Here is a 272,531-nt window from a genome sequence, read left to right as displayed (position 1 = left end):
TTCCTTGCATTACTTTTATTTTGGATTTTTTTAGCGAGAAGGATCTTTACAAAGTCTGCACTAGCAACTAAAAGGTTTTTATCCCACCTGTGATTAGCTTCAGCGTCCTGCACTTGGAGTGGGAAAATTTCCTAACATTCTGAATCCGACCCATTGCGAAGGTGGCAGGGCAAGAAAAAAAAAAGAACCAATAGAAATAAAATATTTTTCCTAAACACCCGACCTCACGGCTGCATCAGGGCAGCCAAGGGAAATTTGCTTATCCTATGTTTTTGCCCGGCCTCGTATAATTTGCGCTTGCTGCAATTTATAAATGCTGTCAGCTTCTGTGATGCGGTCCCCAGAATCTGCTCTATAGTACACTGTTGGTGTGCGCACGAAAAAGTAACAACTCCAAGACCGCAGTGTGTCTATTTGCACGTCAAGGTCAGGCTACAGCTGTACAACTCAGCTGTGTTCAAAGTACTCTGTAACAAAACATTTTCATGCACGCCGAGAAAACGTGAAATAGTCGTTAATTCATAACATGTGCTTTTTACGCTTGTACAATATACTCGAGTACTTTAAAATCTCTGCGTAGTTTGGACGACTCTTCCAGCAATAAGCATACGGTTTTGAAACGAAGAATGTAAAGCATAAAATGCATCAATAAACTTAACGCGTTTTGATGATGTCTATTAGCAACATTTACGTGTGTTTGTGCCTCTGCTTTCTTGAGGTTCTTATTGTTATTTATTGTGCAGGGCATGTTATTTAATCATACTATGTGCCAGTTGCTGCCTCTGAAATATTCTAGTGCAACCGAGCTTAAAGCTACGGATATCCGCCAAAAATATTTTTGAAACCCAAAGGGGTACTGAAAGGCGTTTTCAGCACACTATAAACACTAGCGAAATCGTTATGTTGGGTGGTCAACGTCTTCTGTACCAAGTATAACCTTTTGCGTGGAACGGTAAGCTCATGATGTCATTGCAAAATTTGTTGCTGTGTCCACACCCTTTTCTCCGTGATCGTCGGCTCCGACATTAGCTTAGAAAAGTCACAAGCAGCAGTAATGATCACTCGTAGAGAGAGAGAGAGGAAATGAACTTTGATTACGCTGAGGAAAAGTTTCAGAGAGGCGTTCTCATTCTCATTCAAGGGGGCCGAGTCGACAGCCATTTCCAGCACAAGCAGATAAACTTCCAGGCCGGAGCTGGCCAAGGCTCTCTCCCGAATCTCTATGGAAACGTGGAGGTTGGGTGGATCTAGGATGGACTTGTCGCAGCCGCCCACTATGTGCATGAGGTTCCCAGGATTTCCACAGAAGCGAAGAAATTGCGAGAATTGTGGCCGTTCAAAGAGGTCTGGGTGGGGGAAGGGGGGGGGGGGAAGGTGTTAACCCACAGGGCGCGGAAGAATCTTTCCTGGTTAATCGGTAGTGATTTGTGCGGAAAAGAATGCGTTCTACGGAAGAGCCTAAAGTGCTAAGTAAGTTTCTGGTATGTGACTAGAGGGTACATGCGCTCGGGCTCGGCTTCATAGGCTCTGGCTAAGGGGGTCAAATCTCGAGCCACCGGGTTGGTGACCTTGTTTGCTGGGGATGCCAGTATGAGCTGGTGCCCATACAATCCTGGCTGGTCTCCTTGATGGTCTCTGATTGATCATTCGAAGTGTTGTAACATGCAATCGACCGTTGACAAAGTTGCGCCATGCCTGCTAAGAGTCTGTTATGAGAGTTTTGGCTCCGCTTTGGCTAAGCGCACGTGCTATGGCCGCTTCCTCAGCTTGGAGGGGGCTGTGTCCGGGTGTTGAGATGCTACACCTGTGAAAGGCTGACGAACGGTAGCACAAATAAAGAGAAGGTATTGAAGAATGCTATCTCGCGTGTCTTTTGCATCAAACCAGTTGATCGTTCCCCGTTTTTTTTCTCTCAGTTTAGTTGTTTCTTACAGTGTTACCTCATATGTATGTATATATATATATATATATATATATATATATATATATATATATATATATATATATATATATATATATATATACTCGTTTTGAAAACCCTTTGATTAATATAAATGATGGACTAGGTAATCAGCTAATAACTTTAGTGTGAGATGTCAATCTTAGGCTAGAAACAACATAACAGCGCAATACGTCCATAAAGAAAGGCCTTTTATAGCATCCAGGTGGTCGTCACATAACTTTCCTGCTCGTGCGTAACTAAATTTTGTTGTTGGTCGAAAAGGAGAAAGCTGAAGAATTTCCAAATGCCAAAGACCCCAAAGATACCATGTTTTGTCCGACCTTCTAACCAGTTTAACTGACCCGCTAATTCAATCAAAATTAATCAACTCACCAGTCCCACTAATTCACATTAGCTCATTCACTCATCTAACTAATCCACCCCAGTCTACCCGCTAATCCGCATTAATCCACACTAATCTATGCGCCCCTTCATGTTCAGGTTGAGCAGATTCAAGATAACATAAAAATGCTATCGCATCTACTTTAAAGCGGAAATGAGGGTATCCCCAATTTTTTTTACTCGTGTTCTCTTCGAGCAGTAAACAAAGGACACAACATCACTATACAAGAAAAAATGACGGTGACGTAGCGAACTGTGAGTGTTTGTGTCTCAGTGCTGTTTGTATATAACTGTCCATTCAAAATAAAATAAGTGGAAGATATAGGTGCATGGTGTCCCTGAAGGCCATCACAAGCGGACAGGGATGCATTCGAATTAGCAACACATTAAGACTTCACACGGTTTTTATACGCCACGTAAATAAAAAACAGGAAGAATATTCCATGATATGTTGCCTCGGAAAATTTGTTGTAACTTCAGTTATCCTAAATGTAAAAGATAATTGGGGCAGATGGGCAGTAGCTAACGCAAACTGATAGTATATGCGGACACCTTTACATTAAATTGAGACTAATGATAAGAGAAGCTGATGGGGTTTGAAACTGCAGACTATGGAAAATATTTCGTGGTGCTCTCTGGCGAGTGGCAAAAATATATTCAGAAGCAAGGTAGAGTACCGAAATGGAAAACTAGAAGTCACAGTTTTGAGGCCCCGGAACCGGTTCGGAACGCTTCCTTCGATTCGTTCCGGTTCGGGTTCAGTTCCAAAATGGCGGAAAAAATACGGTTCCGGTTCAGTTCCGGTTCCGGGTAAAAATTCGGGTTCGGTTCCGGTTTTCGGTTCGGTTCCGGTTCCGGTTCCGGTTCGACACCTTGCGCGCGGGAGTCGCAAGAGACACCCGCGACACTGCTGCGCGCCGATGTATTGCGGGAAAGCCTGCCGCATGCCTAAGGAGAGCGAAAAATCCCGCGCGGGAGAGTTCGATATATCCAATGTGAGCAAAATTGCGTTCGATATAGAAAGTTTTAAATGCATGTCATTTTTACCAGCATTACACAAGGGTTCGATATATCCGCGTTCGATATAAGCGGGCTTTACTGTAGCAGGCGACACTCCCAGCCGGATATACTTGCAGGCGGCACCGAGAAGCGAGGCATCATGGGCAGTCACGCTCGTGCGATGCGAGGAGGGTGTCGAAACGAGGGAGAATCACGGCGGGGTCGAAAATGCGATGTTTTGATTTGCAGTAACTCCCCTAATGCTCATCGCTTTAACAAAATCGTTGAAGGAGGTGATTACTATGACATTATTTATTTAAAAATGCGAACACCCATGTATCGACAAAACCTCTTTCAGGACCCCTTAAAGCTTCAATCGACAAAAGCCGCCGCCGTCACGAGGCAGGCGATGCGAACAATTCAGAAGCCGCGTTGATTGCTCACACGCAACGCGCAATTTCTGAAAACTGCGGCGTTTGATTGTCTTCAGCTCCTGTTTCATTTACAGGTGAAAATCCCGCTGTAGAACAAAAAAAAAAAGTTCAGTAACAGCATCTGAGGGTTGGTATACTTACTGGGAAAGTATTTTCTGCAAGCCTCCGCCTGAAGAGCGAGTAAGATTAAAATTGCACTCAAAGCAAAAGCGCCTGGTGCCCTGTGCTTCATTGCAGGTCCCCGATGACGCGTCACCAGAGCTCCTGTAAACTTTGCTTTCACTGCCCGAATAAACATTCGCTGTGTTGAGGCAGGCTATAGGCGCAGCTCACGATGAAATGGAAGCTTAGGTGGGTGCCGTTGTAAACAACCCTGGCCTCATTATTTTGAAACATAATTACGGCGCCGGCTGCACCATCTGAGCAAACATGGCGATTCGTTTTTTCCTGCTCCTGCTGCCACTGTGTTGTGCGTTGAGGGCAGATAAATCAAGTGTTGGTGACCTTTGCGAGCAGAGTGGGCAAACATACGACATTACGACTCCTTTCCCCCTCCCGCCCTTTCTCCATTTCCCCGAGGCAGCAAGATTTTAGTGGACATGACTGAGAGCAGTCTGTCTTGATAGTTTCCTGACCGGGCCAACCGTTACAACTCGCGGATCTATCCATAACCACTGTTGCAGGGTGAGATCAAGCAAAAAAAAATATATCCCGTTTTTGATACCTTCCCCGTTGCTCGGTCACGGAGAGAAGCCGCATAAACTTGTGATCACGTCACAATCACCCCACGCCGCCAGTGATTTCTGTGACAGTACACAGAAAGCACTGTAAGATTTTGACACGGATTGGGGGTACCTAGACGCCTGGACCGAGGCGGCTGATTCGTACCCACCATCCCTTGACTATTTAGGTTTCTATATACAGGGTGTCCCAGCTATCATGCACCAAGATTTAAAAAAAGAGAAGTCGCGTAACTCGAAGAAAACCTAGTGCATAATGTTTGCAGTACTGTGAAGAAGCGGAGAGTAATTTTTCGTTAATGAGACTTCATTAAGTAATTGTAATTAAATATCTAACTCGAAAAATACTGTCCTAATCACTAAAGTGTCAATGAGGCACTTGTAGGTAACCATGAGGGGCATCTAACTGCGCTATTTTCAGCGACGAACTAATTGCGTACTCATTTATTCTGACTGATAAAGGAAAACCGCGAAATATGAAAAATACCACGTGACGACGCTTACGCGCGCATTGTGAAGCAGCGTCCCCAAACAAAGCTGATTGAAAGCAACTGCTTTGCGTGTTACCCGCCCGAAGAGACAGCGCATCACCTTGATAATAGCATGCATGGAAGGAGCAGCAGCAGCAAGATTCGCGGGACGCTTGTGCAGATAAGGAACAAACTCGGTGGCGATTTCTTCTTTCTTTCTTTTGTCTATTTCATTCTGGCTAACTCAGAGGCAGCCTGTTTGAGGGCGTTGCTTTACGGTGCGCGCGGAGGCGCCGTCACGTGGTATTTTTCATATTTCGCGGGTTTTCTTTATCAGTCAGAATAAATGTGTACGCAATTAGTTCATCTCTGAAAATACCGCAGTTAGATGCCCCTCGTGGTTACCTACAAGTGCCTCATTGACACTTTAGTGATTAGGACAGTATTTCTCGAGTTAGATAATTAATTACAATTAGTTAATTAATTCTCGTTAACGAAAAAATTACTCTCCACTTCGTCACAGTACTGCGAACATTATGCACCAGGTTTTCTTCGAGTTACGGCTTTACTCTTTTTTTAAATCTTGGTGCATGATAGCTGGGACACCCTGTATGTTTCGTTGCAGTAGTGGCCCCACCGCGTAATATCAAATGAAAAAGCGAATGCCGCGCATGAATACACAGTCCCAGGCCAAAAGAGGCGCAGGAAACTGAACAGCCTGTTTCTGCAGCTGCTTGAAGCCAGCGGAAACAATTGCAGAATAATCTAAATACCGACAACCCAGAGAAACGAGCTTACATGCCAACTAATCCCGTCTGCGAGCATAAAACAATACTGCCGCGCTGAAAATTTCAATTGGGTGGGCCCACCAAATCAGCGCCCTTTTGCCGCAGCATAGGGCGGCTCCATTGTAGGGTACCGAATCTTAATTTTAATAGTCAGAACTGCTTCACTCGTAATCAAGCCATGCGATCGCTCCCAATGGTGTTCAGGATGGCAATAACCCGTTGCGATTTGCTGTTATGGGAATTGACGCCATGAAATGCGTTTTTCTTAAGGTAGCTGGCTGTATACTAACCAGGACCGTCGACTTATCTCAACTGCCGGGCTAACTTGGACAAATATCTACAACTTTGGAGGTAAGATAATTTGGGTTCACATTCCCGCGGTCTGACATTCAATCGTGGTCACGTATTCTCATGTGGGCTTAGGATAACCTGGACATAGGCTCACTCGGGCTCGGAATCATCATCATGCTGACATCATGCTTATTCAGTCGCAACCTCCGTGTGGGCCCGGTACCAAATTAGCCAAAGTGAGTGGACTCGCCGGGTTATACCGACCTGTGGATACTTATAAGCCTGGAGTTATGGAACACCCATTGTAAAAACTTTACGTATCATCATCACTGTTGCACCCATGGCACCCTCATCACGTGGGCGACGCACTCGAGCTGCTTCCTCCATCTCATTAGTCGCCATTAAAGGGACACTGAAGTGAATTTGTCAAGCTCCCGTTTTTGCTTGCACTGCGTAGACTGGCTCAAATTAGCACACTTTTCATCGTTTATCCGGTTGACAAATCGGTAATTATTTTACAAAGTGCGAAAGAAGAAAAACTACCATGCGCGGTTTGCGGCGGCCGCACCAACTAAGGCTGTGACGTTGGGAGGAGGGGCGCCGTGATTGGACGATGCCCAAGATTAGCAATCACACAAGTTTGGGTTTCGGTTTCGGTTCTGTAAAACATAACCAATGGCTTTGTTGGATGGGCATTCTCAATATCTCAGTAATCATCGTACCGCGCTTCTGCCATGTTGTCAGCTGTAAAATGCACAAGATAAGCCTCCCAAGACGGCTTGTAGTCGTAGCATTCACTAGCCGAGACCTACGCAGTGCATGAACGCCCTCCGCGTACCCGCAGACGCCCAAATGTCATGCGCTTTTCCCCCATATTTGGAGCTTGCCTCCCTCATGCCTGTATCGTAAAAAGCGTGTTCGCACCAGGCCAAGGGTCTGTTCATTCTGGCCTGTGCCCACTGCCTGCAAGCAGTCGGTGCTTATGGCAACAGCACGCCAACGAGAACTCGCTAGCGCGCCAGTGCCAGCCTGCGCGCGTTTTGTGAACTAGTTCGTGTAGCCATGAACGTTGTGGCCCCAAAAAAGGTGAACTCAATATAGAAAACATCGGCGGAAAACAAAAAAGTTAACTTACAAAAAAAAAAAAAAGCACGTACCCGCGGGGATTCGAACTCATGACTCGCAAAACATTTGCGGTGAATTCCTAGCGCCCCAGACCGCTAGGCCACGGAGCGGATTTTTTTTTTTTCCGTAAACAATAACTTTATTTACACATAAATATACACGTCATGCCGAGTGTTACACATGGTTCCGGAGCAGCTCTGACAGTGGATGTGTCGGTTACATGTTTGGGGGTAAGATGACAACGAACGTGAAACCAAGAGAAGAAAAAAAGGGCAAAGAGACACGAAAACAAAAATACAAGGACAATGAGAACAGCAACACATGCTCTACAAAAACAAAGGCTGAAGGAATTGCGTGCGTCCTATTGGCCGGCGCTATCTCTCCTGTTTGCGGAATGCGAATGCCTTGCTAATATAGGGTATATATTGTACAACCGGTTTACACTTTTATTTAGTTTTGGCATTTCAAGCCGCTTAGGTGACTATTTGTTGTACTGCGATCGTGCAGTAAGCGTCGCCCGAGTTTCCACAGTAGCTCACGTCTAGCAATTGCATTTCGTAGACGGAAAAGCGTTCGCAGATGCGTAGTCGTGCTGCTGACCGCTGTGCTTGTTCGCCCAGCGCAAAAAAGTGCTTCGCGCGCCCTAGTTTTACGTTGTACTGTAAAAATATCAGTTGATTTTATTTGCTTAGTACCTATATTGACTTCGCTGACTCTTCTCCCGCCTTCAAGAGGCCTTATATTTTCCTACTGGCGTACCAGTCAGCGAAGCGTCGCATGTGCAGCGCTTGTGTGAAGCGACCTTGACTTGGAACTAGATACAGTGCACAAACAAACCAAGTAAAGAAAGGCACATTCTTCCATTCACAAACGTGTCCTGGCTTCGTTTCAACTAAGCGAACGAATTGCGACCAAGCAATTTTTTTTAACCTCCTTGATTGCGACGACCCGCCGGCGGCCGGCGGACGAAACGCTGGGCCGACTGACTCTGTCTGCCGGGGAGCCGTGCAGTAGCGCAGCCGTGGCGCAGCCAATTGCCAGCTCATCCCCTCCTGACGTCACACGAAAACGCCACAGAAAATGGGCGAGCGTAAAGAGAGGAGGACAGCGTTTTCGAATTAGTTTTTCTACTAAATAAAATCGCGTAAACGCGCCTAGAGTGGTCGAAACATGGCCTGGGGACTCCGGACTACAATTTGCGCTAGTAATCCCGCAATGTTTACATATCACTTCAGTGTCCCTTTAAAGCTTGCAATCTTCACGGTCGCCGCTCTCTGCACGGATGTCCTTGACCCTGAAGCCTAGATACCCACACCAATATTACACTGCAATGAATGATGGCAATTGGTTTTTTTATATATATGTATGATCTGCCTGCCCACTCACAAGCACTGCGTGCTTAGGTGTGGCAGTAATTATATCTTGTACATAAAACATTGAATAAAGCTTATTATTATTAATATTATTTTCCTGTGGCCCTGACGGCATTCCTCCCGCAATATTAAAAACCTATGGGGAGCTTCTGATTCCCATACTAACCGCTATATTTAATAATTCAATTCAATCTGCTACTTTTCCAGCAGCCTGTAAGTTAGCACGCTTGGTACCTGTCTTCAAAACTGGTGCTAAAGATAGTGCTAGAAACTATCGGACTATCTCGCTTCTGTCTGTGGCGTCTAAGCTTTTTAAGACTGTGTTGCACGATGTTTTAACTTCCAGTGTTAAGGGCATACTAATTTCCGAACAGCACGAGTTTATGTCCGGACGTTCCACAACCACTAACCTCGTTTCTTTCATGCAGCGAGCGTCCGAAGCGGTTCATCATAGGAGGCAGCTTGATACTGTGTACTTTGACCTGAGCAAGGCTTTTGATGTGGTCAGTCACCCATTGTTAATTTCTAAGCTGTCACTCCTGAACATAAATAATTCGATTCTTGACCTCCTAATTAGTTACTTGCGTGGGCGGACCTGCTACGTAAATGTTAACGGCCAGTAATCCTATTGTTACTGCGTTTCAAGTGGTGTGCCACAGGGGTCTGTTCTAGGCCTTCTATTTGTTTTCTCTATTTGTCAATGATGTTTCAGCTGCAATAAGGCATCCTTCTTTTTTACTTTATGCTGATGACATCAAGATTTTTGTATTGCCTCTCCCTATAGCCTCCAACCAATCCTGTACTGCGCTGCCCAAGTCCCTTATTTGCTTCGGAATTTTCTTAATTCATCTTTCCGTGGAGCTTCCGGTTTTCAGCTTTTAGTCCCGTCTCTCGGTAGCCACTCCGTTACCCTGGTGATCACAAGATAAGTTAGACGAGACGATGCCGCCCTGCTCGGACCGCGCCTGAGGGGTTGAACGTGGACGCGACTTCCGGGCCAGGGGCTGGGGAGTCCTAGGAACTGCATGTATTGTGTTCTCTGCAAATGATGGTGGTGGCATCTTGACCAGGGTGATTGAAACACTGAAAGCTTCTCCTTACGTCTCGTATCTCCTGACGCACTTGCCCTGGCTCTCCGTTCTGGAAAATCCCCAACTACTCCAAGCCCAAAAAGACTTACAGAACGCCGTACGCAGGTTAATTGCAACCCAGGTATGTCATTATGCAAGCATCGCGTCACGTCAATTCCCACCCATGCGTGGGATCGGCCAATTTTCTTGCTTACACGCGATATGTTCGAACGTTAGGGGGGAGGCGGGTGTGGTCCTCGGTGTGCCGTAACTGACCGTTGCCCGGAAAGAATAACCGCGCGTGCTTCACAAGTGTGTAGTCGGTCGTCCGCTCCTTTTGTTGGCGGGAAGGGAGGCCAGCTGGAGGAACGTTTGAATCTTCGAAGTCGCTTTTCACGATTCCTCATAGGGGCTGGGTATCTCGATCCATGTGGAAACCATAGCAGGACCATCGCAGCAAACCTCCGCCGACGAATCCTGTAGTCATATGGCCATATGCGATATGAAATAGTATCGTTATAAGGGAGCTCTTAATGATAAATAAACATGCCGAAAGCGCGATGTTCAGAATATGTAATGTAACGCTATAACCCTTTACGGCCCAGCCCACACAAACGTGTGGGTCAACAAATTCGTTTACAAAGCGGCACCTGTTTCGGTTTCGGTTTCAGAGCCCTGGATAGTCACTGCGAACGCTTCAGAGACTTTATTAGTTTCGGTAGTTCACTCATTTCGCCACCAGGGGGCGAGAAATCGCACATTAAAAACGGCGCCCAAGCCTTCACGATAAAAGCTGGTATTCTTGCTATTCTCGTATTTTCTGAATAAAAAGCGTAAGACACGATTTTCAGGACTTGGGAAAACACGATCGGCTAAAAAACACACCCGTTCCCTTCGTGTGCGTTCCGTCATCACGCTTGAAAAATGCACCCACACATTTGTGTGGGCTGGGCTTTCGTCGTCACGAAAATTTTGCTGGGCGGCACACGGTGGCGGGCTCGTGCACTGAAGCGCTAGCGATAAATAATTTGTTCTTGCTTTCTTGGTGTCTCATTTATTCGCGGTTTTGTTCTGGTTCATTGGTAATGTTTTCTTGCGCCTTAACCTTCAACTCGTTGCGTAATTACTTGTGATAATAGTATTAATTATAATTATTAATTATGTTAATTAAAACTTCATTATTATTTATTTTCACAAATCCTATTTATAATATAAATACTCCTGAAAACAGTATAAAATTTATAAATAATACGTAAAATTGTAGTTTTTCTGCGCCGGATGCCGTTTTTGAGGTATTCTTACTACCCGCAGATCATACAAATAGAAGCTCAGCCCACACATATGTGTGGGTTTGTTTTCTGTGTGAAATACTGTGGGCTTTCCATTTTAACTTGTCGAAGCATCATTGGGAAGGGGTAAATACACAAAATTTAATTACTTGTGGCCATTTTTTCTAAAATATTTATGTTGGGCAGGAAAGGGATAAGAAGCAAAAGGGTATAATTACCTTGTACACGTTGTCTATGTAGACCTAAACCGCAGAATACGTATGGCCTGAGGTGCTCATAGCAAGCGCACCCAAATATTGAAAAGTAAAGTACCGCGATCACTGAAACAAGAATATACAGCCAATGCGTCCTGCCAGTGATGACATATGGAGCGTAAAGTTGGCGCCTTACTAACCCACTTGAAAGCAAACTTAGGTCGGCTCAACGGGCCATGGGACGAATAATGTTAAGAGTAACACTCAGCGACAAGAAACTTACTTCCTGGATCAGAGAACAAACTTCAGTAGGGGATATCACAGTTCGAAGAAAAAAGAAAAAATTGATTTGAACTGGCCACGTAGTTAGGCGAGATGACAGCTGGTGGACAAACAGGGCTACAGAGTGGCCACCGAGAGATGTTTCTAAAAGAGGGGGAAGGCCAATGATCTGATAGAGGGACGAAAGAAGGTATTTCGGGGGAGATAATGGACTCGAGCAGAGCAAGACAGGAGCGGTTGGAGGTCGATGCGAGAGGGAGGTCGATGGAGGTCGATGCGATGCTGGAGGTCGATGCGATGCCTTTGTCATGCAGTGGACCTGAGCATGATGATGATGATGATGATGATCATGATCATGATGGTGATGATATTTTAGCGGAGTACGAATTCTTGCGAAAGATGTCGTGTCCGTTCCTGTAATTCGAATATGGCCGGCAGCCCTTAGCTTCCATCCTTTGGAGTTTCTTAGAGATTATTCATACCTAAAAATTATATTAAAAACCTTCCAAAATGCGATTTTCCCTGCGAATGTGGTTTGGAATGAAGAAATAGTTTTTATAGTCCTGACTACTCCTAGTAAATTTTGTCCTGTTACCTGTATATAAGGTCAACTTCCCAGTGGTTGTATTTTGTACGTGGGATAGGTTTTTGTTCAGAGTGCAATAAACTTTTTTAAAACAAACATCTTCTCTGGTACAATCATAATCAATTGAAATCTGTCATGTCAAGGTGCAATCGTAAAGGCAAACTAGCTGAAATCACTTCGGCAAGCTGCAGTGAAGTGTTTTGGCTGCAAACAACATTAAAATGCCCAGTGAACCGCAACTGATCTAGGCTTGTTTGAGCCGCCATACCGAGGCAAAGCTGGGCCAGGAAGCAGCAGTTTACGGCGGCAAGTGTTGGTTCGACTCACTAAGGTGCCCAAAGTCCCCATGACAGAGAAACTGTAGGCATAAATTGCAATTCATTACCTCACATTGGGCTCTAACACTCCACCGCCATAATCTAGAACGAATGGGATACTGAAGGTCTCTATCCGACATTCAACGAAGAACTACATTATTCTTGTGAACGCGGAAAGAGTAATTTCTTTGGTATATAAAGTTTAAAAACATGTCTATTAAGCGAAAAAAGAATTGCTTGTATTCACTGGCGAGGCGCGCATCCAGGCAACCGTGTTAGTGCGCCGTCAGTCGTTACGTCTGGCTCCGCGGGATGGCGGTACTTGTCCGTGCTAAGCCCATGACTGTGCTGCATGATAGCAAACTATGCCTCACCGAACGCAAACTATTGACTCGAGTTCAATGTGAGTCGATTAATAACATCTCTGTTGACAACACCGTTGAGAATCGGGTTGAAACGGAACAGACGACGCAAGCCGGCGTTTTTTTTTCTTCGGCGTGCGGGCCCAGTGGTGCCAGCCGCACCATGACCGTGGCGCATCCGCCATGTCTGTGGCCGTTTCCAGTGTTGCCAAGCGAAGAAATTGACAGCTAACCTTTTCTACGAATACCACCTATAAAATCAGAGTTACTTGATATAGGAGCTGCGAAACTCCCCATAGGCCCCATGTATCAAAAAGTGGCCCTACAATTGGTGCACTGATCTGGATGATGGTGGTGATGATGATGATGATGATGATGATGATGATGATGATGATGATGTGGCTATCCCCTTTGTATCGGATGGGCACAACTTTGGTACAGTAGTAGTCGCTTCAAACTATATCTATAGGAAGGAGATAATCAGAGGGAAAGGTATAGGCAAGGTATAGGGCAGGCACTGTCAACACGAATCACGGGGTTCCCTATGAGTCAGTGTCACCGTGTGCAGCACCTTTGTCTCTGGGCCCTGGTTGCCGGGTCCGCCACCACCACTGGCGCAGTCTCTCCTTCGACGTCGTCACCATCTTGGATCTGGTGGCGCTGTCGCCAGGACTCTCAAGCTTGGACGTTCCCTGGTTTCCCTATAGGCGGCGTAAAAATCGACGCCCCACGTGACCAACCTACAGCGCTGTTTTCGACCATCAAGTCCACGAGACGACGCAACCGAAAAGTTACTTTTGGTAGAGAATACAAAACATTGATTCCGTGACTCAGAGAGCCAACAAAGTTCGCTTACAATGTGTTGTTTAAAAATATTATTAACAAGTTCCGCATCAAACATCCGTTGAGCAAAAATGTGCGCAACTTTTTACGAACAGCCGACTGGTGCACCACCTCGCTTCTGAATTCGCAACCACAAAGCCGCCAATTCAAATGGAAACCGCTGCAACGGCCCACCGTTTCTATGTGCGCGGAGCACTGGTTTCGTGACTGTTATTGCTGTTATGTGCTTTTGCGTCCATCAGTTGTTGAGAGGACTGGCAAAACACGGGAATTGAGTGCTTGTGGAGTGACAAATGTGGGAAATTCCGCATCGGAAGACAGCTGTCACGGCCAGAATATTTGATTCTTCCACCAGAAGGTGAGTGTTATGCACTCCGCTAGAAAGACGGTGCAAACGAAACCGTTGTCGCCGTCAATACCTCATTTGTGCCCTTCGTTCGAAATCTTAGCGCAAGTGAACGAGTTGTTATGGCAAAAAAAAAAAAAATGTCACGAAAGCGACGTACAATTGCAGCGATCGAAATGAAATGATGTCCTGGCCTCTGTAAATTTGCTGATGTCAATAAACGATTTGTTCTCACTTGCTGCTCACTGTGGTCTGTGCCAGTCGAGTCCATCTGGTCACCTGGCGTAACATCACTTCACTAGCGCGGCGCAAGTAAACACGCGGCCAGCGTGCCAGCCAGGAACCAGCAGGAGCAGCCACGGCCCAACTCGACGCTCCTTTCGCGCGCGGGAGGAGACCACAGGAGACTGAGAGTCGAGTCCGGCCGTGGAGCAGCGAGCCGGCGGCCGCCGTGCGAGGGCAGCCATGTTATTAAGGAGCTCAAGCGGTATGTGCATAAAGCATCCGCCATTTTTACAAAGCCGTGTTTACAGCGCCATGAAGCGGGCGTCCTCGGTAGTTCACGACGCCGCCACTACGCTTTTTCTGGCACTACAGGCAAAGCTAGACTAGAGTTCCTGTATATGCTCCCTACGGGAGCATATACAGGAACTCTAGTTTTGTAGGGAGCATATACAGGAACTCTAAGCTAGACCTTTGCTTCTCTAAAATCCTCCCTGTTCTGTGCTGTCGCAGATCTCGAGTCCCAACGCTTGCGGTAGAGTGGTGCCCTCTGGGTGGGTTGGCGACAACACAGCACACTGGGTAGTCACGCGCTCCGCACTCTCTTGAGCTTCCCCGCAGGCTCGGCAGATGGCACTTTGCACCGCCGGCGACTAAAGGGGCTTTACCGGCGACTAGAGTTCCTGTACAGGTCCGACCACGGCGGCGGTCAGACCTGTGACGCAGCAGAGGGTGCTAAGAATCCCTGGATCCGGACAGGCCACCAATGGAATCTGAACCTGGCAACGTTTAACGCGCGAACCTTATCTAGCGAAGCAAGTCTCGAGGTGTTGTTTGAGGAATTAGAGGGCATTAAATGGATGTAATAGGGCTTAGCGAGGTTAGGAGGGCAGGCGAAGCCTTTACGGTGCTGAAAAATGGACGCGTGCTATGTTACAGCGGTCTAGAGGACAGAAGAGAACTGGGAGTGGGATTTCTAGTCAATAAAAGCATAGCTGGCAACATGGACGAATACTACAGCATTAACGAAAGGGCAGCAGGTCTTGTAATTAGGCTCAATAAGAGGTACAAGCTCAAGGTGGTGCAGGGCTACGCGCCCACATCCAGCCACGACGACCAAGTAGTGGAACGCTTCTATGAAGATGTGGAATCGGCAATGGCTAAAGTAAAAACACAGTATACCGTAGTTATGGGGGACTTCAATGCTAAAGTAGGCAAGAATCAGGCTGGAGACAAGGCAGTTGGGAACTATGGTCTGGGCTGTAGAAATAGCAGGGGGGACCTGCTAGTTGAGTTTGCAGAACGGAATAACCTACGCATAATGAACACCTTCTTCTGTAAACGGGAGAGTCGGAGGTGGACCTGGAGGAGCCCGAATGGGGAGCATAAAAATGAAATAGACTTCATATTATGCGATAACCCTGGCGTTGTGCAGGATGTGGAAGTGTTCGGAAGGGTAAGGTGTAGTGACCACCGTATGGTAAGATCTCGAATTAGGCTAGATTTGAGGAGGGACCGCAACAAGCTAGTACGAAAGAAGCCGATAAATGAGCTAACAGTAAGACGTAAAGTAGAAAAATTCAGGATCGCGCTGCAGAACCGATATTCCGCCCTTAACGAGGAAGCCGAGCTTACGACACAGGAAGCCAGCGACAACCTTACACGCATTATCACGGAGTGTGCAGTAGAAGTCGGGGGCACTATGGCTAGACAGGATACTGGTAAACCTTCACAGGAGACGAAATATCTAATCAGGAAACGGCAAACCATGAGAATCTCCAACGCAGCTGACAGAATAGAACTAGCTGAGCTCTCGAAGTTAATCAATAAGCGCAAGACAGCTGACATACGGAAGTATAACAGGGAGAGGAGCGAATACGCTGTAAAGAACGGAGGTAGCCTGAAAGCAGTGAAGAGACGTCTTGGCGTGGGGAAAAATCACCTGTATGCACTTAAAGGGGCACTGACACAAAAAATTAGCATCTTGTTTTTGTTGTTGCGATAAGCAGCTAGTGACCTACTTATAACCTGTAGAAACCTCATTTGCTTCAGCGTGCGACGGTTGTTTAATTAGAGGCATTTTCAATGCGGCCAGTCGTAGTTTCGGTTTCAGCGAGTGCCGCGAAACGATGGATTTTGTGGATTTTGTGTGAACAAAGCTGACCACGTGACCGTCGGAGGGATATCACAGAGCAGAGCCGCCGTAGCACTGTCAAATCCGCATCGACGGCAGTTTCTGCGAATGCCCCCACGTACTGATCGTGAAGCGCTTAATTAAAAAGCGACCGTGGATGTGACGCAGGCGCTGCGAGTGCAAATGCTACCGCGGCAAAAGAACGACGCGCGACGCTCGAGACGGTGGGTGGCAAGACGCGCGCTGGGAGCAGCCGGCCGGTCTGCCTACAGGTCCGCCTACAGATGTGTTCGGCTAGCACTGCGGCGGATATTCAAGTGCCGCTCTCGTAAGCGGTGCAGATGACAATTTTTAATGCAACCCGCCATCGCATCATCAACTCCTTTCTCATAAGCTGCCGCTTGGGTACGTCAATTTCGTGCAGCGGTAACAAGCTATCACTCGAGCTACCTGCGCCGGCCTGGGCCACTTCGCGGCCGTGGCCGCCGACTGCACAGCGGCCGTGCGGCTAGCTCAGTGGGCTTTTCGGGCCTCCGGCGCGTTTTCGCATCCAATGGTAATAAACAGTAATATAAACAGAGTGCCTGGAATCGCTGTAGAACTTTGGTCGCGGCCAGCTGCCCGATGAGCTGACGAAATCACGGCGCCTCCGCCGCCAACGATCGGGTCGTTCGTTCTCGAGAGCAGAAGCTCCGCCCTCCGGTTCTCCGATTGGAGCGGCGAGCCGGGCGAGCCGGCGAAAAACGCCGGCAGTGCGGAAGCTGCAAACACAAACTCGTGACGTGTTTGGATGTTGTTTATTTACACAATATATGTCGATTCCGAGTGGTCCTCTGCTGGCTGCTCGGTTGCGTTTCGCACACTTTAAAATTGATTTTAAATATGTTCTAGGCTGTATTCGCCGCTGATATTTTGCAGATGATGTATGTGTTCCCACCTATCTATCTCCGAAGTTATCTCGCCTTCAAAATTTTGTGTCAGTGCCCCTTTAAGGATAAGCAAGGCAATGTGAGCACAAATAGGGATAAAATAGTCACAGTGGCCGAGGAGTTCTATAGGGATCTGTACATTAGCCGGGACATACAGGATAATGCCGAACGAGACAGTAGTTCAGAGGAGATAGACATCCCACCAGTAACGACCGAAGAAGTAAGGAAGGCTTTGAAAGAAATGAAAGGGGGCAAAGCACCTGGTGAGGATAAGGTAACAGCAGACCTCTTGAAGGATGGCGGAGAAATTGTACTTGAAAAACTGGCAAACCTGTATACGCAATGCCTAATGACCGCAATGGTACCGGAATCTTGGAAGAACGCGAACATCATCCTAATCCATAAGAAAGGCGACATGAATGACTTGAAAAATTACAGGCCGATCAGCTTACTGTCAGTCGTCTACAAGGTATTTACCCAAGTAATCGCTAACCGAATCTCTGCAACCTTAGATTTCAGTCAACCTAAAGAACAAGCAGGGTTCCGTAAAGGTTATTCAACAATGGACCATATTCACACGATCAATCAGGTGATAGAGAAGTGCGCTGAGTATACTGAACCCCTATATATAGCCTTCATAGATTATGAGAAAGCATTTGACTCGGTCGAAACCCTAGCAGTCATTCAGGCATTACGGAACCAGGGGGTAGACGAGCATTATGTAAGAATACTAGAGGATATCTACAATGGGTCTACAGCTACCATCATCCTCCATAGGGAGAGCAGTAAAATACCTATAAGGAAGGGTGTCAGACAAGGAGACACAATCTCTCCAATGTTATTCACAGCATGCTTACAAGAAGTATTCAGAACGTTGGATTGGGAACAGGTGGGAGTAAGGGTTAATGGAGAATACCTCAGTAATCTCAGATTTGCTGATGACGTTGCCTTGCTAAGTAACTCGGGGGACGAATTGCAAAGCATGCTTTCCGCACTGGGAGAACAGAGTAGAACCGTGGGCCTGAAAATTAATATGCAGAAAACTAAAGTAATGATCAATAACCTCGGGACAGCACAGCAGTTTGAGATAGGTGGCGAGGCAGTGGAAGTAGTAAACGAATATATCTACTTAGGCCAAGTTATGACCCCAGATCCCAACCATGAGGCAGAGATAATTAGAAGGATCAGAATTGGGTGGGGTGCATATGGCAGACATTCTCAGATAATGAATAGCAGCCTACCATTGTCGCTGAAAAAGAAAGTATGACAGCTGCATCTTACCGGTACTCACCTACGGGGCAGAAACTTGGAGGCTCACTAAGAGGGTTCAACTTAAATTGAGAACGACTCAGCAGGCAATGGAGCGGAAAATGATAGGTGTAACATTAAGGGACAAGAAGAGAGCGGAGTGGGTAAGGGAGCAAACTGGTGTTAAAGGAGTACTGACACGAAATTTCAAAGCTGAGATAACTATGTAAAACGCTTCCTTTTTATCAGGAGATATCTCCCAGCAAGTTTCAACAGCAACCGTTCAGCGAAACATATTTAAAATTCATTTTAATCTTCGCCCGCACGAGAAAGCCCAGAGCGGGCCGACGTGACATCATCTGCTACGTGCCCCAAACTGCCGACGTCGGGGCTCCCGTGACGAAGCCGACGCGCTGGCTGTGGTTGGCGCGCGCTGCTCGGGTGTGTGTACACGTCATGGTTTTGGGACTGACGTCATGCTGCCCGGGCCTGTGGGGACGGCGGAGACCTCGGCCGGTCTGGGCGCGCGCGCGCGCTCGCTCGCGCGCGCTTCCAGAGAGGCAGCGATACGGCAAGAATGGTGACGCCATGTCATACATGCTGTCATGGCGGCCGCTCGGCGTTTTTTTGTCGAAACCGAAACTGGCACGAATAAACGACGCCGTAAATGAATGTTTACGCTGCGCTCGACCGTCTAATCTGTCATTCTATGATTAGTGGGCTGGTAGGCACGCATAGCAGCGAAAAAAACGTAACATAAAAATTTCGTGTCAGTACTCCTTTAAAGACATATTAGTAGAAATTCAGAAGAACAAATGGACGTGGGCAGGGCATGTAATGCGAAGGCAAGATAACCGCTGGTCGTTAAGGGTAACAGAGTAGATCCCTAGAGAAGGCAAGCGTTGCAGGGGGCGGCAGAAAGTTAGATGGGCAGATGAGATCAAGAAGTTTGCGGGGATAAATTGGTCACAGTTGGCACAGGACCGAGGTAATTGGAGAATAATGGGAGAGGCCTTTGCCCTGCAGTGGGCGTAGATAGGCTGGTGATGATGATGATGATATGCTCCCTACGGGAGCAAGAGTTGCGCCTTTGATTTCCATTCACCGCTCACGACCCTATTCGCTGATCGCCGTCACGTGCCCAAAATGCATCCACGCACCGCAGAGAAGCCGGCCATGCGGCTGCAACGCCGCTGCTGCCCTCTGCTGTCGGCGTCTATTGTACATTTTGCGCCGCTGCCATGTCGCATTCGTAGTTCGTAGCGCGAGAGCGACAAGCCGCAACACGCTAGTACATGAAGAGTATCTTTTTTGCACAACTTCAGTACGCGGTCAAGCCGACAGCCCTGAAGGCCTAGAATTTGTTTTGGTCTGCCATTTTCGCTGTTGTCGGTTATTAGCAGCTGACTGTTCCTTTTGTTCGAATGCTTACATGAGACGCTGACCCCTAGCTCTATTTTGCACAGCCATATCTTCCCGATATTCGGATATGCGTTATAGGAAAACTGCACTCAAGAGGAGGAGGAGGAGTAAGAGGAGGAGGGGAAAACTTTGTTTAACAATTAAATCGATCTGGTTAGTGGGCCGTGTCCTCAGTCCAGGACAAGAGAGTAAAAGTAATTTTCTTCAAATCATAGAACGCCATCCTGAGTAGAATAGGATTTGTTCTTCGCGCCTGAAAGGGTTGAAACACGCCGTGTGGCAAGAGAGAGACCTGCAATTTCTGAATACCCTTATACACTGCATGCGTCGCCCCTCCCCAGGCTAACCAGATCGATTTAATTGTTAAACAAAGTTTTCCCCTCTTCCCCTTACTCCTCCTCCTCCTCTTGAGTGCAGTTTTCCTATAACGCATATCCGAATATCGGGAGGATATGGCTGTGCAAAATGTTCCGAAATATCTCTCCAGGTCTTAACAAACATATATGTGTTACTATAAATTTAACGAAGACGTGACTCGTTTTGCTCAATAAACCTCCATACTGGTTAGATGCCTGGTCACATCACTTTACGTTGTCACGGCATGGAAGTTTGCCGACATGCACTATAGACTGCGAAAACTGTAGGTTGAGTTCCAAATAACCCAGTGTGTATATACGCGCGGGCTGATTCTATACCAGGCAGAGAGAGAGAGAGAGAGAGAGAGAGAGAGAGAGAGAGAGAGAGAGAGAGAGAGAGAGAGAGAGAGAGAAATTTTATTGCTCCAGCAGAGGCTTATGTGTGGGCGTCGCCCCGTGGAAGGCGTCCCTAGTCCGCGATGCCTTGACTTCGGCTGGCCGTCCGTGCTCGGGTCACCAACTTAAGCTGAATATCCGGGTCCGGGCTGGCCAGGGAAGCCCTCCACTGTTCGAAGGTTGGGTTGGAAAGGGGGGGCAAGTCTGGAGTTCGTTGGCACTCCCATATGATGTGGTAGAGGGTGCCAGGCTGGGGACAGTAAGCGCAGAGGGAAGGTTGTTGGGTGGGGAAGATGAGGTGGAGGCGGGTGGGATGTGGATAGGTATTCGTTTGGAGCCGCCGCCAAGTTGTAGCGTCCTCTCTGGAGAGGCGCCAGTGTGGTGGTGGGAGACGACGGCGAGTTCGCCGGTAATGCGCGAGAATCTCCGTGTAGCCACTGAGTGGGTGGAGTTGATCGTGAGGGGGTAAACATTGGCCACCGTCGGCAATGGCTCGGTGTATCATATCGCGAGCCGCGGCGTGAGCCGCTTCACTGCCGGGGATGGTGGCGTGTCCAGGAGCCCAGACGATGCGGATGTCAGGGGTCGTTGAGCAGTTTTTGAGGATGTGAAGTGCTGATGAAGAAATTCGGCCAATTTGGTATTTCGGCAGGCTGTCTGTCAATCGGTGAGGATGGGTACTTGGTCAGGGCGGTAATGGCGGCCAGGGCAATGGCTATTTCTTCGGCGACAACGATTGAGCTTGTAGTGACGCATTGGCCAGTATGAGTAACTACGCAGGCTACGTGGCCGGCGCGCCCACGGTAGGGGGTAGCATCTGTATATAGGGCGCTGGGGTCTTCGGCATCTAACCAGTATGGAGGTTTATTGAGCAAAACGAGACACGTCTTCGTTAAATTTATAGTAACACATATATGTTTGTTAAGATCTGGAGGGATATTTCGGAACATTTTGCACAGCCATATCTTCCCGATATTTGGATACGCGTTATAGGAAAACACCCCTAATAATAAAGCAAAGCGCGCGTTACAAAAAAAAAAGCAGCGACGTCGGGGCGCGCTCACGCCCCCTCGCGCGGTGCACGACTCCTTCAAGCCCGATGGTTGGCTTTCCCACGCTGCTTTGGATGCTTTGCGGTCAAGAGGGCGGACCTATGCGCAACTCTTGCTCCCTTAGGGAGCATATACAGGAACTCTACCGGCGACGAGTCGAAGTGCTGTCGGTACATGAGTGTGCGGAGTACTCCTGCACGGGTTTCGAAGAGCAGCGCACTCCCAGTGTCGTTGTCGTAGTGCGTTTCCGCTGCTGGGGGGGACTTATAAGAGCGATACAGCTCCAGGATGGGCTTCGCAAGCATGGCCGAGCACCACTGGCCTGTCTCCACCTCGCGTACACGCTTCCGCGCCATGTGGCTGAGTTTCTGGGCGCCTGATGCCTGCAGCGGTTCTGCAAGAAAGCCGAACTTGCGACTCAGCGTGTGCACTCGGGAGGTCCACACAGTCTGGGGTGCCCTGACTTCGCGCCCACCGCATCGCGCCCACCGCTGGTCGTCTATGCATCGAAGTCGAGTCTCGAAGGCCAGCTTGCTGCTTGCCTCTCGAGCCTGGAAACACGACCATCCTAGGTCACCTTGGATGGCCTCAACGGTCACGCGACCGTGGCAGCCGAGCGCCACGCGTCCCACCTCGCGCTGGCCACGCTCCAGCCACGCTCGGGTGCTGGATGAAACGCACATCACTGCGTTGGCAAAGGTCAGTGCTGGGACATGGACCGCCTTCCACAGCTCACGAACGAGGATGTATCTGTTGCACCCTCACAGTGACCTCCGGCGGATCACAGCACTGGCTCTTCGGCAGGCCTGCCTGAGGTGTTCTTTGTGAGCCCCCAGGAGATCCGACGAAGAGGAGAGTATCCCCCCCCAGGTACCGGTACTCGGTCGCCCAGGGGATGGCGCGGTTGTTTGGCAAGAGCACGGTGTTCACTCCTGGACTTCCGGAGAACTGTAGCACCGCGGATTTCTTGGGGTTGAAGGAGAGGCCAAGCAGGGAGAGATGTATGGCACTCAGGGTGATGAGCCGCTGGATGTCAGGGATGGTTTCCGCCAGGAGCACCAGATCATCCGCAAAGGCCAGTCCAGGCAGCACCCAAGTATGTGGTAGTCCCTCGTACAGGAACTGCAATGGGAATCCTAGTCCTGAGTCGATCAGACTTCCCAGGCGGCACAGAAAGTGTGCCCCAAGACCGGCCCGTCTATGGCCGCTTTCTGGCATGTCCGGCCAGCATCCAGGTTCTGGCAGCCACTGATCATGCGTTGAACGGCCAGCATTCGGCAACCAGCCCTTCGGTATTTTTCCGTCCGCCCGTGTACGGACGCACAGCGGCAGCTAACCGGCTGCCAGATATTCAGTTCTCTTACGGCTGCCGATGTTGAGAAAGAGAACGGCCGAAATACGGCCTTAGGGCATCCGTTTTTTTTTCGGGAAGCGGTAATCGGCCGAAGCACAGCAAGCGACCGGCCGCAGAATATGCGTATTCTTGCGGCAGTTGGTGTTCGAAAGGAGACCGGCCGGAGCGCGGCTGCCGTGCATTCGTTGTTTCAACGGTGAACCGCGCGTCCGGCGGTAGAATATTCGTTTTCTTCGGGCAACCAGTGTTATGAAGGATACCGGCCGACGTACGGCCCCAGAATATACGTTTTTCATTCGGTTAGCTGTCCTCGGCCGAATTACGGCAAGCGAATGGCCACAGAATATTTGGCAACCGGTGTTCAAGAGGAGACCGGCCTACGTAAGGTATCTGGTTATACGTCATTTTTTCGGCAAACGGCATACAGCCGAACAACGGCACGCGCCTGGGCGCCGAGAATTCATGCACAGACGTGTTTGGAAGGAGACCGACCGTTTTTTTTCCTGGGCGGAGATAAAGCCGTTAGAGAGCCGAACGACGGGGACGCGTTTTTCATCCGCTCCGTGTTTCTACGTTTTAAATGAACGAACATCGTTTGTCAAACAGTAATGAGTGTTCTCGGTGAACGGGCCAGGTGCAAGGACTCACTGGACATTAGCAGGGAACCTTTTAGGCCATCGAAATGTCATTTATTGCCACAAGAAGACTGTGCCACACCGACGGGGGAGCTAAGCTTCGCCAGTCATCGCCGCTACCACGCCTCTGCCGCCGGCTTCGTCGACGCATCAGCTCGAGGCTATTCGCCCCCTCAAGAAATGGAGAGCATTGGAGACATCGACCCGGCAGAGATATCCGATCCGAGATGGAGATGGTTCACCAGAATAACTGGCCTTCAAGGGCGTCGAGCAAGCGGCCACCACGCAGGAGCTAAACCGCCACCATGTCAAGGACTCCCCACCAAAGAAAGGCAAGTGCGAGCAAAAGCGCAAGTTAGTCTGCTTACAATTAAACTGCGACAAGCAATGTTGCACTATGTTGTTGGTGATAAACGTAGAAGAGACTCGCTCGTGCATTGGTAGGATCAACTTCATGCCCTGCACTATGTTACTTCATGGGATTTTACGACTGCCTATTTAGAAAAAAAAATTATTTTAAATTTGCGATAACAACAGAGCCTTGTCACTGACTAAGCCTAGCTGTGAATTTCGTTCCGATGTTTGAAGGTGAGCTTAGCTACTCTTGGGATAAGACGCATTTGGTTAAACATAATCGCCAGCATCCTTGCAAACACGGATTTTGTCAGGATTTTCTTGCTTAACGCAGATTGTTGAGTTCACGCACGATTTGGCTTTTGCAATATATAAGCTTAAATATTCTTGGACTGCAAAAAAGCAAATGATGGTGTTCCATGTCACCTTCTGCGAAGTACATTTCATCCTATGAACTGAATGAATCGGTGTTTGCATTGTTATTACTATTGGCCTTATAGCTTTGTTCAAAAGTACTGTGTAGTTTACCGGACTATAGCGAATGAAAGTGATTCCGTATACCTGCAGCTTTATTCGAATTTATAACATCCTGGTGTGCTGATTCAGAAAAGTTTTTGGATGTTAAACAGTATGTTAACGGCACCTTTACAAGAAAACCTTCATTCCAATTGAATTTGTATACCGTTAATTATGCTGCTGTGACAACGGCCGAGGAATATAAATACCTAGGAGTTTATTTAAGGAGTAGTTAGAGGTTAAATACGCAGGTTCACACCATAAAAGTGACGGCTGCATATGTTTTAGGCTTTCTGAGACGAAATTTCAGTGAACCGCAATCTAACTAAAAGAACAACCGTATTTCACTCATGTGCGCTCAATCTTCGAGTACGCATGTGTTTTCGTGGATCCCTACCCCAAAGAGCTGGTTGATACGCTCGAAAACATACAGAATATGTCAGTGCGATTCGTATTAGGTAATTGGCACGCTCAACTTAGTATGAGAGAAAATAAAAGCAAACTTAAAGATCAGGACGTGAAAGATCACAGACGAAACCACAGGTTGAACTTTTTTCGTAATATTCCATCATTCGAAAACCGGAGTAGAAGGGGAGAAGTATGTCCAAGCGCCATTCTACATATCGCAAAGTGCGACCGCTAGCTTAAAGCATATTATTAACTTTCCTTTAAAGGTGATGCCTTGCGCGATTCATTTTATTTTACATCAATACTGCAGTGTAATTATCTTCCACGTATGATTGCATTAAGTGTTTATATTGACGATATTCAGCGCGCTTTGTAGAAATATTTTATTTTGTCTCATATTTATTGCTTAGTGTTATGTATCTCCCTTCTGTAATGCATGCAAAGGCAAGCAGGCATCAAATAAATAAATAAATAAATAAATAAATAAATAAATAAATAAATAAAAAAACAATGAATAAATAAATGAATAAAAATAAATAAATAAATAAATAAATAAATAAACTTCCAGAGGCGCAGGTTTGCCTCCGACGGGTTGAGAACCCTACGCATTCAACCTTGACCAATAAAATATTTATTGCCCTATTCGTTGCAGTATGCAAGGTTTCCTGTATGCATGCTACCATTGCTATGTTATTGGTTTGAAACAAATTATGTAACTCTAATTTTACGCCTTTCCTTGCGTGAACACAGAGGGATACAACTGCAGCCACCTGAAGCAGAGCGTCATTCGCAACGCGTCTGGAATTTTTTGAACGTAGTATGACATAAGAAGAAAATTAAGTTCTTTTGGACTATTAAGTGGTGTGGACGTATACTCATGAAAACAGCATTAAAATAGATTGAAAATGAAAGTACCTGTTCGCTCCTTCTTAGGATCAGCCCTGCGCAAGATCATCAGAAAAGTGATCGAGTAGAAAATGTCTTTGCAAGAAAAATGGGCAAAAACTGGACATACTTTTTTGTGAAGGAGTTATATTAAATGCTCCTGAGTGTTTTGTTGAGAACCAAAACGCTTCGTAAAGGCCTTCACGCCGGTTTTATATACAGCAAAATTGGTCAAGCGACTGTTATAAAAATAGTTTACGTAGTCATAGCATGAAAGTGTTCCGGAATATTGCCCTAAAAGAAATTGTCTAAAAGCGGCGCAATTTATCTCTCTGAAATTCAACCCATTAAAGTATGCGCCCTCCGCCCCCCCCCCCCCCCCCCTCTTTCCCCGTTTATTACAGGTAACCCAGGCAGCACAGGACTGTTCGGCCTAAAACAGGCCGGTGTACTTTGGCCGGTGATTTTCTGTCCGGCCGTTTTACGGCAGCCATGTTCGGCCCATGTCCAAATGTGGGCCTTTTGGCCGTATACGGCCGTACTCCCATGGCTGTTCAACGGCCAGTGTCCGTCGGCCAGTCGACCGGCTTACGGTCATACGGCCAGATTCCAGCCGTAGGGCTCCGGCCATTCTAAAGCCACCCGTGTACGGCCGAAGTACGTCCGCCGGAGGACAGCCGAGATGCGGTCGTCGGACTCCAGCCGGACTACAGCTACCGGAAATACGGCCGTGCTACGGGCATTGGAGTTCAGCCACAGTACGTTAGCTGTACTGAGGCCGGTCACTGCATGTCGCGCAAGCAGATGACTCATTCGCGCAGTGCAGAATCAGCACAAACCCAGAATTTTGGGTCCAATGCAGCCACATCAAAGTGAGCTCGCGCGCAGCCTCCAGCCGTCAAGCTTTCAGCGCAGCCTTGCTTAATTACCAGCCTCAGTTGACAGCAAAATTCTTTTATTAAACAGTGCTCACAAATTGTCGTTCCTTTAATTGCTGTGCCTCATTTACTGCCGAACACCGAAAATATTCAGTTCTTTGTAGAGCTTGAATAGATGTATTGTCCAGATCCTGATATCCTCTGTGGGGCGGCTTACCTGTAATAAACGGGGAAAGATGAGGGGGGGGGGGGTGGCGGCGGAGGGCGCATACATTAGTGAGTTGAATTTCAGAGAGATAACTTGCGCCGCTTTTAGCCAATTTCTTTTAGGGCAATATTCCAGAACACTTTCATGCTATGACTACATAAACTATTTTTATAACAGTTGCTTGACTAATTTTGATGTATATATAACCGGCGTGAATGCCTTTACGAAGCGTTTTGGTTCTCAACAAAACACTCAGCAGCATTTATTATAACTTCTTCACAAAAAAGTATGTCCAGTTTTTGCCCATTTTTCTTGCAAAGACATTTTCTACTCGATCAAGTTTTCTGATGGTCTTGCGCAGGGCTGATCATAAGAAGGAGCGAACAGGTACTTTGATTTTCAATCTATTTTAATGTTGTTTTCATGAGTATACGTCCACACCACTTAATAGTCCAAAAGTGCTTAATTTTCTTCTAATATCATACTACATTCAAAAAATTCTAGACGCGTCGCGAATGACGCCCTGGTTCAGGTGGCTGCAGTTGTATCCCTTTGTGTTCACGCAAGGAAAGGCGTAAAATTAGAGTTACATAATTTGTTTAAAACCAATAACATAGCAATGGTAGCATGCATACAGGAAACCTTGCATACTGCAACGAATAGGGCAATGAATATTTTATTGGTCAAGGTTGAATGCGTAGGGTTCTCAACCCGTCGGAGGCAAACTTGCGCCTCTGGAAGTTTATTTATTTATTTATTTATTTATTTGTTCATTTATTAATGTTTATTCATTTATTTATTCATTGTTTTATTTATTTATTTATTTATTCATTTATTTATTTGATGCCTGCTTGCCTTTGCATGCATTACAGAAGGGAGATACATAACACTAAGCATTAAATATGAGACAAAATAACAAAATAATTCTACAAAGCGCGCTGAAAATCGTCAATATAAACAGTTTATGCAATCATACGTCGAAGATAATTACACTGCAGTATTGATGTAAAATAAAATGAATCGCGCAAGGCGTCACCTTTAAAGGAAAGTTAATAATTTGCTTTAAGCTAGCGGTCCCACTTTGTAATATGTAGAATGGCGCTTGGACATACTTCTCCCCTTCTACAACAGTTTTCGAATGATAGGTATTACGAAAAAAGTTCAACCTGTGGTTTCGTCTGTCATCTTTCACGTCCTGCCATTTCAGTTTACTTTTACTTTCTCTCATGCTAAGTAGAGCGTGCCAATTACCTAATACGAATCGCACTGACATATTCTGTATGTTTTCGAGCGTATCAACCAGCTCTTTGGTGTAGGGATCCACGAAAACACATGCGTACTCCAAGATTGAGTGCACATGAGTGAAATACGGTTGTTCTTTTCAGTTAGATGGAGGTTCACTGAAATTTCGTCTCAGAAAGCCAAAAACATATGCAGCCGTAACTTTTATGGTGTGAACCTGCCTATTTGACCTCTAACCACTCCCTAAATAAACTCCTAGGTATTTATATTCCTCGGCCGTTGTCACAGCAGCATAATTTACGGTATACGTATCCAATTGGAATGAAGGTTTTCTTGTAAAGGTGCCGTTAACACACTGTTAACATCCAAAAACTTTTCTGAATCAGCACACCAGGATGTTATTAAATTCGAATAAAGCTGCAGGTATACGCAATCACGTTCATTCGCTATAGTCCGGTTAACTACACAGTACCTTTGAACAAAGCTATAGGGCCAATAGTAATAACAATGAAAAAACCGATTCATTCAGTTCATAGGATGAAATGTACTACGCAGAAGGTGATATGCAACACCATCATTTGCTTTTTTGCAGTCCAAGAATATACAGTCAACAACTTTAAGCTTATCTATTGCAAGAGCCAAATCGTGCGTGAACTCAACAATCTGCGTTAAGCAAGAAAATCCTGACAAAATCCGTGTTTGCTAGGATGCTGGCGATTATGTTTACCCAAAGGAGTCATATCCCAAGAGTAGCTGAGCTCTCCTTCAAATATCGGAACTAAATTAACAGCTAGGCTTCGTCAGTGACAAGGCTCTGTTGTTATCGCAAATTTAAAATAATTTTTTTTCTAAATAGGCAGTCGTAAAATCCCCTGAAGCAACATAGTGCAGGGCATGAAGTTGATCCTATCAATGCACGAGCGAGTCTCTTCTACGTTTATCACCAACAACATAGTGCAACATTGCTTGTCGCAGTTTAATTGTAAGCAGAATAACTTGCGCTTTTGCTCGCACTTGCCTTTCTTTGGTGGGGAGTCCTTGACATGGTGGCGGTTTAGCTCCTGCGTGGTGGGCGCTTGCTCGACGCCTTTGAAGGCCAGTTATTTTGGTGAACCATCTCCATCTCGGATCGGACATCTCTGGCGGGTCGATGTCTCCAATGCTCTCCATTTCTTGAGCGGGCGAATAGCCTAGAGCTGATGCGTCGACGAAGCCGGCGGCTGAGGCGTGGTAGCGGCGATGACTGGTGAGGCTTAGCTCACCCGTTGGTGTGGCACAGTCTTCTTGTGGCAATAAATGACATTTCGATGGCCTAAAAGGTTCCCTGCTAATGTCCAGTGAGTCCTTGCACCTTGCCCGTTCACCGAGAACACTCATTACTGTTTGACAAACGATGTTCGTTCATTTAAAACGTAGAAACACGGAGCGGATGAAAAACGCGTCCCCGTCGTTCCGCTCCCTAACGGCTTTTTCTCCCCCCAGGAAAAGACCGGTCGGTCTCCTTCCAAACACGTCTGTGCATGAATTCTCGGCGCCCAGGCGCGAGCCGTTGTTCGGCTGTATGCCGTTTTCCGAAAAAATGACGTATAACCAGATACCTTAGGTAGGCCGGTCTCCTCTTGAACACCGGTTGCCAAATATTCTGTGGCCATTCGCTTGCCGTAATTCGGCCGAGGACAGCTAACCGAATGAAAAACGTATATTCTGGGGCCGTACGTCCGCCGGACGCGCGGTTTACCGTTGAAACAACGAATGCACGGCAGCCGCGCTCCGGCCGGTCTCCTTTCGAACACCAACTGCCGCAAGAATACGCATATTCTGTGGCCGGTCGCTTGCCGTGCTTCGGCCGATTACCGCTTCCCGAAGAAAAAACGGATGCCCGAAGGCCGTACTTCGGCCGTTCTCTTTCTCAACATCGGCAGCCGTAAGAGAACTGAATATCTGGCAGCCGGTTAGCTGCCGTTGTACGTCCGGACACGGGCGGACGGAAAAATGCCGAAGCGCTGGTTGCCGAATGTTGGCCGTTCAACGCATGATCAGTGGCTGCCAGAACCTGGATGCTGGCCGGACATGCCAGAAAGCGGCCATAGATGGGCCGGTCTTGGGGCACACTTTCTGTGCCGCCTGGGAAGCCGCCCACAGAGGATATCAGGACCTGGACAATACATCTATTCAAACTCTACAAAGAACTGAATATTTTCTGTGTTCGGCAGTAAAAGAGGCACAGCAATTAAAGGAACGACAATTTGTGAGCACTGTTTAATAAATGAATTTTCCTGTCAACTGCGGCTGGTAATTATGCAAGGCTGCGCTGTAAGCTTGACGCCTGGTGGTTGCGCGCGAGCTCACTTTGATGTGGCTGCATTGGACCCAAAATGCTGGGTTTGTGCTGCTTCTGCACTGCGCGAATGAGTCATCAGCTTGCGCGACATGCAGTGACCGGCCTCAGTACAGTTAACGTACTGTGGCTGAACTCCAATGCCCGTAGCACGGCCGTATTTCCGATAGCTTTAGTCCGGCTGGAGTCCGATGACCGCATCTCGGCTGTCCTCCGGCGGCCGTACTTCGGCCGTACACGGGTAGCTTTGGAATGGCCGGAGCCCTACGGCTGGAATCTGGCCGTATGACCGTAAGCCGGTCGACTGGCCGACGGATACTGGCCGTTGGACAGCCATGGGAGTACGGCCGTATACGGCCAAAAGGCCCACATTTGGACATGGGCCGAACATGGCTGCCGGAAAACGGCCGGATAGAAAATCACCGGCCAAAGTACACCGGCCCGTTTTAGGCCGAACAGTCCTGTGCTTCCTGGGTTTGCTCCAGCCCCGATACATACAGCATGTATAGCACGGGGGAGAGCGAACAGCCCTGTTTTAGATCCTGACGTACAGGTACCGACTGCGATTGGGAGTCACCTAGACAGGCCACAACGGTGTTGTTCTCGTACAGCCGGCGTAGGATGTCCACCAGTGTTTGTGGCATACTCAGGGCCGACATTCGGCTGAGCATCGGCTCGTGAGGACGCTGTCGTACGCCTTCGAGACGTCAAGGAAGCACGCGAAGAAACTACGTGACTCCTTCCGTGCCAGCTCAATTGTCTGGCTCAAGGTGAACAGATTATCTTCCAGGCAGCGATTGGAACGGAAGCCATTCTGTAGCTCCATCAGGGCCCCGGAGCATTCTGCCCAGGCACTCATCCAGCTTTTAACCACAAGGGTAAAGAAGCGGTACATTACACTGGTCACCGTGATGGGTCGGTAGTCCCGTATGTTGCTAGCATCCCCACCTTTCTTCCGGACGAGGCGCACGCGGCCGCACTGCCAGTCGGCTGGAACCGGCTCCCCGGCGATGATTTCGGTGAAAATAAGGGCCAGTGTGTCGCGGGCCACATTCCCTAGGCTTTTCACCAAGCCCACCAGTATTGCATCCAGACCCTGGGCCGTGCTCGAGCTCATTCCGGCAAGTGCGCGGTCCAGCGCGCGCCGCGACACCTGCCAGTCGCACTCGTAAGTATCCGCGATACAGCAGTGTGGTGCGGACTCTTCACTTAGCTCTTCAGTTGCATTGGGCGGCAAGGGGTCATACAGCTGCGCCATCTGTCGGGTGAGGTGTTCCACAATGTCTTGGACGGGATCGCCGGTTTCATCCCGGAGGTCTGGTGGGGCGGGTTTCCGGTCAAGTGTTGACACGTACGTCCAAAACTTCTGACTCTTTTTTCGCCCGGCAGTAGTTATGGACCACAGCTGGGCGTGATCGTGAGCCGCGATTTTCCGTTGTACGGCCTGCTGCATGTTCCGCTTGCACTCTAGGTACTCCTCCCACAACATTTGGCACTGGCTTGTGGGGAGTGCTGCCGTCACAGCGGCACGGTGCTGGCGATTGGCTGTTCGACGCGCGTTCAGAGCCGCCTTCACCTCCTCGTCCCACCAGCCTTTGCGCCGCAACCCCCCTCGCGAGTTGAAACGAATCTCATAGGCGTGCATGATGCGCCACAGTTCCCCCACGTATTGTTCGTAGCTCTTTGGTGGTGTAGCTTGTATATGCAGCTCGAATTCCTGTGCTACGGCCTCGTAAGCTGAGGCGGGAAGATGCCTCCGGGAAGGCTCACGCTGTTCCTTGCACCGCTCCCTCCAAGCAGATGTGGTGAAGCTAACCTTTATGTGGTTGTGGTGGCTGCTGGCGCTGAACTGTCCCGCTTCATCGATGTGAACGTGCTGGATGTGTCGCGCCAACTTGTGGGATACTAGCGCGTAGTCGATGCAGCTGCGGCTGCTCCTGGTGCACCACGTAAATTCACCTTCACAGTCCGGTCGCAGATTCAGCACCTCGAGTGCAGCTCCTGAGCTGTCTGGAGCACGATGTCCCCGTTTGGATCTTGGAAGCCGTCCAGGGGCTGGATGTGGCCGTTGAAATCCCCCAGCAGCAACACTTCTTTATCTGCTGCCCACCGGTCGACATCCTCTCTGATGCACTGCATAACTTGCACATTCCCCATGTTATGGCCGCGGTCAACCGCAAGGTAGGCTTCCCCAAGCAGGACTGGGATGCTCAGGATGTCACCAGTCACCCACATGGGCTCACTGCACGGGCAGTTGAGCCTGGTCCGTGAGGTACCGACCCTCCATAGCTACCCGATACCGCCGCCTTTGCGGCCATTTGGAGCGTGGTTCTGCTCTGACCAGTGCCAATGAGGGTGCATCGGTGGCTCTTCGTCGCCAATGAGGTGTGTCTCGGCGACGGCGTACACTATCATACTTTCGTCGTCCAGCACGTTGTAAAGCTCCTCCCACTTTCCGCATTTACGCGCTCCATGTAGGTTGAGGAAACCAACGTTTTGCACATGTTTACGTGCGCAGCGGGTGCGGCGATGTCGGTTTCGGCGTCCACGAAGTCGTTGCCTGCCTGTGACCTCACCCGCGTGGCCCGTCCGCCTTTGGCCCTTTTGCCGTTCGGCGGCCCTTTTGCCAGTGAGCTCTCCTGCCATTCGGCAGCCAGGGTGTTTCCGAGGGTTTCCGCGATGCGTGCCTATGGTGACGGACCAGTTCCTCCACAACACTGCTGAGCGCTGGGTGTGGGTTCCATAGAGGAGCTTGCCCCCCCATGCTGGTAGCAGTTGTGCCCGGTGCGGCGTATTTCTGCGGCGGTGGTGCCGCGGTTGCAGGTCCCCATAGGGGCAGCACTTGAGGCGGGATTGGTACTGAGGAAGGTGCAGCGGCGGTGTACTGGGTGCTGGCCACTGCGGCAGCGGTGGCGGCCTGTTGCTACATCTCTCCGTCGGTGTCGCCTCCACGCCGCTCGGTTCCGGCTGGACAGGCGCAGTCTTGGGTTTCGGCTCGACTGGCTGCTGTTGACGATAGTGCGGGGAGCGCTGGCCTAAAAAAGGTTTTGCTACCTGAGCAATCTTCATCGCAACGAAGGCAGCCCCCTCCGCACTGTACAGCAGGCCGTCCCTCTCCATTATGTCTGCCTCCCAACTCTTGCTAACGTCGAGAAATCTGTGCCGCGTACGCTTGCACCACCTCTTCAGCCCTGCATTGGCCATCAGGATGGCAGCTCGTGTTTCTCCACCCCTGGTCGTTATGTCAGGGATGGAGCACACAACGAGGTCGCCCCGGCGATCCGCCCAATTCGCTTCGAGGCGGCGCACAATCTCGTCCGGTGCTCGGCGAAGGATATCTGCCAGGCCCACATGGAGAAAGTACCTACGGCGAATAGGCTGAGCTTTGCGCTCGTAGGTCTCCACATACCTGATGGCTGTTGCCGCCGTCGCTTTCTTGCCATACAGCATACCAACTGCCCCTGGTGCGCCGATGGCCTTCTGGGCGTCTGCCCCAAACTTTCCGACGTTGGCGTCTCCTACCATGATCACCTCTCTGGCAGCGTTCCGGGCAGGGTAAACCCAGTTGCCTTCCTTTCTGCCTGGCTCTCCGTCTTGCCTGGTAGGCTGACTGCCATAGTGCTCCACTTGGCTTGTCCGGCGAGTTCCCGGCCGCTTCGCTGAGTGCTCCGAGAAGGGACATCGTCACTCTGCGCTGCTGCACCCCGCAGGCTGCCTTTTTCCTTAAGAGTGGGTGTACCCTTTCTCCGCTGAACAGGGTATTCCCGGCAATCTGAATTGGGACGCCGGAAGTCTTGTGGAATTACTTCGTCCTCACGATGTTCTTTCCTGGCTGTGTGAACCTCCAAAGCATGCGCGAGCGTTGTCTTGTTTTTGCCTGTCGTAGCCACTGCAGGGCTCGCTGTTCCGCGTACAACCACACGGTCTTTCTTAGTCGTGTCCATGGGGGTTTGTTTCGTGTCAGCCGGTCTCTCTAAACTTCGCAGGGCCTGTGCTGGACTGCCCAGTGCCACGTCGTCGCCGCTATTCACCGCTGCGTCGCTCTCGGAGTGGACGATGTCCGATGTCAGTTCCTGTGCCTGCGAACTCTCAGGCTCGCGGCTGCACTTCATCTCCTCTTGTATTGTGTCGTTCTCAGCTGCACTGGAGGTCGCGTTGAGGCCGAGCTGTGCAGTTACCTTTACTAATTTATCTTGCAGGTTCGCTTCCAGTTTTGCGGCGGATGCAGCGTCCGACACGCAGAGCGTGAACATGAAGTCGCTCGCAGCTCAGGCTTGACGGAACGTGTTATAGCCAGTCTCGTCTAGGTAGGCCCACCGGTTGCACTTGGCGCACTTGACTTGTGGCGCGTCAACACCCTCTCGGCGCATCGTACCTCTCGCCATCTTACCGCTGTCGTCGGCGCGGCGGCAGGGGCGCCGGCCCGCGGGGAAAACAGGTTTCGCGGAGGGCGACGGGGAGTGAGGGGAAGCGGACGGAGAAACTAGCCCCTACGGGGCTACTCCAGCAGGGGCTTTCGGCCGCACAGCTAGGCCTACTGTCTCTATGCCGCGGCCACACAGACTGTTTGGCCAGAAAAATCATGGCATGGCAGATGGTACACCGTGCAGTCAGCCAGCTCCGGACGTCATTCACAACTCCCGCCACTAGCTATACACAGCAAAAATAGATGAATAGCGCGCACATGGCTCAGAGGCTACTTACAAGCAACCGCTTGTGCATCTTGTTTTACAGTGGCGCCATCTTTCGGTGACAAAATAAACTATACAACTTGCTTCGCCGCTCGACGACCTGGGCGAAAAATGGTATTTGAGGGCTTACGTAAATTTGTTATGCCAAAGGAGCCCACTGTGTTGAACTATGCAAGTGTTTTGTATACATAGGGAGCAAAAATAGTAAAAAGAAATGCGACCATGGGGTCAACCGTCGCTTACGCGGCACTGTCGTCTGCTGCGCGTCCTCTTCGGTCTTCTGGCGGCAAAAAAATAAATAAGTCGCTTCGACGGATTTATGTCCGCTAAAACTGATTATTTAGAGCCGCTCGATCGGCTACTGGATTATTTTTGGCATACAATGAGCTGTAGGGCAAATGATAACTCCAAATTTTGTACTTCAGTTCGGACCTATGTTGTGCCGGAGTGCCCGCACAAGCGCAAATTGGTCGAGGCAGATGCGCGGACGCAGAAACAATCACTACCTAAAAACCGGAGTTAAGATAGCAATGAATAACTTAAGAAAGCACAAAAATCAAGAATTACGCGCTTTAAAACAAAATTTAACCATAAATTGTCAGTTTCAATAATCATTTTGTTTTTTGGATAGTGCATGCGGCGGCCACAGTGGCGCCATGGTACGCACGATCCAAAGCAGGCGGGTCCAGCTTTCCTCCATGGGGTCCAGGCGCGGTCCCTTTTGTGATGCGGAGTTTCACAACTGCCTACATCGATGAGCTCTGCTACAAAATGGGAAAACAGATAAATAAACCGGCTTTTGCACTAAACTCAAAAGACGAATCTGGAGGCGGAATGGGAAGCGAACGTTATGGCGAGTAAGACGGAAGGTGATGGAGACGTTCCACGCGTTTTGTAACGTCTTCAGTCCAGGATGTCCTGGGCACGTGCATCCGGCTGCGGCCGGGAGATCAGCTGAAGCTGATCATCCGGGTAAGAGATGGCAAGATGGCCCTCACACTGCTCATGGGAAGGAGTTGAGAGAAAAGGCAACTTTGGGGTGTGAGAACACTCCCATAACGTGTGGCATAGGGAAAAGGGAGATGGGTAGAATTTGCATGTTGCGGAGAACAAGGAAGGAATACTCAAGTAATGATGAGTGCATAGTTGTACTCGGACTTTTTGAAGGACGGGAATGGTGTTCTCTTTTATTTTGACGGCCAAAAAGATTCCCGTTGTGCAAATCTAGCCGTAGGTGCGGCCTACGTGTATCCCCAGTGCAACAGCGTCATCGGCTGTTTGGAGTGGAACGCCCCGTGCGTTCAATCTCTGCATGCAAAGCTGAAATAAATTGTAACCAGAGGTCAGAAAAATTTGTCAATAATTTGAGGGTTTATTACAATTTAACAGAAAACTCCGCAGGGGCAATACAACGAAGTGGAATGAATCGTGTTAACATCTCCCCCTCGGTTGGCAAGCGATATAGCCTAAAGAGTGACGGCTCCGCCCTGAAGATTTTGTGCTAGCTATGATAATTGTCGCTATGACAGTTATAATAATTGTCGCTATGACAGCTATGATAATTGTCGCTATGACAGTTATAACCTCATGCAAGCAACTGCGACACTGGCTACTGTCATATAAATATGCCAATTCACCTATACTCTGCGTCTCCATCCCGTAAGAATATTGTGACGATTATAAAAATGTGTTAGTAGCTCGCGTTCATAAGACCTCATTAAAATAAATGTAACTTTTGCTATTTCGAAGATTAAGAAAATCTCAACACTAAACATTTCGTAAGACTTTATACATAACATAAATAAACAAATAAATAAATAAATAAAAATACCCCAATAAATAAATAAATAAAATTTGCTTTTGCTTTACACTTGGTTTTCGCAGTATCATCTTTGCAATCCAACATGCTGCAGATAACCTTTCACGTTCGATTATGAGTCCATCGCATTAATGCAGGAACGCCGAGATATGTTGTTATATTAGATATCAGCTGAGATCAAGCCGATTTACGATCGTATGTGGAGCTTAATTTTTAGCAAAGCAATACAGAAATGGCAGCCCTTACCATCGCCTTCTTGTCCGCAATTTTTATAGCAGGACTTAACTTTTGACCGTAGTCGGAACTGAAAAAGGTACCAGTCTGGGGAATGGGCGAGAATGTGTTAGCAATCAGCTTATTCAAGTGACTGCAATAAAAACGACCCCAAAGTGAAATACGGCTTAACAAAACTTGTTGCTGAGCGAGTTGATTCGTACTGAAAGAAAAAAAAAATACGACAGATAGAGGCGCCAAATACGAATTGTTTATTCAAAGGAAACTACAGTTATCTATGCATGAATTCTAAAAAATGTTCCTATGTTCCTTTTGTGAATTAATGAATAAATAAGCATGATTTTATTTGTATAACTATATAGTAGCTGCCTCTTACCGGTACTCACCTACGCGGCAGAAACTTGGAGGGGCACTAAGAGGGTTCAACTTAAATTGAGGGCGATTCAGCAAGCAATGGAGCGGAAGAGGGTAGGTGCAACATTAAGGGACAAGAAGAAAGCGGACTGGGTCAGGGAACAAACGCGTGTTAAAGACATATTCGTAGAAATTAACAAGGAGAAATGGGCGTGGGCAGGACATGTAATGCGAAGACAAGATAACCGTTGGTCATTAAGGGTAACCGAGTGAATCCCTGGAGAAAGCAAGCGTGGCAGGGGCGGCAAAAAGTTAGATGAGCAGATGAGATCAAGAAGTTTGCGGGAATAAATGGGTCGCAGTTAGCGCAAGACCGGGGAAACTGGAGAATAATGGGAGAGGTCTTTGCCTTGCAGTGGGTGTAGACAAGTTGATGATGATGATGATTATAGTTGGAAGTTCGCGCCTGTATCCGGCGTCTCTTGTCATCTTCGTGAACGTCTCTTTAGCGCCACGCTTTTTTTTTGACAACAACGGGACGAAGACACAGCACGGCACTCGATTTTAAATGTGGAAAAATTATGTTTATGAGATAGGGATGAAATCCGAGAGTCGAACTTGCGGTATATCGCTTTGAAAAATCTTAAGTTGGCAGTTTTAACCTCAGATCTTAACAGGACTTTCACCAGGTCACCTCGTGAATGCTATAATGTCCGCGAACGTACTTATCTCCTTGCAGTTTTTCCTCGTTGCTAGTAGGGGAAAATTACTCTGTGGAACGTCGAATAACGTTTACATAATTCGTCGCCAAAAGTTACTGCCCTTAAACTTACTGCTTCTAGCGTCCATGGCTCTGGAACTTGGCAGAGCAACCTTATAAACTTGGAACAGTTCACAATGAAATCTTTCCTCCGCAATATTAACTGTGCAAAAATACTCCTCAAAACATTTAAGAACTATGGAGTAATCAGTCCAGACAAAACTTTGATGACCTGGAATGCTGCTCTTAGGAACAATTGTCTTAAAAGGAGTGCACCTGACGCATTTCTAATTTTGGTCGTTCGCATTGTTACAGTGAGTGTCGAAGAACTTACTTAATGGAATAAACCTTAAAGCCTACTCTGCGGTCGATTGTGCACCGTACCGCCGAATTTCCGTAACTCAAACCCTACAATTATTTTTTGCGTGCAACGCGAACGAACAAATGCCATGTTCATTAACTAAGACGAAGTTCAACGCAACTGAATGGCGTATAAATGTGCAACTGACACTTTACAGAAGATCACAAAATTAAAGGAGCGCTAAAATTTAGTGCAACAGCAGGAGCCCTTCGGTGAGAGCCTTCCTTTGATTAGCTACGAAAGAATGGATTCGTACGAACGGGAGTGTATCTCCGTGTTAGGTCTTGGTTTGTTAGGTCTTTTTTCCCCGTATGTCCCTGTTGTAGGTCTTTTTGTGATGTCCAAAAATCGCGAAATTACCTGTGAAGACCGTGTTACGCAGCTTGTGAACATAATTTGCACACTTTCAGCTCACACGCATAAGTGGTCTGGTACTCTACTATGATTGCTTCTATATTGCACTTCTGTCACGCTGTTGCTTTGAGCTGTCACGATAAAAAGTGAGCAAATGTCACAATTTTTATTGCGGAAGAGCCACCCAGATAGTCCGATGGAATTTGATCGGTGCCTCATAGGCAATGAACAATTAAAAAAAATGTCACGGGGACCCTGCTTTGTAGCGGAGGAAGAAACTTAAGGCAAACGGCTTATTTTTTTATTCATTTACTCTAAATGCCCTTACGGGCGTTACATAGGGGTGTGGGCGAAAAAAGATTAAACAAAAAACAGCAACAGTCATGGAAATACAAATGCAAACATATTCCAGTGAAAATGCGTAGTTGTGCAACAAGGGTACGCAAAGGGTACGCAATACACAAAGGGTACAAAATAAGGGCACACAAAGGGGGCTATAGTTATCAAATTCCGACATGCCTATGTACAGGATCCAAGATGCCACAAACATTGAAAAATGGTGTATACATTTTTTCTCATTGAGGAATAATTGTAACTCTTCATGAATAAGTCCCGGGCGTGACCATGTCACTTCCTCGGTGTTACCTGACGATGTTGCTTATTGCATTCGAATGAATGCAATTTTTTTCTCTGCAGCAAGCAAACAGTTGTAGAAGCACTTACGTCGTTAAGAAAGTCGTTCACCATGCAGTCCCGAACCTGTTAGGATAACAAATACTCAAGCACCCAAGCGCACACAGCAATGATATATATCAGAGCAAGTAGAAAAGAAACGAAATGGTCTAAATGAAAATGTGGGCTATATGAACTTATAATATTTCAAGTTAGTTTATTTATGTCTCTATCATGTAGATGTCCCTAAAAATACATTATTAAAATTTTTTTGGCGTGGCAATTGCATTCATTATTTCGCTTTCAGGGCTGAAGCTTGTCTATCTCCGGTGAACATGCCATGACATGCCCTGGCATGAGATACAGCCATGCCATGACATGCAGCTAAGGATAGGCCAGGACATACGGCTACTTTAAAACGGAGGATGGTGATGATTACGAGGATGGTAATGGGTGGCTTGAGGTTTTCGCCTTAAAATTATGTATGCAGTAGTGGGTAATTCGTCAATAAAATTATAACTGTTGCGTGTGCTATATATCTTCCAACACTGATTTTTGTCGTCATTTAGTGCATTGTATGAATATCAAGCAGAAAATATTTTTTAAACTGATCTCTTAAATCGATTGCCCAAGTGGCCAGTGGATGTAGCTTCTTTCTGCTTCTTTCACCCACTCACGCATCCCTGTATACCTCTGTTCAGCTATTCAGCGCACTGGAGAGGGCTCGCATGCGCTTCGAGCTTTCGTCCTACGCTTTCGAAGACGCCTGCGAGGCGAATAAATTTGTGAACCGGCGCTGTACACTGAGCACGTGGCAACATCTTGTTATTGTATACTGAACGAGCTGCTGCTTGAACGGACACACACTCTGAAAATGTGGGAAGCGTGCTAAAAATTTACTCAACAACTTAAAAAGTGACAGCTTCACTTAAAAGTGTTATATAAAGAAAAGTCGTAATTCGTTACCTGTGAGGTTGTCGGCTCTGGTTCGATCGGCTTGCAAGCATTGTAGACCTGGCATAATATAGTGATGCGCTGTATAAAAAAAGGAAAGGCCTTATAATTACCTGGACCGTAATTATATACCATCAAGAACAAAACAATACCCGCTAATCTACTCGCTTCACTGTAAATGTCGTCGACAGACGAGTTCATCTTTCACAAAAAGACGTAAAAGATCGCACAATTTAAATAAAATTTAATTTTTTCACATCCTCACAAGGAAGCGTTGTTAAGTGTCTCTGAATTTTGTTTTCATTTTTGTATTTAGGTCCTTTGGTACTAACGATGTATTGCTTTCCGAGAAAGAAGTCTGTAGGGCATATGCCTTCAAACTAATTTAACACATAATTCGCAAAAAAAAATCAACCAAGTTCGTACCCGTGAAACATGTAAGGAATACATGCCTGCGAAAAGTCGGCCATGTCTTTCTGTGGCAACCTGATTGCCACCGCCAGAAGCTCTTTTTTGCAAGATTCCATAATTTTTCCAAATAGAGCCTTAGCCTCCATGTCTCTCTTCAAACCGACTGTTGAGAAAGACGTAGTGGTAATGATGACACGCAGGTTTGTACAGAAATATCTAGGAATCGAAAGCTAATACTGCCTGGTCAGGAGGAGGAGGAAAACTTTTATTGTGACCAGACAAAAACGCCGTGAATATATTCATCATTCTAAGACCCAGAAGAAAGAGCTTGCCGCCATCTTCACCCTCTCGATGAGCTGCCGATCAGGATCGCAGCTCGGCAGCTCTCGCTCCCGCTGCTCCAAATCACCCGCTTTACAATAGAAGTGACGGGGAGGAATGTTTGGGCCACATGTCGTAATGTGTAGCCCCGAGCTCCATTAGGATCCTCGACCGTATCTGAATTAAAGAACAATTTGTGCCTGGTTGCCAAGCCAACCGATGCTCGAGACCACCGAAGTATCGGCGCTCTGGCCAGCGACGGAAAACTCAGCGTCGCTCCAGAGGACGTTTTGCCTACGATGTCGCTTTCCACCACGCGTCACCCCAAGAGTAACCGGTCACGGGACTAAAGCATTGGGAAGCCTAGAAATAGGGGTAGGGTGGCAGGAGTGATGCATCGGGGCTGATGCATTTGGCGGTCATTGCAGCACGTCGGCGAAGTAAAAATAATACCGCCCCGAAAGGCTGAAGTTTTGTGCTATGTTATCTCCACCTGTGCATTCACTCACAAAAAGCAATCTGTTGAGTCGTAAGCAAACCTTAAAAATTTTGATTGCAGAAGCAATCGTTTAAAAAAGAAAAAAAGGAGAAAATGTCGCTTCGTGCTAAACTGAACGCCGAAGGGAGTTCTACGCCTTCCAAGACATCCTGGCTTGCTGATGTATGCTGCGGCGCTAGATGAGAGGAAACGATGCGGTGGATGAGGAGGAGGAATAACTTTATTGTTTGCCCAGGATAGGGTCAGGAGTGGGGGTATGAGGCGTAGTTAGGTGCTCCACTAGCTGAAATGAAATCGGCTGAATTAGAGGCGCTCCCTGATGTCTCCAACAACTATGCGCATCCCCCCGCCTCTGTTTTGTTTTTAAACCGAAAACTTTCTTAGTGGGGCCGATGGCGTCCCGTCAGTAAACCAGTGCATTTCTCCATAGACCGGTTGGTAGACCGAAAAGCTCTGATAACATCTCTGGACACACGGCGCGTGCGTGATACAGAGCTTCCGTTGTATTAAAACGGGAATCGCGAAAAAGGAATTCGATTCTAGATAAGATAGAAGAAGAACAAGAATAAGAAGAAGAAGAAGAAGAAGAAGAAGAAGAAGAAGAAGAAGAAGAAGAAGAAGAAACAGAAGAAGAAGAAGAAGAAGAAGAAGAAGAAGAAGAAGAAGAAGAAAGTTTGTTGAAATGCATTAGGCAAGTGATACAACAGTACAAATTTTTCAGAGAAGGGTCCCAGAGTCGAAGACTGTACCGGGACCCTCGGTAAGTTAACAACAGGGGTAATCACTGAGTAAACTTAAAGGCAGTAAACAATAAACAGCGACAAGCAATTAATATCCAAAACAACAATAAATAGTAGAAAAAAATTCAATTGGAAATGTATGGCAATTGTAACATAAAAAGAACTACAACATTTTGAGTAAACCATAGAAGCAAAAAAAGTACGAGGTAGGTGTTCAAGACCGCCATATCAGTTACACAATAGGAAATACTAACAAGAAACAGAATAAGCGATCGAAACACAATTAATCAGACAACAAATGGTTTTTCAAGGATTATTCAAATGAAGACACGCATTTAGGGGACTTAACAGCAGCTGGTAGACTATTCCAAATTGATATGGCTGCGAAAGTTGAAGTACACGAACAAATGATGAAGAGGGAGTAGAATAGTATATTTTTATCTCATAAACAACGTATCGGTATACATTTAGATTGTCCGTAGATGTGTTCACTTAGCGCGCGAAAATCGTCGCTTGGGTTCATTGTTCGTTTGCGATTTGTGCCTTTGAAGGTTTGAGAATCGAGCGCACGCAACTTCAGCAAAGGTTGGACACACTTTTAGCGAAGGTTTTTACGCATTTTGGTCGCATTTTTATTGTGAGGAAGCTTTCACGCTTCTTTTAAATTTTTAAGAAGGTGTGGTAACTTTTTGTGTAGTTTCGTAGACATGCACTATGAAACTCTTCCCAGCCAATGGTACTTTAGGAGTCTGGTACCGACTCCTACGTTGACGTTTTTCTTTCTTTGTGTGCTTGTTTGGACACTAAAGGGGCACTGACACAAAAATTTTGCATCTTGTTTTTTTTGTTGCGATAAGTAGCTAGTGACCTACTTATAACCTGTAGAGACCTCATTTGCTTCAGCGTGCGACGGTTGTTTAATTAGAGGCATTTTCAATGCGGCCAGTCGCAGTTTCGGTTTCAGCGAGTTCCGCGAAACGATGGATTTTGTGTGAACAAAGCTGACCACGTGACCGTCGGAGGGATATCACAGAGCAGAGCCGCCGTAGCACTGTAGAATCCGCATCTACGGCAGTTTCTGTGAATGCCCCCACGTACTGATCTCGTGAGGCGCTTAATTAAAAATCGACCATGGATGTGACGCAGGCGCTGCGAGTGCAAATGCTACCGCGGCTAAAGAACGATGTGCAACGCTCGAGACGGTGGGTGGCAAGACGCGCGCTGGGAGCAGCCGGCCGGTCTGCCTACAGGTCCGCCTACAGATGTGTTCGGCTTAGCACTGCGGCGGATATTCGAGTGCCGCTCTCGTAAGCGGTGCAGATGACAATTTTTAATGCAACCCGCCATCGCATAATTAACTCCTTTCTCATATAAGCCACCATGGTCGGGACTTGGGGACAATTTTGTGCAGCGGTAACAAGCTATCACTCGAGCTACCTGCGCCGGCCTGGGCCACTTCGCGGCCGTGGCCGCCGCCTGCACAGCGACCGTGCGGCTAGCTCAGTGGGCTTTTCGTGCCTCCGGCGCGTTTTCGCATCCAGTGGTAATAAACAGTAATAGAAACAGAGTGCCTGGAATCGCTGTAGAACTTTGGTCGCGGCCAGCTGCCCGATGAGCTGACGAAATCACGGCGCCTCCGCCACCGCCGCCAACGATCGGGTCGTTCGTTCTCGAGAGCAGAAACTCCGCCCTCCGGCCCTCCGATGGGAGCGGCGAGCCGGGCGAGCCGGCGAAAAACGCCGGCAGTGCGGAAGCGGCAAACACAAACTCGTGGCGTGTTTGGACGTTGTTTATTTACACAATATCCTCGGGATGTCGATTGCGCGTGGTCCTCTGCTGTCTGCTCGGTTGCGTTTCGCGCACTTTAAAATTGATTTTAAATATGCTCTAGGCTGTATTCGCTGCTGATATTTTGCAGATGATGTATATGTGTTCCCACCAATCTATCTCCGAAGTTATCTCGCCTTCAAAATTTTGTGTCAGTGCCCCTTTAATGTTGGCGCCTCATAAAATAAAGGTCTGCAAGATGCTTCCTAAAACAAGTCGGCATAGCTGCTTTCCTTGCATTGTTTTTATTTTAGATTTTTTTAGCTAGAAGGATCTTTACAAAGTCTACACTAGCAACTAAAAGGTTGTTTTCCCACCTGTGATTAGCTTCAGCGTCCTGCACTTGGAGTGGGAAAATTTCCTAACATTTTGAATCCGACCCATTGCGGTGATGGCAGGGCAAGAAAAAAAAAGAACCAATAGAAATAAAATATTTTTCCTAAACACCCGGCCTCACGGCTGCATCAGGGCAGCCAAGGGAAATTTGCTTTATCCTATGTTTTTTCCCGGCCTCGTATCATATGCGCTTGCTGCAATTTATAAATGCTCTCAGCTTCTGCAATGCGGTACCCAGAATCTGCTCTATAGTACACTGTTGGTGTGCGCACGGAAAAGTAGCAACTCCAAGACCGCAGTGTGTCTATTTGCACGTCACGGTCAGGCTACAGCTGTTACACTCGGCTGTGTCCGAAATACCTTGTAATAAAACATTTTGGTGTACGCCCAGAAAACGTGAAATATTCGTTAATTCATAACATGTGCTTTTTACGCGTGTACAATACAACCGAGTACTTTTAAAATCTCTGCGTAGTTTGGACGACTCTTCCAGGAATAAGGATACGGCTTTGAAACGAAGAATGTAAAGCATAAAAGGCATCAATAAACTTAACGCGTTTTGATAATGTCTATTAGTAACATTTACGTGTGTTTGTGCCTCTGCTTTCGTGGAGTTCTTACCCCCGTGGAGTTCTTACCCCGGACAATTTTCGGTGCCTTAACGCGTTTTAAGAACCAAACTTATCCTCAATGGGCGCCTTTTCGCGAACTTATACGCCTCGAGCTTCGCGATCGCTGCGCCGCCTGCCGTCGCCTCTCCGCGGCGTTGCCGGGATTTGCGCTGCGTGGGTGATAGGGGCTCGTGCAGTGTTTTGGTTCTGTTTTGTTTCTTTTCGCCTTTCCGCACACTAAAAACGCTTGTTATGGTGACGTCTATAAGCAAATAGTACGTTTATGTCACTTAAAAAGCAGCTGCATCTTCGTAGAGTACGCGATCGCCTGCAAGAGCTACCCGGAGACGCGGTTCTTCGCGCTTCGTCGCCGCTCTTCCGGGCGTCGGCGACGGTTGCAACATATGTCACCTCTAAATACGCCAAGCACAAATGAATTCTACTGTCACCTCATTTAGACCTTATACAGGCACAGTGAGAGGGTGGCTTCATTTTGCAGCGTGGACAACGCATGCGGCTTCGTTTCGAATATATACGTCACAGTAAAATATGTTTGGGGGATGTGATTACCTTATCCCGGATTACCAATCCCGAGTAATGTGATTACTTATGCATTTTATGAGAATATAAACCACGCGAAAATGTTAAGTATATTCCAAACCTGTGCGTCGTTAAATATTTGCCCACACACGCCTTATAGGAAGAACGAAGGCAAGCTAATGAAACGACGGAAAAATAAATGCTGTGCAAGTGCGAAAGAAACATAATAGCTCTAACGGAAATGAAAAAAAAAACAGTGCAGCTTCTGACATGCTAAAGACGTTCGTCGAAACTTAAGCCAGGTAGGGTCCATCAGACCAGCTATACGCGAAATGCTCTGCTATTTCGCGAGACATCGGTGGGGGGGAGGGGAGGGGGACGCTGTGTACAAATGCGGAGCGGAATCAAGCAATGAACGTTTTAGTAATTACACACAAATCTTGCGTTCACTTTCCTTTTGTTTTTCCACTTCGACGAACAGCTGATCGTACGGCGGACGCATTTTTGAAAGTATACAGGGTAGGCAGTTCAATAAGCGATGAAAGGTTTCGTTGGAAGAGTGTGGTATGTGATAAGGCCCTCTGATTTCAGTTTCTGCTTTATTCTGCAGGCTCCCTGAGCCATATAACGATATTTCGAAGAAGCATTTATTCGCGGACGCGAATTATTTTCTAAGCCCGTCTCTGCTACATGTAGCAGATGAATGTTTGCGGGCACTCACCTCACGGCAAGACGACTCTGTCGTGAGCTGACCCCCGAGTATATAATTATGCATTGCCCATCGTACTTTTGTTGAATATTCCCGAAATTAACACAGACTGCCTTGTAAATGGTGGTGGTCAATATCTGAGGTATAATATTGGCAAACGTAACTGGTGTGCTGTCAGGTATGAGTGCTCCGCTAGATCATGTAAGCGCACAAAACTGATTTAAATCGTTGTATATAGCCGTAGCATGAACATCTGAGGAACCGGTGGTTATGAAGACATTGTTAGTAAATTTCAGGGCAGTGTAACTACAATTGGCTCCATCATACGCCGGTTCCGCGACGCTGGCCTGTGACAGACACCTGGCGCTTATACAGACCGAATATACCACGCTAAGAACGCGTCAGAAACATTTACACTCTCGTAAACACGCCCCATTTTCGTGACTGCTCCACGTAAACATGGATTTCAAACGCCCACAAACGGTAAATCTCGGTCGGGAACGAGCCGCAAAAGCAGCGGCGACAGTGGGGAGCGGGACGCGGGCTCCCGCGGCTGCTTTCGAAACGGGCCGCTAGGGGGATTTCAGTGGCGCCCCTACAGGCCGCGCTCGAGGCGTATAGGACCGAAAAGTAAGCGCTGCGTAAGGTAGCTCCCGACTTACATGAAGTGCGCCTTTTCCTGACCAACACTGCAGACTACTACGATAACTTCACTGGAGTGTTTGATTTCGCGCGTCTATCGTGAAAAGTTAATATTTCTGCAAACAAAAACGTTCCGCTCACACTCCTGCCGCCCTGAAGCGGCCGTGCACGCGATGCGGCCAGCGCCGGCACCATGGCGCCGCCTCCGCGCGTAGAACGACGCGGATAGGTACAGCTACAGTTTGTTGCCGCTTGCCCGAATGGAACTAATTGCGCAAACCTAGTTACGCATGCGAGAAAGGGGATGATGCTGTGGTGAAAATTCACGCAATAGGTAGTCATGCGCGGTAGTAGCGCAAGTGGCGATCAATATTCCGCCGCGATATTAAGCCTAAAGTTCCCTACGGGCACCGGCTATGGACGGAGCTGGTTGGTCCGAGCGCTTCCAAACTGGCGGCCCGGAAGCGTTCTTTTGTAGTGGCGCAAAGGTCAAGTCCCCCCCACACGCCGTGTGCGTATTGGCGCATCGTGCGATAGCCTCGTTCGCAGAAGCCTAGGGTGCCTCGAAAAGAGCGCCTTTGATAAGTGCGCCTAAAGGAAGTTTTGTTAAGCTCAAGGCGGCCTTTTTTCATTCTGGTCCTTTTCTGAGAGTTACGAAAGGCTTCCTTGTGGCATAAGGTAAGTATGCTTTCTGAATACGGGGGTTACTGTTATTTATTATGCAAGGCATGCTATTTAATCATTCTTTGTGCCAGTTGCTGGCTCTGAAATATTCTTGTGCAAGCAAGGTGAAAGCTACAGATATCCACCATAAATATTTTTCGAACTTAAAGAATTCCTGAAAGGCGTTGTGAGCACATTAAATGGACTAGCGCAATCGTTGGGTCCGGTGGTGAACGTCCTCTGTACCAAGTATAACATTTTTGCGTGCAACGGAAAGCTCATAATTTCGTTGCAAAGGTTGTTGCTGCGTCCACAACCTTTCCTCCGTGATTTTCGGCTCCGACATCTTCCCGCATTTACGTCACCAATTACCCCATGTGCGTCCCGATGCAGAAATCTCGCAATGGGGCGGCTTTTCCTCTCCCTTCTAGCGAAGAGGGGCGTCGTCTGCTCAGCGTTGACGAGCCGCTGTGGCGTTTTTGGTTATCATAGCTTCCTGCAGCACGCTACGCAATCGTGTTCGTCTACATTTATCTTTTTTACTCTATTACCCCTCCACGTTAAGGCGCGTTGGCTAAGCCGACAGGATCCCGACACGACGGCGACGCCCGCTTCTGAATTGGCAGAACGCCTTGTCACACGACAACGATACGAACGCGTCGGCCGATCGAAAGTCCGCGCGATGTGACTGCCTCGCTGACCGAAGACGCCCTTAATACCGATCGGCCGAACAGTCGTCGGGAATCGATCAAGAAGGGAAGACTGCGCCCCGACAACATTCGTGCCCTAATGAATGCGGCTCAGCTAAATTAGTTCCTAGATCGCAATAAACCTAGTAAAATCGATGAAGTTCATTCGGCTCAAAACTAGCGCTAATGCGATCCGTATTTCGGCTTACGCCGCTTCGGCCATTTTCTTTGGCGACAATTCGTTTCCCGGAGTTGCACACTCAGGGAAATTCGTGTGCGACCAGCAACGCTTGTAGAAAATAAAAGCTCAGTAAAGAGCAGAGGAGGAGTTACGCAAGATTTATAAGGTTATAAGGAATCAATGTCGACCAAAGGTTTTAGCGTAAAGCGTAAATCAAAAGAACGGCCAGCACTATTCACGCAGGGCGAAATCGCAGTCGCAGCCTAAAGAGGGCTGTTGCTGGAGATCAGCTATGGTGGATGCTTTATGGAATCTTACTGCGCAACTGTAATTAAAGAAATCTTCAGTTAACCAGTCATGAATCCTTGAAATCAGGTAGAAAACATTGATGTGACACAAAGGGTGGGTTTGAATGTAATTCAGTTTTTTTCGTGGCGCAGAGGACTAAAGGCTCACGCCCGCTAAATCAAAGTCGCGGGTTCAAATACCTTTGGTTGTTCTGCTTTTTGTTCTACATTCTTGTGACGTGTTTTTCGAATCGTATTCGGGAATCCAAAACAAAACTTTTTGGTCGAGCTGTCGAATTGCCATATCAAGCGTCAGTGCAGCGTTTGAGTCATAGGCAAGATTTGTTCAGTTTTAAAGTGGCACTGACACAGAAATATTACATCTTGTATTTTTTGTTGTGATGAATAGAGTATTTATCCCATGTGGAAACGTCATTTGCTTCAGCGCGGGACGATTGTTTAATTAGAGACGTTTTCAATGTGCCCAGTCGCAGTTTCGGTTTCAGCGGGCGCCTCGGAACGTTGGATTTTGTATCAACAATGCTGTCCACGTGACTGTCGGACGTATATCACAGAGCAAAGCTGCCGTAGTACTGGCGATTCCTCGCCGGCGATAGTTTTTGCTAATGCCCTACGTACGGATCTCGTCAGCCGCTTAATACTACAACTTCCTGTGTACGCGCGTGCATTACGTTGCCATAACACGACCAATCTCGACATTGGCGCGAACTGGCGTCCAATTAAGCACTATATAAACGGACGTTGGTTCGGAAGGCATAAATGTGCTCACTCTAAAAATTTTAAAGGCGATTCTTCAGTAAAGCGCTGACATTATTTAGACTCCAATATGTCGCCGCGAACGCGCGGAATCGCAAGAGTCGCGCTCCATTCCTTCCATCAGCTTTTAAAGCCGTGAGCATAGCGCATGATTCAGAAGCAAAATGAAAAAAAAAACGGCCTAAACGGAACGCAGAAAGTCATACAGCCCCTTCCCAAAGCAATGCTGCAGAGCAGAATATTGTAGTAGCAGGCGACACCCCCATTCGGATGTACTTACAGACGGCACCGAGAAGCGAGGCATCATGGGCAGTCACGCTCGTGCGATGCGAGGAGGGGGACGAAACGAGGGAGAATCACGGCGGGGTGGAAAACGCGATGTTTTGATTTGCAATAACTCCCCTAATGCTCATCGCTTTAACAAAATCGTTGAACTAGGTGATTACTATAACATTCATTTATTTAAAAAATGCGAACACCGAAGTATCGAAAAAACCTCTTTCAGAGCCCCTTTAAGTTTCAATCGGAAAAACGCCGCAGTTACGAGGCAGACGATGCAACGATTCAGAAGCCGCGTTAATTGTTCACACGCAACGCGCAATTTCTGAAAACTGCGGTGTTTGATTGTCTTCAGCTCCTGTTCCATTTACAGGTGAAACTCCCGTCGTAGAACAAAAAAAAAGTTTAGTAAAAGCATCTGAGGGTTGGTATACTTACTGGGAAAGTATTTTCTGCAAGCATCCGCCTGAAGAGCGAGTAAGATTAAAATTGCACTCAAAGCAAAAGCGTCTGGTGCCCTGGGCTTCATTGCAGGTCCTCGATGACGCGTCACCAGTACTCCTGTACGCTTTGCTTTCACTGCCCGAATAAACTTTCGCTGTTTTTAGGCAGGCTATAGCCGCAGCTCACGATGAAATGGAAGCTTAGATGGGTGCCGTTGTCAACAACCCTGGCCTTATTATTTTCAAACATAATTACGGCGCCGGCTGCACCATCTGAGCAAACATGGCAATTCGTTTTCTACTGCTCCTGCTGCCACTGTGTTGTGCGCTGAGGGCAGATAAATCAAGTGTTGGTGACCTTCACGAACGGAGTGGGCAAACATACGCGATTACGACTCCTTTCCCCCTCCCGCCCTTTCTCCATTTCCCCGAGGCAGCAAGATTTTATTGGACATGACTGAGAGCTGTCTGTCTTGATAGTTTCCTGACCGGGCCAACCATTACAACGCGCGGATCTATCCATAACCACTGTTGCAGGGGTGAGATCAAGCAAAAAAAAAATACATCCGTTTTTGATACCTTCCCCGTTGCTCGGTCACGGAGAGAAGCCGCATGAACCACGTCACAATCACCCCACGCCGCCAGTGATTTCTGTGACAGTACACAGAAAGCTCTGTAAGATTTTGACACGGATTGGTGGTACCTAGATGCGTGGACCGAGGCGGCTGATTCGTACCCACCATCCCGTGACTATTTAAGTTTCTATCTATATGTTCCGTGGCAGTGGTGGCCCCACCGCGTAATATCAAATGAAAAAATGAATGCCGCGCATGAATACACAGTGGCAGGCCAAAAGTGGCACAGGAAACTGAACAGCCTGTTTCTGCAGCTGCTTGAGGACAGCGGAAGCAATTGCAGAATGATCTAAATACCGACAACTTAGAGAAACGAGCTTACATGCCAACCAATCCCGCCTGCGAGCCTAAAACAGTACTGTCACACTGCAGATTTCAAATGGGTGGGCCCACCTAATCAGCGCCCTCTAGCCGCGGCATATTGCGGCTCCATTCTTTGGTTTTAATACCCAGAACTACTTCACTTGTAATCAAGCCATGCGTTTGCTCCGAATGATAATCAGGTTGGCAATAACCCGTTGCGATTGGCTCTGATGGGAATTGACGGCAGGAAATGCGTTTTTCTAAAGGTAGCTGGTTGTATACTAACCAATACCGTCGACTTATTTTAACTGCCGGGTTGACTTGTACTAACATCCACAACTTTGGACGTATGTCAATTTGGGTTCACATTCCCGTGGTCTGACATTCAAACAGACTCAGGCTTACACGGAACATGGTCACGTATTCTCACGTGGGCTTAGGGACTACCTTACACATAGGCTCACTCGGGCTCGGAATCGTCATCATGCTTTTTCAGTCGCAACGTCCGTGTGAGCCCGATACCAAATTAGCCAAAGTGAGTGGACTCGCCGGGTTACCGAACCTCAGGATACTTATAAGCATGGAGTTATGGAACACCAATTCTAAAAAAACTTTATGTATCATCATCACTGTTGCACCCATAGCACCATCATCATCGGTGCGAATCATCACGTGGGCGACGCACTCGAGCTGCTTCCTCCAGCTCATTAGTCGCCATTAAAGCTTGCAATCTTCACGGTCGCCGCTCTCTACACGGATGTCTTTGTCCCTGGAGGCTATATACCCACACCGATATTACACTACGGTGAATGATAACATTTGATTTGTCTTTTTATACATAAATGTTTCGAGGTTGTCGTGCCCTCTACCTAAATTGTGACATTCACAAATTTTACAAGATGCTTTTGAAACGTTGTGTGTGAATTATGTAGAAATTTGAACCACATAGTATAAAATCAACTTATGCAAACTACCTCCGCCACGTGGGCAGCCTGGCCCAGCGTAGCCCAGCCAGCCAACCACAATTCTTTGCGTTGAAACGTGTCGGCTAAAAGCCTCATGTATGTGAGCGGACGAGCATTCTGTGCTTCCAAGAAGGACCCTTCGCTTGACGCCATGACCCACCGCGGTAGCTCAAGGGCTACCCCCCGATAAAAATTTATGGCTACGCCCCTATCGGTGATTGGTCGTTCTGGGTGTTGTGGTGAAGCTCACCTGCGGGAACTTTTAAGTGTGGTGGATGTGGTCATTTAAAGAAAATCCCATCTGTTCAAATGAATTCAATGATTCTCTTGGGTGAAACAATTCACAGTAAGGCCAAGTGGTTCATCTGTAAAAATAATTTCATTCCAAAGTCTAAATGACCTTTGAAGTCTAAATAAATTCAAAGTAAATTCGATGGGAATTCAAGGTAATTATAATTTCAAGTAGTCAAGTTCGGTATAAAAATCACGAGAAATTAATTTCAAGCAACTCAAAGTAAGCTCGATTGATTGTGGGCTTAACGCGCCGAAGCTACACCTGGGAAATGAGGCACGCCGTAGCCTCGCCTTTCTTCAGACAATCTGTGGATCCTTAACGGCGCCGAAATCTCGACACACGGCCGTTTTCGCTTTCCGCCTTCATCAGAAAAGCATCCTCCGCGGCCGGAATCGAGCCCGCGTCCTTGGGAACCGCAGTAGAAAGCCTCCGCCACTGCGCCACCGCGGCGGCAAAGTAATCTCAAGTTATCACGAAACAGTTTTAAGTAATACGAAGCAATGCAAAGGAATTTTAAGTTTTTGTCGGTAACTTTAGGAGCTTTAAAGCATTTCGAGTAATTCAAAGTAATCGCAAATAAATTCTAAGCAATTTTGCACGATTCAAGTGATTTCATGTGCTTTTAATAATTGCAAATGTTTTTGAGGAATTCAAGATAATTTTAATTCTTTAAAGAAATTCTTAGTAATTATGGCAGGAAGGAGTGAACTTTGGCAGCGCAGCACAGGAGCGAGTGGAGGTCAGTGAGAGAGGTCTTCACCCTGCAGGCAGTGGACTAAATGGCGATGTTACGCGGCGACAGGACAACTGAGGCGAAGCATGTTAGATGTGGCTGGCCATGGGAACACGGGCCCAGGGATTTTTCCAGATTTTTCCAGTAATCTGAAATAAAAACCATGCTTTTTGCCCAACCATTAAGCTTTCTCGGAACAGTGCAAAGGGACGAGGACGATGTGTAGAGGGGACACAGCGTCCTCATCCCTTTGCAGTGTGCCGAGAATGCTATACCAACACGCCGAAGCTTATACCTTCCTTAGGCTTTATTCCAACCATTCTTTTTTTCAACGTCTCGTGAGGCTGACCTATGTTTTCTTCTCAGATGCTAGGCAAATCGACAATGTCTATCTCATAAGTTATGCCCCGCAGTACGCATTGGTTGTGTACCATTCCCTTCAATGACAGAGGTAGGGTACTGTTCCTCATCGAATTGTATTGGAAAAAACTTCTTTGGCGCCTGCGAATAAAGTCCTATTGCTAGGTATTCATGACTTGGCTGGAGTCATCACCGCAGATGTAGCCAACCCGGCTAGGGGTCCTCCGCTCCCCGTCACCGGGTCGCCGGGGTCCTCGGTCTCCTCTCCTTCGGGCGCGCTGCGCATAGAACCGGTGTGCCGCTCTCCGGCAGCCTTTCGGTCGACGATTGCTCTCCGCTTGCGCTTGAACCCCCCTCAGCGTCGCATCACACCAGGGTTCCCGCGAGGGGAGGTGAGCGTAATTTTTTGGTCTTCAACCCGCACCGCCTTCTCGAAGGCAGGCGGCATCGTTCTTGTGTTTGATTCGTCCGGGTATGCGAGGCAATCCCGGCGAGTCGGGATGTACTTCTCGAGTAGCTGCTGCGCAACCTCTTTGATTTCCCGATGCATAATTTTCTCTAGTCTGTCCCGTTGGCGAGATTTTGTCTTGGTTTCGTCCAAGAAGTGACGGAACAGATTCCAAGTATTTCTATTATTCATTTGGCCGTCTGCGGCATTGCAAATTCCGTTCAACTTTTGGTCTCTGAGCAGCGGCTGTGCTCCTCAATTTTGCGATTACGTTCAGCCACCTTTTTGCGCAGTCTCCTGTTAAGTCTGTGCTTTTTCCATCGTTCTCGTAAGAGCGCTTGGCCTCCAGAAGGTGGACTAGCCGGCTGTCAACGCCATCTACCCTGTCGTCGTCCGTTGTAATCTGCTTCGTGACCGCCTTGACGTCACAAGTGACTCTCTCCATCCAGATGCTTATGCCTGTGATTTCTTCCTCTGCTCGTTCGGCCCTCTGCGTCCGGAATGCTTCCCAGTCGACCCAGTGGTGCTTTCGTATTTGTGGCGTTCGTGTTTTTAATCTTTTAATCTGATCCTGGCGTGATGATCGCTGCCTAGGTCCGTCCCGGTATTCCTCCACGTGACCTCTTCCTCCACAATGTTCTTAACGAACATTCTTAACGAGGTCAGGCGTTGTGTCCCGGGACACGGAGTTTCCGGTTCTCGTTGGATTGGTCGGGTCCGTGACTAGGATATATCCGTTGTCGGCCGCGTCCTCCGCCAGATGCCCTTCGCGTTGCCTCTGATATAACCCCAAATCTGGTCTGCCGCGTTGAAATCACCGCACATGACCAGTTCGGACACTTTTGCTTGCGCGCTTGCCTTGCTGAAGAGTGCATGGAAGCGTTGTTTGCGTTTGCTTGGGTTGCTATAGATATTAAGCACATAGATGCTCTCCTTCTTTTTGGCCTTTTTTCGGATCACAACCTCCACGAATGCGTGGTCGGTTGCGACGTTCTTGAGCTCTATTTCTAATGCGGTGTGTGTCTTCTTGGTCATGACGCATAGGCCTCATCATCTAAGATGCTCCCCTCCTCTTACCCCAGTTGTACAAATTGTCTTATCTCTTTCTCATGATTATGATCAACATTGACAGGTTGCCAGAGATAGTTATATTCGCACACCCGCTAAAGCACTTCATTGCCGAGGATAACGGTGAAGGTTTGTGCATGTCAGTTTAACATTGCCTTCTATTTTTTCACTCTTGAAGGAAAGTTGCGCTCGGTATTGCTCCCAGAAACTGACCACAAGCGAAGGCCCTTCCTCACAGAAACTGACAAGCGAAGGCCCTTCCTCTCGAGGAGCACGCCAGGAATCCACCGAGGCCCATTGCCGAAGTTCCTTGTGAAAACTTGCTGCTGTGGCTGCCAATCCTTTTTCAAAGTTCAGGAGTGCTCTGAATGGAGGTTGGGCCTAGTAGGCACTAGCAGCGGCAGATTTGTCTGAAACTCCCGAACAAGCATCAATTGTGCTGAACTTTTCCGTGTTGTCAAACTAACAGGGGAGTGTTGTTTAAAAAGGAACCTGGCCAAGGGAAGGTTGATGTCCGTACTCTTCTCTCGCGCCAGCGCCAGTTTAAGTTCGTACACCATGCGTTCCGCTTGTCCGTTAGTTGCCGGATGGTATGGAGCAGTTGTGATTTTCCGAATTCCGTTCCTCTGACAAAAGGTGATCATCTCGGCTGAAACGAACGCAGTAGTGTTGTCAGTGACGAGCTTCTCCGGAATTCCGAAAGTAGCAAACAGTTGACGAAGCTCCAGAATGACCGTTGCCGAAGTAGCGTTTGGGACTCACCGCACTTCCAACCATTTGGGGTACGCGTATACGTTGACCAAGAACATTCGGCCTTCGAACGGTCCAGCAAAGTCTAAATGTAGCGTCTGCCAAGGGCACGATGGGCGTTCCCAAGTAGGCAAAGGAGTTCTAGCGTCGTCTCTACGGGACTGTTGGCACTGAATACATTCAGCCGCCGTTCGCCCGATTTCTCGGTCTATAGCAGGCCACCTCACGTAACTGCGTGCGACCGCCTTTATCGCTACCACACCTCTGTGACCGGCATGGATAAGCTTCAAAACTTCAGGTCGAACCACCATTGGTATCACAACTCGTGAGCCCCAAAACAGGGAACCACGCAGTGTCAACAACTCGGCGACCTTTTAACGAAAAGGTTTGAAGGTGTCCGCAGTTAGGTCATGAATCCTGCCCTTTTAGACCGCATTGTAGACTTGACGAAGCGTCGGGTCTTCCTGTGTCAATGAGGCTATCTTTTGAGCAGATAGTGGGGAAGTCGGAAGTGCTTCCGTCATGAGCACGTCAGCGGGAGGCCATGGTTCATCATCGGTGGATGACAGAGGAAGCCGACTAAGTACATCAGCATTTTGATGGGACTTGCCGGGCCGGTACGCCAGCTCATAGTCGTAAGCAGCTACCTTGATCCACCAGCGCTTCATGCGCGGAGACACAACCGCCGGTAGCAGTTTCCCGGGACTCAGAAGCCCAAGTAGAGGCTGATGGTCCGTGTAGATAATCACGTGCCGGCTTGCCAGGTACTGGTGGAAGTGAATGGCCCCCAAAACGACAGCAAGACCTTCTTTGTCCAGTTGCGAATAGTCCTCTCGGCTGGCCCTATAGAGTTCTGGATGCAAAAGCAATGGGGGCTACCCGCCCTTGACTCTTTCTGGGCAAGGATTGCGCCAATGCCATACGCAGAAGCGCCGCAGGAGAGGACCAACGGTTTCGATGAATCGCAATGAACCAGCACAGTTTTCTGCAGCACAAGCTGTTTGAGCCGTTTGTAAGCTGCGGCATGCTTGGCTTCCCATCTGCATGGCACATTCTTGGCGAGTAACTGGTAGAGATCGTTGGCAATGGTGGCGCGATGCTCCAGGAACCGGTCATAAAAGGAAATCATGCCAAGAAACGATTGCACTGTAGCCTTTGATGTAGGTTCCGGCAACTCCTTAATAGCCTTAATCTTCTCGTCCGTCGCTGAAATTCCCTTAGCGTCAATCCTATGTCTGAGGTAAACAACCTCCGGCAGCCCGAAACGGCACTTCGACATTTTGGCTCGTAGACGCTGAGCCTGTAGTCTTGCAAGGACTAAACCCAGGCGCTCATTGTGCCCCTCTTGCGTCGAACCGGTAACTATGATGTCATCCAGGTACGTGCAAGCGCCTTTGATTCCAGCCAGGGTGGTCTCCATACATCGCTGGAAAATGGCAGGAGCAGCCGAGATGCCAAACGGCAGCCTCTTAACACGGTACAGGCTCTTGAACGTATTAATCGACAAAATTGCGGCCGCTTCATCCGTGACCTTGAGCTACTGGTAGGCTTGGGTTAGGTCCAATGTCGAGAAAATCTTCCCGCCTTCGAGCTTTGCCAGCACCTCACTTACAGCGGGTAGCGGATACGAAGCTTTTGTCGACGCCTCGTTGACAGTGCTTCGGTAGTCGCCACAAAGACGAATGCTCCCGTCCGTCTTCAGAATGATGACAACGGGAGTGGCCCATTCGGAGTGTTGTATTGGTTCGATGGTGCCTTATATTGCTACATATCGGTACGCTATATACCGGGCTCGGGTGCACATGCCCACGAACGGGAGAAGACGAAGATGAAGCCCCGGTGAGCCAGATCGTGCAGCTGACCCGATGCCATGTTTTAGCCGCAGCCGGCGGCTGGACTCTTTCTGGTTCCTGCAATAAACGGCATCGAGACTTACCGATATGTAGCACTATGCGTCAGTTCTAAAAACTGGTCATCCTCGTCGCCAGTGTCAAGTCTCGATGCCGTTGATTGTAGGAATCACAAAGAGTACAGCCGCTGGCTGCGGCTAAAAAATGGCGTCGGGTCAGCTGCATGCTCTGGCGCGCGGGGACTTCGTCTTCGTCTTCTCCCATTCGTGAGCACGTGCACCCTAGCCAGGTACATAGCACCTAGAGAAGGCAAGCGTTGCAGGGGGTGGCAGAAACTTAGATGGGCAGATGAGATCAAGAAGTTTGCGGGGATAAATCTGTCACAGTTGGCACAGGACCGGGGTAATAGGAGAATAATGGGAGAGGCCTTTGCCCTGCAGTGGGCGTAGATAGGCTGGTATGATGATGATGATGATGATGATAGATCTCTAAAGCTCTGACTTTTTCTAATCAAGCTTTGTAAATACGTTCTTCGGGCAGGATGTAAGTGATTTTAGATGGATTGTGTTTCGTTGTCTCACGCCAAGCCTCACCAGGAATCCTCACTCTTTTTTGTTAATGATTATCCTGCCTGTGCATTATTTTAAAATGTCCTCCGCCGGTCTTCAAGCAGAGGATGAGTTACGGTGCCTGGCCCACCCACACCGTGCGTGAACGAGCAAGTACACCGTCACGCAAAGTGGGCGTTTTGCTACCATTGGAGCACACCTTTCCATCACCAGAGAAACTTAATAGTGAGATTTTGTTTATTGGTTAACACAAAGGGAAGAATAATCGGACTTGGTGGGTGCTCCGGGGTTCGAAAGCAGAGCAGGTTAGCCATACGTGCGCAGGACATGTATAATCAGCCCCGCCACGTTGTCGACGGTCTCGACTGCGACGCCCTGCAGGTCCATTTTGTGCATACAAAGCTAAAAGCAGGGAAAACAGAGATGAAGCGCAACCAGGATGCAAATAAACACATTTATCACAGGCTATTACTCTTGAAAAGTACACATTGCTGAACCGAGAAAATGTATTGACTCGTATTGTGAAGATTATAATCTCCTCAGTCAGGCGACACACATGGAGAATTAGAAGACTTTGTGGTGTTGAAGGACTAGCCCAGCTGGCAAAATACTCAGATGAAGAAGACCTTGTTGTTGTTTTTGTACTAATTATATCTCAGTATAAAGGGTCATTATGATCATTACTGCAACGCCAGCTGCCAACCGACACTCGCCACAGGTTTCCAAATACTGAAGACGTATATTTTTTTCACTGCTTTCTTTCCGAGTTACAAAACAGATGTTTAGAAGATGCACAAGTGTCGTGCGTTCATATTAACTTAAAATTGATAGAATACCCCTTTTTAGTTTCAAGCATGTATACAACCTGACCACTGAAAATATTCAGGCCAGGCGCCCCCTAAGTAACATCATACAGCCCTAAAAATAGTACTTCCACCAAGTCATAGTGCGTTTACGAAGCGAAATGAATGCGTGGTGTCGCATACTAACGTGGCAAATAGCAGCATCAAGTTTTTGGTTGTTTCCGAAAGACTCCCATGAAAAGCTAAACTCTTGCGGCACATAGGTCTGTAAGCAGCTGCTGATACCCTTAAAGGACCTGGGCTGAGGACAGCTTTGAAATTCCCCTTGCGTACACTGGATGTTATTCATGGCAATAAATAGAACTCTGGCTGATCGTCATTACAATGATGTTCCTCCTAATGCGGGAGTTGGAGACTAGCGTGGACTTTTAAGTGTTTGTAAAAAAGTATTCTACGTGCTTGACAAAAGACACAATTCTGCAAATTGAGCACGCTTCAAAAATAGTGAGACGAGCAAATCCCCCAAGAGAAAACGGGCGGGGGTCACGCGCCTGTTACTTCATATCGAGTTGTGCGCGCTTTTGTTCCACAACTATTTTGTCATCTTCATTATTTACCCTGGCTGCTTCAACCTTCGCCTTAAAGGTGTTGTTGTCGGTGTCTTTTTCTTAACAACAAAAATTTGCCATCACTCCAAGAAGCTGACTGCACCAGACGTTTTAGCCGCTACCTAGTTAGTTAATATGTTTGAGGTCACACTGGCCATTTTTTCGCACATTTTGAACAAAGTTATACGATAGCTACACGAACTGTAGTTAGCGTACAATGAATTAAACAAATCTTTATTAACAACAACAGGTACAAAAAACCATTGCTCGGCAGGTAATCGTTGCCGAATGCTGCAGACGACAATATTCGAGTTTTGAAAAGAAATTACATTTCAAGTCTTGGGGAGTGAGTGCTTCCGATGGTGCAATTAGCCATTAAGAGACAACTAAACAAGACGAATCCCGTTCTCTTCCACCATTTTTAATTACACGAATTAGCGATTCTGGTTGCGCTTTGATGACGCCCTACTAAACAGTCTCAGTGGCTCACAGGAATAGGGGGTAAATAAGAGTTGGTTAGAAAGTCGTACCATATATAGCGGTACGAGCTATCTTTTTGTGGCGTTAAAACAATTAACAGAGACTCGCAATGGACAGTGAAACGGGAAGCCTGAAGATGCTTTCGTTCAATGCATTTGCGACAGCACTTTGATGGTTCTGTCAGGTAGCGATCAGAATATCTTCAATATCTATTATTGCGCATGAATGACAAAAGGACAGTAACTCCCAGTCATGAATTTCTGTCGAAACAATGACAGTATAACGGCTAGTAGGGGGCTACGTAATAGAATATAGAACAGGACATTAGCAGTACAAGCTGTGCAAAAAAAAATATTTGAGCTTCAGAAAGTTATCACAGCAGATGATAGCGATCCTTCAATTGCATAGACTATAGAAACGTAATAAAGCGCAGAGATCATGGAAAAATGAAGCTTGGTCGCTGTTTAGCACCCTCTTTGAAAGCAGAGTGTTTTTAAGGGTGAACTGCCGCACAAGTCAAGTCCCCTCCCTTATTTTTTAGCGCGCATTTCTACTCCCTGGTTGTGCGTTTTATGACACAGTAGTTCGACTGTATTACAGGATTCTCTTTTGCGCTTGACTTGAATGTGAGGAAGCAGTTTGCTACACATATCTAGCTTGTTGCCGTCAACCACCACAAAGCCCCACTCCCACCCCACAACTCCTCTCTCCAAATGGGCTGAGAGCATTCCCCTTCAATAAAAGTATTCCTACTCCTAATACCTATGCATCACGAGCGTCTGAAAGGAGATTTGAGTCGAATGGCCTTCGAAATTTCAAATGCAATTCGAACTTGAAGGAGTTCCGCCAATCTACACGATAATTCTCAAAGGCAGTTGAAAGTTTCTGCGTTCACCCACCATGTCTCGGTGTCGCCACTGCTACCACCCATTTTCATTTTCGTAACTTGACAAAAAATTCATTTTAGAATGCTCGTTTCTTTTTTCGCACCGCCGGTGTCGAAAGTACCACGTTACCTTGTAATCGTCGATCGAGTGATAGAAAATAAAAACAAGTGAAGAATTTAGAAGATCATGCACCTCAAAATCTAAGTTTTGCTCGTAAATATTAGCTTTTGTAATTACGGCATGCGGATACTGCGCCCTAGAGTGCGAGCGTTCGAAGGCCTTCGAGGACTTCAAAGGTCGTTCCAAGTGCTCCTTTGACTCAAATGGTATTTCGAGGAAGTGTCTTTTGACCACGTCGTGTAGCAGTTTAAAGGTGGCATTTGAGTCAAAAGACATCTGGCTCAAAGGCCTTCGAAACGCCCGTGTAGTAGGGTCTAATACACCCCAAAAATGACACCGCAAGTATTGATACATAATATTATACGTAAGAACCGCTACGAGAAAGTCGCACTGAAATCGCATACGGTGACCTTTCGACCTTCAATTTAATTCAAAGCTGACAACCTTACCGCCACCTCCTTATCGACAACTTTGAATTTCGGACTGTGGGCCAGGTCGGAGTTGAAAGAGCCCCAGATTCCGGTCTGCGTGCAGAGTGAATGTGTGTTAGCACTACATTCATTTAAGTGACAAACAACATAACAAGCACCGAAGCGTGTAAAGCAAAAAACACGGGGGGCCTTCTCACTAGGACAAAAAAAAAGTATTAGGTAATGATTAATGCTTCGAGGGCAGAGAAAAACGATATAGTGGCACATCGCTAAGCAAACTCTCACCACTAGAGGCTTGCAGCCCTCCTCCAAGACATTTTTCTTTATAAGATTTTAACCGAGTGTTCACGACCCTGGTAAAACCCGTCCTGAACGCTAACATGCATCTGTGACTTTGCAGCTCTTTTTCATTTTGCGGCCGTTTTTTATGCACTCTAAGAAATCGCCGCAGATGGGTTTCGCCACAATGGACCAAAATGACCAATTAGCGTGACCAAATTGACCATTTGGCGAATGACGAGGCTCAGTATGCCATTAGAGCAAAAAAAGTGGAATGTGCACTGGGACAACAGCGCAAAGCTTGCGTGCGAGTTGTTGTCCCATCGCAGAATTTATTTTTTTACTCTAATCTCATGATCGGCCTCGTCAGTCACCGAATTATCCCATTTGGTCGCGCTAATTTGCCATTTTGGTGCATTGTGGCGAAAACCATCTGAGGGTATTTCTTAGAGTGTAAGTATCACATCGCAACAATTTTTCCTACAAAATCTGAAGAAAATTTTGCGTGGTGACAAAAACCTAGAATGCTGTCTGCACAGCATTGGATTACATCCAATAATCACTCTTCTCGCTTAGTGCCCCCCACATGCTTAGCCTAACCATGTCTAACCTCTAGTTACCGCCTCACTAATTTACCATCACTGCGCGAAACTTGCACGGATTTGGTTCTGGAATGGTTTCTTCACATTGCCCAGGTTTGGCCCCGTCCTAATTGTTTGTGTTGCCTAACTTTGAAATACGGTTTTAGCGTGTAAAAAAAATTTTGGTGAAGGTGCCATCACCGGCGTAAATACGCATTTTGCTCCGCATCCTACTTTTTGGACAGGATTTAAAAACCGGGAGTCGAGGGAATAGTGTGTAGCGCTCAACGGAGACAGTGTTTACAGGCCAAATGAACCGCTGACATTAAAAAAAATTACATTTTAAGGCGAAGCTTTTTATGCCTTACTGAGGAAGTTCGATGTCGCTACATAACGCACTGCAGGGAAGCCAGCTTTGCACAATGGGTTTAACAAAATGATGATGATGATGATGATGATGATGAGGATGAAGAACAAAGGCACATCAAGTGCTTAAAAAACGCATCCTGTTGTCGGAATTGAACCTGGGTCCCCCGCGTTATGAAGCCGACGTCTATCGAATTAGGGTGGGTGCTCTGTGCAGAGTAGCGTTTGCAAATACGCTTCCAGGTCAGTCTCGCAATCGATGGCACGCCGGCTGGACTGCTTGCCTGGGCGGCGAGCGCTTTGGTGAAACCGAAAGGATGAATCAAATCATATAGAGGCCATAGCTAGACGGCTGGCACAAATCTCAAGAAACTGAAAACTTTCTCCAAGCGCTGTGTTCATAGTATTTGCTTTGCTAGTGATAACTAGGTTTAGAGGTGACCGGTAAAAAGCGCGAAGGTTCATGGGTACACCGTCCACTCCCGACACTTCCGGTTCAGGATTTCTCCTTCCTTCCCGTACGCTGGCTGCTTTCACGCGCGTGTGTGTTGTTTATTTCTCACAGAGTGCTTACCTTTCTGAGAAGACCTTCCCTAGTAGGATTAATCGTTATTATTCATGGAATACGCGATGCATGAGCGTTTTTTTTTTTTTGACGTGAAACAGATAAACACGCATACACGCGCGTGAAAGCTCCCGGCGTAGTGGCGGCCAGGGGCGGTATTCTCGTGCTTGTTCGTTTTGAAAACGTCTGTTTTTCGTCCGTTTTATTACGACGTACTTCCAGTTGTAGGCGGGCTTTGGGTTGAGCTTTGCGCAACTGTTCTTGTAAACACATTTTAAACAACTAAAAATTTTTAAAAACCATTTTTATGTGTTTATTTTTCCTCCAGCGTACCAACAACAAGGTGACAAAGAATCGTCTACTCGAAATCGTCTGCTCCGAGAAGCCGGAGCTCATTTCTCCGCCGTACTAGCACGGCGTCACATCCGGGTGATCGCGTTTAGCCCATCAGGGCTTGCTCAAACGGGCACTTTTTAAATGGACACAAAAAGGACAAACCACGATAATACCGCCCCAGGACATCTCTCTAACCGGAAGTGGCGGGACTCCGTGGAAGCAGACAATCTACCCATGAGCCTTTGCGCTTTTTACCGGTCACCTAGTGTTAAAGCTGAGCCATTTTTTTCTTCTCGGGTGCACAATACGGACAAACGGGTGCTCTATATTCCGCTTAGGTACTGAAACAATAGATTTCACTCTTAAATTACAAAATAAGGCGAAAATAAAACTAAGGCCAAGTCGTTTAAATTCGAATTCACTCCTTCAAATTAGCCTTCAGTGCTAATAGCTGATGAATATGCATAAGCTTATCGCATCTTCATATTATTTTTTGTAGTAGCAGTGTAAGAAATAGTAGGAGTTCTTACGTCGTTTAGAATGTCCATTACGACGCAGTCAACTACCTGTAATGCAGAAACTTATAGTAATGCACGCGTACACTCGTACGCAGCAGTGAAATACGTCAGTGAAATACATTGAAATTAAACAAATGGACCTAAAAACAATCTTGTGTATGTTTGTGTTTAGAGCAAATTTCTTAAGGGAATTCACTTATTTTCGCATTGGACGTATGGTCACTTAAGGAATAACAACAAATAATTGTTGAAGGCGCAAATCCAAATTCCCTTTTCTTTTATTCTGCGCGGCTTGCCTTTTCGGTGGTAACCTAAAAGAAATTGCGTTTCATTTCTGTGGTTCAAAATAAATGATTGAGATTATCGAGCTTGTTCGTGATGGCCCTATTATTCTCCGTTCTGAAACTGTTACCTCATCAATTTATTTCAGTGTAAATTGCAGCATGATGTTCCCAGTTGGGTACGCAATTTGTGGCAATTTTGAATTGTGTGACCAATTGGCGGCTGTTTGCAGCTTGTGTGACCCCGCCATTTCGTTTATGCAACCCACTTGTTTTATCTTCTACAGCCAGCGTTTATTCAAACCAGTTTCAACGTTTCTGTTTAAACTACTTAACTAAATGATATATTTATACATCTCCTAATCGTGCGGCTACCTTAACGTAATAGTTTTTATTGATCATCATCATCATCATCATCATCACCAGCCTATCTACGCCCACTGCAGGGCAAAGGCCTCTCCCATTATTCTCCAATTACCTCGGTCCTGTGCCAACTGTGACCAATTTATCCCCGCAAACTTCTTGATCTCATCTGCCCATCTAACTCTCTGCCGCCACCTGCAACGCTTGCCTTCTCTAGGGATCCACTCTGTTACCCTTAATGACCAGCGGTTATCTTGCCTTCGCATTACATGCCCTGCCCACGTCCATTTCTTCTTCTTAATTTCTACTAATATGTCTTTAACACCAGTTTGCTCCCTGACCCACTCCGCTCTCTTCTTGTCCCTTAATGTTGCACCTATCATTTTCCGCTCCATTGCCCTCTGAGTCGTTCTCAATTTAAGTTGAACCCTCTTAGTGAGCCTCCAGGTTTCTGCCCCGTAGGTGAGTACCGGCAAGATGCAGCTGTCATACACTTTCTTCTTCAGCGACAATGGTAGGCTGCTATTCATTATCTGAGAATGTCTGCCATATGCACCCCACCCCATTCTGATCCTTCTAATTATCTCTGCCTCATGGTTGGGATCTGGGGTCACAACTTGGCCTAAGTAGATATATTCGCTTACCACTTCTACTGCCTCGCCACCTATCTCAAAGTGCTGTGCTGTCCGGAGGTTATTTATCATTACTTTAGTTTTCTGCATATTAATTTTCAGGCCCACGGTTTTACTCTGTTCGCCCAATGCGGAAAGCATGCTTTGCAATTCGTCCCCCGAGTTACTTAGCAAGGAAACGTCATCAGCAAATCTGAGGTTACTGAGGTATTCTCCATTAACCCTTACTCCCACCTGTTCCCAATCCAGCATTCTGAATACTTCTTGTAAGCATGCTGTGAATAACATTAAAAAGATTGTGTCTCCTTGTCTGACACCCTTCCTTATAGGTATTTTATTGATATCAGACATTATATCGTTTTAATTGGCACCCAGAAATTGGCGGCTAGCCTTACAGAAGGCCAACTCATCTGCGGACTCGTCCAGTTAGGCTGAGATTCTAAATCGAAGAGATCGAATTATCATTTCCTATGTTACGGCATGGCTGACTGCGCAGCGCGAAATGTGTAAGTTTTTGAATATGTGTAGTTAAAAAAAAAAACGCCCTGGTGGCCGAAAAGGAGTTCAACGGGTTACCACAGGCTAGCTCTTTTGTGTTTCGTATTTTGTATTTTTGTATTCGCCCTACTTTATTCCCGCAGTTTTATGACAAATGTTGTTTGTTACCTCTTGCGCCGTCGGTTCCGGTTCTATCGGCCTGCAGGCATCGAAAAGCTTGCATATTATCTGCATCCGCTGTGTGAATACACAAAATGCACTTTCAATTGCAACGCTATAAATTTTATTACATTACGATAAAAATAAACCACCAACATTACTTGACACTAGGGTCTGGAAAAGGCCAGGTCCGGTATATGCGTGAAGAGACAAGAGACGGAATAATAACAAAATTTGTGTTACTTATAAAATGCGCAGAGTATCGATCACAGTTGCAGACAAACCTTAAAACACGTGAATTCGGAAGCATTCGTTGCTGACGGCTATATTCAGTTGGAATGGCTTAGGAGAAACGATTACATCGTTAGTCGGCAGGCTACGCAAATTTCGGAATCCCTACATGAAAACGTATGTGTGGATGCTTCGGCGTTCAGGAGCGCACTAACGGTATATAGGAGCACATACATACCCGACGGAAATACGCGGAAGGGTGACCATTTGCGCTTATTATAAGCGAATTTGAGCTCCTTTTTTCACCGAGTCACTTGTAGACATTTTCAGTCGCTTGACGCTTTTTTTTTTATGGGGGGAGGGGAGGGGGGCGGGGGGGTTAATTCACGCTTTTGCGGAAATATCGCTAATTTATGCGCCCCTCCTCAAATTGTTCAAAAAAGATCGATGTAAATTGCTTAATTTTACTTGCTTGCTTGCTTCCCCATCGTATTGGTGCTTTTGTTATTATATAATTAATAAACTTCGCTTCAATAGTGGGAGCATTTGTGGATCTACCGATTAGTTTGGGCTTGTTCATAGAAATTGTGGCGTGCTTTCTTGAGCTTATTTTGGGGCAATTATTTGCTTGTTAGCTCGGCCACGTAGGTTCATATTTACCCGATGTTTCATCAAGGTAACAGCCCTATATGCTAATTGATGCGTTGCCGTAGACGCGAAACCATTAAAACGAAGTGCGCATCGAGATACACTGAGTGTCCTCCGAAACGTTTGCGGCGCTATACCAGTGGCCGCGGTAATATGGCGCGCGGTGCTAAAACACATTTTCACATTGACGTCTATGCGAACGAGGACGAGATGCACATAATATTTTTCGCCCAGACCCGCCGTACACAAACACGAAGTGCCTTAGGCCAACGTGGATATCCTTTGATACTGTGATATAAATGACTTCGGTGGGCACCATAAAGCGCCTTTCATTATACTGTGGAATTGGAGGTATACGCGCCGTACGCCGAAACTTATCTGAGCGAAGGTTCCCCTTGAGTAGCAAATATTATTTCTACAATGACAGCAGCAATTACGACGTTCCACAAAATCATGACTTCCAGAGATACCAAACTTCGGCGTCATCTATCGCGATTCGTCATCTTCGTCCACATGACGGTAGGCCAAAGAACCAAACGTAAATTACCGTGACTATATGTATACAACTGTGCGCACGAGGTGCCAGCAGTGGTCATTCTGTATGCATACATGCATAGAGGGTGCCGCAGTATATACGAAAATTCTAGTTTACTGGCAGCCACAGCAATGTCGTGCACGTGAAACGGTAGGGTGGCATGTACAGTTTTACCGTTAAAGGGTTTATATAATTAGGTACGAATTGTATATAACCGCATCTGAACCGGAGAAACGTTATCATAACGAATCAATATTTGTTAGCAGGCTACTCGGAAGATCAAGAGGGTATTGCTCAGGGTATGGAAACAATACTTGCCTGAGAGAAGTGGACGACATCCTTTTGAGGCGAAATTCTTGCCAATGTTTCCAGCTCCTTTCGGCATGATTGCATGAACCTTCCAAACACAGCCTTCGCCTCCATGTCTCTCTTCAAGTCTTCTGTTTGCGAGGCAGCGGTTTCAATCATAATCACTTGTAGGTTTAGCCACGAATGAACTACAGTATCAAATTGATACTTCTCTGACCAGAAGCATTCACTAACAGTAGCAATTGAAGACCCTGGATGAGGAGTAATGCTGCGCCGAAAGGTTGTCGTTTCTGCGCTGTTTAAGCTCAGTGTTGTCTTGTAATAACTAAAATGTAAAAGATTTTAATGACAAAGCTTTTTTTTCAATCAAAATCAGTGCTCTTCTTTCTTGCAGTTATCTCCGTTGTCCCGTGCGTAGGCCGTCCTAAATACCTCAGTTTCAACTAAATCCATTCGAATCCAATGCGAAATTTTACCCTTGCATTCCCTGAACGCCGACCGAGTTAACACGATAGAACTCGGTGCCGGCCGAGTTCTATCGTGTTACTGCGCCGGCCCGCGCAGTTTTACGATTCCGGGGATTTGAGCGGGCTCCGCAACATGACGCTGAGCTCGCTAGCGATACTTGTCTACATCGCTCTGTGACCGAGGCGATCTGCTGGATCCTAGCCATAGACAGCTTTTCTGTGAAAAAAAAAAAAAAAAAGCATTTCGATGTATGTACGTGCAAACAATGTGGCGTCATCGTAAGCGCGTCCGCTTTTGGCGCGTAAACAATTGCGTGTGAGAACGTTCGAAATTCGTGTTTAATTCGAACGCTTGCGGTGGTATGTACGCGGCTTTCTGATAGGGAATATAAAAGCTTAAAAAAAACTACAAGAACGTTCTGCGCTATACGGCAGTTTCGTTCACGTCAGGTAATATAAATTATATTTGCGTCTGATCAAGCTTCAGTTTTCTTTCATATTCTATCTTTTGGACGGTCATTATTATTGCGCGTATGCTAAGAAATAATTTGCTGTCTCTCAAAGTCAATGCTATAAATATCCACCACGAATCAACTTTTATCTAAAGTGGGCGGGTAACAAAAGTCACTGCTGCCAGGAGGCAAGTGATACTGCGAAAGCAAACACCTCAGTTATTTTACAAACATCATTCTCACTTTCCAGAAACTTTGATGTTTGATGTTGTTTCAACTACTACTTTAACAAAATTGTAAGGGCTTCCTCAGAAAAAAAAAATAATTGGTGTAGGGACACCAAGATGTTCATACTTACTAGGAGAATACTTTCTGCAACCTTTCACCTTATAACTGAGTAAGATTACAACTATTATAAATGCGTACGAAACTGAAGCATTCAGTGCCTTATGCTTCATTGTCGAAATCCCCCCGACGTGACTACTGGTCAGCGCAGAGGCTTGGTTGAATTGACCTCACGCGACGCCCAAGTGAACTCGTGACTGAGTTTTGTACAGGTCCTGGGTCAACTCTCTTCCGCCATCTATCGCCGTGGACAGACATTATCATCAAAAGAAGGCAGTACGAGGAAAACGGAAACTCATTATTCAAAAGTATAATTACGGCGGTGGCTGTGCCATCTGAGCAAACATGGGTATTCAATTCGTGCTGCTTCCACTGAACCGAAGCAATGATCAGTGGAGTGGAACGCCATATTTTAAAATAATTACAGGTAACGTTGTTTTTCTACAGCCGTTGGCAAAAACACCAAATATGGGTACAAGTAACGGGGACACAGGGTCATTAATTTGCTAACCCGTTTCTTTGTTTTAAATACGAGAGAGCCATTCTTTTTGAGGCTGAGGCAACACCACCAAGATAGCTTCAGGCTTCAGCCCTGGCCCCGTAAAATCCAAGCCATTAGATTATTTATTACAATGTATCAGTAACGTGTCCCAACGAAAAATGTTTTAGCATTTGTTACGGTCATATTCACATCCAATCACATTATGTGACAAAACAAAAAGCAGAACTAGCCAACTTTAACAAGAAAACAAACTAGCCATTAGAATATTAGAATATTTATTACAAGGCATAAATACGCGGATTTCATCGAGACTGCACACATCATCCGACACGAACGGAGCGCACTTAAAATACACAGCGAACGGACAGATCATCTGACACCACCGCAGACACGAGCAGCTCAGGGGCTTGCAACGCCGGTTCGATATGAGCGAGGATAAGGCGCGTCCTCATGGTGTTGTACACCAAAACGTTTTATCTCGACGCTCGTTAACCAGAGAAATCGGTTCAATGAGATTATAAACTTTGTACTGTCTTTATTAGGGGCGAAGCACCTTAGGACCTCGCTCTGTCTAGAGCTTGGCGTCCGTGTACACAGTGTTGCGCATGCGCGAGGAGCACTAGATTGTATTGGAGTGAAATGGATTGAATTGACTTGGATTGGATTTGGATTTGGATTTGGAGTGGATTGGAGTGGAATGAAATGAATTGTATTGTATTGGATTGGACTAAATTGAATTGCATCGAATTGGATTGCATTGCAATTGTATATACTGTACACACGCGTTTTCACTCATTTACATGCGCGCGTGGGCAATGCGACGGGTGATTTACGGTAAAAACGATCCCCAGTGCTTTACCCACTCGTCATGATTCACTTCGTGGGGATGCGTGATTTTTTTTTTCTTTTTCAAACGCTGATCGGTACTCTTGAATGGCTTTTTGGAGTAGCTCCTTTTCAGTTCGTTCTCTTCTCACTTCAGGCTCTTCTGCGGATGTGCGCGCATCCGAGATACGCGAAAGGCAGTTGAAAAAAAATGGTTGGGAAGGCATCTGGAGTTAGCCGTGTCAACTTCATAGTAGCTTAAATAGTTTTTCCATCGCAGTCCGTATATGTGGGCATTCTACGCAGATGTTCGGCTTGATGTGACGCTCGCAAACCTGCGCGTGACCGAAACAAAAAGCCATCAATTGGTATTTCTTGGAACAATTACGACATATTGGCCATTCTGAAGGGCGCACGCTGGATGCACATTGTCTTGGGCTCTTTCAACAGCCCTACGTTGACGTCGCTCCACCGCACAGCCCGCTGCCATTCTACTCTTCGCTCAGTGTCTCTCGGAAACGAAAACAAGCAAACTTTCAGGCCATTGTCATAGTTACCTGGACAATTGGATACACAACAGCGCCCCATGTCTCAGGATACTTTCGTAAACGAAATAAATTAATCGAAAACGGTCACTTCAACACGGAACAGCGCGAACGCCGTGGTCTCGTTCACCGACCAAGGTTAAAATGATGATGATGATGATGATGATGATGATGATGATGATGATGATGCTTAGCGGCTTTTCCTTTGTAACGGGGTGGCATTGCACAACGGCCTTAGTCGTAACGCCACTGTACAATCACATCTCCATAAAAAACCATTTAAGGTATTTTTGGGCTACTCTGACTTAGTTCGGATGCTTTCCTAGCTTCTTCTCTGCTATTTTCCCACCAACATTCTAACCTTCTTTTGCTAACGTCTACTGCTTTCCAATGCACTTTTCCGTTAACCTTAAAGCCAAGGAGCTCCGGAAGCTTAAAGCCAAGGACCTCCCTCCCTGAGGACTGGACGGATACGTTTGCCCTCCGTTACGATTTATTGCATGGTTTCTGGCTCCATGCCACAACCTGCGCACAGTTATTCCTGTACCTGCTCACGGATAAGCGTTTTCGTTCGCAAGCAACCCACCCGGGCTACAAAAGGCAATACACTCCCTTTGGTATTATCACAGAACTTTTCTCGCGTGATCTCCCGCTTCCCAATTCTGTAGATAATGAAGGGCCTCTTTGCGTCCGTCCTTTTGTAGCGAAAGCTGCAGTACGCTACCTCAGGCAGTCTTCGCGGGGTGACCAGATTTGACCTTGAGAGTTAGAGGTCAAACCACACCCCCTTCCACAAGCGCCCGGATTGGATCAGCGCCCACGGGCGGGGAGAGATAGGAGAGGAGGGAACGGAGAAGCGCGCGGGACCCGTGCCGCCAACTGGCGGAGGAAGGCGAGGACGCCGCCGCCGCAGCGATAAGTGCGCGCGACGAAGGAAGGCGACGTGCGCGCACAGCCGTGTGCGATGGAGTAGGAAGAACATCCAGCTGTGGTCGCTCGTACAGCGGCAACGCTTAAACAACGCCGTGAGGCGCAAAAGAGGAAACACGCTACCGTTGCGTCCAGCTTCGCTACCTTCAAGTCTTACGCGTAAGTGTGAGCTTCCTGCATCTTTTTCCAGTTCGTTGTTTCTGAGTCTTTCATTTATTTTTTTTTATTGCCGTCGTCTTTTCCCGTGTGCTTCCAGGTTTCATATACTGTGTCCCAAGACTTCTGGTTATTTTCTATACTGTGCGTCCGCGCTTTTCATGTAATAATTTCCTAACACTCTGGCCGCCCATCTCTGGTCATCAATAAGACGTAAGACGTTCTTCAAAATATATATTTTGCTCTGCACTTCCCTCACTTCAAAGGAGGCCCATCCCATGTCTCCCTCCATTGCCGCATTTGTTGTTTTACAGTAGTCTCCTGATGCCAATCAACCTACCACCCTCTGGTTTACTTCTAGCCCTGATTGAGCCTCTGATTTGACACACACTGCTGCATTTGAAAAAGTGAGTGCCGGTACCATTACAACCTTTAAGATTCCCCTCATTACTTCATATTTGTTACATCCCCATAGTGCTCTGTGCTCCATAATAGCGGTGTTTCTATTTCCTTTCATTGTTAAATGCTCCTGGTGCATTTTTAGATTTATAGGCTTGTCCTTCGTTTATCCAAATTCCCAGATATTTGTATTTCTTAACCCGCGGTATTGTTGCTTGTTGAACGAATACCGATGCGTTACTAGCGTCGTCCTTGAAGAACCGAACTCCAGACTTTCAGTGCTAAACTCTAACCCCACTTTAATGGCTTCTTCCCCGCACATATGTGTGAGCTGGTGAAGTCACTGTTCGCTATCTGCTAGTGGTTCTATTTCATCTGTATATATCAGTCCCGGGATATGTTGTTCTACTGGCTGTCCTTTGCGGGTATAACATAGTTTGAAACCTATTTTACTGCTTTCAAGCTTTGTTTCTGGTCTTGCCATATAGAGCATGAAAGCAATGGCGATAAAGGACAACCTTGTTTTAAACCTCTATTTGTAACTACCGGTTAGGTGCACTTTAGGTCCGCCCAGGTATTTTTCACCTCGTTCTCATTGTAAATTCCCTGCGGCAGCTGTACAAAGTCCTGGCATAATCTCTCCTGCTCAAGTAAGCTCCATACAAATTCCCTATCTACGTTGTCGTAGGCCCCCTGTATATCCAGAAATACTACCCATAATGGTAGCTTTTGAGCCATTGACTGATCTATGCATTGGGTTATGACAAATAGGTTGTGATTTAGGCACCTGCCTCGCCTAAACCCATTTTGTAGTTCTCCCAGTATGCCGTTGGCCTCTGTCAAAGCATGTAATTTCGCTTTTATGGCTTGTATTGCCAGCCTGTATGCCACTGTGGTAACTGTAATAAACCTATACGAGTTGGCATCAGCGCTGTCTCTTTTACCTTTATATATATTTACCTTTAACTTACACCGCTGCAGCAAAGATACGGGCTACCTTGGCTGCTCGCTTCCCCTCGAGAGGTCGCCCTCCCCTTTGCCTGAACGCGCCCGGACAAGCAGTAACTTGGCCGGTCCGGCGTGGCAGGTTCGGGCAAAGTTGGATGACGTCACAAGATGGCACGTGGGAGTGAAGGGGCCTGAAGTTATTCAGGTGGTTTTGGCTGAGGATCGAGGTCATATGTCCTGGAAGAGCGAGGGGAAAAAGGGCAGGGAGGGGAAAAACCAGTTCTTCAGGTGTTCACCGTTCACACAAGTTCCGACAAATATTTGTCATTCATATTGACTTCACAGTTTACACAAGGCCACACTAGTCACACAAGGCTACACAGGGCAGATGGAGCATGGCGTACTCTGGTGGAGTGGGCAAGACCACTACACTATTCCCCAGAGCCCACTAGTAATCGATTCGATAGTGGCGGGGGTCTTGTCACACATGGCAGATGTGTTTCAGACTCGGTTGGACACAGTCCAACCCAGGACCCAGGGCCAATAGCTAAAAGCTGTGAACGGCCTTAATAAAAAGTGGGATGTAGTGAGGTGAGGGGGGGGGGGGGGAGAATTTGGTGTGCTATCCTTACGACGGTGTGGGCAGCGCTGGAACTCGTACACGGAAGGGGCTGTCCATTTGCATGGCACGTGATGGGTATAGACCACATTATTGTATACTTTGTTCACTGAATATTATGCCCGAGCGTGAAACAGGCTGGAATAGCAAACGCAGTGTGAACTGCTGGATAAATACGCTTCAAGCCGCTATACTATACACCGTGCAACGATATCCGGCTTCGCTACTATGCACTATTGCACTGCTAGAAGGCCATTTCTTCGTGGTCGATATAATAAGTCTAGTATCAAAGTCTGAGGACCCTAACGGCTTTTATTGTGCGTTCAAAAGACCCCATGTTCCCCTGTAAAACGCCAGAGACCGAGCCCCCGAATTCAGCCTAGATACCTCACACAAATGCACCGCTGAGAACACATTATTCCACGGGTAATCTAAGCGTTATCATATGAAAATGTGAAGGCCCGGAAGTTCTTTAATAAATACATCGACAAGACACCATTTCTCCACGTGGCGGGCTGTACACAAAGCCCTTTAAAGTCAGCCTTAGCATTATACACAAATGCATTGAAAAGAGACATTTATTCATGGGTACAACATACGTGGTTTTACAGGAAAACATAATGATTGATTGATTGATTGATTGTAGGGTTTAACGCGCCGACGCAACGCAGGCGATGAGGCGCGCCGTAGTGGAGGGCTCCGGATTAATTTTGACCACCTGGGGATCTTTAACGTGCGCCGAAATCTCGAACACACGGGCGTTTTTGCTTTTCGCCTCCATCAGAAAAGCGGCCGCCGCGGCCGGGAATCGAACCCGCGACCTCGTGCTCAGCAGCGCAACGCCTTAGCCACTGAGAGGAAAACATAATGGCCCAATAAACTTTTATTAATAGCATTTTTTTACGCGGTGAGAGTGACACATCAAGACTAATACACGGGCAGGCGGGTTTCCTATTTCACTCCACATATAAATGCGAAGCAAATAACATATATTAGTTACGCGCATTGCTACACTGAACGTAGCAGGAAAGACGTAGAGAAGAAAACGTAGGACACAGCGCTATAATACACATAGGAAAAATAGGAGTTGATGAACCCAGCGTACTACAAAGAAACTGCAGAAAAATTTGCGATTGGGCTAATTTGCTCAGGTTCGCTGGTTAAGCCTGCTTGAACGTAGTACGATGGACGTCGCGAAGAACACGAAGGACGTAGTGCTGCGTCCTGCCACTTTGTGCGTCCTGCGGGTTTAAGGCGAAAGCCCGAGATCTATGCGTTTCAAGCACGCGCGTTGTGAGGTACAGAAAATACTTGATCCAAAAACCGGGCAGGGCAATCTCCACTAACGTGAAACCCGAGGAGGAGCGAAACATTCAGTGTACAAGCGTGTTCTTGGCGCCATGGTGTTTTGCCCACGGAGATGAAACAATTTGGGGTAGAGGTACACAGCTTTGGTGGAAAAGTCTCGTGTCTTTGAAACACGAAGCGTGCTAGCGCGCGGCGTTCGGAAACGAGCTTGGGACGGCACACATCTGACTCGCACAACAGACACTCGGAAGTCGCCTTGGGTAGGCCACGGATAGGGCACACGCATGCAACTCACTCGTATCTGCTGACGGGATCTCCTAAACCCCAGTGCAGCAGGTGCGGAGAGGCCCTATCCGTAGTGCACATACTAATAACATGCAAGGCACTTCACACAACACGACACAAACACTTCAGAGAACTCTACAGACAACATATTCCCCTACATCCATCGTTTTTTCTAGGTGACGATGCCATTGTTTCCGTGAAACGTGTGTTTGGGTATTTGTCAGAAGTCAAGTTTTTAAACCTCATTTCCTATCACGCATAATCAAACTGGCCCTATACACCAGCCATCACCATTATCTTTAATTGATTTTACTATGTTCGGTTGACACGCTTTTTTTAACCTACCTTTTTGTGCTAACCACTTCACTTCATTAAATATTGATTTGATTGATTGTGGGGTTTAACGCGCCAACGCAACGCAGGCGATGAGGCGCGCCGTAGTGGAGGGCTCCGGATTAATTTTGACCACCTGGGGATCTTTAACGTGCGCCGAAATCTCGTACACACGGGCGTTTTTGCTTTTCGCCTCCATCAGAAAAGCGGCCGCCGCGGCCGGGAATCGAACCCGCGACCTCGTGCTCAGCAGCGCAACGCCTTAGCCACTGAGCCACCGCGGCGGGTTCACTTCATTAAATAACCTTGTCTCTGGCGCTCTTTGCCCTCGTTGGCCTTGCGCCATTAAACACTTACCATCATCATCATCATCGGAAACGAGCGTCCCGGTCTGTTCTTTTAGTACGCGTTTCTGCCCACGGAGATGAAGCGTTCTAGCGCGAGGCGTTGGAAAACTAGTGTCCCGGTGTTTCCTTTTAGTACGCGTTACGTCCTAGCGTGAGGCGTTGGAAAACAAATGTGTGGGTGATTTAGTACCGTGACTACATAAAACGACTACGACGACGGGAGACGCCGACAGCCCGAGCGCGTTAGGGGCTTCGCCCCCAACAATGTGGAAGTTGCAGGACTCGGGAAGCGCGAGCCGGGGATCGTGCGCAAAATATCAGTGTTGGAGAAGGGTCGGACGAGGGCCCTGAAAAGCGCGATGCAGGGCGCGCAAGGCAAGGGAAACAACAGCGTGAAAGGAGGGTAGGCCGCTGCCGCACTTTGAACGGTCTCACTCCATCCTCCTCTCCACGCCAGCTGCGCGATAGCGCGCTACTCCAACACCACCTAGACTTGGCTACTCCCTCCGTCCTCCTCTCCACGCCAGCTGTGCGATAGCGCGCTGCTTTCTCCGCCTCCTCTCCACGCCAGCTGCGCGATAGCGCGCGCGTGCGCGCCTCTCCCTCCGTCCTCCTCTCCACGCCAGTGCTATATATAACCGCGTGCACGCGCCGCTGCCTCAGTTGCTTCGTCGGATGAGTCTCGCTCCGGCGTCTGATGAGTACCGACAGTCCTGCTAGCGGATTGGCTGACACGAGTTCTCAGCCAGCATCAGCCAACCAGTTAACAGAGCCGTTTGTCAGAGGGGAACCCTGAGGGGATGCGAAGCATCGCGGAGTTTCCAACAACGTTCACGCGACTTAGGGTAACCAACGCAAGTGAAAATAAAGGGAACTCCGCGATGCTTTGCATCACCTCAGGGTTCCCCTCGGGAAGATGGTGTAATTTTTTTTCAGTGCTTTATTTTATATCTTCTCCCCCACTTGCCGCATTTTGTGTTGAACTGGATAACACCTAGATGCGGGCCACCCATGAACTGCACTTTTGCGGTGTTGTGTGCTCAAGATACCAGTGCTACAACGTGTGATCTGGCGTCTGTGAGATGTGCATAATGCCGTCTTAGCTCTTACTCGGGCTTTTATTTTTTGAGAGTGAGAGAGTGCTGCAGATAATTGGGGTAATCTTTTAAAAATCCACAGCTCGGACCACTCTTTTCCGCTGGTACTGTTCTCGCAAATACTGTACATATTATGTTCATAGTTTACCTTCGCGATACCCGGTGTAAGGCTTTTGCTTATTGGTGATTATTTTATTTTTAGTGCTTAATCCTCTATCTGCGGAATTGGTGTAACGTTATGTGATTGCCTTGCTTACTTTGGTGTGCGAATTATTAGTTTTTCGCTTTCCATGTTTATGGGTTCTCGGGAGAACATGTTTACACGTGATCTTTAATTCAATTTTAAATTCTGCGCATACAGTGAGCGGTGTATCGCGATATAGGTTTTTTTTAAAGCGGAATTGCTGTGTTGTGTGATCTTTTGTGCCGAACTGACTTGATAACTTTCTTCTGCTTCGTTTTACGTTCCTTTGCGCTTAGTTTTCCTTTTAAACTTTGTTTGGACGTCCTGCTGTTATGTACGTCGGGGACTTTGTTTTTTTTTTAATCATCAAATTGGCTTTTTCTTAAAAATGCTTAGTTAGTTTTTCGCCCTATTTCTTTATTTTACATTGGCTTTATACCTGTCATAGCCTCGCTGGAGCAGGTCTCGTTCCCCACATTTCTTTGGTTCTTTTTCTTCAGAAGGGGAAGGGGGGAACATGGAATTGGAATTGGGTATCTAGCAATGTTCGAGTTTTGGCACGCGCCCACGCGGCGGTAAGCGTTGGCCAATACGTAACGGGGGTTTATGCGGTGCTCTGTGGGTACAAGCCGCTGTGTGAGTACTTGCACTTGTACGAAACTAAAAGTTTTGGGGTGGGGGGGGGGGGGGGGGGGGATACTTTTTGACAAACCTGGCCGCCTAGTCGAACCCCCACTAGCGAAATCTCCTGTTCTGCTTCGATCTCACTTTCTATTTTCCTGTGCAACTACCAAGTATTATTCGCTTTTCGGACTATATAGGGTAGAGCGGTGAGGCTTAGGCGTGGACTAGTGCGTTTTCACTCTAAAAGCCTGGTATACGGGCTTTTTGTTTCCCGTAAGATTGTCCAGCAGTTTTTTTTTTTTTGTTTTTTTTTTTTCAGCAGTTCAGTTTTTTCCACCGAGCCTAGGAGTTGCGGAAAGCAGCTCTCCAGTTTCTTGCGGCGCTTCTGGCCTGGCACTCTGATTTGCTCTGATGGCATTCGCTTTGCCTTATATATCAAGCCAGACCGACCGTGAACAAGCGATGGTGTCACTACTGCCTCCGAGATCACTGCAGAGTTTTAAAGATGATAGTCCTTCTTGGAATACTTAAACGAGAATATTTTGGTCTGTCTCTATGTCTGTCGGTCTGCCCCTCGAATCAGCCAGCCGGCCAAGGTGAAACAAAAGCTGCACAGTAGGTTTATATACCCACCGCCAAATAAGTCCGGTGGCAATGTCCATACTTGTAAACATTGTTGGACAAGAACAAACAATACGCAAATATGAGGGGAAAATCAATACATAGGTGATAGTTGCAGCGTTCCTTCGTAAAAAAATCATGGATGCTTGATTTTGGCGATACCAAATGAAATACTACATCCCCTGCGGGGAAAAAAAAGGTATTTCTTTTGCAGTGCGCAGCCAGAAGTGGCGAAGACCGGAGATGCCGAGCGGAACGCGTTCCGCTCCCCGCTAGCAGACGACGCTCGCTTTCCTAGCGCAACTCACAACCGCAGCGCCGCGGTGGCGAGAGTCGCAGCCGGCCGCCTTCTCTCCACGGCGCCGTGGAGATACAGAACTGAAACTAAAGCGTGGCAAACTGTTCGCATGGCGACGCAGTGAAACATCCCCCTCGTGAGGGGCACGATCAAATGCAGAGCATTTTCAGGGGCGCACGACGTTAAGTAGTTTGCGTTACGTAATGTTGTTGCACTTGTGGCAACTGCTGACGAGAGAGCGCTCGTCAGCAGTAAAATGGGCAGCCTCGGTGCACGTTGAGTCCGAGAGAGGGGAGAGAGTGTCCTTGAAACGTGCCTGGGCGCGCTATCGAATGTTGATCGCGCCGATAGCGAAACGTCTGAGCCGGGCATGTCGAGGCGAGCGATGCGGACAACTACGAACGCCAAGAACGGGTGACATCGTGAGTTAAAGAAATGCTCTGCATTTAAAACTCACTCCGTACCTGCTGTCACCCGCGCTATTATAGCTTCTGGTGGCATTTCAAGAAATCAAATGGCAAGTTACGAAAGGTTCCACTAGATAGGTTCCATGGTCTGCTCGGAACGCATGTGGAGAAGGGAAACGTAGTTCTATAAACGTTGAAGTAGGGCGCCTCGATTCACGAGCGTCTCCGCCGTACGGCTGCGCTGGCATCGACGAACCCGGCCTGTAGCAGTGGAACGCGGTAAATTTAAATTGGCTTGAGCAAACCTCCAGGGTGTTTACCGTGGGAGGAGCGCGGTGGAAGGGAAAGAGAAGGGAGGCATCTACTGGCAAATGTCGTCGACCTTTGCAACGAAAGGAACAGATAAGCAGCCATTTTTTTACAAGGATTAATAATAGCTTGGTGTCGTTTCGTAGCGGCCGCACGTGGTGAATGTGACGTCACGACACGAAGTTCACATTGTTTCATTCGGAGGATGGAGCAACCGCTAAGTAGCGCAGTGAATTAAGTGCTAGAAAGGAACGGACATAACAAGTTCGCTAAACTCGGCGGGCAGGAAATGGTAAAAAAAAAGGAAGGGGTGTTAAGAAGGGTCGGTGGTCTGATTTATGTATTCTCGTGTTACTTGTCCACGCTGCGCACGAAGGTCACCGCTGTTTGATTAATGCGCATTGAGCGCACAACGCCGTGATAGCGGAAGCAATAAAAAGCGATTCGCCGTGTTTATTCAGATGGTTCAGCCAGTGCCCTAATTAGGTCCTACGTTATTGAGCTCTGTGTTGTTCAAAGCAAAGGCAAGCTGCATCCATAGCCGACCTGGACATTGCTGAAGTTCGTTCTGCCATCGCGCTCGAGGGACAGAGCCTTTCAGGAGCACTCGAGACGTTTCGGTGTAGGCTTGCTATGAAGCACAAGGGACCGGATGGTTTGGTTTTGTACACCATTATAATGGTGCTCAGTCATCAGGCCAAGGCCTGCACGAGATATGTTCCCGGTAAGTGAAGTATTCCTGCACCCGGATACCATTACGGTGCGATTTTTCTCTGTTTGCTCTGTCTGGGCTTTTTCTTTTTAAGTGAAATAGCAGCTGAAGGTTGTTAAAAACCGCAGTTTGCAAAACTTCGTCGTGGTTTGTGCAAGTTTCAGGCAACCTTTACATTTCTTGTATCGCCTGCCTCGTGGCTTCGGCGGCTAGTATAATTAGCAAACTTGGAATTCGAAAACTTCTGTGTGCATATTTGTCGCTTTGACTTTGCTGGCGCAAAAAAAATTACAGAGCCGGCAAACGGCACGAATACTGATGCAATCGCGTACCGTGTATAAGGCATTTCTAACGCAAAAAAAAGTAAAAACTCAAAGAAATTACAAGCACCCACGAACAAACACAACATTACTAACCGATATTAACAAAACGCTCGCGAGAAGTAGATTGTTTCCTTTTACATTTTGTATTCTCCTTGTCAAACCTGTAGGGTCATGGCTGGAAGAGTCGTCCACACTACTCAGAAATTCTTAGGATTCTCAGATGTATTTTATGCGCGTAAAATCACACCTTACAAATTCACGCCTATTCCGCATTGTTTGCGAGCACATTAAAAGGTTTTTTTCCAAGTTTTCTCCAGCGTTCAATTGTGCGCTCAGAGGTACTGAGTCGGACATTAGCGGTCTCTCATTAGCACCCATAAGATGTGCTTAGGTCTCCAGTGCGAACATTCCCACCAGAGCCTCTGGTTGGCCCACCAGCGTATCTGTGAGGCCAATAGCCAGTTCTAATGGTACTTTATTGGTCCAACAGTGTTGTCCCAACAGTCCAACAGTCGGCCCAACAGGGCCAACAGCGGCCAACAGGGAGGTATACTTTGATGGTGTTTATCGGCTGACCAGCCCGATCGGTTAACACCTACCGTAAAGAGTTGCGAAAGAACACCCACCCAAAATAGAGATATATCAAGTGAAAAAAAAAATAAACCGGGATGGGCGAGCTTTCGGGTCAGGTGCAAAAAAACGACAAAAACATGGCCGCACCGCCAGCCTCAACGGCACAGAAATCAAGGAAAAATACGAGGTAGGCAAAGTTCTGGATCCAGTGCGAAATGACGAATAAAGGACCGCATCGACAGATGAATAGATGATTCGCGTTTATTTTGTTCACTCACCGACGCTAAAGGCATCGAACGGTGCCTCGCGGTCACAGTTGAACACGCGCTTATAGCACGTCGTCTACCATTTTGCCACGAGCGTCGGGTCCGTTCGTCGTTTCAGTGCTCCCCGAGGCCAGGTTCTGGTTGAACTCGCCGTCTTCAGAACCATCAAGTCTTGTCGAGATGCCTTACCGCTTTAACGACGCCGGGACGGTATCCCCCCGCTCTTCAGTTTTTGCCATCTACTACCCCTTGCTCCTGCTCTTGCCATACAAGTCGGCAGTGTTCGCGGCTTCAGGACATTTATGCTGAAGGAGCTCCCCGGGCTTTGAAGGCGTCGAGGCTAGCGCGATTTTCGGGGGTTGACGATCTTTGGGGTATTTTGGTAAATTAAATATTTCACCGCTATAGGGGGGTGGCAGATGTTTCGGGGGAGGGCGTTCTCTCGGAGCTTTACTGTAGAGCTTCATTGTTGGTGTTAGCAACGCGACAAGAGGATCAGGCAGTGCCAACCTACCAGCTTGCAGGTGCTATGTCGGGCCTGAAAGATTCTGTTGGCTTGCAAACAAGGGGTGCTACGTTTTGTTTTAATAAAAGAAGCACAGATGGATCTAACATAGCGGGAAAAAATATCATTTCCGGGAAACTTTTCCCTTCAGTGAGGAACTGCTGTGGGCAACAGTAGAGGATATCGCTGACCAGTCAGCATTACCTTTCAAAGCATAGTGTACTCTTTTATCAACTTGCGTGTGATGATCATTACAAGTGTGACTTCGTCAACAGCCAGTTTGAAGAAAGACTTGGAGGCGAAGGCTGCGTTTGGAAGAATTATGGAGTCTTGCAGAAATGAGCTTCTAACTTTGGCAAGGAGTATCCCGCTGAGAAACTTTGACCACTTGAATCAGGCAGGTACTGTTTACACTTCCTTCGCGGGAACTGCTTTGATTTTCTTGGGCAATATCTCAGTAATTAGATTTATTGAGGACTGATCACAACTATCTTGTCTCCTGAGAAAGCGGAGAAAACGCAGATTGTTTTCAATTTCGTCATGAACAATGGTTTGGTGGCAGCAAAATTCAAAATTTTCTGAAGGGTAGCAACAGCCTGCGTGCATAGGAGCATATCTATGCATAAACGCACGCACGCATGTATGCCTGCCCACACACACATGAGAATACACACATCCATAGTACGTACAGTCTTGGTCAAAATTTTCTAGGCCATTCCAAAAATGCGCAGGACACATAGAATTTAAGAATAAGTTACCTATCGAGCGAGTATGAAATAATTTATGCCGGAAAGCAGGAGCAAACACCTTTCTTTCTTACTGTCTTAAAATATTTTGGTAACAGTAAAATTTAAACTTTTCCTCTGAATTCTTTGTAGCCTACTATAAACCTTTGGCGTGACCTATATGAGCTTGAAAAGGACTGTACAGGTCCGCCCAGAAATAAATGTAGCACGGGAGTGGTGGCCGAACTAGAGTTCCTGTATATCGCGTAGCGCAAGAGTTGCGCGTCTGATAGCCACATGCCGCGGGTTCCAGTTCGACAAAAAAGTTATTTGTTTTGCAGTGCGCAGCCAGAAGTGGCGAAGACCGGAGATGCCGAGCGGAACGCGTTCCGCTCCCCGCTAGCAGACGACGCTCACTTTCCTAGCGCAACTCGCAACCGCAGCGACGCGGTGGCGAGAGTCGCGGCCGGCCGCCTTCTCTCCACGGCCCCGGCGGGGAGATACGGAACTGAAACTAAAGCATGGCAAGCTGTTCGCATGGCGACGCAGTGAAACAACCCCCTCGCGAGGGGCACGATCAAATGCAGAGCATTTCCGGGGGCGCACGACGTTAAGTAGTTTGCGTTACGTTAATGTTGTTGCACTTGTGGCAACTGCTGACGAGAGAGCGCTCGTCAGCAGTAAAACTGGCAGCCTCGGCGCACGTTGAGTCCGAGAGAGGGGAGAGAGTGCCCTTGAAACGTGCCTGGGTGCGCTATCGAATGTTGATCGCGCCGATAGCGAAACGTCTGAGCCGGGCATGTCGAGGCGAGCGATGCGGACAACTACGGACGCCAAGAACGGGTGACATCGTGAGTTAACGAAATGCTCTGCATTTAAAAGCCCACTTTCAGTGCTGCGCACAGTCAGTTCTACTCAACTGGGCATCGGCGGTTGTGGAAGCCGCGGCAGCGGCGGCCGCTCATCTGATAAGCGGTCCAATATCGTGCGCCAGTTTTAAATGCAGAGCATTTCTTTAACTCACGATGTCCCCCGTTCTAGGCGTCCGTAGTAGTCCGCATCGCTCGCCCCCTACACTATATAAAAAAATAATACTTACCGGCGCCTGGTTTCGATACCACGACCCTGCGGGCGGAACGCAAGGTACATGGTGCTCTACCCACTGCGCCACAAAGCCGACACAGAATGGTAGGCTACGAACGCGCCTTATATCCTTGACTTATTCAAACTACGTCAAGAAGCTGCTGATACAACGCATTCACTACCTGTGGGCGGAACGCGAGGTACATGGTGCTCTTCCCACTGCGCCACAAAACCGACACAGAATCAAAGGCTACGAACGCGCCTTATATCCTTGACTCATTCAAACTACGTCAAGAAGCTGCTGATACAACGCATTCACTACCACCAACTCCCGAAACACTAAACGTTAACGCAATACACCCACCCCCTATGCGACGCATTTACTCGAGTCCCCCTCGCGGGGAGACGGGCCCTTTTTTGCCCGGCCGCTCCTCGCCACTCCTCCTCGCCGCTGCCACTGTCGCGGCGGCCCGACGGGAGCTTTTTCACGCGAGAAGGGGGGCTTTATCGCACCCTTGATCGCACCACTTGGAACTAAAGATGGCGGATGGACGCGCAACTCTGCTCCCCTAGGGGAGATATATACAGGAACTCTAGGCCGAACTGCATCGCTGCGCCACGTATGGGCGCCGACGGGAACAAGGAGCGCCGGTCACGGCCGGGCTTGAGGAGCGGCGGGCGCGCACTTTCCTCCAGTCCGGCCGTGCGCCGGCCTGTTCGCACTGCCCCCCGCCGCCCTATCATCTAATATGTGTAATCGCCGCTCTACTGGCGTGTCATTCTGGGCGTGACGGTCTTCAAAACGCCGCGCTAGGCTATATAGGGGCGCTGGTTGCATTCCCGCTTGCAGGCATCAGCGGCAACTGAATCTGCCGCTCTTGAACTAGATGAAGCTGTGCTACGCGCGCTCGGAAACGTGCCGTGTTGCGCGCTCTAAAGATCGGCATAAAATTGTAGGCCACTGCGGTTTGCCATAGCATGTGTTTGCGATATAATTCACCGTAATCGGACAACAATATTGCCCTGGACAATATAGAAAGCATATTCACAGAAATGTCTGTCATTCGAAAAAAAAGCCATCCCGCTTCCAACACAGCTTTTTTTCCCTTTTTTTTCTTTTCTTTTTGGAAGGGGGGGGGGGGAGGGAGAGGCGGTTTCCAGAGTTATTGCTGCCAGTCAGTTCAGATCTGTTCCGAAGAAAGGAAAATTCAAGACACTCAAGCGGTGGAAATTTTCTGCGGTGAAGAACGCTGTCAAGAGTAGATAAAATGTTGTCGTCTATAACAGCGTGCCTCATAGGGCGCTTATTTTGTTGTCGCATCAAAACCGACGTTGTTATTTTTAACGAGCACCTCCAACTAGTTAAGAAAAGGTTACAGCTTTGAAATAAACCTTTTGGCGCTGTTATGTCGATGGTATTTAGCCGATGCTTCGACACGCGCCATTAAAAACATTCAGGGCCCTTCCAATGTGCGAAGGATGGCCAGTGAAGCTCTGGTGCGTAATGGTGGAGTCATCTTAGCGGCTCATTGTAATATAATTTATTTCCTGATAGTTCCAGTAAAACAACAGTTACGGCCGTTTTCTGTAACCAAACTCCATCCGTAGAAGACCATGAATTGGCAGCAGACAGTAATGCTGTATCGTTTACATCCTCAGTGTTAACTACATAACACCAACTTTTGAGCCGTTTTCTGTAATCATATTCCCCCGACGCGGCCCACGAAGAAGCACGAGCACTTACTAGCCGTGCTGGGCTTGCTCCCGCTCTCCACCACGGTTCTTGGTCGGTCCGAGATCGACTGCTCTCGTACCAAGAAGTCACAGAACATCACCGTCTCTCCCGCAGCCGCTATCCCCCTTCACCGCACCTCCCTCACCAACGCTCGGGAGCGCCAATGGTCAATTCCCGCGTCAGTCGTTCCCTCCTGCACAAAATCCATCCTTCGCAGTTCCCTACCCCCAACTGTGCCCTCTGTGACACTTCCACTCACACAATGTGGCCTGTCCACCAGCCTTCGGCCGGCGGCGACAAAGCGTTCCTAAGCCAACTTGCTCAGGAAATAAAGGGATTTCTCTTTCTCTCCCTCAGTAGATGGCCATGCTTCACGGCGGAACAGCCAATGTGGGAAAGCCAGCCTTCAAAGTCCAAAATTACACCGATCTTTTGCAAGTAGGCTTTGCCTCTAAGCCCAAATTTACCGTTAGCAGACATTATTTTCGGGGGAACAAGCCGTCTTCTATAAAATATGGAGGCCGCTGGACCACCTTTATGTTTTTATGATGTGTTCCCTCACTGGCATCAGTTTCTTTTTTTTTTTTAGCGAGGAAGGGGGGGGGGGGGGGGGGTCGGCAAGGAGCGTGACGCTATACCACACCTTTACTGTAGTAAAGCGCCACCGTAGAAGAGCTGCGCTGTTAAAAAATCTTTGCCTGACTCTGTAGCACAGCGATAGTTGTTTCAATTGGGCCAATATTCCTGAGCGTGCGGGAACAGAAATGGACTACGTCCCAAGTCTTGACGGTTCTGGATAAGTTTGGTTTGGATAGTTTGGATTGGCCACATGATAAAGCTTACCATTACGTTCCCGTAAGTAATTTTAGGTGTTTTATTTCTGTAATTTATTACCTGTAGTGTTAGGGGTCCGGCATATATTTGTTGTGTTTTTGACATTTGTGATCATTATGTTTGCGCACTGCCACAAGTTTGTGACGTACCAATGGTGTTTATGAACACTCAGGGAGTAACCTACAAGCAGCGGCCAGCTTTTGCAGGCGACCTTGTTTGTCACCGTCCGCTTTCCTTGCGTATCGCCATCTTTGCCGCATGTATGAGTCCCTTTTATCTCTAGGACATCGTCTGCTTAGGCGGTGCTTCAGCGGCTCAGAATGGGGTCTTATAAATGATTTACGACCAAATAATTCAATATAATGGGACTTGAGCGCGCCACTTTGAAGCCGGTTTTGGGTGATAGCTTCACTTACATTGGATGCAAATGTGAAGGAGGGCGTACTGCAGCTCCTTTATGCACGTGTGGCGCTGTTTTCGGTCCTTGTTCCTTTCACAATCTGTTGGAAGAACACAATGCGCAAGAGTTCTCTGCCCCCTGGAAGGCACCTTTGAGATGCTTGCCCCTTAGAATGGGGGCGGATGTGAATGACTGCGTACTGCCATTCCATGTCCCCGGAACGGGCTAGCATCTTCTGTAGCCGACAGTCATTGTGGTGCTCTTCGGCGCACACGCAGTGCGAGCTTCGTCATGCAGCCAATAGATTTCCGTTGAGGACCAAAGTTCCGCAGTCTATATTTAGACTAACCAATTTATAGTCCATTGGCAGTATCCTTTCCCTCCAAATGGCAATGGGATTTCATCTGTTTTACCGCAAAGAGGGATATTTCTCGGCTTCCCGTTTGGGGTGTGCTGTAAAATCGGAGCAGGACGGATATTTTCACGGAGGGAGTTTGTTTACTGAAAACGGCTGCCTCTCTTGTTTTAGCAAAACTATACAAAAACAAAATATATGACAATAGGCTGCTCAGACGATTCTATCTCAGATCGAGTATGTGTCCCAGGTGTTTAGCAGCGGCCGGTGTTCCGTAATTGTGTGGGGGCCCATAACGAGGGACTGCCTTGGCCCTCTCAGTAGGTTTCCACGCCAATGAGCTCATCCCTAACGCCCTAAACGGGCCCTTCAAAGAGGGGTGCTACATCTTACAACATGATCCAAGCCCCTTCCGCACTTTCAAAGCCGTTTAGCGGCTACTGGAAGAGCGCGGTGTGCGGGTGTTCCAGTGACCTCCGAATGGGGCCGATTTGCACCCCACAGAGGACATTTGGGGGCAAAGGAAATATAACTTTGCTCATCTCTACCTCACCGCGGCGTACGCCGACTATTTGTGGCTGGCTGTAAAGGCGGAGTGGGAAGCCCTCCGCCGAAAGCGCGCCGGATTCCGAGTCAAGAGGTCCAACGCGTCAAAATGTCCAATATCGGATCTCTTGACTCGTTGGACCTCTTGTCACGTTGTACCTCTTGACTCTCCGTGGACCTCTTGACGCGGCTGAGGCGAGTCAAAAGGTCCAACGAGTCGAGAGGTCCAAGCTGTTAAAAATCACCGCTTCAAATCACCGCCACCTTTGGGCTTCAAGTCGCGGGTTATTACGAAAAGTTGAAAGTATAACGCGTCTGTGTATATAAGTTTTGTATGTATATAATTGTGTATCGGATGAAATTATAACGCCTCTGTGTATTAAAGTTTTGTATGTATATAATTGTGTATAGGTTGTGTGTATATTGCCGCAAGCATGTCTTGCCTTTTTCTTACCAGCGTCTGGCCGCGCCAGGCTATTTTAGCGTTTTAGAGCTGAGCCGAGGTTTCATCTGTTTATTGTGCACCGCGCCGTGCGACCTCGTTTAATGTGAAGATGGTTTCCCCCTTTCAATACTTTTGTCTATCAAACGTCTCTTTGATGAACAATGTTCCCGATCCAGTTCGATTATTCGGGATATAATAACGCTGAAAACTAGGTGCTCACAGGGCAAACACCGCTACATTTTAGTCGACGACGCTCGAGCGTGCACGTCACTTTGTAGGGCGCTTCTTGGACGTTTGTGCTTATTTGATTATTGCGGACATGTCATTCCATTTTAATATCATTCAACTGCTTAAAAAATGGTTCCTGTAACTGTGTGTTTCTGTTTCAATAAACATTCCTCATTACACCTTTCTCGAGTAAAATATTTAGCATAGCGCTTAAAGAGTAGCTAACTGACAGGGAGTGTCGGCGTTGGGAACTTGCTAGATGGGAGCTGAATTATTTTACTTTACAGAGACAAAAAAAACGCGTATATGGTGCTACGCGTTGAAAGAAAATTAATTCAGTTTGGGGACTACAGCATTCGACAACCTCTCAGAGGAGCCCTGATCGCTAGTCACGATTAAAAAAAAGAGAACACACGTGAACCCAGGACTGGTCAAAGTTACACACGGAAGTACTGACGATTAAGAGTACTGAGATACTAAAAGGCAACGCTATACGTAAGATGCCGAAGTGCATTTCTATCGAATTGGTATAGTATGTGTCATAGAATGCGTAGACTAGAACGCCGACCTTAAATTCTAAAAGTCCAAAGTATATCACTCAAGCAGTCGGTAACCGTCACCAGGAACCGTTATTAGCAATATAACCGCGCAATCTGGAAAACAGTCTGCCTGCTTTTCGCCAATAATCATATAGTAGTCGTATAGTACAGAATCATCAAAATAGCTAGAACAGTCCGCAACCATCACAAGCAGACATTAATCGCCATGTAGACCCGCATAACTGAAAGGAGTACTGATACTAAATTTTCCTGTTAGGTTTTTTTCGCTGCTCTGGTTACCTATTAGCCTACATTAGACGATCGATAGCAGCCTAAACAATTATTTGCGGCGTCGTTTATTCGTATCAGTTTCAGTTTCACAAATCGAACGACGAGTGCCCGCCATGACAGGAAATAGCACTTGACGTCACCATTCTTTTCGCACCGCTGCGGGTCTGGACGCTCGCGCGAGCGACCGCACGCGCTCGCCCAGACCGGCCGAGGTATTCACCATCTCCGCGCGCCCGGGCAGCACGACGTCGGTCCCAAAACCATGACGTGAACACACAGTGTAGCAGCGCGCGCCAACCGCAGCCAGAGCGTCGGCTACGTCACGGGAGCCCCGACGTCGGCAGTTTGGGGCAAGTAGCACATGATGTCATGCTGGCCCGCTCATGGCTTTCTCGTGCGGGCAGAGAGTAAAATGGATTTAAAATATGTTATACGGACCGGCTACTCTTGGAACTTGCTGAGAGATGTTTCCTGGAAAAAAGGAAGCATTTTACATATTTATCTCAGCTTTGAAATTTCGTGACCCTACTCCTTTAAATGACCAATATTACTACGAGATTTTATTGGATCCAGCCATTTTATAAAATAGTTTCTAAAAGGGTTAATGTATTAAGAACGGCTGAGGGGAAATTATAAACGGACAACACACAAAAAAAGACAGGCTTGTTGGACCTTTTCACGCGTTGAACCTCTTGACGCGTTGGACCTTTCGACGCGTTGTACCGCTTGACCCAAATTGGACCTTTTGATTCGTTGTACCTCTTGACTCGGCTGTCACGTGACTATTGGACCTCTTGTCTCATTGGATCTCTTGACTCATTGGACCTCTTGACCAGAAGCACGCCAGAAGCCAGGGCACGCTGAGGCTACGCCTCACTGCCCCTCAGAATTTATGACGTCATTAGGGTAAAAGGCGCCCGCATTTGCTATTGAACATGTGAATTGAACATAACTTTCTTTTGTAAGGAATTTTTATGTGATTTTTGTTTCAAAACATGCAAATTATTTTCATGTAATAAACACGTAAATGGATCGGATAGTCAAAATCCGGACGTTGCCCATTATTTCTCACGCACCCTCCAGAATACGAACCTTATTTTAAGTACTTTCACGATGCTAGACGGTTAGACCAGGGGTTTTTAACAGCGGAGTTGTTGTATGGCTGCGCTTCACTGCCGTTGGATATGGTATCTCGTCACGCTCTCTCTGGAGCAGGTTTTCCTGCCACAAAAAAAATAGTTCCCAGTATGCACACATGGATAAACCTTATCAGAACACCAAAAAAGGTACTAGGACCTCCATATTTTAGGAAGGATTTTATTGCCCCTTCCGAAATGCCTTCTAGCAACGCATTTGTCCGTACAGGTGAAGCCAACTAACAAGAAATCGCTGCAAGCTTGGTTCTCGTAAGCTGGCTTTCTCACATTGACGTTGCGCAGTGAAGCATGACCACTTTTGGATATAGTATCGTTACAGAAAACGGCTCAAAATTTGGTGTTCCTGAGTTAACACTTAGGATGCAAACGATACAGCATTACTGTCCGCTGTCAATTCATGGTCGTCTACGGAGGGAGTTTGGTTACAGAAAACGGCCGTAACTGTTGTTTTACCAACTATCGGGAAGTAAATTATATGACATTAATGAGCCGCTAAGCTTACGCACCACAGATCCGCTGGTCATCCTTCACATAGTGGAAGGGCCCTGAATGTTCTTAATGGCGCGTGTCGAAGCATCGACTAATTACCATCGACATAATAGCGCCAAAAGGTTTAATTCAAAGCTGTAACCTTTTCTTCACTGGTAGAAGGTTCTCGTTAAAAATAACAACGTCGGTTTTAATGCGACAACAAAATAAGCGCCCTATGAGGAACGCTTTAATAGAAGACAACGATTGTATCTCTTCTTGACAGCGTTCTGCACCGCAGAAAATTTCCACCGCATGGGTGTCTTGTAAATATCCTTCCTTCGAAACAGATCTGCACTGACTGGCAGCAATAACTATGGAGAACCTCATCCCGATCCCCCCCCTCCCCCCCCTCCCCCCCAAAAAAAGAAAGCTGTGTTAGAAGCGGGGTGTTTTTTTTTTTTTTCAAATAACAGACATTTCTGTGAATGTGCTTTCTATATTGTCCTGGGCAATATTGTTGTCGGATTGCGACTAATTATATCGCAAACACATGCAAACCGCAGCGGCCTACAATTTTATGCCGATCTTTACAGCGCGCAACAAGGCACGTTTCCGAGCGCGCGTAGCATAGCTTCATCTAGTTCAACAACGGCGGATTCGGTCGCCGCTGAGGCCTGCAAGCGGCAATGCAACCAGCGCCCCTATATAGCCTAGCGCGGCATTTTGAAGACCGTCACGCCCAGAATGACACGCCAGCAGAGCGGCGATTACACACATCAGATAGGGCGGCGGGGGCAGTGCGAACGCACTCTTAGACCGGCGCTCCTTTGTTCCCGTCGGCGCCCATACGCGGAGCAGCGATACAGTTCGGTCACCGCTCCCGTTCTCCGTTTACTTCTGCGCGGACCTGTATATACATACACAGATACATAGATGCATACGTACATACATACGTACATACATACATACACACACATACATACATACATACATACATACATACATACATACATACATACATACATACATACATACATACATACATACATACATACATACATACATACATACATACATACATACATACATACATACATACATACATACATACATACATACATACATACATACATACATACATACATACATACATACATACATACATACATACATACATACATACATACATACATACATACATACATACATACATACATACATACATACATACATACATACATACATACATACATACATACATACATACATACATACATACATACATACATACATACATACATACATACATACATACATACATACATACATACATACATACATACATACATACATACATACATACATACATACATACATACATACATACATACATACATACATACATACATACATACATACATGGTGTCGCGAAATTCATGTCCCTCCTTGACGGGTTTTCGTGCCGCTCACCATTTTTGGGCCGAGAGGAGGAGTACCACGTAGCGAGGGAATGTTTTCGCCGCCATTGTCGCACCCGGGTCGGCTGGCCATGTGTTTCGGGAAGAGAGGTGGGTGAGAGTGCCGCGGCCTACGGAAGGCTGCGCCCCGCGAATTCTCGAAAGACGCGCGGCCCGGTGGGCTGTGTGCGTGGCGCAGCGCGGGGTTTGCGGGGAGAATGGGCTGAGAACTGGCGGTGGCCGGACGGACGGTCGGGACGCGGCGTCGGCCTTGAGGGCTGTGCTGGGGAGGCCGAGCGACGACGGCAGTGAACTCCGGGCCCCCGAAGATCGCCTCGAGGAGGTGAAAGTGCGCGGCCGAAGTTCGCCCAAATTGCGTTGCTGATAAGCGGCGCCCCACCACAGACGACCGACAGCCTCCGTCACACCGGCGAGACCATCAGCCGGACCGCAGCTAAGATGGTCTCCCATTCTCCACCCTTCTTCGGACTCTTTCTACTCGTCTTCTCTGTTGTATTTCTCTAAGTGGACTGCACGGGCTTCTTATCCGCCTCCTTCAGTGCACCACGCTGTATGTGTTCTTCGCGGGCCTTTGTTAGCAGTTGGGGGAAGCCTCCAACCCCGCCTATTGCACACTCTACTATCCCCTTCATTTACTGTCGCCTCCTTCTTGGGCTCGAAACGGCGAGTACCGTTTCATTCAATCTCATCAATGTGCTCAATGTCGGTCTCTTGGCAGCTCTAACCCCGACGGGGGGTCAACTGCAGTGTGTTATTAAGTTGTCAAACCTTCTGTCTGTCTGTTCTAGAATTCCTGTGTATGTGGATAAAGTAAATCTGCCTTGTTTTGAGACGGTTATCCCGTGCCCCGTCTCGTGCCTCACGCCAGCGGCCAATCAGGCGTGGACCTATCGCCGGTTAGCAGGTCCGAACCACATCCTCTATTAGTATCCAGGGGGGAGTTGTTTGTCGCTCCTCCCGTCCGAGACATCGGCCACTAAATTACTTCTCAATTCTGTGAAACATACATACATACATACATACATACATACATACATACATACATACATACATACATACATACATACATACATACATACATACATACATACATACATACATACATACATACATACCCGCATGCACACACGCACGCACACACAGACACACAAACGCACACGCACACACATGCACGCATACATACATACATACATACATACATACATACATACATACATACATACATACATACAGCGAATCAGAATGGGAAATGATAGGCTCGTTGAATAGAGACAGGAATAAGGGTTGGCGGTCAAGAATGCCTCGGAAAGCAAAAGGGAGTATACCAATGGGTCATTGAAACAGATGAAGAATTTGGAAAGACAGAAAGTGGGGAAAAAATACCCGCCGGGTGGCGTATTCCCAAACCATATCCCGTAGGGGCCCAGGCCGAACACACCCCCTTCAAACGGTGACGTCACAGCGTGACGTCACTTCTCTCAGTGCACGACTTCATGCGACGTGGATTTTTTTTTTTTTTTGTCTCTCTCGTTTTGGGGCGGCGGCCGATGGTTTCGCTCCGTGCGCGAGGCTGGGGCTGAGGCGCTGGGGAGCTGACGCACATTTAGTAAAAGTTAAAGACCCAACCACATGCAGCGTACTTTCGGCGTTTTCTCGCGTGGCGACGCGAGCTGACGCGCGAGCAACGCTGATGTCTACACTCGCCAGATATCCGTCGACGCAGCGCGAGAAAGCAGCGGAAAGCTGGCAGCGGCGGTCGGGTTTCACGTCCTTCTCGTGCTTTGGGGTCATTCCTTTCAGCAGAAGAGAATCAATTTCTTTTTAATTAACTTGCGGTTATCGGCTGCCTTGAGACAAATTGCAAGCTATTTCTGTTCGAAAGCGCTCATTCATTTGTGGCTTGTTTGGTTTTCATCAGGGAGATCGGGTATTTGCGATAGCTTTTTTTTAGTTAAATAAGGGAGCTCTGGCTACGTCGCTTGTAGTATTAGCATGATAAGGCTTAGCTGCAAGATTGGTGCGTGACGACCAAGCCTTCTCAACGCCAGAATGCTAGCGACGCAGGCCATTCCATTCGTTGCTACCGTGGCTTGCGCAGGGAAGACCGAGGTTTTGCGATAGCTTTTCTTGACTCAAATCAGGGAGCTGTGTAGTAATCATCGCTTGTAGTAATAGCATAACTGGCCTCGGATCCAAGATGGGTGCGTAAGAAACAAGCGTTACCACGGCTCAAATCTCTCAAACATGACCAAAGCAAATCACTCGACAATATTCGTTGGCAGTCTCTGTTTGGGTACCAAATTCTTGGGACCCTAGCCTTCTCCTGGCGTGGTCGAGCGGTTGCGCGCTAGGGTGCTGGCGTTTTGTTTTGAAAGTACATGGTTCGAATCATGGCGAAACCTCGTTTTTTTTTTTTTTTTTTGCCATGAGGGTTTTACCGGCTTTTCTTTTTCAAGCTAAACAAAGGGGGCCAGAGGGCTTGCCGTTTAACCTACAAGTGACGTTCGATGGTACCCTCACTACCAAGGTAGCCACGAAATTTGCTTTGCTCACACTTTGAATACCCATGAAGCTGCAGTCGGTACATAACATCAACGTTAAATCAAGTTGCAAGTAAAGTTGTCCTAATTGCGCCTTCGTTCATCATCCTATCTTTGTTCAGATTTGACGGTAATGACACAATTATAAAAACGGATCAACACGCTCGCTGATGTTAACAGCCGATGAACGACCGACGTACGCGTGTGCTTTCGACCGATTGGGAGCAAACGTTCTGCGCTTCGGTACGGAATCCAAAAGACCACCCAAGATCAAAAAAACATTTCCATCTTCACTGTAATGATCGAGAGTGTTCGCTTTCAGGAACGTAAACAATGACCACATGTAACGTGAAAAAGCGTCCGCCCGCGCGCGCACTTAGAGCAACGCGCCCAGCGCTAGCTTAACTAGGAACAGGATGGAAGAAGAGCGTCTGCAGGCTCGCAAGAGAGTGCGGAGAGTTAGAAGCGAGAACAGGTATGCAAAGGTATAAGTTGAACACGCATATATCGAACTCCAAGGGGATCATATAAAAAAGTTCGATATATCGATAATTCGAAATATAAAATATTTCCATCTAAAGCTTATCTGAAAGCTCCGCAAATCACAGAGCTCCTCAAAGTCGCATCAAGCGGTAACTTGCTGCCCAGCGTTCGATATATCGAATGTGCCCGTGATCGGGAGCTCAATACACGCGTACAACAGCGCTATGCTTTTGCATGAGATTTCCAAGGGGATGTTCAGACTGTTCGATATAGACAATAATTCGATATATGCGTGTTCGATATACCCGTGTTCGACGTACAGTGCGCAACACCCTTGTCTATAACACTGAGTTTGACTTGAACTGGTTATCTCTCAAAACTGCGGACTTAAACTTGTCACAAAAAACGTTGAGGTCAAAATATATGGTCAATACTTCAGAATGACACAATTGTTTTTTTCAATTTTTTTTCGGCCGAGGCAAGATAAGGCTACAAGTACGAAACCTGTGTTATAGACAAGGGTGTTGCCCTCTGTACTTCGTGCTTGAAGCTTCCCAGCGCGTACGTAATGCTCGCGCACGGAGCGAAACCATCGACCGCCGCGAAGCAGCGCTACCACAAAAGAGCCAAACAAATTGTTGTCTTTAACGAGAGTGCTTTCCGGAACGTATAGATACGAAAAGGTTAAAGTCCTAACCACATAGACGCGAAATCACGCGTCGTGCGAGCGTTGTTCGGCGGCAACGCACAAACACGGGCACTTTCAATCGCGATTGAAGTGAATCGCGATCGAGTTTTCGAACGCTCTCGACGCACTCCCGCTATAGTCACTATACTCCCGCTGCTACACGGCACGTTTCAATCGCGATTGAGAAGTTGCACCGGTTGCATTCGGGTACGCCAGACGGCGCCAGATGGCCCGCTTTCCGCTGCTTTCTCGCGCTGCGTCGACGCCGATATCTGGCGAGCGTAGGCATTCGGCGTTGCTCGCGCGTCAGCTCGCGTCGCCGCACGAGAAAACGCCGAAGGTACGCTGCATGTGGTTGGGCCTTTAACTTCTACTAAATGTGCGTCAGCTCCCCGGCGCCGCCGCCCCAGCTTCGCGCACGGAGCGAAGCCATCAGCTGCCGCCCAAAACGAGAAAAAAAAAATCTACGTCGCATGAAGTCGCGCTCGAAGAGAAAGTGACGTCACGCTGTGATGGCGCTGTTTGAAGGGGGTGGGGTCGGCCTGGGCCCCTACGGGATATGGTTTGGTAGTACGCCGCCGGGCGGGATCCCAACCCACTACCTCCACAATATGCGTCTGATGCGATGACCACTGCGCTACCGGCGGGGCTGTTTCCCCACCACTTTCTACGGTGTTTATGTCAAGGTATGGTTGTTCCCTGTGCTTGGGGGTGTTAGCCAGCGCCACTTAGGCTACTCGGGGTGAAAGGTGCCTTCTTTTTGAGCCCCGGGTCGTGACTCGAGTGTCTACGACATGTCGAGAGTGGTAACACCCCCAAGCGCAGGAAACAAAAATACCTTAACATGAACTCCGGAGAAAGTGGAGGGGAAACAGCCCCGCCGGTAGTGTTGTGGTAATCGCACCAGACGCGTATTCTGGAGGTCGTGGGTTCGGATCCCACCCGGCGGGAATTTTTTCTCCACTTTCTGTCTTTCCAAAATTCGTCATCCGTTTCAATGACCCATTACATTCTCAACTTTGCTTTCCGAGGCATTCTTGACTCTGCCAATCCTTATTTCTACATACATACATACATACATACATACATACATACATACATACATACATACATACATACATACATACATACATACATACATACATACATACATACATACATACATACATACATACATACATACATACATGCGTACATACATACATACATACATAACACACACACGCACGCACACACAACCGAAGATCAACCAAAAAAGGTTGTCGTCTAATTTAACACTACGAATTGTTAAATGCAAGCACACCGCTCCTAGTTGACCTCGGCCGGGATTCCTTCAACTCAGCTTTACTGGCGGTTAATAGTAGGCCTCTTTACGCGACGTGATGGCAGGAACACCCACGACTCATGAAATTCATCGCAGGGTGTTGGCGGCGCACCCGAGGTTTTGCGGGGAAGAATCAGCAGGCACGTCATTCTTCTTGTTGTGATATCTTCGAAATTTCGGCTCTCCGTGCGCTGGTGCCCATTCATACGCATTTGACCTCGCGGCGTAAAGAGCTGAACTATGTTTCTGCTCTTGTTGTCCTGAATTGCAAATAATTACAAGCCGAATAACTGCACTCTATTGTCTATTTTCATACAGCGGCAAAAGGTATTCTGCAAGGTCTACAATGCTTGCAGGATGATCGACGCAGAGCCAAAGACCTCACAGGTAACAAATCGCAAATATTCAACTAAAGCCGCGCCTCTAAGCAACGTTCCAACCAATTTTCTCTGCCGAAGCCCACAACGCTTTCACTTCGTCTATCACCATTTAACAAGAGACACCAAACTGTCATGGTGTAGGCGGCCTATGTTCATCCAGCAATTCCGGGGAAACTGGTTGGAATTCCACCCGGACACGAATTTAGCCATTTTGATGTCTTGTTTCATCTAGACCCCCTAGCTGTGCTAGGAACTTCCTTCAGAAGTTTGGCATCAACTCGAGCTTTCTTTGACCTGGTTTTTCTTTTTTGAGAAGTCGGCCATTTTGAATGCCATCAGCGATCCCGGGAGGCACGGTTTGGGCCTACCGAGGGAGCTATTCCTACCTAATGAGTAAGGAAGCAATGGCAGAGATTCGTGTGACAAAATTAATTCCCGCTTTGTTTCATTTACCTTCTCACAGTTTTCCTGATTTGTATAGGAAGTCTTCATTGCGCGATTTTTGTTGGAGTGGCCTCTGTTCTTTTCCATTTTGTGTCAAGAACACTGTCAAGGCAAGCTGTCAACCAAGGCAACCAGACAATGCGGACCACAATGATAATTACGCGGTGGCAGTTTAATCTGAAGAAGCCGTATCAATGTTCTTTTGGTACATGAAAAAATAATTATTAAATGTTAAACATTATAACTTGTGTGTTACTAACTTGAAAATCGTTCAAAGTACACAAAGAAATAAGCGTGGCCTGTACAAGGTAGTCAGCAGGTTTCGTAAAACCCGAAATTCATGCAGGAGCTTTGAATTTAACTGATAATCGGTCGCTTTTGTAGCCCATTATACGCTACAGAATCCTCCACCAAATTTGAAACTCCAAATAAACGTGTATCATGCAGCTGCCCGGCCCAATTTCGCTCCTTAAAAGCGTTGTACTAGCATCAAATATTTTTCAGCTCACATGAAGTGTAACGATTTTTAATGTAAAAAATCTCATGAATACGAACGTTTTAATTATCACCATCATCGTTTTTTCTAAAGAACACGTGGTTACAGAATTTTTCTACAGGAGTTAGGACAAGCATTAATTAGGAAGCCAAACAACGCATTATACTTGTCGTACGAAACAAATTTTATCATTATATTTTTGGGGAGCATGCTTTGAAAATTCTGATTCTGAAACAGCCCACAGGTTCCTTTAGAGCTTTTCATTTATTTTCTATTCACACCGATGTATTTAGCGGCTGCACGCGGCTGTGTGGATGAGTATGTGTCCCCCCCCCCCAACAGGTAATGGACTGCGTTATAAAGGACGTACAAAACGAGGTAAGTGCTCCCACATTTTATTGACCTATGCTCTCAGAAATCGCCGCAAGGGGGCTTCACCACAAAGCCCCAAAATGACCAGTTATCGGGAGGAAAAGTGCGAGCTTGGCTATTGACGAGGGCCAGCATCAGTGTATTACTGCGTGGCCAGACGCTCTTTGTTCGTCATCAGACGTATGGTGGCCATGGAGAAATCGTGTACTGCGTGGGCAGATGCTTGCCGTTCATCTGGGGACCTAGACTGGCCAAACAGAGAACGCCGCCCCCGTGGCTGGACGCTCGCAGTTCGTCTTCCGACCTCACCTGGCCAAAAAGGAAACAAGTAATATGTGGCCGGACGCATGCTGTTTGTCGTCGGACGTATGGTGACCAATGGAAAAAATTCCCCCGCATTTCCCCGAGGGGGAGAATGTGAAAGTGCGAATGCACGGTTGTCGGCCCGCTTGCGGCGCTTGCGCTCGGCCCCCGCAGCCCACCGCCTCGCCGCCTTCTCTTCCATCTCTTCCATCGGGTTTGTAGTATCACGTGTACACCACGCAGTTATCGAGCCGCTATAACGCCGCTGAGTCGCCAACGCACGCCGCTGACGACGTAGGTTGAATGCGTTAAAGATATAAGGCGCGTCACTAACACTGATATCAGCGTCGCGTCCGTGGCTTGGTCGGTAGAGCGTCGCGCTGCGGCCGCAAAGTCCTCGGATCGAAACCTGGCGCCGGATGCTGTTTCTTTTTTAAATATAGAGGAGCACTGCGGACGCCGCCGCCGCCGCCGCCGCCGGCGGTGGATGGTTTGGGGTCGCTTATAAAGTGCATTCGCACTTAAAAACATGTTCTCTGTGGTCAGATGCTTGCCTTTGGTGTAAATACCTCTGCTGGACGAACAGACAACAAGTATTCCGTGACCAAATGCATGCCAAAGAACATAAGTTCTCTGGCAGTCCAAACTGTTCCAATGGTCAAACAGGCCAAGCGTCGGCCAAAAACAAGCTAAAGGTTGGCCACGTTTTCTGTGCTGCCTGGGTAGTGCACAAAAATGGCATCTCCAGTCCATAAAGTTTGCTTTGCCGCAAGAAGGTTTGATGTGAGGGCATCGCGATATGTATGAAAACCTAGCTCCTTTCAGCTCCGCTTATAGGTGGTCACCTTAAAGGGTGTATAAGATGGGGCACATAGCGCACCAAGACGCACAAATGTAGTAGATATATTTTTTAAAGTGTCGTTAAAGAGACCGTACAGACAAAATACAAGTTTAGAACCTAAGAAATACTGCCTTGTCTGGATAAAAATGATACCAATTTTATCTCGAACTTCGAACCAATAACGAATATTTTAAACAAAACATGTGGAGCAGTGGTGACTGGCAGCCACTTTCCGGCAACTCATCTGCGACGTCGCATAATTATGTTGGTGCGACTGACGGCCACCGAACCAACCCACCTCCATGACATCTGACTGGACGAATGTAGTGGGGCCTCTAGTTCCTTTTGACCACATCACATGAATGTTAAAGGGACCCTGCAACACTTTCGATAAGCGCTTTCACTCTTTCCTTCGCGTCTGGAACCACTGCGAAAGCTATAGTTATCGCCAGCACGGAGCGGCACTGCGTGATTTGCTCGTTGCACCGGATACGCCTTCCATTTCTGCTTTGTTTTTGTGGCTTTTTTTAAGTTGCTGTCGTAAACCGTTCATTGCTGCAACTAAAGGAAAACCGGCCAACAGCTGCTACATGATATCAGTGACGTAATTCGTGCGGTCGAAGAACGTCGAGACCGGGAAAGAGAGACAAGTCTTTTTAGCGAGTTTTCAAGTTATCTGATGGGCATAGATGAGTACATTTGGCTGAGGTACTTTGTGACCCCCTAATCTAAGTACTGGGCGTGTTGGGCGACTACGTTCTGCCAGCATTTAGGATTTCGAAAAAAGTTGAAAAAAGTGTTGCAGGGTCTCTTTAACGAGCATTTAACACACTGAAAATCACATTTTTGTGCGTGCCCATATGACGTCACTTCGATCTATAATACGTCATTGTAGCGTGAAATTTGAAAATTTTACCGAAGTTCTTGCGTTTTAATGCGTGGCATTCTTTGCCGAGCACCCCCACAGTCAGGACAGTGTAACGCCCTGCATTTGCACAATAATGCATATTTCGCGAAACTTCCTAGTTTAATCGTTGTAATAACGTGAATGGAGATAATTGGTGGGACGACATTTTTAGAAACTAAAAAATAAGAAAAATATTTAACAAATACGGAAAATGTCAAAACGCATACCGCATGCCATTTCCACAATAATGCGGATTTCGCGAAAGTTCCACCTGTAATCATTATAAAAGCGTAAGTGTACATAATTGGACGAACGACATTTTGAAACACTTAAAAAATAAGAAAAATATAAAATAATTATGGAAAACGGCGAACCGTGTAACGCCCTGCATTTCCACAATAATGCAGATTTAGCGAAAGTTCCAAATGCAAGTGCTGTAATAACGTAAATGAAGATTAATGGGTAGGACAAAATTTTGAAAAACTAGAAAATAAGAAAAATAATAAAAATTACAGAAAATGTCAAAATGTATACCGCATGGCATTTCCGCAATAACGTAGATTTCGGGAAAGTTCTACCTGTAATCGTTATAATAGCGTAAAGGGACATAATTGGTTGAACGAAATTTCGAAAACGAAGAAATTCGAAAAATATAAAATATGGAAAATTTCGAACCTTGTAACTCCCTGCACATCCACAATAACGAAGATTTCGCTTAAGTTTCACCTGTAATCGTTATAATAGCGTAATTGGAGATAATTGGTCAGACAGGATTGAGAAAAACCAAAACGTTTGGCTGAAAAAAAAACTCACACTCAAGACAGGCGGCATAAAAATGCTACGCATTGCTAGATAATTCTCCGAATTTCTACAGGACTTTTTTCGGTTAAAAAACGTCTTTCGGGGTTGGAATGGAGCTGAGTGAGGAACTGAAGCCTTGTTCTTTCAAAATAAAGTTGTATTTTGTCCACGCGGCCCCTTAAGTAGCCTAAACACACCGAAAAATTAATAGTCTGATCTGATAACAGCTGCTCAAGATTGGTCTTTATCTTATTCCATCTTTATTGCAGAAAAATGATTGCTCGCGGTAGGTATAAACACTTCTGACCACATAAAATAGCCGTGAGAATTGCGTTCGCATGCATTATGACGTTCAGTATGGTGACATTGTGGGGCTCATGTTAAGATCAGACCTGCCAAAAAAACTGTAAATGGTGACGACTACAAACCCGTCAGCGGAAGATTTCGCAAAGCCTTGAGTACTTTCTTGGTTTTCCCAGGTAGCCATTTTAGTATGCTGATACTTGCCCACTCTCCCCACAGACTGGCACCTGGTTAACTTGCAACTACGCTCTGGAGCGAAGCCCGGACATAAAAGCTGCAGATAGGAAGCTGGTGGTGAGGCAGCCATGTTTCAGTAATATTGTAAAGATTGAAGTGCAACATACGATCATGAAGTGGCTTTTCCCTAGCTGATTGTACATGAAAAACTATCCGAGCAATCCCGCCTTAATGGCACTCACTCGTGATCGAGCACAAGTTCGGTGAAGCGGTTTACGAGAAAAGCGGCAAGCTGCATTTCAAGCAAGTAATATTTGCGGACCAAGCCTGTTTCGAATAAATTATGTTATATTTATTATGCTTCCATCATGGACTCATGTAAACGTGTCCCCTTATACGGTGAACCGTTAACTGAATGGCTGGAAAAATACATTTGTAGACTTCCTTTGAACACCGCCCGTACCTCAGGTATATCAGCACACCAGCCAAAGGGCTTTTAATCACTGGCTAGGAGTGCCTCGTCTTTAACCTTTGGCTATTTATTTCAAAAACGAAGCGGCGAAGCAGGCCGACTTCGCCGGCGGTAGCCAGGATTCGCGCGGGCCCAGCCAAGACGCTGTCGGTGGCGCTCGGAACGGACGGCATGCCACCGACCGGAAAGGTAGTACTGCGTTCGTCGGCCCTCTCCTGCGGGGAAGGCCACAGACGAGTCATTGATGAACCTGTGAATAGAGTGGTCGGTGCCGTTGTTGAAATGGGGATGGGACCCGTTAGCTCCGGCGGATGATTCCTCTTCGGGGGCCTCCTTAATTGAACGGCGCACTGCCCCCAAGTACACGAAGGAGTCCGTGCATATAACCGATGGCCCCCGCATTTATTCAGTTATGAACGCTCGTTGGATTGATTTTTGCGATAGTAAGCGAAAAAAAAGCCGTCACGCAAGAAAAAAATGGTGCGTTCGAAATTCCGCAGAAAGGCTCCAGTCGCGCAACAACAACAAAAAAAAAAAAAAAATACGCGTTCGAAATGACGGAAAACAGCTCCAGCATACAAAGTTAAAGCAAGCACAAAAAGAACTGAACTTACGCTGGCGCAGTTTCAAGCAGGGGACGCGCGATCACTGCGAAGGCGGGAAATTTGAATTGCATATTCATCAAGAGAAGAGTGAGACAGGGCGGCAACGAGCGTGATGGGTGGTAGCAGTGAGCGGATAACAGCGCCACCACCCATTATGATGAATCATTGCTCTGCACTTCCGGCAGCTTTCACATTGAATGAAACGACTTTAATTTTTTCTTCATGCATGCCTCTTCAATATGGCCAAACTTCTGCAAAAGAGGCAACGTGATGAGCGGTGTGCGCAGGAATCTGGGCTGTGCTGCTCGTCGCAGCGGTAGCAAGGCTTGTCCCATGTCAGATGCGCTGAATTCTTCTTAGGCACCTTCGCACCGGTTTTGTTCACCTCCGCGACGCTGCCTTTGATGCTCTGCTGTTGCAATTGGCCCTTTCGGAGCGTAGAGATATGTTCAACGTTGCTGCGAACGTAAAATCCTTTTCGGCGAAGAGACGTTGTTGCAGATAGGCACCTTGCAAAGGCCAAACGAATCTGTAACGTAACATGACATTGAGGGGTAGCGTTGTTGCATGCGGCCCTGACCCGTCTCCGCCAACAACGTCCGCCAGCAACGGTGTGCCGAAATTACATTGCGCCGCTAAAGTCTTAAGGGCGGCGACGTAAGCCTTGACAGACGCGCCTGGTAGCTGGTCGCGTTGTTGGAAACAATAGCGACTGTAGAGTTCCGAAGGCCTGGGGTCGAAGTGGTCTTCCAGACGAGAGACGATCTCCTCAAAAGGAACGTCACTGGGTCTTTGGGGCGCCACCAATGCTTTTACCGTCTCGTACGTAGTAGTCGGTCCGCAAAGCGTCAGAAAAACGGCACGTTTCCGATTGTCCTTCGAGATGCTGTGTTGGCTTCGAAGTAGAACTGATGCTGCTCCGACCACGAAGCCCAGCGGGTACCCGAAAACTCTTCGATGGAGCAGTGCGGCGCAATGCAGATGTAGTTCAATGCGTCACTTCTTAAAACTGCACATCCTCGTCGCCAGCGTCAAGTCTATAGGTCGTTTATTGCGGAAGCAAGTCAGAGACCTGCCGCTGGCTGCGACTAAAACATGAGGTCGAAACAAGCTGCTCGCTTTAGCGCCAGGGGCTCTACCGCGTGAACCCCAGGATACGTGAGCGCGTGTACACCTAACCCTGGTACGTAGCAGTATGTAGCAAATAACTTCCTAATTACGCGTCTAAATTCGCAAATTTCTTCAGCTCTCGGATGCAAAACAAACAGCGATTTTTATTCCCATCGCTCAGCTTCATCATACGTTCTGAGGTTTAACATTGCATTCATTGTGCTAATGTAAGATACTCTTTGTGTATCTTTCGTAATCACATCAAGTAGATCATTTAAGCAACACTCCTTCCGACACTGGATGTATACAAGGATGACGCTGCCTTTATGGCAGAATTAAGGTACAATATAACACGACACGAAAAGAAACACCTTCAATCCAATAAATAATTTTGAATCTCCCGCGCACTAACACGACAGGGGGACAACAGACCAAGTGGGAAGCTTTTGAATCGGGCCGAGCATAATTGTTTTCGCACAGTACATTGCCCTGCCCCTGAATACAACCGGACCCACCTAATACTCAAATTAAATATGTCATTTCAATAAGGGGTTCAAGCCTCTTGTTTTAAACTACTTTAAGTCCACGCGGGGAAGAAATGAAGGGAGGAAAACCACTCGGGACTTGCAAGCAAACATGCTTGCCCAATATTTATTGAACTAAATCCTGATATGTGTGGCTTATGACTTTCGAGAAATCTGATACACAAAACTACACAAGGAGTGAAGCCGGACTGGTTGAGTAATACTTAGTGAAACAAATCATGAGCCATTCCTACCTCTTTTCGATGTCGACGCTATTCATTGAACTTCCTCGTTCTGACCATTGGAACTTTTGTTGTAAGCTGCGATTAATGTTTATAATTCTTTAGGGATTCTTTGTGACCTCTCCTTACACTTCATTTCAGCTTTGCGTTCGAAGACTGCACATGGAGAGCCTTCCGATCCAGGCCTTCGATGACGTCATCGCGCTGTCCTGGCACGTTGCTCGCACCTACGGATAGTATGGTAGAATGGTAAACCTACAGCATTAAAACACAACTTTATGCCCGGCGTGCCATCAATACTAGTGAATCTCACAGACATTTCTAACGATTCGTTGTTTGGTTAATACGCTTTGAAAATTTGAGAATATTGTGTAACTGGTTGTAGGTCTTAGCACGCGAGCGAAGTTTTAGTGCAAGTCACGACGTGAAAACGTGGAGCCAACTTGCCAGGAGCGGACTGCTCGCAGCGTAAAAACTTAGCAAATAAGATTTTGTGAAGCACAGAAGAGGGCAAGTGCGGCAACAGTGAGCTTTTTAAACGTTCTTGGTTGTTCGTAATTCGGACTATTCTAGAAAGATCTGTTGAACGACATATACTCAGTGGTATTGACGAAGCAGTTTACTGGAGCAAGTTTACACAAGGAAAAAGAAAAATACCGAATTCAAAAGCGAGAATTGCCATGTTCACTCACCTTCGTTAAACGTCGCTGCTTATGAAGCGCCCTGAATGATGACTGGTTATACAGTTACAGCCTTCGGGTATCAGTTAGTTGCTTTCTGAGCCTTTGTAACGGGCGAAATTAGGCGGGTTGGAGGATCTCAGTAATTCGTCACAGCTCGAAGGACGGCAAGAAGGCACGGCAAGAAGGACGACGGCAAGAAGGACGACGACGTAATCGTTAAGATTTGCCACGAAAACTGGTACCCTGTGTTAGGTATTACGATGTTAGAAGGGCGGTAAGTTGTGAGAAAGTTTCTGATGAACAATAAAGCTGACATAGGGGATGTGTGGGATGTGAGAAGAGCCGACCTGCACGCCACCGAGAAACATGCAGGGGGGACCGTTTTACGCGCAGGCTTCGAATAAATGAATAGTAAACCAGTAATAGTCGATTCATCTCTTAACAAAATATAGACAAAAGATGCTGTAGTGTTGTGTACACAAAACCGATGTTAATGTTGGTTACTTTTGCCTTAGTGGGACGATGCCGGAGTGAGAAGCGCATTATCGCACAGCTGGCGTGGAGAGGGATATGAGGAGGAGAGGTGCGGACGCCAACGGACAACGTACAATGGACAACGGACATAGCCCCGAGCAAAAGATGCTTTGCATCTAAAATACCCTCCACAACGCCGACATTATGGAGAGCTGGAAGGCAAGGGCCGGCATGGCGTGTGCGACCAGGCTCAGATGCAAACCTTTGAACACATGTAGGCGCCACACCTCGGGCATAGATAGAGAAATGAAATCGACAAGCTCCATGAGAATGTTCACGGCTGTTGAGTCCAATAGGTGACGAAGCTGTGGCGGCTGTAACGATGATCTGGACAGCCTACGAAGTCTCTTAATGTAGCTGTCCGTTTTCGGGAATTCCACTAAATAGTGCAAAACCGGAGCGTCAGGCGCACCACAGAAGCCCTGACAGTTTGGCGCGAGTTGTAGACGGTGAAAATAATACGGAAACCGTCCGTGTCCGGTTATCAGGTGAGCAAGCCTCTTCGAAGGCAGAAATAGGAAGGAAGATCCGATACACTGGGGATCTATCGATATAATTCCGTGTGGCAGTTGTTGGTACTCTACGTCTCCTGCCATACCAAGCGACCGACCTTCATCAGCAAAGAGCGCACCCTGGTTTTCGACCACGTTCCACGAACCTCCTGTCCTCTTGTCGCAGCACTGCGGGCGATAGTATCCGTAAACTGATTCCCCCACACACCAAAGTCAGTTGGCACGTGGTATATATACAGGCAGTAAACTTGAACGTAGGGAAATAGTCTCTTTTAGGCGATTAATGGTAGCGGGCTGATTAAATGGGCTATTGAGAGCCAATAAAAGTGAAAGGCTGTCTGAGTAGATACTGATGGAGGAGGAAGGTCTGTCGTCCAAGAGAAACAGTACTAGTTGCTGCATGGCAATCACCTCGGTATCAAACGACATGGTCGGACACGCCAGACGGAACCGCCTCACCGCATACATATGGTCTGTTCCGTTCTAAATGACAAAGGCTGCTCCTGATGCAGTCGACGTGTGCGATCCGTCCGTGAAGGCTTGCAGCGTGGGGAAGTACAGCCTGCGGTTTGCTTCAGCTCTGGTGAGACGCTCGTAGCGGACACGAAGTCGTCGCGCAGGATGTGTGTCGACCTTGATGGGCAGGTGCACGTCGGAAAAATCAAATGATGTTGTGTTGAAGGTAACTGGCTGCTGGTGATGAAACAACAGAAACATGCGCGCTGTGATGTCTGGGTGGATGTGAAGCGGTAGCGCATTGGCAAGGGCTTCGAGGGTGGTGGTCCGTGTCGTAGTATACGCCCCGGTGACGGCGAATAATGAAGATCTGAGTAGCGAGTGTACCCGGGCTTTCAGTAGATGGTGTTGGTTGATGTGCTACTATGCAGGCGCTGCGTATGATACTGCGGGTAGGACCACAAGGGGATGTAACTGACGGAGGTGAGATCGACTGACTATTGTATGCATGCGGGCAAATCGTGTGAGCTAAACTGTTCTCTTCTCAACCAGGAATTTCAAGTGGTTTGTGTGCTCCACGAATGTGAGGTGACTGTCGAAAATCACTCCGAGGAGTATCATTTCCGTCACCTACTTGATAACTGCGCCATTGAGCTTGATGGTAGGTTTCCTAATAGCCCCGCGGTCACCCTTGGAGACAAGGAGGCAGCAGCCTTTAGCAGGGTTCAACTTTAATTTTGCGGCTCCAGCCCAACTATCTTAGAGAGGGCTAGGTCAGAAGTCGCCTCCAATTGTCGTGTATACGAGCATGAATAATGATCACGGTGTCATCCGCATACGCTTGGATATATGCATCTTGAGGCATGGGCAGGAAAAGCATATCATACACATATGCGTTCCAGAAAAGTGGGCTGATAGGAGAGCCCTGAGGAGAGCCTTTTGAAGTGGCGTGGGCAATGCTTCCTGGAAATGTCTCAAAGGAGACGATGCGACCCTTTAGAAGCGATCTCAGAAGCTCGTAAATCGTGCGGAGACAATGGTGAGATTGAAAAAAATAGACGAGGATGCCAGATGCTACCCAATGCGCCTGTAAAATCTAGTGATATTACGACTGAAAGTCCATCGCTGTCTTTATGTTGCTGCAGGCGATTGCGTAAAGCAAATAAGGCAGACGTTGTGCTTTGACCGGCAGTGAAACCATATTGCGTCCTGGTTTTAACGGAAAGGTGACACGCGCTTGTTTCCAGTGAGGGGGAAAGTGGCCAATCGCAAGAGAAGAATTGAAAAGACACAATAAAAAATATGGAATACGATGAACCAAGAGACGAACCATGGGAGTTGTGACACCTTCGAGACATGGCGCTGCATTAGCGTTTAGATTTCGAGAGGCCAATTGCAGTTCTTCTAGCGGGAATGTATCAACTTGTGCTTCCGTGGTGTATGGAGTTGAAGCCACTATCGTTCTCATTGCCATCTGGGCCAGGGTATCATCACATTCATGAGCAGGAAAGCGAGTCGTCATAAGTAGATCCTCCGAATGTATTGTGGATGCTGTCGAAGTGTTGTCGGTCACATGTAGTGAAGGTAAAACCGGGAGAGCTCTAAGTTGGTGAAACGCCACGTTAAAAGGTAGTCCAAAAAGCTTGCCGGATGCTCTAGGGCACGCCTGCCGCACATCCTTGTCGTTTGCAAGCTGAATATCTTCCCTGTAAGCAGCAAGTTGCCGATAGTAAATAAATTTATAATCCGCTTGTAAAAAGGGGTCACGACATTGCTGGTACCGGCGGCGCAACACCCGCACGGCTGATCTTTCTCTCGCAATGGCGTCACTCCGCCACATGTTTCCCTGTGCTGCTTCGGAACTTTCAAACTTTCTTTTGAGACAGTCCAGCTTAGAGTAAAATATGTCCAATGACGCGTTGAGGGAGCTTGGTGTAGCAATATCCTGGTGGGTGAAACTTTGAATCTAATCATTTGCTAATTCTTCAACCAGATGTTGTAATGCGGCCTTGGTTAAGCGTTTTTTCTGCGGTAATTGCACCATTCTGGGACCAAATACCCCATATTTATGATCACATAGAGTTGGTGTGTCTCGCACTTCCCAAAGGGGCTGCCATCCCAGATTGATCCGGAAACGACGGTAAGATCAATCCAAGACTCTGAATAGGCATTCTGAAATGTTGCTAGGGAGATAGGGTCGTTTAATATTCGGAGTTGCGCCCCATGAATGAAATGAGCAAGTTGAATGCCGTAGGAGTTTAGAACGCTGACACCCCTAAGAGGATTCCTGGCATTACAATCACCGCCAGCACAGAGTTCGGTACACAGTGGAGCTTCAGAACGTCGTCAATGCCGGAAAACGTAAAGTCAAGAGGTACAGATGGAGCCGCGTAAACGGCTATTAGGAACAAGGTGAACTCTTGGTACTGAAGTAGGAAAGTCACGATGTATGGAGACACTGCCAACGGAAATACACCGAATCTCCGCTTCTGCATGACAACCATACAACACAGGGTGGCTGAGTTAAGGAGAGGGAGCCAATTGTGCGGCACTCGGGGCACGGCTGATCCACGAGCGTAGGGGTCAGAGACAACAGCCACATCTATGTGCTCCGCTTAGATGAAATCAACAAGGGGAAAAGTAGCTGCACGGGTGTGATCCAAATATGACTGAATAAATTTTAAGGAAGTCATTTGATTTTTTTGTTACGGTGAGCCAGAAACCAAAAGTTGTTTTATGCAGAGACAACGGAGGAAGACCAAGATGTCTGGGTGCATTCATAAATGGTTTTTTGACGCATGCGCGAGACCCTTGATTCTACAGTGTTGCAGCAAGGCGCATTAATGACGTGATCTGAACGACGCCCTTCTGCGCGACACTCCCTGCAAACAACCGTTTCCTTGCGAGATGAAGTGCAGCCCGCAGCAGCATGCTCTTCGGCGCAGTATTTGCAGCAAACACTTTCGGAATTGCATCGTGTCGCTACGTGACCATACGTACAGCAGCAGCTGCACGCTGCCAAGTAAAAATTTTCCTTTATGGGACATAACGTCCATCCTACCAATAGACGGTCCTTTTCTTTTTTTTTTTTTTCAAGATGTTGCATTCAGAAGGCGAAACTTCGCCGATATGTACGTTGTTGCCCTTGCGGTCTTTGAAATAAGTTGTGTGTTTGAAGTCTTCTTCTGGAATCTCTAATCCATTTCGAGCATTGATGTTCGTGTGGAGTATGCCGGAAACAACGCCTGGGTCAACTCCACTGACCTTAAACTGGGGAAGGTGGCGTGGAGGGCGGGTGACTTTGATTGCAGCTTTCAATTGTACATTTCCTTCAATGGCTTTTTTCCAAATCATCAATGAATGCGCGGTCTGCAGATATCACTGTGAGCCCTGAACGGTTCGGGATAAGTTTCACCTGTTTGTCACCAATGCCTGATGAATCATTTCCGAAAGTCGCTTTTCGCAATGTGATAGTTTCGGCGCCGGGTCGAACAGAAGGAGAAAAGGAGTGATGTGCAGTACATGATTCGGAGCCGAGGCGAAGCTAGCTGCGCTATCCGGACGTTGTTCCGTGGGCCGCGGAGGGGCAAACGACGGTGCGGGAACCTGAGAGCCACGCAAGACACTCTGGTGATCTCTAACAGCGTTCACATAGTACCGCCGTGGCGTAGAAGGTTGGTGGGCGGCTTCACACCCTCGGCACTCAGCTAGCTTCGAATGAAGTTCGTCAATTGTACCCTCAGAACGAGAAAGCCTTGTGCGAAGCCCAATGAACATTGCCTGAATGTCAAAAAACACTTTAATGATTCTTTCACGCGAGGGACATGGCACTTTGTGCTTGCTGTCGCTGAGACTATTAATTAGTAGCTTCCATTTGTCACAGAGAAGAGAGGTATCTTCCTCTTTTTCTGTCGATAATCCCTCCAAAAGGTATGTTGAAGATACCGGAGAACTTCCACCGCCACTGGTATCGGCTGAAGCATGTCCCCGCGGGGTATTGTCCCCCTCCAGCTGATGATACGTATCAAGGAGATTGCCTACTGGTAAAGATTCATGTTCGCGAGGAAGCAGAGCGATGTCGCCGGCTACAAGCGAGCCTCGAGATGTTTAGCAGAGCGTGCAGAATGCCCGAAAGCCATATTAAAGCCGTCAAAAGGTCCTGTCCAGACTCGAGATTTGTAGGAAAAAGCTTGCTAGGTGAAGCCAGGACGTGGTCAAAGCCTAACCGCACACCGGGTTCCCGCGAAGCAACTACACGGCCTCAAAAGAAGACTGGTGCGCTCACCGCCGATGCTTGAGATGTTACGGCGATGGATCGCAGTGCTGGTTGTCGATCTCCTAGCATGGGAAATTGAAAGACGCGTTCCGAACACAAAGCCGAAAAATCACTGATTCGTTTTTTTAGTGAAGAGATTGACCTCTCTATTGACCACAGGGTAGAACATACGCACAGTAGTGTGTTGGTCAAAATATTCTCCCCGGGATTTTCTATTTGGTGCGCGTCCCAAAATTCAGTGTGGCCAACCCTTACCGCATACAGTCGCTAGGGCTGGAGCCAGTCACACCGTCAGTACGGATGCCTGCTGCGTAAATACCAGTAACGGAATGGTAATCTTCGTAATCCACATCACCCACCCTCGGGCCGTGGGAGGCCGCGCTGTGCAGTTCGAACCCTGATGACCAGCGACAGCTGGTGAACCCGCGACAGGGGCCCCGGACTGAGGGCTTCTCCAGATTTCTAGCGCGAACCTCTTTGGTTTGAAATGAATACTTTACCGCCGCCACCACCACCACCACCGTGGAAAATACAAAACGGAAAGGGGCATCTTTATGCATAAGAACTTTCCATGGCTGACACAAGAACAAGCAGTGTAATCGTCTGCGACATTATTATTGACTTTGCAAGACACAAAAAGTACTGGTTCCTGGCTTTGTCTGGGGCAACTTTAAACTCGACTGCTACAACCACTGTCACTCGACCACATGGTACAAATCGTGTTCGTATTTCGCCTTGGCCAAAAAAAAAAAAAAGAATTACACTGCGATCCCTATAAAAACAACGAAACATTGCGTGCATTCAGAAGGCGTTTAAGCAACCGCTTCACTGGAGATCCATTTTTGCAAGGTCACGATGGCGTCATTTTTTTTATATATGAATGAGATACTGGGTATTTATTATTCCATTGTCTAAAGTACCGTTCTCAGGTTTAACGAATGCAAAAAATGGGTGTACAACGTTTCATAAAATCTACGGATGGTTATGCGGTCGAAGTCTATGGCGTACACGAGAACACGGAGTTGAAGCTCGGGTCATTTTGGACGGCGAAATTTATCCTGAAAAAAGAAAATAGGATCATTAGGATCATCACCTTGTTTGCACAATTTTCCATTATTATTCCGCAATAGATAGACACGTCTAGCCCTAGATCCCAAAACATCATGGTGTTTAGCTGCTGAGCATAAGGGCGGATTCAGGACGTGGTGTCCGTTTTTTCCGGGTTGAGCTGAAAACGGAAACGCTTGTGCGTGAATGTTTAGGGATGCACCTCAAATTATCCAAGTATAAGTTATTCGAGCCGCATGTAGCTTTCGTGTGTAAAACAACAGTATTAACCTTTAATAAAATATGCACGGAGGCAGTTGGGAACAAAAATGAAGTTTGGTGACACACTTTCCCGTTGCCCCGTTACTTGTTTTCATAACACACTAAAGGTCGCACAGGCCGCAAAATTGTGTCATAACAGCATTCAGATATTCCGTTCATTCGCTTGAATTCACCCGCTGAGAACTTCTTGTTGTTAGGTTGACAGCATACCCACGTTCGAATTGAACAAACACCATATGGAAAGGAAAGGACAGAGGGCTGTTTTTTTCTCCGAACTAGAAAAATCCCCGGAGGACGTTTCTAGGCTCCCCTCTGGTCCCTGACTCTCGTAATGAAATTGCAACCAAAAGGCGCGCGGGACGTCTATTACTTTGCGCTCAGATATTTTCATCTGCTTTCTATTTGTCAAACTTGCACAAGTTTGTTCATGGCGAAAGAAGGGTGCTCACACATGGACGTGCCCCTTAGGGCACATCACCCATGATTGTCCCCCATAGGATTATCAAAAAGACAGGGCCAAAATTGATGCCCCCGTCACTTCCAGAGATTTGCACACGGGTGTTTCAAGGTGAGCGGCATCTTCCTGAGCGCGCCAAATGATCTGCACTTGTTTGCGCAGCCGTACTAAACCATTTGCGCTTCCGTGTCAAACACGCTCGGTGTCAACAGTAAGTGAGCTGAGCCGATGGGCCCACAGCCGCACATGACGGCGAAAAATTGTATTGTTTACTGCTCATCGCAGCATGAAAACCCCTACCATGAAATTGCGTAAACCTGTGCGATAAATGGTGCCTAGAGGAGGAAATAGCCCAGATAGAGACTAATTTCTCGGGAATAAAATTTTATTCCATACACAATCCTCAAAGAATTGTGTTTGCAATAAAATTTTAGCGCTGTGGTTTGTCGTCTCTTTTCTTAGTGTCCTTGTGTAAGTGCGCTTCCATCAAGAGGTTCCACAATCCTTAAAGGGTCCATGCAGACAAAACACACGTTTGGTTCATTCGAAAGATTGCCTCATTATAATCCTACTGAAACCAATTTCAAGGCCCACTTCGCCCAAATAAGGTAAATAATTAGGAAAAAGGGGATGGCCATGTGACCCCCAAGCTCGTTACCCGCAACAGAACCTATTATTTCATATGCCAGCTGTGCGATTGGCTGAGGCCGGCAAAAGCAAACACAAATTAGGCAGGGCTTATAAGCTTTCCGAACGAGTTATTTCTGCCTAAATGTAATGCATATTCATTTTACAGCAGTAAGAACGGTGCAGTAAGCAATGAAATTTACGAAAATGCACGCAAACATAGAATTACTCATGCGCACTGCTGTTGGTACTGGGTGCACTATGCTTGTTTTATCTGCACAGCAGTCCGCCGCTTTGGAGTTGCCTTACATTACACTGGCCGATTGGCGAAACCCTGTTTGTCGAGCATGCCCCCTGTTTCACGAAACGATTACTTTCTACCCTAAGAAAAACAAGCCAGGTGCAAATACGGTCAAAAACAAAGTAACGGCGGACAATGGTCTGCGGCTCCTTATGGTAGCGCTATCTGGGAGGACTGAGGTAAGCAAGGCTGCACAGCCTAATGACGCACTGTAAGTTCGTCTGAATACCAACCCTTGTGGCTTCATGGCAGACGTCACGAAAACTCACGATTTGACGGGAGAAACAAAATTCTAGCCTAAATTAATTAATTTCTCAGTGAATAAGGCATTGTCTGCTCCCGGACAAGCGCTCGGGGCACTATAGAACACGAAATCTTTCGAATAAAACAAACTTGTATTTTGTCTGCATGGCCCGTTTTGTGAAAAGTAGGCGTCAGAAATTGTGAATGACAACGTAGGCGTTGGAAAAACTTGCTACTACTTACTCTTGCTGAGGAGGCAGTCCATAATCATAAACAGCCTGCAAAATGCTGGTGTTCCCTTGGTAAAATCGACAAGCGGCCTGCAGAGAGATGGGGGGAAACTTGTCATATTCAAGCCTTTTTAACCGCCTGTTCAGTCTCATCAGCAGAGCACTGACTGAAGCAAACCCCGTGTAGTCATGGCGCAGGCAAGGCTAAAGGCACGAGTTCAGACTGTTGTCGCAGCTTTCGCAATGTCTTTAAGTAATGACGTCACTGTACGTTTCAGCGTACACCGTATGTATGTATGTATGTATGTATGTATGTATGTATGTATGTATGTATGTATGTATGTATGTATGTATGTATGTATGTATGTATGTATGTATGTATGTATGTATGTATGTATGTATGTAATCGGTCGCGTCATGAAATTCTCTAATGACGTCATACCAAGGCTTGCACAGTAGCCCAACGCCAATGTTATCGGTTTTTTATTATTTTCTGAAATGTGTCCATCAGGCCTTGATTTTTTGTCGCATTTAATGTTTCATGTGTGCGAGACAGCATAAGGCCCTTTCAGTGTCCTTGGGCACGCCCACAAACGATCGATCGATCGATTGATTGTTGGGTGTAATACGCCGAAGCTGCACCTGGGCTACGAGGCGTGCCGTAGTGGAGGATTCCGGATTAATTTCTACCCCCTGGGGACTGTTATCGTGCGCCGAAAACTCGATGCCCGGGCGTTTTCGCATATCGCCTCCATCAGAAAAGCAGCCACCACTGCCGCGATAGAACCCGCGTCGTTGGGCTCGACCAATCGACCGATCGATTGATTGATTGATTGATTGATTGATTGATTGATTGATTGATTGATTGATTGATTGATTGATTGATTGATTGATTGATTGATTGATTGATTGATTGATTGATTGATTGATTGATTGATTGATTGTGACTGCAGTTTGTCGCAGTCATACCTCTGACGGTTTTCTCCAGTTGAAAGTAGGTAACCCTAAATTTGACACTTTTGTGCAAGTCCTTAGTTCACGTGTAACGAGCTGATGGAGGGAAAATACCACGCGCCGATCGCGGCCGCAACTGTCCCAATGACCTCGCGCTCATTCTAATGGATTTCACACGATAACGTCTGCAAATTGACGGGGAGGATCGTTGCGAAGGGAGCCACACTTTAGAATAGATTTTTATAGTTGAGAACGCTGGCACATCGGAAGAAAAATGTTTTAACATTACCTACGCATTTTCAATTTCTTTCTAGAAAGGCAATTAGACAATGCTTACAAGCCACTTCAGCATCTGTTCATCATGCGACCACCTGATAAGCATGACCAGTGACAACTGTATCATCAGTCGATAGGTAGATTAGTCTATTTATGACGCTCCAACAACCAATGTTTGCATGATGGAAATAGGTCATTGCTCTTCTGGGCCCTAAGATGGAGTTCATTTTTTCTAATTTTAAAGTTTTGTTAAACTTATTTGACGGCGTTAACAATGAGAATGTGGAGGGCATCTTTCATGGCAAAGAAACATCCACAAGTCGTCGATATGCACTCTGTTGCAGTGTTTGTTACTCAGCGTGTTTCGGAGTGCCACATAACCCGCTTGGCTCCCGAGTGACCTTGTTTCATGCAACTGTGCGATGTGCTTCTGCGGCTTTGAAAAAAATATGCAGACCAGTATACGACAAACCAATAGGAAAAACCGTGGCGGCTGATACCATTATCTGCCGACATTGTTGCGACAACGCTCTGGTATACCACGAGGATGATACCACTTCGCTACAGCTTTAGAGTCATTGATAGTCTTATCACAACCATACCGATTGCTTGGTTGTGATAGGACAATGCATTAGTATGCCAGTTTGCCTGTGCCTGAGTAGCTCCTCGTCAGTAAAGTTGTTACGAGGAGCCACAAGAACTGACTCTACGAAAACCTAAGGAGTAAAAGACACACTTTGTCCACTTTTACCTTCTTTGGCCTCTTTTTCTGTCATCTGTTTGCCCGCCTTTTCTTAAGGTACTTCCATTCTTCTACACCGCCAGCCCGCTTTCAGCAGAGTATGTCGTACACGTTTCGTAGTACATTTGCAGCTTCGCCTATACAGGTAGTAAAGCTCGGTAATGAGAGATTATTACGATAAATCTTAACATAAGTTTCGGTATTATGATGGGAAGAGGTAGTCGCTCCAAAGGCTTTATTTTCAGTGAATTTAACCTAGAGAGCATATATGAGAGTATACAAAGCTGGAGATCTTTCTCTCTCGCTCTCTCTATCTCTCTATCTCTCTGCTATCTGACTGCGACGTTGTTGTAATTGTCCCTCTTTCACAGAGTCACCTGCGCGCATGGGGGTTCAGTCCGGTTCGACTACTTTTATTTGCGCGCTTTTATCGTCACAATAGAAACTTCTCTCTCTGCTGCTATCGAGACGCTGCTGCGCGCTTTAACGTTAGCAAAGTAGCGGGTGCTGTTTCACTGCGTACAGAAATTGTGGAACATGGCACGATTTTACGTGGTGTCAAATTGACAGCGGTCGGAGTAGAATTTCACCGCCCCCCTTTCTCGGGCGCGCAACCAGTGTTGCTAAAATATCCGTAACATCATGAGTCTAATTACAGGCACAACACCTTACGGCTTAGCATTCCTGACGCCGCCTCGTTGCTCCTTGCAACAGTCAGTATGGCTTACCTCGGTAAACAAAATATACTTCATCATGAACTTGTATTCTGCCGGAAGGCCTTTGACCATTGGCTCCGCAATACCATCAAATTTCTGGAGAGAACGCAGAAAAAAAAATTACATTAAATACCGCGAATGAAATAACAGTAATCAGTTTCATAGTGCTACGTGGCGGCAGAACGATTGAAACATACTATGTTTGATAAGGGTGCGACGTGTTTGCAAGATGAGAAAATCTATGTACGCGTCTCCATAAAAGTACCAGATAGGCTACGGGCTGCGCACTCCTTTGCCGTAGTCGTTGGGGGTGATCCTGGCCCTATGCAACACTTTTCACTTCCTTCCTTTGTTGTTACAGTAGCAAGGTGCAGAGAACATAAAAACGCTTCCATTTGAAATCCCTTTTCGCCGTGAATCTGATTTCTTTTTACGTATAAATCTTTTTCTGGTCATTCCCTTATAGCTATACGAATGCAGGATTTAATTCTGAATGACTTGGAAGCGTTATTGCGAGCTCACTTCGCGACGCCACTTGCTGACATATGTGCAGAAGGGACGGTGCAAGGAACTCTGGCAAAAAAGGCGGAATAATCATGTACATTCCAATCAAAGTATTTCTGCACGTTCGTGGAATGCACTGGTGAAAGGTGTTGTCGACGGACACATTTCTTCCTATCTGATTATTCGCTGGTACTGGCGGTAACGGTATTCCCAAATGAATTATCCGTATCGTGGTGATGAAAATATTACCAAAGCAGTTTTTCCTCGAAGCGCAGCTATGTCTTTTACTTTGTTGTACTGATAGGGATATTTGCCATAATAAAGCATTATGTACTTTATTATGCGTAATGTAACAGATCGAATTGATATTAAAGTTCTTTTTGTTCTTGCATAGTCAGAAAGTTAGAGTTGTTGCACTGCATGCCGCAGGTGAGTTCACTCAATGTAGCAGTAATAGTCCCGTTCGCCATTCCGAGGCATTTCGATTGATTGATTGATTGATTGATTGATTGATTGATTGATTGATTGATTGATTGATTGATTGATTGATTGATTGATTGATTGATTGATTGATTGATTGATTGATTGATTGTGACGTTTTACGCACCGACACTACACAGGCGATGAGGCGCGCCGTCGTGGAACGCTCCGGATTAGTTTCGACCACCTGGGGATCTTTCACTCGCGCATCAATATCGAACATACGGGCGTTTTCGCTTTTCGCCTCTATCAGAAAATCAGCCCGCCGTGGCCCGGAACCGACCCCGCGCCCTTGGGTTACTGAAACATTTTGGCCGAAAAATGTTTTGAGCAATCGTTGCTTTAAAAAAAGGGTGCTCTTTTGTGTAAACTGTTGATCAACTTTACAAAATGCCATTGGGCCAACAGCAACCATCCGTTTCGAATAGTAAATGTGATGTGAACTCTACATTGCACTCTTGCTTGAGTGGAATTGGGCATTAATATTTGCTTATGCTGGAATTAATTTTGCAACAGTCATAAAAAGCACGCTGAAGGAAGGGTAAGTTACTGGGCACTAATCAAAATTGAATTTTATTTTGCAGCTACAACACTGCGAAGAGGTGTAGGGGCAGAACATTCTGAGAACAGCTGGCCTCCTCGTTATGTCGAGGGTCGAAAGAATACATCACAAATAAAATCCTTGTTTGCTATTGAAAACGTAAGGAAAGCTTAAAAACAACTGAAAAATTTGCAGGACCACAAATTGTATTTGGAGCACTCCTTAATGAAGGGGGTGGTATGACAAGGCAGAAGGCTCGACATATTCGGAAACAAATGAACTACCTGTTTCTTACCGTTTTAAATACGTCGACAGTACATGGCGTAATCAGTGTGGAATCAAGAAGCCATCAGTTGCACCCGGGCTTGCTGCCAGCCATTTACTTTTAACTTTTTTTATAATAATTACCTTCCGCATTATTTTGATTGTTTCCGAACGTCGTACGTACGTACGTCTTGCTTGTATAGCCCAAGTCCGCACAGCATCTGGCTACTGTAGGCGAGTCCCAAGCTTTTGTCTTATTCCGTCGTTTTCCTTTTTACTCTATTTGCAGACGCCACTACCCAGATCCCCTGGGAGAGCATCCAACATGAATGCGCCATGGCCGAGTGAGCAAAGCACTTGTCAGGTATGCATGATCCCGGAATTCCATTTTCGTGCTTGGCGGGTTGATTCCCTTCACAGACATTTGTTTTCTTCAAACTCACTTTCGCCAACCATACATAAAGCCTCTAATCTCCGCATATATATGCTTGGCGCCAAAAATTGGAAAGCCTTGCTCCTAAACTGGGTCAGAGAAGATGCATGCAGCCATTGTTGCACGTATGAAACATTCGTGTATCGAGGCTTCAGAGAATTTTTGGCGCGTAGACTATTTTCTGGGTATTGAACCGCCGAGGTATCTCAGGGGTTATTCGGCCTGTGCAAATTGGGCCTGTCCAAACATGACATGTGGATGACATCCGCGATCCGCGGTGTGGTTGACGTCCGGGACATCCGCGATACCGTTATGTTAGTACCCGGCAGTTCAAAATACGCCTAAAGACCGTGCCTTGGGAGGTGTTATGGGTTGGAGAAACCCACACTGATCCACAGCAATGAGCAGTAGGTACATAGTAAGGCGAAACAAACGTAGAAGCTGCTCATTGCAGCCGCCAGCGTGAATGTCACCGAGAATTTTCTACCACAAGCTTTAGAGTTTAAAAGTGTAGCCCACACCAAAAGCAACAGCATGTGAAAGCCTGAGCAAGATTCGCCTGCTCACCTTGTTGAGGAGGTGAAAGAACTTCGCCACAATGAGGTCAGCAAACAACCAACTGTGTGGCTGCAAGTGAACAAATAATGCAGAAACTCTGCGTGAGGGTTGTCGTTGACTACTTAGGCGTAACAGCGCTCAACTAAACACAACGTTTTTGAACGCCGGCTTCACCCCTACGCACGAAAAACTTGCTGCGAAGCTGTTTTGGGGGCAAAATAAGCAGTCTGGTAAAGAGGTGTCCTTTTATTCAATACCTCCCTAGGATCCCTTGTATCGCCAAGCAGGTCTCTACTTCAAAGCCATCTTCAGTAATCAACAAATATTCATTTCTGATAAGACATCCTAAAGGAGTAGTGACACGAAGTTTGAAAGCTAGGATTACTATGTAAACTGCTTCCTTTTTATCAGGAAATATCTCCCAGCAAGTTTCAATAGTAGTCGCTTACATAACATATTTTAAATCTATTTTAATCTCTGCCCGCACGAGAAAGCCCAGAGCGGGCCAGCATGACATCATCTGCTACTTGCCCCAAACTGCCGACGTCGGGGCTCCCGTGACGTAGTCGATGCGCTGTCTACGGTTGGCGGGCGCTGTTACACCGTGTGTACACGTTATGGTTTTTGGACTGACGTCACGCTGCCCGGGCTCGCGGGGATGGGGAAGACGTCGGTGGGTCTGGGCGAGCGCGTGCGCTCGCTCGCGCGCGCCTCCAGACTGGCAGCGTTGCAACAAGAACGGTGACGTCAGGTACTACCTCCTGTCATGGCGACCGTTCGGCGTTCGTTTTGTCAAAACCAAAACTGACACGAATCAACGACGCTGTGAATGATTGTGTACGCTGCGATCTACCGTCTAATGTGCCATTCTACGATTAGTGGGCTAATAGGCACCCATAGCAGCGAAAAAGCGTAACACGAAAATTTTGTGTCGGTACTGCTTTAACGTCTCTTTGGCTGTGTGCTTCCTTTCGCCGTCTCGACTATGGCCGATTAAACAAAGGGGCGAAGATCCCTGCTGCGTACAAAACATGCTGGGTCCGGGCCTTCTAAGTTGATTGCGCCAGGCTCAGGCAGGTTGCGGCCGTATTGGTCTGGCTTGTCCGCATTAGATCGAAAGTTACCGATGGGAATGAAGAAGCACTGCTACTTCAAAACTTTTCAAGTTTTCAAGGGTGGTTCAAGGGTGGCTGAATCGAGTCACAGACAGACAGACAGACAGACAGACAGACAGACAGACAGACAGACAGACAGACAGACAGACAGACAGACAGACAGACAGACAGACAGACAGACAGACAGACAGACAGACAGACAGACAACCAAAATTTATGCATTTAAGTAGCCCTAGAAAGACTTTCATCTTTAATAAAAACGAATCGAGGTGCCAATATAATCGTCCACTAATGTTCACTGGCGGCGGCTTTCGTCGGTGACCACCGTAAATCGCACAAACAAGTTTCTGTGACGTCATAGAGAAATAGCTGGAACATGGCTGGGGAGTAGTCACTGCTTCATTTTCTTTTTAATATCTGCATCATTTGTTTGAAGTTTGCAATAAAACTGTTATCCTTGATTTCAGGACAAAGCGGTCTTCTTAATGAGCCAAGGTCGTATTTCATCTTAATGGCCCCGTTTATTTATTTATTTATTTATTTATTTATTTATTTATTTATTTATTTATTTATTTATTTACCCTCAGGGCCCAGGGGCATTACAGAGGGGAGTGGGGGATAACAAAATTATTGGAAGAATATACAGCAAGTAATAATATGATAACAACAGCTCTTTACACAAACAGTACAGACACTGCGATAGTTATATCAACAGCTTCTTAAGGAAGCATGCGTTGCACAAGTTCGCGTAAACACTCATAACTCAGCTTTACTCCAATAGAGTAAAGAACAAATAAACAGAGCAGAGTAATAAACAAATAAACACTGCCCAAGTCAGGGAAAGTAAAAAAAGAAACATAACGGCATACACATTTTCACTCAAACAGTCTGGAAACTGCACGCCTAAAAGCCATGACGTCCAAGATTTCGGCAATTGCATGTGGCAGTTGATTCCTTTTAACAGGTGTGCTCGGTACAAATGAATCGTGAAAACACTTTGTATGAGAAGATGGAATGCCTACTTTGTATCGATGATCAACGCGCGCTGACATGAACGTTGGATTCGTTAACAGTCTGTCCTTAAGAATGGAATTGCCATGATATATTTTGTGGAATAGGCACAAACGTGATATTTGCCTGCGATGCTCGAGTAGCGGTAGAGATAAAGTCGTTTTCATTGTGGTGACGCTGGACGTGCGATGATAATTTGAAAGTATGAAGCTACATGAACGATTTTGAACCGCCTCCAATTCGTCGGTGAGTGATGCAATACCAGGATGCCAAACAGCAGCCGCATATTCCAATTTCGAACGAACCAAGGTTTTATAGAGAATTAGTTTCAAAGAGCTAGGTGAAGAATTAAAGTTCCTACGAATATATCCTAACATACGGTTGGCATTACTTACAACATAATCTATGTGAGGTTTCCATGATAAGTTAGAAGACACTATAACACCTAAATATTTGTACGACGGCACGATTTCAAGACAAACATTGTTTAGTGAGCATTCAGGAGGCGTAGAGTTAACTCGGGAAATGCGAATGATTTTACACTTTTTAATGTTAAGTTTCATTTTCCATAATTCACACCAATCTGAAATACTGTTAATATCTGATTGCAGAATTTGGACGTCGTTGTTAGTTATTTGCCTGTAAATAATACAATCATTGCCAAAGAGTCTGACACATGAGCTGATGTTAATTGGAAGGCTATTTATATAAATTAAAAATAAAAGAGGCCCCAGTACAGATCCTTGGGGTACAGCTAAATGAACCGAAGAAGGATGCGAGTCTGTATTGTTCACACTTATGAACTGATATCGGTTAGTAAAAAAGGAACGCAACCACGCAAGTATATCATCATCTAAGTTTAGTTTAGAAAGTTTTATAAATAATAAATCATGCGGAACCGAATCAAACGCTTTAGAAAAATCTAGGAATATACAGTCTGTAAAGCATCCACGATCCAGCGCCGAGTGTACATCATGAGTGAAACAGACTATCTTGGTCTCACAAGAATATTTCTTTCCAAAACCATGCTGCGCTGGGCTGAAAAATGAATTGGACTCCAAGAAATTTACAATGTGGCTATAAATGACATGTTCCATTGTTTTACACGTAATACTAGTTAATGACACAGGCCTGTAGTTACTAGGAGAACATCGATCACCAGATTTGTAAAGCGGTGTAATTTTCCCAATTTTCCAGTCATCAGGGATGCAACTAGTCTGAAGCGACTGAGTGAAAAGTTTCGTAAAAACGATAGAACTGTAATTTTTAGTGTTGATAAGGAACTTCCAGTTTATATTGTCAACACCACAGGACGAAGAAATTTTAAGTTTTTCTATTATGCGGGTAATACCTAGTGTGTTGAAAGCTATGGGTTCCATTTGACAAAAATTGAAGCATATGCTGTCTGGAAAAGTAGCTGCACAGCCGGTAAAGTGGTCAGTAGTAAATGTAGCCTCGAAACAATCAGCACACTCATTAGAAGGAATTGTCACACCCTCTGGGGTCTTAAGGTTTATAGTACAAGTATCACGTTTGTTTACAATATTCCAAAATTGCTTAGGGTTGTTAATTAATAAGGACCGCAAAGTTTCAGTGAAAAATAAATTCTTCGGATTTTTTAATTCAGTCCTGTAATTAGCAGCTGCTAATTTATATGCATCCCATCGAAGGGCTGAGTTTTGAGCTTTGGCTGAGCGAAACAAACTCTTTTTCTTGTTAGACAATCGTTTTATATGCTTAGTAAACCAAGCGCAATCCTTGCTAGAGGTGATAATTATGACGGGTATAAACCTTTCGATAAGATCAACTACCTTCTCCTTGTACAAAATCCAATTTGTGTTGACTGTACGGTTTAGGAATCCTTGCAAGCAATAGTCCAGGAGTATAGAAAGTTCACGATTAATACTATCGAAGTCGACTCGTTTATAGTCCCTTATTTGTTTTGCATGCGTGCCGTGGTGAAGGACAGGCATGTTTACCAAAAAATGGAGAGCGGAATGATCGCTTAAGGCAGGCAGATAAGATATGGGTGAAAAAAAATTCAGGCGAGGTGGTTAATATAAGGTCCAAAATACTACTTGTTGTTAACGTAACTCTAGTTGGTTCGTTCACAAGCTGAGACAAACACACATGGTCAGAAAATTGCTACATTCGGTTGAAAAAGGTGTGGGGCGAGGGTCCAGACCCGACCACTCAATATTCGGATAATTGATATCACCAGCTAGAATTATAACCCTTTAAAGCACATCCTAAATCAAAATCCTTGACTCCTTTACTCACGTTGTCGACTGCGCCCGTAGGCAAGGCTGGCGCCCGGATAAACTCTTGCCAAGTGGTGGTTTCCAGTGGGAGCGTATACTTCCGGACTTCTTTTCCTCTCTCGACGATGGTTCTGCTTGTGGATTCTGCGGACAACAGAGACATGTTTTAACGTCGACTTGCAAGCGTTCCTCCCTTCCCCTCACTGCGAAGAGGCTCTACGTTTCCCTTTCTAGGCAAGCGGGTTTGGAATATCCCGCACTTTTACCGCCTGCAGACCCAGTTTTGATAACATGCAATTCAAACCAGCGCTAAAAATTTCACGCATCTCTACGAAGTGAATCATGACGAGTGGACGAAGTACTGGGGATTGTTTTTGCCGTGAATCACCCGTGGCAATGTCCAGTCGCGCATACAAGTGAGCGACAACGCGTGTGTACAGTATATACAATTCCAATCCAAGCTAATGCGTTACAATTCAATTTAATCCAATCCAATCCATTTTGATCCAATCCATTTCAATTAAATCCAAGCCGATCCAATTCAATGCTCCTTTTCGCAGTTTCGCGTGGCTCTCCACTTTCGCGTGGAGCAGTTTCGCGTGGCTCTCCAGGAGCCACGCGAAACTGTTCAACCTCTCTCTCTCTCTCTCTCTAACCTTTTGTGAACCTTTTAATTTGTTCTTGTGAACCTTTTGTGAACCTTTTGTCCTCAGATGTTTCGATTTACATGGTGCTGTGCGTCTCTCTCTCTCTCTCTCTCTCTCTCTCTCTCTCTCTCTCTCTCTCTCTCTCTCTCTCTCTAACCTTCTTTCCGCGAATTAGCGTTGATAGCTATGGTTTTTGCTTTTTTGCCGCGTTCTGCAACCTTTTAGGCGGTTTGACATACACATATTCGGTTTGTTGTGAGGTCCTAAGGTGCTTCGCACCTAAAACGAGACCTCTCGCATACTTGCAAAGATCCTTACTAGCTTTTTTCAAAGAGGGTTATTATTCTTGGCAACATAATTTTGTGCATGACGGACAATAGAATAAACCTTGTTAGGTGCCCAAAAGCACTATTTTGGCTTCGTAATCTCACCCTCGTAATCACATTAGAATGCGTTTTTTTTTGTTACCAGCAACCATTCGGCTTTCATAAAAACGAAATAAAACCTTATCGTCGGTTTATCTTCCCGCGTATTAGTGTGAAGGAATTTTAATAAAATGTGAGCCCGGAAAAGTGTTCCTCAGCTAGATGACCCACATGCTAGCCGATGTCTTGACTACATAAACGGAATTGCTGCTAATTTGCGAGTTCTGTTGGTTGAGAAATATTTTGTACACTGAAAAACCGATTGTCGCTAGTAGGAAAACCCCTTCGGTCTATATCGCCCACCGCTAAGAGCATAAATGTCAACATAAATACTTTGCTACTGCTCCTTTTTGCCAACACTAAATAAAGTACATGTTTGGGAAGTCCAAACAATGGTGTGTCACAGTAGGTGTACCGCTTTACACTAGGTAACTTTAGTTTTTGAATTTTCTATGAGGGAGCGCTATTCCTGATGGAAGCCCTGAGTAACAAGTTTCCGTGCATGTCTAAGGTCCCCGTTCTTGTATGGCGCGTATGCGCAGTCTAAGGCATAGATTTAAATCGTTGAGCTGCCATTTTAATTCGGAATTTGCGATTGTATTTGTAAAGTGCATGACTGACGAAGACTCATTGACGTGGGTGCTTACCTTCGTAATACAGTGACCTGAAGAAGGCCTTCAGGAAGTCATATAGCGACATCATGATGTACGTTTCCCTGAAATGTTAAATAAAAAGCGGAGCAAACGCAATGCGAGCAAACGCATTATTTGAAAACTTTCTCTTGTAATGATTACAGCATGCAAAGTCTTATCAGAGGTCTTTTAAAACATACGAATGGAGTGAAGTAGAATATCTTGGCTGCTTCCTTTGTTGCCCGTGTTTTAGTTCACACTTAAGTTTCCATGGTGCATAAGGATGATAAACATTGGAGCGTGAAATTCTAGTAAAAGTGTTGCTCCACGCGGTAACTCCAAAAATATTTTTTTCAAGTACCTTTTCCTCGACATACAAGACACACATGTTCACTTATCTTTTCGTGTGCCATTGACTGTACTACTGGCAATAGTTTTTGATTCTTGCTTTAGCAAGCAGAGGTAGCTACCATTGTAATTAAACATACAATATTCACATCGAAGGGCATGTGTGGCGAAATCGCTTTTATTATTTTTTTAATCAATGAATAAATGACAAAAGCCAGCCAAAAGCTACGAAAACGCGAGATACATTTTTATGTGACCGGCCGACGTTGCTGCTTGGAGAATTCTTGAAGCATGCAAATTTGCGGAGTCGTTAGGTTGCCCTGCACTTCTATGTTATGGCCATAGGCGTATCTTCTACGCAAACCGACTTAAACAAGAGGCCGTCCTCACAAAGTGGTTTTTGTGTACACTTGACTGTGATGTCTGGCACGGCCGGTTTGTCCAGAGTAGAACCAAAGTGTTTTGCCAAACCGAATCAGGGTTCGCTAACTACACAAACGCGTTTTGCTGATCGTAATCACGGGATTTCCCCTAGAAAACTTCTCAATTCCGCAGCTTAGGGTGTGGGGGCTCTTGCTTCACGGCAGCGACGAGCTGTTTTATCTTCTAAAGATTCAAGATAGCGGTGAGCACAAAGGAAAAAGTAACCATACAAAAACTTGCGTGCAGCGAAATGAACTGCATTGTGCAGGGTTGATTGATTGATTGATTGATTGATTGATTGATTGATTGATTGATTGATTGATTGATTGATTGATTGATTGATTGATTGATTGATTGATTGATTGATTGATTGTAGGGTGGTTTAACGCACCGACGCAACGCAGGCGATGCGGCGCGCCGTAGTGGAGGGCTCCGGATGAATTTTGACCACCTGGGGATCTTTAACGTGCGCCGAAATCTCGTACACACGAGCGTTTTTGCTTTTCGCCTCCCTTTTCTACCCTTTCGCCTCCCTTTTCTAAAAAGCTACCCTTGTTAAACACCAAAACGGAAATCAGCTACCATGTAGCTGAGCCATGAATCTCACCGTAGCTGCCAGTCTGTTATGTTGCCACGTGATTCATTAAAACCATTCAATTACGCTCGGCTTGTTCTGCTCCAGACAAGCAGGTTTACCAGAGTTAGGCGACCCCATTTCCAAGCTTGCGGGGCGAAAGAATACCTTGACCTTATAACAATCGGTCGCAAAAACCTTGTATGATTGAGTGGTATCCCGCTTGAAAGTTGAATGGCTTTCATTGGAGCACATCTTGTCAACTTTCATACTATGCAGAGCGGACTTAACATAGTGCTCCTTGCTGATATGCTCAAGAGAACAATGAAATGGAATCCATTGACATACTGACAACAATTTAGACAACAGGTGACCGTATCGCGAATGTCGGCTTCTCGCGTTCAGGTAGGGTGATAGCCGAGGTCAAACCCTATTTCCGACCAGGAAAACAAAGGACAAAGGAATTCAAGGTGAAATAATCGACGTCTGGCAGAACATTATTGAGAGTTAAATATAAATTCAGCGTTATAAAAAGTCAATTTCATTCAAAGCCTCACACGACATGTCGACGACTCTGGTCAATGCTGTACTACATTTGAATGCAAGAGAAGAAATCAAAGCCTCTTTCATAACAGAACGATGGTTAAAACGTGAAGCTTCCTCCGATGCAGTCAGAGTGAAACTCATCCAAACTTCTTCGGCAGATATGGAACGGCGCAATTGGATAGACGTCGCTTCCATAACATGGGGCACCCAGGTTCGATTCCGACCGCGGGAAACGTTTTCTTTTTTTTCTTCAGTCGCTTGACGTTCCTTGTGCAAAAGCATTGTGTAAGTTGGCCTCCCTGCAGTGCGTTCTGAGCCTTAAGATTTTGATTTTGGACTTTCACTGTGGACTTTGAAGACATTGGCTTTCGACGAGAGAAAGCTTCGCGTTTCAACCATCTTTCGATTCACTCACGATCATCATTATCATAAGAAAAAGTTGGCTTTCCTGCCGAGCGTTTTGGTGTGTACGGTCGTCACCACGGTGGCACAAAAAGCTTCGCTTCAAACAAACAAACAAACAAGCAAACAAAGAAACAAATAAGTAAATGAACAAAGCATATTGGTGGCGTGTTATCCAATTCCGGATGATCCGAACCGAGTTATAGTGGTTTAAATGTGGCAGATGCAGTTAACACTGCACAGTTATAGAGCTAGCTGAAGGAGTGTTTGAGAATGCCGTGAATGTGTGAAACCGGTTGATGCTATAGTTGTTTCATCCCTTTTACATACTTACTTGAATGGCGGATTCAATAGGGCCAGAGCAACGTACACAAGAGGTACAACTGAAATACAAGGCACATTAATGAGATGAACGTCACACAGCGCTTCAATGCCGCGCCGCTTCTGTAAACTAGTATAAAACTTACATATTTCAGCTTTTCCGAAGTGGAAGTTGAAATTGAAGTTGCTGAAATCTGGCTCGCTGGAAAGAGATAAATAATGGTTGAGAAGGGAAAAAATATCGTCTCTGCGATTTCTTTTTATTGTTGTTGTGGGAGGGGTAAGGGAGCAAATATTTTTTGTCCGATCTTTAACTAACCCGCCAAACGTGTACACCAATGTTAGTTAACAATAAAATAGACCACGAAATTATATTTTCCTGCCGATGTTAGTTCACAATAAGATAGACCACAAAATTAGACCTTCCTGAAACATTCAAGGGCGATGTGTGACACTTCTCTAGAAATAATTTAGGTTTTTTGCGATAATGCCGGGAGGTCTGCGTATTACATGTCGCAAAACTTGTAAATCACAGAACTTTACTCTAAGGTTTTCCCACAGAGATGGTTCCTACCATTACAGGATAAATCGGGGACGAGGAGGTGACTACTAATTTACCTGACATCGTTAGATCATCTAAAACTGGAGTTTGGGCCATGACTTGATTTTCAGTGCTGGCGTAGCATTTACCTGCACGAATCCGACTATGATGCTCCGAAACAGAAGTTGAAGAACGTGTTTTGAGGAAGGTGGAAACACGCGCACTGATCGTTAACAGAGTACAGGATGAGACACCCTCTTGTGAGGAGACCCATGAACTAGCAGTGTAGATGGCATGGCCAATGGTTACCCATCGTTCCCCACGCGCTCACACCGGTGGGTACGTCGACAGGACGGCTTTGTCGTCTGCTTCAGCGAAGGTTGTTTAGGGTCTGTTTTTGGCGCAGATTCGCATTCATTGCGCGCTTCCTTCGCACGGCTGGATAAACTTGTTCGACAGCACCTCCTGGGTAATTTGGACCCGACAGAATTAAGTGGTCGTTCGGCAAAGATACGTTCAGGAATGGTTTGCAGAACGGGAAAAGGAAATGTAGGGACCACATAGAGACATCTGGCCGCTTGAGAAACGCTACCTTTTGCACACGAATGGGACTCCATTTTCTAAACTGGTGTATACCAATTCGAGTGTGTTTTAAGAGGTATTACAGAAGGCGAAAGGAGAAACTCGTTCTGATTAAAAGCGATTATAGAAGTTCCCTCACCTTTCTCGCAATTCTCAAACTTGCAAAACTAACTAGTTTAAATCGGTATGAATCACTAAGCTCACATGCCGAATTGTTTCGGTGAATGCGCATGTGTCGCGCGGTGGTGTAGCCCCGAGCTAGCACATCAGGGTGGCTAGGTTTCGCTGACCTTCGAAAGACGCTCCTCTCCGTTTTCTTTCTGCCGACTCACGGCCGGGCTACAACGGCGACGCCCGCCACTCGAGCCCGACCGGGGCCGACGCTTCTGCGTTCGGGACGCCGTACCCGCGAATTCCAGGTAACGGCTGGCAAAATCTCTGGTTTCACTCTTTGTAGAGCCACGTGTGTGATCTCAAGTGAGGTGGCATGGGAAATTGTTGTGGGTGTCGCTTAAAGCTTTGTTTTCCAACCACTTTCACAGCGTGGATTGCAGCCAATTTTTTTTTTTGCAGCAACAAACGAATTTGATATCAAATTAAAAACAGCGCACAAACGCAAAGCAGAAACAGAAGGGGCACTGCTGCCACGAGAAAATCACGCAGTGCCGTTCTGGGCTGGCGATAACTGTAGCTTTCGCACTGCCTCCAGACGCGAGGGAAAGAGTGAAGGCGTTTGTCGGAACTGTGGCGGTGTCCCTTTAATCTTGTCACACAGGTAAGAAGAGCTAAATCCATATCTTGAAACTGTGGAGTATAGCTGGGAAGTAAAATACACTGAGAGCCTCCAACAGCGGCTTATCTAAGACCCCGCTAAGCAGCTGCTGTCCAACGACACCGTTCTTACGGGTTGCAGCAAGTGGCGGGGCACACCAGTAGTCGCACCGGTACAAAACCACTCACTCGTACGGCGTGTTCTGGGGTGTGTAACGCTGGTCCCACGTCTCTGCCGAAATTTGTTTGAGGCCCTCCACAAAGTAGAAAAGGACAGTGTCATCATCCTCAGAGACGTTTCCGGATCTCCTTATCGGACCCTGTGCAGGGGATAGAAAAAAGATGCACCTCTGCTTTAGGCGGAAAATATTGACTCGTGTGTTACTTTGGGCTGCCCTTTCACAAGTCCTTAAGTGTGAACCGCATGGTGCGTTTTCGCACGCGATTCGTGCGCGTCGGCGTTGCGCGTGTGATTTTTTTACGCCCGCGTCGACGCTTCCGCGCGCGCGGCAGCTTGTGCCTCACTCAAAAAATCGCGCGTGTCGCGCGCGGCAGTGGGAGGAGCCTGGCGACTCGCGCCAGTGGGGAGGCGCGCGCCTCATGGCGGCAGTTTTGAAGGGCTTAAGACAGCCGCCTGGCTCCGCCAGAGTTTATGCTTACCACCCCGGAAGGTACTGCAAGGGCGCTTTCACTAGCCGCGCGGATGATGTTTTATAGTACTGTTTTCTCCCACATTATGAGCTCCTTTACAGAACAAGCAACTTCGTGTGTACCTTGAGCGGCATGTTAGAGAGCGGTCTTAGGCGCGGTAGCTAGATCTCCTCTAACCACTTCGCGGCCGCTGCGCTTCCGCGGCTCCACCGTCCGTGCTAAGCCTGGCCAGGAAAAAAAACGTCTCTCTCTCTCTCTCTCTCTCTCTCTCTCTCTCTCTCTCTCTCTCTCTCTCTCTCTCTCTCTCTCTCTCTCTCTCTCTCTCTCTCGCGGCCGAAGCCGGTGCAAGGTTGCCGCTGCCGGCAGCGCCGTGCGCAGCGTGGGGGTAGTTCCGCGGTAGCGGCAGCGCGCCTCTCGCGTGCGCGGAACGTTTTCGCGAGCAAAAAAACGCCCCATGCGGTTCACGCTTCATAGTTGAATAGACAGATGAGAACAGTAGCCGAAATTCTGAATGGGGAAGAAGCGGCAAGAGGGTTCACGAGTACGTCATTGGTAAAGTGGGATTGCGCTCATAGAGTGAAGGTTATATTAAGTTATTCTCACGACCCTTAAAATTGTGTATGTTGTGCAACTGTTGCTCTTTGAACACTGGGACCGGTATTCACTGACGCGAAAGCACTTTCTGTGCGTGTTGAAAGGAGTATCTTTGTGAATATAGCAGTTTGCCAAGGGTAAACGTAAAAAATCAAGGCCTCTTTCTTTACAGAAATACGGTTAAAACACGAAGCTTTCTCCATGCAAACTGATTCAAATCAAAGTCCAAAATCTACGCTGCCTCCAAGGTGCGAAATCCGAGCTACGAAAGTCCAAAGCCAACTCCCGCGCAACGAACGTAAATAAAACGCTGAGAGACTCGAATGAGATGATTACGTTGAACATCATTAGCGACTTCGTTATGCGATACCTTCGATACAATGCGATACAATGCGACATCCTTCCAAAGCTATACACCATCGTGTTTTGTGCGTAAATACCTCTCATTGTCTACGTGTGCAGTATGATTCATTCGCCCTTGGGGAAAATCATTGGGCAAAGGTAGCTTTCTTGCAGTGTGCTATGACGTAACTTCATCACCATTGGGGAGGCATACAACGCTTCGCTTAATTACCTTTTGCGAATGGCGCAAGCAGACTGCGTCATAACGCGAGGGACTCAGGTTCGATTCCGAACACGGTAAGCGTTTTTTTTTACACAAAAGTGTTCTATGCCGCGATCCGCCAAGGTCTGACTGACGTCATATCCGTCACGGAAATGACATCACCAGAAAAACGCGGCTACACCAGGATTTGAGCAGGGTGCTCCGTCGTCGCAACGGAAGGTGCAAGCGCTTTACCGACTCCGCTACGAACTGAAGCGCAGACAGTCGTATAAACGCGCCATATGTCTTCCCTATAACCTCCTCTATTTTGATGGTGCTGCCGTCTAAGAGAGGTGAAGCGAAGTGGTGCGTCACAATGCTAATGAGCGCCGACAGTTGGCACCAGCTGAGCTCGTCGCAACGCAACCGTCTCCCGTATACTCCACGGAGCAGGGATGCAGTGGTCGCACATTTGCGAAAGCGACGCGCCAGCAGATTGTCGCTCGCCAAACAAATCCACAACACAGCCTCGCAAATCATGCTCTTTCGCTGCAGCGGACCGAGAGTTCACCTTAACGATTCACTGGCAACCCGTTCGGTTTCGTTCGCATGGTTTGCGAGTGCGTGTGGTTTCATTTGGGTTTACGCAGTGCTCCGGCGTGTGCGATCCAGTGTCTAATGTTGATAAGTCTGACGGTCCCATACCGACGAAATATAAATAGTGATGTGCAAGTTCATATGGGTGCAGAATAAATATTCAACTGATCCTGTGAAGGCACATCTCAATTTCGTGTTTTGCCGATTCCTATGAAAGAAAGATCGACCACATTTTTTTTTTTTTCTCGAGGCGCTCGACTTTCTTTTTTTTTTTTTTTTGAACATCATCGCAAGATTGATGTTCCCTTGTGGAAACCCATTTTGTAAAGGTGGTTTTATTGGAGCGCGTTTTGGCGTAACTACATCACCATAAGTGACGCATAGAAAGCTTCGCTTTAAAAAATGCGCGACGTTCCTGTGCAGTGGACTGCCGCTACAATTTCGGCCTTGCGCAGCATGCGTGCGAAGCGAAAACCGAAAGAGGTGGCGTGAAACTGGACCGAATTTGCCTGCAGTGACTTCTTCTCTCACCACGTTTTCATTTTAATTGTGCCGGCGTTCTTGTGCGATGACATTTTCTCTCAAGGTCATTCATCGCGTCACAATGACCTTGAGCCGCCGGAGCACAAGTGCCGCTGGTGTGACGTAGAGCCACTAGATCAGGTTTAAGAGTATCGGCACTCTTTTCTGTGATCGTTGAATAATGCCGCCGACAGCGGCCATTGGTCGAAGCATGTCACGTTACAATTGATGACCCATGGGCGCTGACATTTTGGAGCCTCTGTGTTGCCGCGCGTGCGCTCTTCTATAAGTCGTGATTTTCTGAACGCAGCGCGGCTGTACGACGCGTTGAGCGTGAGTTTTTAAGTCCCCAGACAGAGTAGCGATGCCGTGCTGCTCTGTACTGGGCTGTTTCAACATGCGCCAAAAACGCCTGCATCGCTCCCACTGGGAAAGAACGACAGTGGCCTAGCGTAACCTATGGGCACCTAAAAAGCGTAGCTTAATTAGTGGCTCTAGCGTAACCTAAAGCCATTAAATAAGCTACGCCAGCGTAACCGAGCCTGACCCCATCGCACCGGCGCGCTGTCTCTAAATCTTCGAAAAGTAAACACAGCTGTCATGGTTGCCAAGTGGCGCCCGGACGAATTCCGCCCGTCAATGTCAGCCGCAATAGGGCGCATAAGGCTGGCCACCCTGGCGTCAGGCACCAAAATGGCTGCCGCCGTATGACAGTGTCGTTACTATTAAGCATAACTTATTTAGTGGTTCTAGTGTGACGTAATGCCCCGGGATCCGCCGAGGAGAGGCGTTGCAGCTGCGCTAGCTAGGAGCCTCGCCGCTACAGTACCACGTGACTGGGCGAGGGTTTACGGCTGCTTCGCTGACGCTCGGCGCTCAGTATCGCCATGGGTGGCGCCACGACTGTGCCGTATGTGCCGGCGCTTCAGCTTTCGATCGTGGTAACTATGTTTACAAGTTCCAAATCTGAGCCATTTTTAATGCGTAGCATTCTTTGCCGAGCCCTCCTCCCCCTCCCCCCGGCCAGGACCGTGTACTGCGCTGCATTTCCCCCAAAATGCAGATTTTGTGAAATTAACACTTGTGATCAATATAAAAGAGTAAATCGAAATAATTGGTCAGACAGAATTTCAAAATCCAAAAAATAAGAACAATGGAAAAAAGTCTCACAAAATTATCTGTCAAAATCAAAAATACGTGTCTTGTACATCTCCCACCAAAACTGAAGAATAAACATAACAGTCAGCAAGAAAACGTTCAAATACAATTAAAAACTACCGAAAATGACGAACCGTGTATCGCCCTGCATTTCCACAAAAATGCAGATTTCGTGAAAGTAACACCTTTAATCGTTATACTAGCGCTAATGGAGATAATTGGTGGGACAGAATTTGGAAAAACTAAGAAATTAGAAAAATATAAAAATCAAATTTTTTCACTAAAATGATCTGACAAAATCCCAAATATGCAGGTTGTAAATCTCCCCCAATAGTCAAGAATAAACAAAAAAAAACACCAAAACACGTTCAAACTGCGAATAAAAACAGCGAAAAGGGAGCAACTCTGCAGTATGCCTTCTTTTTCGAAAAAAAATCCGTAATTAGCGAAGTCCCGTCGTTGTTTTAATGGTATAAATTTACATCATTGGGAAAAAGAAACAAGCGGAGGGTTCAAAAGAATAAAATGATTTAAAGTATTTTGTTACTAGAACTCATCTAGACAAGCGGCACACGAATGCTATGCGTTAGTAGACAATTCCATGAGTCTCTCTCTCTAAGTGGTGGCGCTGTTGGTCTCTGTCCCTTCTGGGTGCTCACTGCTCCCGTTAACTCTGCGAAATATTAGGGGCATTTTTAGATGCGACGCTGAGAGCATCTCTTGTCGGCGGCCCTGTCCTTCCTGCGTGCGTTCGTCGTCGTCGTCGGCGGCGGCGTCCGCACTCTCCTCCGCTCACCCCCTCTCCTCTCCGATAGCGAACACTCTCTCGCGAGGGGCATTGGATTGGATTCGATTGGCGTGGCGTGGCTTGGCTTGGATTGGATTTGTATTGGATTGGATTAAAGTGGATTGTGTTGGATTGTGTTGCGTCATAGCCGCGGCAGACTCACTGGCGCCGGCGCGTGCCCAGGGGAGAGCGAACACTCTCTCTCAACATCTGCGGGTGTGCGGCCCAGCGCGCTCTCACTCCGCCGGTGGGCGGCGCTGCGCGCGGTGCTGCACATGTGCAGTACTCTCTCTCTCTCCGCTGTCTCCTCTCCTTCGGGCGCGCTGCGCATATAACCGGTGTGCCGCTCTCCGGCGGCCTTTCGGTCGACGGTTGCTCTCTGCTTGCGCTTGAACCCCACTCAGCGTCGCATCATACCAGGGTTCCCACGAGGGGAGGTGGGCGTAATTTTTTAACTTGAACTGGTGCATATTAGTGCATTGTCGTGCAGAACAGTTCAGAGCGCTACTGAGGATATCAATTAGTAAAAAAAATGAACATATGCTGCCCTGCTTGCACCAGTGCAGCCAGTTCAGGTAAAAAAATTGCCTCTATTGGTGAATCCTGGATACTTCCCATGCCTACAACCCAGCCACAGCAGCAGCAATTCGATCCGATTCGTTCGATTGACGAAAAAGTAATACTTTCTTCCGGGGTATCCAGCTCAGTTTCAAGTTCTCAATGTTGGACATTTTAGTTGTTGCTTTTTTTGGTACGGTCGCTATAAAATTTTCAAGCTGCGCTCGTTGCTTACCTGGCATGTCAAGCTGTTGAGGGGAAGCGATGAATACTTCTTTAAAAAGCCGACATGGATGGCTTTTAGTACCTGCAAAGACAAGTGCAAGTGGCGTTTTGGGGAGCAACATTGGAAATCAGCCTTGTTATGACAGCCTGCTTGGTAAAGGCAGTCATAGCTGCCTCGACTTTTCATGAAGTTGGCCTATGTCTTGCACATCCAATACTGCGCGAAAGCGTTACTTGTGCACAAACTACGGATGCCACCGTCGTTCAATCTATGGCCATTTTGGGTGAGTGAGTGAGCGATTGAGCGGGTGGGTGGAGGAGGGGGGGGAGTAAGCGTGTGACTGAGCGAGTGAGTCAGTGAGGCAGTCAGTGAGTGAGTGAGCTAGTGAGCGAGGGAGTGAGCGAGCGAGTGAATCAGTGAATTACTAAACGAGCGAGTGAGTGAGGGAGTGAGCATGTGAGCGAGCGAGTGAGTGAGTGAGAGAGTGAGTGCGTGAGTGAGTGAGAGACTGAATGAGCGAGTGAGTGAGTGACTGAGTGAGTGACTGAATGAGAGAGTCATGACTGGCGATTGAGTGAGTGAGTGAATGGGTGAGCGAGTGAGTGAGTGAGTGAGTGAGTGAGTGAGTGAGCGAGTGAGTGAGTGAGTGAGTGAGTGAGTGAGTGAGTGAGTGAATCTTGGAGGGAGGGAGGGATCGAGTAAATGAAGCAGTGGGCGAGTGAATGCGTGAGTGAGTGCATGAGGGAGTGAGTGAGTGAGGGAGTGAGTGGGTGATTCACTGAGGGAGTGAGTGAGTGAAGGAGTGAGTGAGGAAGTGAACGAGTAAGTGCCTGAGTGAGTGAGTGAGGGTGTGAGCGAGTGAGTGAGTGCTTGAAGAATGAGTGAGCGAGTAAGTGAGCGAGTGAGCGAGTGAGCGAGTGAGCGAGCGAGTGAGTGAGTGAGTGAGTGAGCGAGTGAGTGAGTGAGCGAGTGAGTGAGCGAGTGAGTGAGTGAACGAGTAAGTGCCTGAGTGAGTGAGTGAGTGAGTGAGTGAGTGAGTGAGTGAGTGAGTGAGTGAGTGAGTAAGTGAGCGAGTGAGCGAGCGAGTGAGCGAGTGAGTGAGTGAGCGAGTGAGTGAGCGAGTGAGTGAGTGAGCGAGTGAGTGCCTGAGTGAGTGAGTGAACGAGTGAGTGCCTGAGTGAGTGAGTGAGTGAGTGAGTGAGTGAGTGAGTGAGTGAGTGAGTGAGTGAGTGAGTGAGCGAGTGAGCGAGCGAGTGAGCGAGCGAGCGAGTGAGTGAGTGAGTGAGCGAGTGAGCGAGTGAGTGAGCGAGTGAGTGAGTGAACGAGTGAGTGAACGAGTGAGTGCCTGAGTGAGTGAGTGAGTGAGTGAGTGAGTGAGTGAGTGAGAGAGTGAGTGAGTGAGTGAGTGAGTGAGTGAGTGAGTGAGTGAGTGAGTGAGTGAGTGAGTGAGTGAGTGAGTGAGTGAGTGAGTGAGTGAGTGAGTGAGTGAGTGAGTGAGTGAGTGAGTGAGCGAGCGAGCGAGCGAGCGAGAGAGAGAGAGAACGAGCGAACTTCCCTCTCAGCTGTTTCAAGCACTCCTGAGTTTCGGGAAAGTACGTTGGTCGTTGTGTAACATCCAGAGAAACGGCAGTATCTAGAACTACAGCGCCTTAAAAAATTCAAAACGAGTAATTACTTACGATAGTAGCCTTTACGTTGTTGAAGAAGGTGCTCTTGCCAGGGGAGGGCGGAATTCCGGGCTTAATGCCGTCAATAAATTCGCTCAAGTACCTCCTATAGAGATCTACTATAGATGACTGCTGCAAAATTAGACACAAGTTTGTTCAACGTGCAACTCTTTATAGCTGGTACTCAGGATAGTCGGCACCACAGAAAAATGTTTGTAAGTACGCCCGTGAAGCGTGCTGGACACTTAATATGTAGGTTAAAGTACGGGCTACGGTTGTTGCTGAATGTTGCATAATGTTAAAGTATTTGTGCGCTTCTGGTGCTGAATTTCGGCACCCACACCAGCTATACTTCATGGCAATCATCTAGTTCAAGTACTTTACATTTACATTTACATTTACATTTACATACCCTAAAGACCCGGGAGGGCATTACATAGGGGGGGGGGGCGGATTAGGAAGATATTCAACAAGTGCACAATACATTAAATGTTCCGAGGCATCATTATATAAAGCTTAAATGTAAACGCGCAGGAAAACTACACACGACAGAAGTAATAAGGAAAAAAGCATGTATGTAAACTGTGCAGAAGAACAAGTACCTTAATAACAATACAATATGCTCCAGGTAACAAAGTGTAGGCGCAAATAACACACACCAAAATAATCAAGTAATTCACATCAGCAACACCACCGAATCACTACATTAATGAATTGGAATTTCTAAGAACACTTTTAATGCTTTAAGAAAGGATGAAGACTCTGTTAGAGTTGCGATATCACCTGGCAAGGAATTCCAGTCAGTTATCGACAGGGCTAAGGGCGAGTTTTGGTATTTTTTGTTCTCAGGAAGAGGGGATTAACTTTGTTAAGGTGATCAACACGGGCTGAAATGTGTGATGGCGAGAGGATATGATCGCGCGCAAACGGGGAGTTGCTGTGGAACCATGAGTGGAAAAATGATAGCCTTGCAAGTTTACGGCGCGTGGCAAGGGGGAGCAGATTAAGCGATTTTAGTAAGGCAGTTACGCTTTCATAACGTTAGTACGACGACGTTATAAAGCGCGCAGCTTTGTTTTGAATCGATTCAACCAGGTAAGTTAAATTTTCAGTGTGAGAATGCCATATGATTGAAGCATATTCCAGCGATGGTCTTATCAGGGAAATGTATGAATGCAGTCTGGTTTCTTTGTTAGCAAGGTATAGTCGCCTTTTGAGGATTCCAAGTTTTTTTATTGCTTTAGTAGTGATATGTTCAATGTGGGTGGTTGCAGTTTAAATTGGCTGTGAAAAATACCCCCAGATATTTAAAGGATTGCAGTGATTCAATTCGAGTATTATTTATGGTGTATGTGTTACGTGAAGGGATTAAAGCAGAACTAAATTCCAAGTGCTTAGTTTTCCCCACATTAATTTCCATCTGCCACGTGTCGCACCACTCACCCAACCTATCGAGGTGAGATTGTAAAATGGTATTGTCGGCAGAGCTAGTTATATCCTTGTAAATTATGCAGTCGTCTGCAAATAGCCGAATTTGCGAATTTATATTACACGCTATGTCATTAATGTATATTAAAAACAAAAGAGGACCTAGAACCGAGCCTTGTGGAACACCAGATAAAACGCTAGTAGGGTTAGATATGTAGCTCTTTAGTTTTTCAGATTGGAAGCGGTTAGTAAGAAATTCCAGAATCCATTGTGTTATATTATTGCCAAGCATGAAATTGCGAATTTTTAGTTCTAAACGTTTGTAGGGGACCCTGTACCACCCGGGGATCCACCAGACACAACGCGGCGATCTGCCCCACCTGGCAACCCTGGGCGGGGGAGACGAGCGCGCGCGGTAGCGGCTAATAAACAGTTTCCCACTTGCAAACCAAGGGTGTGGTCGCTCTATTTCAGCGCGCATGCCGCGCATGAAACATGGTGTCAGAAGTGCATAGCCTGTCGGACTAAGCGTACAAGATGGAACTTCTGCCTCCCCCCGAGCGGCTTGTATTGTCGGAAGGAGCAGCGGAGAACTGGAAGAAGTTCCGCCAGCGTATTGAACTCTACTTTCAGAGCTACCGCGCCGGACAAAGAACGAACGTCAGCACAGAAGGCTGCCATTTCTCTTCATGACGCCGGGCAAGAAGCAATTGACGTTTTTAACACATTCCCATTAACGGCAGAGCAACAAGAGGACTACGATGCTATCGTCAAGGCTTTCGAAGAGTACTGCAGGCCACGGTGCAACGAGACCTTCGAGCGGTACGTACTGCGCTCTAGGCAACAACAAGATGGCGAACCATTCTAACAGTTTTTGCGCGACATACAATTGAAAGCACAGTCGGGTAATTTCGGCGAACTAAGGGACTCTATGGTCAGAGATCAAATAGTGTGTGGAATTGCCGACAAAAAGTTACGCGCGCGACTACTGCGCGAGAATGACTTAAAGGTGTTGTGCCACCAAATTTTAAGTCTGTAAAAAGCCTGCTGTAGGCTTCCTCTGCATGCAACGACCCTCAACACGAAGTGCTGGGTACAGCAAGCGCTTAATATATATTTTAATTCGCTTCTAAAAATTACCTAAATGCTCTTCTGGAAATCGGGACCCATCGCTAGCGCCACTAACCATGACGTCAGTGAATTGCCAGCGCCGCAAAGTTTGTGACGTCATACAACGCTAGCGACTCGGGCGACGTGAACGTGAACTCCAGTTACCACAGTTTGTTTGGTCGCTTGGTCGTATCGCACACTATACCGATACGACGGCGACGACGACGCGACGCCGGCGAGTCGTTAAAACATCGGCCGACTGCCGAATTGCCAGACCGCGTTGTCACACCACGCCGACGGCGACACAAACACGTCGGCCGATGGAAAGTCGCCATAGTGTGACTGACTCGCCGACCGAAGACGCCAACAAAACCGGTCGCCTGACTGGTCGCACGACGCGTCGTCAATCGACCGAGAAGCGAGAACTGCGCCCCGACAACATTCGTGCCGCAATGAACGCGGCTCTATTTTGTTAGTTTCTGGAGGGTAATAAGCTCAGTAAGTTCCATGAAGCCCATACAACTCAACACTAGCGCTAATGCGATCCGTATTTTGGCGTTCGACGCTTCGGCCGTGCTCTTCGGCGACGCCGCTACCCCGGAATGTGTGTGCGATCGGCTCGCCTGTAGAAAATATAAGGTCAGTTTCGTGCGGAAGAACAGTTACGTAGGGTAATTTGGGTAATAAGGGATCAGTATCGGCCAAGGTTTTTAACGTAAAACGTAAAACCAAAGTACGGCAAGCACTATCCCTTCAGTGCAAAATCGCAGTCGCAGCCGGGCACACTTATTTTTGCGAGCGCTTTCGCAGAAGAGCAGAGTTGATGGCGATAAGCTGTCGCGGGGGCTTCGCGGAACCTTGCTGCGCAAGCGCTATTTAAAAAATGTGAGTTTACAAGCCAGGAATTCTATAAACTAGCTAGTAAACACCGACGTACGACTCCAAGGATGGGCCTCCATCTAGTACACCGGCCATATCGCGGAGCGGAATCGTTTGTTCGCTGGCTCAGTGGTCTCGCGCGTTCCGCCCATCCGGTCAACGTTGCCGGTTCGATTCGCGGCGGGGGCAGCTTTTTTTTTTTAGCGTTTTTTTTAGCATTTTTATGGTTTGCAAATCCATGGTTTTCATTTGTCTGCATCCGAGGATGCAGACAAAGAATCCAGGTCGGAGCTGTCGCGGCTTGACGTGACGAGTTGGCGTGTTTACTTCCGTGGTGAAGCACGTATGTGGAGGAGCAGACGCCGCAGTAAAGTCGCAACGTACCGCAGCGCCGCATGGTAGACACGCGTGGCAGAGCGTCCGCGCAACCATAGCCTCCTATATAACCTACTAAAGGAGGCTATGGCGCAACGCTGTGACGTCACTGCTTGAATCGGCGCCCAGAAACCGAAACCGAATCCTGTTCACATGAATCGTGCGATAATAAATTTTTCACTCAGAATATGTGCGTGTGAGAGCATGTATCATGCTTTCTAACGAATTATAAAACGTTTGCAACAAAGAATGCACAAGCAACAAATTTGGTGGCACAACACCTTTAACTTTGGAAACGGCAGTCGAGTTCTGCAAAGCAGCGGAAGTGGTGGCCGCACAGAACCGCTCCCTAGAAAGCGAAGCTAAGGTGCAGAGGGTTGAAAAAACAAGCGCTGCTGGACAATCTCACGCGGGAGGTCACCGTCGATGCTGTGGCTACTGTGACAGGAGTCATGAACCGAGACAGTGCCCAGCTTGGGGGAAAACATGCACGCTCTGCAATAAGAGGAACCACTTTGCGTCTTGCTGCAGCAGCAAGAGGGGCGTACATGAGGTAGGCGCCGCTACAAAGGCAGATGCATCGGACCAGACCTCGGATGCTTCGGATGAGGATTTCCAAATCCTAGCCGTGCAAATCGGCAGCGTTTCAAGAGGGCAGGACTGGACCGTGAGCTGCGATCTAGCCGGGCACGCAACAGAAATGAAAGTCGACACAGGGGCGCAGGCGAATGTCCTGCCGTACTCGTATTTTCGCAGGATGCGCATCCAAAGCCGCTTGCAGCCGTCGAGTAAGATACTCCATCTCGGCACCATTACCTTGGCACTGCGAATAGGAGAAAAGCAACACGACGTACAGTTTTTTGTAGTGAAGAAAGGCAAGCAAGCCTTGCTCGGGTTGGAGTCGTCCGAGCGCTTCGGGTTGATTGCACGAGTACACGACGTGGCCTCGTCGGCGGCCTCAACTGGCGACACTGACTTTGTGGCAGAGTTCCCAGAACTGTTCAAGGGACTAGGTTGCATGCGGAAACCGTACAGTCCTGCAATGAAGGGCGACGCCCCACCCACCGTTATGCCACCGAGAAAAGTGCCGCATGCACTTCGGCGCCCACTTCGGGAGGAGCTGGCCCGGATGGACACCGAAGGAATCATATGCAGGATGGAAGAGGCTTCAGATTGGGTGAGCCCTCTAGTAATTGTTCGAAAAAAAAGATTGTCGTCTGCGAATATGCATGGACCCTCGGTACATTAACCGAAGCCTCAAACGAGAGCACTACCAACTACCGTGTCGTGAAGAAATAGAGGCAGAACTTGCAGGGGCTGCGGTGTTCTGCAAGCTTGACGAAAATTGTGGTTTTTACCAGATCCCGCTAGACGATTAAACACCCAAGATGTGCACCTTCAGCACACCGTTCGGGAGGTACCGATTTTTGCGCCTTCCATTCGGGATCGTGTCAGCACCCGACATCTTTCAGAAGGCGATGAATGAGGTCTTCGAAGGCCTGCCAGGCACGCGTGTCTACGTGGACGACATTCTGGTCTGGGGCTCATCGAAGGAAGAGCACGATGAACGCCTACGTGCAGCGTTGACTGCAGCGAGAAAAGCAGGACTGACACTAAACAAAGAAAAATGCATTTTCGCCACAACTGAAGTAAAATTCTTTGGGGACCGAATCAGCAGACGGGATAAAGCCCGATGAACGTCTAATCAAATGTGCAGCTGACATTCCACGGCCATCGTGCAAGCAGGAAGTCCAAAAGTTCTTGGGTGTCGGGAACTACTTTGGCAAATTCATACCCCATCTTTCAAGGAGAACTGAGGCTCTAAGGTCGTTAATAAAGAATGGTGTTGCGTTTGTATGGGAGGCTAATCATGTCCAGGAATGGAAGGAGCTTATTCGGGCTTTGACGTCAGCTCCATTGCTTGCAATTTTTGACCCGTCGAGGCAAACTAAACTGTCAGCTGATGCGTCAAGCGTTGCTGTAGGTGCTGCACTGTTTCAGCTACACGATCAAGATTGGCGCCCAGTGGCTTATGCATCAAGGGTGCTCTCAAGTGCTGAAACAAGGTATGCACAAATCGAAGAGGAGGTTCTCGCTGTGACTTTTGCATGTGAGCGCTTTAGAGAATTCGTTAGATAGAGAGAGGAGCACATAACTGCTACATACAAATACGCCTTTAGTAGGAGTATGTGACATTGGTTTAACGAAAACCCACATTTACTGAAAAAGACGCAATTGCCCTAAATGTCGCATCTGCAGCGCTCAGAAGATTTCTAGAGGCGAAGCGCACGAAGATATGCTTAGAGAGCAAACACAGAAGACCGTGGACATTAGTGCTCTTTCAAAGGAAGATATTTTCTGATAACGCGCGCCTACTTAGCAAAGGTATTGCAATAAGCGGTGGTCCTGAGGTATGAAATTTGAGGAATTGGGTGAGAAGGCTGATAAGGCTGCGCCCAAAGAAAGGCCATAAAATATACGGGATTCGTTATTTGCACCTGATCTCACCCCACATTACTCATCGTGTGTAATCAGTGAGCGGTGCTGGAGTGGCCGGTTTTGCAAAAATCGACACAGTCTGCTCAAAATTGCCGGTGAGAGCAGTCAGCTTTAAATAGCGCTTCCCAGACTTGGCTGCCGTCAAGCCCCGTCCCTAAAGCGCTCCCGCGATATGCGACCACGCGGGAAAAGTTGTAGAAAATACTTGCATTTTTGGCTATCAATAACATTTACAGTAGCGTAGCCGATGAAAAACCGGCTTCATCTCTAACGACCTGCTTATAGCAGCCGGCGACAATGGGAGCCAGCATGAACAAAAATTCACGCATCTCCACGCAGTGAATCATGACGAGTGGGCGAAGCACTGGGGATCGTTCTTACTGTAAATCACCCGTCAGAGTGCTTACTGCTGCTAAAAGGACTTCCAATCCAGTGCAATCCAATACAAATCAATTGAATCCAATCCAATCCAATCCAACCATTTCAATCTAAACCAATTCAATCCAAACCAAATCCGAATCCCTTCAATCCAATCCAATCCAATGCTCCTCGCGCATGCGCAGCACGGCTCTCCAGGAGCACACACACTCTCTCTCTAACCTTTTGGGAACCTTTTATTTTGTTCTGGTTCACCTTTTGTCCACCTTTTGTTCACAAATGTTTCGATTTACACGGTGCTGTGCGTCTCTCCCTCTCCCCCTCTCTTTCTCACGCTCTAACCTTTTGTTAACCTTTTATTTTGTTCTTGTTCACCTTTTGTGAACATTTTGTTCACAAATGTTTCGATTTACACGTTGCTGTGCGTCTCTCTCTCTCCCTCTCTCTCTCTCTAACCTTTTGTGAACCTTTCATTTTGTTCTTGTTCAACTTTTATGAACCTTTTGTTCACAAATGTTTCGATTTACACGGTGCTGTGCGTCGCTCACCCCTCTCTTCTTCTCTTCTCTTCTCTCTCTCTCTCTCTCTCTCTCTCTCTCTCTCTCTCTCTCTCTCTCTCTCTAACCTTTTGTGAACCTTTTATTTTGTTCTTGTTCACCTTGTCTGAGCCTGTTGTTCACAAATGTTTTGATTTACACGGTGCTGTGCATCTCTCCCTCTCTGTCTCCTTTCTCTCTCCAACCTTTTGTAAACCTTTTATTTCATTCTTCTTAACCTTTTGTGGACCTTTTGTTCACAGATGTTTCGATTTACGCGGTGCTGTGCCATGAGCATGGACGCCGGACGCCGGACAAGCCTCGGCCTTAAGATGCTTCACCACTAAAACTGCTGTATAGAGACGGAGCGCTCCGTCAGGTGGTGCTAAATATAATCCCAACCTCGCCATCTTCGCTTCTCTCGCAGTGAGACTGTCGCGGTCGCGGAAAAAATGGTCCCGGAACAAATGGACGCGGAACAAATGGCCCCAAAACTAATGGTTCCGGAACTACAGGTCCCGGAACAAATGGTCCCAACTTCAAAGTAGGAAAAATTGGTCCAACCTCTACTGCACCTATGCATGAGTGCCTGTATGAGGGAAGGAGGTAGCAACGTTTGTAGATCTAGTAACGTTGGGACGTAGGGAGTGCAGTGTATTTATATGTTTGTATTTGTGCACAATGTATTTTGCATCTGTCTATATTTGATATATTTGCTAAGCCTGAGTTTACTTGAGTTAAATGCTGCACACAAATTTGTCGTCGTACGTGTATCTTCAACCATGCTTCCGTTGCTTGTGTTCTTTTATTTGTTAAAGCTTGAGAAGCGAGCCCCACTGGAGCCTGTTTGGAAAGCATATTTACAGTGACAGTATTATTTAGGTTATGTGAAGTATCGAAAACGTGAGTGGGCCGGTACCGCTGAATATCAGACAACATAGAGCTGTAGTAGTGCATCACGCTCGCCAATTTTTCGCTATTTTTTAAACAAGAAATTTACCCGATAAATGGTTTATTGCGTTAGCTAAGCTGCGTTACGGTGCTCTCCGTCTGAAATGCTTCGATATCTGCAGTTCGAATCAAGTGAAGCGGCACTAATGAAGATTTTGGACCTTGATGATTTTGCAACTTGCAGCTCAGATACTTTTTTTTTCTCTGGAAATATGCAATGAGTCTTATTACGCCTCTTATCTTGTTTCAAGGTTTAGAAGACTGCTGGTTCTAACATGCTTTGTTAATTTTGCCGGCGTGTTGCGTGAGCGTGCCAGTTGCTAAGGGAAAGCAGGTGAGCTCGTTGAAACTGGTCGCCCACCATGAACAACAAACTTGATTGCGCGAAATTGCATTTGAGCAGAAATATATGCAGGTTATTCTCGCAAATAGACAAACAAGTTTTCGCGCGTCTTTCTGACGGCTTTACTTTCCCAGAAATTGCGAGAATCAAAGACGGTCACTTGTCATGGTTCAATGAAAAGCCAACGATTGATGCAAGTTTATGCACCGCCATCGCCAGACTAGCCTTTTTGGACGCCCCTTAAAAAGCAAAGATCAAACAGGATGGACAGGGGGGGGGGGGGGGGGGGGGGTAGGGGGGATGGGGGTAAGTGGCTCGCTTCGGCAGAATATTTCGGAGTTAGAAACAGCGCAGGAACAGGACGATAGGAGGATCACACAAACACGGCGCTGACTAACAACTGATGTTTATTGTCGCGAACAGGCAGGCAATAAATAGGAAAAGACAGAAAACAAGTGACATACTAATCTAGGAATGACAAATGCATAAAATACGAAAAAATTTAACCCAAAACAAAATCTACTGTGGTACAGTAATCTGTACTACTGTTATATCTGCAGCAACCAGCATAATTTATATCACAGCGTCCTCACAATCTCTCCTAGCTAACAAGATATTCAATTTCTTTCCCAGTAAGGGAGTCGGAGGGTGTTCCGATGGAATCCTGCTGATGGGTGTAAATTTCCCATGCTTTTGTGATGTGCCGCCGCAGCCTGTCTTGATACGTGGCCACTAGGTGGCACTACTCAAACGAAAGCGAGCAATTTGGGCAATTCGCAACATGCGCAGCGAGCGTGCTTCCTGTTGCGTTTCTTACATCGCACGCGTGCTCCCGAATCGAGGCAGCGCCCCGATCGGCCCACGTACGATCTTTTACATGGCAATGGTATCTCATAGATAACCTCTTCCCGGCACTGAACGAAGCGCTTCCCATGTTTCGTCGCGCACCTGTTGGCCGCTGGGCATTCGTTGTTTACCTTGCGACAAAGACTACCCAATTTGTCAGGGGCAGAGAGAACAAGGTCTACACCCGATCGCCCTACTATTTTCTTTATCAGCTGTCTGTCAATGAGGGTGGCTTTGCTGTTATGCCGTCGGGGACCTACTCAGAGAAGGAAACGCAAGCGATCGCTGAAAACTTCCGCACTGTTTCCACAAAGAGCCAACGTAAGGTTATGTGGAATCATTTTGCCGGAAGAGGTGCCCGAGACCATTTGTTCCGAGACCATTTGTTCCGGGGCCATAAGTTTGCATAGGTGCAGTAGTGGTGGGACCATTTCTTGCTACTTTGAAGCTGGGACCATTTCTTCCGGGATCATTTTTTCCGGGCCGGGACGGCATCTCGCGTTCACCCGCGTGCACCTTTTGGTTCCGATTGTACAGCAAGGCGAAACATTTCAACAGCATCGGCACTGAAACAAAGCTTACGGCCTGGGATGGGGTATTTCTTGTACAGTATTATTTTCGCTATCTGTGGTTTGCGTCTTATAATTAGCCCGTGCTCAGAAAATGATCCCGCATACATTTACTTTACATTTAGATGCATTTTCCTCTGTCTTTGTTTCATATAACCGACTAGGCATGCTTTACCAATCCCGTTTTACCGTCCAAGATTTGTGATGTCATAGGTCGTAGTGGGAGAAATTGCATGTGGCGGCGATACTTAAAGCTCTCGCGCTTTCGGCGTTTTCTGCGTTGACAAGCAACTGCTGCTGTTGCCAGTGATATCGTTGAACAGAACTCTAATGCACCCACGGTGTCCTAATGTAGCCATACAGTCACACTTTGCGCCTATTTAAACGCTAAGCCTGCAGTCATCGCCGGACGGCGTTCTCACTTCCTCTCTGACTCAGTGAGCTGCCTTTGTAAGTATACCAACAGATCACTGGGTAATTAATAGCTCCGGAGATAAATCTTTAATCGAATTTACAAAATTTAAAGGGCAACATTATATCTCCACCAAAAAAAGCTCCGGGCTGGTAAAGTTAAATTAAGCTTTCCCTTCGAGGTGCGCTCTTTTTGCCGTAAACGTAACTAGTGACCATAGTTTGTGCGATGTGGAACCTCTTTTAAACCGTAATAAGTGAGACCGGATAATGAAATGGCCTTATTTTACCAGGTTGACGACTGACTGAAAGTCCTTCATCTTCAGGAACTTGGTTCTGAAACATAGGGAGAAGTCGTCGAGGGTTAGCCATGACAATCACATCTCTATCTTAAATGTTTAAGCATCAAACAAACGGTTACAACGCAGTCAATGAAATATGGCAGCATGTTAGAGTTAAATGAATTGCATTATGATCCTGTGAGACTTGAGTAATAATATATCCAGCGCGCAACACAAAATCCCTCCAAAAATCCACGGGACGAGAATATATTGACTTTTGTCTTAAAAATACTCTCATGTTACAATACTAAAAATACAGTGCCGAGATTTGAAATCCACCGACGTGTAGCAATGCGAGAAGATTGTACCCCTGCTTGGGGGATGCTTTTCAGTAATGTTTCTACGTATTGCCTGCACATAGACCTATCAGGGGCTCCGACTGCGGTGTTGAGGGTACTCCCTGTATATTGGGGAAAGGGCTTCGCCGGTTACATACATTTAGCACTGTGCCACTGCATGAAAGCCATTTTCCCCGAAGCCAACCGCACCGGATCAATGGATCAAACAGGTTTTTGTAGGGGCTCTATAGAAGACGGCAGCTGCCGAGCAGCAATTTCTCGCTCACTATAGGCGAGCCTGGCATATTGCTGCCGCCGCCGCACTCTCCGATCCTTCACATGTTTCGGCACCTGAGTAGTTTACGAACATTCCCTCTGGGGGTTAAATTTAGTTATTTCTGTCTAGGCTAATCGATATAACGGGAACGCATGATTATCGGGGTACAACTATTCCGTAGATATCTTCGGGGGTGTATAAACACTCACAGCAATGTGGCTGCCATCCCGGCGGGACAGAGCTTCTCGGCGAGCTTCACGCAAGATGGTAAGAACTTCTCAGAGTTCATGAAGACGTAGTTGTCATTTGGGAGGTGGGGCAGCCGCTTGAGGTACTTTTCGGGCAGGAGAGGCGCGATGAGAGACCAGGCGGCGAGGACGATGTAGTTGAGGACGCTGTGCCTGCGGAAAGGTATCCTTTTGCAAAAAATTGCGCCAGAAGAAGAAAAATTCGTACCCTCACGTAATCTTATGGCGAAATCATGGCGATATTCATTCTTAGTGGCTACATTGTAGTCCACGATGATTCTTGGCTTTTGATTTTAGTGTCTCGTTGCAAATTACTTCTACGGGCTTCTTCTCAGTTACACCACGTCTGCGTATCTGGGTTTTCGTTTCTTCGTCTTTGGGGGCGAGACACTTCAATAAGCAGGCTGGTAACACTCCACATCTTCGCCAGAATCACAGTTCTGCGCGGCTTGGCTGCACCTGGTGTACTCACGTGCCTCCACGTTCACTTGTTATGCGGCACGCACTTTAGGAATCTTGATGAACCTTTTCGTCGACAGAAAGAAGCGTGGAAAGATAGCGGCAATAAAGAAATATAATATCGTTATATCTGTAACGAAGCAACTAGCTGTTCATTACTTTGTCGTGTTTACCAAATGAACCCGAGCCCATGGTAACACGGCTACGGATTTTTCATACTTTTTTAGAAGCATTGCGAACGTATCAATGACCGGCATGTTTACCGGCGTTGCCTAGGAATTTATTATTATGCGTGAAGAAAACCCTGTTCGAAATCACTTTAGATTTCTGTAGCTACCTTCAAACTTACGTTTGAGCTTTCCACTTAGAGTACGCGAATCATGTATTGCGCAGACGACATCGCAAGCCTCATGCGGGTCAAATTATCATCTTTGCGCATGTTGGGAGTTATTCCGAGCTAGCGGTGTTCAAAAATCTGTAGCCTTTCGCACCATAAGGGTGCGTTTTCTCCAAGTACGTCATCGGCGCACTCTTGCCCTACATCTATGTTTTTTGCGTCGTATGTTTGGGCTTCCCATAAAATCAGTTCTATCAGGTGTGTTTGTGTTTCGTATTGTGTATTTAGTTTTTTGTATTTTGTATTTAACCTCCTACACCTTCTCATGTCAGTGCCATTTCCTGATTTAATGCAGGAATACCAGCCCAAATACTTGCTTTTTCGCAATATATAGATGTAAGTTTTTTAAGGCCGCTCACAAAAGCTATCTTTGTGCCTTTATTGCTCCAAGCCTTGTTTTGAGCAATGTATGTTTTATCCGGGTACTACGAAAAAAATTGAAGCCGTTCCTCTCAATTTGAAAGCTGTCGATAGTGCACAGCAGTGATTCGCCGGAATGGGCTGCAGCGCCGTTATCCGCTCACTGCTGCCACCCAATCCATTTCAAGTTTCCTGCCTTCGCAGTGATCGCGCGCCTCCTGCCTGAAACTTCGCCAGCGGTAGTTCTGCTCTTTTTGTGCTTGCTTTTCCTCCCTCACGTGCCGGTGTTGCACTGCCACTTTTTTTTTTTTCGCTTATTATTGTAAAAACCAACTCAACAAGCATTCCTAACTAAATGAACACGGGCGCTGCCGGTTAACTGCGTATATTTTCCGTCAAATGTACCTACAGTTTTCTTCGCGCAAAACAAAGGGGAGATGTATGACAAGCGTCAGCGATTCACGAGTTTCGAACGCTTATTACTATATAAACCGCTTGGCTTTCGAAGCATCTGGGTTACGCCAAGACGACAGCGGCTACGACGGAATGCGGGCTCTACTTGGGTCCAGCGAGCGAGCTACGACGACGAGGTGCGGCCCTAAAGCGCTCTGCCCTTTTAAAAAAATGGGGAAATAGCGCAGTTGTGCAGCACTAGGCTGCTACTGAGAATGCCCGGATTCAAATTCGTGTGAACTGGAATGTTTTTTTTTTTTTTATCAGCGAAGCTGTTTTTGCTGGCTGTAATGTGTGCGGTATGCGGCGTCATCAAAAGCCTGGGTCATAATTACTCCCGCCGTTTACTGTGCACGTGAGCACACACCTCACGAGGAGCGCCCGGCGTCATCCAGGCTTGCGCGTGGCACTCGCAAAACAATACCAAGGAAACAGTTCGCGTGCGTCCGCGCCTCAAGGAGAGAGCACAAGACCGCTGGCGCTACAGACGCCCAGTTCGCGAAGCCGGTTTTCGCCGTTTTAAATGCGAATGTATTTCTTAGCCGCAGGTTGTCTTGCGTCGTTGAGCGGCGTGCGCCTAGCAACAGCTGTGGCGCGCGCCTAGCAACCGGAGCAGGTGCGGAGTAGCGGAGGGCAAGGGGAGAGGAGGAGCGCGCTCGGCGTGTGAGGGCGCTCGCATCGCGGAGCTCGGGCGGAGTAGCGGAGAGTGAGTGGAGAGGAGGAGCGCGCTCGGTGTGTGAGGGCGCTCGCATCGCGGAGCTCGGGGCGGAGAGAGAGCTCGCGCGCGCGCTGGCGCGGGTCTCTCTCTCCTCTCCGCGTACCCCTCTCCGCTCGCTGCGCATATAAATGCAGGGAGCGCGCGCCTCTCTCCGTGACTGCTTGCCGACTGGCGCCTTGATAGCGATGGAAGTCGGTGAAGTCGAATCCCTCGCGGCAACGATACCGCAAAGAAGAATTCGGTGCACCCAATGCATTCGCATTTCCGCACGATCCCCTTCGGGGAGGTGGGGAGATTTTTTTTTAGCGCGTGCTGGCGCGTTCCACTTTGGGAGAAATGTGAAATCCTGTGGACAAAACGATCCGGGCCCGCCAGTCATCCGCGAAGAAAACGATATAGGTGCATATGACGACGGCTACTACTACCACAGTGAAAAGCGATGGTGGAACATGTAAATAAACAATTTAAAACCTAATGCAATGCGTGGTGGTGGGTCCCTCAGTGATTACGTAGAATGAAATCCTCAGGCTTCGCTGTGGTTGAAATCCTTGCGCGATTTAGTGCAAGCTTCGCCCATTTAATTTTTATTCATTCTTTGCGGCGACTCTGCGGCGATTTTCAGTACCTGGAGAAACTACAACAATCACGACGGCGTTTCGCACAATGCGGAACTTAAGGGTTTTTTAGCCTTAGTAATAAGTTTAAAGTGCTCTTGATTCGATTTAGGAAATCCTTCTATGTAATGCAAGTTGTGAAGATAACTGAAACTCGTATCAGACATTTACTATAACAAAAAAGGCACATTACTATTAGCTGTATGGTTTAAGATGTGGCTGCAAGAGTCTGCGGCTGAGGGGTGTTGCTGAGTTAGCACGGAAATGAGAGAAAAGATGAATCATTACCAATGTCATTTACTGATTGAATGGGGGAAGGTCGGCCTTGAGGTGGACTAAGATGAATTAAGTTAGATCAAGGTAAAGATAAAGAGAAGATAAGGTGGATTAAGGTAGCTATTAAGGGGGATTACGGTGAAGGTAGGGTGGGTATGAGCGAACGTCGATATAGCACAGATTGTAACATACGGAAGTGTGGCTCCTGTGTCAGCCGGTGGACGTGTAGTAAAGGTACCCGACAGAATAGTACAGCCGAATGTCTTTTTGTAGGACGGCGCGCGGTCGCATTTGTGTGAGCGGAAGATAGATTAATGGTGTCCATTATGCCGCGTCGACGTAGGTGGGGAAGAAGTATATCGCCAAGCTTCGGGTTTTAAAACACATTAGTACATTTAATTGGGCCATGGAAGCAAAATACAAGTTTGGTTCATTACAAAGACTGCTTCGTCCCGATAATAATGAGCTAAATTCTACTGCAAACATCAAACAAATAACTGGGACAATAAAGAAAACGTATTAAGCAGTGGTGGCTCTCCAACTACTTTTATGTTATTCTTCTACGACGTTGCAGAATATTTTAACCCAAAAGTGTTTTATTCCGGGGGACACCAGGATTTCGCTGGCGTCATATCCGCCACGGAAATGACACCAGTACAACGAAGCAAGCGGCCTGTAAAGCGTTCACCGCCGCACACAGGGTCTTCTTGCGGGGAAGCAACTTTTAGTACTAAAGCGTGCGTTATACTTAGGGTTAGCTTTTGGGTTTTATATTTTAACACGAAAGCGTTTTATGCCGGGATAAAACACCAAGGTTCACTGACGTCACATCCGTCACAAAAATGACGCCAGTAAACCTGTGCTGAAGCGACCCGCCAGCAGGACGTCACTCGCCAAGCACACCCACAAGACAGCCGCCGACCCGTAAATCATGCTCAGCTGCCGATTTCGCTGCACGTTTCATTTTCGTGTTTTACGGATTCCTGTGAGAGGAATCAACCAGTTTTTTATTCTTTGTGTGATTGAAGGCCGCTGACCAAAGCCATTTCAAAGAAACATGACTGGGCGATTGTATTGGGGCCGATAGTTTCGTTTTATTAGATACCTTCTTTGACATGCATTACTCACTTTGGCATGCATTACTTACAGTGACATGCATTACTTACATTGACATGCTTACATTGACATGGATTACATATTGACATGCTGTTGCGGTTGGCTCTCAAAACTACCTTTCAGTGATAGCCTTTATTTCGTCACTCCGGCACATGCTACGTCACTGGATCGCTAAATTGGAAAGTTTTTAAATATTTATTGCTTTTTTAGAATAAAACGGCATATTTTGTGGCTGGAATGGAGTTGAGTGAGTTACCAGAGGCTAGTTTCTGTGAGATCGAACAGGGATATTCGTTGTCACTCACCTTGAAGTGCTTGGAAGAATTTTTATCTAAGCGCCTGCAGTCGCCACTTCACCTGTCTTGACATTACGCAGCTGATGTTTCCGGTTCTCATTCAACAGAAGAATACTTTCTATCAAATATGTATACCGACAATCAAGATCTATCGGATACACCCGGAATTTTATTACAGTTTAACCTCGCTGTAACGAACACTGATTTAACGAATTATGAAATATAAAGAAATTTAAAATTTGGTTAATCATGCTTAATTCCAACGACATTTGGGCTATTTATAACGTTATAACGTAACGATGCGTTATAACGAACAAATTTCCTCACCGCGTGGCTAACAAAGTACCAAGTTAGCGTAGTATCAAAGCCTCTCCAAAAACTCGTCCCCTGACTGAAAAGGTTCCCCCAAGCAATTGAGTCTGCGGGAAATTTGTGTAGATATTTACACTGTTCTCTGTATGCAGAACATGCGAGTAGGAATAATGTTCATGGGGGGATATACGCACGATAATACGGTATATAATTAGTTTTGATTGGGTGCTCCTTAATTTTTTTTCTGGTGTGCATGGTTAGTACCTGCTGCGTGCTGGGCCCATCTCCCGTTCTAGACCCAGAATTGTTACCGCCTGTTTCAAAGAGAATTTCTGGTATACCGATTAAATCTGGGCTTCTCGCGTGATTTAATTATAACGATGAGCGACTGTAATAGAGCGATTGCTTACTGCGACGTTTTCTGGATGAGCTCTATAATTTTCTCGAGGAAGTCATAATCCCGCACAATGACTCTTTTCGTCCCAGGAAATGCCGATGGTCTACTGGCATTAAAGAGTGTCTGGAAGAAAAGTATCCAGTTGAAGACCTGAAAAAAAAAAAAAGATCTCTAGTCACCGCCGAATTACGTTTACTCAACAGCAGGTATTATAATCGACTAGAATGCGTTGCTGAGCTACTTCCTTTGAAAGCATGCTGAAAAGCTGCAGGTGCCTCCACTTTCTGAAATGCTAGTGTTATCATACAGAAAACTAAGCCGTAACGTATCCGGCACAACGATGTGTGTTAGGAATTTTGAAAAGTTGTGCGTTGATGTAAAAGCCGAATGACATATCTTAGCCCTAAGTATACCTTCCGGTGCCACTTTTGGCTTTAGATCCGAGGTCGTCTTTATGTTCCTTTTATGTGCACTGGTTCAGATGAATAGTATAATTTAATCAGCCGGGGTTTTCAGATATCCATCTCAAACCTTTCACGCTATTCCGACAATTATGCATTCAAAAGCGCTGTCCTGTACTTTGACAGCTCCTTTTTCTTTTTCGGGTAATTACCTTGCGACATTCGTTAAAGTTAAGTTGGAAAGCTTCGTACAGTCCCACCTACGTCCCTATAGGTATCTTTTCCGTTCTACGATGCAAAACTTTCGTGCAAATTGTGCTAACACTGCCTATGGTAATGTCTAGAGAGGGGAGTTAAGCCAAATGCCTATTTTGTTCCTTGCGTTCCTATCGCCCCATTTTGATATATGTGCACGAATTAGAGGTTGAGAAAGCCTTTTGTGGTGCTTTTTTAGTGCATATAAATGCCGATTTGTGGAATCGGTGGCTATATGAACACTCTTTAGGCTAAATGTTTGCTTCCGAGTGCATTTTTAGATGGTTATTTATGTCACCGGGCAGCATTGGACGTTCAGAACTTTAAGGGGTTGAACTCTAGTACTCTAGTCCTCTAGTTCAATCAAATCTCGTGATACAACTGCTAGCAGCAGTGGAATGGGACGCTCATTCTCTGTGACATGAGGCAGAATTTTGAATCCGAAAATTGGGAGATGGTCGTAGTTTGCGCAATTTCCACAATTTTTCACAGTGAACTTTGGGTTCTTTTCCGCGTTCTCTCAAAACAAATTTCTTCGAACATGTGCAGTGGCATTGTCGTTTGTAGAAGTGTACTAAATCCGGTCTATTTTCAGCGCAACGGTTCAGCATCGAATCCGCCTTCGTTAGCGCATCGTTCCGGCATTTAAGAACCAACTACAAATTCTTAAATTTTCTTAAGCCTTATATTTCACACTGCCAACGGGCACTAAAATACGCTTTATCAAAAATCTGTTCTGCTGCTAGAAAAACTTCTGGAAAATTCTCTTCGAATGCGTGGAAGCGTATTTTCAGTGCTGGGACGTCTTGTAGTATAAACAATTCAGAAAATATCATTGTACATGCGAAAATTCCTATGCCGCTTTCACTATAGGCGTCGCTTCAGCAAGCGACAGGGGCCATTGAACATGAATTTGAGCAGTGGGCGTGTTGAATTAAGCCAGCGGACTGCGATTAGTCCAGTCGTTTTATGGGACAATTGAACAACTATGTTCAACAGTTGGCGTCTCTGCGCCATTATAAACAATGAAATTTTAACAGCGAAGCTATTGAGCAAATAGTTTGTGCTTGGTGTCCGCAGTTAAAAATACCAAGAAAATGCCGAGCGCTGGAGCAGGCACGCCTCAAGCGCACGTACTCTTCAAGCAGTTCAGTTCAGTTCAGTAAAACTTTATTGAGGTAAAGGAAGGGATTAAAGGGAGAAACTCTTCAAGCGCACGTTTGTCAAGATAAGCATACCCACTTAAAAAGATTGACCAACATTTGCCAAAAAACAAAAACTACAACCTCCTTCTGCCTCAAGCGCAAGTTCGTCAAGCCAAGCATACCCACTTACGGAGATTAGCCAAACTTGGCCACAAAAAACTCCAGCATTCGCCATGTTATGACAAAACTTGCTCGGAACGAGAAAGACACGTCGTAGCGTACTCGTTAGCGCGTGCCTCACGCCGTAAAAAAAATATTGACCGCGTATCTGCTCCTTTCGTTGCATTTGTCGACGAAAGCGCATAGTCGACTGGCGCCCCTGCCAAGTAAATGCCTCCCTTCTCTTTTCTGCTTACCTCTCATGCTGTTCCTCTCCCATCTCGTTCTTTCCAAAATAACACACTAAAGGTTTGCTCATAGCAATTTAAATTTACCGCGTTCCACTGTTCCAGGTCGGGTGCCTTGATGCTAACGCTGCCGTACGGCGGAGACGCGTGTGAATAGAGGCACCCTACTCCAAAGTTTATGGAACTACGTTGCCCAACTCCACTAGCGTTCCAATCGTAACGTGGAACCTATCTAGTGAAACCTTTTGTTACTGTTGCCGTGTGATTTCTTAAAATGCCGCCGGGAGCTACAGGGACCGGGTGGCCGTTGTATGGCACCACCGTCGTTTCACCGAACAGCGCCGCCCGTGGCGAACCGCTCGTCAGTTGAATGCCGGTGGCGGTCAGCGCAGCGTAGTTGTGCATGGCTTTCTGTCGTTTTCTGCGGTGCGGCTTGCAAAGCGAACGTAACCCCACGTGCATTTTTCAGATCGCTAAATCTTGAGTGTGGATGTGAAGTTTACAAGGTATGCCATGTGTTTTATTTACGCCCATACTCAGTATTTACAAATAGCAGACGACGCTCAATGCGCCAAGCTGGAAGTCAAGCTGGAAGTGAAAGTTCAATGCTTCAGGCAATTTTTTCATGCCTGCATGCAGTTTTGCGAATCGAGGAGTATATTCCCGCTAAATGCTCCCACAAAGCCGGTGTGTGCAACCGATCTAGGAATGCTGCGGCGCAGGCCTTTGGCAGTTGATGACGAAACGGCGCCGACGTCGTGCACAAGCGAAAGACAAAGTTGGAGGGTGTCTTCGAAGATTTACCTCAAAACAGAAATTGTGACGGATGACGCTTCCGTATCTTCATTACCTACGGCTGAAACGTGTTTAATTTCACAGAAATGCTCTTACTACAGTCATCGGGAATAGTTGATATATAGAATAAATACCGCATGATGGTAGAATGTTATTGCTTGTCGTGGAGAAGCATTGCTTTACAATAATTGCAATGGTTTCTGGCTAGTTGGTAAATGGTTTTTGAAAAACCAATTCCTGCGTGATTGAAGGACGCAAGACAGGAGGGTGCCCTAAACCTGTACTCAGCTTCACAACTGAATGCTGCGGTCGGTTTACAAGCTGCCACCTACGCTTGAAAAATTATGTACACCTCCGTCTAACGACGATGATGGTTTATCGCAAAACTCTTTCGTATGGGTTTCCTTGGTTGGCTTCTGGATTTAAACTTTGACTAGTTAAGCGTCGAATTTGACCAGCACCTAGTTTGGTCTTTTGGTCGCAGCGTCGTTGACTTTGACCATTTCCCATTCGATTTCGCATGAAGAAAGCTTTGTGTTCAACCATCATAATCATTAGATGATTTTTCTGTTTAATTTTGGACTTCCATGCCCCTTCTCTAAATCTAAACTTTTTCCAGCATGTCGGAAATGTGTCGTGGAGGACTCGGGCTCATGCACCCATATTTGAGGCAACTAATCGCGCGTTTTTGGTGTCTTCACCAGGCATTACACAATTTTTTAGGTACTCTGTAAAGAATACTTAAGCATTAAAAAACACCGGCTGACGTTAACACTGCCACATTTTTTAACTATCGGGGCCAGCCTTTATTCTACGCAGGAGGTAAAACGGGTAGGGGAGAAGGGATGGTCTGTAGCTTGGGCTGTTGAGCTGGTGAATAACTTTGGCTCTTGATAGAATGACCACCAGAAACGTGGGTTTTCCACTTCGGCTTTCAGGTTCCCATGCTGTCACCGTGTCGCTCACCAAAACCGGAGGTACAAAGCTCACGGTTACAGAAAGTGTAAACTACCGCAACATTTCTACGGCTACACGGTAATCCATCTCGTATGCAGGTGCCTTTCTATTTAAAGCACACGTATCGAGGTATCCCAGCGCTAAGGCCTGCGTGGAAACCGTAGTCATTGAAACCAGTGAAGATAATTTAAAGTGGTAGAAATGGATTGTAATATTGCTAATAGTTTGATTCCTACTCAGATCGCGCGGAGCCAGGCGCAGAGCGCTGCAAAAGCGCTCGTGTCAATGTAGCCCTTCCCCAACCTTACAAGCATCCAATAAGTTTGCGTAGCCGTGAGTGCATTTAAGAAGAAAATAATACTAATAATAGTAGTTTTATTCGTACTCAGAACGGGTGGAGCCAAGCGCAGATCGCTGCAACACGTATGCCATTGCAGCCGATACCCAACTTTAGACGCGTCCGACAAGTTTACGTAGTCATTACTGCATCTAAGAACCCAACACATCTGTTTCGACTTCTTTTAATCTCACATGTCTGCTCACAACGCCACCAAAACATACAAAGCACCGAAGAAAACACGACAAAAACAACGGGAGGCTATGTAGTCCAATGCACCGGCTCATTCCACTGACGAGGGTAGCGCCGAGTGGTGGCGCCACCCGTCCAGCTGCCCGGTCCCTATAGTAGCGCGGGCAACGGCAGGTGATGAAGTGATTTTTTTTTTTCTGAAGTTGATGTAGTATTTTATTTGCTATCGCAAAAACCAAGCCACCTAAATTTTTTTAATAAAGGAAGAATGCAAATATCACGTATGTATTGATTTTCTGCCTTTTATTTGCGTAATGTCTTGTCCCTGTTCAACAATGTCGACATGTATGAACATTGCCACCGAACTAAGACGTTTACATTTGGCTGTAGGTATATCAAACTACTGCGCAGCTTCTGTTTCACTTTGGCCGGGTGCTGAATCGAGTCACAGGCAGGCAGACTGACAAACAGACATATAGACAGACCAAAATTTCTGTGTTGAAAGAGACACTCAAGTGAATTTGTCAAGCTGCCATTTTTGCTTCCACTGCGTAGACTGGCTCAAATGCACACACTTTTCATCATTTATCCGGGCGATAAGGCGGTATTTAATTTATAAAGACTAAAAGAAGAAAAACTGCAATGCGCGGTTTGCGGCGGCTGCGACAACTAACCGCGGTGACGTCAGGTAAAGGTGCTACGTTATTGGAAGATGTCCATGATAAGCATTCAAATAAGTTTCGGTTTCGGTTCTGTGAAACAACACGCTTGACATCCGAGGTTGTCGTTGTCTGGGCATTCTCGATATCTCAGTAATCGCCATACCGCGTTTCTGCCATGTTCTCGGCTGTAAAATGCGTCAGATAAGCCTACCAGGACGGCTAGGAATCGTAGCAATCACTAGGCGAGGCCAACGGAGTGGATGAACGCTATCCACGTCACCACACACGCTCAAATGCCATGCGCTTTTCACCCATCTTTCGAGCTTGCCTCACTCATACCTTTATAGTAAAAAGCGTGTTCGCACCAGGCTAAGGGTCTGCTGATCCTGTCTTATGTCCACTGCCCGCAAGCAGTCGGTGCTTATGGCAACAGCACACCAACGAGAACTCGCTAGCGCCCGCGTCAATGTGAGTCTGCACGCGTTCTGCGAACTCGCTCGTGTAAAAATGAAAGTTACAGCGCAAAAATGATAAATTCAACATAGAAAACATTGGCCGGAAATGAAGAAATCAACTTACACACAAAAAGTATGTACTCAACGGGGATTCGAATATGCAACTTTCAAAGTAACTAACCTAGCGTTCCAGACCACTCGACGACGAGTCAGCGCTGCCGGCATTTGAAATTTAATGTATATAATGTATAACCAGTTTACATATTTATTTAGTTTTACAATTTCAAGCAACTAAAATGACCAATTGTTGTATAGCGCTCGTGCAGTAAGCTTCCCCCAAATTTCCACAATATCTCACGTCTAGCAATTGCATTTCTTAGACGGGAAAGCGTTCGCAAATGTGTGGTCGTGCTGCTGACCGCTCTGCTTATTCATCCAGCGCAAAAAAGTTCTTCCTGCTCCCTAGTTTTACGCTGTACGGTAAAAGTTTTGGGTGATATTAGTTCCTTGGTACCTATATTGACTTCGCTGGCTCTTCTCCCGCCTTCAATTGGCCTTAGATTTTCCCACTAGCGTACCAGTCAGCGAAGCGTCGCATGTGCGCTTGTGCAGCGCTTGTGTGAAGCGACCTGGACTTGGAGCTTGATACAGTGTACAAACTAACAAACTAAAGAAAGGCACATTCTTCCATTCACAAACGTGTGTGGCTTAGTTTCCACTGAGCCAACGAATTGCGACGAGCCGTCGGCGGCCGGCGTACTAAGCGCTGGGCCGACTGACTCTGTTGGAAGGTCGGCGAGCCGTGCAGTAGCGCAGTCAAGCCAAGCCATCTTTTTCTGACGTCGTAGAAAACGCCACCGAAAATGGGCGAGAGTTCAGAGAGGAGGACAGCATTTTCGAATTGATTTTTCTTGTAAATAAAGTCGCGTAAACGCAGCGATAGCGCTTGAAACATGGCCTACAGACCCCAGACTACAAGTTGCGCTAGTAATCCGGCAATGTTTACTAATTACTGCAGGGTCCTTTTAAGTAGCCCAAGAAAGGCTATCGCCTTTTAAAACGAGAACAATGGCCAGGTTGTCAGAATCGGTTGTGCAGAGTCAGCCGTCTTACCCACTCCGCCATGGCCGTGAGTGAATACCCGAGATTCAAAAGGCTTACTCAGACGGCCACGACTGTGGAGAGAGGAATAATGCCACCTGCTCGAGCCACAACACGGGACACGTTGCACCTGCGGCGGCTAGTTTAATTGTGAGCGTCCGGTTCGTTCGTTCGTGGAAGAAGACCCCTCCTGGCGTCATCCACGATTGCAGCCGATTTGCTGCTTCTTCGCCGTTATAGCAACAAAGATCTAGTAAACGTCATTGCGGCAGCGAGGAATAAGCAAATCGGCTGCAATCGTCGAGTTACCGACATGATGGTCGTGAAAGTTTGTACAGCTTCGCTACCTTCAAGTCTTACGCGTTTGTGTGAGCTTCCTGCATTTTTTTTTTTGGGGGGGGGGGGGGAGGTTCCTGAAGTAGATAAGGCGGCGCACATCTTCGTTTGAAATTATTCGTATTTGTGCCTACATTTACGACATTGGAGACACAAAACGTTGCTTTGCCTGCCTGCCCTTGGCACCTAAAACGCGATTTTTTAACGCTTAGAATCCCAGCCTCCATTGAAAAGTTTAAAATGAAGGTTTTTGCGAAACCTGGTCCGGTCGTGATGCCTAACGTGCCAGTTTATGCCGCTCGTGTCTACCTTCGTCTTCGCGTTTTTTGCGCGCCATTTTTTTACTGCATAAAGGAGAAAAATTGCACGATCTACAACCAGATAACGGGAGGGCAGTGGGAGCGCAGGAAAATTGAATTGAATTGAGAAAACCGCCGTTGCCTGTAGTGGAGCGAGAGAGGAGGAGCAGAGAAGAGAGCGCTTTAGGTTGCTAGGCGGAAGAACACGGCCGTCTTTCGACGATGTACGCGGTGGAGGAAGCCCATAAGCTGCCACCTTTTCTCCTTAGAAAAGTTGGGAGCACAAATGTTGCAGCCCCACAGACTCAGCTGTAGAGGGGTTCTAACATCGCATTGTTCCCCCCAAAATTGGCATTTACCTCGCCTGCACTGTTGGGTGGGCCGGTTGGAAGAGTCGAGATCTGCACGGTATGGGTCGTTTCACTCGGCGTGTACTTTCCTCGTTCCTGGAAAGCCCGCAATAAATTTATGGTTTTCAGTTTAAAGCCCATGACATTTTCTTTTTCACTTCTTTTTCACTTTTCACAACTAACACAATAAACGAAAGTGCTTTGTGCCCATCAAAAGTTACGCCGGCTTCAGCAAGCAGAACGACATTAAACTTTTCCTTCAAAAACATTTTTCGCCACTCATCGCTCGATGAGGATAATTTTTAGCCAAGGCAACTTACCTCTGCGCGACGAGATCACCCGAACCAAACGAAACGCATTTTATGCCAATCACTTACGCGCAACTTTTCGTGCCACGGGCTATAACCAACTGGAACGACTTACCATCACACATAGCAACCGAAATTTACGTAACAAAGTTTCAAGAGTTCATTCACACATCGGTCACGAGCTAAAAAACGGCCTGTCGTTCTTATTAATTTTTTTCTGTGCGGTTTCTGATGCCCTGTAAATGATTTTGCTCTTTGCGTTCTTATTTACCGTAATTACCGGATTCTAACGCGCCCCCGATTCTAACGCGCACCCGATTTTCCAGGCAAAAAAACAAAAAAACTTGCACCTCCGTTTGTAGCGCCCAAGGAACTTTGTGAGCTAGAAAAACGAATGCGAGAGAAACTGGCGATTTATTCTCCGAAGTAATCTCACTCATCTCACTCCTCGTCGCTCCCCGAGAGCTCCTTGTCGCCTTACGCTGACCGCAACATCTCGTCATTGGTGCCATCAAGCGCGTTCGCGATGCCACACTTCTGAACGAACGTTCAACCATGTTCAATTGGATCGTGGCCCACGCCACGCATGCCCATCCGGTGAGCTTCTCCAGAGGCGTACGCTTCAGCAAACCGCTCCCACGCGTTCATTGCTGTTATCATTGCCATTGCTGTTATTGCTGTTATCAAGCACGCAAGTGGAATAAATTGACGATTTGTGTGAACGCCGAAAGAAAAGCCTAGGCGCCTAGATCCAAAAAATTGTTGCTAAAAGCTTTGGCGCCATCTTGAGATTGCGATGGCGATGGGTGGAACGAAATTTCAGCTGTTTTGGCAGTTTCGGTTTTGTATCCCATTCTAACGCGCATGCGATTTTTCGGCCTATTTTTGCGGAAAAAAGGTGCGCGTTATAATCGGGTAAGTACGGTAATTCGCTTTTCTCAGTGTTGCACGTTGAGACAATTTTTTGCTTGGTGCTTAAATCGCAACTGATTTTATCTCTCTATTTTTCGTTTTAACTACCTGATTGTGCATGTATATTCGTTGCATGTCCAAGCCCTTCTCCCATGAGGAAATCCCTTCCTTTGTGAACCTATAGGAATATTGTAAATTTAAAAAAAAAAAAAAAAACACTCGGAGAAGTAAGTTACATACCGCCGAAGTTTTCCCTCGTGCCGTGATACCTTGCGTGAGGGTCGTGAAGCATTTAGCCCTAAATTAGCAATTTTGGGGATCTGTTAGCGTGCGTGCCCCATCTCTTCGTGACTCAGCTTCCGCGCTGTGAGAGCTGCTCTTGATGCACATACATTAGGCCTGTGCTGTTCTCTTGACTCTTTTTCGCGTTGTACAGTAGCTGGATCGTCTAAACGTGCACGGTTCTATAAATTAATCCCTCCATGCAAGGGAAGGTGGGAATGATGTGAATATTTATTTATTCTCTATGAATATGTCGCTCTAAACAAACACTTTCACAGAAGAGAAGGAACCGATGAACGAACAGAACATTTGTCTTACCGCAGCAATCTCTTTTGCCAGGACGAAGAAATCTTGGCTGATGTAGTCGTACAGCTTCCCGTGAGGGGGCATGAAGTCCTGTGTTTTCAGCAGCAAGTAAAATAACTCGCTCTGTGCGATTGCCCTGGTTCTTCGGCGCCTCTCTATGGACTCGTGATTGGCTGGAAGCTTGCGCAACTGGAAACAACGGCACACCACACCACTAAAGCGCAAACACAACCTGTTCATTGTAATAACCGCGACAACAGAGTTTTAGCTGTCCGTCTGTTCCGTCGTTTACGTAGTTACCGTGTTGACCGGGACCCGAATGCGCGTGCGCGCGCAGGAAGGGCGAGGAGGCGCACCGCACCGTGACGAATGCACGCGCATAGCCAGGGCCGGCCCGCGGAACTAATCCACCCTACCGCGACGAATGCGAAAGTGCCCAGACGAGTCCCGGTCAACACGGTCCTCACGTACAACACGGAACATTCGGAGTGCCTTTCTTTCCACGGGTCAGCTTCCCGATGACTGGAAACACGGAAATATCACTCAGTGTTCAAATCAGGTATAAGAGAGTCACCCCTGAATTATCAACCCATACCATTAACCCGCATCCCATGCAAAATCATCGAACATGTCATCTACACCCGGATAATGGACTTCCTAAATTCAAATAACTTTTTTTAATTCTGCGCAGCACGGGTTTCGCAAAGGTTTCTCGTGCGAGGCTCAACTAGCCATGATTTCGCACGACTTGCATATTAACTTGGATTCTAACGTGCAGAGTGACGCCATCGTTTTGGACTTTGCGAAAGAGTTCGATAAAGTACCCCATAAACGCCGTATGTACAAACTTTCCTGGTTAAACCTACACCCCGATGTCCTAAGTGGATCCGTGAATTTTTAAGTAAACGCACTCAAGCTGTCTTTGTTAACAATGCTACATCTACTTCCCTTCCGGTAACATCCGGTGTCCCGCGGGGGTCAGTTCTGAGTCCGCTTTTGTTTCTCATATTTATTAACGATCTCCCAACTCACGTATCCTGTAATATCCGAATGTTTGCTGATGATAGTGTTATTTACCACACTGTTTGTAACACTTCTGATAAATTAGCTCTACAAAGTGATCTTAACAATGTAAAACAATGCCCCGAAGATTGGCTAATGGAGCTCAACCCTCACAAATATAAAGCCTTATCCTTCACCCGCCGCCGCTCTCCACTTGTTTTTTCTTATGCTATCAGTAACGTTCCAGTTGAAACAGTTAGTTCATTTAAATATCTGGGAGTCACATTCTGCAACGATCGTTCATGGGGTTTACATATCACCAACTCATATCATCGGCAAATAAAACGCTGGGATTGTTGCGACGTCATCTACGTAATGCACCTAGAAATGTAATTGTATCGGCTTACAAAAGCCTTCTAAGAAGGAGGAGGAGGAAGTGATTGTTGGGGATTAGGGAGGGGGAGACAGGGGCCGCGATAACTGTCTGGCGTTACGCCGACACCTCAACCAGCCGACCTTGTAAGAAATAAACTAGAATATGCTTCCCCAATATGGAGCCCGCCACAAGCCTATCTTCAAGACGTTCTTGAGTCCCTTCAAAACCGTGCCGCTATGTTTGTCCATAGTTCGTACTCCCATGACGTCAGGGTATCTTCACTGAAGGCAGAAATTGAACTACCCCTCCTTTCCTTTCGCCGCCGTATAGCCAGTCTTTCCTTATTTCACAAGTTTTTTCCACAGCTCGATGCGCACGCCACCTTATTTTTCTCCCCCACGCACATCTCTCAACGCACTGGCCATCCCCTTCAAGTCGCACGCCCACGTGCACGCAACGTTACTTTTAGATGCGACGCTCAGAGCATCTCTTGTCGGCGGCCCTGTCCTTCCTGCGTGCATCCGTTGTTGTCCGCAGCCACTCTCCCCCTCTCCTCTCCGATAGCGCACACTCTCTCGCGAGGGGCATTGGATTGGATTCGATTGGCTTGGCTTGGCTTGACTTGGATTTGGATTGGATTAAAGTGGATTGTGTTGTATTGTGTTGCGTCATAGCCGTGGCACTCTATCTCGGCGGTCTCCTCTCCTTTGGGCACGCTGCGCATATAACCGGTGTGCCGCTCTGCGGCGGCCTTTCGGTCGACGGTTGCTCTCCGCTTGCGCTTGAACCCCCCTCAGCGTCGCATCCCACCAGGGTTCCCGCGAGGGGAGGTGGGCGTAATTTTTTTTCTACATCATTTTTTCCTCACACAGCAGCTGCCTGGAATGGGCTTTCGGGCGACATTCCTGCCATTACTTATACTTCCACCTTCACAAGCAGTATCACTAATCACGTTTCACCGTAGGACGAGCGATTCTTTTCTGCTCGGTTTTTTATGTACCCACCCCTTATGTAGTACCCCGCAAAGGGTCTTTAAGGAAATAAAATGAAATGAAATTACACTGCCAATAGCTGCTCTAATAGCAGGTACCTCCTGTTACAGTTGAGCCATAATTTTCTTTACTTGCGAAGCTTTATACGATTTCTTAGAGCAGCGTTGCTTTCTGTTGAGAAAAATCTAGGGAAGCTTGCACTCATGCGCAAGACTTGAATCGCGAAGCTGTTGTAGGTGAGCATTGACGGACACATAGTTTCAGTAGCACGCCCTGCCTTTCTGTTCGCGGCCTCTTCCTCGGCCATGCGATCTTTCCGCGGCCGGCCCATGCCGACAACTGCGAAGGCGTTGCGCGCGAGGTCTCTTGAACCATACTGAGTGCATGCGCACGACGATGCGAGCTCCCGCGCGAAGGGTTCTCCTACGATACTGAACGCATGCGCACGCTCCTCTAGATTGTTGCGGCGGCCGCTATCACGTGCCTTTCCGTTGTGAAGTGGGTAATGTGACCGGTGCGCGAAGCCTACGCGATAACGTTCCTCGCGGGGAGTTTTCGGCGCGCAAGAACCCCAACTTACGGCCAGTAAGAACAGCTCCGCTCTTAAAACTTCGGCTGACTGTATGTGCCAGGCTTCGGAGCGAAAAATTTTCCCGAGGTACATCCGCAGAATATCATCACGACTCATTGAGTTGTCATTGCATTCCTCACGACGACATTCTAAAGGGACAGGTTTACTCGACCGATACTTCTTATCGATGGTCTTAGGCGCAGAATGTGTTCTGAGGCTAGATTGTACGACTGCAGCGTGATATGAGAGCCGTTTCTTGGGCTCCCCACTTCCACATTTCCTTCTCACACACTTCCCCGCCCCCAGCTCCCCACTTCCTCGCCTAAATCCCTACACCCCCCTTCCGTGAGCAATGGGAGAGAGCCTTAACCACCTACAAGCCTCTGGCCGGTAGTGACACATGCACATGAAAGCTGCTGCTTGGTCCCGGATGGCATCAATAAGCCATATCGTCATGAACCATATTTTTGGTTTGTTTGTTTGTTTATGTTTTGTTTTTGCCGACCGGCTGCGCCGGGCTATGTCTTCTGTGTTATCCATGGGTCAAGTAAAGCGCATGTTCCATTCTTTATACCGCACGTGTTATCTCCTTTGATAGGGACAGTGTTTCGAACTAACGTCACCAGCCTAGAACAATCTTCTTTGATCTACAGTGTTCTGGATGCAATCAGACTGTTCGAGAAACCATCGCGCCGAGAGATAAATGCCCGCAGAGCAGACGCCGCGGCATTCCACTCGCCGACGCTCGCCTGCGCACGTCACTTTGCTGACTGATGCTTCGCCGCCTCGGTATTCTTTGAGTTATTAGGGACGCACAATTTCACACCAGTAAACTTGTTTTCTTTGAAGACAACTGCGTCGTCTTTGGCTTCGTGACAATATCTTCACGAACCCGCCAACGCCCAGATGTGGATGTTGAAGTGAACCGGCACGACCTCTGCCAGCGGTGATATTCCTTCCCCTGTGGATACCAGCCAGACATTTCCTGTACGAACCCAGCGCCACCTTCTGGATCACTTCGAGCACTCCTTCTATTGTTATGGGCACCCGTTAAAGTAACTTTGCTGTATGGCCTCACTACCCGGATGGGTCGAACCACAGGTATTGGCGCAAATGACCCAGGAAGCACAGAAAGTGTGTCCCAAAATCGGACCGTCTATGGGCGCTTTCTGAGATGTGCGGCCAGCATTCAGGTTCTGGCAGCCACTGATCAGCCGTTGAAAAGCCAACATTGGTCCACCAGCAGTTCGGTATTCCTCCGGCCGCCCGTGTTCAGACACACAACGGCAGGCACCCGGCTTCCAAGTATTCAGTTTACACTCGGCGGCCGTTGTTCAGAAAAAGGGCATCCGGTTTTCCTTCGGGAAGCGGTATCCAGCCGAAGCACGGCAAGTGACCGACCACAGAATATTCGTATTCTTGTGGCAGCTGGTTTTCGGAAGGAGACCGGCCGGAGTGCGGCTGCCGTGCATTCGCTCTCGACCTCGGTTGGAGCCCCATCAATGTATAACATATTGAAGGACTTGTGGTTTTTTTCTCGCTGTAAAATTTTCTATTGTTTTCCTCTAGTAAATTACGGTGCTTTGGTGCCTTTTAAGTAGGCTTAAGGGTGGGGCGCGTTACACCAACACGTTTAATTAACGTTCTGCATAGCATCTACGTTCCGCGGTTGTAACTAACTCGGAACGGAATATTGCCGGCCAGAAAGACGTATGCCCAACGCGGGAAAGCTTCTCACGAACCCAATAATAATTTAACGAACCTGGACAGCTCCAGGTTCCTAAACTTCCTATAAAAGATCTTGCGGTTAGAGTTTCAATAGATGATTGGCATATCTACCAGCAACGGTAGGAGATGTCTGAACGTGGTCTTTCTTTCCCTATATCCTTAGAATGTGGGTGTACATGCTTGGGTAACTGACTTTTCTGAATATAGTGTACCCCCAATAAATTTGTACGCATTACAAAATGCTAATATGCTCACTTTTGTTTCAGCGAGATTAACAAAGAGACCGAAGACTTGAAGGTACGCATACATAGAACGAACAAACAACCCAAAAGGTGCGGCCCGTATTCTAAGTACCGCAATTTCTGAGTTTTCCTTCCCCTCAAACACGCAAAAGCTTTGCGCTGGCTGCTAAGAATTGTGATGCAAGTATTCCTAGAAATTTATAATGCGAAAGCATTAATAGACCATTCAGTGAACAAGCAGCTGTCAACGTCTGCAGCAATAACAGCGAAACGGCTCGTAGACAACTTCTTTAAAGCATTCCATAGCGCGAGGTGTTCTATAGCACCCTTTTAAGTGCAATGCACTTCTTAAGCGACCCTGAACCTGCGTCCACCGGCGATGTCCGCGCACGTGGAGATGGGCGCGCGCAGCCTGGCCGCTGACATAGCACATACCCACGTGGGGGATTGGCCAGGAATCTCCTCGTCCCCCTTGGCAACGGGGGGAGATGGGCGCGCGCCGCCTGGCCGCTGAAATGGCACATACCCACGTGGGGGATTGGCCAACAATCGGGCGTGAGAAGGGCTAATGCACCTGCTTAAAGGAGTACTGACATGAAATTTCAAAGCTGAGATCCGCTCTAGCAATCAAGTACAACGACAACACAAATAGGTGTCTGTGAATAAATGCATCTTTCTTTCTTTGTAGTTGTGTGTGTGTGTGTGATCTCTCTTTCGCGAACATTACCGAACCGCGCAAATTCAACGCGTGCATTCCCACTTTCACATTCTTCCCCTCGGGGAAATGCGGGGAATTTTTTAAGTCGGCCGTAATAAAAGGTGGCCTCCAACGCCAGTATACTGCAGATGAAGTAAAGTAAGCCAGCGGAGGAAAACAGAAAAGGTAGCGAACAGGCATGCAGCGGAATTCTCCATCGGTTTCCACTCTTCCAAAACGTAGCGGCAGAAACGATCAGCGGCGCAGCGCGTAGGAGACAGACGGAAGCCTTCGGAAGCATAGGGCGGAAGTGGGTCGCCAAAACAAATCGTCTAAGGCGGCAAGATAACGACGCCCTTCCAAAACGTGGGGTGCAAGCAAAAAGTCTCGGACGTTTTACTGGACATTAAAGGCCGACCTCCATGCAGCGAAATGTCGGCGAAAAAATGGCGAACGACTCCCGGCGGCGGCCGCTCCACCGCCGGCGTAGTTAATACGGTTGTTCGCCGGTGACCTAGCGCTCATAGCCGTCACCTTCTCCGTCACGGCGCCGTCACGTCAAGAAACCGCGACGGAGACGTAAACGGAGTAGCGTTCGTACTGGAGCTCTCCGTCAGAGTACAGGGTCGTCTGCCTAGTGATCAGTTTAGCCTAGAATTGAGTGTGCTTAATCTAAAAAGTACGAAAATGGCTTAGATTTTTACGTGGGCTCACTTTTTGCTAAATTTAGCCGTAAAAATTTGTTTTCTGATCGGCTAATTTACCACGGGCATGGTCCCGTCGCGTTGACGGAACGGAATCGTAGAGCTCGGCTTCCCGTCCCCGTCGTACCGTTTTCGGGGAGAAATCGCCCGAGAAACCGTCGCCCATGACTGAAGACGGTGACGTCACGGTAACGTGACCGGCTGAAACACGACTGTGTGAATGTGGGCTTAGGTGAGCTAGACACCGAACGCGATCGGAAGTGGCAAACGCCATTTTGAAGCCGTAGCCAATCAAAGCTTTGTACTTCCTGCCTGCGGAGAGCGCCTGCGCACTCTGCAGCCAAAGAGCAGACGCCCCTTTCGAGCCTTTTCTGGATACAGTTGTATCTCTTGGGCAGTAAGTATGGACAGGAGACTCTAAGAGAAGAAGACGGCGTAGGCGGGTAGTTGCCATTTGGAGTGTACCACGGTGTAGAAAACTGTAGTCGAAATAGAGAAGTTCAGGGCGTGAAACCGAAACTATCTGCAAAGCAAAACAACACCAAAGCAAAACCCCCGAGCAGCTTCGCCCATAGTTGCCATTTGGAAATATTTGAGCGCTAACTATGAAGCCAGTCTCCAAAAAAGCTTGTACGAAAAGCAAATAAGTAAATAAACAATATTTCAAGTGTTTACATCAAGTTTTATTACTTCGTAGTTAGGTTTTGTGAGAAAGGTTATATTTACGCACACGTTGTTTTGGATTGTACATCTGGCAACCATAATGCAAGCAGCTCGCTCGTCGGCGGCGTTCGCCGCATCACGTTGCATGGAAATTGGGGTGGGCGAAAACTAAGCGGCGCGTCAAACCGCGGCTACCACCGCGCGAAGTTGGCCGAGAAATTTCGCTGCATGGAGGTCGGCCTTAATGCTTCCGCATTCAGAATTACAGACATCCTTCAACACTTTTCTTAACTTTTTCGTAAATTCTAAATGCTTGCACAACGTAGTCAACCAACGCATAAAGTAGTTATAAAAGGGGGTCACAAAATACTTTACCCTTACTCCATTAGAGAACTTGGGAACTTGCTCGAAAGATTTTTCTCTTGCCAAATTTCGGCGTTCTTCGAGCGCTAAGATTGCTTTATTGCGGCAATGCGGGAGCTATTGGCAGGATTCGTTTCAGTTGCAGCAATAAATGCTTTCGATAGCCACTTTAGAAAAAAAGACAAATTGGAAGCCGGATCTTCCACGACGAGCAAGTCCCGTAGTGCCGCTCCGTGCTGGCGATAACATTAGCTTTCATAATGCTTCCAGACGTGAACGAAAGATTTAAAGCGTTTATCGGAAGCGTTGTGGTCTCTTTAAAAAGTGCTTATGTGTACTTAGTTTTTATTGTTATCATGTTTACTACTACTACTGTTACTACTGCTAGGGTGTCACGTTGATTGATTGATTGATTGATTGATTGATTGATTGATCGATCGATCGATTGATTGATTGATTGATTGATTGATTGATTGATTGATTGATTGATTGATTGATTGATTGATTGATTGATTGATTGATTGATTGATTGATTGATTGATTGATTGATTACCACGATTCGTTTCGCTGTCGCTTGCTGCTGCGTGGGCACAAGGTCGACGCCAAAAAATATTTCCAAGTTGGCGCTCCTCATGACTTTCCCCAGCACTTCTGGTATGGCCGGGAAGGTGCTGTTTTCGATCCGACTGTACGGGCTACTGGGAAGGCCGAGCTGCGCCAGCGCTCGTTTGACGTGACCTGCGAAAATAATTTTTCTCCCGTCGGCAAATACGGCGGACAGCCTCTTCGTGTACGGACGTTCACAAAGACCCAACGAAGTTGCTGTTTCTGCTAAAATTTCAAGTCGAGTGGGCAAGACGTGCTAGAGCTTTCACTAATTATCACTAACGAAACGTTTGTCTTCCTGCATCCGGAGTGTTAGAAATGGTCGTGGCAGTAACACGCCACTGGGATGGCTTCGATTCCCAACTTAGGGTATAATAAACCCTGTAATTGAGGTACTGCAGATCACGTGGCTTGCGTGCCTGGATAATAAAAACCTTGAGAGGAACCTGCAGGAGCTCCTCTTGAGTTGTTTCGACATTTCACATGCGAAAGAAGGAGACTGGCCGCGTAATAATATCGTATCACACAGACGTACCCCGGCAAGATTAAGCAGAAACGCATTCGAGCCGTTGGAAACAGCGCCTGTAAATATATTTTTCGAAAGAATGGGCTACGTTCTGTCTAAGGAACGACTGTGCGTCGATTCCAATAGATGCTTTAAGCTTTGAGTTCAGAAAGTACTGCTAACAGAACAGTCATTGTAGCGTAAAGAATGATATGAAACTTGTTGGGGTGAGTCATAGGAAGAGAGAAAGAGATTAAACCCAGTTTCACCCGTTGTGAAATCTGCTGAAACAGAGCTGTGGTTCTCTTTAGTGCCACTAGATAAGATACACAGAGCAATCACTGAGGCACGTAAGTGAGCAACAGCGGCCATTTTGGTGTTTACCAGTGTCGCCAGATTGCCGCTCCTGCGGCCTCGCCGCTAATTTTGACGAGGTCATCTGTAAACAACACTGCCGGAGACGCAGCAACACGGCATCTTTGGACACCCCTCTGCAACTGAAATGCTGTGAAGCGCGTTATCTTTTATTCGCGTTCGGAGCGACGCCAGTCGCACGCAGCCGCAGAGCAGGGACGACAAGCTGAGACTACTACAGTTGACCGACCGAAAACGCTTAAACAACAACATGGCGGTGCCTGTGAATCGCTGCAGTGTAAACGAGTGTCACGTGATGCGAACTGACCAATGATTACGGCGGCGCAACGAAACTATAGGAGAAAAGAGTCTCTGTAACCTTATCTAGTGACACTAGTTCTCTTGTGTAGGCCCAAACGTCAAGGCGGGCTCGCCCGAAAACGGTGGCGCCGTCGCGGCGCAAATACTGTCTCGCGCAAAGGAATCGGCAGCTAAACGACCACAGTGGGAGGCTCCCTCCCTTCTCTCTCCACTAGCAGGAAAGACAGGAAACCCCCAGCAAGACCACTGCACCATCTATCAGTTGGTCTAAAAACCGCTCTCTGCAAGGTTGCCGGCGGATCTGGGAACCTGCTTCTACGTGATGCACGATCTTGAACGACCTTGGCCACGGTGCTCCTTTCGCTTGAACAAATTTTTAGCAGTTTCCCTGTTGAGAGAGAGAGAGAACAAAACTTTATTAAAAGGAAAAGAAAACCGGGTTAGCGAGGGGGCGTGGCGGAGGACCAGAGGTCCGCCGCGACCGCCAGAGCTCGGCAGGTGACCAACACTTGGCTGGACTCCTCGGAGCTGCCCAGGGCCTGCTCCCAGTGGAATGAGGAGGGGAGTGGGGAATATGGGTCAGCAGGACACTCGCAAAGAGAGTGATACAGAGTATCCAGCTGACCGCACTTGGGGCAGTGGGGTGTGTGGAATTGATGTGGATGTGTATGTATTAGTTGAGTACGATGAGGGAACGTGTGCGTTTGGAGTATCCGCCACATGTGGGCAGCCTCGGGGGATAGGTGTGGGTGGGGGGGTGGGAGAGTACGGCGGAGGAGGCGGTTGAAACTTTGTTCAAGTGCAGAAAGAAGCACCATGGCCAGCGGTGGGAGGCTGGTGCCCGCCGGGACAACGCCAAAGGCACGTGATTAGGGAGTTTTAGCATAGCGGCTAGCGGAGGCTCACGCTACGGCGGCGGGTTAGCGAGACCCGACTGCGCATGCGCACGCGGGAAGTGTGAGGAGGTTGCCCCTCGGCGGAGAGAATTCGCGGCAATGGCGAAGGCCGGACGGCGAAACTAATCCACCCTACCGTAACGAATTTGCACCTGCACCGTCAGGCCCCTCTACCCGCCGCCGTAGCGTTGGCGGACGGTAACCGCTATGCTAAAACTCTCTATTGTCGTGATTATGTAGTGTTGGAGACAGTTTAGATGGCGGTGTGCGCAGGGCAAGCATCCCGTTTTACATGAAATGTATGACGTGTGTCAGACTTCGTTATTCTTCGAATGCGCTTTTTGGAAGCGTCGATTCACCATTCAGGCTCCTTGTGGTGAAGCGAGCTAACGGAAGCATTTTTTAAAGAATGATCGAAGACCACATTTCTAGAATGGCTTCAAAATCTGCATTGTTTGCGTATTTGAAAACGGTTGCTGAACCCAAGTAAATATTTCACACAATGCTGTAGGTTGCCATATAATTTTTTTCGCTCACTGTTATGATTCAGCTTAAAGGGACACTGCAACACTTTTTTCTTTTTCTTTTCAATTTTTTTTTGTATCTTAAAATGTTTGCAGAACCGAGTGAACCAACACATGCAGTACATAAATGAAGGGGTCTCAAAGTACATCAGCATAAAATTACTGCTCTATGCCCGCCAAAAACTTGTTCAAAAGATTTTAAAACGAAACTTTAGTGTTCTCTCTGATTGAGCCTGTAACGCGAAAACGCCCTGCACGAAAGCGAACTCTCTCTGACGATGATGATGAATTATGATGGATGAAGTTTTTAAAAAAGACGCTTCAGTGGCCGGAATCGAACCTGGGCCCTTGCGCGTTATGAAGCCAGCGTCTATCCGAATGCTCTGTTTCGGCATGGTCCAAACTCAGTCCAAACTCAGGCAACAATTGAAGAATTCGTCACAACAAAGCTTCGCGTTCAAACGTCGTCGTCGTTAGACTGAGGGGAACATAATTTTTCTCTGTTTTCTCTGCATAATTTTTTTCTCAGGGGTTTTCGCATTCTTCGACCTCTAGAATTACGCCATTACAGTTGCGTAGTGGCTATTGGTCGGCTTTCCTTTAGTAGCCGCAATTAACGCATTCGATAGCCACTTGAAACAGACGGGTACAAAAGCAAAGAAGAAACGGAAGGCGTATCTTCCGCAAAAAGGAAATCGCGCAGTGCCGCTCCTTGCTGGAGATAACTATGGCTTTCTTGGTGCTTCCAGACGCGGCTTAAGGAAAGAGGAAAAGCGTTAACCGGAAGTGTTGCAGAGTCCCTCTGACTGAATTAATCAGCTCGCCCTCCGGTCTTATGAAAGCATTACTAGGATGCAGCATTAACCTCCGCGGTGTGAGCAAACTACCACCTACAATCTACGAAAAAAAATTGGGCCCATCTCCCCGCGAGGGGGACTCGAGTAAATGCGTCGCATAGGGGGTGGGTGTATTGCGTTAAAGTTTAGTGTTTGGGGAGTTGGTGGTAGTGAATACGTTGTATCAGCAGATTCTTGACGTAGTTTGAATGAGTCAAGGATATAAGGCGCGTTCGTAGCCTCCCATTCTGTGTCGGCTTTGGGGCGCAGTGGGTAGAGCACCATGTACATTGCGTTCCGCCCGCAGGGTCGAGGGATCGAAACCAGGCGCCGGATAGTATTTTTTTTTATATAGTGTAGGGCGACGGGTGCGGACAACGACGGTGCGGACTAGGACGGACGTCAACGTGGGTGACATCGTGAGTTACTGAAATGCTCTGCATTTAAAAATTCGTATGCATCGCAGGAGTGGACTGCGTGGGAGGATTGCAGGATCGTTAAAGCGGACGAATGTGTTATCGGGCAAGTTGGTACCCAGCTGTGGAACACATTACAGTGCGAAGGCAGAGGAAGAGCATAAGACCGAACCCGGGAGAAGATGAATACCATAAGACAAAGCACGGGACAGCGCTTGTGCCGTGTCCTGTCTTATGGTCTTCGTCTGCCTTCGCAATGTAATGTGTTCCACAACTGTTAAAGCGGAGTTGATTCAAAATTCGCTTCAAAGGTCGAACCCAGGCGAGGGCTGCGTAATGGTTTCAACTGTTTCTGAGCAATGCTTACCAATATTTACTTTGTTTCGGTCGCTTTCTGTAAAAAAAAGCAGAGTAAAACAAACAGGAAGAGGCAATGCTTTGCAACTACAGTAAGAGCTTAAAACAAATGTAAAGCGGCGGTGTGCTGTCCGCTTCAATAGCCAAATAATTAGAAACGTTGGTAAGAAAATGTTTCAACCCGTCCTTCTTTGTGGTCGTCTGTACTAGATATCTTATTTCCTAAAACTTCAGTGGAACTCTGCCCTACGGCTCAGTTTCTGAGACTTTTTCAAGGCCGAGCACAACGTCGTACATCACAGTCCCAGATGCGGCGACACTTTTTAAGGAAAGAGGTACACCCTTGTGCCGCTATTTCAGCAGCGCTTTTTGGGAATCGCTACGAGGTCTAAATGACTTCTTAGAGGCTTCTACTACGGCGCACTTCATAGCCGAGGTGGAGCGTCGGTGCGCAGAGCGAAAACTTCAGTGGGCCTACTTTAACAAAGCGCCCATTCAAGTCCAATGGATGTGTTTCAAAGAGGAAAGTAAGAAAATGCGAGGCTCCGTATACGACTTGACTCGAAAAATTGACTAATTCCAATTGCATTGCATTTCTTACTGCGACTTGTGCCAAATTGTGTACGCCTCACCGAGCTATTCGTATTTGCTCCCTTAGGGGCAACTGCTCCCGTAGGGACATTAAGGTGCACTACGACGAGGCAGACCAACAATCTGTTTTTACGAATATGCGCTTCACCACGGCAGAAGACAAGCCATGGAAGCGTAGAACTTTTTTCTTAGTAAAGCGACATGACTGTCTTGATCATTTGTCGATTTTTTTTTCTTTCTGGGAAGGGGGGGTCTAAGAGATTGGTCACCTGTGTGCATTACAGGGAAGCACATAAATCGTTCTGCACCTAAGTGTTATAAACAAAGGTTTTTTTTTTTTTTTTTTTTTTTTTTTACTATGCGTCAAAGCCCCAAATTCATGTCTTCCAGTATTTAAAGGGTGAAACGTCCTCCCCGCTGCATTCTTACTCTTCCGCAAGCGACTTCCAGCTTACCTGAGGTGCAGTTTTTGATAAAGTACAGAGTCTTGTAAACTGCATCTTCCTTGCTCGCGTTCTCACGCTTTGCAAAGTCATTGTAATCGTCTACAACAGAACAGAAAAGAAAAAGCTTTCACAAAAAGATAGGAGCAGGTTACAATAACAAAGAACTAGTTAACACCCCTTTTTGCACTATATGCCTTTATTACATTTTTTTAGCGTTGTATATATTCATATCTTCACCTTAGAGATATAATATCAGTTTAAGTGTTATATAACGATTACCACAGAAAGGACGGTTTATAAGGGAGGCAAGAGTTCCTGATGTCATATTCTGCCATAGCACCCGAATACTGTGTGATGTCGAAACCGAAACTTACGTGAAGTCACGTTCCAGGCTGGAGACATTAACGACAAAAATAAATTTAGATTGTCGCCGTCGCTTATGTGGCGTGAAAACGTGAACACCGAGTGTGGCGGCCACTCCTGTCGCATCGCTAGCGTTTGTCGCTCCAGTCGCAAGTGTGAACCGGCCTTAACACTGGCGACCGATATCTTCGAACACAAAGGACCGCAGCCACTTGCCATCAGGTCCTGACACGCAGCTCCGACGCTACAGTTATGCATTTGCTTTGGCGATACACGTTTGCTTTTGTGTGCATTTGCTCTTGCTCTTGGATCGCTAACTCCCACTTTTTGGGGGAGAGTTTGCGTTCTTATGCGAGCGGTGATGTGTGTTAGCAGTGGCGAGATGCGTTTGACGATATATCTATTAGAACTTATTAGTAATGATGGATTCATTAATTAGTATCGTGACGATAAGGATCATTGGGGTGGAATATGGGGGTTAAGGAATAAAAATAAATTTAGGGCGATTAAGGTGTATTAGGGTGCTAAGGTATGAATTAAGATTCATTCAGGTAGACTAAATAAGTAAGCTAATTATTTACTAAGTAAGTAAGTAAGATAAGGTAAGTTAAAAGTAGTTTAACTTAGATTAAGGTGAATTAAAAAGGGTTATGTTGACTAGGGTGTATTATGATGGATTAAAGTGAATTAAGATGGAGTAGGGACGGCAAAATAGCGTGGCTTCTGCATCGACGGGTGGACGTGTATATAAAAGTGACCCGTCACAATAGTGTACCACCACTTTTTTTTTCTCCTTGAAAGCACGTAAACAGGCTCAAGTGTCCCGAGAACCTTTTGTGCCCATTACTTGTGGACAGCAACTCGGACACTCGTTTTGCTCACCTTTAATGGCCCTTGTTAGAGCGCTGGTGATGGCGTGTAAGCTGCTGTACCTGTACGGCCACAGCGTGGGGTCCTTCCCTTCGGTGCTGTAGAAGTAGTTGTCGTTGCAGACAGCTTTGTAAAAGTCTTTGCAGATGACGCCCTTCCTTATATGTCTCTCCAAGTACGTGGCTGCAAGATGCATCGTCTTTAGTCGCATTAACATTCCGCCATTCATTCAGTTGTCGTTTGGCAAACGCTTTGGGGATACAACGCGCCATCTAAGCCGCTTGTGAAGAGCTGGGATCAGAGCAGTCTAAATCAAACTGTGGGACAATCACTGGCGAAAAAAAAAAAACGCCAGTCTTAATAGTCTTAATCGCTTTTTTAAAAGGGTGTGGCTAAAAACCAAATACGAGCAGAGATTATGGGTTTAACGTTTAAATGGCAGCCTACACTTAGTTACATACCTCTATCTAGCATCGATTTTCTGCTTTGCCCAGTTTCTAGTTCAATCACAAACGTATAAAAACAGCAGCATGTCTTTCAGTTGTCTTGCTTCTTTTTACAGGCCAGAAAACGACGCTCAAATTGGGAGCTTAACGTGTCGAAGAAATTATCGGCTGCGATACGTGTCATGCTGTGAATATTTATCAAGTAAAATCTCGTCAATTCTAACTCGGTTAATTCAAACTTCCGCTTAATTCGAACTCACAACCTGATCCCGGCACAGTCTTGTACATTTTAATGCGGGAAAACTCCCGATAATTCGAACACGTCCGTATCCCGAATGCTTAAGTCGAACTGGAATTCCTTGGTTTCCATTGCACCTCGCAGAAGAAGTCAGCCCGGAGTGATTACAATGTGTTGCAAATCCAAATCAAACCAAATTTAATAGAGTTGCAAAACAACGAAACAGGAAAACAACCGCGCAGCGCGCGCTACGCTGCTGCGACAGCTTATTTCGTTTCCGCAGCGGGCGCTGCGCCACCAGCGCCACTGCACCGGCGCATGCCATTGCAGGTTTTCTTTGTGCCACGGTCGCTGGTCCGGGCTTGTGATCACGTGGCGTGCGCAACAACCATGCAGTAGCGCCTAATTCTCGAGAACGAGCCCAGAGGTGGCTTCTTTGTGTTCTGCCCGAGCAGCGTGGCGCGATTTCCACTCATTCCAGCGCCCGCCCGCTAACTGAAGCTCCGCTTAATTGGAACAATTTTTTGGTCCCCTTTGAGTTCGAATTAACGAGCTTTTACTGTATTACGCGGACGAATTTGGTTAAACGCGCACCACGAGTAATTGTGGGCCAGAAACGCCAACTCAAAGCTAAATATTTCTGAAAAACCTCTGTTTCCACTTCGGACGCCACATTTGTTAAACTGAATTCATTTGATGCAATGACACCGAAAAAGGTTACCTACGGGCCGCGATTGTAATACCCAACCGACGTCGGAACAATTTAAACAAAGATGCTATTCTTTTTTTGTGTGTTTTGTACCGAGACTTGACCTGCGTCTTACTTTGGGGAAGGCAGCTGATGTTTCCACTCTCGTCCTCGCATCCGGGTGGGTAGGTGTATGCATCCGCAGCCTCATCTGTAGAATTGAGTCAAGCGCAAAAAGATTTACATAGGCTATAGTTAACTGTAGTATAGTATTGTCATTGACAATAATGCGTCTAAAAAAGGGGAATCCATGCTCCACTCCGACCGTGTAAAACATGTGTACAGCTTTTGTGATGCAGAAGGAATAGCTAGTGGCAGTGTGAGAGGCTTTATTGCTTTAGAGTTGATAGGAGTAACTCTTGGGGATGTGAAACGAGAACACTATGTTAGAGAACAAACTCGAGGGGCCGCAATTCTTTCATTGCCTGCTTCTCGCACAACACTCACAGCGCGAAGCAGCATATTTTAAATGAAAAGGCAGTCGTGGACTTTGGTTCGCCATGTGGTGCGGTTATTTGACAACCGGTAGAGCACTAATTGGTCCCCTATGCGTTATTGAAAATCAAGGCAGGCCTGACACAGAAACAAAAAAAAATGGAGACGACACCAGCTCTGATATCGTCTCCCTTTTTTGTTTCTGTTTCAGGTCACACTCGATTTTTCAAGACGTATATTCACCCACTAGTTCATCTCTCCGTCTTGTTTTGGTTCATTTCCCGTACAATTATTGAGCGGGCTTTATAAGAGCTTATTGCAAGAGGACGGTTGCGGGTGCACCGTTAACTCAAAGTGGGCGCATATTGGCCATTTTTTTTTATTGCAGATTGTCGAAAATGGGTGTAAATTACCAGTGTTTCGGCCCAGGGATGTATTCCGAGAGCGGAGGGGAAGGCTGGGAATTCGAACCCTTTCCAAATTTTTTTCCAGGCAGCGCGTAGGCCAGACTTAGCGTTCCTTTCGGCCAAACTCCTCCCTTACTATAACCCTTAACCCCCTCCGAAAACTATTTCTGGCTACGACCCTGGCTCGTTCAACATTTATTCATACTGGGAGGCTATTGAAGCGAAGGCTAAAGTTCAGTGTGTTGCAATATTCGTATAGAAAAATAGCGCCTGGGCTAAGTCCAATTAAAGCAGTAATTGCGTTGCGACAACAGCTCCCTAGTGAACTCGACTGCTAAACATACAGGTACCACCTCTGTGTGATTGTCCTGGATATGTCCTAAGAAATTTCTTGCCCCCCCCCCCCCCAAATGAACTACTTTTGTTCAGCACAGACGATAACCATAATGATCAGTGTTATCATTATCATTTGTTATCATTGGATATGATACATGCTGGGTCCCAAATAAGGTCCGCACATCACTAACCCGCCAAACGACTAACTGCTAGCCTGGTGACTCCTAAATGAGGAAGTGAAAGCTAGTGCCATTGCTCTTGAATGATATGAGTATACAGATATGGAGTAATTCGCGAGTGCGCCTTTCGGTGAGGATGGACAATGTTGTGTTTGCAGTAAGCCGCAAGAACAGCAAGCAGCTTACCGTGGGAAGATTCGTTTATGGTTACCCCGGCACCTAGCGGGAAATAAAAAATGAAAGAACATCATCACGAGAAATTTCAGGCAGTACATTCGGGCGATTGAAATACAGCCATTCACCATGCTTGACAAAGATCTGGTCAGAAGGCAACAAAATGTTTTTCCGCATTTCGGCAGCGTTTGCAAATAGCGAGACCCGCATTTTAGGCGAGAACTGCCTCGTTTTTTTTTTTTTTTTTTTTTCAAATCACATACGATACGAGAGACCTCGTTCCTTCACGAATATGTCCTACCAGGATTCGAATGATTCTCGGTTTAGAGGCTTCGGTCTCGTGTGCGGTATGAAGGACGGTAGTCCGAAAAGTAGCTTTCAAGCGAAAAAATTAGGTGCCCTATTCGGCAAAATACCGGCGTTGTTGCCGTCCTGTAACAAATTGTAAACGAGTAACAAACGCATACGGTAAATTAAATGAATTAGCGGGAAAGAAGTATCGGTATCGAGCCCGCGTCTCCAAGGTAGGAGCCGTGTGCGTAACTTCGAAGATAATCAGCTTGTTGCCTGGGACGGAGAGAGATAGCCTAGTGCGTGGAGCGGTGATGTCATACCACGTGACAAGGGAAAGTGACGGCACGTGAAAATAACAGGTGCCTCCCCGCCATAGACATCAGGGATAGTGGAGAAACATTGTTCTCATCTAAAGGGAATACGACTTTCCAGCCATCTCAAAATGCTCAAAGCAATATGCGCGCACATTGCTCTAAAGCAACATGCGCCCGTGCGAATGATTTGATTGATTGATTGATTGATTGATTGATTGATTGATTGATTGATTGATTGATTGATTGATTGATTGATTGATTGATTGATTGATTGATTGATTGATTGATTGATTGGATTTATTATGGGGTTTAACATGTCGAAACTACACAGGTTATTAGGCGCGCAAAAGGGAAGGGTTCCTGATTAATTTTGACCACCCGGGGATCTTTAACGCGCGCGTGTGAGAGTATGTAATAGACCTAACAGCAACTACTTCAGCTGCGTTCACGCAATCTTTTTGAATTGACTCACATAAGCCGTCTTAAGTGCATGTCTGAGGTATTCAACCTTAAACTGTCTTCTGTCCGCGTAAGAAAGCCCAAGTTTCACCCGTCAATGTGGCGCGTTGCCGCATCAATACTGCTAGAACGCGCACAACGCCGGGGGCTGAGAGTTAGGAGTAAGGGTAGGCAGATTTGAGAGCCCCCTCAAAAAGATGCCAGCAATTTTTGTTGTGCGCAACAGTGTCAGTTCCAAAGCCAGACTCATAACAAGCACTGAGAGAGAGAGAGAGAGAGAGAGAGAATGCATTTAATGGTAAAAGCGAGGTTAGCCGAGCCATAGCGCGTAGCATGCTACGCCATATGAATGAACGAAAACATGAGGGTCTGTGAACTAAAATAAATAAATAAATAAATAAATAAATAAATAAATAAATAAATAAATAAATAAATAAATAAATAAATAAATAAATAAATAAATAAATAAATAAAAATAAATAAATAAATAAATAAATAAATAAATAACAAAACGAGGTGTTGCGCACGAGTGTTAAACCGCATTTACAGAGTTTGGAAAGCACATACACAGAGTTTCGAAGTTAAGTTGGTCACAGCACTTGTTCCAAGCCAGTACTACGCAAGAACACCAACAGAGCTTTGGTAGCCCGTACGGCCTGGCGTGGGTCCGACCAAGGGCCCAAAACTGCCCTTAGTTCAAGGCCTGCGTGGTGTGGCATACACAAAGATGTTACGAGAGTGCCTTGGCACTGTGAAATTTGGACAGGTACAGGTGACACGTTTGATGTCTTCTGTTACATGGCAAGTTGGACAGAGTGGTGAAGAGCCCTGCTGAATTTTGCAGAGGAAATGCCGTGTGTACGCCACGTTGAGACGTAGGCGATGCAATGCCGCTTACTCAAGCTTGCTGAGCCCAGGAGGCATCTTGAAGCTGCATTTAGGGTCAATGACATGCAGAGGCGTGTACTGACGTTTCTTGTCGGTCCAAATGCACCGCTGTGTCCTCCAGGCCATCGAATGTGCGAGGGTTGCCACATCCTTTCTTGTAAAAGGAACGGCCGGCGGTGGAACAGACAGGTTGTGGGCCGATGAGGCTGCAGTATCAGCTGCAACATTTCCGGCGACTCTGCAGTGAGCAGGAAGCCATTGCAGTTCGATGCTAGGCCGCTGTTGTGTTGCTTGGAAGTGCAGATGATGTATCTCCCATGCCATCTGATCTTTTGGTAGTGATTTTAAGTATACTAGAGCGGACCGGGAATCAGTGAAAAAAGCCCATTGAGTGGGTGGCGTAGTGAAAAGCAGCCCAGCGAGCTCGGTAGCCATTGTTGACGTCTTGTGGCTAAGTGGGACGCAAATGGTGGTTCGCGACGAGGGAATCCAAATCCCAATCGCCGAAGAGATACCCCTCACTGATCCATCCGTCTACACATGAGTATAGGCTCTATAGCAAGCACCGATATGATCTCCACCGCCTACACTGAACCAACGCTTCGGTATGGATACTGCGCGGACGTAACCTATGTCTTCTCATTTATCTCTCTCTCTCTCTCTCTCTCTCTCTCTCTCTCTCTCTCTCTCTCTCTCTCTCTCTCTCTCTCTCTCTCTCTCTCTCTCTCTCTCTCTCTCTCTCTCTCTCTCTCTCTCTCTCTGCCTGATTGACTCCCCACTTTACTCTAAAATTACGCGTTTGTTTTCGATTCGACAAATAGTGCGATGTGCTGACTTTAGTCCCCTTCCATTGCCAAGGAGAATTTAATAAACGGACTCTGCTCCCGCAGCAAAAAGGTTGTTTTTATTATAATGCCGAACAACCCCGTAAGTGGGATCGCAACTATTGGTGTCAAACTAAACAAACCATATTACGCAATGCTCTTGCAAAATCTGAGCAGAAAACAGATCGTAGGGTGGGCAGAAAAATCAATTTAAAGCTTGCCCAACGGGTCTATAACAATCTTTTTTTTCTTGCGCGACTTTGAACAAAAGTTTCGTTAATGTTTTTCTCGCAAACTAAACCATATATGACACGATTTTAACTTATCACTATTACTTCGCCATTCCTCCGACCATTCATAGCAGGAGTGGTGGGGAGAGTAATCTTACCGGGAACTTCCAGAACATCCAGCATAAGTTTCGAAGAAATGACGAGGTAGAGCCCGGCGAGTACGACGAGAAGGACGAATATGACGATGTCGCGGGTTTCTTGGCTGGAGAACAAATGGGCACAACGTAAGAGGATTGTTCGTATGCAACCAAAGCAAAAAGCGAAGTATGGCGCCAAAACGTCTGTCTCTACTAAGCCTAACATTCTAACAACTCGCACAAATAGTTGGAGTGCTCAAGTTTGTATGGGACATAGCCAGCTATCAAAGCTACTATACAACCGGAGCTTAGTTAATAAATTTGCAAATTTTCTTTCACTTGTCGCCACACATTCACCTCATATCGTTGGCGTGACTGAGTCATGGTTACTCGAGAACGTTTACGACAGCGAGGTAACACCACCAGGTTTCACTGTTCTTAGAACTGATCGGCGACATGGGAGAGGGGTCGGTGTTGCGTTATTTTTACGGTCTAACCTTCGATTTTCAGTACTCCCCAGCCCGCCTGACACAGAATCCGTTTGGTGCAAGGTCTTTTTCGGGAACTTTTCTATTACCTTTGGCGTTATCTATCGTCCGCCGTCATCGAACGTTGCTCAGATGCGTGCCTTAACTACGTTCATGCACGAGCGTACCTTGTCTTCAAACTTGATCTGTCTCGGCGATTTCAACGCTCCCGGTATTCTGTGGCCTTCTTTATCTCTCACCGGTTATGACGTGGAAATAAGCAAAGTTCTTTTAGATTTTTCTTTATCTTTTGGTTCGAAACAAATAGTCGAAGCCAACGCAAGAGGAGCCGCAGTTTTGGATTTAGTATTTGTTAGTCCCCATTTACTAGATAATGGCTATGAATGCGAGGTTACTGATGGCATTTCAGATCACATGGCTGTTCTCGTTTCCATACCCGTTCCGGTTCGCAACAATTGCTTTGTTTATTCTACATTTCCTGATTTTTCACGCGCCGACGATTCCTCCATTAACAATTATTTAAGCGATTCTTTTGACGATTTTGAAGAACTCTTTTTATTGAATGATGTCAATTCCTCGGTGGCTTCTTTCGAAAATATTGTTGCAACCTGTCTACAGCGCTTTGTCCCGCTTAAAACAAAAAAGAAAAATCCTCGCCTCCCTTGGATCTCGCGTGATATACTTCACCTGTCGCGTCGTGTTGCGAGGTTAAGGCGAGCAAAATGAAAAGGTGATCCCCTTAAAAACGCCGAATTTATCGAAGCTAAAGAAAAGCTCCGCCTCAAAATGAATTCATCCAAAGATTTTTACTTTAAGGTTACATTACAAGGTTTACTAAAAACTAACCCTAGGAAATTTTGGAGTTCAAATATACCCTCTTCAGTCTCTACTAATACTATCCCAGTTAACAATGTCCCGTCTAGTGACCCAATAACTATTGCCACTGCCTTCAATGAGCACTTCCAGTCAGTATTCATAACAGACAACTTCGCAATACCCGATTTCCCACACGAGTCGTATTACTCAATTGGCGATATACCCGTGTCTGTCGAGGGGGTTCTAAATTTAATTTTGCACCTAGACAATAAGAAATCCTGCGGTCCTGATGGAATTAACAATGCTTTTCTGGTTAGATATTGTGTTTGGACGAGCCGGTACTTGACTGTAATTTCTAATAAATCTTTATCTACTTCGACTGTACCGTCAGTATGGAAATTGGCAAAAATATTTCCCATGTTTTAATCCGGCAACAAGCAGTCACCTTTGAACTATCGTCCGATTTCATTAACGTCTCAATCATGTAAACTTCTCGAACATATAATTTTCAGTCATATTACGGAGTTTCTTGAAGGTAATAACATTTTGCGTAACGTCCAGCAAGGTTTTCGTCGCGGCTTTAGTACAATAACTCAGCTTGTTCAATTTACCCATGACATTGCCCACGCTCTAGACAAAGGAAATCAAATTGACGCAATTTTTATAGACTTATTTAAGGCTTTCGACACCGTTACCCACTCAAACCTTCTTCATAAACTTCGCGTTATACTTAACAGTCCGGCCTTAGTTGATTGGATTGCTAGCTTTTTACATGATCGCTCCCAGTATGTTTCGTTTAACTCCACAAACTCGTCGGTAGTACATGTGTCATCCGGAGTTCCCTAGGGTTCGGTCCTGGGGCCACTTTTATTCTTATTGTATGTAAATGATCTGCCTAATTATATATCCACAAACATCCGCCTCTATGCTGACGGTTGCGTGTTATACAATGTAATTAACAAGAATGATGATCATATTTTACTAAATGATTCTTTTGCTCAATTTTGCAGGTGGTGCCAGACATGGCAAATGAATATTAACTTTACGAAAACAGTCACTTTATCTTTCAGTACACGCAATTCCGTTTCTTTGTTTAATTATTCTTTCAACGGCTCTTCCCTACAGCGGGTGAACGAATATAAGTACCTGGGCGTCATCTTCACGCCTACCTTGTCTTGGTCAAGGCACATTGATTATACATGCAACAAAGCTCTAAAAACGTTAGGCTGCCTAAACCGTACATTGCGGGAAGCTCCACTCGAAACGAAATTAATAACATATAAAACGCTCATCCGACTCATCTTCGAATATGCCTGTACCATCTGGAATCCTTATAAAGTATCTGAAATTAACACACTCGAATCTGTTCAGAAAAAATCCATTCGTTTTATTTTTCGCCGCTTCGATTGGAGCTTTTCGCCGTCATCCCACCTTGCTACACTAGAATTACAACCGCTGTCGGAGCGCCGTGAACGGGAATTTCTTAAACTTTTACATATTCTTACGAATACTCCGCGCTACTCATTACAGAACAGCTATTTGTCACCAGATAAACTTAAATCTACTAGAAATAGCCACAAACTCAACCTTGCAACTTTTCATCCACGAACTAATCTATTTAAGTATAGCTTCTTCCCGCGAACAATTGAAAAATGGAATCTACTACCAGGTGAAATTAGGTCAATGCCTTTGGAAAAATTTCTGCAGAATTTAAATTGATTGCGTTCTGTCAGTATTGCATAATTTCAATGTCTTGCTGTACTTATTATCTATTATGTCTATACTTTATGAATAAGTGAATTTCAATGTGTTGTGTTTTTATCTGTGTTATTCTGTGCAGAAAATTGTTTTGCATTCTATGTACCAACCCACTCCTGCGATAGCCCAATTGGGCTGCAGTATGTATAAATAAATAAATAAATAAATAAATAAATAAATAAATAAATAAATAAATAAATAAATAAATAAATAAATAAATAAATAAATAAATGAGTATGGAAAGGTTTAATCGTATCAACCCGCGATACCTCAGCCCGGATACGCGGTAGGCCCATTATTTACTCGACCAGGAGTAATGCCTTCTAACTTTTAGGCCGCTCTGCTGCAGCCTTAGAAGTGGCCTTAATGGCCGTCACCATATACTCTTTTTTAACGCGAAAGGGTTTAATTCCCGGATACACGAAAATTTCGCAAACGTCATATCCGTCACGGAAGTGACGCCAGTACAACGAAGCAAGCGGCCTGTAAAGGGTGCACTCCTGCACATAGGGTCTTCTTCAGGGGAAGCAACTTTTAGTACTAAAGAGTACCTTATACTTAGGGTTGTTCGTTTTCGGGTTTTATATTTAACACGAAATTGTTTTCAGCCGCGATATCCCAAGATTTCACTGACGTCATATCCGTCCCGAAAATGACGCCAGTACACCTTTGCCGAAGCGACCCGCCAGCAGGACGTCGCTCGCCAAGCACACCCACAAGACAGCCACCGGCCCTCAAATCATGCTCAGCTACAGATTTCGCTGCACATTTCACTTTCGCTTGTTACTGATCCTTATGACGGAGGAATCAACCACAGATTTTTTTCTCCATATACTATAGACGCTCTTTTGCTATGTACTATAATACTCTTTTTCCACACACTATCAAAAAACGGTATTTTCCAAATACTATTTTTTTTTATATATAATATTGAAGCGTGGAACAGACCGCCACAGGAGATTACGCAGCTGAACTACGCCAGTCAGTTTTTGAGGGCCGCATCAGTTGTGTGATCGGCCCACTGTAGCACCTGGGCGGGTATTTATTTTGACATTCCTGTGTTGGATGATTGTCTACACCTTGATAATTGGCAATATTAGGCCTGTATTCGCATGTACAATATGTGTTATTTTTTGTGTGTACGGCGTGTCTTGATTGCATTGTAAAATTGTAAGGCTGAAAAAAGCTCTTGAGGGGATCCTGTAGAATGCACACTGAATTATTTCAACCATCCACTCTATAACGGCCCAAATACCCACAGTGTTAGCTATGAATAATTAATTAATAATAATTGATTAAAATAAAATGATACTGCTTCCGTTTCTGAGAAAGCTAGGGGAAGCTCTGTATCAACTGGAATATTGCCCATGATATAAAGTTTTCTCTGTGCCTGTTGTAGTGTCTTGACGTTTTCGTTTCGGACATAGGATGGCCTATCACCATCATAGTTTTCCTGCATGGTCGAATTTTGCGACCTGTGTGCGCGTGCGAATGCGGGCTTGGGGGCGCGCGTGCGCGTGTGTGCGCGTATGCGTGTACCGCATGCTCAGTGCGCATGCCTCAACTTCTCTAAAAGATCGATTTCATTCATGAACTTCTTCGTGCCGTCAAAATGTAAAGTCGGTGTGTTCGCTAATGTCCCTCATTTCTTAGAGCACTGCTTCACTGTTTAGCAGCAGTGCTACGCGGTGAAGTTGTACTTCCAGAATCCACTCACAAGCGTCTCCCGAACTTCTTTTGGAGAATCCGGACGAGGGCAGGAAGAACAGCCTCACTGCAAAAGAGAGAAGGAACGGAGTCGGACGCGAGAAGTTGTAACATAACCACACTAGAACGAAAAAAATCAGTCAATCCGCTTTTCAACCGGAACAAACGCAGTAACACGGTAGCGGTAATCTGGGGCCCGTACAGAATGTCGCAGCGGGGATGAGCAACGCGTGGTAGATCTAAACAGAAAATTTCGCTTTATTGTTGTACGCTACGGAAAGATTACCGTCAACCCCCCTTCATTTTTTTTTTTTTCTTTGGCGCGCCTTTTTTGAAGCAGGATTCTCCGCATGGTTTCTGCCTGAAGATAAGGAAAGCCAGTACGATGGCTTGGTGGGCTATAGTAGACCCTCGATAAACGGAACTTCAAGGGACCGAAAAAATTAGTTCCGTTTAACAGGAGTTTCGTTTACTGAGATTGATGTGTGAAAGTGCAAATTTATGTGCGTGGAGACTCTTAATGCCATTTCACTCTAAGCACTAGAAGGTGAATGTAGCTGACAGTTTTTGTGAAAGCAAGAAAGCTACAAGAGGTTTAGACCCAGCATTCACAAAGTTGATTTGACAACAATGAGTCACTGTGCACTGCAAAACGCATCGATTATTTTTATTCGAGTCCTTGCCCCTGCATCTTCGTGGAGGCTAGAGGCCTTAACTTCGTGAGGGATCATGAGCTCCCGAATTTATAAGATGGCCACCCGGTAATACAGCCCGAATAGCGCCACGATGGCACGAACAAGGCGGCAGGAGCTGAGCCCTGTAACATCGGCGTCTTCAATGAAGACCGAACGACTGGAATAAGAACTGCGATGTTGCATTCGTTGCGCTAACACGGCTGGTCACTAACGAGATGAGGCTTACGAGGTCAATGAGGCAAGAAAAAACATGGAGGAAGCAAAAACAAAAACAAAAACGAAACAGCCGGAACCGTAAAAAGCTGATTCTCATGCCAATGGGTTTCACAAGAAGTTCCATTTCTGGTTCCGTTTACACGGTGACGCTGAAATTTTAGTTCCTATTACCGAGAGTTTTTTTTTACGTTATCTGAATACAAAACCAACCAACTTAAGGGCTACTGTTCTGTTTAAGCGGCAATTCCGTTTAAGCGATTTCCGTTTATCGAGATTCAACTGTACTTGGTAATGCGTCTTTAAACAGCGGTGTATCAGCGCTTTAAGACAAGGACACAAAGAAGACAGAAAAGACACTGCGCTGTGTCCTGTCATCTTTGTGCCGTTGTCTTAGTGTACTGTAACATCAACGTTCAAAGAAAGCCGGCTATTTCTGTCGTCTGTATGACACTCAGATTTCAAATTAGCATCAACTATCGCTTTTAAGAAAAACTGTTTTGACGAGTACGTGCGGTACTGATATACTAACCGAAAGAATTATTTTATTACTACAGAAAACACGTGAAAAACATGCCGGCGCCTGTGGATTCTTCAACCACAATCGCCGCGGTGGCTCAGTGGCTAAGGCGCTGCGCTGCTGAGCACGAGGTCGCGGGTTCGATTCCCGGCCGCGGCGGTCGCTTCTCTGATGGAGGCGAAAAGCATAAACGCCCGTGTGCACGAGATTTCGGCGCAAGTTAAAGATCCCAAGGTGGTCAAAATTAACCCGGAGCCCTCCACTACGGCGCGCCTTATCGCCTGCGTTGCGTTGGCGCGTTAAACACCACAATCAAATGCATTCTTCAACCAGACGTTTTCGCGGAAGCAAGCGGAAAAAAATGTCATGTTTAAATACACTTTTGAGAAGTAAAGCACCAAAACCGTATATTGACTGTTAACAGTTGATGCTAATTTAATCGCAACAACTTGTTTAAATTCCAGGAATCTTATTACACGTCCAGGAATCCTTCAGTTACCGTCACCTGTTTTAATAACAGTAACCATGCTAAATTCATTTAAAAGCGTATTTGTTGGACATCTCTTCAATTACACCTAAAAGTGACGCTCATTCAGCACAGTTTTTCGAGCATCGACGGGCTTTCCAATAAATCGGATTAGTAGGAAGCGCATGGTTATGGGAACTGATAGTTTTAATGCATCCACGCTACGGTAAATTACATCACCCTCTCTACCAAAGGCGTTCACAACAATTTCTTAAACCGGTTCCAAAACGACTTGAATCTTAGTTTGAAAAAGGCAGTCGTTCCAGTTCGAATAATCGCGAAGTGGCATAAGCGTATCATACGTTTTGAACATGCTCGCATAGAACGATAGTTTACGCGACGTTGACGGCAATAAGCTTCTAACGGTTACGCACAAAGGGCTACCTTCATTCATATTTAATCGAGCACTCACGACGATTTGCTCTGTACTTGATTCCCTGCCATACACGCGCCCAGTCCGCAGAGTAGCCATAGAAAGGTTCCCTCTCCATTCTTTGGACCCGCCATGGTGGTTCAGTGGCTACGGCGCTGAGCTGCTAAGCCCAAGGACGCGGGTTCGGCCCTGGTCGCAGCGGCTTAGGCGAAAAGCAGAAGCGGCCGCGTGTCTCGATTTCGATGCACTTTATGGATACCAAATTCATCAAAATTAAACAACCAAAATATTTTTTTTTATTTTTTATCTTCATTTTATTAAAGAGAAGTCCCAAAGAAAAATCACAACCCCTTTCTCAAAAGCAATGGTTGAAACGCGACGCTTACTCCCATACAACTTCAGTGAAAGTCGAAGTCCCGAATCCAAATTGCTCGACCGTGTACGAAAGGAGCAAATATGACAGACGTTGGCTTCACAACGCGACAGACCCAGGTTTGACTCCGACCACGGGAAGCGTTTTTTTCTTTTTTTGAGACGCTTGATGTCATCATCGTGTTGTGAAACCCACTTCGTATGTTGGTTTTCCTGCGGTTCGTATTGGTGGCGGTACAGTCACCGTAAGTGCGACATAAAAAGCTTCGCTTTAAAAGGAGAAGAAATTTGAAACGGCGCTCCTCACTCTCTGTAGACGGACGACCTCCTGAAGGCTGAATCGGTGAAGGCCTGGGAAGAGTGAATAGTGCCGGTGTCGGAGGGGTGTTGATCGTGGAAGGGCCTCACAACACCGCGAGGCTGGTCCTCAGCATCGTCCGCTTTTCGCGCTGGCGAAGCCTGCCCCGAGGCCGTATTGTATGCCTCCCCAGACAGCGGCGCACTCTCGGCCCGGTTCTTAGCTAAGACCGGCTTATTTTCTTCGGACGACATATTCGGTAGTCGAAATGCTGCATCAAATAGGCAGAAAAGGGGGGAAAGTGGAACGGATGAACCACACAGCAACATACGCAAAATTCTGGGCAGAGAAAGTTGAGGTTTACTCTACGAAACTAAATTCTGTAAATTCCTTGCACATTCGAGTTGAAGCAGGTCTTGTTGCGATGCATGCATTATTGCGACTGTGCCGCCGGAGGAGGTTGTCTGAAAGAAAGCTATGAAGGGTGCTAGGTCCTTCTCACGCGTAGCATTCTTTGCCGAGTAGTACCCCCAGCAAGGACCATGTACCACCCTGCCTTTCCACAAAAATGCAGATATCGTGGAAGGTTCACCTGAAATTGTTGTAATAGCGTAAACGGACATAGGTGGTCGAACAAAATTTTGAAACAATAAAAAAAAGTAAGAAAGAGAAATTATGAGAAGTGGCGAACCGTGCAACGCCCTGCATTTTCACAATAATGCAGACATCGCAAAAGTTACAAATGTAATCGTTATAATAGCGTAAATTGAGATAATTGGCGAATAAGATTGTGAAAAACTAAAAAAGAAAATATTAAAAATTATAGAAAATGTAACAACACAATAATGCAGATTTTACGGAAGTTTCACGTGCAATCGTTATATTAGCGTAACTGGAGATAATTTGTCGAACGAGTTTTTAAAGCACTAAAAATAATTAAATAGAAAAAAATGACGGAAAATGGTGAACCGTGTGACGCCCGGCATTTACACAATAATGCAGATTTGGCGATAGTTCCAAATGTACCGTTATAGTAGCGTAATTAGAGATAACTGATACAACAAAATTTGAGAAAACTAAAAAAATAAGAAAAAAATATTACGGAAAATGGCAAACCGTATAAGCCCTGCATTTCCACAATTATACAGATTTCGCGAAAGTTCAACACCCGTAATCGTTCTATTAGCGTACATGGAGATACTTGGTCGAACCGTATTTCAAAAAACTAAAAAAATATTAAGAAATTAAAGAATTAAAGAATTACAGAAAAGGGTGAACCGTGTAATAGCCTGCATTTCCACAATAATGGAGATTTCGCGAAAGTTCCACCTGTAATCGTTGTAACAGTGTAAATGGAGATAATTCGTCCGACAGGATTAGCAAAACCCAAAAAATTCGCTGTAAAGAGTTCACACTCAAGACAAGCGGCATAAGAATGCTTTACATTAGAAGAAAATTTCCGCAGAATGTTCTTATTTAAAGTTTACCCGCGAGCTGTTTTCTTAATCAACTCACCTACCCCTCGTCCTCACTCTCTAACCGACGTGCAGGCAGCTGGGGGAGTCCGCTAAACGAAAATAGACAGGAAGTAATGAGAGGAATTTTAAAGCGCTGACTCTGTAAATAATATCTCCCTTAAACTTTTCAAGGAGAAATACTGTACGAAGATACGCCTTTTTTTTTTTTACTTTCCTTAGCTCGATTTATTCTTTTGCTTAGAATGTCCAAAGCAGATATAAACCCGCCATTTTTCTCGCCTAATTAGACCTATGACTTGATTCTACGAAAGGCGCTCTCTCCGTTTTCTTTCTGCCGACGCAGGGCCAGGCTGCGGTGGCCGACGCTGCTGCGTTCGGGACACCGCCCCGCGAATTCCAGGTAACGGCTGGCAGAATCTCTGGTTTCACCCTTTCTAGAGCCACGTGTGTGAAGCAAGTGAAGTCGAATGGGAAATTGTTTTGGGTGTCGTTTAAAGTTTTGCTTTCCAACCACCTTCCCAGCGTGGATTGGAGCTAATTTTTTAAGGCGTCTTCATGTGATTCCGCTGCAGGTTATTTCAAAGCTCATAAATACATTAACCGGAATCAGACACGTTCATGTCACATTTCTAGCAAACCTCAATGTTACTGCAGTCCATAAAGTCCGGATGTTCGAAGTGCGAGCAGGTGAAGGAAGTAGCAAACAATAGAAAATGGCGCTGTGACAAACTGGTTAGCTTAGAGTTGCGAATAGAGCCGGTCACTTGCATCCTGAAGAACTCCTAACGCTAGCCACGCGGAGTTCAAATGGCGCGTGTTCTCGAACACAGCGAAGCGCCACAAAAAATTAGCCAAGCGAAACACGCGGCATACGCATTGCATCCAGCCAAAATCTTCTGCTTCTCCACGTAATCGGCTTGACTCGTGGACTAGGCTTTGACATTTCCGGTAACGCGGGATATGTCAACAATCCGGACGCGTGAGATTTCCACTTAGGAGCAGCTTCGGCAGGAGAAGCCCCGCTCTGGCTTTTGAACGACTTGGAGGACGCGTCTTCCACTTGGGAAGAAGGCAGGTGACGTAGCCGAGTGAGGTCACATACGTGAGCTACTGAGCATGCAATTGCTCACCTTACGAACGGTAGGCGTCAGTTTTCTGTGTATTTGAAGCGAGACCAAAAATGAGCTCCGGCTGTCAGTCTCGTGCACACGAAAAGCGCCTCTTCTTCTTTGTCTCCTTTGAGGTGAACCGCCGCGTGAATTTTTAGGTTCTTATCTTCATTGCGCAATGTCTAGAGGGGAGAGGGGAGGGGGCATACGCGCGAACCGATTATGGAAGAACACATGCAATATCTTGAATGTTAAACTAATTTTCGCCACGCGGGAGGAAGCAAAACAAGTTATCGGACTTTTGTACTTTGAATATCGGCACGAGATCCTGCGTTACAGCGCGTGCCAATGCATTGATTCACGAATGCACCTACCAAGCGCAACAGGCGCAATAATAATTGCAAAAGAGAGGATTTCTGTAGTTTTGTTTCTCCAGATGCTGAATAGAGGCGTATTCTTAGTAAATAAATATCAATGAAGGAACATCACCTTTCTTGTGCGGTTGGCACGATTACCGATCCACTAGGCTATCTGTGGCCATTCGCGGCTTCTAACTCAAGAATAGCGTAGAAGCGCACACGCACGTATAATCATCATCATCATCGTAAGAAGCAGCAGCATCACTAGCACCACCTATAAACAACCAGCGAGGAGCTCCTCGACCAGAGCACCCTGTCTGGAACTTCAGGCGAATGTATGAATGAAACTCTACTTCAGAAAACATTGGGGGAAGGGACACTTACGCATATTGGGCGGTTGCGACAAGCCGACAATGGGAGCCCCCGAACCACTATTGTAGCGTGAGCTACAATTCCCGAGGTTGAGCAGTTTCGCGTGGATACTGGAGAGCCGTGCTGCGCATGCGCCAGGAGCAGTACCGTCTCACGGCGCACAGCTGGTGCGCCGGAGCCATCACCGTCGCCGCCGCGACTGGACTGGACTGGACTGGACTGGACTGGACTGCAACAGGACTAGACTAGACTAGACTAGACTAGACTACTAGACTAGACTAGCGGGGAGTGGAGTGGAGTGGAGTGGAGTGGAGTGGAGTGGAGTGGACTGGACTGGATTGGAGTGGACTGGACTGGATTGGATTGGATTGGAAATCTTTTTAGCAGCAGTAAGCATGATAATCAGCTAATCCTAGACAAACTGGAAACCTAAGGATAACCAGCTGAACCTTAGCTCACGCTACGTATATCCTGGCATAGCCGAGCTAAGCCACTGCTAATTTTTAGATGCGACTGCATCTCATTCACTCGCATTGTCCCTCCATACGGCGTTGTTGTTGTCCGTCCACACCCGTCCCCCATTCTCCTCGCCGTGCGAGCTGCGCTCTCCGCCGCTCACCCCCTCTCCTCTCCGATAGCGAACACTCTCTCGCGAGGGTCATTGGATCGGATTCGATTGGCTTGGCTTGGTTTGGCTTGGCTTGGATTGGATTGGATTGGATTAAAGTGGATTGTGTTAGATTGTGTTGCGTCATAGCCGCGGCAGGGGGTTCACGGCACGTTTCACGCGATGGGAGAATCAACCTAACGGAAACAACAACGGAACCCCCTATGCGTCGCATCTACACAGGGGTTCCCGCTAGGGGAGGTGGGAGTAATTTTTGTTTTAAAGCAGGTTTGGGGAAGAGCCTTGGCTCTCGTAGATCATCAGCGCTTGTTTAAAAGGGCTGTCGACGCGGCCCAAGCTCAAGGCATCCATAAATTAGGACGCCCCTCTGAAGCCTTTCCCCGATTTCATAAACTGTGTCCTCTCTATCTGTCTTGGGGGAAAGAGGAGCGGGAGGGAATAGGGTGTCACAACTCCAATCGTAGCCCCAGTGTTTCAGTAGTGACTGCCTCGCACATTTGGCCAGTTTACCTTTATTGTTTTAGGCATTCTTAAAGACCACGGTTTTGTCATTGTAGTTAGCTTTATTCTTTTCTCGCGCCTCAACTGCCCATCCTTTAGGGGCTGGGGCTATTGGCGTCTCCTGTCGCCGTCGTCGTTCTCGTCGTCGTAATCATCGTCTCATTTGGTCATGGTACTAAAACACCGAGAAACTCGTTTACGCCTCGCGCCAGAACATAACGCGTACAAACATAATACCGGGACGCCCGTTTACGCCTTGCGCTAGAGAGCTTCGTGCTTCAAAGACACGAGACTTTCCCAGCCAAGCTGTATACCTCCGCCCCCTAGTGGTTTTTTATCCGCTGGCAAAAACGCCGAGGCGCCAAGAATGCACTTGTACACTGCATGCTTCGCTCCTACCCAGGTTTCACGTCAGTGGAGATGGCTCGAGACTTTTTTTCTATCTACACTTTTTTCTTTCAATTCCCCCTTTCCCACTTGCAACATGTAAGGTACCCAATCGGACCGCTCTTTGGTTAACCTCAATGCATTTCCTGTTAAGCCTTATCCTTCTTACCTTCCTTTCTGGCTTGGTTCTTTCTAGCAGGTCTAGCTGGCCCTGCAGAAGGGCCAGAGCACCCTGCTTAGAGCTTCAGGCGCGAAGGGAAACTTTTGATCAAGACCGTCTTCACTAATAACAATGAATGCCTTCTCGTAATCTAGGGGACCTTTCAGCTTACGTACAACCTGTAACTCCGGAAAATGAAATAGCTGCTACTTTTCAAGGTCACCATCGATACTGGGTTATCTCGATTGCAATGCTGACGCTTAAACGACTGCACCACTGTGGCACGATGCAATGTGATGTGCCGAAGTCTTCTCAGTTGCGGTTGTGCTGTCTTCATGTGTTCCTGTCCCCGTTAATTTGCGCGCAGTTTTTTTTTTTTTTTTTTTTTTGAGATGCATTAAACCGACGTCCGTTCGGAAAGCATGTACACACGTGCTCACTCAAAAATGTTGAGGCTATTCTTTAAACATTCGCTTAGATATTTTAGACACCCGCCCACAGTGCAATATTGCCTGGGACAGCTACCACCTGTAAAACAAGTATTTTGTGCATAATAAGAATTTTCGGCCTGCCGTAAGAGCAGCGCTAGTATTGAACGGAGAATGTAAGATGAACGTATATTAGTTTAGTTTTTGGTAAGATGACACATCACCACCCCTCTACAAAGGGTATACCAGTAGTTATTAGATTATTAGAGCGACGAGCAAATGTTTCTTTTGAACACTGCGGCCTCACCTAGTAGGGAGACGAAGCTAAAGTTTGCGGAGTGGGGCAGCGCTGATTTTATCGCGAAGCGATGGCGCGTCTTTTTCCAGGAGTAACGACCTGTAAAAAAAGAGGGACAGAGACAACGACCTGGAAAAAGAGAATGGACGCGAAGAAGTTTTTAGATATCTACAGGATCGGGAAGCAGGAGATCACAAGAGAAAAATTCTTCGGTAATACCAAAGGGAGTTCATTGCTTTTTGAAGCCCGGGAGGGTTGCTTGCGGACAAAAACGCTTATCCGAGAGCCGGTACAGGAAGAACTGTGCGCAGGATGCTGCAGGGAGCCAGAAACCTTGCGACAAATTGTAACGGAGTGCAAAAGTATCCATCCGTCCAGTCCTCGGTGACTTCCGGAAGCCCTTGGCTTTACCGTTAAGAGAAAAGGGAATTGGACAGCAGTAGAGGTTAGTAAAAGAAGGTTAGAGTGTTGGTGGGAAAAGAGCAGAGAACAATGTGGGAGCACATGTGAACAAAGAAGTCAGACTAGCACAAAAATTTCATAAAGGTATTTATTTTATTTTAGTTCATTTTATTTTGTATTTTTTGGCAAAGTGATTGTACAGTGACGTTACGACTAAGGCCGCTGTGCAACACTACCCCGTTACAAAGTGGAATCCGCTAATCATGATCATCAGCGGGGGCGCGTCTTTTTCCAGGAGTAAGGAGGGTTCCCGCCGCGCCTTCTATGTGCCCGGTTGAGTGGCTCATGCAGCCGATGGCCGCATTGTTCGGGTTCCTGAGAAGTGGGGACGTGTGCCTCAGGCGGTGCGGGGAGACAGAAATGGATACAGGATGCGACAGCGTGCACACCGAGCTGCACGTGCGGTTGTCAGACGGGGCAGGCGGGCCAGCGGTCGACTCCCTCAGTTCGGGAGTGCGGGAAAGAGCGGACGATCCCGCAACGGTTTCGCGACGTCGAAGGTGACAAAACTGAAAGCCAAGGCAAACCTCCAAAATTATTGCGTGGTCGGCTGCCACAACAGTAACAAGAAGGCGAAAGAGAAGAAACCATCCGTGAAATTCTAGTATCCCTGCAAAAGCGCACCAACTGGCAAGACGGCAAGCATGGATCACTGCGGCTCGAAAGGTAAAATACGCTGGTCATTTCCTATCTTTCCAACTGGGAGATAGTGTTCTAAAAGTATCCCGAGTCACCCCCCTACATTTTCGTAAAAAAAATTAGCAGTGGCTTAGCTCGGCTATGCCAGGATATACGTAGCGTGAGCTAAGGTTCAGCTGGTTATTGTTAGCATTCCTGGTTGCCTAGGATTAGCTTGATTATCATGCTTACTGCTGCTTCAATGACACACACACACGGTGTACGCATTATGTGACAAATGTATATTTATCAAGCGGCTTCGGCGCAGCGTCACCTATCGCCCCAGAGCTAACCTGATTCCACGGGCGCACGCCGGTGTTCCTGCGACGCACGAGCCATCGGTTCCACACCCGGCCACCCCTCGCTTGATCATCAAGTGGACCGGGACGCCACTTCCGCAACGGAGGTCGGCGAAGACGCTGGACGCGTGGGGTGTGTGAGAGACGCCGGGCAGCGAGCAACGTTCTGTGCGCCGTGTCACCTCACTGCTCCTCGCGCATGCGCAGCATGCCTCTCCAGGAGCTACGCGGAACTGCTCAACCTCGGCCAGTGTACCTCACGCTACAAAAATGCGCACTCCCAATTATAGCGGTTAGCGGAGGCTCACGCTACGGTGGCGGGTTACCGGGACCCGACCGCGCGCGGGCAGGGCGAGGAGGTTGCCCCTCAGTGGAGAGAAGGCGCGCGCATGGCGAAGGCCGGCCGGCGGAACTCATCCCCCCATCGGAACGAATTTTTCGCCTTCCCAGTCGAGTCCTGCTACCCGCCGCCGTAGTGTTAACGGACGGTACCCGGTATGCTAAAACTCTGTATTGTTTGAACAGTGAAGTTGTTTAGCAGATCGTAAAATTGCCGAGCACGCAACGTGACCGCGGGCCTCGCGGCGACATCCCGGCAGTTAACAAAACCCCGAAATGCCTATAGTTCATCTCACAAGCTAGCTGCAGCACTGTGGAGGCTACATTGTTGTCCCCCTCAGGGCGCCTAACTCACCGCGAAGGAAGCGACAAAAGGCGCCGGGGCCGTGCGGTGCCACTTGCCGAGAGGGGAGAAGGGAGTGTCCTTTCAGGACCCCCTTCACGGCGGATTAGGCGCCCTCAGTGGGCGCACTATTGATAACAATGTAGCCTCCACAGTGCTGCATGTAGCTTGTGAGATGAACTATAGTGCTCGTGTGCGCTTGCCTCGCGAGACGACTGCCTAGCGTCCCCTGTGCACGCTCGTCAAGCCAAGCATGCCCACTTAGGGAAATTGGCCAAGATTGCAGCGACCGCCCCGCAGTTACAAAACAAAACCAAGAAAACGGGGGGGTTCTGATGACACCAACGGCCGCGAAAGAACCCTTGGGGGTAGACGTAAACTTCGCTTTAAAACTGTTGCACTGCTTCGTTGATTACAACTAGCCAGCCATTATACCAATCCGTAGACTTCATAAAATATTCTGAACGCTGTAAAAGCAAATCGTACTCCTTCGGTCCTCGTATTCAAAATTTAAGCTTTTATGCATCCCCAATGCCCGTCGCCACGCTATTCACTGCACTTCACCGTCTATCATGTTTGAAAAACAAATATCACAAAATTGTGAATTTGTGAATGCCTTCAATAGCAAAAAGAAGGTGTCATTGATGAAATCTGTAGTCGCCCCGACGGCTTCAGTCGCAGTGAGCGTCTAGACGTCCACCTTAGATAGCAATGCAGCTGTACGGCTTCCCATGTAATGAGGCTTGAGGAAGTCGCAGTATTCCTTCCTAATATCCAGCCGGCCGGACTTGTCGATTCGCGAGGTGCCATCGGTGACATCGGAGAGGGTGAAAGAGTAGTTGTCGTAAACCTCCTTTTCAATCTCGGGGAGTTGCCTGCGGTGTGGAAAGACACGGGTAAACCGAGCTTGTCGAGCGATAGTTCGCCTTTCACGCCCAGAGCGCGCAGTGAACACGCACAGCATCGCACCGAAAGACCAAACACAGACGCTGCTCTGCATGCATGCGCAGTGACCTCGGATGCAGCCTGCACCTCCTTTTAATTCTTTCCTGAACGGCACGTGGCCTTACTGAGTCCCCCTATCCTCTTTCCTGCACCCCTCCACTCTGAGCGAACGATCAATCAGAATATTTCACTCCGTAGCTGGAACAGGTTCTGATTTGACCTTGGCTGAGCACAGTGGGCAGAATGAGGCTACCAAGAACGAGGCGTTTTCAAAGTGTCTACCAGAAGTAATAGGGCTTTCGCTCTAAAAATGGAAAGCGTGAATTGCTACGTTGGCTAGGAAGCCAATGGTGTGCGTCTTAACAGTGCAAGAATTGACGGCTCTTCGGAATTTCATCCACGCCTTGCAAGACCGTGGGGAGCGTATGCACAAACAGGCTAATATGAGAATGAATGAATGAATTTAATACAGTGAGGACGCCCTGTGTGTAGGGGATGGAAGAGCGGATCGGAAAATACGCCACTAATTAGTTGTAGTACACCTTAATAAGTAATGTTCAAGTTTCGCTATGGATGCAGGTGTCTTTCGAGGTCCCGTTCGAGGGAAGGGATTGTCCGGCGTAGTTCTTGAAGGCGCGTTACGGCTGGTGTGGCAAGATGGAAGCGCACCAGTGCCCATTTGTCAAAGTAGAAGAAAATAAAACTCCTTGTATCTGTAGTTCCTAACTAGGGGCTCAATTAACACGAGGAGGGGATTTAAAAAGAACAGGAAAAGAACACGGTGAAGGGAATGTAGGGAAGGGGGTTATTGTAGTCATAAAAACTAACAAATTATAACAATGAATCATATACTTTTGCCATTGATTTCCTTGGTTATAGCGCACCTTGGATGCCCTAAAACGCAATGCCTGTTCGGGAGCCTTCTAACGCTATAATCTGCGATTCCGATCTCAGTTTAATGGTATTTTGCACTACATTTGCGCGTATAATGCGATAAATACGAACGGTAGTGCTGCAGTTTGCGGACTGCGGAAATAAACAAGTGGTGGGGTCATTTATACGAAAACAAACCTCGACACGGGTAGTGAGTTGCATTCACGGTGGTGAGAGCTTTTTTAGTTTCGAACGCGTGCCAGGTACGCTCCCACTGCTACCAAACGCACACACTGTCTTGAAAAACTATCCTCCGTTCGGACTTCAATGTCATTACTCCATTCAAGGCCATTTACGATAATGTCGCTTTAACTTGGAGCGAATAGGCGGCCTACTGTGAGCGCTTATTGTCTACTTCAAGCTGCCACCTTTCCGGAATCTTGATCTGCTTGGTTTTGAGTTAAGCCGCATACCATGAGGGAATACCATGTCCAGGCGCCATTCTTCAGATGCCAGTTTAGGCGCAAATGTTATGAAAGAGATTTGGTGTTTTCAACTATTAAAAGGCTGCGCCTCGGAGCTGGCGGGTTGCTACATGAAAGATCTGGTTACGTCATCCTAGGCAGGAATAATAACATCAACGAACACCAACAGCTTTTCACATGAGTGATCTGAGAAAACTGCAAACTTTTAACTGAAACGCTTGCTCGAAAAGAAAAAAATGTTTCCTACTTTCTGTTGCTACACTTCAAATCGTCGGTACTGCATGAGGCTCAGATATTGGAGGGCATTTGAAGGGCAGTATTGGAGGGCATTTTTCTTTCAATTGCAACAATAACGCTGCAAGCGCCACGCAGACTGTGCATGACGTTTAGTCCCTTTCAACCGTTCTTTGAAAACGCCAAAGAGCAGCAGCGCATTTTAACGAGAAGCTTTTATTTTCATTGTGCCACAGAAACATTCTATAAAAATGTTTTCACCTCACTCCGACCGAACCCAGAAACAGCGCCACTATTGCACACTCGCCGGCATTTCACTCTCTTACCGTCCTTGAGCCTCATGAAGCGCCTAACTGAAGACGCCTTGAAAATGAAGCTGCCGACAATCCCGCTACCCTCATATACCTTTCCCCAACCATCTACACCCCCCCTCGCATACAACTGCGTACACAGCAACACCCAGCTGGCTACATAGTTGCCAGTCCCCGCAAACCTAACCCCGTTCCCACGCCCTCCCATGAGCGGTGGGAGTGTGCGTTGACCAGCTCCTCCGCATAGATACAACGTACCTCTCTGCATGAATACAGCCTTCGTAAATGCGCAAACCCGCGGCCTCCGTGACCTGGGAGGCTGAGCAGAGCCTCCCTTCTCTTACCGTCTCCTTGTTTTATACTTGCCGAATGTACTGCGGAAAATGCTTTGGTTACACCCAAGGCTTAGGCTTCTGTTTTAAGTTCGTTCCGGAATAACTATTGACCAAGAGCGTGCCTGCTGTGCGAAGGAATATACCAGGGTAATTCCTCTCTGCTCGTGACAGCGGGGTTACCGCGACGCTTCTAAGTGCGATTGCAGCACCCGGCTGTGAGGCCAATTTTCGCCGTCATAATCACCCCGTTTAATATAACTCACTCTTTCACATCACTGTTAAACGTGATTAAGTAGCGCGTTAAGGACGGGACAAAAGTAGAGACCACACAGGACTATCGCTAGTCCTGTGTGGTCTCTACTTTTGTCCCGTCCTTACCGCGCTACTTAATCATGTTTCACAGTTCGAACCAACTAGCCCACATTTACGCGTTGACAAGTATTTTTTTTTTTTTTTTTTTACATCACGAATTTCTGTGAAGACATTGAGAAGGTCTCGGGTGGGATCCCGGTCGCAGTGGGGCTATTTTTCAGATGGAGGCGAAAAGTGAAAACGCCCGGGTGCCCAAGTGGTCCAAACCAATCTGGATCTCTCCACTGGGATGCGCCCCATATTGATTGATTGTAGGGTTTAACACGCCGACGCAACGCAGGCGATGAGGCGCGCCGTAGTGGAGGGCTCCGGATTAATTTTGACCGCCTGGGGATCTTTAACGTGCGCCGAAATCTCGTACACACGGGCGTTTTTGCTTTTCGCCTCCATCAGAAAAGCGGCCGCCGCGGCCGGGAATCGAACCAGCGACCTCGTGCTCAGCAGCGCAACGCCTTAGCCACTGAGTGCGCCCCATAGCCCACGTGTAGCTTCGGGGTGTACTAAACCCCCGTAAGATAAATTTTTCAAGAACTGATGAGAGGCCCTCCAGCGATTGGTAGCAACAGCAACAAAAAACAAGGAAAACAACAAGCATTTTTTTGATTGTCGCAGAGAAATATTTACCTTTTGCAAAACTGCCAACACGTGTGCCTAAGAACAAACCTGTTTTTGGCGAAGTCCGTCCACAGTTGGATCATTCTTCGACTGAGCTTCTGAGCCGCTTCTTCACCGGGGCGCGTGAGGTGTTTGCCGAAGAGGAACTCCAGTTGTTTTGTGCTGGGCACGCGTATGCCGATTTCTTCTCCGCTGAGCAGGTAGCGGTACACACGATTACCGCTGCCCTTGGCATTCAGGAGGTCGTCGACGAAGTAGCGCTGAGGGCAGACCATCAGCATGTCCACGAGGATGTCCATGCTGTACGGGCGCCACTTGCCGATGTTTCCCAGGTGCCGATAGCGCTGTCGGAACCCAACGTAAATTGATGCGCTCATCCGAAGTTTTAAATGAGTACAAAGAAGGATACCGGTGCCTGTACCAGCACCGGCTATACTCCAGGAAACCGCCACAAGTGGACCTCCCCACGGCACTCCAGAATGACCGATAAGCGGGAATAAATGTGCGAGGTGCTATATGACGAGACACAGCATGCTATTAGAGCAAAAAATTAGCAGTGGCTTAGCTCGGCTATGCCAGGATATACGTAGCGTGAGCTAAGGTTCATCTGGTTATTAGACTTCCTGGTTGTCTAGGATTAGCTGATTATCATGCTTACTGCTGCTAAAACGGTTTCCAATCAAATCCAATCCAGTCCAGTCCAGTTCAGTCACTGCTCTTCGCGCATGAGCAGCACGGCTCTCCAGGAGCCATGCGAAACGGCTACCAAGCGGCTCCGGCGCAGTGACAGATTTGGCTACTGCGCAACAGAGCCGACAGCTGGGCACAAGCCGGCGCCAGTGCGTCTGCCGCGGCTATGACGTCACTCCTCGGGAATGCGCAGACTGGCGAATGTGGACACCCAATTCTCTACACACCCGTGCTACAGTTGGATTGGATTTCCAATACAATTCAATTTAATCCAATCCAAATCCAACCCAATACAAGCCAAGCCAAGCCAAGCCAATCCAATCCAATTCAATCTCATTCCCTTCGCGCTTGCGCAGTACGGCCCTTCACGGCCCACGCGAAACTGCTCAACCTCAGCCAGTGTAGCTTGCGCTACAAAAGTAAAATCTGCGCTGGGACAATAGTGCAAGGCGTGCATTAGCGTAGCTGTCCTTAAACGCATTAATTCTTTTGTATTGTGATGGCATGCCTGGACTCGTCGTAAGCACATAATCGAAAGGCAAACATTGGAGATAACCGAGAATTCTAGCGCTATTTTATATACGATACACGTTGGGTATACGAAAATAAATAAAAAATGTCGTCGAAGAGCCGTTAAATAAAAGCAAAGCAAAAATAAAGCCGGTCCACTCGATGGGAAAGCTGTCGGAAGTGCAGAGCAGTGATTCGCCATAATGGGCTGCAGCGCCGTTATCCGCTCACTTCGCCGTTTCAAAATTTCCCGCCTTGGCAGTGCTCGCGCGCCCCCTGCCTGAAACTGCGCCTGTGGGAGTTCTATTCTTATTGCGCTTGCTTTAATTTCGTATGCTGGAGATGTTCCGCGTCATTTCGAAAGCGTAAGTTTCAATCGGGGCGGCTCCGCCCGGATTCGAGTCACGACCTCTCTCGCCGCAACTGCAGGTACGAAACGCTATGCCAATTGGGCTCTCAATTGAAGGGCAAATAGGTATACGAATGCGCCTTATATCTTTCCCACCACCTTCTTCCGCATTCAAATTGTCCCGCCGTCCAGGAGAGGTGAAGCGAAGTAGTTCATCATGACGCTGAGCGCCGACGGTTGCAGCCTTGACGCCAGCGTCTTCGAGTACGCGCGACGCGGGGGAATTGAGTCACTCTCCGCCACCTACTGCTTTTGGTTTCGGTTTTGGTTCGATTTCGTTCACACGGTTTTCAAGGGGCTGTGATTTCAGTCGGATTTACGCAATGTTCCGGCGCGTGCAATCCAGTATCTAACGTTGATATGTATAACGGGGCCATACCGACGTAATATTAATAGCGATGTGCAAGTTATTCGTATGGATGCTCAATAAATGCTCCTGTGAAGGCACATTTCACTTTCGTGTTTTACCGATTCCCATGAAAGAGGCATCAACCGAATTTTTCGTGGAGGCAATCGATGCACCTTCGCTTATCATCATCATTCTGTGAAACCCAGTGTGCAAAGTTTGCTTTCCTGCGCAGCCTTTTGGCGTGACATCTAACGCCATCAGTGAGGCATAGAAAGCTTCGCTTTAAAAAGCGGACCACTGCTGCGTGTTGCCACAGCCGAAATGAGCGGCGTTGTTGACGTTTCCCAGCAACCAACGTTGCCCGCACCGCTGATGCTAGCGGCCACGTCTCGCGGCTTGGCACTTTGAGTGTGGGCGTTGCCCCGTTTGTCTTTACTAAAGACGATAGCCTTTCTTGGGCTACTGAAACCCAGAAATTTTGGTCTGCAGAAATTTTGGTCTGGTCTCTGCCGTACTGCAGCGCTGGTATCCAGAAACCTGTACTGTAGCAGTGGAATGCGGTAAATTTGAATAGACTTGAGCGAACCTCTAGTGTGTTACCTTGGGAGAAGCGCGACGGAAACGGAACAGCATGAGAGATGAGCAGGAAAGGAAATGGAGGAATTTACTTGGCAAATGTCGACCAAGACTATCGTCTTTTGTCGACATTTGCAACGAAAGGAGCAGATAGGCGGAGCAGATAGGCGGCCAATTTTTCTACTTGTCCATTCGTCCTGTTTCGCTGGGACTGAGGATGGCTCGACGTGAGTCGTGAGAGGTCGTGAAAATGAACTCAAATTATTTGTTAGACCTCCACGAACAGACCTCCACGAACAGTTATTCTTGGTTTGTGCGTGTTCTGGTTCTTATTTGCTTGTGGGCATATCATTCGTCCATGGCTATACGTACACACCGCGAGTCGCACAGGGCTAAGCTTGACGAAAATGCATGACCTCTAAGGTCTGCATCGAGGGGAATTCGCTTCCGCAAGCCGACAACGATATCGGTGGAAGCAAATCACGCCTTACGAATACATAGGACGTAACAGGTATATACCGGCACGCTGCCTGCTCTTCTCAAACGCTTGTGACGGCGGTCTATCAATAAACTTAAGGCCGCAAATATTAGCTTCCAGCCGGGGTGGTGTCTACGCGCGTTGCAGCCGGTGAAAAAGACCAGTCACGGTACTTTATTTATTTATTTATTTATTTATTTATTTATTTATTTATTTATTTATTTATTTATTTATTTATTTATTTATTTATTTATTTATTTATTTATTTATTTATTTATTTATTTATTTATTTATTTATTTATTTATTTATTTATTTATTTATTTATTTATTTATTTATTTATTTATTTATTTATTTATTTATTTATTTATTTATTTATTTATTTATTTATTTATTTATTTATTTATTTATTTATTTATTTATTTATTTATTTATTTATTTATTTATTTATTTATTTATTTATTTATTTATTTATTTATTTATTTATTTATTTATTTATTTATTTATTTATTTATTTATTTATTTATTTATTTATTTATTTATTTATTTATTTATTTATTTATTTATTTATTTATTTATTTATTTATTTATTTATTTATTTATTTATTTATTTATTTATTTATTTATTTATTTATTTATTTATTTATTTATTTATTTATTTATTTATTTATTTATTTATTTATTTATTTATTTATTTATTTATTTATTTATTTATTTATTTATTTATTTATTTATTTATTTATTTATTTATTTATTTATTTATTTATTTATTTATTTATTTATTTATTTATTTATTTATTTATTTATTTATTTATTTATTTATTTATTTATTTATTTATTTATTTATTTATTTATTTATTTATTTATTTATTTATTTATTTATTTATTTATTTATTTATTTATTTATTTATTTATTTATTTATTTATTTATTTATTTATTTATTTATTTATTTATTTATTTATTTATTTATTTATTTATTTATTTATTTATTTATTTATTTATTTATTTATTTATTTATTTATTTATTTATTTATTTCACAATGCTGCACGCCAATGCACAGGCCCAAGCAGCCTGGGAGCGGGTACATCAGACATTGTACAAAACAGGAGGCAACAAAGCAGAAACATAACAGTTAAGAAAGAAGGAGACGATCTAAGTTTGCAAGAACACTATTTGAATGCAAAATGTCAGAGGTCAGTGAAATCATATTTTCCACGGTTCTAGGGGGAAAAAATTCAATTTGAAAGCATTCGATCGGGCGAAAATTGGGCTCTTTGAAGGAAATCATAAATGGCTGTCCAGTGCAAAACACGACCTCGCTGTGCCTTCCCACGCTATTCTACACAACGCTCGTATGACATAAAATTAAAGGAACCCCGCAGCACTTTTTTCAACATTTTTTGAAATCTTAAATGCTTGCAGAACGTAGTCACCCAACACACCCAGTACTTAGATTAGGTGGTTGCAAAGTACTTCAGCCAAAGATTACTGATCTATGCCCATTAGACAGCTTGTAAACTCGCTCTAAAGATTTTTCCCCCTTTCCCGGTCTTGACTTTCTTCGACCATTGAATTACGTCACTGAGGCCATGTAGCGGCTTTTGGCCGGTTTTCCTTCAGTTTCAGCAATGAACGCTTTTCGATAGCAACTTTAAAAACAAAACCACAAAAACAAAGAAGAAATGGAAGGCGTATCTGTTGCAACGAGAAAATCATGCAGTGCCGCTCCGTGCTGGCGATAACTATAGCTTTCGCAGTGGTTCCAGACGCGAAGTAAAGAGTGAAAACGCTTATCGAAACTGTTTCAGGGTCCATTTCAGAATAAAGTCAAAGATGAAACATGGCGCAGTTTTCGGTAAAGCGTCTCACCTGCTGGTAAAACTCGATCATGGGTCCGATGCTGGCCTTGTTCACGCCGATGCCCGCCAGCACCGCGGTCAGGTAGGGGGTGCCGCTGCTCTCGCTGCTTTGCAAGTACTGGCGGCTGATGATCTGAATGAGGCGGCCTCGCTCGTTGTCCGCGTGGCCGACCAGCACCCGCAGGTTCTTCAGCTGCCGGTCACCGCGGAGCAAAAGAAAAGAAATACTGCGGCTTAGGGGATCGTACTTTTTGGAAGTCCACGATTCCTTTAGCCCCGCAAACATACTCAGCCAGTAGTCAAGGCTTCGTCTGGTAAGGGTTGAATTTTGAAGTGTAACATCGCAGCCACTCACAAAGTAAAAAAAAAAAATGTGGTTGATCCTTCTTTCATAGGAATCGGTAAAACACAAAAGTGAAATGCGCCGTCACAGGACCATTTCAATGTATATTGTGTATCGATATGAACTTGCACGTGGCTATTTATATTTCGTCGGTATGGCACCACCAGACAGTGGATTACCCATGCCGGAGCATTGCGTAAATCGGATTGAAACCCCAGATTGAAACCGAACGGGTTGTCAGCGAATCGTTTGGTGAAGTCACAGTACGCTACAGCGAAAGGAGCATTAAATTGCGGGGCGGCAATAGTCTTGTGGGAGTGCTTGGCGAGCGACGTCCTGCTGGCAGGTCGCTTAGGCAAAGTGTGACCGCATTGGTCCTGCTCCGTGGCGTGTACGCCCGACGCTTGCGTTGCGACGAGCTCAGCTGGTGGAACGCGGCGTCGGCGTTCCACATAGGCGGCGGACGGGTAAACGCAGCAGCTTCCGCTGCTATGCGCTGCCCTATCGATGCGCCAACTATCGGCACTCATTAGCGTCATGACGCACTACTTCACTTCACATTTCCTAGACGGCAGCACCATCTGAACGGACAAGTTAGAGGGAAGGCCATAAGGCGCGTTCGTACAGCTACCCGGTCGTGACTTAATGGCTCAGTGATTCTGCTTCCGGTAGCGCTAGCGAGCGGGCGCAGGATGGCGAGGTCCGTCCAAGGAGTGGCTTCGGCGGGCGTTTCGGCCCGCGGTAACAGGATTTCTGCTCAGGATACCGATGATTATCAAGTTCTTTTGTCCCAGTTCCCAACAGGTCAGTCAGTGTTAAATACGGTGTTTCTTCATGCTGATATGCGTGCCTGCCCCTGTCGCGTCGAGGACTTCCGCGACACTTTGGCTCGCCTGTCATTGCTCCCCGATGTTGTCGCATTGGGGGCGTACCAGATGAGTCACGTATGGGCAGTGACTTTCAAGTCGGCCGAAAGAGTGAAGAAGATTTCGGCCGCAAGCGACGTAAAGGTAAAGGACCGGCGCTGCATCGCCGTTGATCCGGGAAACCGGGACGTTCGCCTAAAACTTCACTGGTTGCTCTATAACGTGCCTGAAGACGCCGTCCGCGTTGCGTCAGCACCTTACGGGCGCGTCGGCGAGGTGCGCAGGGAGCAATGCACTCTTAAAAAAAAGGTCGGAGCATTCACTAATGGAATACTAACAAGTTACTTGTCCCAGTATACACTAGGTACTTAGTAACTGGAGGTAGTAAATGTAGCACTTGTCATAATTACTAACCGAAGCAGGCAGTAAGCACCACTACCCCCACTAGTAAAGTCCCAGCGATAGCACTCTTCTGAGCTACATGCGTTTACTAACTGGCCATGAACAACCTAGTAATAAGCACGACCTTAATCTAGTGCTACCACTTCCTACACTCAGTTAATTTACTAACCATGCAGTTGTTAGTGGGAGAGCCTACGTACAAAACGGCGGGGTAGTAAGGTTCGTAAGGAGTTAGTAAATACGGCCGTTACTACCTTTTTACGACCTTTTTTATTAAGAGTGTGGCGCGTCGGCGGCATCCAAGATAAAGGTTCAACGCTGCGTTCGGTGACCTTGAAGTTGAAGGCGACGATCTGCCACACGAACTTCGTGTTGCGGGAGACAGGGCTCCGTTGTTGTCGCAGGCCGGGCCACTCAGTGCCTGCGTAGCAACACCAAGGGGCACATCAGGCGTCAAGGTGCCGCGGTGTTCATCGTGCCGTCATTCTGGACACGAGGCGAGTGGGTGCGTAAAGTCCTACACGACTGTCACCGGGCCTGAGAGGGACGACGAGCTCCGTGAAAACCTCGTGGACGAAGAGGACGCGGAGGAGACGGCAGCTGGTACCAGTGGCGAGGTGGTGACGACGCGCGTACCGGAGGTGCCGGTCGTGGCAGACGCTGGCTGTGGCGTTCCTCCAAAAGAGCAGCTAGGCCAGCTGAAGACACCAACCCCGTGCGCTTTGTCGAGCCAGGCCAGCAGCACCAAGGTGAAGGAGGTGATGACGACGACGACGCCAGCTCCCGTAGCGGACGTCATGAACATGGAGCTCGTGGTGCCGTCGCAAAGCGGCAGCGCGAAGGCAACGACACCAGCCAAGGCACCGAGGTTCCTAGCGTCGAGGAGCCGCCTACGAAGGCGGTACCCGGGCGTCATTCGGGCTTCAAGTCGAAGCGTAACGTGCCTAACGTACCTAGAGATAACGCCTGGTTTGAGATAGGTAGATAGTGAGCGTGCGCTGCCCGTATCAGCTCGACGGCTGTGTCCCTCCTCGCTGTCCCCGTCGCCTTGGCTTCCACACCTTCTTTACCCGAAATAAGCGCTACATGCCTGCGCTGCCGGGCCGGGAAACAAAAGCGGAGATTACCCGCCTTAGCGCGCACTGTACAAATTTTAGATGCGGAGCATCTTATAGTCTGGGCATGTCCCGCGTCGGAGTCCGCACTCACACTGCTCATGCGCAACTCTCCTCCTTCCCTCTCTCCCACAGCTGCGCGATACCCCCGCCACTTCTTCTCTCGTACCAGCTGCGTGCACTTCGCTTTCGCTTCTCCCGCGTTCTCGCTTCTGCTTTCGCGGCGCATGCTCGCGCTTGCGCATCTCTCCTCCTCTCGTCTCCTCTCCTTCAACCTTGAATGTAAATCGGGTAGCGCGCTGCGCGCGTTCAGTTCAGCGCTTGCTGCGGTTGACTCCATTTCACTCCGTTCTTCCGATGAAGTATGATGGAAGCAACAGTCCCATCAGTTAGTCGGTTGGCGAAAGCAAGCGTCAGCACCACCCCACAAACTAACAGCAATGCTACGTCCACTGAAGACGAAGCTGCGCAGCGAAGGGCACGCGACACTGAGCGCAAGCGCTTGAAGCGAGCGGCGGACCCTTGAGCTTTGTCGGCGCGAATGCTCGCCGCTTGCGCATCTCGCCTCCTTTCGGCTCCTCTCCTTCAACCTTGAATGTAAATCGGGTAGCGCGCTGCGCGCGTTCAGTTCAGCGCTTGCTGCGGTTGACTCCACTTCACTCCGTTCTTCCGATGAAGTTCTACGAACACAACGGAAGCCCGAGATGCTCCGCGTCTACTCAGCGTTCCCTTCGGGAAGATAGGGCTAATTTTTTTCGCCTGCATTAGCTTTGACGCACTGACGTTCATTGCGTTATCTTTGACGTTCATTGCGTTATCTTTCTGCCAATAGCTGCATAAGTACCGCGTTCTCCCCTATCCGGTTTCTAGGCTGGGATTTGCATGTCACTGCTGACGGGCTAACGCCACAATACCTAATGCACTGTGCAGGCAATCACGGACCGATATCAAGTCACTCTAAAACACCGGCAGCGATGGGTTTTCGGCGATTGTTGTTCGTTGTCTTGCATACAGAAAAAAAAAGCTCATGTCTAAATTGCGTAGGGCACCGCAAAAATTAAGTTGCAGGTAGTTAAACACAGCCAACGCCGTACTACAATTCGCTAATCTGCACTATTATTTCCCGGCCCGACAGTGCAGGCAGCGCTTCTCGCGGCGGAAGAAGGTACGGACGGCAAGGCGACGGACACAGCGACAAGGAAAACAGCCATCGCGCTGATGCGGGAAGCGAATGCTCACATTTCTACCGGTCTCAAACCAGGCGTTATCACTAGATGTCTCCTGCGCAGTCCGGAGCACGCCGCTCGAGCGTTATAGACAAGCCTTTTGCCGACTGTACAAGTTTGTTTCTAAGCGCCACGCTAACACAGACGCGGGCATCGCAGGCAGCACGGGGCAATGTTCACTGGTTGATCCCTACCTAGCCCGTTTAGTTTTATAGGAACTAAAGGCGTAGCGTCGCCATAAAATGCGGAAGGTCTGAAACTGCTTCCGGAAGGGAAAGTGAATCACCAAATGGTGAAAAGAGAGAGAAAAAAAAAAAAAGCACTGCAGACGATCCACCAGACCTTCTTTATTTTGTATTATTATTCGGATGTGCATTTGCAGGCAGCTTTATTTCCAGCGTAACAAGCATGCCGCCGGTGCTTTATGCGGCAATCCCGACCCTATCCAAAGCTATAATAATGTGGTTGCCACAACGCCAGTGAACCCACGTCACCAGGCAGAAGCAGCACGATGGCGTCGGCATGTTGAATCCTTTCGCTCAAGTCGCCGCTCGCTTGGAAGAGTACGCGTATAGCGATGCTTCATCGTTCTCCAAAAAAGCACAGAAAAGCGCGAGGCTCTTTCTTCCGTTCATTATGTGCGTGTTTCAGCCTTATAACTGGTCTGGTCCTTTGGATTGGCGCTCCTCACGGGGCGCACGCCCAGGTACACTCGATATTTTCCTTGGTATTTTTTAATGCGCAGCACTCTTTGCCGAGTACCCCCGCAGCCAGGACCGCGTAACGCCCGGCTTTTCCACAAAAATGCAGATGTCGCGGAAGTTCCTTCTGTAATGGCGTAAATTGAGGTAATTAGTCGGACGGAATTTTGAAATGCCAAAATATAAAAAAATGTTAAAAAATTATAGGAAGCGGCAAAACGTATAACGCATGAGATTTCCACTATAATGCAGATTGCATAGAAGTTCCACCTGTAATCGTTATAATAGCGTAAATACGCATAATTGGTCGACAGAAATTTTGGAAAGCTAAGCAATAAGAAAAATATAAAATAATAATGGAAAATGCCGAACCGCGTAACGCCCTGCATTAAACACAATAAGGCATATTTCGCGAAAGTTCCAAATGTGGTCGTTATAATAACGTGAACGGAGATAATTGGTGGGACAAAATTTTGAAAAAATAAAAAATAAGAAGAGTATTACAAAATTACGGAAAATGGCAAAAGGTATAACGCGTGGCATTTCCACAATAATGCAGATTTCGCAAAAGTTTCACCAGTAATCATTACAATAGCGTAAATTGAGATAACTGGTCGAACAAGTTTTGGAAAAGAAAAAAAAATAAGAAACATTTAGTCATTACGGTAAATGGAGTACCGTATAACGCACTGTATTCCTACAATAATGGAGATTTCGCAAAAGTTTCCCCTTGAATCGTTATAATATCGCAATTGGAGATAATTGGTCAGACAGGATTTAAAAAAAAAATTGGATGAAAAAAACTCACACTCAAGACAGGCGGCATAAGAATGCTGCGCATTAGTAGATAATTCCCTGAATTTCTGCAGAATTTTTTTTTTTAGGTAACGCTATCGGCAGGAATACACGCTATACAGCTCTGCGGTTAAAAGTGGGTAGCATCTTCTCATTTCAGAAATACGCTGCGTACCACTACTGGTCGAGCTTAATTGACCCGGAATTCTTCATCTTCAAGCCGCGAGCTGATCATCCCGTTCTCCCACTGCGTCCGGAAGATGAGAGCAGAGAATAAGGGTCGTGGGGCGCATATATGAGGTGGTATGTGAATCCAGGTAAGTTCCACGCAGGGCATTTGTAGGCTTTGTTGAAGGAGATATGTGGTAAAGGACAAGGATGCTGTAGAAGGTATTGGTGTGAAGTCGTCGCCACGTGCGTGCATCTCGGAGGAAGAGTGTGTGGAGTTCTACATTTCACGCACTACGTATTCCCCGCCCTCGCAGCCATCCGCGCTCAGCAAACATGCCTTGCGAGCGCCGGCTGTGGACGGGACTTGCTTGCGGAGACAAAACAATGCAAGAGGCGACAAGGGCAAAACACCATCGGCAGAATTTATTGCAATGTGCAAATGAAATATACTGCGTACAGACTAATCGTAGGCCATAATTGTAACATTGGGAGCGAGGCATGAAACAACGCTAGAGATCGAGGTGGTTCGACTCACCGATGGAATACAGGAACAGCGGGGCGCCACACGTGCGAGCGCGGGTGCAGTCTCCGAGCTCGCACGGAAGCGTCCCTTTGTGGTGCGTTCCCAAGGTGCGGACAAGGGCGCCGAAACGCCCGCGCGCTTCCGCGTCCCCAAGACGAGAGACCAACCATCCTGTAGTCACGCTACATCCCATCCGACCTCGCCAAACAGTGGCGCTAGTGCGGAGGAAGAAGTAAGGGAAGAACTGGTTCTCGGGTAAGGCAGAGGGGAAAAGGGCGACTCCAGCCCGGCGACAACCAACCGTCCGGTTTCTGGTGCGCTCGCGTAGCGCGAGACAGGCGCGCTGTGCAACGCCGGCCGCGATGGGAGAAAGCTAGGCAAAAAACGGGTTCGCGTGCAAGTCGCGATCCCCACAAGTGATGGTTGAAGAGGTGGTACTCTAGTCTAAACTGAGAGTAAAGTTAAGGGATTTCAGTGTAGTGGGCTGGAAGAGAAGGTTAGCTGGAGGGTGGGGCCGAGCCTTCTTCACCCTGTGAGAATTCCCGGAGCGTGAGGTCGCAGTCACCAGCATGACGCGCCTTATTCCATAAGAGAGAGGAATGACCGGGGGTCCATATCAGTTTTATGTGGGGAAAAGTTTTTTTCCTCAGACGTTTGAGACTTGGGGTTAGATGCGACCTGCATCCTAGTTGCGGCCTGCTTGCTGTAAGTGTGTAAAAATGGTCACCAAGTCTGTGTAGGCTGTGGTGGTTGCGAGGGCTATTGTCTTTTGGGGGGGGGGGGGGGGGGGCGGTTTGGCGTTGTGTAGGGTGAGGGACGTTGTGACGGTGTCGTTCGAGTCCGCTGCAGCCAGTGCATGAGCCAATCGATGGGAATGCTGGGCGACGTACGCGTAGTAAAAGTGGGCTCTTTTTTAAGCCTGCACTGATTACACTTACTGTATGCTTTGTGTGGTGTGGTCATAGCATGTGTCACTGCTTCTGCCACGCTGTACAGGAGAATGATGGTAGATGGTCCGGCCTCCCACTAAGGCAGGGGCATAAGAGTGAGTATGGTCACAATCTTACTTCTCGTGACCAACTCTCGTGGAAGGGTAGAGAGGGTACAGTAGGGTGACCCTCCATTTGCTTCCAGGCCGTCTCCAGACACTTGTGCGTGGTCCAGTAAAATGATGAGCGGATTTGTCATTTCTCGTTTGAGGGGGGCAACTGGCCGTTTTCTGAGTCTGTCCTTCACTTCATGTGCGTTCGGCTGAGTGGAGAATACCGCAGTGCATTTACATGCGAAAATTGTTTCCACGGATCTCCTTGCCAGCAGGCGCGAGTGCAGGAAAGATTAAGAATACCAGGGAACGTGTGTGGTACTTCCCTGAAACTAATTAGTAGCCGATTCGTGGGGGCGTGTGTACCTTTTGCTTTTGTAGCAGCCACACTTATGTACTTGTTATGCGCCTGCTTAGTTATTCGAACAAGAAAGTAAAGTTCGTATCCGCAGGCCGTCGCGGCGAAGCTCACCTGCACCTCCCCAGAAAGTTGCGCGGGCGGCGCCGGCAGAAATTTCCCGAATGTGGGGAAGAAGCTTGGCCGGTGGGGCTTGCCGAAGTCCGCAGACTGCGCCACGTGCACGAGGCACGCCACGACCGACTGCTTCTGGTTAGCGCACGCTGGGTGATGGGAAGCTTCGGAAAGCAGCAGCCGTTCGTAGTTGCTCGTGCTTTCAGGGTATCTGCAACGAATGGAGCTGCCCTCAATTTCATTGGCCATCAATCTGTGTTCTTTCAACCACTAAGTGCACATGTATAGGTCGTAGATGGTGAGGTGTTTGTATAGGTGGTATGCATTAAAAAGTTTAGCTGTCCATTTCTTCGTTTGGAAACACTGAAATGGCCACGGACATGCCCGATGCACCACAGACATGGCGCGGCCTTTGCCACTGCGGCCGCACGCCGAAGAAAAATTTAACACCGGCGTGCGTCGTCTGCTCTGTTTCAACCCGATTCTCAACGGTGGTGTCAACAGAGTTGTTATTAATCGCACTCACATTGGAGTCCAGGCATTACTTTGCGTTCGGCGGGCTAGAGCTTGGAATGTCAACCCATATCATGCGCTTAGCACTGACAAGTACCGCCATCCCGCGGAGCCCGACATAACCAGTGACGGCGCACTCACATGGTTGCCTGCATGCGTGCCTCGCTATTGAATACAGGCTATACCCAGCGGCTCGCGAATGTGTATTTTCGTGGAAGGAGCGCCAAGGGAAAAACAAATACACTTTCGAGTGCGGCAGATCCTGATTCGGCTGACAAGCTTACGGCAAGAGTTCACATAGCGTATAAAATACAGTCACGCTGGGCAGGGTAGGACTTGATGCCTCGTAACAGCCAGCGGAGCCGTATCGCTAGCAAAAATGAAAGCTTTAGTGTCCGTGCTCAAAGGTACGTGGTAATGGAGAGTTCCGTATCTGTTCGGCATGATGAGCGGCCGATGTCGCCTGACATGCTATTTTAAGGGCTGAGCGTGAGAGCCATGTTCGTCGCTATGTGTTGGTGGATGACGTTTTAGTACGCGTAACAACCCTCTTCGAGCCACCAATACAACGGTTTATGTTTAATGATTGTAAGGAAACTCTCACCTCTTTGTCGTTTTGTTAACGAACCTCACCAGCCGAGAGTTCTCACATTTCAAAGGCAATGCGTGTCATTCGCTCAAGGATGTATCAACCTATTGTCACTATCTTTTCGGCAAGTGATTTGCACCAAACGGCTAGGACGAAGCTAATCGCATTTCCAATACAGCAGATGTTCCAATAGGTCAGCTGAATCTTTTTCCCCTAAATCGCATGAGACAAAGCCTTCTGGGGTAGCGATTCATGAAAACTCCTTCCCCAGAAAAGGCAGAAGCATTTAGGCTTTTTATCACAATTGAACGGAGTCCTCCGCGATCAGAAATTCATGGTTGCATTTTCCTTGTTACGGTGTACCATTCGGTGGCCAACGCGCAAAGATCTGGTCGCGTCTTCGCTTCAATTATTTCGAATGGACTGCACCTCTTTTCTGTTGGGGTAAGAAGTTCCCTTGGCCGCATGATTCTGGCGAGTTTGACGTCCGTATTTCCTTGGTACACATAGAAAACCGGCTCCGCAAACCTGCGATGGACCAGTTTTCATTGCAACTGAAAACCCTATTGGGTATGATTTTAGGGTTGCACTGGCCGCTGGTGAGCAGTGTTTTGGTATTGCACATGTATTTCAGTCAATGGTTAGAAACGAAGTGCGGTGCAGACACATCCCAGCTGCGACACCTCGAGAGACATGGCACATATTTTGCAATGGCTGCAAGTGAGATGCGGGGCCGTATTCTCGTATTTGTCCCTTTTGAAAACGTCCGTTTTGCGTCCGCTTTATTCTGACGTGCTTCCAGTTGTAGGCGGGCTTGGGGTTGACTTTTGCGCAACTGTTCTTGTAGACACATTTTGAACGCCTAAAACCTGTTCTAAACTATGTTTTATGTGTTTATTGTTCCGCCAGAGAACCAACAACAAGGCGACGAAAAATCGTCTGCTCCAAATCGTCTGCTCCGAGAAGCCGCGCCTCCTCGCTCCGCCGTGCCACTGTAGCCGTGCTTGCATGGCGTCACATCCGGGCGTTCGCTTTCAGCCAATCAGGGCTTGCTCAAAATGGACACTTTTGAAACGGACACAAAACGGACAACACATGAGAATACCGCCCCTGGTGTCGATGCTTACGAAATATACATACTGGTTGCACGGGAACAAAGAATGGCGTGACTTTACGAGGAACACTTTACACGGCCTGATGTATACGTCAGGGAGAAAGCCCGGGACAGTGGTGTGAACTTGTGCGCGTAAAGACGAAGGGCAGTTCCTCCCTTGAGACTCCAAGTGCTGGAAAGCAGGTACTAGAGGTTACATTGGGCGAGTACCTGCAGTAGGGACCCTGGCTCATAATGATGACGCTGTCAAAGCGAGGCACCGTAGGTTTCGGACCCGACATGGCGCTGCTGAAGAGCAGGTAGCCGATAGATGAAGCGCCTGCTCCATACCCGACGGCCACCACGTTCGACCCGTTGCCTCCAAAATAGGCGATGTTGGTGCGCACCCAGGCCAAAGCGGCCAGCTGGTCGTATAGGCCCGCGTTGCCCGGGGCCTCGGTGCCGTTGTCCAGGAGGAAGCCGAGGGCACCAAGGCGGTAGTTAGGAACGACAACCACGACGTCACCTAAAAGGGACAGGTACCTGCGTACACGCAGGTATTGCAAACGGGCCTTTCCAATTCACGTTTGGGATGTGTCCGAAGGAACACCAGATTTTTAGGAGAGAAATTTTGACCCACTCCTCACGCTTTTAGAGGCTTGTGCTTCTATTACACCAAGTTTGTGTTCCCCCCTTTTTTCTTTCTGTCTCTTTGGTTTACTAAAGAAGGGTTGGCCCAATTCCACGTGGTTTTAGTTGGCCTTGTAGTTCATGAGTAAAAAAGGGCAAGCTAAAAAGACTTTACCATTCCTTCTTGAAAAAAGTTGAGAGAAGCGCGAGAGCTAAAAGTGAGTCCGATCTTGTTGAAAGTGCGCCCAATCGATCGCCGAGCCTTGAAAGTCCCAAATCTCAAATGAAGAACGAAACCATGCGACGATTTTTCGAGCACTAAGTAAACGCATCTACGAACGATCTTAATGTATACACCGATACGTGGTTTATGAGATGAAGGTATACTATTGCACTCTTGTTCGTGATCGATGCGTGTATCGCCTCATCTAGAACCGGTCCTTTCTCGCGGCTTTCAAGTGACCGTTCTGACACAATAGAAGCCTGGTTTCACGCGCAAGCTGTATGTGTCCAGTGAGAGTATTTCCAAACGCTTCGCTGCCCTGCGTCCGACGTGACACGCACTCTTAATAAAAAAGGTCGTAAAAAGGTAGTAACGGCCGTATTTACTAACTCCTTACGAAACTTACTACCCCGCAGTTTTGTACGTAGGCTCTGCCACTAACAACTGCATGGTTAGTAAGTTAACTGAGTGTAGGAAGTAGTATACCACTAGATTAAGGTCGTGCTTATGACTAGGTTGTGCATGGCCAGTTAGTAAACGCATGTAGCTCAGAACAGTGCTATCGCTGGGACTTTACTAGTGGGGGTAGTGGTGCTTACTGCCTGCTTCGGTTAGTAATTTTGACAAGTGCTACATTTACTACCTCCAGTTACTAAGTACCTAGTGTATACTGGGACAAGTAACTTGTTAGTATTCCATTAGTGAATGCTCCGACCTTTTTTTTAAGAGTGCGTGTCTTCGAGCGATACAAAAGGTTAATTAAACGTGGTCATAGGCGGCGGCCCGAAGCTTAAGTGGCCTAACACATACCAAATCACAATTTATAACAAAAACAACAAAAAGAATGGAACTCTTCCGCAATAACAAAATTGAGTTTAGAAAAGAATTGCAATTATAAATAAAGACTACCTGCTGGGGGTCGAACCCATGCTGTCAGTTCAAGTACTTAGAACTCCACCTCCAGGCAACAGAGCCCGAACGGCCGCACCGTTTTAGCAGCAGCTCAGTATTACACCACGCGCAGTGACGTCACACATGTCACGTGAGGGGCTGTGCAGCGGAGCGTTTGTAAACATGCGTCCAGGGATCTTATCAGAGCTTTTTTGGTCGACCAGCCGGTCTATGGGAAAATGCGTTAGTTTTTTTGACAGGACGCCGTCGGTCCCACTAAAAAAGTTTTCGTTTTAATATAGGCCATCACGGAATCAATGCTCCAGTTGGCATTTAGTTGCGATTACTTGTATGATATCGTGGTTGGGTACAAATTTAAAATTCGGGTGCACCATATCTACGTTGCAATAAAAGCACTCGTTTTAGTAATTGGCGCGAGGTGGTAACTCCAAAGCGAGATAACCCTGCATTAGCGAAGCACCGACGAGAGGGCTTTGTCACGGCCAACATTCCTCCACCTGCAAGCATCGCCAATTGGATATTGGCAAAGGCAAGCCAACCAATTTGTGAATCGGTGCCTACACCCCACCCTGGAAATCTTCCTGGATTTGTCTGGCCCTGATAGTTTACTGTGACCCCCATATCCCCATGTATCCTGTGATATATAAAGCCTTTCACTTCTTTACCATTTCCCCAGCATCAAAATTTGCCAGTGAGTGACATTTTTCTGATATAATTTAGAGCTAAAATGTACGCAGGACAATAGAAGAACCGGCAGGACTTGCGCTAACTCGCAGCTGTGTTAATTATGCAGAAAACATCCAACAACATATCACAATTTTTTACCACCTTCCGCGTTGCACACAAACAGCGATGTGTCGCTGACACACAGACTCGCCTTCCTAAAATCATACAATTCCATAATTTTACGCGCAGTCGGCTCGTGGCTTCTGCCTATACAATATTCCTTTCCTGAAATAATACAGCGCACCCGCCGCGGTGGCTCAGTGACAAAGGCGTTCTGCTGCTGAGCACGAGGACGATGGTACGATTCCCCACCGCGGCGGCCGCTTTTCTGATGGAGGCGAAAAGCAAAAAACGCCCGTGTGTTCGAGATTTCGGCGCGCACACTAAAGATCCCCAGGTGGTCAAAACTAATCCGGAGCCCTCCACTACGGCGCGCCTCATCGCCCGAGAAGCGTCGGCGCGTTAAACTCCACAATCAATAAAATCAAATAATAGAGGGCATCATCAGCTATCACAAAGAACTCTGCTGCAGTTTTTTAGTGACAGATCGCGTTTTCTTGCGCTGTCGTTGGCTCAGCTTCCATTTCGACCGATGTACGTCTTATCGCAGGTCACTGGAATTTGGTAAACCCCTCCAACGGCACAACGCTCGTAACATCTCGCATGCCTGTTTGGCACGCCTGCTTGTTGTCCCTTATGGCGCAAACTGGCGGGCACAGCTGTGCAAGCTTGTTTCGATAGGAAACCTCCACAAGCACACATTACGCTCGCAGGCTGCTTTTGCCATATTGTAAGCCACCTTATGCATATATATCATCAGGGTCGACCTTTTTTCCCCCCAAGCTCTGCCCTTTGGGGAGGTCTTCCCTTAAGCCTTTCGAGGAAAGTTATTGCAACTGCGACCAACACCGTGCGTTAAGATAGGGCTATTGCAATTCGATAAACCTGCACTTTGAAGCGTTTGCCCGCCGAGTGGACGCTATATTTAAGAATGGAAGATTCTAAGCATGGCGCCGCTATCGCCCTCTTAAGAGTCTTTGAATGAGGTGAACCGCAGATACAAATTAGGTCACAAAAACGTTATTGTTGCCACGTGTAGGACATCTTTCCCATCGACTTCAGTGTTCCTCCGGCGACGGCGGGTTTTATATAAATTCCCGCGACGTCTTTGGCCGCCTGGGCTACCGAGGCCTGGGTCAAAGGGCCTGTGCTGAGCAGAGCGACATCCTGCTGATCCTCGTTCGTAATTTGGATTACAGTGTGGTGTTGTTAAACGTTGCAGGGTAAAAAAGTGCAGGGTAAAAAATGTTTTTTTCTCTGAGCTGGTACGACCAGCAGATATGGCTATTCGAGAAGGTGATGTTAATATCTAACGACTGTAAGCGATCTTCCTAAAGTAACTTATCGTTAAACGGTTAGTCTCCACGCACTCGTCTCAATGTCCGTATAATTTCAAATTTCTGGTAATTGGTTTCGGGATAGTTTATAAGCCAGTTTCGGCCTTTTTCTGAAGATACCCATTTATCGAAATCAGAACGGAATTTTGAAACCGTTAGAACTCCTCTGTGAACTAATTATGGCTATAGTGCATGAAACTTGTGTCAATTATCGAGTTCTATACCGGTGGTCAATCGCATGATGTTTTTTTTTTTATTTTTAATATATCGACGTTCGACTAAGGGTGGTTTCTTGCGCGAGTTGGTCATTCATCGTGTAAGTAAGCGCAAAATGGACAAGGACGAACGAAGTGGTTTCTTGGGCGAGTTGGTCATTCATCGTGTAAGTAAGCGCAAAATGGACAAGGACGAACGAGGCGCCGTGTCCCGTTCACTTCGTTCGTCCTTGTCCATTTCGCGCTTACTTACACGTCGACTGAGGGCTTCAGCTCTTGCTCAAAAAAAAAAAATTGCTTTGTCGCAAAGCGTTTCCTGTCCAGGACGGTGACACAAAAATTAACCCTACAAGTTTCCCTCTCAAAAGAAAAAAATTAGCAGTAAATTAGCTCGGCTATGCCAGGATATACGTATCGTGAGCTAACGTTCAGCTGGTTATTCTTAGGTTTCCCGGTTGTCTAGGATTAGCTCATCATCATGCTTACTGCTGCTAAAACGATTTCCAATCCAATCCAATTCAATTCAATTCAATTCAATTCAATCCAGTCGCGGCGGCGGCGGCTCAGGAGCGCCAGTTGTGCGCCGTGAGACGTCACTGCTCCTCGCGAATGCGCAGCACTGCTCTCCAGGAGCCACGCGAAACTGCTCAATCTCGGCCAGTGTAGCTCACGCTGCAAAAAAAGAAATCACGACTGCGCACATGCGTAGTACCGCGGTTTGGTTGTGCGTAAGTCGCTGCTTCAGAGAGTTACGTAATACACTTAAGCAAATACAGTGAACCACTATTACCGTAAAATCACTGTCTTCGAAACCTCGCTTCGTTAGAAGCATTTCATGGCTCCCACTGCAGTTCATACCGATGAAAAAAATAACTGCTTTTAACGAATCATCCTTTACAACAACAACAGTTTGCTGTTCTGAAGATTTCCTTATAGCGAGGATTTAGTATATCTACCCGGATGTGAAACTATTCCTCTCCTGATTAATTGCTAAACGCCGAGTCTGCTATCTCCGGGGGTTTCACTGCAGTGGTATCGAGCAGCACTTGCCTGGCGTCGAGCAGCGGATCGTTGTTGCCTCCCTCCTGGAAGTTGTCGCCGTGCAGGAAGAACAGCACCGTTCGGCTCGCACAGGCCGGCAGGTTTCGTTCGGTGCAGTTCGGGTGCGGCGTCCAGATGTTCAGGTGCAGGCAGTCTTCGCTCACGCGTCGAGGGTTGCCAGGGGTCTGGGGCTGGATGCATGCCGGGCCTGCTCGTGACGCGTTCACGACCTGGACTCCTTGCGTCGTCTTTAGGCACCGACGCGCCATTTAAAGGAGCCATGAAGACAAAACACAAGTTTGGTTTGTCCGGATAAGAAGAAATCGTAACATAACAAGACGACAATATAACAGACTGAAAAGACAACAACAAGAGATGCCGCGAGAAGTCATCACCAAAATTACCTTCCTCTGAGATGGGCTATAAATTGGACTGCTACGGCAAGATATGACTGCACTTCAATGACCACGCAGTTATTTCATCTCCTAACCCCGATAAAACTCGCGTTAGATCCCGTTTATTAGCCGTATGCATCAACCGCAGTTTAGTCAAACAAAATACACTCGCCAGGCCTACACAGCACAATTTTTTAACATCTTTCCCGAACGCGCTTAAAGGGGTCCTGATATTGGGTTTTCTGGAGGTCGATGGTATCGCACCCCAACGGCTATTTATTGAACTAATCTGTGACGTACTAGCCCGACCCTGATTAAGGCAGGCTTAGACGAGCCTAAAAACACCCGAAAGCTGCAAAAAGCATCTTTCGTGTGTGACTGCGTTTATACAGTGTCAGAGGGTGTTATACCGGAGTATAAAGCAGTTACACCCGCCGCGGTGGCTGAGTGGCTATGGCGTTGCGCTTCTGAGCACGAGGTCGCGGGTTCGATTCCCGGCCGCAGCGACCGCTTTTCTGATGAGGTCGAAAAGCAAGAACGCCCGTGTGTGCGAGATTTCGGCGCACGTTAAAGATCTCCAGGTGGTCAAAATAAATCCGGAGCCCTCCACTACGGCTCGCCTCATCGCCTGCGTTGCGTCGGCGCGTTAAACCCTACAATCAATCAGTAAAGCAATTACAAACCCGGCTTGACGCTCACCTGTTCATGGCGGAAGGATACCGTAAGCGCCGGAGAAGCGATTCGCGCGGCGCGAGCGATCGGCGCTTCGTTTCTTGCACAAGAGTTTCGTCGGTTTTATTTCGGTTTTCTTGGCTGCTGTACCCGCAACGATTTTTTGCACCATCTTCTGTGATTCGCTGTTCCGAGCGGAGCGTCGACGTTGTTTCTGTTATGAGGTAAAGAGCATGCGCAGCCCGTGGTTGTGGCAACTACTACTCCTGCCAAGAAGTTCCATTTCATTGCTTCCCATCAACTCATGATTGTAGGAAAATGGCGTTGGATGCGCTCGGCCTTCTAAGCAAACCGTGTTGCCTAGTTTCATCTGCGCACTTTACTGTTCACTATGTAGTCGGCAATAAGAGTTTGGTTGATTGATTGTGGAGTTTAACGCGCCGACGCAACGCAAGCGATGGGGCGCGCCGTAGTGGAGGGCTCCGGATTAATTTTGGCCACCTGAAGATCCTTAACGTACACCTGAATCTCATCCACAAGGGCGTTTTTGCTTTTCGCCTCCATCAGAAAAGCGGCCGCCGCGGCCGGGAATCGAACCCGCGTCCGCGTGCTCAGCAACACAACGTCTGAGACATTGAGCCACCGCGGCGGGTGAAATAGGAGTTTCCGTTGGCCGCTGAAAACGAAAGGACATGTTCTAGCCCTCATTTCGTGGTTTCCGCATTCCAGCTTACCGGCTGCCGTAATTCAAGTAGTGACATTTGGCGAATTGGTCTCAAAGTTAATGACACGAAAGTTCGTTGCCCAAAACTCTTCGCTTACGCTTAGAACAGCTCGAATCTTGGGCGTTTTAGGGTAGACTCTCACAATACAACAACCACGGAGACGGCAGCTTCTTTTCAAATAGTCGTACACATCTCCAGTAGAGCTTCAAAAAAAGAAAACATGAGGTCAATGCCGCCGCCTAAGAAAGCTTCGTGAGTTTATAAACTCATCTGAACCATTTGAGGCGGGCAAGGCTTAGCACGAGCAAGGGCGGGTCTTTGTCGATATTTGCCAAGTAAACGCCTCCCTTTGCTTTCGCGCTCAGCTCTCATGCCGTTCCTCTTCCGTCGCCTCCTCCCAAGGTAAACACACTAAAGGTTTGCTCAAGTCAATTTAAATTACCGCGTTCTACTGCTACAGGCGGGGTGCCTTGATGCCAGCGCTGTCGTACGGCGGAGTTGCGGGTGAATCGAGGCGGGCTACTTTATCGTTTATAGAACCACGTTGCCCTACTCCACGTGCGTTCCAAGCAGAACGTGGAACCTATCTAGTGGAACCTTACTTTGCGGTCGCTGTGATTTCTCAACTGCTTCGAGGAGCGCAGGCAACAGCAGGTGACGGTTTTCGGCAGTGGATGTAGAATATCATTTGCTATCGCAAGAACCGAGCATCCATGACTTTTTAAATAAAGGAACACTGCAAACATCACTTATGTATTGATGTTCAGCCTTATGTTTTCGTAATGTCTTGTTCTTGATCAACAGTGTTGACAAGTATGAACATTGACACCGGACTTAGACGTTTAGATTTGACTGTGAGTATATTAGACTATTGTGCATATTTTGTTTCCACTTTGGTCGGTTGGCTGAATCAAATCAACAGACAGACAGACAGACAGACAGACAGACAGACAGACCAAAATTTCTGGTTTTAAGTAGCCCAAGCGTTGTCGTCCCATGTGCGCCCCTCTTGCTGAAGTAAGCATGGTAACGGCGACGCCTCAAACAAGTGTAGGCTGGAGCGTCTGCCGTCAAAAATCGTGGACATCGTCGTGGTCAAAATCATGGTGAAAAGCCACGGATACAGTAAGCAGCTAAAAGCTTTTCCCTCGTTCGAGTTCCTGTAGCTGTATTCTGCCTACTGTTCTAATTTGACGCTCACGGATTCAATTCGGGTTGAGGGGATGCACCATTGATCACGTAACCAGGGGAACAGAGGTACATTTTTAGAACTCCTGACGTCCAGACCAAGCGCCTCCTCTGCGTCCGCTACTGCACGATATATTTAAAGCGAGTAGAGCTAAACACAGAGAAGAGGGATGGCAGAAAGACAAGGCGGCACTCTCACTCGTTTCCATGGTTTGCGCCAATCACTTTTGAATCGTGCTGTAACAACAAGCTCAAACGTCTATTCTCATTCTATCGTAAATCCGTGTGTGATCATGCCCAGACTTTTCGTTACATATTGTCGTATCCGTCAATTCATGTGCCTTAGCTATCAATGAATAAATATTAGATTAAAAATATCGGAACTGATACACCACTGAAAAGAAAAATCCTGAACCCGAAAACCCTGAACTGACGCTGAACTGTGTGCGCAATTACGCACATCCGAAAGGCTGCCACGTGCTCCGTGAGGTCTGACCTTGGGCCTTTCAAGCGGTGCCTTGAAGCGCAGTCTGCCGATGGGCGGCTGGGCAAACGGGATGCCCAAAAACGCGTACGCGTAACCGCCGCTTCCGACGACGGGCTGCGCGATGCCCCGAACGACTCCGAAGGGCCCGCGAATGATGGATTCGAGCCGGTGGTCCCACGAGTCCGTCCGGGACTGATCGGTGAGCACCACCAGGGCAATGATCAGCACCGCAACGATCACGGCGGTCACGAAGAAGCACGCGATGTCGACGGCAGTCAGAAAGCACCTGCAAGTGCGGGATGCATTACTTGAATCCCCGAATGCGGTATAGGGGCGTGATAATGCCGAACTTTCTCCGCGCATGCGTGCTGTGGTGTAGGTCAGTGGCACCCTCCTTCGGCGCGTATGTGCAGTACAGTACACTGTACTGTACAGCAGTACAGCAGTACATTGTACAACACGCCGCGGTGTTGTACAGTGTGCAATAGTTGTTCGTTGACGAACAACACACGAGATTGGAGTTGGCCAATAACGTGTGTAGGCGTGTCGTCGTGGGCCATCGGCAATAAACGGCCGCATGTCGGTTCAGTGAGGGGCTCCAGCGGGTCGGCCTCTCACTCCTTGCTCGTGTCGTGGTCGGGAAGCGGCAGGGGCCGGCGTACGTCGCGCCCGCTCCAGAGCCAGGCCTTGTCCTCGGTCACCGCCCGCGACACAACACGTACGAACTTCGTAATGCGTTGTCATGATTAATACGAGATTTAAATTTTACACTCATTTCTAGCATAGTAACAGCTTTGAAACATGGCTGCGTCTAATCTCACGGCAGCCGTGAGATTTACCCCCGTGAAATTCTCACGGTAGTTTCCATAAAAGCAGGCTGGCCTAAAATTTGCTGAATAATATTACGTCCCAACGTAACCTAACATAACATAACCTCACGGAACCTAGCGTAACCCAGCCGAACGCGTCAGAACCTACCCAAATCCAGGCCAACTTCAACAAACCTAATCTAACCCAGCCCAATCACACAGAACACAACTTCCATTAAACGTAATTCAACGCATTCTAGAAGTCCTGTGCGTCGATCTCTTGATATAGTAAAAACCAGAGTAAAAAATGTTTAGCAAAATCGCGATGACCGACAAATTCTGAAAGCTAAAAAAAAAATACATCGCTATGTCGGACTCGAACCTGAGCCTTCTCGTTTAAGACCAAGTGCTATACCACAGCGCTACAAAGGCAGCTCAAAACACGATTTTTTGGGGAATATTTATCCCATAGAATCTCCGCGTAGCGGGCTTAGCCAATGAGAGGCGACGGCCGCGGGAAATTTCTGACGGTAATTCTCCCGGTTGCCGGGATAATACACTACCTTGAAACATCCTCATCGTATTCCTGCCTCACACACATTCAAGCTACTTTGTGGAAGCCGCGTTCATTGTTTCCGTTTCTACCACTCTGGTTCGGCGACCATATATAGGAATTAAGAAGTACAGAGGCAAGAGAAACACCTCCTTCTGAAAGGTAACAAAGGGCGTCTGAGGTCAAGGGTGTAACGGAATCCCGTCTGGTCGGGAGCCATAGTCGAGAATAAAAGGACAGTACGCCGGCCACAAAGTGAATAATTGAAAAACAATTAACGATTCGGAATGGTTAAATGTCGTTTTTGCTATAAGCCGAAGTCGAACCCGCAGCCTATACCGTGGGCGTGGTCAGAGCCCTTACGCCTCTATGGCTCGTACGCGAATCAAGGATGCGCTGGAATGAAGTTCGTTTGCTGCGATTTATGAAAGGACTACCCCCCCCCCCCCCCCTTGAAGCCGGTCATGTATCATGTATCCCAACTACGCGAGATTAAACAAGCAAACGGCGCTCACACAGAGTTGATGTGCAGTACCAGGCCGGAGTAGGCACTCCACAAGCTGTGCATCTGGCCCGACGCCATTCCGGTGCGCAGGGAGGCGGTACCGGAGCTGCTCGAGAGTGGTCCAGGGCTGCCAGCAACAGCAGCCGCCGCGGATTCGGAGGCCGCAGATTGGGACGTCGAGGGAGGCTTTTGTTTGGAGTCCTTTCTAAACGGAACCTCCCGAGGCTTGAACGATTCCGAAGTGCTCTCCGTGGTCCCGACGCCAGCGCGAAGCCCCTTTGCTTTTCCGGCGTCCTCGCGAACTGTCATTGATCTGTTTTTCTCTGGTTTCCTGTAAAGAGGAGCGTTGGGCTCGTGTAAGCGTTGGGAAGAGGTTGGCTGGTCGCTCCGCATTTCCGAAAAAGTGGCACAGCCTTGGAGCAACTCCTTCTTCCTCGTCCGTCCACTTCCTCCCCCGTTCGAGGTAACGGCTGCACCCCGTATCACCGCCAAACGACGGTGATGATGATGATGATGATGATGATAATGATGGTGCCGACAACGATGGTGGTAGCGCACGTCATTGATGTGACAGTAGTAATTAATACATAGGAAACAATTTGTAGCAAGGGTATTCACTAAACGCATGAAGCAGAAGCATTTGGTTTCTCAGGAGGGGATCGGGATATACATCAGGTGTAGGGGGACGAACAAACGGGGACGCAGTAGAAGGAAACGAATAAGGAGAGAGAGAGAGAATAAACATTTAATAGAGCAAACGTTGGTGGTTGAGCCGTCACTGGGAGGGGTGGGTCCGCCTCAGTCCAGGTACCCTTGGGCCTTGGCTGCAGCCCTGGCACGGGTGACCAGAAAGATCTAGTCAGTGTGGCTGGAGGTGGTCAGCAGGCCCGCCCAGTGCTCTGGGGAAGGTTTGGATTTGGGGGTAAGCGATTGGGTGTTTTTACAGGCCCACACCATGTGGTAGGTAGTATTAAGAGAGGGGCAGAAGTGACAGGTGAGCTTTTATGGGGAAGGGAAGACTAGGCACAATAGCAGTTTGCATCGGCACACAAATTCAGGCGTGTGCAGCCTATCTTGTGTCATCCATGTAGAGTCTAATAGTTGTGTAAAGGCTCGAGTCTACAGAGAAGGAGAGCAGCCTTGAAACAGGGGGTGTTTTGCAGAGGTAAATAATAGAACGATTGCGCCAAAACTGGACTTTCCTAGTGTCTTTAGAGGCGCCCATATTCAAAGCGCTTGTAAAACTTCTTTCATCATCATCATCTGCATGCCTGGAGGGGCGGCTGAGTTGTGGCCCCGGTCGCTTGTTTCCAATCGCTTCGCTGCCCAGCGCCCCCACGTGACACATAAAGAGAATTTATTAAACACAGGTTACAGCTAGGACCCGCTGTAGTTAGCTACTACACGGTTCGACAGAGCACAGGATTTACGTAATGTGCCACAGAGGAAAAGGAAGTGAAGATCACGGAAGTTCACAAAACAACTAGTACACCGCACCGAAGGTCCTTTCCAATAATGACCGAGGCACGAGACTCAGACACCATAGTTCACGCATGGGAGTGAACATAAAAACCACAGCAGTTCATGTGCCTTGTGCAATGTAATGTGTAATTGCACGTTATCTGTTCTGTTCTATTTAGAAGCTGCTAAAAGGAGCCCGCCTTTCGGCCTCACTGGCATCGAACTAAAGCTCTAAAAACTGGCGCTTATGGCCTGGGTTCGAGCCTTAGAGGGTTTAAATTTGTGTTTTCATTTTTTCATTACAAAACGTTTTATAAAATCAATTCTACGCGTCGTACTGGAATCTTTCCCGGCAACCCTTCTGGTGATCTGGCATCGTTTAGGTCAGTTTATGTTCGGAGCGCAGACTATGACTACGTTTCATTAATGTTCTGCATTAAGGGGGGGGGGGGGGGGGCGTTGGGCAACGAAGCGTTTGGAAGTACGCTGCCTGGTCGCTTATGTATCAAACCTGACCTCCGGGACGTACCCAGCGTGCACCTGTTTTTCGCGTCGTATTAGAGGCATCAAAACGTGTGGTAGGCCAAACCGGCTTAAGAGATACCAAGCTACCCTTACCTTGAGAAAGAATGCGCACAAACGACCCAAGAGAACACGCTACACTAAAAAATTGCGCCCACCTCCCCGCGAGGGGAACCCTGTGTAGATGCGACGCATCGTGGGGTTCACTTGGTGTTTCCGTTGGATTGATTCTGAAATCTCGTGAAACGTGTCGGGAGCGCGTATGATTATTATGTTTTATCTTCATCAATCTCTCTAAGTGGTATGCATGGGGCTTCGCTGTCGCAACGACCTTTACTCCATCATTGTTGCTGTAAGTGGGAGCTTCTTTTGTTTTATTGCAAGTGTTAATCATGGCCCCATCATGCGTTGTATCAGTAGCATCTTGACGTAGTTTGAATGAGTCAAGGATATAAGGCGCGTTCGTTGCATTTGATTCTGTCTCGGTTTTGTGGCGCAGTGGGAAGAGCACCATGTACCTCGCGTTCCGCCCACAGGGTCGTGGGATCGAAACCGGGCGCTGCTAACTATTATTTTTTTTTATATAGTGTAGGGGGAGGGGTGTGGACGGACAACGCCGTATGGAGGGACAAGGCGAGTGAATGAGATGCAGTCGCATCTAAAAATTGCTCCTCCCCATGAGGAAGAAAAATTAGAAACACTAAGGCTCGAACCCAGGCTGTTAGAATGAAAACCTACGTATCTGCTCCTAGGCCACCGTGGCCGAACAGGAAAGCCGCCTTAGCAGTTTCTCGTGAGAATAGAAGGAATGTTCGAAAGCAAACAGTAGATGGCGCTGAAAGGGGGTGCGTCTAGGTGGTCAGATTAGTCAACCACGCCTCCAGTCATCGGTGGTTTTGGTTCACGTTACCGGTGGGGAGTCAACGTGCGAGCGTCGTTAGGCAGTGAAGAGAGAGAGAGAGAAACAACTTTATTGATGCCTGCAGCAAGGACGCGGCCTAAACGTCGTGACGGCCTGCCCCCTGTCGCCACGCACCTGCTCAGTTCGTTGCAAATGTCGTCGAGAGACGATGGACTTGTGCCGCCTCTGCACTTAAACGCTCTCTTCTCTCCCCCACCCACCTCTCACGCTATCTCCCTCCCTTTGGATCTTCCCACCATAACCACGTTGGCGGTTTGGAAAAGTCAATTGAATTTTCCCGCGTTCCACTGCTCACGCCATCCACTGGAACCTTTCGTTTCTTTTTAACTTTGAACACTGCCACGCGTCCCAGGCTCATGCGACTTCTTTTCAAAGCAGAGCTTTTTAGGCTGACACAAATCCGTCCGGCACAGAAAGAAAACCGCGAGCGCACGTGAGCGCGTGCCTCGCAACTTCCGCCCAGCGTCGTCCAGTTTTGCGCGCGGGCTTGCGCCGCATGAGGAGCTCCCGTCTTCGTCGTCGTAGTCGTGTAGCGACCGGGGTGCCACAGGTCCGCCGCGCCGAAGACGACGACGACTTATCTGTCCAGTCATCCTTCCCCAGAGTTACTGGATCCATTGCCATCCATTCCAATCCATCTTTGATCCATTCCCAATCCACATGGAGACGGCTACCGTACTAGCTGAAGAAGAAGTGGAGGTCTACCGAGCCGAAGACGCGCTACAAGAGGATTTTGATTTCCCCTTCAAGGCTGTGCCGTCGGACTGCCGCCCAAGACGGCTTTGCACTGCTGGGATCCGGCTGCTCCCTTTCTCCGGGGATCTGGTGTCAGTTTGGGGAGAAACTTGGTCGACCAACAGCTCTGCTGTTTCTCCAGACTTGCACCACTTGTACAAGCTGCGCAATTGTTTTTTTGTATTTTGGGGTCAAAATGTCGTTTTTAACGCGTATATTTTACTTCTAATCGCAAATTTTAATCAGAAATTTATTTTCAGTGACAAGAGCACTGCGAGTACACGCTTCGCATTGAACTTTTGTTTGGCCTGAAATATGCCTGTTTTCTTGTGCTCTGCAGTGTTGACAAGTATGAACCATGTTTTCAGATTTAGCGGTTCGGAAAGGTTTTGGCTGCATAAACTTATTGTTCAAGAATTCTTGCAGCTTCTGGCCGGATGGTTGAATCGGCAAACAGACAGGCAGACAGAGCGATTTTTTTTTTCAGGTTTAAAGGGATGCTGCAACAGTTATTTCGACTTCTTTATATCCTAAATGCTTTCAGAACGTATTCAACAGATGCACTCAGTACTTAGAATAAAAGGGCACAAAGTTGTCCAGAAAAAGCAACCGCTTTATGCCAATCAGATAACTGAGAAACGTGCTCAAAAGAATTTTCTCTCTTTCCTGGACTTGGAAATTTTAGGGCGCTCGAATTACGTCATTACACTGGTGTAGCGTCTATTGGCCGGCTTTCTTTCAGTTTAAGTAATGCATTCGACAGCCGCATTTTAAAAAGTCGCCAAATAGACGAAGCAGAAACTGAAGGCACATCCGCTGCAACGAGCAAATCACGCAGTGCCGCTCCGGGCTGGGGATAACTGTACCTTTCACAATGTTTTCAGACTCGAAGGAAGGGCTGAAAAAGCGTTCATTGGCACTTTTGAAGGGTCTGTAGCCCTAGAAAGACGATGGTATTTAAACCCACTCAATGTGAAAGCTGTCGGAAGTGCAGAGCAGTGATTCGCCATAATGGGTGGTGGCGCCGTTATCCGCTCACTGCTACCACCCGTAGCGCTCTTCGCCGCCCTGTCTCACTCATGTCTTGGTGATTATGCAATTCAAATTCCCCGCCTTCGCAGTGCTCGCGCGCCCGCTGCCTGAAACTGCGCCAGCAGGAGTTCTGTTCTTTATGTGCTTGCTTTATTTTCGTATGCTGGAGCTGTTTTGCGTCATTTCGAATGCGCCATTTTTTATTGCATGGCTGGAGCTTTTCTGGGGTATTTCGAACGCGCCATTTTTTTCTTGCGCGGCTGGAGCCTTTCTGCGTCATTTCCAACGCGCCATTGTTTCATTTTGCGCGGCCGCTGTTTTCGTTTACTATCAGAAAAACCAAACCAACAAGCGTTCCTATCTAAATGAACGCGGGGACTGCCGGTGATATACAGAGATTTTCCATGAAATGTACCTGCGATTTTCCTTGCGCTAAACAACGGGGACTTGTATGACAAGCGCCAGTGGTTCACTAGGTTCGAACGGTTATTACTATTGACATGGCGTGGTTTCCAAGCCTTACGTGACTCCCTGACGACGGTATACCAGGCTCTACTTGGGTCCGTTATCTCGCTATGCCGCCTGATTCCGGCAGTCGCTTGACATCGACCGTTAGCGAGCTACGACAACAAGGCGAACCCCTTAAGTGCTCTGAAGTTAAAATTAGGAGCACAACTTCTGAGTAGTCTCCGGTGCTTTTGTTTTTAACTGGTGCTCCCCAGCCAGAGATTATATCGAAAGGGCTGGAATCGTTGGGGAGGAATTTCGCAACATCAGTGTAGAATCCAAGCTGTTGTCGCTCCTGAGGAGCCGGACTTAAGTTTTCTGATCAAGGGGCACAATGTTGAGTCATCCTCTGCCCAGGCTAGGGAACAGCGGGTTGAGGAAGGGTGTGGATGTGTTTTAATGAGCCTTTCCTTTCATTCGAAATTTATCTCCGATACACTAAAAAAGGATAATTGGAATTGAATGTTTTTGTGAGTAGGGTACACCGCTCCGCAAAATGTTCGTACCTCGAGCACTCCCGATGTTCCGAAGACTATTTGTCTTGGGGCATTGTAAAAAAAAGTTAAAAATATTCTATAAATTATTTGTTTTCTTGATCAAGTATATTTTCCAGCCATATCGTGGCGAACTTATGGTTCCCCCGATGTCATATACGTGTGCAGTGGCCTCCCATTCGACCTTGCACCCTACTAAACCCACCCAAGTGAAAGAAGAGATGCAAAGCCAGCTAGATATTTCAAGACAACGGTGGTTGCTGTAACGAGCATTGTTGTTCGCTGATATAGGAAGAGAAGGAATAAAAAGTCGGGAGTTCATTGTGTTTACTTCTTGCTTAGGAAAAGAAATATGTAGGGATGTCAACTGTTTACCCTACAAGTTGGCGGAAGGACTGCGGATCCGCTTCGGTAGAGTTTCTCTGAACTGTATGCAGGAATTACATGTTTACCTAGAGTTCCCAGGTAAAAAAAAAGTTCCGCGAGTGTTTTTTAGTCCCCGGCTGACACAGCTGGCGGCTCCTGGAAAACAGCGCAGCTGGCGGCGCAGGCGAGCGCAATTGTACTTTGATGTAGGCGCACTGTATTGCGTAATCGCTTGGATAAGCGATAATAAAGCGGCTTTTTTTGCCCTTTGATGCTGTTGCGCTTATATACTTTAATTTAAGAAATATAGAAAATATGTTACGCAAGTTCCAGACTAGCGGGGTATTATATTTCCTGTAAGTTCCTCAAAAGCAGAATCTATCATAGGCATAATTTTCAAGGATGAATGTTTTTTGACTAGGCAGCTAGAAGCACGTAGGTTATTTGCAAAACGAATTAGCACCCTCTTTTCACGTTTACGAGCAGTTCACTTCGTTTCTTCCTAATTGATTGATTGATTGATTGTGGGGTTTAACGCGCCGACGCAACGCTGGCGATGAGGCGCGCCGTAGTGGAGGGCTCCGGATTAATTTTGACCACCTGGGGATCTTTATCGTGCGCCGAAATCTCGTACACACGGGCGTTTTTGCTTTTCGCCTCCATCAGAAAAGCGGCCGCCGCTGCCGGGAATCGAACCCGCGACCTCGTGCTCAGCAGCGCAACGCCTTAGCCACTGAGCCACCGCGGCGGGTTTCTTCCTAATTGAGATCAACTGTTGCGGTCACGCAGCATCGAAGGAGCTACTCACTATATACGCTAGACTGTTCAAGCCGACACTGCAGTGGGGCGTAAAGCTACAAATCTAAGCAGACGCTGTTTTAAGACCACGATTTTGCATCTTTGCTGTCAAGTGTTTTATCGGGTATCCAGCCGAACCCGGCTGTAGTGAACTGCAGTATGTGCAGCGATTAGTTCGATATATGCAATAGTTTGATATAGCCGAACCCGACTATAACGATTTTTTTGCTGCGCATTTGAAATATGCGGAAACTCCTCTCCGCCGCCGCCTCCCCTCGCCGTCCCCGCATGCTGGAACGTACACTACAAAGTATGCCATTAACATGCGCAAAAGAATCCACTATTTGCAAGCGATAAGTCGACTTTCCGCCTTAGTGGCCTACTTCACAAAAAAGCGGTGATTTTTGTTTTCACTTTCGTTTTGGCGGCGTCAACTAGCACAGCATTCTCTACACGAGGCGTCGTTTGCACCAGTTCGAGTCCACGTCCTTCAATATCGAAGCAATGTTGACGAAGCACATCAACTGGCGAAATCGCTTCATTGGGCATAGGGCAGCTACATTAGGCGTCGTACCAACTCATTTAAACAGCCAAGCTATTTGAATGAGTTGGTACTTTCGAGAGCAAATTATTTATCTTTATTGGATACTGCCCAGATTTATGGGCTTATGTCGTGAATGAGTTATCATGCCCTTTGTTTTTTCGCGTTGATGGGGAGTTTATTGCCATAAACCAATTTGATATATTTGATAGTTCAGTATTTGTTTTTGTTTCAATTTCTTGCATATATTCCCCGGTAACAATTGAAGTTGCATCATCCGCCTACAATAGGACTCTTCAGAATTGATAATCAGTTGTAAGTCATTTATATATAATATAAAGAAGAAGGGGCCCAGGACAGATCCCTGCGGGACCCCTGTGCGTATCGGTCTTTGGGAAGAAGGGACGCCGCCTAGATAACAACCTAACTACGATGAGTTATGCAGCTGGAGAATTCAAAGCTCTCATTTCGAAAGCCGTAGTTTTTCAATTTGTCCTAAAGGATGCTGTTGTCGATAGTGTCGAATGCCTTTTGAAGCTGAAGAAATACAATGGAGGCTAGCTTATTAATTTTTAAAGCTGAGTAGACATTTTCTGTCACCGTTTGCACTGCAGTTGAAGTAGAATATCCCGGCTGGAAACAGTGCTGTTGCGGACATAATATTTAATATTTTTCGGGAATTTTTTTCAGTCGATAAGAAAGATGATTTTCAAAAATGTTGATTTTACTGAGCACTCACATCGGGCGGTAACACGCAGGGTCAGAGCTGTAACCGGTTATTAATACTGGTAACACTTTGGCGGTTTTTCGAGGAGTGGAGTAGGACAAGGTGGCTAGTGAATTGTTAGAAATGTGGCCCAAAATGGGGCCAAATACATCAATTTTATCCTTGATCAGGCGGACTGTGATTCCATCAAGCCCTGGAGTTTTGTTGTTACATAATGTTGTCACTGTAGATAAAAACTTGCCTAACTAAATGTCGTGAATAAAGAAGGTATTGCATATTGAACTTCCTCTTCTCTAACAATCTTTCTCTTTAAAGTACCCTGCAACACGTTTTTCAACTTTCTTGAAATTGTCTCCTGCAGCAGATCGGAGGAAGTCTTCATCATCAAGCTATGCACAGATGCCGCCTACATTCCTCACATTACCCAGAAATGGACAAAATGCCCCAAAACGTACCCACGATGCCCCTACTGCAACACTGACACCAACCAGATCTCCACCACCTGGTGTGGACGTGCCCACACTTTGCCAAACATCGCCCAGAGAGCCTAACAAACATTGATCCCAACGCCCTACAACATGAAGCACATACTGGATTAGACGCATCTTTATTAAAAACAATTGCCGCTTTTGCAGTTAAGAGTGGTCTTGCGCGAGTAGTCTAAATGGGGCCGACCCCGGTGAAGACTTGCAGGCCCCCGTAACACGAATCCCCTCTTTGAATACGGACTTTGATTAGTAATCCCCTTCCTTCCATCCCTCTCCCCACCGTACGGCACACTCCCTCCTTGCTCCTATAAAAGATTCAATCAATCAATCAATTTGAAATATTAAATGCTTGCAGAACATAGCCACCCAATACAGCGAGTACTTTGCTTGGGGGATCGCAAAGTACCTCACCCAAAAATTACTGCTCTATGCCTGTCAGAAAAGTTGGAAACTCGCTCAAAAGACTTTTCTCTCTTTTTCGATCTTGACGTTCTTCGACCGCTCTGATTACGTCATTAAGGCCATGTAGCGGCTGTTGGCCGGTTCTTCTTCAGTTGCAGCAATGAACGCTTTTCGATAGCAACTTTAAAAATAAAGTCACAGAAACAAAGCAGAAATAGAATGCGTATCTGGTGCAACGAACAAATCACGCAGTGTCGCTCCGTGCTGGCGATAACTATAGCTTTTTCAGCGCTTCCAGAGGTGAAGGAAAGAGTGAAAGGGAATATAGAAAGTGTTGCAGGGTCTCTTTAAGAAAGGGGCTCTATTTTTTTATCAAAAGAAGGCAAAACAAAACTCAGACGCACTACTTAATTCACGTCTACTGAAAGCAGTAACTATGAACTATTCACAGCTCTCAGACCAGTGAGCTAGTAGAAAGAGCGATCCAGCTTATGTATAATTTCAAACAGAAGGAAAACCGCGGTTTTTCCTTGAATTTTTTATCTCGAGTGAATAAAAAGAAATTAAGGGTGATAGAGGCCGATGATGGGGACTGTGTTGGGGCAGTGCACGTCCTTCCTCGTTCCTCAGCCCATCCGCTTTTTCTCGAACAGGATGCCGTTGCACATAGGGCAGACGTGGTAGAGGTCCTTGAAATAGTCGGAGTAGAGTGGGACCCAGAAGCAGCAACAACTGAAAATGTAAGCGACGAATATACTTTATAATAACAGGGAACAAAACTTAAGGAAGTCTATGCTGAGGTATTTTTACAAACATGGGACAGCTCAAATCATTAACAGCAAAAGTAGTTCCACATAAAGACAACGCTTCGAGAAAGACATGGAAATAAAGGTTGCCAGCATAAGCCTACTGTGCATGCGATAGCCCTCGATCGCACTGCATCTGTAGCCGCGTTCACATAAATCTGGCAGTAACGTATCGCATTAATGCAAACGGGATTAGCGCATATGGATAGCATTAAGGTGCCGGAATACAGCCGGTCGGGACCATGAGCGCACTGTATACTAACGATTTGTACTTCAATAAAACGTGCTGTTGCGCTAGTTCGTACATACTGAACGGGAGGCTAAGCGCAAGAAGCACCTATCTCGTCTTCCACCGTCCTTGTCTTTTTCGCGCTAAGCCTAACGACTCGTAATTCGGCGCCCGTGCAGGAAGCGTACGAAGAGGAGCTAGGGTTGAAACACGACTCATTTTGAGCCATAACGAATGCGCTACATGCATGGAGACGCTGTCCATCGCACTGGCCTTATAGGACTGCGTGCAACTTTCCCTAGCATTTACGTAAAGCCGGCTAGAGAAGCTTGGGAAAGATGGCGCAATCTTTAACAAAGGCAAAATATTTAGGCAGAACTCATCTTTTAACAGTGAAGTTCTTTAGCAATTCGTAATTTTTCTGGTCCTCAGTTAAAAATACCAAGAAATATCGGAACGCGCGCACGTGAGCGCGGGCCTCGGAGGGACCGCCCGGCAGTTAACAAAACCAAGAAAATGCCTGGAGCTCGTGTGTGCATGCCTCGCGACGACCGCCCAGCGTCCCCTGTGCACGTTTGTCAACCCTGTCTCAGAACGAGATATACCCCAGCGTTCGCTTTAATTGTGGCAACACTTGCTCGGAACGAGAAAGACACGTAATAGTGTACGCCCCTTGAAAAAATGATTAACACTTCAAAACAAAAATGAAAGAAGCTCATACCTATCGAAACAATGATGGTGTAAAGGTCGCTGCGGCAGCGAAGAAGAAACAAATAAGCGGCATTTGTGGACTTAAACCTTCGTGATTGTCAGGCAGGTTGCGTACAGCTTCGCTACCTTCATGTGTTACGCGTTAGTGTGAGCTTTCTTCACTTTTTGGTGGATGATTATCTGCGCAAATGGCTGAGGGAAAGTAAAGCACGGGTATGAGACAGCAGCCTCGTGCCAATAAACAAGGACCTGGGATCCTGCACTAACGATCCTGAATCCCGCAGACAAAAATCCGGGACTAAGAATCAAAACCCTGCGATTCTCAACGGAAGAACTTAACGCTTCAATCATTCTTGTGGGCTAACCGCAAGGCAGACACAGGACGAGACAAGAGATGGGACGACGACGAGCGACATTTACGAGCAATTTGCGAGCAACATTTATCCAGTGGGATGGGAAGCCCTACCTCCAAAATGTGGGGAGTTGCGTGGGTTCCTGGATTGATCCAATTTTAAGCGAACTGTTTTTCGCCAAACTTGACAGAACCGTTTCCTGTGACCTCAATGACAAGCACGTATTGCGCATTTTTAGATTTGTTGAAGACTACTTCAATTTTCTTTATTGTGAACCTAGCTCCTGCAAATCACATGCTCTTTTCACCCTCAATTTTATCAGATAACGTTTTAAGCCTCTCTCTCTAACCCATCAGTTGCCATCTAATAACACTCTACGATTTTTAGAGATAGCTGTAATTTTTCACCAGAACCACACCTGCTGGGCGTACCAGCCTAGGAGCGGTAAACCTCTTCTCCCATTTCATTCAACTCATTCAAAACTTGTTAAAAGAGGCATTGTGAACCTATGCTTCCGCAATACCCTACATAAGTCGCGCCCCCACCTAATGGTCAATGGTATCAACGAGCAGTCTTTGAGGCTCTCGAATGCTGGTTATCACACGCGCATGCAGATATCGTTAGCGGAAGCTTTGTTCAAGAAGAATATCTCAAAACAATCTCTTCCACAAGAAACGCCATTACCCCCCCCCCTAAATGTGGCGTGGTTCCGTATATTTATCGCACAACCTAAAAAAGATTGGAGCACGTGCCAACGTAAGAGTAGTGTTTTCAGCCCCGAAAAAACTGGCCACGTTATTTAAGATGAAATCTTCAGACGCAAAAGTAAGCCTGGGATGTTCCAAGAAGCACAAAAATCCCTTTGTCTCATGTGCAGAAAATGTGGTGAACCAGATCCCTCTCTCTTGTAGTAAGCATTATATAGGACAGACCGGTCGCTGTTTAAATGATAAGCTCCGCGAACACGCACGCAATGTCATGAATGGTAGTGATGGTTTCCTCGCACTGCACTGCAGCACGTGTGTTGTAAATGGTCGCAAGCCGGATTTTCAAAAACATTTTGTGATTGGGAAAAGCAAAAACAGGCTCAGCGCGAAATCATCAAAGCGGAAAAGATTTGTAGAATGGGGCCGGAATGTGTCAGCACCCCCTCCCTCGCACTTTGTAATAAAGAGTTGAATTTCCTGAGGCTGTAGAATGTTCCCGCATGGAAAGTGTGTAATCTCTGGATGGTTGTGTATACTTTTATATTGTTTTTTGGGATAGCACTCGCCCTCGTCCCATCTCTTGTCTCGTCCTGTGTATGCCTAGCGCTTAGCCTACAAGAATGCAAAACAAGCCAACCTTTACACGCTCCAATCATGATGAACACCGGCAGCATCTAAAGTATAAAAGAGGCTGTGATTATGCATAACAAATGAGGGAAAAGGTTGTGCAAGTCAAGGTTGTGGAAGGACTTTTGAAGAAGCCGGCTAGCAAGGCCCGTGCATCAATTGCTGGTACGGGATGCTCACCAAACTACGGAGCAGCAGACCATACACGCCGTCGTCTTGGCAAAGCGGCCGTTCTCGAGCTCAATCCTGGTCTGGACGAGGCGGAAGCACTGGGGACATCTGAGGACGACCGGAGCATCGCCAAACTCAGGTAGCGGCTCTTCAAGACACGATGGACGGGCCGTCAGGCGCACTCCCCCCGGCCCTGGGGCACCATGCGGCAAGGGAGGCCGTACAGCGGTACATGAAAGCACTACGATTTTCAACGCTGTGGTTATTGAGGGCGTAACCGCCTTTTCATTGTAGAGAGCTTTACTGCTATGAGGGATGTTCCCGCCGTTAAGCAAAAACATTTATTCACACTTCCTTCTGCTCTCCTGGATGTGGTGTCGCTTAGTAGCATTTTACCACCTTATTTTATTTCCACCTTCGGGTGGTTGAAACCTCTCTTGCCGTTTGGCCTATTCATTTATTTCACAATTGGCAAAGGCTGGTTATACGAAAGTGGTACCGGCAGAGGTAGTATATTTTGCAATCCTTTTCGGAGCCTCACTATAGCATATGACTAAGTTACGGTTTTTAAACAGGCCAATCATATTGCCCGATGCAGTATCGGTGTAACTAACTATCGAACGTGCATTGTTCACCGATTCGCACTGGTGGTATCTCTTGGGTATTTCCCCTTGGGTATTTATCCACCTTGGGGATTTTTCCTAAATCAGGTCGATGATATCGAATGAAACGAAAAGCACGGTCTGGCGGAGAGAGATGCTAAGCTTATACGATTTGCGAAAAAAAAAAAAATCTCAGAAACGCGCAAGTGGGAATTCTCGGATTTTATGCGTAAGCATATACCGAGCCCCCTTATAATCGGCTTCACTACAAAACTTTAATGCTGTGAAGAAATTTTAGCTGCAATATAAGCGCTCCGATGGGGATCTGTATAAGACTTCATATATCCTCATAAAGCCACAAGCATTGAGCGCCATTAAAGTCACACTCCCTACTACGCACAAATCGATTGATGGGAAGACATTGGGGGAAGGGAGGGGGGCAGTGTAAGTGTTATGAGGTGTTGCTGAACCATATCAAGAGAGAACCATACCATTAAGAGAACCATATCATAACCGGATTTTACGGGTGCATCCAACTAAAGACGAAAGTCCGAGTAAGAAGAGGAGAGAAGCTGTTTGGTCTCGGAGGCAGCAAGACGGCCACCCTCGCGGCCCGAGGACTGTCGCCGGCTCTCCCGTCCGAGCCATCGCCCGGGCTGTCAACGACACGATGTCCAACAACAAGAAAAGAAGCTGTTGCGCTTGTTGGAGTGAGAGGTTTTCCGGTGGCGTGGAGTGCGGGCAGTGAGGCCTCGCTGCGGACCAGGCCTAAGCTCTTCCCTCCCGCCGCTAGCCATCGGCCACCATCACGTTCCCGACCAGTGGTGCAGCGCTTCTTCAAGTAACTACGGTAACCTGCTCCGTTGCCCGTCCATACTCATCGCCCACAGCCGAGAAGTAGCCCTCCGATTCATCACTTCAAGATGGTCTCGCCTCTACGATCTTCGCAAGTGTACGACTCGTGCTTGTTAACCGTGTCCACACTCTCCGCCCTTGAGCGTGTTTCCGCGTCTACTCCGTGCGTGCGCTTAAAGGGGTCCTGAAGTACCTTCTGCCGATGCATGGATGTACATGTAACCAAATAAAGCAATGTATTAGCAATCTCCTCCCGCAAGAATTTTGTTAAAGCAATGAGTATTAGCTGAGAAATCGTAAATAAAAAACCGCGCATTATCGGCGCTCCGCGTTTGCTCCTCCTTTCGACTTACGCTCCGCTGTTGACGGCGCGCGAGCCTTGCCTCCTATGTTGCTGCGCTCCTCAGCGGTGACGTACTTCCGCTATTGCGCTGCTCATACTGCCGTCTGCTACGGGCAAGCTTTGTTCACACCATGAATCCCGCACTCCGCTCAAGGCTGGAAAAGCGAACGAAAAATCTGGCCGCATGTATGCGGCGCCCTGGCCTTTGCCCTTTCGCGGTGTACGTTGCTGAAGTTGCTATCGTCGGCACGTGACTTTTTATCGGCGGCGAACTCGCTGCCGCACTGGGAGGATTGTGCGCTCGTTCTCTTTGATGCACCGCGCACTGTTTATCCAAAAAGCGCGGTATCAGATGTGGCCCCGCTGGTGCTGGGTCTTATTTTGCGGCGGTGGCAATTCCTGCCGGCGGCATGTGAAAAAGACATTTTAAACCGATACAGAACCCGTGCACAAAACGCTTCAATCATATGACCAGTTCAGCTTGGGGCGACGCGTGGTGAAGAGCGGCAACGTTGGCAAAACATGCTCCGCCGCACTCTGAGCGTTCTAGCGCTGGAGCGAGCGCCATTTCTTTGAAAATCTCAAACATCGGTTGCCTTGGCAACAAGGCACAAACCGCTCTAGAAGTCAGTTACGGTTCCGTGATCCCGGTTCAGCTCGGGGCTCCACCTCGCGACATGTGGGCACTGCAGGCGTACCACTCACTCCCATTGCGAAGTGCGAGATGCGTTTGGCATTAGAGGAGGCGATTGTGTGTATGTTGTGGACGCTTTTGTTTCGCGATGAAATGCGACGCTGTGCTTCTGCGGGTGGATAGTGCTTCCCATGGTCTGGATTATCTTCCTCGAGCGACGTACGACTCAACATCGCGTGGGGTATGTGCAGTGTACGTGGCGACGAACTAATTGCGCACACATTTATTCTGACTTATAAAGAAAACCCGCGAAATATGAAAAATACAACGTGATAATGCCTCCGCGCGCATCTTAAAGCAATGCCCTCAAACAGGCTTCCTCTGAATTAGCCCAAAATGAAATAAACGAAAGAAAGAAATCGCGACCGAGTTCGTGCCTAATCTGCACGCGCCCTGTGAATCTTGCTGTTGCTGCTCCTTCCATCATCGCCATTATCTATGTGATACGCTGTCTCTTCGGGCATATGACAGGCAACGCAGTTGCTTTCAATCAGCTTATTTGGGGACGCTGTTTTACAATGTGCGCGGAAGCGCCTTTACGTGGTAGTTTTCATATATCGCGGGTTTTCTTTATCAATCAGAATAAATGAGAACGTAATTAGTTCGTCGCTGAAAATACCGCAGTTAGATTCCCCTCGTGGGTACCTACAAGTGTCTCATTGGCACTTCAGTGATTGGGACCGTAATTCTCGAGTTAGATAATTGATTACAATTAATTAGTTAAGTCTTATTAACGAAAAATTACTGTCCACTTCTCAACAGTACTGCAAACATTATGCACTCGACTTTGTTCCAGTAACGCCATTGCTCTTTTTTTAAATCTTGGTGCATGATAGCTGGGACACCCCATGGTTTAGTGTTCATAAAATTGGAGCGCGCCGGAGACAACGGTACACGAAAAAACGAAGGGACAAGCGCTCACTCGAAATTAGTTTTGTTTTATTTGAAGCACCGTCTCGTATTTATACACGATTCTATGAACATCATGCACCAACTTTCCCAGCAGCTTCACTGATAGTTGAGTGTGCTTGTCTGTTAATTCTCTGCTAAAACGACGAAATTATTGAATGTCCCTTCCGTACCATTTCGGCTTGTTTTAGGGCCCGATTCTGGCACGTTTAACAGAAATGTAAGCCTTCAAGCTTAAGCCTATAGGCAGTAACTTTCGACGGAAATTTACACAAACGATATACGTACCTTCCGAAGCTATCTTGCACAGTATGTTCAAGAAACAGCTTGATTTACGCGCGCTATCGCGTTTGTGAAACATTTTTACCGCCCCCCAAAAGCTAATGCTCTTCTCAGCCAATGAGTCACTGGGGCCGGCCGGTAGAAATTTGGCTGCGTCTAATCTCACGGCAGACGTGAGAATTACCTCCGGGGAATTCTCACGGCAGGGGGGGCGCTGCGGTCGCCGAGCAGAGCGGACGCACTCCACATCGGCTCCGTCGCCGCCACGGATTTCGGGAGGACCATCCCGCCTCTGATGTCCCAAACGTACGTACGAGCTTCCCAACGTTGCGAGGACCACGCCGATACCAAATTTGGGCCGATTAGCCCATTTTTGGTCGTTTTACGAGCATCTTCTCTCGGCGAGGCGAGGCACCCCAGCTAAGCCTAACGAGGGCCCGAACGAGTACGGGCATGGCGTCGGCCACGTCGACGGCCGCCGCCGCCGCCGCGGGCGTGCCCGGACCTGCCCAGCGGGCGGATCTTCGGCGCTCCGACGAAGAATTATTCACCGAATCCTGTGAAATGGATGTGTCACCTGCGGACCATTACCCTTCCCAGCGAGTGCGGACTGTGTCAGACTGTGCATCGACGGGGACTGTAATTGCGAACACCGGCACCGACGGCCACGTAGTCGACGACATCGAGTGTCCGCGCGCCGCCGACGAGCCGGAGGAAGACGACGACCACGCCGGGTGGACCCGCGTATCCCATCAGCGTCGCCGTAAGAAGACCGTGAGTGTTCCCGAAGCTTCTCCGCAGCGGGCTTCGCCACACGCCGGTAAGCCGAGTGCTTCACAACGCCACGCCACCCTCACGCGAGCCCAGATCGCGAGTAAAGTCAACGCCGGCATGGCAAAATCGGCGCGCATGCCAAACTTTGCGTCGAGAGATGAGTTCCGCGTGGTCGTGCGGCCACGTGGCGGCCTAGAGATAGGCAAAACGCCGCTAACCGACCTGCGCCGCGCCATCTTCGCTGCGGCCAAGGCGGACGAGGAAGCCGTGCGCGAGGACACGATGCTCCCGAACATTGCCCAGAATATTCTCGTCATAAGCACCCCGAGCTGGGAGAGAATGCTACGCTACGAGGTTGTGAAGAGGATCGCCATCGGCGACAAAGAATACGGGACGTACGCGTACCGCGCGGCGCCGGAGGACACCTCTCGCGGCGTGATACGTGGAGTGGGCCTGGAAGACTCCGCGGACGACATCTACCGCCACGTAGTCAACAGGCATAACCCTACCGCCGGTGACGCGCACCGCCTCGGTCGGTCGATGGCGGTCGTCATCCTGTTCCACGGGAGTAAAGTGCCGTCCTACGTCTGGTACGGCGGCGTCGTCACGCGTTGCTACCTCTACAGGCAGCACAAAGAGGTTTGCAGAATCTGCGGCCAAATCGGACACAGGAAGGACGTGTGCCCAACGCCGGGCGCCCGCGTGTGCTTTGCGTGCGGGCTGAAGAACCCCGGCGACGGGCACGAAGGCAAGTGCAAGCCGCGGTGTCGCCTGTGCGGCGGCCCACACCCCACGGGCGAAGGCTCGTGCAAGAACAAGTTCAAAGTCCCGTATCAAGTCCGCAAGCGACAGTGGGAACGGAAACTGGAGGAGGAACGCGCGAGAGCGGCAACGCCGGCGCCCAAGATCAGACTCTCTCGGAGAGACGAGTTCCCCGAAATCGCTCCGCAGCGCGGCAGGAGCGCGTCGCGCCGGAAATCGGCGCAGAGGAGCGCGTCGCGAGGTGGCGCCAGGAGTACATCGCGCGGTCGCCGCGCCACGTCGAGAGGCCCCGCCTGGGCGGCGATTGCCGCCGGCGCAGCTGGTGGAGCGGCTGCCGCGCCAAGCCGCCGGCGCTCGGAGTCGAGACGGAGGAGCGCGAGCCGGCCGCCGCCACGCCGCGGTAATAACGCCACGAAACATGCGAGTGCCTCCCCGGAAACCGTGGAGCTGCGAAAGATGGTAAAGGAGCTGCAGGCTACTGTGCACGCCCAGCGGGTAACTATCGAGCAACTAACCCTAAAGCTCGAGGAACTGTGGGGAGCGAGAGCGACCACGTGGTCCAAGCCCGCGCCCGCAGAAACGACTACGACCGCCAAGCCGACGGAGTGCCCGGCCCCGCCGCTGAAGCAAGTAGCGCAGCGCCGCGCGTCCCCGGCGCGGGAGCAAGAGGTGGAGGACGAGTGCGACGAGGACATCGGCGACGCCGGTTCCAGCATGTCGACTGCCGCCTCGAGCACAATCAGCAAGCCGACGAGTTACGCCAGCCTCAACAACCGCTACCGCAAGCTCGAGTCCCAGATGAACCGCTGGGGGAAGGACTTTGACGCCCTCGAGCGACGACTCACCAACAGAATGATACAAGTCATGCAACAAGCAATTCAGCAGGCAATCCTGCCCGTTCAGCAACAACTCAACCAACTGGCAGCATCCGTAAGGGGCGCAGCACAAGAGCACGGCAACCCGATCACCGTCTCTCCGCCATGATGACGACGCCCAGGCAACGCACTTCGCTCCGCATCTGGCACTGGAACGCCAACGGCTTTCGGTGCCGGAAGGCGGTCTTGCAACAACACCTTCAAACGTTGACGCCGGCGGAGCAGCCCGACGTCATCATGATACAGGAAACCCACGCAGAGAACGCGCCGTCCCTCCCCGGCTACAGGGCGCACGCTAGCCCGCCGAGCGCTCGCACCTGCGGGCGCGGAGCGGCGCAAGGCGTGTGCACCTTCGTCAGGAAGGGCATCACTTTCATCAAGCACGACGCACTCATGGGGAACCGAGGAAGCGCCATCGAGATGTGTGCGACGGAACTCTCGGTGATCACGGGCAAGCACAAGAGCACGAGCACGATCGTCATGGCGGTCAACGTGTATAGTAACCCACAGCACAACCAGCAACGCTTCAAGTCACTACTGCACAGAGCGCGCGGGGCAGTCTCCGCATGCGACGGTGCCATCGTCGTCGCGTGCGGGGACTTCAACGCGCGACACAAGGAGCTCGGCCACGCCGCCACGACGGTCAAGGGCCGAGAGTTGTTGGAGGACGCCGCCGAAGCGGATTACGTACTCCTCACGGACCCGGCACACCCCACACGCATCGGCACGTCCGTCGTGAAAGACACCACACCAGACCTGGCGTTTCTCCACCTGCCCGATGACCGTACGGCTAGCTGGAGGAACACGGGCATAAATCTCGGCAGCGACCACTACATCGTGGAAGTCGTCATCCCGCTCCGACCCAACAGTAAGACCAGCGCCCACGACGGGCAGATCAAGCACCGGCTGACGAACTGGCACGATTACCGCACCGAAGACCTGGGTGAAATCACGGACATAGAGCAGTGGACGCGCAAAGTCGTCGCAGCCGTCGAGAAGGCGACGTCCGTCACGGAGACGTCCGAGGAGACCACGCGAATAGACCCCCGGCTCGCGCACATGCTGGAGGCTCGAAGCTCGCTACAGCGAAGGTGGAAGCGGCAGCGGCACAACCGCGCCCTCCGCAAGCGGATCGCCACGCTCGGCCGAGAAATCGAGAAGTACAGCCGCCAGCTGTGCGCGCAGCAATGGTTCGAGCTGTGCAACGAAGCCGACGGCCAGCTCCATCGCGGGGGAACGTGGAAACTCCTCCGTCACCTGATGGACGAAACCCAAAGCAAGGAGTATCAACGCCACCGGCTCGCGCAAATCATGTACGCGGCGACGAAGGAGCTCGGAGAACGGGAGGTACACAAGCGGCTCAACGAGCGCTACCTTTCCGAGACCGCGACGGAACAACAAGGAGAGTACGCCGGCCCGCCCAACCCTTCGCTCGACCGCGACATCGAGGAGTGGGAGGTCCGGCGCGCCACCCAGGCCCTGAACTGCCGATCGGCGGCGGGCCCGGACCGCGTCACGAACAAGGCGCTGCGTAACTTGAGCGACGCGGCCATAACATCGCTCACAAGGTACTTCAACGAGCACTGGCGAGCCGGCAGCCTCCCGCGACAGTGGAAGACGGCCAAGACAATTCTCATACCGAAGCCCAACAAGCCGCCGGGCATAGAGAGCCTGCGCCCCATCTCTCTCACGTCGTGCGTGGGGAAGGTGTTGGAGCACGTTCTCAACGACCGGTGGCAACGGTATCTCGAGTCCAACGGCCTGTACCCCGACCCCATGCTGGGCTTTCGCTCGCGGCTGGGGACACAGGACGCAATGCTGCTGCTGCAACGCGAGGTGCTGGCTCCGCCGTCGGGACCGACCTCGGACAACCGCGCCATCCTGGGCCTGGACCTGCAGAGCGCCTTCGACAAGGTGAAGCACTCGGCGATCCTGGCCCAAGTGTCCCGGCTCGGCCTGGGACAACGGTCTTACAACTACGTTCGAACCTTCCTGACCGGTCGCACGGCCCGACTGGAGGTGGGCGGGACACAACTCGAGGAGCGAGAACTGGGCAGCGTCGGCACGCCGCAGGGCTCTGTCATCTCGCCGCTGCTATTCAACCTCGTAATGATCGGCGTGGCCCGCCGCCTGGACGAGCTACCCGACGTCCGCTACACCATCTACGCCGACGACATTACGCTGTGGGTGCCGGGCGGCAGCGACGGCCACATCGAGTCGGCGTTACAAGAGGCGGTAGACGGCATAGAGGAGAGCCTGCGCGGCACGGGTCTCCGATGCGCCCCGCAAAAATCGCAACTCCTGGTCCTGCCCCCGACGGGACGTCACCGCAAGAAGACCGAAGCGGAGCGCAGCATCGTGGTACGCGGGAGCGACGGCACGGCGATCCCCGAAGCGACGAGCATCCGCGTCCTGGGTATGCACATCGACGCGAGCCGACGCTACAACACCACCACTGTCGAACGGTTGGTAACAAAGATGGGCATCGCCACGCGCCTCGTCAAGCGCCTCGCCACGCGGGCGCGCGGCATGCGAGAAGCGAGCCTGCTGCGCCTGCTGCAGGCGTTTGTGATCAGCCAGGTGGCCTACGTGGGAGCCTTCCACGACTGGCGGACCCAAGAACGCGCAAAGGTCGACGCGGCGATACGCAAATCGTACCGGGCGGCCCTGGGACTCCTCAACAGCACGAGCAACGCGGCCCTCGCGTCTCTAGGAGTACACAACACGCTCTCGGAGATCAGCGAGGCGCAGCGAACGTCGCAACTGGAGCGCCTAGGGTCGACCCGCACGGGCAGAAGGTTACTACAGCGCGTGGGACTAAGCTGCTCCTTCGACGAGGAGGACGAGCTAGTACCGCTGCGCGACGACATCGCAAGCAGCCTGGTGATCCCGCCGCTACCCAAGAACGTGGCGCCGGGGCGAAACTCGGAGCGGAGGATGGCGCGGGCGTGCGCGCTCGCCAAGGGGTACAATAGGAGGAGCGACGCGGTGTACGTGGACGCTTCCAAACGCCGCGACAGGGAAGACACCTACGCCGTGGTGGCGATACGAGCCGCCACGGGAGAAGTACTAAGTGCGGGCAGCGTGCAAGCCAAGACCGCCAGACAGGCGGAGGAGGCGGCCATAGCGCTGGCCCTGCTTCACCCCGACACGCGAACGGTGTTCAGCGACTCGAAGTCGGCCATCGCCAATCTCGCCAGGGGTATGGTCTGCAAGACAACGATGCGAGTCCTTTCCGGCATCGGGGAAGGCGCGCGCAAGAACGCAACGACGACCGTGCGCTGGTTTCCGGCCCACATGGGTCGGGAGCTGCGAGGCGGCTACAGGAACGTCAACGAGGCAGCCGACGCTGCGGCCCGTGATCTCGCCGCGTGCCGGGCCGCGCCAGCGACGGACGCCGCCGACGTCGACGAGGAGCCAAGCAACGACGAGGACGACAACGGCGCAGAGCCCCTGACCACATACGGTGCTACGCTGTGTTGGTATAGGACAGAGAGGCAGGCCTATCCTCCGCCCCACCCGGGGCTCGCGAGGAGAGAGGCCGTGCTTCTACGACAACTGCAAACCGGGACAGTGCTTACGCCGGCGCTCGCGCGCCACGTGTGCCCGGACATGTACGAGGACGAGGTGTGCAGTGTGTGTGCGCGTGTGAACGCAGACTTGGCCCACTTGATGTGGGGATGTGCGGACCACGACTCAAGTGCGGGGAGGCCGATCCTCCCACCGGACATTGCGGACTCAGTGCGCTCTTCGGGGCGAGAAGATCAGCTAAGGGCCATCCAGCGGCTCGAGGCTGCACTGGACAGGCAAAGGCGAAAGGGGAACCCGCACTCCCCTCGGCCTCCTCCTGCGGGAGCGAGGGCTAGGGGCGACAGCGGCGGCACTCCAAGTAGCCCGCGCCGATCAGACGTAGACCTCGGGGTCGGCCCGACGCCGCGGTGAGCGGTGAAGACTACGGGACGGTGAAGCCCTGCGTGGCCTGATCCGTCCCCGACTGCCGGTACCTCAATAAAGTCCTTTCTCTCTCTCTCTCTCTCACGGCAGTTGCCATAAAAGGTGGTAGGCCTAAAATTTGCTGAATAATACTACGTCCTAACTTAACCTAATGTAACATAACCTCACTCAACCTAACATAACCTACCCGCCGCGGTGGCTTAGTGGCTAAGGCGTTGCGCTGCTGAGCACGAGGTTGCGGGTTCGATTTCCGGCCGCGGCGGTCGCTTTTCTGATGGAGGCGAAAAGCAAAAATGCCCGTGTGTACGTGATTTCGGCGCACGTTAAAGATACCCAGGTGGTCAAAATTAATCTGGAGCCCTCCACTACGGCGCGCCTCATCGCTTGCGTTGCGTCGGCGCGTTAAACCCTACAATCAATCAAATCAACCTAACATAACCGAACCGAACGCGTCATAACCAACCCAAATCCAGTCAACCTGCAACAAACCTAATTTTGCACCGCCCAACGACACAGAACACAGCCTATATTAAACGTAATTCAACCCATTCTAGAAGTCCTGTGCGTCGACCTCTTGATATAGCAAAAACCAGGGTAAAAAAAGCATTAACCAAATCACGATGACCGAAAAATTCCGGAAGCTAAAAAAAACACATCGCAATGTCGGACTCGAACCTGAGCCTTCCCGTTTAAAACCAAGTGCTATACCTCAGCGCTACGGAGGCAGCTGAAAATGCGATTCTTAGGGAATATTTATCCGATAGAATCTCCGGGTAGCGTTCTTGGCCAATGAGAGGCGACTTCTGTGAGAAATTTCTGACGGTAATTGTCGCGGTTGCAGTGATAATAGACACAACCCTTAAATTTTGTTTCGAAACCATGGATCTGGATGCAGTTCTAATGAACGCCACTTGGCCAGTGCTCTCACCACTTGCTTTTCGGGCCGGCGACCCATCCTTCTTCGGCTGACCGGGCACAGGCGGTGGCAAGGTCACAGCGGCGGGCTGGGTGGTCACCACCGGCGGGTGTGGGGCAGGCTTGGCCGGGACCACTGCCTTGCCTGGAGGCGGGACCTTTCCAGGCAGAGAGGTTTTGACTGGTGACTTCTGGAGTGACCGTGTCCCGGACGACGATGAGCGGGAAGGTGGCCCAGCCGGGAGCGCCGAAGGCACGCGTGGCCTTTCGACAATAGCAGCGGCGGCCATCCCACGTCGGTTGGGCCCAAACGAGCTTAAGAGAGAAGCTCGGCACTTCTTATTTCCGCCTAGAATTTCGGGAATCCCTTAGGGGTATGATGAAGAGGATAGCGGTGGGGCCACGAACAATAACTACGCATGCCGACTGAGGGGAATTGGCCAACACAAAAAAAAATGAGGGGTATCAATGAGCAGAACAAGCGGAAGATGCAGGACATTAACAAAATCCAAAGCGGCAAAAAGTTGAAAAGTTGAAAAGTTGAAAACAAAGTTCCAATACAGGGACAAAACTATGATAGCGATGGTGATGGTAACTATAGTCCTGTTCGTCTAAGCTCGTTTGAAGCACTTGGAAACGCGAAAAAAACTGTTTTTTTTTATTTGAATAACACGAGGTTCACCTTACCTTATACATCAGAAGTCATATTTCATTTTGGGGGGGTTTTGTGCGCAGAAGGTACAGGTGCGTCGTAGTGGAGGGTTGTAATTCAGATCATTTTGGAATCTGTAACGGCCGCCCAAATATCGACACACAGGCCTTGTTCGCCTCGAGTTTGTAGCCGTCTGTATGCTCTCTTCAACCCACGCGGCCTATCTCGCCTTGTCAGGGGCCAACCAGTCTCACTGTTAATATCCAAAAGACCTGTAGGAGCCCCTTCGTCATCGACCACAAGCGCATATATCACGTGAGCGCATATATCCTAAACTTGAAGATTTATGTCGCGTGTGTATGATGCTCGGAGACCAAGTTCGGTACAGCGCCAAGGTTGAGGTCATCGACGCAGCTGTCATGGAGGAATAATGTACGTAATTGTTCTGTCCCGAAATGGCGAAAAATAGGGGCAACAATTATAGAAACAATACGAGAAACAATACGAAAATAATTAGAGCAGTGGCTGTACAAGACAGTGAAAGTGAGCTCACACGAAAAATTGGCCCACTTTCTGAAACGACCTTGTGATGTAAAAAAAAAAAAATGCGGAACACGATGTCGCCAGGGAATGTTAAATGGCCGAAATATTCTGCAGTAATTCAAATCTATGACATTTCTGGCCCAGCTTTCTCAACGCGTCGCCCAACGTAGCTGCAAGTTGATTCCAAGACGCTGCCTCCCTGTTTAACCTCCTTCATTACAGGTAACTTCTCGTTTCCTTGTGGTCGTAATGGGGCAAATGCAGACTTTGTAGATGCCTTCCATAAGCCGTATGAAAGTAAATTTAGTAGGCCAAGTTGACGATATTTCGACAAAACGGATTTTTTTATATTTTTACATTTTTTTATAATTTATAAGAGTTAAATCGAAAAGGGTTAAGGTATTTCTGTGTTGTACAGATGTTTGGAGTACTGGGTTCAGGAAAGGCGCAGAAATCGCCGGGTAAATGACAAGAGCATGATCCACCTCCCTTGTTTTGTCCAGCCGGCTTTATGTTTTTTTTTTATTGTGCCTAACAAGCATAAAGATACTATATAAAAGACACTGTACAGGTACGGCACAGAAAAAAAAGGAGGGCGAGAAAAATGGCAGCATCTCCACTCCATGGATGATGGCGAGGGTGCGTAGAATGGGGACTCGAAATGACATCCATGTTGCGCCCCGAGTGACATCCGGTTTGCGTCCCGACCGTCATTCGATTTGAGCCATGAGTTGCTCCTTTATTATTCCCTAAATGAAACTGCAACTCACGGCTCAAATCAAATTTTGCTTGATGGTGGTGTGTGCACGGATGGGCGCGGACGAACATAGGGAGGTTCTAAGGTACTCCGCACCGTTACAGGCGAGGGAGTAAGCCGTCGTAGCCCACGGTCGTAGCCCAATGGGTAAGGCGACTGACACAAACTCTCTCTGGTCTACCAGACACCGAATCCTGCCGGTGCTTGTGTGATTTTTTGCGATTGTAAATGCTATGCGCACGGACGCGGATGGACACTGTGCGGTCTTGAGGTACTCCGCACCTAAAAAACGACAGGGTGCGAGTCACTTCACGCACTACATAGGTGGACAGGTGGATATTAAAGAAGATAGCCTTTCTTGGGCTACTTAAACCCCGAACTTTTGATCTGTCTGTCCGTCTGTCTGTCTGTGACTCGATTCAGCCACCCGGCCAAAGTAAAACAAGTCCTGCGCAATAGTCTAATATAGTCACAGCTAAATCTACCCCTCTAAGTGCGGTGTAATGCTCATACTTGTCAACATTGTTGAAGAAGAACAAGACATCACGCAAATATAAGGCAACAAGTTCATACAGAAGTGATATTTGCAGTGTTCCTTTATAAAAAATCCCACATGCTCGATTTTTGCGAAATTAAATACTACATCAACTGCAAAAAAAAAAATTCACTCCGCAGTCGCCTGCTGTCGCCCGTGCCACTAAAGCTTCTGGCACCATTTTAAGAAATCAACCGGCAACAGTTACGAAAGGCTCCACTAGACAGGTTTCACGTTCTGCTTGGAAGGCACGTGCAGTAGGGCAACGTGGTTTTATCAACGTTGAAGTAGGGCGCCTCAATTCACGCGCTTCTCCGCCGTACGGCAGCGTTGGCATCGAGACACCCGGCCTGGAGCTGTGGAACGCGGTAAATTTAAAATTATTTAAGCAAACCTTTGGCGTCATTACCTTGGGAGGAGCGTGACGCAAGAGGAACAACATAAGAGGTGCGCGGGAAAGCGAAGGGAGGCATTTACTTGGCCAAAGTCGACAAAGACATATATCGTCTTTTGTAGACATTTGCAACGAAAGGAGCAGATACGCGGTCAATTTTTTTCGGATGTAAATTGTTTGGTTTGCCTCGGCAAAACCGCCACGTACATACCACCCAATACAGCCGAGTTCTTATTTAGAGATCACGCTACAATACAAGGAAGATAGGTAGCTTGTCCTTGTCGTGGGAACAAATGCCACCGCGTTTGTCAAAAAGGGCCACAATTAACAATGCAATACATATTTCTAGGAGGTCAATCCCTCAACCACTATGGCATTGACATCTATTTTGTTCAATCTGTCGTGCATATAGGAAGAACTGTGAATGTAGAAACCAATTCTGGCGTCAAAAGTGGGGTATTAGCCTCCAAAAACGACGACAATTTAAAACACTAAAACACACACACCCGCGTGCTCCCGCTAGCTCGCGCGCAGAAAATCACACCTCTCAACGTGTTCTGAATGAATGCGACCTTTGTAGTAAATAGATTGTTTTATTGATATAAAGGTTGATGTACGGAACACGGCATTCTTTACGCTGATCCAGTCCTCTTTTATAGAAACCCTGGCAGCCCGGCACGCGCATTGTTATAGGCACACTTCAACCCTCAACTCGCGGTCCTGTATCGATCAACTGTATAAAAATTAGCCAGTGACTGGCACGTTGGAACCCTGTACGCATTTATCTGGACACGGATCGCTTTCCAACTGGATACAGAAACATGTACGCATAGTAGGCATGTACATCACAAGGGATGCCGGATACACCCTCTTTGATGCTTTAATTATGTGTTTGTCCCGGCGTTCATCTGTGAGTGCCACCTGTTTACCTCGTAGCTGGAAATATCGATGTGAGTTTACTTTGTTTACATTACCTCGGAATAAAACGCACAAAAGCTTAGTTGCTGGCGCCGCAACAGGCTTTGGGATTGCATGCGGTAGAAGTCATGCAATGAGAAAACTATGCTTCGCAAGGCAATGGCCTACTCCGTGCAGTCCGCTGCAGCCACGAAATAGTGTCTGTCATTGTAACACCTGTGTGCCTTACACTGGGGCAGGCTCCTCCATTTCGCATTGCTGGAAAGACAGCCTTAAGCTAAGCTGGCTTCCGGAAGCATATAAGACGTTGTTTACACCACAACAGCGGAAATGTGTTGGAGTGACACGGCCCAAGTCAAATAACGTCAGGGTGGCCACAACGGCGAAGTTCAGCTGTTGTAATTGGGTGCGGTGAGCGTGCGTTTGCGGAAAGGGCCAAGTGGGCGTGTCTTTGTAGGCATTCTTTCAAGACAACTGATTGGGCGGACAGGGGCGACAACTATGACACCAGTATGCAGTTCTAATTTTGTATTTTTAACGGTATTTTAAAGTTACGTGCAGTTAATAACACTGCACGTAACAAAGTTACGTGCAGTTAATAAAGGAAGGTTGGGTGGTTTTGTGAGCCGAAGCTACATCTGGGGTACGTGGCGCGGAATGGTGGAGGGCTCCGGATTAATTTCGACCACCTGAATGTCTTTAACTTGCACCGAAATCTCGCCACATGGGCGTTTTCGTCTTTCACCTCCACCAGAAAACAGCTGTTCCGGTCGGGATCTAATCCGCATCCGTGATCTCAGATGCACAACGAATTGAGCCACTGCTGCACGTGTGCCGTTGATTAATCAGCTGCCTCTACTAGTATTTCTCACCCAAACATTCGATTTATCGTCACTAACTACGCATTAGCTATTACTCTTGTTTTATTTTCAATTAAGCGATCGATGCCCTCAGAAGTTCTGGATTCCTCGTTGTCTTCGCTTGAGTGTACACTCCAGCTTCCTCCGGGAACGTTCTGGAGGCACCGCATTTCAGTGCCGCTGAGATCCGAGCCAGAGCCGCGTCGTTCGAGGCGGTCTCATCGTTAGACAGTAGCTGGACGGAAACGCGCGCTATATGTATACGTGATCGCCTTGTCGGCATCGCAGTTGCTTTCCTTGCACTCCGCGCAATCCCCAACATCAACAACGAAAGCGCGGTGCAACAGGTCCACTTCCCGGCGGTGTCGGCGACACGACCGCGGCGGGCGTCACGTTCACAGCATCCGGCGCTCGCCGAGCCTGACGTTGCAGCTGGGGCAGTTGTGGGCGGTGTCCTTCCACGCGTCTACCACCAGAGGAACCCAGAAGCACGGGAAGCTGCAACACAGAAACGCAAAACACCAATCATAACCCTGCTAAGGCAACGCGATACTGGGCAAAATTGTCATTTTGAAGGAATTGGGAAGAAGCCGAAACATAACCGCAAGAGGCAGTGTGTAGCAGTCGAGAACGCCAAGGAGGATATTTGGGAGATAGTTCACCACCTTTGCTTGCAGAACTCTAAATTATTATATACTAGTTAAAACAAAGTGGTGAAGAAGAATAGCTTATGAAGGGAACCGAACCCACGGCCTTGCGACAGCGCGTCCTATGCCTTACCAATTCAGGTATTTAGGAGGCTATATTCTCCGCCACTTTCGCGGGTACCTACGTTAGTGGGGCTGTATCCAACCCTTGCGGTTTTAACCAACGCTGCTCCCATTATAGAAATGCATAATAAAGAAGACGCAGACCACAAAAGAAAATAAAACAATGACGTTGCAGCACCCCTAACGGGAGTCTGTTCACACTCTCCTTTATTATGTATTTCAATGTCATTCCCGACCAGACGGGCGTCCGTCGAAGCCTCGATTTTATAAGGTCTCACCTCAGACACCTCCCTGTAACCTCCACCGCCATAAGCGTTTTCCACCCCCACCACCACATGGTGTGTCTCTTTTGCCGATAGTGATAGCACGGCAGTGAGCGCCTCGTGTACTGACCAGAAGACGCAGCACACTCCGACCATGACGTAGGTGCAGAGGCCCACTTGCTTCTTGGTGTGCGTCATGACGTCGTGGTTGCAGTGCGGACAGCGCATGTGCATAGGAGCGGAGCCCAGGGACTGCTGCGGAACCACCACCACGGTCGGCGTAGGGGCTACGACGGAGAAAAAGAACAAGAAATTGGCCGTTACATGTGGCGCGAAAGCGCTGCATTGATGGGTTAACGAGCGGATTTGTTTATCCAACGGAGAAGATGTTCAACGCCGGAATTGGAGCTGCTTTCTACGGGAAATGATTGCGGCAAACAGACAAAGAAAACCAAACAATGATATTATACGTAAAAATTGGCGGGAGGTATTAATAAAAAGAAATCATATTTATGTTACACGCACAGCAGCAGCTGCTCAGCGCTACGTATTTATATTTCAGTGTTTGCTGCGTGCTCCCGACGCCGGCGAGCGCAAGAGGGCATATATCACTACAGCTGCAGCGAAAAATAAACGTAAGGAAGCCAAAGCCCCAATTACTAGTCTACCATAAGTAAAAGAAGCCAGATGTAAGAGGTACAGGTGCCGTCAGAAGTAACTGGAGCACGGGAGCTGTGGCCGAACCGCATAGGAGCGTCGTCTAGCTACACCGGCGGTAAACGAAAGGAGCAGAACACGCATGCGCGCCTGCCGACGGTGATATCCCATCTATACTTCTCAATCCACTTCTTTTAACCATAGAGTTTCTTACAATATACACTAGAGAGGAATCTGGCGCTAGCGTCCAGCGGCTCACATCAAGGCCGTCTGTGTCGTCATGGGCCGTCATTATAACATGCCCTCGCCTTAGTTTCATCATTGGCTTGGATTGAAAAGTTTCAGTGACCGCAAATTCAAACAAAGTGCCACAAAAACGCGAAGAATAGAGTGCAATTGTGTAAGTAAAAAAATAAAGCAGGTTGTTTTATAACTAAAGAAAAAGGAAGTAAAGCGTATTTTTGCCGGTACTATTGTGGCTGCTATTCTGCGGCCAAGGTGGTAGTTACGAACAATGTTAATATTTGGGGGGGAACTCATCAGAGACTCTTATTTTATTGATTTTACCATTATTTGAAATAATAAGTTGTTTGAAGAGTTAAGTTAATAAGTTGTTTGAAGTCGTTATATTTTAAAGCGTAACGTTGGGTCTAATGTCAGAAAAATCTCTCAAACGCGCTGGTCTATACCCCTCGGGGCGCTCCACCTGCATCATTGATACGGGACAGAGATTATGGTGAGTGCTGACGAATTTTCGTCTGGCATAGCAGATTCTTATGCGCTTGTGCCCATTGAAAAGTTATGAAAATTAACTATTTTTGCCATGTGGTGTGTAAATGTTCCAGGGGCTTTCCCTGTTTTACATATGCAAAATCGATGGGGATAGCGTTGCTTATTTTGGCGGGACCTTCTCAGGTGTTAGATTAGTTGGTGGATCGTCATCTGCAGTTCCGGGGCTTAAAAAAGAAAAAAGAGAAAGAAACGAAAGCATTCTACTTTAGGGCCCCATTTATCGTGCTGACAGTTTTCTCGGAATGCTTTTGCCAATAATTAAAACGTCGTGACTTCAGTTTGGCAACAAGAAATGGCAGCTCGGTGTGTGCGATATAGTATTAATAGTAGTAGTAGTAGTAGTAGTAGTAGTAGTAGTAGTAGTAGTAGTAGTAGTAGTAGTGGTGGTAGTAGTAGTAGTAGTAGTAGTAGTAGTAGTAGTAGTGCTAGTAGCAGTAGTAGTACTGGTAGTCGTAGTAGTAATAGTAGTAGTAGTAGTAGTAGTACTAGTAGTCGTATTAGTAGCCGTAGAAATAGTAGTAGCAATAGCAGTTGTAGTAGTAATAGTAGTAGTAGTAGTAGCAGTAAAACTTTATGCTGCCCACAAGTTGTGATGGTTTCACCACTGAGTATTCACTTGGTCATGATTTCACTTGGTCACCGAGCTCCGGATGGTGTTTTCGGCCAACTAGGCGAGGGCCCCTGGCACGAGAGGAACTGTCCTAGAGATGGCATTCTCCCGCTGTGGGAGGGATGACAGGTGATGAAGGATGGCAAGAGTTCTACGCGATGCCGGTATGCCTCGGCATGACCAAAGGATGGGGGGAAGTGAGGATCCTTCTATGGTTCCTCAAAGGGCACGGGATGTTCTAGAACGTCTGTATAACAGCTAGACATGCGCGCATTATTCCTTCAGAATAAACAAAGAATATAGCTGATGGCAACTAGAACTAAGCACCATGACCGTAAGCTGCCTCGTGTGGTGCCTGAAATCATATCAAGTAACGCTGATGATTTCGCAGCGTTATTTAAATATTCGCTAAAGGCTTGAACATTCGCCAAATTTTGCATGAGCCTAACAAACATACCCTAACAAGCACTGCCCTGAATGGCCACAGCGTTTATTATAAATTTCGCTCTGTATCACTACAAATTGGGGAACTTTATGGTATAGTGGACACGAAAGTAGCCCCGCGTTTTTTAATGGCCAGCGGCGCCGCTTGATAGCTATCAGAGCTGCAAAAATAGTTGCAGGTCCAAGCTCAGCGTGCGTCGTACCAGTGAATCTCGGCAAATGATATCTTACAATAAAACAGGTATAACGCAGGGGAAATAGAATGCCAACTGTTATGTGTTAGGATTCCCAATCTTTCACAATGAATTCGGCATACTGTGTAGAAATACCGCTGCGTCTTATCAGCATGCGACCCACCCCGGCGGCTCAGTGGCCGAGGCGTTGTGCTTGCTGAGCCCTAGGACACCGTTGCCATCCCGGCCGTGGTGCCTTGTTTTCTGATGGAGGCCAAACAACAATAACAAAAAAAGCTCGTGTGCAAGATTTCGGCCCACTATGAAGATCCCCAAGTGGTCAGAATTAATACGGAGCCCTCCACTACGGCGCCCCTCATCGCCCGGGTGTTGCTCCGTCGCGCAAAACCCCGAAATATGAATTTTCTGTTTTCTATTCAAGTGCGAACTTTGCATCGGATCTTTCTAACGTACACGCGGGTTGCGTGAAATGGCGCACGCCTCAAATTCTGCACAAGCAGTGTGAGGACGTTGCTTTCGAATCACAAAAATGGACAAAAGACAGAGGAAAACAACCAACGACGACAGCCTGCACAGGGAAGAGAAAGTATCAGAACAAGCGCCCCCAGTGGTCGTCGCACAGTTTGGCTGCTCATTGTTATGACAGCTTGCGACGATGGATGACAGGCAGGCTAGCGCTACGACAGTGGCACAACAGGGGATAGCAGAGCGTCGTTCATAAGCTGTTATACTCGCGCGAAGGAAAACACGCGCACGTGATAACTTTATAGGGCACACGTTGCCCTTAAATATCGTCCAAATAACGACGACATCAGGGACGTTAGCGAAAAAAAATGTCACATACATCTAAACGGACTTGGCATTGTTGCCCTCATAAAACCTTGGTGCATTTTTCTATTTTGTCTCTTCCATATAATATAACCACTGGATACTCGGGAACTAACTTTTGAAGCTTTTGAAGCGGAGGTCGCTCCAGAGAGGTTGCTTCGAGTTCCATGAAGCGTTCGTCGGCTGACAATGCTTCGGACTTTATAAGCACTCACTGCGGAGCCGTTGTTGCGTCAGCTTACTACTCGGTCATGTTAAAAAAAGTTCTGCATAGATCTCGATATTATGAAAGTAGAAAAAACTGCGCGAAAAAGACAGGACCGTGACAAGTAGACCGTGACAAGTGTCCTGTCTACTTGTCACGGTCCTGTCTTTTTCGCGCAGTTTTTTCTACTTTCATGATGCTGCACCAACTAGCCCAACAACATGCTGTACTAATCTCGATATTAACTTGTTTCTGAATTAAATTACAAATGATTAACTTAACAAGCTTCGCAGAACCTCAAATCGTTTCAAAGTAAACTGAGAAGAAATATGTCGCTCTTCATTTTAAATAACATATGCCACATGTTTGTACGGCGCGTACGGAGATAATGAATTGGAAATGACACGTTCAAAATGGTAATTTTGTGTGAGACGTCCGCCCCACCTTTCTTGTAGTTTGCCGCAAAACGAAATATTAAAGCTGATTATGAAACGCCTACCTGGGTAGTACGCCATGACCTTAAAGGTGTCAGAGGGTGAAGACACCGGAGAGTCCACCTTTCCGCTCTGCCCGCGTGCAAATCCACGCCGCCGACAAACTGTTCGAATCCTAGCCGACCCCCGGACACCAAAAAGCCAGATGCAACTAGACGAGCACTGTCCAGTCGAGTGTGGCGTTTGTTGGTAAAAAGAAAATAGTCGTATGTAAGCTCGCAATCGAAGGGCAACCGACAGCGCGGTGTGAATAAAACGCGAACAGCACAAGGGCAACACGCAGACGGCAGTCGCGTCACCGTCTGCTCGTGCTCTGTTTTTTTTTTTTTTTTCTTTTGTTTGTGTATCCTCCGAGCAACAGCCGCGCTGGCCGCGCCGCAAGCGGCTCGCTTTTGAACAGCTGCGTTGGAAGACGACGGGCACCTGGGCGTGAGCGGGCGTTATTGGACGGCGCTCCTGCTTCTTCTTCTGCTACTCCCAATTTCTGGGAACAGTAGTTTGCCGCATACCGCAGCGACGTTGCACTATACGGAAGAGGCGCTGCATTCCTCAAGCTATTAAAGCGAAGCTTTCAGCATCTCACTGATGTCGCCTGCAGTCCACCCAAAACCCGCTGCAGGAAAGGCAAGTGTCTCTGACGATGATGATGATCGTTGAACCACCTCAAGGAAAATTGAAACGCTCTCCATGGTGGCAATCGAACCAGAGCCACTCGCGTTACGAAGCCGACGTCTATGTGGTATCGCCATTCCGGCACGCACGGTCGAAGCAGTTTGGGTTTGGATAGGGGTGTGGGACGCGCAAAATTAGACAGAAAAATCCTGCGCCTCTCCGTCTAACAGCGATGATGGTTGAACGCGAAGCTTTCTTCATGCGTAATGGAACAGTGAGGGGTCAAAGTAAAAGCCGATGCTATCGAAAGTGCAAACGGCGTGCGAGTCATAGTCAAAGCTCAACGAGTCAAAGTCCGAACCGTAACCCGGTCACAGCAGCAATACCGCAAAAACCTAATAAGAATTCCTGTCGTACGACATAAAACTTTGTTGTGACAACAAATGTCCTGTTGTTACGACAAAGCCATCTGTTGTTACGACACACATTTCTGTCTTCTGTCGTAACGATGAAGTAAATTTCCTCAAAGACAAACTTTCCTGTAGTCACAACAGAACTGCCATTAACGCTACTCTTCAAAATGTGCAATAACATCCAAACCATGTGCAACTTCTGATGGAACATTAGCATTCCGACAAGACAAGAATTCCGCAGGATGGAACATCAAAATGAAGACAGGATTACGACACGCGACACAACATCAGAATCCCGACACAAGAATAAGATAAGACGACAGTACGACATGCGAAAATACGACAAAACTACTGAATTTTTTCTTGGTGTCATTTTAACTAGGAGTTTAAGTAGGACTAGGCTTAAGCGAGTCAAAGTCCAAACTGCCACGAAAAATGAGAAGTCCCTCAAGAGAAAGCTTCGCGTGTAACCATTGTTGTGGGTAGACGGAGGGGTGCATAATTGGTTAAACACTTGAAAAACACCATGGGCCCCTCCCCGCTTTGAAGGTGGATGACTGCGGCGAAGCTGTTTAGCACACGACACAGTGGGGACTCAGCATTTTGATGGAAGCGAACTTATTATTTGGGAAATGACTAATTATTGAACGTCATTTGGAACTCGTCGTAATAAAAGTGTAGACTTAGCGGGTAACTGCTATACATTTTTTGTCGGGACGTTTTCGACAGAAAGGAGTTACAGCCGTGTTCTGTAACCCTACTTCTCCCGTAAAGGCACATGTATTGACATCAGACGACCATTATGCAACGTTTAACACTTCCCTGTGAACTAAATAATGGCGATTAAATGAAACTCACTCTGAAAATCGGAAAAATGATGAAAAAACTGATGGTCTTATATTTTCGTTAGAAAAATTTCCATAAACAGTAGTCATAGTCGTTTTACACTCAGCGTTCGCAGTAAAGCTGGCTTTTCCGCAAGATGATTTCAATGGCGCTCATAAAAAATGCACGGAATCCTGGAAATACCAACCTTAGCTTTGAAACAAAAAGCAGATAAAACGCCCGCTTCTCCGGAATCGGCAACATCAGCTGTTGCTTACAAAGACCGTTGCAATACGAAAACGAACAAAACGCCATTTTACAGAGCATGGGAGCTTTACAGGCGTTTTTTCCCCTGTCAGGTGTAAGCGTAAGCGGCGCTCAAAATATGCACCAATAAATGCATATTTTTGAGGGCCGCTTGCACTGCCAATGATTCTGAGGCACTCGATACTTGCTCTATTCCACTGCAGTTGACTCAAGAGTGAAAATGACAAATGTGGTTGTAAAGCTATTCAGCACTGTTTACTGAATGACGTGGCTGTTTATTCAGGCTTTACCACATTCCTCTTGTGCAATTTACTTCGTTCAAAAGGACATCTAGAAAAGGGCACTTCCCGTTTCAGTGAACTTTTTTTTTTTTTAGTGCGAGAGATCACCCTACATCATACCATGAAATTTTAAAGGTAACTGCTGAAGTTAGTCCATAACAGTTGGAGGCTGCCCATGTGTGCAGTAGAATTATTTTGCAGTCTTCCCGCTCGGACGAACTGCTGCTGAAGATCAAAATAGGAGGGGCGAATACGAAGGGGAAATTTCAACCAATTTACAGTACTCGTATCCGTCATTTAGCGGCAAGCACGCGCTTTTTAAATGAAGCCAATGGCCGGCATCACTTTCCCCAGCTTTGTCAAAACAACGCAAATATTTTGGGACTGAGAAAGGCTCCGCTTCAGATAACTTCCTTCTGTACATTTTTTTGTTTGCTTTTACAATCCATAAAAAGTAATGTCTTAGCTCTACCGGTTAGCTCTACACAATGCCCACGGAGGACAGGAAGGTAAATGGGATTTAATATAAAACAACAACCCAAACCTGTACCACATACGCTCCACGGGTGACGCCAATGGTAAAATAGAACAGGACAGGAAAAAGTTTAAAAATATATACTTTTTAAGGAGAAGAAAGAAAATGGGGGTGGGGGATTACTGCAGCGACACCACAGCCAGGAGAGCGGGCCCGGGGAGACTTCCCTGATCTCTCCTGGGGAGTTCTGGGAAAGGTTTGGTTGCAAGGGAATAGGTAATGGAAACACGGAAGCGCTTATGGGACTCAACGTGTACAAATAAAACACTCCAACAGGTTTCATCATCCACGTGGCTTCGCGTTTTTTGTCATCATATACAGTCCACAAAACTTGTACTGGACCGGCGCAATTAGTCATCGCCGGCCGTATACTGGGTAAAAGAGAGAGCACGTAGGCACCGGTGGCCATAGTCACCACCGATGTCAATGATTCTCGATTTTTTATCGAGTTTTCGTTTACTTACGAGGCACTACGTCGGTAAACATGTGAAATTTTTGGTCGAAGGGCTATTCTAGAGGGTTACATTTACAGGGGCAGTCATAAGTAAGGGGAGCAAGGATTTGTGAGTATATTGTTGTTGTATTATCTTATTTCAAAGGGAAGGCCATGCGACCATAATAAGGGAAGAAGGGAACAAAAGTTTTGTCTCCTGGCTTTATGACAGCCATTAGCGGTTTACAGGAAGATATTTATATTAGGAAGGACTCCTTTAAATGCACACCAGTGCGTCAAGGCAGTTTTTAGAAAAAGAAATTTATGTAAATTTACGCGAACCTGTTCTAATTACTTTTGACGGCATTTGTACATCTGCTGTTATCAGTACTGTTAAAACCTTCAATACAGAAGGCGAATCGACTCTATTCAATAACTTGTGAGATATTTGTGGGTAAGTTGGCCGGATTTCGGAGGTCAGTCCAATACAGGCTATAGGGTTTAAAAATTACCGGCACTATTATGCAGGACTGCTGGATGACAGTGAGTGGGACTGCCCTTACTTGGCACTCGAGCGTACTACTGCGTACTACTCTAGGGTGTACTACTACCCTGGTATATTAGTGCCTTCCGTATCTGTAGGGTTTATTAATGTGAATACCTGATAGGCCTCATTGAACGGCTGGCCTCCAATCCCCGGGTGTCGATCCGAATGATGACATAACCGAAATGAACCAAAAATGCCAGAACCGAACCAAACCACGTCAGCCGTATATAAAAGATGAAATATGATTACCAAGTTAATGATACATTAGCCATTGATAGCAGTAATTAGTAAGGTGGAATTAAAGTGGAATAATATAGATTAGGCTGTATAAGATGGAATAATATAAATTAGGATGAAATAATTATTGGTGATTGATAGTTACGATTCGTAGGGTGGAAATAGGGTGGATTAATATGGGTTAATCTGGGTAAAGATGAGATAATACAAATTAATTTTTATTTATTCAGTTAATAATATACTGCGGGCCAGTAATATATACCTCTAGCACAAGGGGCTACATGTGATACGTATAAAGAAGGAGAATCGAGAACAAAAAAAAATCAAGAGAAAAAAACGTCATAGAAATGTTCAACAATCGAAGTTTGAAACGTGAGACTCAAGTTGTTAAGTTGTTTCATTAAATCAGCGGATTCAAAAATCTTACAGAGAAAAAATTCCATTTGGAAACTGTTCGGGGTAAAACTGTACTTGTGGCGGTTCGTCGAGCGAAAATTACATAAAACAAGTTACGGTAGAATACGGTAACAGTAACAGTGAATTAAGATATAATAAGGTGAATTACACTGCAACTATATTCCCAGTCTACAGTGGACTGGAACTATATTCCCAGTCTACAGCGTCAGATGGATAGAGTAGAATATGGTTCGGTAAAATGTATTAGGACGGATTAGTGGGGATTACAATGGACTGAAGACGGTAAAATAGCCTGGTTGCTGCGCCGACGTGTGATCGTGCATGTGAAACAGTACCCGTCACTATATTGTACGCCAGGCTTTTGCTTTCGAAGAAAATAAAAAAGACCTGAGTGCAACGAGAAATTTTTCGAGGTCAGTCATCCTGGTGCGCACCTTTTGTACTCCTCACAACAGCACGACAACGCATGGGGGTTAGGAATTCATTCATAAATTCGTGTCGTATGCATCAGTGGCCGGAACAGACAGAACGTTCCGTAGCTGCCATTGGATAATTCGGCGTGGTGAGTGGCGGGTGGGTGGCGGGGTGGCGGTATGACCGAAGACAAAAACTGCCCGTTTTTGCTCAACGGGATTAGCGAAGAAGGGAAATATTATCCTAAACCCCACTGCGACATTTTACATTGTCAGCAATACAGCACCAGTCATTCCTGATGGCGCTTGAGGAATGCTGAAGTGACTTGTAAACGTGGCGAGATTACTTGTGCATGTAAGCCCTGTGTAGAAAAACATGACGAACTAGTAGAAGAGCAAAAGGAGCACCAGCTTGGAACGGTGGCCTCCGGTCTCTGGCTTCTCTTCGTCTGTCCCTGTCTTTACACCCATACGCCGTGTTTGGCCAGCTCTGGGTGCGTTAACGTAAATTTATTTAGTATGACAACGAATTGTGAAGTGCTCTTCTCCTTTCTTCCTCCTCTTTTCCGCTTTCCGATGACATTCGCCAGGACGCGATCTTGCCTTTGGGCGTTGTTGGACGAAGTATGATTTTAGAGTTCACGGCTATGCGCTTGCGTTTTTGCCAACGATATTTTTTTCTTCAGAAAAAACTTGAGTAGCACTCTCTTCTAACTTTTCTTGGCGCTTTTACCATCATTAGCCTTACGCCAGAAAATACTTCATCATCATAATCATAATCATCATAAAAAAAACTGCTGGCGATTACGATACTCCCTAATGCGATATTTGGGCGCAGCTGTTTAGCTGTTTTGACTGAGCAAAATATGTTGAGGCAAAGAATTTCAGACGGACAAAGTTGTATGGTTACAGAAAACTTATTTTGCAGCGGCTGACGAAGCACATGCACCGGTTGCCTCGCTCATTGTTCAGCACTCACTCGGGGTTCTGGCGTCGGTGGTGCGGAGCCTCCGCTCTGGCAGCTCGCTTAGGTGCAGCGGCTGGCGAAGTATACGCCCGTTTGCCTCACTCGCAGTTCAGCCCTCACTGCTAATGGCTGCAGTGCGCTGAGGCAGCACACACTCGTGGGTTCTCTCTACGGCAGCTATGTTCATTTAATTCGGAACGCTCGCTGGGTTGGTTTTTGCGATAGTAAGCGAAAAAAGGTGGCAGTGCAACGCCGGTACTTGCGGGAGGAAAAGCAAGCACAACAAGAACAGAACTCCCGTTGGCGCTGTTTCAGGCAGGGGGCGCGCGAGCACTACGGAGGCGGGAAATTTGAATTGCTTTGGGTGGTAGCAACGAGCGGATAACGGTGCTACAGCCCATTATAGTGAATAACTTTCTCTGCACTTCCATCAGCTGTCACGTTGAGTGGAGCGGCTTTATTCTTTTTAATATATATGGGCTTGATGTTCGCGATAGCAAATATATAATTCGAATTAAAAACAATATTTTGCCCCAAAATGCGAAGAGGCGGCGTGGCGGCATTTCAGGTCCGACGGTAACGAAAGGTTCTAATAGGTGGCGCGAAAACAGTGGAACGTCAGAATATTGAACTGACTTGACTTGAGTAAACCTGGGAGAACCGAGACGGGAGGGGAAAGGAAGAAAGCAATTTACGTGGCAGCTGCGGAAGAAGACTATCGTCCTTCGACGCCACTTGCAGCGACGTGAGCAGATATTCGGCCTTTTTTTTTTTTTTTTTTTTTCGTGCCCATACAACGCGTCGCCGCCAATGGGAGTTGAGGAGCCGCGACAAGCGCCGGATAGCTGACAGCCCAGCCGACGCGAGCTTTTTTTTCTTGGTCGGCCATTTTGCGCGTTCGCCTTAAAAATTGTTTCAGCTCGGGTCCAGCTTCGAATAAACTAACACTTAGCTCCCCCTTATCGCTTCAACTTCTCTTCCGATTCAATTAACCCCCTGATTTTGGCCGACTGCTCAATAATAACGCCTTTTTATTGTGTTTTCATCGTGAAATTATGATGTAGTTAGTTCGCAACAAGTATTCTGAGAGATAAAGAACAAACTTTTTTTTTTTTTTTGAGCAAACGTTGGTGGTCGAGCCGTCACGCGCTGGGATTGGTCGGCCTTGTTCTTCGGAGAATTTTTATTTTAGGGGCTAGGCCTTCTGGCGTCTCCTGTCGTCGTCGTAGTTGTCGTCTCATGTAGTCGTCTCATGTGTCGTCTCATGAGTGGGGACTAACTGTGCCATCGTTGTCCGTGTAGGGCTGCAACGAAACGTACCCCAGTAGTCACCGGAGGCCCCGTCGATACACGAGCTGTGACAAAACGGAGCTCCGCATTAATAGTTCGAATTGGCCTGCTGGGGTAGCGGCTGGGTTTCCCCGAATGTGGTCACGGTCAGAACGCTGACATGGAGGCGGTGCCGGTGGTTATTACCGCGATGGTGCTCGTTTAGGTGGTGGTGGTGTGGTTAAATTGAATACGACGATGCCGTGAATTCGCCAAGGATTAACGGAGATAAAAAATGTTATCCAAAGAGAGAAAGGGAAAGGGAGAGAGAGAGAGAAAAGAGGTAGAAAAAACAGTTTTCCCAGCATTTAAACTAGTTTAAATGCCTCTCTGCTGAGGATTCGTAATGTAGGGGGGAAAAGAGAGAGAGAGAGAGAGAGAGAGAGAGAGAGAGAGAGAGAGAGAGAGAGAGAGAGAGAGAGAGAGAGAGAGAGAGAGAGAGAGAGAGAGAGAGAGAGAGGGGGGGGGGGGGGGGGGGGGATTTTATTGAAATGAAAAAACATAGAAAGGTGGGCCTGATGGTAGTATATCTGGCCAGCTATTCTGTGTGTGGGAAGGGAAAGGGGAGGAAAGAGCGCGGATAGGGAACGAGAGAGATGAAGATGGCGTAGAAATGAATAAATGGCTATGTACAGATGCCTATACCGATACTGTGCATGTGTTAAAGTTAAGCCGGACGCGCCTCAAAAAGGCTGTAAAAGGAAGTGGGCGGGTCGAAAACATGAACTGCTGTGGACTTGGCGTACGATGCTTTACTATTTCTTTTTCCTTTGCTTGCGTCACAGAATTGACAATTTCGAACTGAGGTGAATGCCACCCAAATAAAACAAACTTTTCAGAGCTTGGTGATGCTTGTATTGAAAAGTTTTCGGAAAGTTGTCCTAAAGGCCGCCCACTGCCACCGCAATTCGCTGCCCCCTTATATGGCTACGAAATGAAACAAAGAGAAGAAAGAAAGGGAAAAAAACCTACTTATTTAAACGGGTTTAAAAAAATGCAACTTTGTTTTG

At 47.4% G+C, this 272,531-nt stretch overlaps 5 protein-coding genes and 1 long non-coding RNA gene across 7 annotated transcripts; 1 reads left to right on the top strand and 5 right to left on the bottom strand.

Moving 5' to 3' along the window:
- Nucleotides 1–36,296: 36,296 nt before the first annotated feature.
- Nucleotides 36,297–50,714, bottom strand: LOC144152686 (uncharacterized). Its single transcript, XM_077684071.1, has 6 exons — nucleotides 50,580–50,714; nucleotides 41,082–41,203; nucleotides 40,642–40,710; nucleotides 39,727–39,762; nucleotides 37,187–37,261; nucleotides 36,297–36,441 (listed from the first exon to the last, which is right to left on the bottom strand). Exons 1-6 carry the CDS (start codon nucleotides 50,668–50,670, stop codon nucleotides 36,346–36,348), a joined length of 489 nt encoding a protein of 162 aa, XP_077540197.1. The 5' UTR covers nucleotides 50,671–50,714; the 3' UTR covers nucleotides 36,297–36,345.
- Nucleotides 50,715–58,795: 8,081 nt separating this feature from the next.
- Nucleotides 58,796–66,548, bottom strand: LOC144151451 (uncharacterized). Its single transcript, XR_013318877.1, has 4 exons — nucleotides 66,477–66,548; nucleotides 64,547–64,582; nucleotides 61,908–61,982; nucleotides 58,796–58,962 (listed from the first exon to the last, which is right to left on the bottom strand). It is a non-coding gene; the product is annotated as an uncharacterized LOC144151451 (long non-coding RNA).
- Nucleotides 66,549–80,658: 14,110 nt separating this feature from the next.
- Nucleotides 80,659–106,137, top strand: LOC144152348 (uncharacterized). Of its 2 annotated transcripts, XM_077683613.1 has the most exons (6): nucleotides 80,668–80,915; nucleotides 82,846–82,967; nucleotides 98,211–98,279; nucleotides 99,555–99,590; nucleotides 102,959–103,033; nucleotides 106,011–106,137. In XM_077683613.1, the coding sequence occupies exons 1-6, from the start codon at nucleotides 80,825–80,827 to the stop codon at nucleotides 106,104–106,106; spliced, it is 489 nt and encodes a 162-aa protein (XP_077539739.1). In that variant the 5' UTR covers nucleotides 80,668–80,824; the 3' UTR covers nucleotides 106,107–106,137. The 2 variants fall into 2 exon arrangements, with proteins under 2 accessions (XP_077539740.1, XP_077539739.1); XM_077683614.1 differs by lacking the exon at nucleotides 82,846–82,967 and having other exon boundaries at nucleotides 80,659–80,915.
- A 6,982-nt stretch (nucleotides 106,138–113,119) lies between these two features.
- On the bottom strand, nucleotides 113,120–212,963 carry LOC144153134 (uncharacterized). The gene is made up of 30 exons (XM_077684788.1): nucleotides 212,585–212,963; nucleotides 212,380–212,468; nucleotides 210,447–210,629; nucleotides 205,613–205,908; nucleotides 202,118–202,269; nucleotides 193,563–193,824; nucleotides 190,567–190,623; nucleotides 185,809–185,912; nucleotides 182,654–182,686; nucleotides 181,187–181,261; nucleotides 179,691–179,861; nucleotides 178,455–178,544; nucleotides 177,419–177,445; nucleotides 173,147–173,331; nucleotides 165,268–165,444; nucleotides 163,457–163,543; nucleotides 155,769–155,905; nucleotides 150,319–150,510; nucleotides 149,504–149,549; nucleotides 138,901–139,020; nucleotides 137,231–137,302; nucleotides 131,774–131,904; nucleotides 129,837–129,892; nucleotides 129,704–129,752; nucleotides 127,092–127,159; nucleotides 125,392–125,516; nucleotides 120,995–121,054; nucleotides 118,218–118,301; nucleotides 115,531–115,607; nucleotides 113,120–113,388 (listed from the first exon to the last, which is right to left on the bottom strand). The coding sequence occupies exons 1-30, from the start codon at nucleotides 212,961–212,963 to the stop codon at nucleotides 113,328–113,330; spliced, it is 3,645 nt and encodes a 1,214-aa protein (XP_077540914.1). The 3' UTR covers nucleotides 113,120–113,327.
- Nucleotides 212,964–240,289: 27,326 nt separating this feature from the next.
- On the bottom strand, nucleotides 240,290–255,303 carry LOC144151706 (lipopolysaccharide-induced tumor necrosis factor-alpha factor homolog). The gene is made up of 3 exons (XM_077682826.1): nucleotides 254,343–255,303; nucleotides 243,374–243,605; nucleotides 240,290–240,492 (listed from the first exon to the last, which is right to left on the bottom strand). The coding sequence occupies exons 1-3, from the start codon at nucleotides 254,617–254,619 to the stop codon at nucleotides 240,387–240,389; spliced, it is 615 nt and encodes a 204-aa protein (XP_077538952.1). The 5' UTR covers nucleotides 254,620–255,303; the 3' UTR covers nucleotides 240,290–240,386.
- Nucleotides 255,304–259,027: 3,724 nt separating this feature from the next.
- Nucleotides 259,028–264,554, bottom strand: LOC144151398 (uncharacterized). Its single transcript, XM_077682439.1, has 3 exons — nucleotides 264,251–264,554; nucleotides 260,152–260,308; nucleotides 259,028–259,486 (listed from the first exon to the last, which is right to left on the bottom strand). The coding sequence occupies exons 1-3, from the start codon at nucleotides 264,264–264,266 to the stop codon at nucleotides 259,384–259,386; spliced, it is 276 nt and encodes a 91-aa protein (XP_077538565.1). The 5' UTR covers nucleotides 264,267–264,554; the 3' UTR covers nucleotides 259,028–259,383.
- Nucleotides 264,555–272,531: the final 7,977 nt, after the last annotated feature.

This window comes from Haemaphysalis longicornis, unplaced genomic scaffold (assembly GCF_048455015.1).
Source record: "Haemaphysalis longicornis isolate Haplotype H1 unplaced genomic scaffold, Haemaphysalis longicornis Haplotype H1 scaffold_9, whole genome shotgun sequence".
NCBI lineage: Eukaryota > Metazoa > Arthropoda > Arachnida > Ixodida > Ixodidae > Haemaphysalis > Haemaphysalis longicornis.
This window is presented reverse-complemented; position numbering and strand designations above follow the sequence as displayed.

Coding starts and splice junctions, on each gene's coding strand:
- LOC144152686 (XM_077684071.1), bottom strand. CDS start 50,670: ATGAAGCCCAGGGCACCAGACGCTTTTGCTTTGAGTGCAATTTTAATC. Junction 40,711..41,081: donor ACATGGCCGACTTTTCGCAG/GCATGTATTCCT, acceptor TTTTTTATACAG/CGCATCACTATATTATGCCA. Junction 36,442..37,186: donor TTGCGGACAAGAAGGCGATG/GTAAGGGCTGCC, acceptor AATTTATTTCAG/CTTTGCATGCAGAGATTGAA.
- LOC144153134 (XM_077684788.1), bottom strand. CDS start 212,963: ATGACGCCCGGGTACCGCCTTCGTAGGCGGCTCCTCGACGCTAGGAAC. Junction 190,624..193,562: donor AGGTCGTCCGTCTACAGAGA/GTGAGGAGCGCC, acceptor TCTCTTTTGCAG/TGAGGCTGTTCTTCCTGCCC. Junction 137,303..138,900: donor ACAACGTAAAGGCTACTATC/GTAAGTAATTAC, acceptor TTGTCTTTGCAG/GTACTAAAAGCCATCCATGT.
- LOC144152348 (XM_077683613.1), top strand. CDS start 80,825: ATGAAGCACAAGGGACCGGATGGTTTGGTTTTGTACACCATTATAATG. Junction 99,591..102,958: donor TAAAGGACGTACAAAACGAG/GTAAGTGCTCCC, acceptor CTCTCCCCACAG/ACTGGCACCTGGTTAACTTG. Junction 103,034..106,010: donor CTGCAGATAGGAAGCTGGTG/GTGAGGCAGCCA, acceptor ACTTCATTTCAG/CTTTGCGTTCGAAGACTGCA.
- LOC144151398 (XM_077682439.1), bottom strand. Junction 259,487..260,151: donor GGAGTGTGCTGCGTCTTCTG/GTCAGTACACGA, acceptor TCTGTGTTGCAG/CTTCCCGTGCTTCTGGGTTC.
- LOC144151706 (XM_077682826.1), bottom strand. CDS start 254,619: ATGGCCGCCGCTGCTATTGTCGAAAGGCCACGCGTGCCTTCGGCGCTC. Junction 243,606..254,342: donor GCCGGCCCGAAAAGCAAGTG/GTGAGAGCACTG, acceptor TGAAAATCGTAG/TGCTTTCATGTACCGCTGTA. Junction 240,493..243,373: donor GTCTGCTGCTCCGTAGTTTG/GTGAGCATCCCG, acceptor TTACATTTTCAG/TTGTTGCTGCTTCTGGGTCC.